Below are 288,358 nucleotides of genomic sequence, written 5' to 3'. Positions count from 1 at the left end.
CCCATCCATCTCTTGGTCTCTGTCCTCCTGGAGTGCAGTTACATCTTCCTTGGATTGTTTGATCTACTTCTTCTTTTGTATTCTTTGTCTGGGAGTCCATCCAGGTCACTTATACCAGGTGCCGTTGTTAATGGGCTTAGTGATGTGATCTTGGTCTTTCGTGTTAGTTTTCGTTCTGCAATGGGACTTGTCCCTCTAGTTTGTTGCTCAGTTTTTCTTTCTTTCATATGTTTTATAGTCATAACCCTAACAACCTTATTTAAGTAGTGGCATTTGCAGTGTTTACCATTGTGCTAAAGCCTACTAGGTTTTGTGGGGCTGGTGTTTGGGGCCAAAGGCCCTATCTCAAATGTTCCTCTGAAGGTCAGGTACTGTCTTGTGTCAGCTAGACCTTCCTGCCTGGATCTGCAGCAATGGCTATGAGTTGTGGAAATCTCCACATACCTGTGGATCTAAGTGGGAGTTAATCTGTTTCCCAGCTTAGTCCTTGAGTTTTCCCTGAAGCTTCAGTGGGAAACAGGTCTTACCTTAGGTGAGGACTGGTCCACCCCCTGGACCTTCCGGTGATGCAAAACTTCCCAGGTGCCTGTGAGCCTAATCGGGCTTCCCCTGAAGCTCTGGGAGATTTAAACTCCCTAAGTCTTATCCTTGTTCAGAACTCTGAGTTTCTCTCATTCGACAAATGTTTCTGGAGTGACTAGTACTCTGCCAGCTATTAAGAATATAATTGTAAGCAAAAAGAGAGGCTGTTGGCCAACACGTATTACTGATATTTTCTGACCATGATAATCACTGAAATGTACACAGCTAGAATTAAATTACTGGGAATTTTTTAAATGTCTGTGCCAACAAGCCACCCCAACAGTGATAATCTACACTCTCTATGGTTTCCAATGCTTAGTCTATTTTGAAGCACACGCAAGAAGATATCATGTTCTGATGCAAGTACTGATATCACTGTGCGTCTCACCTAGGACACTAGTTTCACACCATAAATCTCAACAATTCCTTAGAGTGCTGAGAAACTCCACTGGATTGCTTTGTAGCAATAAAAATATCTAATCTACAAATAATTTAGAAGAAGTACGTTTTAATTGTAAAGACAAACTATAGTAACATTATAGTGCTTAAAAATCAGTTCCTTCCTGTGATCAAATTTTCAGTTTATGTACATGTTTTCATAAATATTATTTTATCATCCATTGATATCTGAATTCAAGTAAACCTGCACATTGTATCTCATATGTAGGCTCCTCATAACACCTTTCAGGTATGAATTCTCCCTCCTTATTTTCATAGATAATTTGCTGAAAACAGCATATGTATCCAGTTTTTTTCTGTTCAATAGAGGTTAGTTTTTACCCCTTAGCCTTCATCCTTTTGCAAAAAAAAAAAAAAAAAAAAAAAAAAACATTTTACTGAGGCACTTTTGTCAAGCAATCAATTAAAAATACTTAAAGCCTACAGTCAGCCCTCTGTGTCAGTAGGCTTTGTAAACTCAGTCAACCATGAATTGGAAATACTTGTAATTGCACCTATGCTGAACACAGACAGACATTTTCACTGTGTTAATATTCCCTAAAACAATACATTTTTTCTAATGCTATTTGCATGAAATTTATAATTCATTAGGCATTACTATGATGATTAGAGGTAGCTGCAAGACCAAGGGAAGAGATGCCTAAGCTGGATGCAAGCAGTACAACATGTTACATGCATGTCTCAGACATTGGCAGACTTGCGTATACACGGGGGTTTCTGGAATCAGCCACCTGTGTATAGTGAGGGACAGTTACCATTCTCAAGTATTTGTTTATGTCTACACCAAGAAGCCACTAACTTATTTGATACCACCAATACACTTGGCTCTCTGTTTGGGCAAAAATTATCACCACCACCCACAACACACACACGCACACACACACACACACACACACGCACACGCACACGCACACACACACACACCCCTTTGTTCTTCTCTGCAATGTCTGTCTGTCTATCTATCATTTGTCTATCATCTATGTATCATCTGTCTATCATCTATCCATCTATCAACTATCTATGTATCATTTATCTACTATCTATGTATGCATCATCCATCTATCATTTATCCATCTATCTATCTATCTATCTATCTATCTATCTATCACTTTTCCCCCTCTTGGCCAATTATTCCATGAGTTCGAATTCATTTGAGCCCAAAGTTTCATGTCTGTAAATAAAATATACAGACATGAAACTTTAGGCCCAAATTTTACATATCACAGGGCTTTAGCTCAAATACAAATGAGGCTATTTGGATGCTTTCTCTCATATTTCAGGAGGATTTCCAAGCCTTCTGCTTGTTGCCAAAAGCTGGCATTTTTTCTGTGTAAGTTGCCACTCTACATCTCTCATTTTGAACATTTGTCAATTGTTACTATTTTTCAAATCAAAGCAAACGTGATGTAGGTGCGGGGCCCCGGGTGGCTCTTGTCACTCTCCAGGCCAGAAGGCACAAGATGGGGCATAAGACCTCTTGTGGGGAAGCACTGAGGAGTTCTGATGTTAGAACATCCAAGGCATTATTAAAAGGAACTGACCAGGAGAGTGTTGAGTGAAATGGTGCTTATGGGGGCAGGGCAGAGAAATCAGGGCCTAAAACTGTTCTGGGTGTTTAATATTGCCAAGGACTCTAAGGCCAACCAAAGAGCATACTGGCTTGTTCACTTACTCACCGACTTGGTGCTGAGTATCTGACTAGAACAAAAACATACATAATCCATGATTACCTAAGGAACTTATTCTCTCCCAGTGGACAGAAGACATGTGCTTGATATGACGTCATCACTAAGTGTATCACAGTGGACGGAGGTTATGTGCTTGACATGACGTCATCACTAAGTGTCCCACAGCTAAGGCCTCGGCTTCCCCTCAGGATTTTATTTGGCTTTTGTTTAAAAGCCAGCATTTTCTACTTTATTGTATCACTATGATTATTTGACTCCAGGATGCCATGTTGTTAATTCAACAGCCACCATCCATTCATCACACCTTTACCTGTCTGCTTAACCCTTTGTTCATCTATTCAACTTTCCATCCTGCTAGGACCTCCAGCCTTCCCAACACAGATTGTTTTCTTTGGAAACCTTTCCTGCTAATTCCTTCACCCGTTTAGCTCTTGCGTGAGGGATCTCTTGCTTTGGGAAGTCTAGAGAGATCTTGAATTGAACACCTCCTACCATGCTCCCATCTTTACATTCTTGTTGGTCTCTTATATAATGGGAAAGAGTAAACCGCTGGCTATCTTAGTTAACTGTTTTTGCAGTTAACAGTGAAATCTGCAGGCAAATACTTCACTTCGGGAGAATTACTGCCCACTTGGCTCGTGACTGAGTGTTTTGGTGCACAGGGGCTAGGCCAATCCTCCAGGAGCCAGGAGCTAGAAGAGCCTCACTGTGCCAGGTCACCTCTGCCCCCATGTGTTCTCTCCTAGGCAAGACCTACCCAGGAGGGCCAGGTTTCAAGAGTTCTGGAAACTTCAGGCCACTCAAAGCCACAACTGAGAACTGTACTCTTCTCCTTTAGCCAGTTTATCCAAGTCAAAAAGCTGTCTCTGGTTCAAGATGTCAGCAAATAGACTTCACCTTCTGATTAGAGGGCCCATAGCACATTGTGGCCATGATTGCAGCCTTGATCTCGAAGCAAAAAGAATATTCCTGTGTGTCGGAGTAGGGGGGGGGGGGGAGCTGTGCTTCCTGTAACAGCTTCTGGGAAAATGTCATGGCTGGCATGGAATGAGAATGGAGAAGGCAATTGCTTTGGATAAAAATGTTTGAATTTGTTTTTTTTTTTTAATTTCTGTTAACACTAGGTAGTGGGGGGAAGGGCAGCTAGGGGAATAGGAAAGGGGCTGAGAAGTGCCGAGGTCAGGAGGGCAGACAGCAGCCTTCACTGCATAGCCAAGCCTGCGGTGCTCACAGTGACATGAGACTCGAGGTCATGAGTGACATACAGGACTGAGAAGATGTGAAGACACACACACAGGAATTTACACCTTTGCCATTGCAGAGTTGGTCCTTCAACACAGGCAAAATTTAAAGGCAACATTGGACTCTATAACTTTTGCTTTGATTCTATACATTTTTGATTAATGACCAGTATGTGGCTATCATGTGTCAAATAAGCCTCTGCCATTGCTCCTCACTGTGTTGTTTGAGGCAAATCCAAGATCAATCTCTCTTTCTTTCTCTCATGTGTGTGTTTGTGTGTGTGTGTGAGAGAGAGAGAGAGAGAGAGAGAGAGAGAGAGAGAGAGAGAGAGAGAGAAAGAGGTTATACATGTAGAGATCAAAGAACAACTTTAGAGAGTGAGCTCTCACCTGCAGTCTTGCCGAGTCAGGGTCCCCAGTTACTTCTCCTGCATCGCACTTTCCAAGATGGCTGCCCTGTGACTTTTCCTCAGATCCCCATATCCCCTCAGAGGTACACAGGGAAGAATCACAGGTTCTTATACTACTGCTGTCCGATCTGTGTACAGGTTCTGGGAATCTACCTCAGGTCACCAGGCTTGTACAGCCAGCACCTTTACCTACCAGGCCATTTAGTCAGCCCCAGGATCTCTTGTCTAAAAATATCTCAATGTGTATTTTCAAAGTACCAGGTTTAGAATATATAACCACAATACTGTTGTCAAAACCTCACAATGTAGCAATGATATCTTAACATGCTCTAACAACAAGTTAAAGTTCAAATTAACTTTATAGCAAAGTAAACATTGAAAGTGATAAATTGCCTGTTACGCTACATGTTGCTTACCTAATCTCTCCTCTCTCCCTTTCTCTCTCTCTCTCTCTCTCTCTCTCTCTCTCTCTCTCTCTCTCTCTCTCTGTTATATCCCATATATAAAATGGAGTAATAGATGAATAGAACCTACATACGTCGATTCCTTTTATATCATGTCTAGATTACATGTAGTACCTAATATAATGTAAATGCTATGCAAAAAAACCCCATTAAACTGTTTAGGACAGTGGTTCTCAACCTGTGTGTCATGATCCCTTTCACAGGGATTGCCTAAGACCATCAGAAAACACAGATATTTACGATTCATAACATTAGCAAAGTTACAGTTATGAAGTAGCGATGAGAATAATTTTATGCTTGGGGTCACCACAAGCGTGAGGAGCTTCGTTGAAGGGTCACAGCATTAGGAAAGTCAAGAACCACTGTTTTAGGGACTAACAACAAGAGAAAAATCCTTGTATACCCAATGCAGGTGTGATTTGACTCCCCAGGTATTTTCAGTCCACAGGTGGTTGAACCCAAAGATACTGAGGCCCTAGATATGAAAGGTTGCCTGTACTGAACCAAACTGTGTGTTGCATGCTTTCTCAGAGTTTGCATCTGGCAAATTCCGGTTGCCATTTGAGGAGCTTGTCCATCTCCTGGACCTCCTGTGATTGAGTAATGGGAGCGAAAGGTTTTGATTTGGCAATTTTAGAATGATAACCTTATGGGGGGTGTGTGAGGGGGGATGGGAAGCACATGTGCATTTTTTTGTGTGTGGGAGTGCCCTCAGAGGCCAGAAAAGATGGTCAAATCCGTGGGAATGTAGTTACAGGCAGTTATTAGCCTCCGTATGTGGGTGTTAGGAACCAAACTCTCCCCTCTGTCACCGCAGCACCGGCTCTCGTTGAACTTTGAAAGACCTCCCTACCCATTCCTTGCTTTAAAACCCCATGCTTCCAAATACGCTAATTGGTATCCTGAATAAATAACACATTCACAGCTTTCTCCCCAGTTAACAGTTCTTCTCAATTAACAGACAAACTTTAGCTTTCTCATGTTTACTGGCAGGAAATCAGAGATAAAAGAATCCATATGATGTTTTGAAATGCCAGAGAAATCAATCTCCACATTAGCTGGGCTTGGAAATGTCATCTGTGCTGGGTTCCAATTTGGGTTCCAGAACTGGGCAGTCAGACATCATGAGAAGACCTAAGGGTTAGTGGTGAGATGGACGCGGCTGGGGAGGGAAGAGAGAACCACGTCGGAGGGTTACAGGTGTCGGTCGGTTGGGGCTCTCTGTGGCAGCAGGCTAAAATCCTGGCTCTCTCTGGCAGCATCGCCTGAAGTCCTGGCACTCTGCGGCAGCTACCTAAAAGATGCCACATTTCTGTCTCAGTAAACACCCTGCTAGTGAAAACCCATCTGAATGCTCGTGGTTAGCACATATCTGGGACCATAGACATAACACGTGTTTGTAAACATATGTGCAGGGCCCCAGCCTACCTCATGTCTTTAAATAGAAGCACCTTCCCCCATTGAAGCATGCAGCTACACAAGCTATGAGGGCAATGATTTTTTTATTATATACTTTAAATAACATTTTTTTTAAAACCATGACTTTGGAGCTGACTATACCGCCAAATATGAAGAGGAAAATTGCAGGCAAGAGCAGCCCCCTCTTCCCAGCATTCCCTGGGGTGGGGATCTGCTGCATAGCACAGAGCGGAGCAGCCTCTGGAGAAAAGCCTGGTCTAACCGGCATGTCTATATATAGCAGCCAGGAGGAGAGGGTGACCCTGGATTTGGATCTGAAGGATATCAGGCAGCGGGGCAGGAATTTAATATGCCCTTGGCCTTACCAGCTCGGTCCCTTTGTTTGATCTTTATGAGAATCTGTATGGGGCTTGCTCGCTCTTTCTCTTTCCTTTTTTAACTATTGTATTGTCATATTTTTAGGACCTGGAAAGCAATGAACAGAGATGCCATCCATGGAAAATTTCTAAAAGACGACACTTTTAATTCGCCACCTCTGATATCTCCTAACTGATGGCACTGCTGTTTAACTGCTGGTTTCTGTGTAGCAGTCCCAGGCTGGGTGCAGTATAGGTGAAAATGTGCCTGGAGGGTTGCCCAGGCAGGAAGTACAACACCAGGAATGCTCGGGCTGTAAGCTCAGAAGCCAGATCTATTAAGGGTTATATTAATAGGATTCAAGGGCTTGTATTACTCAGGACTCTCTAGACTTACAGAACGTATGGAATGAATGAATGAATGAATGAATGACCTTTACAGAGGCAGCCAGAAGGTGTGGCCCAGGTTAAATGTGTATCTGTCCACCTCAAAGATCCAGACTAGAAGTGGGTCTTCCCACATCAAATGATGTAATCAAGAAAAAAATTCCTCACAAGTGTGCCCAGCCACGTAGGTTTCAGTTAATTACAGATGTAGTCAGGTTGACAACCAAGGAGGGTCACCACAGTGCTCTTGATGAAGTGAGGCAGGTTGTCCCTGAGCGTCTCTTTGGTGCTGCCTGCCTCTCAGAGGTGATGTAGACAGTGTACAAGTGTCCTACACTGATGTAACAAACCATCCAGAACTCCGTAGCTTGAAGTCTTGGAGGTCAGGAGCCTGACACAGTTATCATTAGCTTTAAAAACAAGTTTGGGGGCTGGAGAGCAGACTCACTTGCTGCAGAGGACCTGAGTTCAGATCCTGTCACCAACATTAAGAGCCATGCATGGTACTGCATGTGTCTGTGGCCCCTGTGCTGGAAACAGGAGGGTCACTGCACTTCTTGGCTGGTAGCCTGGTTCCAGGTATAGTGTAGGCATGTGGACAAGGCCATTCGCACCTGCGAACACTGGTTTGTTTGTTTGTTTGTTTGTTTGTTTGTTTTACCAGAGCCATGTTCTTTTCTGGGCTCTTGAGAAGATGGTTAATTCCTTTGCTTTGCTTGAGTGATTCATGTTCCTCAGACAATGGTCCCCACCTGCATGTTCAAAGCCAATAGGTCCCTTCCATGCCTCCACCTCTCTGCGACAAGGAGGAACTCTCAAGTTTACAGGTTGGTTTTTTGTTGTTGTTTTGTGTGTATGTGACTGGATTAATCCACCCAGAATAATCCATGATAATCTTCCCACTTCATGTCCTGTTAGCTTGCTTAGATCTGCAATTGTCCTGTTGCTCAGCTCCTGCCTGTTCGAAGGTTCCATTCACCAGGGTGTGGACCTTCTGGAAGCCGTTGTGCTGCCTGCTCTGAGTATCAGGTTTTCATCAGAACGAGGAAGAAGGGGATGGAGGTAGAAATAGTTCAAGGGTTTCCCCCAAACACTCAGTTTTCACTTCCTCTGTTATCTAAGACCCTAAAACCCACCTTTCAAAATTACCCAGGATTTTTGGGTGTTGTGGAGGGGTTTGTCCCCGGAGGTCTGTGTTCTGAGGGTGTGGTCCCTTTGTGCCAGTGTTGAGAGGTGGCAGGTTTCAAGAAGGATGGAACTCTGTGGAAGAGGGCCGAGTTATAGGGGTTCTGCCTTTGGAAGGGATTGACGTAGCTCTATGGAATCCCAGTTAGTGTGCAGGGGAGTGGGTTGTCATAAAGTGATTCTACCCGACATCACTGACCGGCTCCTGCAAACAGTCATTTCCCTAGCCCTTTCTCTGCTATGTAATAATGGTAGAGACAGAAAGCCCTTGCCACAGCTGAGATGACAAAGTTACTTGAGTTTAAGGAAACTCTCTCTTCCCAGGCATCAGTGACTGGGAATCTTAAGTCTCATGGATCACCAAGGGTAGTCAGACCAGGCAGGTTTGTCAACACATACTGTCAAGATGTTGATGCTTTGGTTCTCTGGAGGGGAGGGATCAGAAAAGGTTCTGTAAGGGAAGTGCTTTAGCTGGAACTGGGAGGGATGGGGTGGCACTGGACTCTAAGGCAGCCAGTGCATAGGAGTTTAGATATAGTGCCAGACATGCATAGCCCAGTTCAAGCAAATACACAGTCAGATTCTGATGTTATAACTAAATACCCAAGGCTGAACCATGGGCCCTGAATATAGAGGTTCTCAACAAACAGTGGAGGCTTTGCTGTTCCTAGCTCTTATGATTGGTGGTCAAAGCTGGCTGGAGCACCAGGCATGAAGGAAGGTGTCAAAGAATGAAGGGCTGGAAAAGTATGTGAAGCCAGGCGACAAAACTAGGGGATGTCACAGAAACCATGTCACCTGACATCTTTTCAGTTTTGCTCGGATCATTCGCTTTCTTCACCTGCCTTCACGCTAGCCTCAGTCCCTCCCCTACTGGCTGTTGTATAGTTCATGACTATTAGATCCAAAACAAGCCCCCACCCACATTGGCAGTGCTGATGACAGTGTCCAGAACAGAAGGACTCTGACTGGGTAAACAGAAGGATTCTTACTGGGTAGAACCCAGCCTTCCTTGGGAATCTTTTAAAGTTTCTATTTACCAGGAAAATCATCACCTCCCTCACCTGCCACATTGGTCAAATATCTGGGGCAGTGGTATCTAGTTCCAAGTCACTCTGAACATTTCGTACCATCTTAAAGACCCCCAACCCTGCTGACTTTTCCACCATTTTGCCTCTCTCTGCTCCCCACCCCTGGTAGCCTTGGCAATTTGATCCCCAGTAAACCTTTCTTTCTACCTATGGAGTGGTTCAGTTCATTGATTTGACCAATCCACTCATTAGCCAAAAAGGGCTACAGCAAGCCAGCTGCTGGCTGAGACCTAACTTATAGGAATATCTGTGGAAAGTAAAGGATGAATAAGAAATGGATACGGGAATGGATGAATGTAACGTGGCTCCCTGAACTCATTAAATTTGCTCCCTGGCACTCTGTGAAAATTGGATCGCATCAGCAGTCCTCTCATTAACCAATTTTCTTGTGTATAAACACCATGCAATAAATATATTCATGTTACTAAGGTGGCTGCATCACTACCAGGTCCTACAGCACCACCACAGTTGGTGTTTGACCAGGACAGTAAGAGTGGCTTGTGACTCAAGTTCAGTCCCTTAAGTATGACCTGAGTGAGTGCTGTGTAGTTTTGTGCATGCGTGTACCCTTGAGCTCCACTCTGTGCAGAGACAAAACCTTCCGGCTTAACTTTGTCAGCCTTTGACCCAAGCATCCCCCTGGCCCCACCCCTCCGTCCCACCCCCTGGCTCTCCTGTCCTTTCTGGGGTTTCTTTACACACGGATTTGCCCAGCTTGACTCACAGCCACATCTCCCCAACACCTGTTCACTGGACACAGGCACGCACACATGCACACATGCACGCATGCACGCATGCACGCATTTGTTCTATCAGCATAAGAAGTGGGTCTCTGCTACTCCAGCATCCCCTGGGGCTGTCATTCCAAGCAGAAGCATTAAAACAACAGTAGAAAATTCCTCTCTGCGTACAGCCACATTCACTTTGATATGTTTTAAATAAGTTAATCTTGCTTAGCATTCCTTGTCCCAGCGCACTTGGCCAGCCAGCACACTGGCTCCGTTCTGACTCCCTGTATTTGTGGGCAGGTCTCACTCTCTGCTGGGTTCTTTTGCACTTGGGCTTGCAGCTTATGATTTCTGGGACCTTAATTCCCTCCTGAGTTCTCAGACTTTTCTCCCTATTTGCCCTTTCTCTCCTCTCCCCAAGCTTTCTTCTCAAACACCTACAGAACTTCCCTCTCCCTACTTTCCCAGAGAGTTCCCAGCTTCATCCCCTCCCCACTCCTCCACTCTCCCCATCCCCCCTTCTCCCCCTCACTCCTGCCCCTCCATGCTCTATTGAGCACTTACATACTTCTGCAAAGGAACCCAGTAAGTCATCCCTTAGCTGCTTCCCATCACAATAATCAGCATTTTCAGAAGAGTCTTTGTTTTTTTATTATTTTAGATTCTCTACACTTAGAAGAACCTAAAGAGATTACTGTGTTCAAAGCAATGACCCTCTTATCATATGGTTTGTGTGTCTACTAGCTTCAGGGAAGGGGACTTTGAAGCTTTTATGAAGTGGAATCTCTAGTGTTGCTGGGGACTGTGAACACTGCTCAGCTGAAAATGACCTTTGACCCTCATGTCTGATCCGCTCTTCTGTGAGGATCAAGGTCTGTGGGAGACTGGGGGATGCTGGGAACCAAATGGGAGCATGTGAGTGCTTTAAGAAACATTACTTATTCAGGAGGTTTTGAACACAGTGCTATTCTAAACGGAAAATGCCTGACAAGCTGAATTATTTAATAAGAGTTGGAATTGGCTCACTAGAACCTAGACTGTCTCGCCTACCTAGATCTCTCTCTTAATAACAACAACAACAATAACAACAACAACACAGAAACCTCTTATTTTCCAAGGGTCAGTGGGTGTAGAGAGCTGCTGTTTCAGTGGCTACACGTTTGCATTTCCAAGATTGGCCCTGGCCGCATGTTTCGCCAGATGTAAACATTTAGCTGCGCAGTTGCTAGGCAGATAGGCGTGCCTTAGCCACTGCCAATCCCGAGGCATATTGGGTGGTGAGCGAACAGCCAATCAAAAGTGAATACGTCACTCTAGGCGTTAGATCTGGTGCCGAAATCCGGGTTAAGTTCCAGGCGCGAGAATCCAAGTGCGCAGATTCTCCACGAGAGCGAAACCCATGTGCGGTTTTCCCAGGCGGCAGATCCCTACGCGTTAGCGGAAGGAACCCTGAGCTTCGAGAACGGTTAACAAATTGTGGATGTGCGGGGTCACCTCCGGAAGGTATGCTTGGGATAGAAACCCTCGTCGCGGGTGGATATTCTCCCATTGCCACCGCAATAGCTAGCTTCTTGTTTGCGTTGCTTTCAGCTATTAGGGCAAGTCAAAAGGTTTCACGAGAGGTCCGTTCCAAGCTATCAGAACCAGAGTGTGTTAGTTTGAGCCGGCGGCAGGCCAAGGAGCCTGGAGAAATAGGGTGCTCAAAAGTAACTAGGACTACTGCAGAGTCCTTGGAACCACCAGCAGGTGGGAAAAAGTGGGTGCAAAAGAGAATCCGGTGGACAGAGGAAGCCGGGCGGTGGCGACGCACGCCTTTAATAGTGAAACAAAGGATTTTGGAACCGCGCACAGCCGCGGCCGCTGCGACAGAATCGCGCACAGGCGCGGACGACAGCGGTGAAACGTGTAGCTGCTTCTCGTGGGAAGGGAAGCCTGAAAAATTGTCTGGGCGCATTTTGCGGCCCGGGAGAGGGTCTTTTTTTGTGTTTCTTTCACAGGCGAAAACAATCTAATTCGGCCCGTGGCACATGGCAAGCGCGGTCGTGAAGGCTGAGCGCGGCCTGGAGCCGCTGGCCCCCCGTGGTGCAGACGCAGCTGCAGAAGCGGGAACCTTCGGAGGATCAGAAAGAAGGAAGCTGGATTACAAGATTTCGGCTGACTCTCCTGCCATTGTGGCTGAGTATATCGATGTGGGATTTAATAAAATCTTAAACTATTCCAGAGGTTTTTAGTTCAAATTTAAGGTTTTAAATAAAAGCAAAATCTCTCAGTTCGAGACTGCACCTAAACTGGCAGACAGGCAGGCAGAGAGAGGTTAAGTGCATTTACATTTGAATTAAGACACGCAGGCTGCGGCCAGAAGCAGTTTTCGTTCTGAGTCTAAAGACCAGATCCTAAAAATGTGCCTATATTCAAAGTTGTTAAAAATAAGATGCCTTAGATTCCTTTAAAATGTGTAACAATTATTAGAGAATAAAATTGGCTTTTATCCGATATTCTCATGAGACAAAAAAGATTGGTTATTAAATTAATCCAAAATAAAGTTCAAATTTAAGTTTTACACAACCTAACTTGTCTTGTCCAGCTACCATTTCAATAAATGTTTACATAAAAAATATTTTTATACCATTCCTTTACATTTTTGGTAAAGGTAAAAGGTTTATAGGTAATAAATTTATTCATAGTGTTTAAGAGCCCATGAAACAATATTTGTTAAAAAATAATTGCTTCAGAAAATGGGTAATGATTTATATTTTACATATATGTACAAATTTTGTTGCCTTAATACAAAAAGGATAAGAGGTTAAATCCTTTGGTGTATATTATATTTTACCAGTGGATTTCTCTAAAGAAAATTTTTTCTACAAGCTATCGCTTCAATATAGCGAGCTTTTAAAATTTTTAAAATACTTGTTACTTCAAAAAAGTATTCAAAGACAGTGTCTTTCAATGTTTGAGTCAATTTGACTTTAGAAATAACTCAGCCATTAAGGCTGGACTTAATTTAAAATATAAAGGCTAAACTCCCAGCGGCCACGTGGTGTCTCACAACCATTTGTGGTGGGGATCTAACGCCATCTTCTGGCTTGTGAGTGTACATGCAAAGAAAAATAGTTTACTTTAATCTTGATTTACTCTTAGTAATTTTTAAAGGTTGTTAAGAGATATTATTTGACTAAAACCTCATTTTAAGCTTACCATAAGAGGATTTAAAACCTCTGTTTAATGTTTTCAAAGGGATGTAAGTCCTAAATTAAATCATATATATATTTTCTTGAGTTTATCTTGCTTCAACACAATTTATGTGTTGTAGTCACTGTTTTAAATGTTAAAAAGGGGTATATCTACCTTTGTCTTGTTAAATATGTTTCATAAAGTGCAAAATGTTTCGGCTACAAAATTTAATATCTCTAGCCATTTAAATAACATTAAATTTAATAAGGTGTTTGAAAATACATCTACACAACCGGTGTTGGTGTGTGTAGACCCTTCATTTTTCCTTATGTTATCCAACCTTCAGAATAATTCTGATATCTTGGATTGTAAAAATGTTACATGCTTTTTAGCACAAGGCTAGAATGGATCACTAGACCTAGCCTTGGTTGTGCATGTGCCTACCTTTGTGCCCATCTCAGTACATCGTTATGGAGACTTAAAATAGACTTTGGTCAATCAGAGAGTTGATTGGCTCTAGCCCATGTGAAGGGGCTCACAAATGTGGCTCAAATAAGCTGTGTCAGCAGCCCCACATCCAGGTGTTACACCTCTAAGATTTGTGAATGATGCATTTACTTAAAGCCATGATCTTTCTGCTTATTTAAAAGGAAAGTGAAATGGGAAATTGGACCAGATACAACAGTGATTGCAAATCAGGATTTCCAGCCTTGATGGAGTGTGGATGGAGCCTGTTTCCCGTGGAGATTTTACTTCTTAAAAATAAATTTCTTCTGCCTTTTCTTTCTTTCTTTCTTTCTTTCTTTCTTTCTAAAGAGCGGGAATAGGCCTGCTTGATATACAGTCCTATGATGTGAATTAGTATTCATAAATGGTTGGTTTGTAAGCTCAAAGCCCAGCAATATAAGTGACAAGGTAGCTTATCGCCTAAGCACTCGCAAACCTTGGAGCAAGCATCCCTCCCTGAAATTTGATGATCTAGGCTAGAAAATAGCCTATGACAGAGACCCTCTCAGTCTATGCACCCCAGGAGCTCAGCTCATTTACACTGGGTAGATGAGAGGTCTTGTCCAGTCAGCTCTTGCCTAAATAATTGTGGTACCTGATAATAGGTTGACAGCCCTCGCACCCCTGGGAGCTATATATACTCCATTGCACAGGGATGGGTGTCAATTCTCTTTATATTTCCTTAGCCCGTACACCCAGAGGACTCGTTTCCATGGCACCTGGAAGGGTAAGGAAAAATCTTCGGGCTGTGAGCTCTTGATCGCTTACTCCCCCCCCAAGATGGAGTTTGCTTGATCGGGTTTGAGTTCGAATCTTATTTGGTACTACATTTAATCGGCAAAAGGCTGTTTCATATTAATAATTTAAACAGGGAGAGATGTAGAGAGCTGCTGTTTCAGTGGCTACACGTTTGCATTTCCAAGATTGGCCCTGGCCGCATGTTTCGCCAGATGTAAACATTTAGCTGCGCAGTTGCTAGGCAGATAGGCGTGCCTTAGCCACTGCCAATCCCGAGGCATATTGGGTGGTGAGCGAACAGCCAATCAAAAGTGAATACGTCACTCTAGACTGCACTTAAGCGGGACCCCTTCCTCAGCTCAGCCTCTCTCTCGCCCTTCCGCGTCTCTCCACGTTTGTCCACGTGGGTGATAAAGATTAAAAGCCTCATTTACAGTAACTACCTGTTCTCTGCGTCTCGTGATTTCTCCGCGGACGCAAAAGCGCCAGGGGGGCGCGTTAGAAGTGGGGATAGGAGATATGTATTCTAAGATCATTAGTGGATGAGATGTGTGTGTGTGTATCCCACTAAATTATAAATATATAAAATTCTACAATAGATTTTAATTAAAATAATTAACTAAAATTTTAACTTATAAATCAAGCCGCCTTGAGAATCATTACTAGTAACAATATACTATGATAAAAGCTACCTGAAATTTGTGAAATTTTTATTTCTGGAATTTCTTTTAATCTATGTGTGTATACACACATCGTGGCACACCTGTGGAGCTCAGGGGACAACCGCATGTATTGGCCTCCCCTCCACCCTGTTTGAGACAGGGTACCTTGTTTCCTAGTGCATCCTCCAGGCTAGCTGGCCCGTGAGCCTTAGGGGCCTCTGTCTCTTCCATCTCCATGTAGGAATGCAGGCTTACAGCAGTGCACTACTGTCTCTGGCTTTATGCAGATTCCAGGAATTCAAACTTTGGCCCTTCAGCCTATTCACTAAGCAACCTCCCCAGCCCATCATTTCTGGAATTTTCTATTCACTATTTTCACTGAAACCAGGGAAGGAAAAAACTGGATAATGGGAGATTCCCAGAATATGTAATGCTAACACGGGCCATTTTAAAAGTTAAGAGTGACCTTTATTCTCTAAAGAATATTTGCTTTTTATTGTAAAATAAAAAGCACACACGTGTGTGAGTATTCCTGAGTGTGAGTGCATGTGTACATGCCTGTGGATGCCCACGGCTGATACTGAGAGTTTTCCTTATCCCTCTCTACCTCACTGAATACAGAGCCTGACTATGAAGCTAGGCTTGCTAGCTAGCTTACCCTGAGGAGCCCTGGTCTTATCTCCCCGGGGCCATGTTGCTTTGGCCTGAGGCTGGTTAGTTTGAGACAGGGGTTATTGAAGGAATTCAATGTAAGGCTAAGTCTCCATGGGCTTTCCAGCAACAGACCATGTATCTGCTTTGTATGAGAGGCTCTCTGGTTGCTCCTCGTGTGATTCCAGGGTCCAGGGATCCATTTTTGTCCTATTCTCTCAGCAAGGTACCATCCTGGTGGGGACTGGCTACAACCACCAGGGGGAGCTTCGGAGTCTTTGCCCATCCCACCAGAACAGAGTCCTGAAGGGTAGATGGCTCACAGGCCCTGCCTTGTAACTCCAGTCCCCTAAGGAAAGGATTGGATTAACCACATCCACGTTTTCTCTAAATCCCACGTGTCTCTCATGGAGGGAATAGGCTAATTTCCCATCATGCATCAGTGAGAAAGGGACGTCTCCACGTCAGTCCCTCAGTATTCCTCTGGTATATGCAGAGGAGCTGTGTAGGCAAGCTCTGCATTCAATCGAGAGATGGTGCATAAATGAATAAGGTAGAGAGAGTATCAGCCTTGGTAGTTGTCTTAGGGTTTCACTCCTGTGAAGAGACACTATGACCATGGCAACTCTTATAAAGGTCAACATTTAATTGGGGCTGGCTTACAGTTTCAGAGGTTCAGTCCATTATTATCATGGTTGGAAGCATGGCAGCATCCAGGCAGACATGGTGCTGGAGAAGGAGCTGAGAGTTCTACATCTTCATCTGAAGATAGCCAGGAGGGTCTCTCTTCTGCACTAGGTGGAGCTTGAGCATAGGACCTCAAAGCCAGCGTCCACAGTGACACACTTCCTCCAACAAGGCCACACCTCCTAACTGTCCCTTGGGTCAAGCATATTCAAACTACCACAGGCGTCTACACATATGTACATATACACTCACACACATGAATACTCAACACAGGTGTGTACAAAAAAGATTTACAATACAAAGCAGATATCCATACAAAATAAAAGTCATTCTTAATTTTTCTAATAGCTCACGTTAATCCTACCAATACAGAGTATATACCTTCTCTGTACCATTCCTGAAATCTGGACATCCATGAGTAACTGTTTTACCTTAGTGTCAACTTTATCCAACCAAGAGCTACCCAGACATTTGGGTGAGTCTGACAGTGTCTCAGGATAAGGTTGGCACTCCTGTTGGTAACTGAGTGAAGTGCTTTTCATTCACAGTGTGGTTAGACATTGTCCATCCAGTGAGGGCCTAACAGAACACAACGGCTGGCCTCCCCTTGTGAGAGAGAAGCCTTTCTGCCCAGCCGCTGGATTAAATTGACTTTCCTTTGCCTTCAGACTTGAACAGAAATGATGGTGCTTCCTGGCTTGGACTTCAGCTTTCAAAAGCAGACTTTCTGCTTCTCTGGCCTTTAGCCATGAATTGCCCCACCATCACCTCTGCTGGGTCTTCAGCTTAGTAGCTTGTCCCACACACCTTGAGATTTGCCAGAGTCCATAAGTGGATGAGCCAAGTGCTTATCATATATGCATGTATACATATATGCATGTGGGATGTATGTTCATGCTAATGTGTGTTTTTTGTGCACACATGTGCATGCATGCATGTGAGTACATGTGTCTATGCACATGTGTACACATGTGTGCATGACTGTGCATATGTGTGCATACATATGTGTGCATGTGTGCTTGTATGCGCTATGTACATGTGTGTGTGCATGCCTGCACGTGTGTGTGTGTGTATGTGATGTTATAATTTGAATCTTAAATGTCTCCCAGAAGGCCATAATCTTCAGCTTGGCACTTTTGAGAAGAGGCTGGACCCGTGAAAAAGGGATGTAGCTTCTGCTTAGTGGACAGAGTGCTCAACTTGGATTCAGTACCCAATAGAGCCTAACACTGTGTGTAACGGTACACACCGTAATCTCAGCAGTGGGGAGGTGGAAGCAGGAGGATTGGAAGTTCAAATCTTGGGTTCCTGGGGCATGCATTTGAAGAGGATCTTGGGATTATGGATCTTTCTGTGGGGCAAATGGCTTTGCTCTGCATGTGCTGTCAGTGTAGTGGCAGCCACTGCAAGCCAAAGAAACCTTTCTTACTTATACATTGATTATCTCAGTTATATTGTTGTCACTACACATGCACACATGCACACACAGGCATGTGCACACATACATGTACATGTGCACACACATGCACCACACGCACACACACGTGCACTGGTACAAAGATGAATGAGAAGAGGTGGAAGCCTGGTACACAGAAAGCAGATACCCCACTCTCTTTCTTCATTTCTGTGTCCCAGGGATGAGAAGGCTCAGTCTGACCTCCTTGCATGAGGCTCAGCCGGAGGTTCAGTTGCAGAGGCTTTTCAAGGTGCAGGAAGAATCAGCCTGAACTGGCAGTGTTCCTGTCAGTAAAAATGGCCTTCGGGATACCCTCAATGGCCCAGTGTCCTACGGTGTGACCTCAGCAACAATCCTGGGCATCTCCTCAGCTACAATTGACAGCCCCTCTCCCATACAGATGGAGAAGCCAGGTATGTACAAGACCAATCCCTGGATGGGGAGATGATTTCGGTGGCTAAAGAGCTTGCACACAGGCATCAGGACTTTGAATCCCCTGCATTCACATAAATGTCAGGTGAGCATGGCCATGGTGCCTTGCCTATAATTCCAGCCTTAGAAGGACCCTAGACCAAGCTAGTGGGACTAGCCATATTAGAGAGAGAGCCCTGGGTTTGATTACAGACCCTGCCTCAATGAATAAGGTAGAAGAGCCAAGTAAGATGATTCTCAACATCAACCTCAGGCCTCCCCATGCTCATGTACATGCCTGTCCACACACATACGACTACTCATTATGAAATGTGTGCACACACATGTGCCCATACATATGCAAACCATGTATACACATGTACATGCCATAACACACACATACACACACAGCCCCAAATGCAAAACAAAAAGCGGTTCTTGTGGAAAGCCAAAAGGGGACAAGGGGACCAAGGGGTGAGGGGAATTTGTGTTCTGACTGCCTCTCAGTAGTGACTGCAGAGTCTAAATACTGCTGGGTGCCCTTCAGTGATAGGTCTGTGTACTGGCTGGTTTTGTGTGTCAGCTTGACACAGTTGGAATTTTCAGAGAGAAAAGAGCCTCCCTTGAGGAAATGCCTCCATGAGATCCAGCTGTAAGGCATTTTCTCAATTAGTGATCAAGGGAGGAGGGCCCAGCTCATTGTGGATGGTGCTATCCCTGGGCTGGTAGTCCTAGGTTCTATAAGAAGGCAAGCAGCTGAACAAGCCAGTAGGCAGCACCCCTCCATGGCCTCTGCATCAGCCCCTGCCTCCAAGTTTGTCCCCTGTGTGAGTTCCAGCCCTGACTTCCTTTGGTGATAAACAGCAATGTGGAAGTGTAAGGTGAGTAATCCTTTCTTCCTCAACTTGCTTCTTGGTCATGATGTTTTGTGCAAGAATAGAAACCTGACTAAGACAGTCTGGGTCTGACTAATGTTAGTCTCAGCATTGTGTGGACACCACAGCGTGTGTGAGTGTGTGTGTGTGTGTGTGTGTGTGTGTGTGTGTGTGTGAGTGATTTGGGAGTGATGTACAGTGGGACTGACAAGATAGGATCTGGGCATTTTTCTTTTCTTTTTAAGACAAGGCACTACTACTCTGTCGAGCCCAGGCTGACCTGGAGACATTATGAAGTACAAGCTGATCTTGAGCTCACAGCAGCCTTTCTGCTTATCCCACCCCCGCCCCAAGTATGAGACTGAAAGAATACCAGTGTAATTTTGTTTGGTTTTTGAGACAGGGTCTCATGCTTTCCAGGTTGGCCTTGAACTTGCTATGTAGTCATGAATGATCTTGACTTTCTAAACACTCTGCCTCAGAAGTGCTGGGTTTCAGGCATGCAGCACCATGCCCAGCTCATGAGGGGCACCGGGGATTTGTGCGCTCTGGGCGAGCACCCTGCTGACCACAGTGTAATTTTGACTTGAATTTCCCCGATTAAGAGAACTGAGCATTTTTTCCTGTTTCCCAGCCACTTATATTTCCATTCATTTGCTCATTATTGATTAGTTTATTTGTCCTTTTGGTGTTTTATGTTGTTTAGTTTGTCACATATCCTAGATGTCCGTCCCTGGGTGGACGAGCAGCTGGCAAAGGTTTTCTCTGGTCCAACAGGTGGTCTCTTTCACTTTGCTATACAGAACCTTTTGAATTCGGTGCAATCTAGTTAGCCAACTTTCTCTTTTATTGCCTGAGCTTTGGCAGACAATCTTTGCTTCCTCCTGGAGCCTGAGGTGCCTTCCCGGTGTTTCTCTCTTGTGATTCCAGTTTCCAGCTTCACGTTAAAGCTTTGACCCTCAGCGATACAGTCTTATGAGACCACTGTGATCCATTTGTTACCAAAATACTGTTAAGCAACATATCGCTGTTTTACAAGGTGTTTTTGTTCCTATTTGTTTCCCACGTCCAATCAAGCACCTATAAAGGAAAAAGAGAGGAGAAAGGCCCCTGGTCCCAAACTAAAAATTCTTTTAGTATAAACATAACCATCAGAACCTGGGCTGAACCATCCATGTGCCAAGCTCACATATTATAGTATCTTGATTCGGACTGATTTAGACAACTTTTTATCTGTTTGTTTGTTGTTGGTTTTGAGACAGGGTTTCTCTGTGTAACCCTGACTGTCCTGTCACTCCCTCTGTAGACCAGGCTGGCCTCGAACTCATAGAGATCTGCCTGCTTCTGTCTCTGCCTCCCAAGTGCTAGGGTTAAAGGCATGTGCCACCACCACCCAGCTTTAGATAACTTTTAAGCAATTTCAGGTTTTTTTTCCCCTCCTGATACTTCTATTTTGAAGCAAGCACACATGCTATCTGTTTATACATTTCTCTGGGTTTTGAGTGATCGTGAGCATGTGACTTTCTTCTGTGGGCTGCATGGCTCTGTAAGGGACTCCGCAAAGCTTCGGAGCACAGCTGAGCGCCAACGCCCTTAAACAACTCCTGAGCTACCGACAGAGACTCAGAAGCCTGTCCTGGGAGAGGCAATGACTGAGCATTATCACTGGCAACTAGAAAGCCTTCCTCCGCCGACATTGCAACTACTCAAAAGGCTAATGAGACAGATCCCAACAGTCCCATCCCATCCCATATCAGGCAGACAAGCAGAGCATGAGCTGGGTCTAAAAGCTACTTCCTGCTCTAATGAGACTCTGAGGAGGAGAACTTCCGCTCAGTCTCCCCAGCTGATCACAGAGGAGTAGTAACTCCACTTTCAGACGCAGAACACGTTTTCCCCAGACTATTTCCAGCAGTGGACTCTAAAAGGCTATGGCCCAATGCTAGGGCAGTGACCTGGCTGGTACCCGGAGGCACCACAGAGTGAGAGTATGCTCATTTTCTGTTTGTTTGTTCATTGTTGGTTTAGAAGCAGATTCTTGCCATAACATACTCCAGGATGGCCTCATACTAGCAACCCTCCTGTCTCAGCATCCCCAGAATAGGGATTACAGGTATGCACAACCATTTTTTTCCTCTACTGAGTTGGCAAGCAGTGTTGAATTGGGTAAATAGAAGCATCGCAAAAAATAAATCTAGAGCGAGCAGGTGATGGAGAATCCACGCATGCTGAGATTTGGTGTAAAAACTTCCTTTTCACTCATTGAGAACGTTCTCATACTTGGAGTGCTGTATGAGTGCCCCGGAAGGAGGGCTGATAAGACTTCAGAGGCAAATGAGATGGAAAAGTTAGTTAATGGGCTCCAAAGCTCTGCTTAGACTTCTGAGAGGCTCAAGGACAGCACAGCTGGGCCCTGGCAGCCTTTGATCACGAGACCCCTCACCCAGGTGCACCAAGAGCAAGCCAGTGACCTGTGTGCAGAGCAAAGGGACAGGCACCCCTGAGAAAGTCCGGCCAAGGAATACAAATAAGAAAGATCAATATCCGGGCCCTGTCTGATGTGGAATCAAAGCAGGCAAATACAATCAATCAAAGCACATAAAGCAGTTTTAGAAATGGCAATATAAAAACACATGGGTGTCTGAAGTGCCTCTAAAGGTAACCAGTGTGTCACTGTGTATAGTGGCTGTAAATTAGTCTCCTAGTGTCTTACTGACGCTTTCCGAGTTATGCCACATAATACTTTTTTAGATTTTACTGTGTTTCACCTTTAATTATGTGGATGCGTGGGAGGGGAAGTAATGTTTAGATTGTAATCAATCAGGCTTAAAAATAATTGTAGTAATACATTATATTAGCATATAACATATCACATTAATTATGTAAATGATATGATTATTATGATGAATATTCTCAGTAATAATTGTAATGCAAATTCAATGTATAAGAAATGTTTCTGCTTATACTAGTGTGGCTGCATCGAAATGGTGTGAGTTTTCACACATTTGTTTTGTGTGATGGGATAAACAGTAAGGTACTTTCGTAGACAATGATGTGTAGTAACGACAACAGCTGTGGAGAGGGTGAAATTAAAAACAGAGTTCAAGGAAAAAAAAACCCACTGCCTTAATTAATTTTTAAAATGGATATTCTTGAGTATCAAATTATTATCATTCTGAAATTTCACTGGGAATTGTATGTGTGTGTGGGGTATATGGGTGGGTGTGTATGTGTATCTAAGTGCACTCATGTATGCATCTGTGCATGAGTGTGTATGTGGGTATATGTGTACAAGTGCGTGTGAGTGTGTCTATGGGTGTGTGTGCACCTGTGTAGTATATACATGCACAAGTGTGTGAATGGGTGTGTGTGTGCATGTGTGTATATGGATGTATTTGTATGAGTGTGTGAGTGCCTGTGTGTGTATATGGTGGTGTATGGGTGTATATGGGTGTGTGTGTGCATGTGTGCACCAGTGTATATATAGGTGTATGTGCATCTGTGTGTCTATGGTTGTGTGCACAGATGTGTGTGCATGTGTGTATATATGTATAGCATGCACTGGTGTGTGTATGGGTGTATGTGCATGTGTATATGTGTGCAAAAGTGTGTGCATATGTGTATATGGGTGTGTGTGTGCAAGTATGTGTATGGGGCTGTGTGTGCATGTGTGTATGTGGATATATGTGTGGGTATGTATGCATGTATGTACACTCATGTGTGCATGTGTATGCATGCATATGTGCACTGTGTGTTTATACATGCCGGCATCTGAGTCTGCAAGCCCAAGGTCTGTATCAGGGTCTTCCTCACCCACTCTCTGCCTCATACTCCAGGAGATTTCTCTCACTGAACCTTAGCTTACCCATACTGCTTGGCTGATTACCCAGCTAGCTCCAACTGTCTGTCTGTCTGTCTGTCTGTCTATTGTGGACATGCACCAATGTGCTTGGCTTTTTATGTCAGTTCTAAGAATCGGAAACAGCATATACCTTATTGACTGAGCTAGCCCCTTCCACTAAGAACTTTTAATTAATAAATTACATAATAGCTTCATTTTTATGTTCAATAATTATAGGTATTTAATCTCTTGTAAAAATTTAAAATGTCTACCTAAACAGAATAGTCTTGAAACTCATAGGAATGTGTCAAAAATATTTGTAAACTGCTGTTTATCACTCTTAAGCCTGTCCAAATGTCTCACAAACAGGTCATCATACCTTGATCAGATAAATTTGGGGTATACTTCACCTCCAATTTGTAAAAACACACAATCCCTATTGAGTTCTCAGAGAAACATTGCTGTGTAGGGGCTTCTCTAGTTTCTTTTAACTCTGTGTCTTCCAAATGTATTTGTTTATTGATCCAACTTTCTCAAATATCCATAATAATACACTGAGACCGGTTAGGATAGAGACTACTCTGCCTTACCTCATAGCTACTGAGACTGAATGCCTGCATGTGTTAAGTTTTAATAAAAATTAGTTTATATATAATATATTTTACACAATATATATTAATTACAGATTGTATTCAAGGAAAACACACAAGTGTAATAGGAAAGAATTGACCCTCTCACCTCCACACATGTATTCCCTCTCTCACACACACAAAATAAACGTAATTTTAAAAATTAAAACAGAGGTTTTTAAAAGCTACGCATAGTCTTTTAAATTTTTAAATGAAATATCTAGAGACCAGTTGAACAAAGTAGTATTGCCACATGTCACAGTTGTTCAGAACTGGTTACAGGCTAGCCCATTTCTGTACCAGTGTAGATATTGGTATAGAGTATTTTAATGTCAGTTTTAAGAACCTGAAATATCCCTACTCATTCATGGCATGCACTTTATTGACCAAGTTGGCCCCTTCCACTGAGAACTTCTAAATTAATAAATTATATAATAGCTTGTTTTTTATGTTCAATAATTATAACTATCTAACCTTTAGCATTTCTGTTCTCAGAGGGATCTGTTCTTGCAGGTGCTGGCTTCTGTGGAGCAAGGTAGCTTGTATTTGAATGTCTGGGAAATGACATCATCAGGCTCAAAGGACAAGGGCATCCTAAGTGAGCAACCTAGGTGAGCAAGTGTAACATGTCATTTGACATCCATCCCAGGAGTGCCTGGCACTTCAGTCTCCTGCTGCAGGATAGTTGTGTTGTTTACTGGTAAAACCTGTTTCTAATTGTGTTGCTCAGCCTTGGCACACACCTTTAATCCCTCTGGCTGGAATGCAGACATGCCCTTAGTATACATCTTAAATCCCAAACAATGAAGGTAAAGTTGTAGAAAGAAGCTCCCACATTTCAAAGTGATGTCTAGTTGAGTGGCAGACAAAGTGACGAATCAGAGAAAGATTTAGCAGAATAGGCTATGCCCAAGTTCGTGAGAAGAGCCAGGAAATCCAAGGTATTTAAGAGAGAACAGTGAGAAAGGAGGAGACAGTTTTACTAGGAGAGTTTTACAGAAGCAGGTTGTGCTAGACACAGGTGAAGAGAGATAAGCCAGAGAATGAGAAGGAATCAGAAGATTAAAACAGACTGCCAGAGATTATGAGACCAAACAGAACAATTTAGGAAAAACTGAGAGAAGCCAGATTGAGTCAGACAGCTTGGCCAGGAGTTTAAGCCAGAACAGCTTCCTTGAACCAACCAGCTAGAATTCAGAAGTAGAAAGGGTGAGCTTATTCAGCAGCAAGTCTCACAGGCTGAAAACATTTTACACCAGATAAGATTGTGTGGAGGCTAGAAGCTTCCAGGACTAGGCCTAGGTTAGCAGACAGAGGCAGTAAACTTCCAAGAAGACAATTAGGTCTGGGGAATAAAAGTTACACTCACAGCCCCCCAATAGACCAGTTTCTTGGGCTCTTCCAAGCACCAAGGGAGCCAGAGAGGCCTGGGTCCCACCCCAAGGAAGAACAGCTCAGAGCAGCCTCTGTGGTCTATGGAACTGTGCCAGTTTGGCTCTGTGAGTCTTAAAGGACAGTTACGAGTTTACTGAATCACAGGTTTCCTGTAGGATTCACCTTATTTGTGTACCTGTATTATAAAAGCGACATGGCAATTGTGCACTGCCCAGATGTGTTCTCTCACTTGTGACAATTACCAGTGATTTTGTCTGATCAGCCATCTTGGGGGAGGGGGGGAGTGGCCTTTAGAGAACTGTTTCTGTGCAAGCATTAGTTCTAGCCAGTCTCAGGTTTCTTTCACTGTTGAATCAAATCGGCGATTAAGTAACTACTCCTGCCCTCCACTCTCTGAAATGTTTGTTCAGCGCACAGGAAAGAGAGAGCAGGCACACAGACGTTCGGGGTGCTGGAAAGGGATCGCAAACCACAGAGCAACGAACACTGAGAGTGGGGCAGTTGTTGAGCACCTCCTCCCATTTTGTTTAAATTTTGTTTTTTGAGGGTGGGGTCTCTTCTCTTAGGCTAGACTTAAACTCAGTATGTAGCCAAGAGTGAGTTTGAACTTTGGATGCCCGTGACTCCTCCTCTGGCTGCACCACGATGCCCAGTTTATTAGGTCCTAGGGATCAATCCCAGGGCTTCCAGCATGATGGGCAAGCACTCTGTCTCCTGGGAGACTTCCTCAGCACCAAATCCTGCTCATTTCTAACCTGCATTGAGTCTATGACTTCGCCTAGGCTGAGTTTTCCTCCTCTTCTTCTAGAATTGTAGTGTGCATTACTAACAAGGAATTCGTTTGTACTCCTCTTGTGACATCACGATAGCTCTCACCTAGAAAAAGTATATTATATATGGCTCCCGCTTCTATTTCTTTGGAGGAATTTCAGTGAGATTAGCTTTAACTCCCGTTTAAATGTTTGATGAAGTTTGCCAGTGAGGCGACCCATTCCTGCTTTCTTTGCTGAGAGGTATTATTATTATTATTATTATTATTATTATTATTATTATTATTATTATTTCCATCTCCCTATCACAAATATGCTGATTTCCCTGGTTTCTTGAGTCCGTTTGATTATTTCTGATTCTAAGTGTTTTTCTATTCCATTTATGCAATCTGACTCGTGGTGCATTAAGTGGAGAAGAGGCCACTGACAGACGGTTAAATGTTGAGTACGCTCTCTAATCCTTTTAATTTCCTAAAGGTTTGTTGTAATGTCCTTGGTTTCATTCCTGATTTTAGTTACTGCATAGTTTTCTTAGTCTAGCTAAGGTTCATTAATTGCGCTGATCTCTTTACTCAGTTTGGTCCTGTTGGCTCTGTGGCTTTCCCCGCCAGTTTCCCGGATTTCCCCGATGCTCTCATTGGTCACTTACCTCTATCCTTGTCTCTGTTGCTCCTTCTGTGCTTCCTTCTCTGTCTCAGCTGCCCAGAGCACCATGGGCATGAAGAAGGGGTCTCTGCTAAGTCTGTAGATTCTTTCAGCTGATTTACTCTGCACAAAGCCAGGAACAGAAGGAGGGATAAACGGTTCCAATGTGCTGGGTGATTCTGTAAAATTTTAGTGTGTGTGTGTGTGTGTGTGTGTGTGTGTGTATAATCACTTGTTACTGGTTTCATGTTTCAACTTGAAACAAGCTGGAGTTATCACAGAGAAAGAAGCCTCCTTTGAGGAAATGCCTCCATGAGATCCAGCTGTAAGGCATTTTCTCAGTTAGTGATCAAGGGTGGGAGGGCCCATTGTGGGTGGGGCCATCCCTGGGCTGGTGGTAGTCCTGGGTTCTATAAGAAGGCAAGCTGAGCAAGCCAGTAAGCAGCACCATTCCATGGCCTCTGCATCAGCTCCTGCCTCCAAGTTCCTGCCCTGTGTGAGTTCCTGTCCTGACTTCCTTTGGTGATGAACAGCAACGTGGAAGTGTAAGCTAAATAAACCTTTTCCTCCCCAACTTGCTTCTTGGTCATGATGTTTGTGCAGGAATAGAAACTCTGACTAAGACAACTTGGATATGCAAGCACTTGTGCATGCACACGTGTGTATAAGCATGTGCACGTGTGTATAAGCACTTGTGTGTGCATGTGTATGTGTGGGGGGGGGCACAATCTGTGGGAGTCGACTGTACTTCCACACTGTGGGTCTAGGGCATAGGACTCAGGTCATCAGACTCCCCTTCAGTGGACTGGTGTCTTTCTTCATCACTTTTCACTCTAATCTTTGAGACAGGCTCTCACTGGATCTAGAGCTCACTGAATGGCTAGACTGGCTAGCCAGCAGGCCCCTGAGATCCTGCTGTCTCTTCTTCCCTGCACCAGGATTACAGGTGTACTTGGTCTGAAATGGCAATTCAGGTGCTCATGCTTGCAGGACAACCTCTTCACTGACAGCCCTCTCCCAGCCTAGCAGGAGAACATTGCCGGATGTTGCTGCCCGAGTACAGGATGTCAGCCTCCAAAACTGTGAGTCAAGCAAACGTCTTTCCTTTATAAATTGCTAGTCTGTGGTGTCTTGTTACAGCAACAGAAAACAAATCACAAGCCACTCTGAAGAAGTCAAGTACTTTTCTTTAAATTTTAATTTCTTCATCTCTAAAATTTGGCCAGAGTCCTTCCCAGCCCTCATTTTTATGAAAAGGCATTTTCTTGGGGCCTGCCTCTCAGATTAAACTATGGGTTTTTTGTTTGTTTGTTTGTTTGTTTTTTGGTTTTTGTTGTTGTTGTTTTGGCCTCTGGCAGAGACCTTTGAGTGAGTCGGTACTCCTGAGCTAGCACAGGTAGAAGACCAAAGGGGAGTGGTCCCTTTTGTAAAAGTAGATATGACTATTCTTGTCAAGAGACATGAGTCCCTTAGCAGGGAGAAATCTTGTCAGACAGAAGTTGGAATGCTATTCCAGAGAGGAATGTGTTACATGACCCCCTAAATATAGCACCATTTTGAACTCAGTGTCTCCTTCCTAGGCTTTCTGTCCATCCCAGACAGCTGTTTGCTCCACAGTGACTTTTGACGTTCTCCTGGTTCTGTGGCTCTGTGTTCACAAATCTTGTCTTCCATATGAGATGAGCTGAGATGTTCTTTGAGAGGTCAGAATGTGGACAGCCTGCTCAGTATGTGGTAGTCAGTTACTCTCGATGTATTCCTTGGTGTTCGTTAACCAAATAAAGACACTCTTTAAAAATTGGAATTCTTTTTGTTTGCTTGTTTCCGAATTATTATTTGGGGAGAAATTTCGAGAAACCAGTCCAGTCTATTAAAAAAAAAATGCCCACTTGAAATAAGCAAATTATATTATGCTACTCTCAACGATTAGATCATTTGCCAAAATTAAACAAGGTATTGTGTGCAAATATGAGATAAGCCTGTTGTTAAAGGCTGAACAGTGTCCTCAGAGGTGCTCTTGCCTGAGTTATGTGATCAAATGAGGGAACAGGAATTCTTAGAAGGGACAAGTTATAGAAACAGTCAAATAACAGTCATCTAAGTCCCTATGGGGCTCAAGCTAAGCTATCAGCATGCACTTACCCACCTTTAGCCTCAGGGACCCACAGCTCAGCCTTCCAAGAGCAAAGAAAAAGGTACCTTATGAATGGTTCATCATCCACTCTGGAAGCCAGTGGTTGCTTGCTGAATATGCCTCAGCAAGATACTTCCTTTATATTAGATGCTATGTTGGTCCAGGGCATTGGAGAAGCAGAGGAGTCTGAAAGTATAATAACTTTTATCAGGGGAAGTGTCCATGTGAGGAGAAAAAAATGAGGAGTAAACAAAAGAAAGGACAGGGGGTCCACTGAGCCATAAGGAAAGCTGAGCACTGGGCATGAGAATGGAACTGGAGATGAGAGGAACACTACCTGGGCATCTGTGACACATAAGAATACTCACTGAGCTGAAGAGTCCCCAGTAGACTCTGAGGACAACCCTGCTTGGTGCTCTGCCCTGTCCAAGTGCCAACTCATCAGCCCATAGGAGGCCAGGCCATGGCACAGCCACGATGGGTCTCCAAGGGGAGCAGCTAGGTCCCCATAACTGACAAGCTGCAAAGTGTGTTCACGACAGAGGCCCCCCTGTTAGCTTCACTGAATCAGTGACCTTTGTGAAGGAGCGTATTCCTCCCTTTCCTTGCCATGCTAGTCTCATGGAGACAGAAAGGCTGCAGGTCCTGAGGAATTGAAGGAAGCTGGTTCTTCAGTGTTATAGTCTGGGAAAACTCCGGTAATCTCCTCTCATTATAGGCTCCCAAGATCCATGCTTCCTCAGTCTTAGAAGTCCAGAAGACTCAATAAGCCATCTTACTTCTTTGCCACTGTCTAAAATTCGTTCTCCAAGGTCAAAGGAAACAATAAAGCGTATGTGTGCACGAGCGCATGTGTACGCACACGCTCACTTATACGTGTACATGTACATATGACAGAGACACACACATAGAGACAGATGTCTGGCCAATTTGGAATTTGTACCAGCTAAGCTCTGAGTCTAAATGTTTCAGCATTTACTCCTCCTCACCCTCCTTTGATTAAAACGAAAAAGCAGAACACAGCCAAAGACTTCATTTCGCCAACTAAAAAGAATACCTCTCAAGGTTTGTTTTTTTTCCTCCAGATTCCGAACAGCTTGGTAAAATTGCAACACAACTTGTCAAATACTCCCTGGCATCAAAACAGTCTCAAGATAACTGATGAAAAAAAAAAAAAAAACTAACCCACCACTTTCTGAAACTAAAAACTGCTTTTCATCAACCAAAACAAATGAAGCTTACATACTTTAAGCTGTGCCACTTTGGGTCTGGTCTACAGGAGCTGGCGCCACAGCCGCATGAGCGGCAGAATAACGAAGCCAATGATCGAAAACCTGAAGGTCATAGGCTTCTCTTTGCCCTGCATGATGTGATTTCTTCCACTTTTATTTTTAGAGCACCCTACTTACATTATGAGAAATAATCTAATCATGTTAAAACCATGTTGCCAGATAGTTCTTAGTAGATTAAGCTTGACTCACAAATAGCTTAAGAAATAACTTTGATAATATTTGCAAAAGACCGAGCTTTGTCGGGAAAACCTGATTCATTTTTTTTTCTATCTGACCTTTTTGCAAAATCAGCAAGAAAACCAAAAATTTTTTGTTTGTTTGTTTCAGGGAAAGGCTATTTGGCTCTTTTTCTCAGATCTGTGTGTTCAAATCTAATTTGGTCCAACTCAAAAGATGTAGGAAGTTAATGATCATTAACTCAAATGTTAATCTATACATGCTGCCATGAACAACTCTAAACTTTCCTTTGCTCAGAATTCTCATTGGAAATAGGAGAATGCTCTCTCCACCTCTGTGGTTATTCTTTCTCAAACCATTTCTCAACACACATATCTCAAACATATCACACACACACTTTCTTCCACTTAACCATTGTCTCCCAACATACTGCATGCACCTGCCATTGTGCCAAGGTCTGTGAAGCACGTAAAAGCAGATGAAACACATCCATCACTCACTGGGTTTTCATTTCAGCTAGGGAAAGAAAACAAGCCCATGTGTAGCCTACAGCAAATGACCAAACATTAGTCAGGTTGAAATGGCAAGTTGAGACAGAAATAATGACCTCTGTTTTTGGGTAGCATTTGAGCAGAGGTTGTAAAAGATGTGTCTGAGAGCTTTCTCTAGTCTTATAGAGTCCAGGATTCCACTGTGTAGGGAATGGTGCCACCCACGGTGGATGTTTTCCTATGTCAATTAACAGTCAAGGCAATGCCCCACAGACATGCCTGATCCAGCCTGATCTAGACAGTCCGTCACTGGGGCATTCTTCCTGGGTGATTTGATTTTACTTTGGGTCAAGTTGACAATTAATGCTGACATCACAGGGGGTATCACACAGATCAGAGAATGAAATGAGAGGTTGCATTCAAATCATGGTGGTAGAAATGGAGTCTATGGAGAAGACTCTCTGAAAATGAAGACTAGATAGGATGTGCCCCCTTTGAATGGATGAAGATCTGATATGGAATTTCCATTCTAAGACTGAATCCTACAAAAACTCAAACAAGAGAGTATATCTACATCACAGAAACAGATTCAGGAAAGAAATGGTGGGCTCTCACTGAGAGTGATACGGATGACTGGGAGGTTGAGTCGATGTGTACCTTTTCTCTGAAGATGATACAGAGAAGAAATGACAGTTCAAGGAAATGATAGAAGAAAAAGTTGTAGGGGGGAATTTGGAAAATTTGGCTGCTTTTATTTGGATGTGGTTGTGCCCACCAAAAGTCACATTGAAATTGGATTACCAACAGTATTAGAAGGTGGTGGCCCTCAGAAATGAATTAATGACTTTCTTAAGAGTCTACATTAAGGTCCTTGGGTCTCAAAGAACCAAACCAGTAACAGGGATAGTGGGTTGTTACAAGGCTAGATCATTGTGTTTCACCTCTTTCACACACACACACACAGACACACAGACACCTACCTACCATTCTGACACATGATGTCATGCATACACACACACCTACCTACCATTCTGACACATGATGTTATACACATACACACACCTACCTACCATTCTGACACATGATGTCATGCACACACACACACCTACCTACCATTCTGACACATGATGCATACACATACACACACACACCTACCTACCATTCTGACACATGATGTCATGCACACACACACACCTACCTACCATTATGACACATTATGTCATACACATACACACACACACCTACCTACCATTCTGACACATGATGTCATGCACACACACACACCTACTTACCATTCTGCTGTGTGATGTCATACCCATACACATACCTACTTAGCATTCTGACAGGTGATGTTACACACACACACACACACACACACACACACACCTACTTACCATTCTGACATGTGATGTCATGTACACACACACAGAAACCTACTTACTATTCTGCCATGTGATATCACAGATGTCATTAAACTCTCACCAGGAACTAAGAAGACACTCAGGTATCCTGCTGCAGCCACAAGACACTAGCTATAATATATCTGTGACAGGGGAATATGGCTCTCCTTGCATTATTATATTCTTCCCCAGCCCAGTTTGGTACCAACTGGACTCTAGCACTTTCTATACATATACACACCTCTGAGTCTTCTGTGCCCACTCCACAGGACACACTCCACAGGACATGTGCATGACATGAGATATCAGCACATGTTCTATCTGGGCTTCCTCAGATTCATCCACACAAGTATTCATACAACCTCTATGGAATATTTAAAATTTTTATTAAAGCCTTAGAGGAAACTGGAGGAAACTATGCTGTAGAAAAGAAGATTAATGTCTGCGTGCTAAATATGATTAGTAGATCCCAGAAGAGAGGAAAGGCATCACAGGGCACATGCATCTTCATGACTTGAGACCCATCACCCTCCTCACATACACACACCCTTACAGAGAAGCCCATCCTCTGCTCGTTTGCTGTTCTGAGCTCCACATTTGTCTCTATCCTGTACTCAGTGGGTCCTGACACTGAGCTATGCCCTTACTTCATATAGGCACACAATCCAGAAAACGTTCATATAGACACACAATCCAGGAAACAATTATTAGTGGGCCCTCCAAGTGTCCTGGTCAGTTATTACTGTCAACCTGACACAACCCAGGGTCCCCTCGGAAGAGGAAGCCTCACGTGAAGAATTGCTTTGATCACACTTTCCTGTAGCCATGTCTATGAGAGACTGTCTTGATTGATGTGGGGGCCTAGCCTACTGTTGGTGTGCACCATCCCTAGCAAGATGGTCCTGAGCTGTGTAAGAAAACTGGATGACCATGAGCCAGCAAGGGAGCCAGCAAACTTCATTCCTTTATGATTTCTGCTTCAGATCCTGACTTGATTTCCCTCAGTGACAGGCTATGACCTGGAAGTATATGTCAAATAAAAGCTTCCCCTAACCGAAAGTAAACTAGAATAATAAGTATGAGCTAATCCAGATGACAAAGCAGGGGTCTGGGATTAGGTCTGCAGGAGGCGTTCCAGCCCAACATTCAACATTTAGCTGTATCCTCTGAACTGCCCATGGGCAACACAACAGCAGCAGCTCCACACCTCATGTTAACCAGGTTCTCCATAGTAACAGGACAGAATAAATATTAAAAAGGAACTGGTTGGACCATCTAACAGTACCAGATGGTAACCCAACAGTGGCTAGGGAGGCTTAGAGCTGGATGATTTGACAGTCCCGATATATCACTAAAGGCCTGGAGAGTTCTTGCAGAGTCCTTGGTCCTCGATCTTTGTTGCAAGGTCAAGAAGCTGATGCTAATGAAGATGGCAGAAGCAGCAGCAGCAACAATGAGATGCATTTACCAGCAAGAGGTTAAGGCCCACAGGGAGACAGTGTTGCTTTTTTGGGGACCACTATATCTGGGTGGTGTGTGTGTCTATGTGTGTATGCATATATGTGTGTATTGTGTAGGCAACAGTATGTATATTTGTGTATATGTATGTGTGTGTATATGCCTATGTGTATGTATATGTGTGTGTGCCTATGCGAGTGAGTATCTGTGTGTGCATGTGTGTGTATGTATGTGTGTGTATGTATGTGTATGTGCATGTATGTTCGTATGAGTGTGAGTGCTTATATGTATGTGTACACACATGCTGCCCACTCTGGAAGAGGATCTCTCCAGTTCCTCCTTAGAAACACTGCCACAGACTCACCCAGAGGTTGTCACTTAGTTAATTTTAGATCCAAGCAAAATTAAGCATCATAAGCCCCTTGGGGAAAACTGTCTACAAACCTCAGGACAATGTTATCTATATACACATTAAAGGAAAGCTGCATTTTCTTACAGAGAATGCAACCTGCCCAAGTGTCCCCAGCCTATTGCTGAAAGAGTGTCTAAGTCTCCATGCAGAAGAATTTGTCTCCCCAGTTTCACCATCTCTGCTCTAGGACGAACCAAGGCCTTACTGTAACAAAACCTCCAGCCAAGGCCTTAGTGCCCCTGTAATGAATCCTCCCACTCTTCAGAAACTTTGAGAAACTACCCTTATCTTAAGAGCAAGTGGAGGGAAAATCATCCAACTGCAGTGGCTGAGATACAGTGGACAGACAGGAATGAGGGTGGGTAAACCCGATGATAGCTTCTATTATGTGAGGAAAGAGTTTGGGAACTGGTATGTATCAGTGCTCTCAATGGTGTGTAGCAGAGCCGTATGTATCAGTGTTCTCAAGAGGAAATGAACCAACGGGATGAACACCTACATTAAAAGAAATTATTAAATCAGCTTATGTTAAAATAATAATATCTAAGCCACACCTGAGAGGCTTAGATCCCAGCCAACAGTTGCTGTGTCTTTGAGTCTGGGTACCTTGGCCATTGGAGTTATCCCCCAGTGGCCATCTCTCACTAGGGAGGCTGAACACACAGTAGTCACTCAGTCCACAGGGCTGGGAGCTGGGAGCTTTGAAAGTCCCTGTTTGGCACCCAAAGCCTGGAAGGTTCTTGGAGAGTCCCTGGTCCTTAGTCAGCAATGGAAGTCAAGAAGCTCTGGTTCTGCTCCCAGGGAGGAAATGAACTTACAGCAGAGGAATCACCTCATCAGGAAGAGGGAAGGCCACGTGAGCAGAACACAAACAATCTCCCTTCTGCCCTGGCTGTGGTTGTTGTGCACTCAGGTGTACTCAGGTTGGGTCTTCCCACATCAACCAAAGCCATCAGGACAGGTCCTCAGTAGAGCCTCCTGACTTGTGACAAGATAACACTGAAAGCCATCAACACACTGCGATTGATTTTATTTACCCCAAAGAAATGAACATAGAAGAAAAAGACATCGATTTTCTCAGCCTGGGAGTCATTAATGACCTTCTACAGAGTTTGAAATGGGGTGAACGGACAAGAGCAGCCACAAGCTTTCTTTCCAAGAAATGAAGTCATCGGAAAGAAGGTGAAAGGTGAGGTGACCAGATGATAGACTTCCAGTCAGGTTAAGTGAGGACTCTTGCTCACCACAAAGGAGAGACTGGAGACTGGCTGCAGCAAGTTGATCTGGGAGAGTAGAAGACAGGAGAGGAATGCTGAAGCCAGATAAACAAGACTTGTAGCCACCTGATTTTGAGAAGTGAAAGACCCAGATTAAATGAGTAACGGCCCAAACATCAAACAAACAAACAAAAAAAGCAGGGAGAGGTGTAGAGAAAGCTGGGCTTTCCCAGTGGGTTACCTGAGATGAATCTGAAGAGCCCAAGGCACAGAGCCTTGAGGACAAGGTGGGAGCCATGGCTGCTGGGTGGAGCTCTAGAGGCTCAGGGGCCAGACACCTGTGTCCTCTCTGTGCAACAGCAAGTTCAAAGGGAGCCTAAGAAGCACCTACTCAATGCCTGGAAAAGGGAGCCTAAGAAGCACCTACTCAACGCCTGGAAAAGGCAGAGGGAACTACCCAGCTCCTTCCTGAGGACAGTGCCCCAGAGAGGTTAGACTGGCATTAGCCTCCTTCCCCGGTGGGGTGTCTATTAGCTCCTGCCAATAACCCAAGCAGGGCTTCTGGCAGATTATAGGGTTCAAATAATAAATGCCTTTCATTTTTATGAGGTCCAATTAATTTCATCTGCTATTACTTCAGCTGCCCCTAACTTATGGATTCTGTTTGTATAGAAATGTTTTCCCATCATTTCACATCCAACCTGTTTGTGTTAGAATCCCCCTGCATGGCTGATGGGACTGTAAAATGGTTAAGTAGCCCCAGAAAGGAGTTTGGAGGCTCCTTGCAGAGTTAAACATAGAATACTGTATTCCTAACAATCCACTCCTAAAGGTACATGCCAAGGAACTGAAAATAGGGGTTCAGAGCAACACTGTCCATATGTGTGCATATATGTGTGTTTGTGTATGTGTGTGCATACATGTGCATGCGTGTGTGTATGTGAGTGTACATGTGGTATGTTGTATATGTGTATGTGTTTGTATATGTGTGCATATGTTTGTACATGCATGTGTGTACATGCATATGTATGTGTGTACACAGCATGCATATGTGTTTGTATTTATGACTGTATGTGTGTGTGTATACACAGCTCAGCAGTCATGAGAGCTGAGACATGCACAGTCAGCTGTCTTCTCAGTGGAGATGCAGGAAAGTCAGTGGTGCGATTCCTGGCCCACAAGCTGGGGACCTGAAGGTGAAGAGCCCAATATATGCTCACAGTGCTGACAACTGAGTCCTGCAGGCATGGGAAGCCTGAGTTTCAGCTCACACAGTCAGGCTAGGACAGCGAACCTACCCTTCTGCATTTTGTTTTACCCGATGTTCCGCAGTTTATAAGATGTCTCATCTGCTTTGCTCAGATTCCCAGAAATACCCTCAAAGACACAAACACACCCAGAAATAATATTCAATCAGGTATCTTACTATCCCATGGTCCAGATAAATTCATCTGTAAAATGAACCACCACAATGGAAAACCAAGTAGTGGGGATGTAATGGAATAGAATCTGTCACAAAGGAAGTTCAGAATCGTACTACAACAGAGATGAACCTCGAGATCGTTTTGTAAAGTGACATAAGACACGCAGAAAGGAAGCGTAGCGTATGTCTCTACTTCCATGCCGCATCTAGAGTGAGGAACTCTGCAGATGGGAAGGGGATTATTAACTAGCAGAGGTGGGCAGAGAGGTGATGGGAGGCGTAGCCTAGTGAGCTGAAGTCTGTATTTGCGTTGCTGAAAATGTTTTAGATTAGATAATAGTGACACTATGCTACAGAAATTGTATACTTAAGTATTATTAAAAGATGATGAAGAACATGATGAATGAGATACTACATAAACTTCATCTCAAGAGAAAGCAGTTCAGGTTCTTGAGCCCATTAGCTGCAGAAAATAATGTTGGTTTTTTTTTTTTTTTTAATAGATGAAGAAAAGCAGTCAGTTTATGAGCTCAAAGTTTATTTGTATAAGCAGTCCTTAGCAATCTTCTGCGATGCCAGCTGTGTTGTATGTATATACTGTAATCTAGTTCAGATTTTTCTGTCCTCCTTCGTCTCCATGTTTAGGCTAGTACCACGCCATGACAGCTGCCACACTCACAGTAAATACTCATGGTAGCTGGAACAAGCCTTCCCTCCTTTTCTTATTCACAGGTGTCTTAACTTCTCATCGGTCTTTTCATTTCTATCTTAATATTTTAAAATGTGTGTTGAGGGGTTTTTTTTTTGTATGAACAAAAATACCTAGTTTGATTATAATTGTTTGGACACAATTATTGGGAGAATTTAATGTTTTTATAATACCAAGTCTACATAAGACCCTGCCCTGAAAAGTAAAAAACAAACAAACAAATAAAACAAACAAACAAAACATAAGTAATTACATTTTTTAAATAAAAATGTCTGGGGTGGTGGCCTCTGTAACCCAGCTAGAAGGTCCAGATAGAAGGTCAGATAGAAGCAGAAATAACAGACATTCTTGCCTGGTTCAGGATCTCAAGAGAAAACGTCCTCGTCTGACCATTAAGTGTGATATTTCCTGCACTTTTTGTATTTTGTAGATGGCTTTATGAGTCTGGATCTAGTGAGATGCACTTCAAAACCACAGAGACACTCTTGAGCCTGATGCTTGGGCTGTGCTACTGGTTTCCCTTGCTCTGAGGTCTCCTTGCTTCTTGGACAGGACAGCTATTGGTTTCTTAGCTCTTCTGTCCGCACACATAGGGGCGCTTTCCTGCATCTGACTCCATACATCAATCTGAGAGGCTTGGCTTGGGCTCGTGCCCCTGAGTGCAACAGGTGTGCATGCGTGTGTGCCCATGCATGTGTCTGTGTGTGCATGCATGCATGCATGCAGTGTGCATGTGCGGATATTAAGCAACTCTACATCCCTATGAATCTTTCCTGGCACCCATGTGCACATACTTCTATTAGTAATCCTACCTGGGAGGGAAATTTCTGGGTCCTAGAGTATGGAGGACAGGACCAAATAGTTTTCTAAGTTAATGTTTTTCTTATTACATGCACATGTGGGCCACAGAAGATTAGAGGACAATTTGTAGCAGTTAGTCCTCTCCTTCCTTTCTTCCTTCCTTCCTTCTTTCCTTCCTTCCTTCCTTCCTTCCTTCCTTCCTTCCTTCCTTCCTTCCTTCCTTCTTTCCTGTGGATCTGAAGCTCAGGTGACCAGGTCTGGCAGCAAGTGCTTTTAACTGCTGAGGTATATCACAGACCCTAGCTTTCCAATTTTATCATTACCATTTAGACACATATTAGTGCATGAGAGTCTGAGAGTCTATTAAATATATATAGTATATTATTTATATTTACATTTACATTAGTATGTAATTAAAGATAATATGATGTTAAATATATGTATCCCCGTTTGCTGGTTCTCCCTTATACATATGAATTAAGACCTGTCCAGACATTCTTGCAGAATAAAATGAAACTCAACCCTGTCCTCCATCCATATAAAAGCCAGGTTCATGGGCTGGTGAGATGGCTCAGAGAGTGGAGGAGCTTGCCACCAAGCCTATTAACCTCACTTCGACATCTGGAGCCCACATGATGAAGGAGAGAACTGACTCCAAGGTGTCCTTTGACTGGTACACACTGTGGCCCATGTGCACCCACATGTGCACACACATGTACATACACACACAAATGTACCCACATGTGCACACACATACACAACACATACCCACATGTGTACCCACATGTGCACACATATACACACACACCCACATAAAGTATGAACAAATGAAAACCAAAATACCAGACAGATAAATAACAGATTTAAATATGAAAGGCAAGTGATAATCAAGTTAATTAATAATAAGATAAATTTAGGAAAATATTTTCATCATCTGAGAGGAGAAAATCTTTCCTCGGGTCATAGATAAGAATCATTCATCACAGAGAAGACTTATGAACCACCCCTCATTGAAATTAAGAACGTCTTTCCATTAAAAGATGCCATCTAATGCCGAAAAGCCAATGCTATCACGTGATGTGTTTAGAACTCATATCCTACTGGCTTTTACTCTAAAAAACCAACTGAAAATCTAAAATGAAATAAATTAGACGCCTCTGAGGGCACTCATACACTGCTAAGATGACTCTAAGTACAGCTGGGAAATGGACTGACAAGATAGCTCACTGGGCAGAGGCCCTGGCTGCCAAACCTGATTACCTGAGTTCCATTTCCAGAACCCAGTTGGTCCTGTCTCTTGTATCCTGGGGCCCAGAGATCCGACTCCGGGATGAAATTACTGATAGATATGTGTGCACACAGGTAGGTCACAAAGGCCATTCACAGGAATGTACTTGCCCAAAGTCAGCCCAAACGGACCTGAATGTTGTAAAGTAAGGTGTATTTGCACCACAGAGCAATGTAACCACTGAGAAGAAAGGAAGCTTTGTAGAAATTTGCCAAGTTCGCGATTGTAGTGTTAAAGTGGAGAACCCCAAAACTCCATGAGGAGGTGACTCAGTAGGTAAAGTGCTCACCAGTCAAACATGAGGATCTGAGTTCAGATCCTTAGCACCAAGTAAAAGCTGGGCTTCTATAAAGCATTGGGTGGGTCCTGGGGTCTCACTGGCCAGCCAGCTTGGTGTCAACAGTGAGCTATAGGTTCAGTAAGAGACTCTGTCTCCAAAACTAGGATGAACATAGAAGGTCATTCTGAGTACCCCCACGCATCAGAAATAAATAAAAAATACATGTTAAAAATAAAGTTCAGAGAATGGGCAAAACCAAAGGATAGTATTTAATTATGCACATTTAGACAGTAAGGATATAAAGACAGAAAATAAAACTATTCCCACTAAGTTCAGAAAGGAGATTACTATATAGAGTGATTAGGAGGTTCTTAGGAAAACTGTCAGGGGTGCTGCTGCCTGAATCTAGTTTTGATCCAGGTGGTGTTCATATGCAAAATAGTTCTGAAAAGTCAGTGGGCTGAGTCGTTGCTGTCTCATAGCTCAGGCTCCTGGTGAAATTGCTGTGTAGCCTAGGCTGACCATAGTAATGATTTAAGTAGGAAATGCCCTGTATAGACTCAGGTATTTGAGCATTCTGTCCCCAGCTGGTGGCGCTGTTCAGGGAGCATGTTCCTGGGGCTGAGTTTTGATACTAAACCTTCAAGTCAGCTCTCTTTCTGCTTCCTACTTGTAGTTGAAGATGCAAGCTCTCAGCCTCTTCCTCCAGCCATTAGGCCCACCTGCTGCCAAGGTTCCCCACCATGATGGATTCCTACCTCTCTGGACTTATAAGCTCAAATAAACCTGTCCTTTTATAAGTTGTTTCTGCCCGTGGTGTTTTATCGCCACAACAGAAGAGTAACTCCTTGATCTGCCCTCCTCTTCTTCCCAAGGGCTGAGATGTCTAACGTACACAACACATCCATGAAGCTGTATCTCTGTGGGTTTGTGTGTGTTGTTAGTATTTTGTTTCTAAGTGGTTTAAAGAAATGCTTGCCAGGCAGCACCAAGGAACCAACAGAATGCAGACAGCATTAGATTTCAGCAACCCTAGGAACTAAATTGAATGACTTTTTCTACAACATGCCCAGGAGTGTAAGGGGCAGAAGGAGACTGTTCTGTGAATGTACTGGAAGGATAAGGGCAAGCTTACATTTGACATTGCAGGCTCTGTGGCAGGCTTTCTCACAGGTATAAACTCGGTCATAGTCAAATGTTGTTGGATGACAGACGGGACTAAAGACCAGAGATTCCAGTGAGTGTGAGGAGTGAGTTCATGGAATTCAGCGTCTGGAAGGAGCGAAGGTAAACAGACTGAATGGTTTGAGCAAATGCTTCAGCCTGGTAGGGTGCAAGGACACCAGGCACTCAGAAACCAGAGCCTTCTAGCCTGGCTTCCTTCCTTCATTTCCTTGTTCATTCCTTCACAGGCTTAAGGGCATCTAACTATTCAAGATTGAGATACAAGCATGGATATGCCATAGCTCTTGGGTTGTGTATGTGGCTCCATGGTAGAGCCCTTGTCCAGCCCACAGGAAGCCCAGGTTCCATCCCCAGTGCTTCTGAGCTACAACCGTCCAAGCTCTCGTTAGTTGTAACTGAATCTCTTAAGTAATAAGTCAAGATTCCCATCAGCTGAGGAATAAGACCCAGATACCCTCCCAACATTACACAAGCTCTACCTCCCTCTGGTCTTGATGACATCTGTCACAAGTCTCTGCCCTTGTCTAAGAGCAGACAGGTCTGGCCTGGTCAGAGAATAGACAACTGAGGCCCAGAGAAGCTAAATAACTTGTTCATGATTCCACAGTTTGTAATTCCTGATGCCTAGATGTGAGATTGGGTGGTCTGGCATCATCACATGGTCTTTAAGAAATCTGGTTGATCTGTACCTTTTTTTTTTTCTGTTCCCTGACTAGTCCTGGTCTGTTCAGTCTTCTGTGGCCTCACATTTTTTTTTCCTTGTTGACCTATCTCTGAAGCAAACTCACAAGGCTGCCTTCTCTGCAGAGTTCTGTGACCTGCTCTCCAGCATTGGCCTTTAACCTCCTGCACCCATCTCTTCCACCCCCACCTCCCCACCCTTCAGCAGACACCCCCATCAGGCCCTTGGGTCTGTCCCTAACAACTGCATTTTTCACATCTTTGTCTATGCATCTCCTCCAGAATCTGTGACACTTGTGATTCCCAGCAGTGTTGAATCAGCACCAAGGAAGATTTTAAATCCTAACAAGTACCATCCCTGTGCTGTGGGTTAGCTATGGCCCAGCCCCACCAAACTTGTACTAAAACCATATCATTATTAACCATGTAATACTTAAACCATGTAATATTATTGAAAGACGGAATTGATCAATGGCAGCTTGCTTCTTGGGGACTCTAACCTCATAAAGGAATTACTGGGAAGTTCCTGGTCTAGTGTGTCCCATATTCTCTTTGTAAATATCTACTTCTGTACCTTCATGGAGCGTCGCACCGCCCCCCCCCCCCCCGCACCCCCCAGAAGCTGAGCAGGTACTGGCACCATGTACTCAGACTGATAGAGCTATGAGCCACACTAAGTGTCTTTCTTTTATAAATTAACCAGTCTCAGGTAGTCTGTTATAGTATCAGAATATAGGCTAAGGCATGATAGTAAAAGTCCCTGAAATTACAATGAGAGGTCCCTGTACTCTGTCGTAGCCTAGCAAAGATTTCTAGAGGGGATGGCTGTTGGTTAGACCTTAGGGGCTGAGCAAGAAATGCATAGCTAAAGATGACCAGGAGGGTAGCTAAGACAGGGCAGATGGTAAATGCATAAAGCTGAGACTCCAGTGCATAGGGTGTCTCCAGGGATGAAAATTAAACTAATGATCAGAGCAGGACCTCAAGAAAGACTACCAGTAAGCTGTATGCCAGAATATCAAACTCCCCTCCCAAAAGGCCCCTCCCTCAGGAGCCCACAAACACTTGGCTTCTTAAGTAAATTCAGAAAACCTGAGTGTCTCAGGGATGGAGGGAAGAGATTCCAATTTAGCCAGATTTGGAATTTTAAAATACCTTTTACTGGATAATATGGTACATAATTAACCACAGGGTTAGACCTGCTCTGAATTAGGTCCCATTTCAAATAAATTGATGTGAGCATGGGGATATATTACTGCATTCTCTTTGTGACTAGGCTATCTGAATCATTGCCATTGATTCCATCCCCAGCCAGAGATCCCAGCCAGGGCCATTCTGGGTCCACTGGCCAACAGCAAGTACCTCCCAATCCTCCTTGTCCAGATACAAGCAGTCCTGCTGAGTCCAGGATCCAGCCAAGAAAGAGGGCACCAGCTGTACAAAGTGAGCCTGTCCTGAGAAGGTTTGGGATGAACTTGTATGAGGTTGGTAGAGAATAGCAAGACAATAGACTCAATGGCTGTGGATGTCTCTGTAAAACAGAGTAATGGATTAGGCATAGTGAATGCATATTAACTAGATCACCAGGTCTCTAGTAATCTAGTATGCTCAGAGTGTACCTTTCTTCTACATGAATTTTAGAAATGAATGCATAAATATGATTCTAGCTGCTGTATTAAATTTCCACTTCCCCCCCCCCTCCAAGAATACCCCAGATTCACCATAGCATCTTGGAGCATATGAGAGAACCGCCCTACTCTCTCTGCAGCCCTCACCAACAGAGATTTGATTACAGCTGTAAAGACTGTCATAAAATGAGCAGCAAATCTTTCTGGTTGTTTCTTGTGTTTGCCTTGGATTCTTCCCAGATGAAAATCAGCCAACACTTTGGCTGTCACCCTTTCATCTACAAGGGCCCATCTGTGACCTCTGCCTCATTTAAGGTCATTCTGGAAATGAGAAAACATCACTTTGTGCGTTTTATTGATTTGCCTAAGGTGGCAAAAATTCCTAAGCAATGACATCGGGCCCAAGTCTAGGATTGAGATGCCCAGTATGTTCCATTTCTTTTAAGACCATCAAAGTCTCCAGACATACTTGCAGCCAATCTATTGCTATATTTGCTGGTGTCCTGCTTTAATGTAGCCATATACAGCTTCAGTAAACAGGCCGCTGGCTCACTGATATCATGCTATATTTTACATAGACTCCTAATCAAATATTTATTCCCATTTCAATGTTCTATTTCCATGTTTAGGTGCCCACATGTGTCCTTCCTAGTCTACAATACAGCTGTGAATCTTTCAAAGGTCATGACCCCAAGCACCCAGACAAGGGTGCCTTACAGCAAGCAGGAAAGAGCCTGGAACACAGCCCTGGAGCACCAGGGTGTGATTGAGTGCTGAGACTGAAATTACAGAGGCAGGCGGAGGTAGCTGTCACTGACCTAGGCTGGAGCTGAAGGGCAGGGTCTAGTTGGTCTCGGGCCTTCTAAGCCCAAGGCTCACCTCTACAGATCTTTGGAATAACTTGGTAGCTCCACTGAGAGCAGGCAAGACACTCATACTATTATACTATTAATTTGCATAGACAACTCAGCCTCCAGAGAAACTTCACAGATGATCATAGAGTTGCCTTTGTCAAACATGTTCTTCCTTGGGCTGGAGAGATGGCTCAGCACTTCAGAGTACAGACTGCTTTTGTAGAGGACCTGAGTTCGATTCCCAGCTACTCCTACTTGACCCTGCCCCCAGAGGGAGGAGGAACTCAGGTAAGAGAGAAGCTGTCCTATTTCCATGGGATACTAAGAATCCTTCCACCGAGCTTGGCATGAAGGCTGTTTCTTCCGGATCTCCCTGTGTTTAAAACATTTTCAGCAATTCTGCCTAGTTTGTGTTTGTGTGAAACAAAACATTTTAAATGAACTGGCCAGGGACGCTGAGCTGTTTAAAGGTATAGCACTTCAAATCCTTTGGGTGGGGGTTGGAGAAAGAGATCAACTTAGTTCTGTGGATTTGTATTAAATTAAGGCACATTGCTCCAGAATTTTCTAGAACATACTGCATCAGGCCTTGGGATTCAGAAAAGGAAGCAAGCCATTGTTTCCAGCTTGCATGCCATCTTTCCTTCAGTAACTGAGATAACTTTGAAGATAACAGAGAAACCTGGGGATTGGGGTAACCACTTATCTGTTCTTCTGTTGCCATGGAGAATAACAGTTTTAAAGACATCTTTAAATAAAGCCAGCCCTGAGCTGAGAGCTCTCTTTTTGTGTGAAAAAAAAAAAAAAAAAAAAAAAAAAAAAAAAGCAAACAAACAAAAAACTAAAGGAGAGGACAGGCAAGTCTCCTTCCTGTTTAAAGGGCAGGTAATGGTCCGAGGGAAAAACAGTAACAAAGTAAAGTGTGCCCTTCGGAATTCTCCGAAGCCTTCCTCTCACCTTGGGATCTCATGTCTGATCCTCAGATCCTGTAGGAAATAAGGTTTCATTTACAGTATGCTCTGCCTGTTCCCACATAGCATGGCCCCAGTATCTCCATAAAAGGGCTTCAGAGTGTAGCCACCCTTTCCCATCGCCCACAAATGACTTTTCTTTCCCCAAGTGTCACCTTCTCCATCCCTTACATTTTCGGATTCCTCCTTGGATCCTGGAACCCTTTATCTCTCAAGGGAACTGGATGTCCCACTCCTCCCTGTGACCGCCCCTGCAAGAAGGAGGACACTGGTTGAAAATAATACTAGACATTTTCTCGTCTAAAGTGAGGCATTTCACATGTATTGTCGTAAATGACTCTTCCAGACATGTCAGATTTGTTTCCATTTCACAAGGGAAGAAACTGACTCAGGAAGTTCAAATGACTTGCCCCCTGGTCGGCAGGTAGCCACTTGATGTTCAATGCTGACCATGCCTTAAGTTGCTGTGATAAACACGTGACCAAAGCAACACTTGGGAAGAAAGAGTTTATTATATCTTTTAAGTTTGAGTCCATAAAAGGAAGCCGGATCAGGAACTTGGAGGTAAGGGTTGGAGTAAAGTCCATGGAAGACTGCTGCCAACTGGCTTGCAACATGGCTTGTCAGCCTGCTTTCTTAAAAAACCCAGGACCACCAGCCCAGAGGTTGCATGGCCCACAGTGAGCTAGGCCTCCCACATCAGTCATCAATCAAGAAAATGCTTTCACAGACTTGCCCACAGGACAACTGATGGAGGGAATTCTTCAAGTAAAATCTCCTCTTCCAAGATATGTCTAGGTTTAATAACTAGAACACAGGTCCAATCCCAGAATCCCCAGCGTTAAGGTCTCTCCATCCGGCCATTCATTCACTTATCCCACCCAGTCTAATCCCAGAATCCCCAATGCTAGGTCTCTCCAGCCATTCATTTACTTATCCCACCCTGTCTAATCCCAGAATTCCCAGCACTAGGTCTCTCCAAACATCCATTTATTATCCCACCCTGTCTAATTCCAGAATTCCCAGCGCTACGTCTCTACTACCGTTCATTCAGGTATCCCACCAGTGTTTATTGTATTCTCATGCCCGGCAGTGTGCAAAGCCTGTAGCAAACGTCAAAGCAAACTCTGCTGATTGTAGCAATGGCAAGAAGCAGAAACGAGCACTTATGTCAGAGAATTTCTGAGAGTGCCAAGAGCTAGGGAGAAAACTCACAAATGACGCAGAGCAATGAGCCTCAGCCTGGAGGGGGCACGGGATCACCTAACAGGTGATCCCGTTCCGTTTCTGGTCTGGAACTGAGCCTGGAGACTCACCCAATGGTCTTGGATAGAACGGCAAGAAGGATCAGAGAAGTCTCCATAGTGTCGTCTGGCATCTAAGTTGAGACCTTACTGCTGAGAACAAGCCTGGTCTAAAACACGAAAGGGAAACGGTCCAAATAAATGGCAGCCAGGGGCAAGTCCCAGTGTGAGCCTGTACCTCACTACTCAAGGGTAAAACAAGGTCTGCTGGGAGATGCTGGGTGGGAAAGAAGAAGAGAAGCAGAAAGAGCCCACACAGGTTGGTCCTCTCTGCCCTTCCTGCTTCTCTGGGCTGTGTTGTTCGACTTGAAAATCAAATGAGTTTAACAAATGAACGAGATACGGGACTTGAGCTGATTTGGCCATAGTCAGCATGGTCCACTGTTTGGGCATTGAGATGAGGCCGAACATTATGGCGGCAGGAACACATGGAAGAGAAGACTCACTTTAGGCTGCCAGGAAGTGAGAGAGAGAAAGAGGAAGGAGAAAGGGAAAAGGCAAGGCTCCGCCAGACAATCTCCGGGAGACCCTATTCATCTAGTCAGACACTATCCTGCTTTTCAGCGGGTTCCAGTGATACCATCATGTTAGGAGCCATTAAGGGGTCAATCTATTAATCAGACAGAGTCCTGGGACCCAGTCGTTTCTCTAAAGCCCACTGCTGAGCATTGCTTGTATAAGGGAGCATGCTTGTAACCTCAGCGTTGAGGAGAGGGGTTCCCATCCAAACTACAACAGTAAGATGGCTCTACATGGGCATCTCCTATGGCACATGCAAAGTGCCTCACACCTCCTCAGTTTAGACTCCCTTTGCCCGCTATTACATGTAATGGCGGCAGCGTTGGGTATCATTTTTTCTTCCCCCCGCCCCAGGCAAACCTCCACAGTTCAGGCTGTTGTTAAAAGTCAGCCATGGGCTCTGTGTCCTCTCTTTCCTCCACCTTGGCGATTTTGTAACATGAATATTAATCAGAATTAAACTCGCTTGACAAGCTTCTTGGAGAGAAGCTTTTTGTTAAAGAAGTTATATACTCTTCCTTCAGCCCCCCTGCCCTTGAAGGGCACTAGCATAGAACTGGAAAAAGAACCAGAGCTTTCTCAGACTTCCAGCCCAAGTGAGCCTGTGTGGGGTTAGCTCCCCTCAGCCCAGGTGAGCCTGTGTGTTAGGACAACAGTTTGGCTCTGGGTCTCCTTTTAGCTAACATTCCTAAGATGCCTCTGCAGCAAGGTATTCCTTACCCTGCTTTATTTATATCTATTCTGATAAAATAATAATTTCCTGCATGATTAAAATAGCTTGTTTATTCTATTTTTAAAATAATTGAAGGCTAGCAAGCATTTTAAATCATCTAAACGTTGCACAATTGATAGATGGCTGTATTTTTTTTTAAGTTTTGTTATTTGCTGTTAAATATTGTGGCTGAACTTACATGTTGAAATCCCCAGCTACAGAGTCCCTGGATGTGGCTATTTCTGAAAATAGAGTTTTCAAAGGGATAATTAAGGTTAGCTGAAGTCACTGGAGCATATTCTAAGTTCATAGGGTTGGTGTCCTCATATGACAAGATTAAGACACTGGCACACACAGGAAACAAGAGGGAGGCAGCCTTCTGCACGCCAGACCACCGCCCTCAGGAGACATCAGCTCTGCTGCCAACCTTGTCTAAGACTTCTAAGTCAGAATTGAGAAAATCAATTTTTATTGTTGAAGCAACCTGCTCTCTGGCACTTTGGTATGGTCTTACATTCATATAGAAACTTGTATGCATACTTTATTCTGGTTTGTTTTTGTTTTTGTTTTTTTAAATAACATCAAGAAAACCATCTCTTCCCTCTGGGTATGTTATCCTGTGAGCTTCAGCTCCATGGTGGACAGTATCCCAATACTGTGATGATAGAGTCCTTCCCAGAAGCAACCTAAGAGGGGGAGGTTTGTTTGGGCTTGTGGTTTAAGGGTACAGTCTACCAGGGTGGGGAAGACATGGCAGACACTCAATCCACAGTGGCCAGAGTCTGGGTGCCTGCTTAGCAACATGGTATAGCCCAGGAAGCAGATACCCAGACAGCAAGGAAGGCCAACCCACTGACCCTCAAAGGCCACGTTCTGTCCTGAGTCTGCTGGTTACACTCCAGGACCAGGAGGCTTCATAGCTTCCCAAATACCATCAGATGGGGACATGCTCAGACACGTGAGCCTCTGGGAGTCTTCTCACATTCACGAAACAACAGCCAAGAACACTGTGGCGGGAGTGATGGGCAGAACCCTGTGCCCTCCTCTGCCTGTCACAGAAGGTTCTCTTGCTTTCTGCTGGAGTTGTGATGTCCATTTTCTACCTGTGAAATGTCTCTCTCTCTCTCTCTATATATATATATATATATATATATATATATATATATATTTTTTTTTTTTTTTTTCCACCTGGCTGTGGCCTGCTCAGGGAATAGGAGTTTGTGGTTGCCACCTCTGCTTCATACTTTACCTTGGGTTAGAAAACAGTCTGGCCCAAACTGCTTGATTCCTTCCCTGTCTCTGAGGTTCAAAAAATACAAAGAATGAATAATTTTTCTCTGGGTCAGTAATGACAAAGTAACTGGTGTCAGTAAGGAAGCAGCCAGAGTGTAGGGGGCACTTATGACATGCCCCTGGGTCCTGGTGAGAAAACTTCCTGTCTCGGTAAATCTTGATGTCTTTGGTATAAGGTAGCCAAAAAATAAGTAAACTCAAATGTGTTTGTGCTAGAGAGAAGATGTAAGCCTATGTGAGTGGGATGGATGTTCAAGGCATGGTGGTTTCAGGAGCATTGGGTCCTGGGCTCAGATTATGTCATCAGAAAGGCATCATTGTGTAACTATAAACTTTCTTCCTCTCCTATGTTGGCAAAGGTAGCCATATGTTTATCATGAGTGGGAATATTGATCCCAAAAGAAAATAATGTATCTCTTTCCCTAGAGTTCTAACAAAATGCTGAGGGAAACCCAGTCTGAGTTTCCTGCTCATTTCCAAGTCAATCACTGTAGTCAGGGTGCTAGATTGCTCAAGCCACATGCTGTCTGGGTCTCACTGGATCAAAGAGATGGATTCTCCTGAAAGGTTCCAGGAAGAAAAAACCAAACAGATAAAAATGTATGTACTATTGCACTAGGAAGACTTCTTTAAAAAAAAAAAAAAAATTGTATGAGGTGGGTTTGGGCACCTGTGTGTGCAGTACCCAAGGAGACCAGAAGAGGGTATTGGATTCCCCTAAAGCTGGAGTTGTGATTGTAAGCTTAAGCAATTGTAAGCTAGCTCCTTAATGTGGTGCTGGGAACAGAACCTAGGTCCTTTGCAGGAACACATCCACCATCCACCGAGCCATCTCTCTAGCCCAACTAGGTAGATTTCTTAAAAGTGCCCAGTGCCCAGTAGCTTACATGACAAATTGACCCCAAAAGGAAAAGAGAGATTTCAAAGCTACAGAAAGTAATGGTATAATACTTTAACATCTGATGGTTCCCAAACTACTTGTTTCCAACTAGAAAATACGGCAAGAGCAAACAGGTGACCCGGAGAATCCCTTCAGGTGGCACTGAGGAAGGGGGCTTTGAACATTGACAATTTCCAAAGCATTCCTGAAGCTTGTTCTGGTCTCGTGTGCTCCTTGATCTTCCTAGAAAGAATTAAAATTCGGTGATCACCTTTAGTGAGAAAGGAAACTGATGTAGTAATTTGCCAAAGATGACACAGCAAATGGTTGAGCTGGAATTTGAATTAAGGCTAGCTGCTGTTTAAGACCCCTCTCCTGTGCCCTCTGTCCCTGGGATGTGGGCAGCCCTGATTCCTTGCAAGCAGCACTGTTATGTATCCTTCCCCCCACCCCCCCAGCCCTTCCCAGCTGCTCAGGATCAAGATCAAAGGGATCCAGACTGTGAGGCAGCAGGCAGGTCTAATGAAATGTGAAGATGTTCCTCACAGGGCAAAGCAAGAGAGGCTGGCAGAGAATCTCAGATTCTCACCCCACCCACCCCCCCCACCCCCCCCACCCCCCGATTTGAGGTGTCAAAGGCAAACATCATGGCCATGCATTAAACCCCGCAAGGCCAGGCAGGCATGGTGGTACAGGCCTGCGATGCTAGCTCTCAGAAGCAGGAGTGGGGGGCAGGGCGTGCAACATTTATACCACCTAAGTTTTGGAGTGAGTTTATGGCCAGCTTGGGTAACACAGTGAAACCTTGTCATACACAGGTATGCAAACAAGCAAAACATAAGACAACAACAACAATGCCAATAATATAGTTGAACACCTTCCAATTCTTAGTCCACTCAGTTGATTAGGTTGGAATGATATTACACTCCCTAGGTATGACGTGTACACCCCCACCACCCTACATCCCTGGTAAACTCAGCAAACTCCCAATGCCCACACAGCCAATGTGGTCCCCAGGCCTATTTTTCATGGGTAGCATTTGCTGTGTACACAGAACTGCTCAGAGTATCTGCTAAAGCACAACTTCTATCTCCATGTTAAGAAGAAGGGCTTGAAGTAAGGCACACACAGACAACATGGAGACTCCCTGGAGTTTGGGCACAAGGTGTGTATTTGTTGGAAAGGATTTCACAAAGCAGGGCCATCTCTCTGGACAGAACCAACTTCCCCTGGGCTGCTTTATGAGGATCCACTGTTAGTTTCTGTGTTTCTTCCGTGCCTACATCTAAATGTAAAATCTGGAAAGTTTTAAATGTGAAGATTCTGAGCATCGGTGTGATGTTACAAATGGAGATTTCAACATCTGACCTCAAGTGACAGACACTCAGTCAAAACGCAGGCACACAAAAAAGGTCTATAGACTTACCTTCAGTCTATGTGCATAAAGGGTATCTGAAAGCCAACTGAAACAAGCACATAAACATTTCTGGTCCTTAACACTTCCGGTTAGAGATAATCAGCCTGTAAGAAGGCTCACAGGTTAGTCCAGGCTCTGGAGGCTGCACTGAGGCATGGACCATCTCTTGGTCATTGTTTCTTTCTCTGGAGCTTTTGCCATAGCTCACGGTGGGCAGCCGCCCCTTGGCCACCTGAACTTGACAGGAGCGCTTGACAGAAGCTACGGTGATGGATGGAGGTAAGTCAGTGATGGCTTTCACAGGGCTTTCGAGAAGCCGACAAGCCGATTGGTTGTTAAGGCAGGTCTCAGGCTCGCTCACCTGGAGATTTGATTGTTGAAAATAAAAGCCAAAGGGCTGAAGAGATGGCTCAGTGGTTAAGAGCACTGACTGCTTTTCCAGAGGTCCTGAGTTCAAATCCCAGCAACCATATGGACATCTGTAATGGGATCTGATGCCCTTTTCTGGTGGGTCTGAAGACAGAGACAGTGAACTCATATAAATACAATGCAAACTGTGCCTGGCCCTTGCAAGAGCAATTTGAAGTTTCCCTTCCATGCAGCGGCCAGTAAAAGTAGGTTTGGGAAGTGAGTTTCCTCAGGAAATCACGGAGAATGACTGTGACTTTGTGTCATAGTGGAGAAATATTTACAGCATCTGATTAGAGCATATTGATTAAACATCTGTGGTAGCCTGAATAAAAATGCCTCCCATAGGCTCATACATCTGAGTGCTTAGTCACCAAGGAGTGGCACTATTTGAAAGAATTAGAAGGATTAGGAGGTGTGGTCTTAAGTGAGTGTGACCTTGTTGGAAGAAGTGTGTCACTGAGCATGGATCTTGAGGTGTCAAGAGCCCACACCAAGCCCAGTGTCTCTGTATGCTTTTGAATCAGGATATAGTTCTCAGCTACTTCCCAGCATCATATCTGTGTGCTCTTTGTCATGACAGTAATGGTCTCTGAAATTGTAAGCAGGCCCCCAATTAAACGCTTTTTAAACAGTTGCCTTGGTCATGATGTCTCTTCATAGTAATAGAATAATGACTAAGACCACATACTAATATAATATCAACAGTGGACCAAATTAAAATGCTAAATTTCTTGCCTGTATTATCCACAGCAATGACTTGTCTCATATATCTTAAATAAATGTATTGTTTGAGTAAAACTGTCATTTATAAATATTTTTATTTCACTTTAATTGTGTCTGTGTTGGGGTATGTGCACATGAATGCACATGCCCACAGAGGCCAGAGGAGGGCGCCAGATCCTCTGGAGCTAGAGTTACCTGTAGTGGTAAGTCACCTAACGTAGGTGTCTGGGTACCTGACTCAGCAGTAAGCGCTTTTAACAGCTGGGCCATTTCTCCAGCCACAGTATGTTGACTTTTAATTGATAGGTAATTATCCATATTTATGGGTCACAGGGTGACACTTCAATACTTGTTTGTGATGTGTAATAACTGGTCAGAGCAGGATAATCAGTACAGCTGTCATCTCAGACATTTATCATTTCTTGTATTGGGAACATTGAAATCCTCTCTACTACACACTTTAAAATAATTAACTGTCAGCCATCATTACTTTACTATGCTATAAAAGATTACAAGTTATTTCTACCCTGTACCCATTAACTACCCCCTCTCTCCCTTCCTCTTTGCAGACTCTCCAGAATACTGTATATTTTAAAAACACAAAACGAAGGGACTGATGTTGTTGAGTAACTCAAAAAAGCATTGCAGTGTTATCTGGGAGTGACGAAATTGCATTTCTGAGAAATAATGTGATATTGTTAGAGCTGGCTGCAAAGAGAGTACTGGTCTTGCTGATTCTTCCTGACCTGTGTCTCATTCCAAGCCACCACCAGTAAGTGACTTCTAGATCCAACCTTGTCTGTTCTTAAGAGACATAGCCTGTTTTAACTTGATATGGGAGCCTCTCATCCCAACATTTAGAGGCCGAAACAAAGGAATTCCATGGACTTCAGAGGGATACCCTGCCTCAAAACAAAACCAGAAGGATGCCCACAGACATGGCTCAGTGTGTACAATGCTTACACTACAGTACAAGCACCAGGATCCGAGTTTGAGTCTCCAGATCCATACAGAAGCCTGACTTTCTAGAGCGCATCTGTAATCCTAGAGTTCCTAAGCCAAGATAGGAAGCAGAGGCAGGAGACTCCCTGGAACTCTGGAGGCAGGGCCAGCTAGTGACAAACAACAGAAACCTGCCTCAAATGAGGTAGAGGACGAGCAACGACATCCAAGGTTGCTCTTTGACTCCCATACGTGTGCTGTGGTGCATGTGTGTTTGCACACACATTCTCACACAAACATCACACACAAAATAAAAATAAAAAATAAATGTAAAAATAAAAAGTAAGCAGGTATCGTGGCATAAACCTTTAATCCCAGCATTGGGGAAGCAGGTGGATCTCTGAGAGTCCAGGGCCAGTTGGTCTAGTTTACATAGCAAGTTCTAGGCTACGTAGTGCTATATAGTAAGACTCTGCCTTAAAATTAAAAAAAAATAAAAAGAAAGAAAGAAAGAAAGAAAGAAAAGAAAAAGAGCACATGTTCTCTGGTTGTTACCTATCAATCATATTTGACAAAATAATTTCTTCCTGCTCTGATTGGCCCAGATCTGGCTCTGTAGACCAGGCTGGCCTCAGACTCAGAGAAATCCACCTGCCTTTGCCTCCCAAGTGCTGGGATTAAAGCTGTTGGCCACCACCCACCAGAGAAGTGTTTTTAAAGGTGACCAAGCAATGGTTTTGACAGATGGGGGTTTTAGAAACTCTGCTGCCTGTCTTCACTTCATTTTTTTTTTTCCAGGAAAAAATAAAGTTTCTATAAAGATCTCGCCATAAGAACTTGAGAGTGATGCTGTGCCAGAAAAAAAAAAAAAAAAAAAAAAAAAAGGCACATAGATGAAACCTCATCGTCCTACAGCTGGCTCAGTTAAAGAATGAGACTGGCCCATCACATCTAAAACACACTTGCAGTGTGACCAAGGTGTGGTTGCTAGGAGAGAATGTCTTACAGAGTTTTGTTTTCAAACAACGTAAAAGAAGTCTTGAACATCCACCTCCTATTTCCCACGGGTCGCTTTACCATAGAAGAAATAACAAATTCATGTTCACAGGTGATTAGGGCTGAAAACAATGTGGATGCCATATTGACACAGACAAAGCCAGTTCTGTTTCCATTTTTTGCTGCTGAGAACATAGGCACAGAAAAATGTAGACATCACAGGTGTCCACTAAGCGAATCCTCACAGACTGAATACATCTCCATCCAGGGCGTAGCCTGTGCCTGAACTTCATCCTCATCCTACCTCATTCAGGACTCATATGCTACAGCCATTATTGTCCTGATTCTCAACATCATAGATTCATTTTGCCTGCCTTTCTACGTTGACTAAGGAGAATCATACAGTGTGACACTCTTGTGCCTCAGGCAGCATTATGTTTGTGAGAGAGTATCCATATTGTGACATGGTATAGATAGTCCTTTATCTGTTTGGGCTGGTATTCCATTGTGCAAATATACCACGGTTTATTTATCCATTGTACAGCTGGTAGACACTTGGGTAGCCTCCAATGTGGGCTGTTACAAAGAGCCAGCTGCATGCATTTTTTACATTGGTTACAGTGTGCTGGGGCCAGGATTTCTAATTTGCGTGAACGAGTCGAAGAGCTGTTTGAAACCACACAGGCTCTTCAGGGTCCTGGCCCATCTGCTGACAGATGCAGGCCACACAAAAGGCCACAGCTGCCCAAACCAACCCTTGTTTCCACGAAGGAAAAAAAAAAAAAAGTCGTGTTGTTTTTGCTGTTGTTGTTTTGTTTTATTTTGAAGATCAGCCATTGAAAACAGAAGTAAGTATTGTGTGTATTATCTGGGAGATTTGAGCAGCTGGCCTTAAGAATCTGGATGAGTGAGAACCGTGTAAGGTATCTTATTGAGGCCTGACAACCCTTGAACAGGGAACAGGGCTCATGTTTAGGGAAGCATGTGACTGGAGCAGGGAGGTGGGGGTGGTACAGAGAAAACTTAACCCAGAGGGAGTCAGTCTCTGATTGGAGAACTTCCACAGTCTCTGAGGTTGCAATAAGGGCAAAGCCAGAGATGCTCAGAGGCACGTGTCACTGGTTCCACCAGAATCCACACAGGACAGAGCAGGGCAGAAGAAAAGGTTGATGTTCAGCCTAGAAGAGTGGGTCTGAACGGTAGTTCTCAACCTGTGGGTCGTGCCCCTCTGAAGATCAGGAGACATGAACATTTGCATTATAATTCATAACAGTAACAAAACTACAGTTATGGGGTAGCCACAGAATTCTATGATTGGGGGTCACATGAGTAGCTGTACTGAAGGGTCGCAGCCTTAGGAAGGGTAAGAAGCACTGGCGTTTTATTCCTTTGGAAATTCCAATAGAAAACTAAGGGGAGGAGACAAGGCTTCACGGTAAGTCCTAAGTAGTTACATTTTAAGTGAATAAAAGAGAAAAGCGGTTTTTTTCTATGTAAGAAAAGCAAGTTATTATTTTGTCTAAGAATCGTCGCCTGAGATGGAAGGGGCTTCTAGGAGTACACACTTCATCTCTGGGTCGCTTGGCCACACTTCTGGGGGGGTGAAAAAAGCACCTTTCCTGGTTGCTAGGAAGCAGAGACGCAGAGGGAACCGGCCAGGGCAAGATTTAGCCTCCGGGGAGAGACCCTAGTGAGCTAGGGGCTCCAAGGAAGCGCCCCCCCCCCCCCCCCCCCCCCGTTTAACTTCCCATCACCTCCCCATGCCCCTGTTCTGTTCCTAGTCAGTGGGCCCATTCACTGGTTAGATCAAAGCCTTCACGGTCCAATCATCTTTCAACAACTGAGCCCAACAGCTAGAGACCAAAACCTTCAACACATGAATCATTGGGATCACTTGATGCCCAAGCTCTAGGCTTCCCACTGCATTGGGAGTAAAATTTGAATTCTTCCCCTGAGCCCCACAGAAACCAGACTCTCAGCTCTTGTCTTCACTGACCATTCACCTTCTGCCTGTGACTTCCCCCAATCCTCGAACCCTTTAGGTCTGTTCTTCAGAATGTGTACACTTCAGGAAGGCCCGGATTTGTCCTCCCTTAACATTGCCCAGGCAGAGCCCCTCTCTGCCAGCTCCTTGGTTACTATTACAGAATACTTGATATATTTTGCTTTGTAGTACTTACCTGCAACTTTGTAGCTCTCCCCAACCATGTATTGTGTACACTGTTGAGGTAGATAAGGCTGGAGACAACATCCAGGAAAGGGAAGTACCCGAGAGCCCCTAGGAAGAGTGTGGTACATATGCTTGTCTGAGAGGGTTTGAATAGTTAAGCTGACAGATTTGTGTGAAAACTGGGTAGGATAGTGGCCAGTGGAGACCTTACCAAGCCGGCAAGGATGGTTGTGCTGCTCACTGATCCTGGTTTCCCAGGAGGTGGGGCCAGAACAGAAGGGCTTTTCATTCACTGGGAGCCTCCAGGGCGTGCCACAAGCCTGTCAAGCATGCAGAGACTGACAAGATCAGCTCAGGGAGGGCTTGGCGGCAGGTGTCAGCCACAGGCCCTGTGGGCATGAATGAAGTCAGAGGAGGAGAGGTGGGCCTTCAGGCAGCAAGGGAGGAACTCCCTGAGGGGAAAGCTGACCAGGTAGAGTAATGACTTGAGCCCAAAACAAACCCAGGGAAGTAGAGAAAAGTGATCAGGAGAGCACAGGGTCACTCACTGGTCCTAAGGGCAAGGTTGTGATGGAAGATGTGGGTGTAGGTGCTTGGCTTCTAAAATGAACTCCTTAACAGTTCCCACCAGTGGTGCCTGGTGTGGTGGAGGTGTAATGGAGGCACGATGGAGGCAGAGGCAGGTGGATATCTGTGAGTTATAGGCCAGTCTGGTCTACAAAGTGAGTTCCAGGACAGCCAGGGATACACAGAGAAACCCATAAGAGGGCAGAGGAAGAAGAGGAGGAAGAGGAGGAGAGAAAGACAACGATGTTCTCCTAAGTTTTCTAGCGCCTGATCCACAGATGTGTGTTGTGTGGATTACAGAAATTTTTGGCTCTCCAAGTGACCTTTTCCATGAACTTTACAACTATGAACTCAACTGAGCCCCATGAAAACCCTTATTTATCACTCACCCCCATTTTTCAAAAAGAGAGCCCAAATATGGTGGGGGGGGCACAAATAACCTTCCCCTATGGAAGAGCCATTTGAAGTGTAGGGATTTGAACCCAGGCAGTATGGGCTCAGAGTCCACAGCTCTTACCACCATGTTGCCTTTGCACCCCAACCCTTTCTCTGGCTCTTTAAAAAATACCTTTTAGATTTATTAATGTATTGGAGGAGGACAGGGAATATGTGTCATGACATGTGTGGAGGAGGTCAGAGGACAACTTGAGGGGTCAGTTGTCTCTTTCCTCCATGTGGGTCGTGGAGGATGAAACTCAGGTCATCAGGAGTGGTAGCCAATGCTTAAATCCACGGAGTCATCTTGTCAGCCCCTAGCTCTTCTTTGATGGCAAACCATTTGAAGCTTCCACACTTCAGGGGTCAGGATGGTAGTTCTGGACGCCAACACATGGAATGAGTCACACTTCTCTCCTCACCTGTTTGGTTAAGGCAACAGTGCTGTCTTGCTTCGTTTTGACCTCTGCCATTTCCCCCAAGAATTGCTTTACCACAGGACAGGGAAAGTCCCACCTCCAGGACTCTCTCTTTCAGTTTCTGGGATCAGGATGCCAGCACAGATCATCCAGAGTTGCCCCTGCTTTCAGTGGGAAGAGGATTCTGAAGTCAGAGGTCACTGGGGCCATTTGGAGAAAGGTGGTCCACACAGTCAGCTGCCATCCACACAGATCTGTACAGGACAACCCCCTTCCCCTACCCCCCCACCCCACACACACACAAGCTTCTTGACTGGAGTCTAATCAGAGCCTATTTTGTTCTGAGCCCAGCAAACCAACCCCCTTGATGACAGACAGGCCACACCCATCTCTTTATGACTCTCAGCTTCGGAAGGAGCTGTCTTTAACTGTTATCGAACCATGATGCTTTGCCACAAAGTTGATAATCAACATGTATGTCTCTGTTGGCATTCATTTTCAAACCCAAGTGATCCTTGTTGAAGGCCTACAATTTAAAAAAAAAATTAAATTCTGATAGACAGCCAACTGTGTCTTTCACAAAACCAAGCTGGATTTCTTTGGCTAATGAATCCTCAGAGTGGGCAATTGTGGAGTGTATTTTAGTCACTTCACATGCAAATAACACTACAGGTCTTTGAGATAAGTTGTGTTTTTACTATTTTGACCTATAAATGTGTTGAAAACATCAGCCTGTTATTGTGCTAGCTTTTCTGAAGGCCTACCTGAACTTTCTCTACTTCAGAAATGATACGCTTTAAGGCAGAACTTCCTATTTTAGAAACCACAGAAACCCCCTCTCCCCCACCCTGAACACCTCAGCAACCTGAGTATTGTGGTTGAAGCTCAACACTAGATACTGTGATGTGCTAAGGAAGCACCAGGGACTTGTGACACTGAGGTAGGCTAATGCCCCAGGGCTGTTTATTTACTAGAAAGTCCTGTATTCAGATCCTCCCCGGTAGGGTCTGTTGCAATGAACACCTATCTGTCGTGAGCATAGTGTTGCCTCATGACAAGACCTGAGAGAAATATGTCTGCTGTTTCATTAATGTAACAACTCAAGTCTGGGGCCGATGGCTCAGCAGGTAAGGGCACATGTACAATCGTGAAGACTGGGCTTTGGATCCTACATCTAAGCCTGATTGATGTGGCTGCCCATGTGCTTGCACCCCAGCACTGTTGTGGGCAGAGACAGAAGGATCATGGGACTTGCTGACCTGTAGAGTAGATCCAGGTTCAGGGAGAGTCTGCACCTCTTAGGAATAAGGTAAAGAGACAGTGAAACATCTGCCCTTCTCTGGGCTCTGTGCACATGCACAGACAGACAAACAGACAGACAGACAGACAGACAGACACACACACGAGAGAGAGAGAGAGAGAGAGAGAGAGAGAGAGAGAGAATGAGAGAGAGAGAGAGAATGAGAGAGAATGAGAGACAGAGACAGATAGACACACATATACACACATGCGTGCACAAGAGAAAGAGGGGCAGACACAGACAGACACAGACTCCACCCACTCCAACTGCATTCTGGTCTTTGGCTGGCTGACTAATTTTACTAGTTAACCACTCTGCCCTGATAATCCCACTCAGCCTTAACGGCCAGTGGTAAGCCAGACCTCCATGAAGAAACACTTGCTCCCTCACGAGGGCCCAGGCTTCAGACCATTTCTTTGGTCCTGTATCCAAGCTGATTCGTCTCAGCTGGGAGTCTCTCTTAATGCACTAGAAGGGACATCTAGGAAGAACCCCCTGGGTGCAAATCCTCCCTTCATGGCTGCCTAAGCATGACCTTTGGCTTCTCTGTGTCTTCATCATCCACTGGAGACAAGCACTGAGTTGTGTTCATGGTGTCTCCTAAATACCACTCAACTCATCTGCCTCAGCCTCCACTACCCCCAGCTTCATCACCATCTCCTAGAGGCCTCCATAATAATACAAGCTTTTATTTAAAAAAAAAAAATCACAAATTATAGCTGAGTGTGGTAAACCAGGCCCATAACTTCAGCACTCTGGAGGTTAAGGCAGGAAGATGGCCAATTTGAACTCTATATCCAGATTCTTTCAAACAAATAAAAATTATTTAACAGCCTTGTCTGGCTTAAACGCCATCAGCTCTGGTCATCACCCAAGGCACATCTTTGTTAGCCTGAAGCCCTCCCCCCCCCCCATCCCCACTCCACCCCTGCACCTCTTCACTCCCGGCACGCCCCACCTTCCCAGGTTTGTATCCTAAACTCCCATTTGTGTCAGCTGCCTCCAAAACCCTATCCCAGTGTGAAAGCAGCTCTTCCCCCTCCCAACCCCGGGCCCCCACATTCCTTCCAAGAATCCTTTCTTCACTCTTCACCCAATTCTTGAATTTCACGTTCAGTGGCTCCATCCAGCTTTCTGTCATCACTCCACGTTATATGGGGGACTACAGTTGGAAACCATCTATGATGTTCAAATAATTTTCTGTGGCTTATTATTGTTTATGATCAACAGTGATAACCTCTTACTATACCTGGTTGACAAATTAAACTTTGGGGCTGGAGAGATAGCTCAGAGGTTAAGAGTACAGCTCTGTAGGAGGATCAGATTCAGTTCCCAGCACCAACAAGAGACTCACAACCACCTAACACTCTCTTCTGCGCTCTCTCTCTCTCTCTCTCTCTCTCTCTCTCTCTCTCTTTCTCTTTCTCTCGAAAAAGATAAACCTTTATAATGTAAAATCATCTTAGTTACCCATAAGAGAAAACACAGTGTATTTTGAGTTCTATGCTGTCTGCTTTAGGTTTCTGAAGAGCATTTAAAACATGTCCCTGCCACAGATAAGACACATTGATGTGTTCCCAGCACAGAGTGCACAGCCTCAGGAAACATACTGCGCACCCACACTGTACCTCCAGCCCACTGACGCCTGGGGCTCTCCGCTCACCTGTCTTCAGAGCTCTTGGAATCTGTCACATGTGCGGTCCTGGATGGAATTTCCCTCTGGCTTTAGCTCATCTTTCAGGCCAAAGCCTCACGTGTGCTGAATCTTCAGCTACTTGTGGAATTTGTCACAAAAGAGTTATTAAGTAAATGCTTATTGGTTGGTCACAAGGTACAGGTCACCAAGTCCTCAGGTTTGAGGTTTTGTTATGTTTGTGAGACAAAGTTTCACTTATGTAGCCCTGGCTGGACTCGAGCTCACTATATAGGCCAGGTTGTCCTTGAATTCAAAGATACCTGACTGCCTCCAACTCCAGAGTTCTGAGCATTAAAGGTATGTGCCACCATGTCCAGCTCTCTCAAGGTGGCTCTTGATGTCCTGGACTAATCCATGCCTCACAAAATGTCACTTAGGTGTTTTACGGACATTTGACTTGAATTTCAGCTTCAAGCTATTGTTATAGTATGTTTTCATACTGTAGCACAATGGCTTCCGACGTGTCCTCATTGCAGACCAGTGGGCATGTTACAGAACAAGTTCGTTGGAAAGGCCTTCAGAGATATCAGGTCCTGTCATTCTCCAGTGACTTACAGAAATATTTCAAGGTTGCAAAGCTGGCTATTTTTTTTTAATTGTTATGGTTTATATAGTCCTTTATCTGTGTGAAGGAGGAATTTCTCATTACAGTGTGACCAAAATAAACTCTAAAAATAATCTGAACCCCAAGGCTGGCTTCAGACGGTGCCAGGTTCCCATAACCCGTCCACATTTTTCTCTCTGTAAAGCAGCTAGATCTCAGCTCACATTGCTGGGCTCTATGGTGTGTGAATATAAGTTTGAGGCTATAATGGGAATGTATGTATAAAACCGTTAGCCATTTGATATTTTAGGGATTTCTGGAATGTTATTTGAAAGATGGGTTGAACTGTCTCTTTGAAAGTTTCAAAACCGCTAAGCTGAGGAGGCAATGTCCTAGAGCCAGCCTGCCAGTAAATCAGCAACCAATGCCTAAGAAAACAAAGGGTCTGCCTGGGGCCTGAGCCCAGGGAGGCCAAACAGGAAAAAACACTCTGCATTTTACAGAAGACCAGAGTGAACAAAAATATGCTCTGGATCCTCTGGACACCCAGATCCCTGACCTCAAAGGCTTTTTTTGTTTGCCTCAGTGCTGACTTCAACATGGTCTGGCCCCTGTTCAGCAGCTCGGGAAGCCCTTGAGTAGTACGCACAGGTGCCCGAACGAACGCTGGGAGTGAGGCACAGACCTGGAACCTCCTAAACTCTATTAACAGTAAAGATCCAAGCAAGCCAGGTGAGGCTAAAGGAAAGGAGGCCAGGGTTGGGCGTCTCTGTTATGGGGACACCGCTCAACACCTCTTCCTTCTCCTACCCCCACCCCACCTCACCCCACCCCCCCAGCCCAGCCCCAGCCCCACCCCCAGCCCCCACTCCAGTGACTTTTAAAACAAAGGTAGATACCAGGGTCTCTTCTGCTCTCCCCCCTCCTCGTTCCCCCATCCCCTCTCCTCCTCCTCCTCTCCCTCCTCCTCCCCTTCCCCCTCCCCCTCTCCTTCCTCCTCCTCTTCCTCTCTCCTCCTCTCTCCCTCCTAGCATTCCCCCCACCCACCCCGGACTTTCCCAACGCTTTAAAAACATTCTCTCTCCAACAGTTGATGAGGAAGGGAAAGATATTTTCTTCATTGATGTAGACCTACTGGAGAGGTGCCGGTGCTCCCCGTAAACAACAACCCTATGCTCCTGTAAATAACCCTAAGGAAACTTACTGGGTCATGAAATAAAGGAGTGGGGAGGGGGGATGAGGTTAAAGGGTGGACTAGTTGAGAAGAGGAACGGGATTAATTGAGGGTGGGAAGGGACAAGATGTCGAGGGGATAAATGTGACCAAAATGCATAATGAAAATAATTATTATGTGTAATTAAGATAAAATAGTAAAACCACGGTTTTAAAGTTCTCCCTCAGTTCTGCCCCTGTAACTACTGTCCTATCTGTCCCTAGCCTTCACATGAAACTTCTTGCTATCAAGACGTGACTGTGGCTTTGTGTCCCTCCCTAAGCCAGTACCTGGACTTCCCCTGCTGGAACAATGGCATCATCTTCTCAAAGGTCACAACAACTTCCTGATTTAAGTCCCAGGAGCTTTCTGGAAGCTGATGCTCTCACTGGCCTTTGTGTAATGATGTCCACAGACCACAGCTCCTCAGGTTTGAGATGCCCTTTGATGTTTCGACTTCACTTCTTGTTTCCCCCTCCCCCCCCCTCACCATTTCTGTCTCTAAAAGCTTTTTTTCTACCTTCCTATGCCTCTAAAGCAGTAGGTTGAAACCTGTGGGCTGAGAGACCCCTCTGGAGTCGAACAGCCCTTACACAGGGGTAGCATATCAGATAGCCTGCATATCAGATATTTACATTACGATTGATAACAGTAGCAGATTTATAGTTATAAAGTAGCAACAAAAATAATTTTATGGTTGGAGGGTCACCACGGCATGAGGAACTGTATCAAAGGGTCACAGCATTAGGAAGGTTGAAAACCACTGTTCCAAATCCAGGTGGTTGTGTTTGTTTATGGCTTAAGATAATTGGCTTTCTGCCCACTCTGAAAGCTAGAAGTCCAAGATGGCATGGGTGTTGGTATATCAGTATATTTTCCATTGCTACAACAACAACAACAAAAAATTACCTGACGGTGGGTACTTTGTAAAGAAAAAATTTATTTAACTTGTACATCTTCAAGTCCAAGACCACAGCACTGACTCTCACTCAGTTCTGGCGAGGGCCTCCTTACAGGAACATGTGCTGAAATTGTATAGCAAGACTGGAAATCAGGGAAATTCAGGCTCTATATCTTGATCTCCAAAGACCTGGCCAGAGTTTCACAACTACACTAACTAATCCCTTCCTAGTGCAGTATCCACAAAGATTTAACCACCTCCCAATAGGGCCTACCTCTTAAAGGTCCCACCACCTTACACTGCCACACTGGGAACCAAATTTCCCACACATGACCCTTTGAGGAGGATGCTCAAATCATCTCAGAACCACGGCGATTGGTTTCTTTTGAAGGTTGTCTTATTGATTTATAAATGGATAAATGGTGGGCCTTCCCCCATGGCCTTGTATTCTACCTCTGTTTATATGTGTATCTAATCTCCTTCTATGAGGACACTAATCATATTAGATTAGTTCTCCCTAATGACTTTCTCTTAATCATCCCTGTAAACTCTTTTTCTCCAGATGAACTCCATTCTGGGACACGGGAGATGGGTATCATAACACATGGATTTTGAGAGGTGGAAGGAAAAGACATAATATAGTCCAGAACCGTGGTCAATCTCCTTCAAATCCTTGGTCCTTTTAAACATTTCTTTCTTATACCCATCTGAAAACTGGATGCATTGTTATCAAGCAAAATGTTTTGAATTTTTTATTTATTGCAAAAAGTAATGTATCTCATGAAAACATCAAAGGTGTCAGGGAAAACATCAAAAGGTGTCAGGGAATAATGAGATGTTGTAATTTCAAAATAAAATGCAGCTCCCAGTTCTCTTGTGTGCTCTGGGCCTGATCCCAGTGTGCTCCCAGCAGATCCCAGGGAGCGCTGGCAGTTCCCACAGGCTAGGAAGCAGCAGCTGCTCCTTGGACTCCCCTGTGTTCACCTAAATCCCCTACACCCTTTCCAGCCCCCTCTTTCCTCTGCAGGACACGGTGACCAGACATTCTGTTTGACCCTTTCAAAGACTGTCTGTGTAATTGCTGTTTAATATAGTATTTATGAAAACCTATTTCATTATTGAAAATGTCTTTAGAACTTTAGATAACAATGTCGGAGGACAAAACTCACTGAGGAACCCTTCAGCTGAGCACTCATGGGCTACCACGACCCCTGCACACCCCCTACACCTACCTTTTCTTATATCGTGTACCCCTTACCAGCTTAGGTTTCTCCCCAAGGCAGCACAAGCCTTAGGGATCTCCACATGTCTCACCATCTAAGCCCAGTTTCTTGGGCCAGTGATTGCTGACTTCTTAACCGACTTCTGCTCCTTCACAGGACATGGAGTGTGGAGTAGACATAGTGTCTGTTTGCTTTGCCTTGACTGTCCTCATTTGTGGGCATCAACTCTAATAATCTTTTGAAACATTGCTTTCCCATATGTGCTATCAGAACCACTAAAGACAGGGCCTGCCTCTTCTGAAAGTGTTTCCTGGCCGTTCACCTGCTTTGATTACACCACTCTGGGAAGCCCCATCCTCCGGGTCTTGTTGAGCCATGCTGGTGGCATGCCAAATGCCCAGCTTGGGGCTTATGTTTGCTTCCCATCCTTGTCCCCCTAAGGGATGAAAGAGGCTGAGGGTGGGTTGTGCAAGGCCTCAAGTATTGACACGTGGTGGATCAGAATCCAAAGCCAAGACCTATACAAAGAAAACAAGTCTTCGTCCTCCACACCCTGCAAAAGGTACCTTGCAACCCGTTTTCTGCTGGTATTGTTCATGTGACAGGTGGTCTGAAACTGTAGATTAGTCAAGGACACTGTAGAGAATAATAATATTACCTTATATCTTTGTGTGTGTGTGTGTGTGTGTGTGTGTGTGTGTGTGTGTGTGCGCATGGGTTGATGCATGTGTGGAGAACAGAGATTGACACAGGGCGTCTCCCTCATTTGTTCTTCACCTCATTTTTATTACTATTTATTTATTGGGGTGCATTTACCAAAGTGTGTATGTGGAGGCCAAAGGGCAACTCGTGAGTATAAGTGCTTTCCTCCCGTCATCTGGATCCCAGGAATAGAACTCAGGGCTTTGGCATTTTGTTATAACAGCAAGAAACTGACTCAGAGAGGCCTAAATAGAAATGGCTCTCTCTCTCTCTCTCTCTCTCTCTCTCTCTCTCTCTCTCTCTCTCTTTCTTAGTCCCTTCCCTGTGTAAGGAACAGCATTATAAGTATGGAGAGTAAGAGCTGGGAGAGAAAGAGAGAGGAAGAGAGAGAAAGGGAGGGGGGAAAGGGAGAGGAAGGGAGGGAGGGAGGGAGAGAGAGAGAGAGAGAGAGAGAGAGAGAGAGAGAGAGAGAGAGAGAGAGAGAGAGAACTCAGCCAAAAGAACTCCTATAGACACAAGGAGAGTGTGCAACCAAGACCTAGGACTTGGATAACAAAGCTGTAGGGTGTGGGAAGTGCCCATCATACATTTTTTAAGAGAACGGAAAACAGAATACAATGTAGCAGGGCATTACGTTAGTTAGTTAACCTTCTCTGAGCTCCTGGCAGATTGCACCCAAGTCTCTGTTCCTGCCCAGGAGCTCTCTGGATTCGCAAATGAAAGACACACATACAGCAGCTTAATTTTGATACGCCTTGACTGGCCCAATGGCTGGACACTTCTAAAAGTCCCCGAAGCCAGCAAACACTCCCCTCCAGTATTCCTGGGTTAATAGCTTTTAAAATCTATATTTTATCTTTGCTTCTTTGTCTCCTTCTGGGTGGCCCCCATCTTTGCTGTCCTTCCAGGGTCCACTTTCCTTCTTGTACCTACATTTTGGCCATTACTTCCTCCTGTCCCTTCCTGGTGTTGTCTTTCCTACTCCTTCTCCTGGCACCCCACCACCACCCGGCCCCTCCCGGAATTTTATCCCAAGGAACATAGAGGTACCACCTCTTTCATCCTGTCTAGCCACTGGCTGTTGGCTCTTTACTGACCAATCAAAAAACAACTGGGGGCAGGTTCCTCCAGTGTCTTCTGAGCAGACACTCTGTAAGCAGTTTTGGGCACCAAAATTAACATTATAACACAAGCAACATTAGGCCAAACCCACTTCAATACAGAGCTCTGTGTGTGATGGGGTCCCATTCTAATATGTTCTTGTTTGAATAGATGTGTCCTACCTTACCCCTAGCAACTTGAGAACATGAACATTGTGGGAAATGAAGACATTTTTCTCCCAAAGATATTCCCCCAGTGTGTCCTATATGTTTTGAGTGAAATTGTCTTAGCTACTTTAAAATGCATTTAACCTTGTTCCAGTAAAGACACATTACAGCTGCAACTAGAGGTGAAGCAGCTGAGTGTTCCTGGGAACACGTGTGTGTCCTATATTTGGTTGGAACTCAGAGGCAACTCTGTGTGTGTCACATGGGCCTCATGATTTCAGGAATCTGTCCTCACCCTCACCGCACTCTGGCAGCTGTTGGGAGAAACAGAGCAAGAAGCCACCAAAGGTCCTTCGCCTTCTGTCTGTAGGCACATGAGTGTCTGTGCCTGGCAGGAACTTGGTCAGGCACATACCACTTCCTCTTTGTTGGGAATTCCAGGACTGACGTGGTAATGCGCTTTGACCTAAGAGCGGGTGACCAGCGCGGAGTAAGAGCGGGAATTGAGCAGAGTTCTGCTGACTCACTGTCTCAAGTCTTCCCACATTGCCTGTGAGAAAGGACCAGGGGATGGAGGCTCAGGTGGGCCCTCTTGATCAGCCAGTGCACCGTCTCTCTTTGTCTTGCCTTCACTGCTTCAATGGTGCCTGATTCTGACCTGGGCTATACCTCAGGTCACAATCACAATCCACAATTGTGGATTATACCACAATCTATCCACTGGCTGCCTTTGCTGGCATTCCAAAACAAACAAACAAACAAAAACAATGCTCTTTCCAGTCTTCTTACCTTACCTAAGACCAGACACCCACGTCTCTTGTCACATCTCTGCTTAGACAGGAACTTCCTGCCATCCTATGCTGGAAGTCCAGACTCAGAGAATAGCAAGGATCTCGATAAATACAACACACCCCACACTCTGACATTTCCTACCGGGCTGGGTTGGAGCTCAGTGGTAGAGTATACACTTAGCATACAGAAGGCAAGCTTACTGAGTTTCAGTTAAGTGGGATGAATGAGGGAAACCACAGGAACACACAGTGGAACAAGTCAGAGAGAAAGAAATTCTTGGGGCTGGGTCCATTAGAGCCTACACACACTGTCAGGATGGAGACCTTGCTGAGCCACTGTCTTAGCTTGCTCTCTGTTGCTGTGATAAACAGCATGACCAAAGGTAATTGGAAGAGGATAGGGTCTATTTCAGCTTCAGTCCATTATGAAGGGAAACCAGGGCGGGAACATGGAGGAAGGAGGTAATGCAGAGGCCACAAAAGAACAGTGCTTAACCAGCTTGCTTGCCACGGCTTGCTCAGCCTACTTTTGTATACAATCCAGGACCACATATCCAGGGATGGCACCATTCACAGTAGTTTGGGCCCCCCTATATAGGTCATTAATAAAGAAAGTAGCCCACAGAGTTGACTATATGCCAATCTAGTGAAGACATTTTTCTCAGGTTAGGGTCCTATGACAGAAAACTGACTGGCACAGCCTGTGTTGCTCCCTCTTCCCTCTTCATCTTGCCAATCCTTCTCTACAAAAGGTCTGAGCTTACATCAGCTCACAACCGCCATCGTGACAGCATTTGTGTGATTTCACCGTTCCCTGTATATCCTCATCTCTTTCCAGACAGGAAGCTCTTTGAGAAGTCAGACTACATTCCTGAGTGTATTAAACTTGGGACTAAGGTAGGCAACGTTCCTGGCTCAGCCCCTTGGTTGTTTTACGACGCAGTAAATCACCGAACTGCTCTGGGGATGCTAATAACTGCATGTGGCCAGTGGAAGCAACAAACACTGTATGGTAGCATCCTGGTGAGTGATCCCCCAGCCTCGATACCCGCTGTATCACCTGCCAATCCCAGGGCTCACCATGTCCTACATGGCCAAGGAACATTTTGCTGTTTGATTGACAGATGATGAGCTATATCCATCCTCTCTCTGGATCTCATCTATGTTTCTGATCCGTGAGAATGCTTTCTAGGAGAGTTTGAAGGTTCTCCCTTGAGAGCCACAGTAGATTAGAGATCAACATTACAGATTTTTGGGGAGTTGGGGGTGGAGTGAAGGACTGTTCAAATTCACGCTAAGTACACCCTGCACCACGGAACCCTTACTGATTTTGTTACACATACACACATATAAAACAATCCCTCTGCAGTGTTAACTTATTGTCATTATTGCTCCATCTGCCTTCGACTCATAGGGGAAACTAACAGACCTTTTATTGATCTGTCCAAATGGTCTGGGTGATGCTAGCATGGTAGCATGGCCCTGGACACACACACTTGGAGACAGGAGGGTCATGAGCTCAAGACCAGCTCAGGTTATAGAGCAAATAAAAATAAAGATTTGTACAGGGCCTGGCCACCCTCCTTAATAGAAAACCCGTTGGCTTTATAGCAAGGGTTGCTAATCACATGTGAATTGTGCTGCATTACAGACACACACACACACACACACACACACCATACCAACAAGTGCTGTGCGAGCGCTCTCTGTGCGAGTAGCCTGTGTTCTCCCCAACAAATGATCTCCATTAACCAACTCTTCTGAATGTAGAGTCAGTAGACACTTAGACAGGAAAACATGTTTCTTACACGTGTGTCAGAAAACTATAGCTCCTTTTTTAAAAATAATTTATTCACTTATTTTTACTTCACATGCATTGGTGTTTTGCCTGCATGTATGTCTGAGTGTGAGGGTGTCAAATCTTGGAGTTACAGACAGTTGTGAGCTGCCATGTGGTTGCTGGGATTTGAACTCAAGACCTCTGGAAGAGCTGTCAGTGCTCTTAACTGCTGAGCCATCTCTCCAGCCCCCTATAGCTTCAACAGATTAAAGAGCAAGGAGTTTAATCCGTGAAGCTTAGAAGAAAGTTGATTGTAATATGAGTCCTAAGTAATGTCACATCTTAGGGAGGCCCCACACAGATACAGATTTACTCTTTCCATCTAGTGCACAGCAGGCTTAGTAAGCACACGTCTGAATGTTGTAACTACTTAGTGCTTAGCATGAATCAGGTGTTTGCTAAATGCCTAATAAAAGAATGAATGAATGCTTAGCTAAGAAGCTCCTGTTGTCCAGAAACTGTATCAAATAGTATAAAACCTGAAAGCAGATAAAAATTAATGTTCATATTCTCTTTTGTTTATCTGGAATTCTAGCCTTTCAAAAAACGCCACCAGTATAAACAGCATTAAACTGCTTTATATTCGCTTTGATATTCCACCACTGAAAGCCAGTATCCATTGGCTACTTAAAGCACATTTCATTTAAGACAGCGGATCAGCAGTTAAGGGCCCTTGCTGCTCTGGCAGAAGAGTCTAAGTCAGTCCCCAGCACCATGTCGGGTGGCTTACAGTCACATGGAAGTCCATCTCCAGGGGATCTGACACCTCCTTCTGGCCTCCCCTCGTACCTGAACACACATGCACACACCCAGTGTGCACATGCATGTAACTAAAAACACAACTTCTCAAAAAGGAACCCTTGATTGGTTTTTAGTTTTCATAAAATGTACTGCTGATAAATACTGCCAAATATCAAGTTGTTGAAATCAGTTAAAAGTTTTCCAGTACTGAAACTCACTTCCAAGGGCCTCACTTCCAAGGGCCCTTAAACTGAGCCTCACTTCCAAGCCTCACTTCCAAGGGCCCGGTGGCCGCCACATGTAGCTGCGGGCTACTACACGGGACACCGTGTCCTCCGTCCTGCAATCCTCCTAACACATTCCACTAAAAGCAGTGTTGGATGTGGAACTTTCCATTCTGGCCTCTAAAAAAGAAGCCACTTTCCTGCTGAGCGACTAGGAAGAAGTAAGATAACCTGGAACTATCAAATACCCCCTCCCCCGGTAGCTCAAGTTAAATTCTATGTAACAGGAGCGGCTTCTGAGTGTTCCCACGCAACTGAAGCAGCGGGGTGGGGTATGGTTTGCAAATGACCTTATGACTGACTCAAAGGACACATCGGGCCGGGAGAGCATCTGGACCAGTCCTCTCTCAGCCTCCAATGGGATGCTGAGGAGAAGCATGAAGGATAAAGCTTGCTGAACTTACTGTACCTACCATCTCTCACCAGCCCAGAGCTTATGGACAGGCCTGACACTGACACCCAGGCCACCCAATTCCTCCTTCTCCAACTTTACCTTGGTCAGCTAAAGAAACTAAACACCCCATCCAGGTCATTCTTTGTGCTTTGGCAAAAATTCAAGATGTGCAGAGAGCCTGGGGGAGGCTTCTCCCCAGGTGACCTTGTCCTCTCCCTGCTGGACCTTCCAGCCCAGGGAAAGAGACTCTTGGGAAAGTTCCAGGACCTCCCTGCTGACATACACACTGACTTGCAGTGAAAGCCAAGGCATCTTCATGTCTAAGATTCTAAAGCAAGAATTAAGGGTTCTTACTCAACCCATGGACTGCTATGAAGGTTTTAAAGGACGCATGCCGCAGATATAAAAACAGTTGGACAGTATTCAGTATTTTCCTACCTGCCACACTATGGAAGCACACCAGCTGCATGTTTTCCAACCAGTGTCAGGGTTGGTTTGCCAATAGGTTGTTTTAATTTCTACCAGGGGCTAGAGATTGGGAAACCAAATGCATGAAGTTTTTAGATGAAAATGTGGCTTTCAAAATGTGAAATGCTTGAGTTCTTGAATGTGCAAGTTCCACATTTAAGGGCGACCGAAGAAACACATGGCAAGATTTGAGTGCAAGGAATTCACTGCATGGCCTGTAATAGAAAAAAAAAAATGAAATATGTCTAAAGTCCTGGCTGTGGAGAGAGAGAGAGAGAGAGAGAGAGAGAGAGAGAGAGAGGGAGGAGACAGAGACAGAAGCATATGGCTGCTGAGAAACCATGGGACCAGCGTGTGTCCCTGTGCAAAGGAGGCCGTGCTGTTGTACTAGTTTTTAAAAGCCAATTCAGATAGAATGGATCAGGAATCATAACTATGTTGTATGTCACACTTTATTAAGGCACCAACAAGTAAACCCTTGGACACAGACCTAGTTATATTTTATATTTTCTATGCCATCTATGTTGTTTACATTAAACATGAACTGCTTCTTAATAATCAAAATAGTAAAGATAATTCTATCTTTTTTTTTTTTTTTTTTTTTTTTTTTTTTTTTTTTTTTTTTTGAGGCAGGGCTTCTTTATGTAGCCCTGGCTGTCCTGGAACTTCCTATGTAGACCAAGCTATCCTGGAACGCAGAGATCTCCCTGCCTCTGCCTCCCAACTGCTGGGATCAAATGTGTGTGCCACCACTGCCCAGCAATAAATTCCATCTTTCACAAAAAAAGAAAAAGGAAAAATTATGCCCCCAAATGTGCCAATTAATGGAAATTTGAAAGGATTCAAAAACACAGCACAATTCCTTAAGCAGTTTGGAGAATGGCCAGGTATGTTTAAAAGAAAAAGGTGGATGGCTCAGGGGTTAAAGCATTTGCCAAACGAGGAGTGGAATTTGGATTCTCAGACCCTATATAATGCAGGCGGGTGTGATAACCCATCTCCAGTGCCTGGAACACAGAGAAAGCGAATCCTCAGAGCAAACTGCTAGCCAGTCCAGTCACATCAGCCAGCTCTATGTTCCAGTGAGCCCTGCCTGTATCAATGAATATGATAAAGGTCAATCATGGAAACCCCCAATGCCAACTTTTGCACATCCACATGTGTACTCACAAGCACTAGAACACACACACAAATGCCCATGCCCCCACACACATACACATAAGAGAAGGAAAGCACAAGAAAAAGAAAGAAAAACCCTTTCTACCTTACCCTCCAAGGAACTGTGTTTTCCTAATCACTTGGCAAATTTTATCTTTAAACCATTACACAGGATCTCTCCCTATTTTAAAAGCTTTTTGTGGTTTTTGAGATCTCAAGATTTGACTTTGCTTTTTCTTTGTCCATCAGAAGAACCTTTCCAGAACCCCCTCCCCCCACCCATCCAAGGCATGGACAGCATCAGGAGCTAGAGGGAACAGACACATTTCTGATCTGACCATGGAGACTTTGCAGTAGGGTGTGCACACAAGATAAATAATAATAATGATAATGCAGAAGAATAATTACAATAACTGTCATGAGGATGTGCTGGGTGCAGGGCTACAAGAGCTTCGGGATACCACTGAGTACACTGTACTGGGCCCGAGGACGCCTGGCCTGCTCTGTGAAGGGGAGGCGCAATAGGGGAGGTAAAAACTACCTTCCAGTTTTAGAAATGAACTGAGAACTGTTTGGTAGCTCAGACAGGCCCAAGAGCTTTTATTCCCAGTGACTAAACAGACCTCTTCCCATGGCCACTGCTTTGCTGGTTTCTGCAAGGGTGAGTGTCTTACGGGTTTGGTGTGATGGTGTCCTGTCCTAGGGGTAAATCAGTTCAGCTTTTGGCTGAATGTCTGCAGTGCAGGGTTATAGCCCCTCACACCACAACATGGATAGGCTTTTTTGGTCATTTGAAACCTCTGACCAAACCTGACCTCTGGAAGGAGGTAAAGGTCACATTTATGTGCCACCCACACACACCATCTGTGTAATAGTGTGAGCCATGTGCAAGAAGCCACTTGTGCTGCGTGGATTCCCAGAACCAGCCCTTGAGCCAGGGCTCCCCTTCGAGCCAGCCATAGAAACAGTTTTCTCTCTCGTCCTTACTGCTACATTCTAGATTGTAGAATGCCCCTGAGTACAGATGCTCATTTTCTTCTTTCTGTATCTTTGTTCTTGAGGCAGCATAAGGAAAGTCTGTGTGAAGGTCACCCTTTCCTCTGGTGACAGTTCTAAGTCCTGGTGAACAAAGGAGCCTGTCTGAGGCTGGCATCTTGGATCAACTAAGCATCCTTCTAACAAGCAGTCTGGGAACCGCGGGACCGTGAGCAGCAGATGCTCACACGCAGTTAGCCAGAACGCTTCTCTCCCACTCTGCCCTGTAGACATTTATTATGAGGCTGAAAGGTGCCAAGCATAGGAGATTCAGAAATGAACAACCTGGTCCCAAGTCCCTAGGATGGTGCAGCCTGTAGGGGAGAGTTTGCAGATCCTAGCAATAGCTACCATGGACCAAGCACTATGCTCGTCACGATTTCAATCCTACAGGATAGATTTTTGCAGGCTTCTTCTAACACATGCAGAAACAGGCAATTGAGCTCAGAGATGGAGCCCCATAGGGTTGCATGCAATCAGACTTGGCTCACAGGAGGCCCAGAAGTTCACTTTATATTTCAAGGAGTAGTATAGAAACAGCAGAGCCGGAAGGAAATTCGGGTGGTGTGGGAGGCTTCGGGAGGCTGCAGTCATCAGAGGACAGCTAGCTAAGCAGAACTGAGGCTCCAAGTTCTACAAGAGCTGGGGCTCTCAGAGTTCAGTGAGAACATACCCAAGAAGGAGGTAAAGACGCATTGCCAGTCTGCTGTCCTGGAAAGGTGACACTTCCAGTCCACAGGGAGTGACCTAGCAGATAACTCCTCCTCATGAACGATCATTGTGTGTCTGCTCCAAGCAAGGATGTTGGCAGGAGGGCGGGGTCCTCTGGACTGGCTGAATTATCCTGATCCATGAAATTTAGTCACTTCTGTTTCCTGAAAGCTCCACAGTTGGTGGCCAGATGGGACCTGTGTTTTTCCTGTAGCTGTCTGTTTGTTCCACTGTATAGTGTACAGGGTTAGAGACAATGTTTTCTTGGACCCTGCTCTGTCAGAAACACTCACAAGCCTAAGTCAGTAACCTTTTATGCCTCTTCAAGGAGATATTTCTTTGCAGAGTCACTCTTTACAACTGGGGGTGTGTGGGGGGGAGTATCCTAACCTCTACATGTATTGGCAGAATGTTGAAATGTGACTCTGAAGACCTTAAGACTATCTGCTGTCTGAAGTTTCAGGCTTTTACTGAGGTTCAGGTCCATTCTGCTGTTCCCCACGTCTACCTTGGTCAATTGTAGAAAAACATCTTATCACGTGGGTTGCTGGATGATTCAGATGTGGACTGATACCAGAGAATACTATCAGCTAGATAAGAAGCCAGGCCATTGTCCATTGGGAAGAGAATTTGCAGTATCCATCTCTCGATAAGCTGATGCTTTAGCAGGCAAGGGACAAAAAAAAAAAAAAAAAAAAAAAGAGAGAGAGAGAGAAAAGAAAAAGAAAAAACACTGGAGATGAATATAGTGACCACACACCAGTGCTCATCAGTAAAAAAAAAAAATCCTGGAAAGAACCGTTTTTGTTTTGTTTTATTTTTTAAGTGGTTTGGTTCACTTGAAGAGAGGGCAGGGAGCTTCAGTGAGCAAAACAGAGGACCACAGCTGCGCAGAGATGCTGAGCAGAAGCAAGCTCCGCCTTTTGTGCCTGTCTCTCTCCCCAGCTGGAAAGTTAGCATGGGGTCAGGAAGTCCAGGAGTTCAGGTTGCTTCTCCAATTGCTCACTGGGGGGTCATCTTGCCGCATGCGCAGCAGTCAGGACATTTAAGAATGAGGAAATCAACCAGGGCAGGTGAGATGACTCACCAGAGGTCACAGGAAGGTCATCAGAGGTCACAGGAGGGAAAGCCCAGCAAGGGCAAAGCATGAGACGGGGAGGGGAGGGAGTGTGGGTGTTGGAGGGTGGAAGCTAAAGACCCAGCCTTGGCGGATCTCCCTCACTCTGAAAGGGGCTGCAGCAGATCCCACCTGGAAAGGAATTTTACCTCCCAAATCAGACTCCCTGGGCAAGTCTGAGAAGCACCATGCCAACCACTGGCAAAGCTTCTGCTGTGCCAGCTAGGGTTAGTGACAAGAAAGGATCTTTTCTCCATCCCTGCTATTATCAAGTGGGGCCAGTAGATTCCTCCGGCTATTACCAAACGGCTCTCGATCCTCCTTTGTTCCGTGTCTAAAGAATTTTTAAAAACTTTTTTTTTTTTATTAACAATGTGCCCCCTAATCCAAAACACCCATTAAAAAAAATGTTTTGACTGAAAACTTTGTAAGTTGAGTCTAATAAAAGCACTGTCTAGAAAATATTCTGTCATGAAGGCTACGTTTAAAAGTTCAACTTTTCATGCTGAGGGGGTGGTTGGGCCGGTCCGATAGCTTGTTGCATAAGGACCTGAGTTTAGGATCCCAGCGCTCACATGGAAAGCCGGCCTGGGCTGCACACACCTGTGACCCCTGTGCCGAGGATTGCTGCGGCTTGCTAGCCATCAGCTAAGCCAATAAACTGTGAGCTCTAGATTCAGTAGGAGACTCCATCTCAAGGGAATGTGGTGGAGAGTGGTAGAGAACGCTGAACATTTTCCTTTGGTCTTCACACACACACACACACACACACACACACACACACACACACACACACACACACACGTATTCCACATACCATGCCTATCCAGATTTTGAAGCCATCTCAAGGCAAGGTGTTTTGAAAGACAAGTGTGCTTCTGCTGGTGTTGCATTACCATGGCAAGCAGCTTCTGATTTGGGACTGTGTAAGAGACAGACAGACCTCTGCAGACTCTCAGGGCAACACTGAAATTGAAACTTCTCTGGATCAAAGGTCCAGTGACTGGTCTTGTCAGCAATTAGGTCATCAGGACAGCTGATTAGCTGGGCTACTTAGTAACCAATTGCAAGTATGTGGCCCTTTCAGAAAGTGAACACCCTTGTAGGGTGGCAACTCTGTATCCTAAGTGTCTTCCCTGGGCTTAAATTGTGCAAACAAACCACTAACATTTGATTTTGTGTTGTCATCCACATTAGCCTCATGGAAATTATTGTTGTCAATCTATTGTGTCTGTTGCTTAGGGGGTCCTATGTGTCCCGAGCTGAGCTGTATTATCCACCCAAGTTTCCATCTGCACAAATGTATTTATAGATCCACCTACTGAAGCTCAGTACAGTTAGGTAACTTACCCAAGGTCACACAGCAGTTAAGCAGCTGTAGCTAAGTGAATGCTTATATCCACTTATACTGGGTTCTAAATCCTACCCAAGGTTCCTACTACTACTGTGTACTGCTTTGATGACAGACAAACAACTGCCAGAGCCAAATCCCTGGGCTGCCCCTGTATGCAAATAACAAAGCCCGTCCTGGCAGCTATGGGCATGCCAAATATCAACAACACTGCCACCCACATTTGTGGGATACAGAGCTTGCCACAGGCAAACATTCATTCTGGGTAACATGAGCTGGGAGCATTCAGTACCCACCCTTGAGCATCAACAATTCTACCAATATCATCTAGGAGTGAAGGGTTGCTTCAAAAGACCTTAAGGTGACACACAAAGGCGTCAATAAAGCTGACTAATGCCAAGTCAGCTCCTTGGGACTATTCAAAGATAGTCTATTAGTTGACTCAGTAACTGTATGGACCATTTAGAGAAGTGATTCAAAGGAACCTGATTCTTCCTCTTCTTCCTCTTCTTCCTCTTCTTCCTCTTCTTCTTCCTCCTCCTCCTCCTCTTCTTCTTCTTCTTTCTTCTTTCCTCCTCCTCCTCCTCCTCCTCCTCCTCCTCCTCCTCCTCCTCCTCCTCCTCCTTCTCCTTCTTCCTTTTTTGGTTTTCGAGACAGGGTTTCTCTGTGTAGCCCTGGCTGTCCTGGAACTCACTCTGTAGACCAGGCTGGCCTCGAACTCAGAAATCTGCCTGCCTCTGCCTCCCAAGTGCTGGGATTAAAGGCGTGCGCCACAACTGCCCCTCCCTCCCTCCCTCCTCCTCCTTCTCCTCCTCCTCCTCCTCCTCCTCCTCCTCCTCCTCCTCCTCCTCCTCCTCCTCCTCCTCCTCCTCCCCCTCCCCCTCCTTCTCCTCCTTCCTCTTCCCCTCTTCTCCTCTTCCTTCTCCTCCTTCCTCTTCCCCTTCTTCTCCTCTTCCTCCTCCTCCTCCTCTTCCTTTTTCCACTCCTCCTCCTTTTCCTCTTCTTCCTCCTCTTTCTCCTCCTCCTTCTGCTCCTCCTCCTCCTGCTGCTGCTGCTTCTTCTAACAACAGTTAGAGGCTTGGAAGAGAAATAAAGATATGATAGGACCCAAGCAATGAGTTAGGAGACGTGAATCATGGCTTATGCAATATGAAGGGGCCACAGTTGCCCATGATGAAGTAAGTCATCATGGTGGGGAAGGCCTTAATGATGCTCATGGGAAACACCAGAGGCCCCACCATGGATGGTAACTACCTGCATCTCCTGCTGCCTCTGATGGGGCTTCCTTTGTTCTGTCCCCAACAAAAGAAATCTGAGGAGACTGGGAGTTCTCAGAGAGATGGCAGGCAAGCCAAGCTAGAAACATCCTAATGAGGAAGCCCTGTGGACATTACTAACTCTTGGGATCACTGGCCTGTATTTCCACTGTCTCTCCCTTTTAAAGTATTCATAAGGATTCATAACTTGCATTTAGTCCTTACTGCTATGGTTTGAATACGACTTGTACCCCCAAGGACTCACACGTTGGAAGCCAGTTCTCAGAGTGGCAATCATAAAGCAAGGTAGAACCTTCACAGGTTTGTGCCTGGGACTGGAGAGATGGTTCACTGGTTAAGAGAGCACACTGCCCCTGCAGAGGACCTGAGTTCAGTTCCCAGCATCCTCCTCGGGCAGCCTACAACCATCTGTGACTCAGGAGGATCTGCCACAACTGGCTTTTGAGTCCACATGTTCCATACATAAACACACTCATACACACGATTTAAATGTGTTTTAAAAGTTCAGGCCTAGGCTTTGAGATGATACACAGGCACTTGCTCACAAGTTCAATGACCTGAGTTTGATCCCTGGAACCCACATGTGGAAAGACAGTCATCTCCATCAAGTTGTCCTTTGGCCTCCACACCTGTGCACACTGACTGCCCCCCACCCAATACATACAAAACCTTGTGGGACAGCTAGGTCACCCTGGGAATCACCTTCGGGAGGGAATAATGTTGACAATTTAGCTCTCATTAGAGAAAAGCAAGAAAAACCGTCCCCACGTACCTGTCTCACAGTTCAATTGACCTCTCCCTGTGTGGCCTCGGATCCCTGGCTACAGCTGAGCAGAAGCTGGTGCCAGCTCTCATGAACATCCAGAACCATGAGCCATGTATATGCTCTTTCCAGGTCACCCAGCTTCAACTATTTTGTTAAAGTAACAGAAACGGACTAGTATAATCAAGAGGCGACGGTGCAGGGTGCAGTGTGCCTACAGGTGGTATCTCTGAACGCCAGTCAGCTACTGGATGAAACTCGCTGAAACTAATTTTTAATACATGAAAATAACCTAAACTTAGTGAGGTTCAGTTACTCAAGTTTGGGTATCCAGTATCTCCACCCTTACTTTCCTGGGACCCAAGTCTCTACCACTATCTCATATAACCTTTAACTCTTCGATCTGATCAACACTTACCCAGCCGTCTCTGAAAAGCTAAAAACTGTAGCAGAGGAGTCTGAAGAGGGAAAGCAAAGGAACAAGGGTTCTGATGTTACAGTACTCTCTGATGGTTTGTATATGCTCGGCCCAGGGAGTGGCACTATTTGAAGATGTGGGCCTGTTGGAGTAGGTGTTTCACAGTGGGGCGTTCGTGGGCTTTAAGGCCCTCAGCTTCCTGGAAGCCAGTATTCTGCTAGCAGCCTTCAGATAAAGATGTAGAACTCTCAGCTCCTCCAGCACCATGCCTGCCTGGATGGTGCCATGTTCCTGCCTTGATGATAATGGACTAAACCTCTGAACCTATAAGCCAACTCAAATTAAATGTTGTCCTTATAAGAGTTGCCTTGGTCATGGTAACTGTTCACAGCAGTAAAACCCTAAGACACATTCCATTCCACTAAAGTGAAATGCACAAATCTCAAGTATAAATTCAGCAAATTTAAGAGCTATATAGCCGGGTGGTGGTGGCGCACGCCCTTAATCCCAGCACTTGGGAGGCAGAGACAGGCAGATTTCTGGGATTTCTGAGTTTGAGGCCAGCCTGGTCTACAGAGTGAGTTCCAGGACAGCCAGGACTACACAGAGAAACCCTGTCTCGAAAAACAAAACAAAACAAAACAAAAACAGAGCTGTATATACTGTACAGTCACCATCCTACTGAAAACATAAAATACTCCAGTTACCCAGCAGGTTCCCTCCGTTGGCCTCACACACTACCACCAAGCTAGGCTCCTGATGTCAGACACTGGGTGCTACTTTGTTGCAGCGTGGTATTGAGGATCCCACCTGGGTGAATACTTTACCACTGAGCTTTCCCACCAGGCTACTTTTTTTTTTTTTTTAATGTGGCTGAAGTTACAGCTTCTCTCATGCTCATGACACCTACAAAGTCTCTATGTTCAGACCCTCCACAGGAAGAACACCTGCAGAACTTACACGCACCTCCTCGTATTTGTAGAGCATCAAGGAGGACTTGGAGAGAGTATCTGCAAAGCTTTTGGAAATGATATTTTACACTTCAGAACACGTGGGAGTTTCCTGCAGCCTTCCATCTTGCCCACCCTACTTCCTCCCAAATAAGGTTACAGGAATGTCCTCTGTCCAAACACAAAAGTGCTTCATTCCCCCTGCTATGCTATAAAAGAAAAGAGGCCAAAAGAGAAACGTGCTATATTCCTCTTTCTGCTTCTTCTGTGCACAACAAACCAAGAGCCCAAGAGTCTAATGTGCCTGTATCACCTGTTGCTTCAGAGGCAGAGGCAGGAAGCTGGCCTGGGCTGAGGAGTTTAAGATCAGCATGGGAGGGAGGGAGGAAGGGAGGGAAGGAGATATATATATATTTATAGATAGATAGACATAGATATAGATATATAGAGAGATATATATTTATAGATAGATAGACATAGATATATATAGATATATAGATATATAGATGATATATAGATATATATAGATATATATAGATATGGATATATATAGATATGGAGGAGGGGGAGGGAGGAAAAGTTTTTCTCAAATAAAAAAAATAATAACTCTTAATGAGGTTAAGAAACAAGGAGGAGGTGGGAGAGTTGGCATAGATAATAAGAGCACTTGCAGCTCTTAAGGCAGGGAACCTCTGTTTGGTTCCCAGCACAGCCATGGCAGCCCATAACCATCCCTAACTCTAGTTTCAGAGGATCTGAGTGCCTGTTTTGAGTCCAAGGACACCAAGGTACCCACTTGGTATGCATGCACATACCCAGGCAAAGTAGTCCTACGCATAAAATAAACAAATCTTTTTTAAAGTGTAAAAAAGAAACTAACATAAGAGATTTTGCTTTTGAGTCACCCAAGCTTTCCCTCTCTGGTCTTGCCTCTGCTTTCTTTACAAACTTAATTGCCCTGATAACCCTACTGACTGTGAGCTGACCACCCTGTGGGAAGGCCTGACCTACCCTGCAGCAGCCATTGCAGCCCAGGTGGCTTGCTGTTACCCAACAGCATTGCTTGGGCAATTTCTCCATCGTGATTTGAGATCCACTTAGAAAGACATCCCATAATAGGCAGAAGACCAGTGAGAAAAGCAGAGAGAAGAAGGAAGCACTGTGTGAGACAGTTTCCAGGAAGAAAAGAATATATTTGTAGATGAAGGAGACTCAGTGAGCAACTGCAGAACTGACCAGAGGTCACATGGCCCCAGACCAACAGAGAATCTTAGACCTTCCACTGACCAAAAACAGTAAAAGAGGGGGTGAGGGGAAAAGAGAGAGAGGAGGAAGAGCAAGGCTTTGGGGAGAGACTGAGCATCAGTATGGATCAGCTTCCGCCATAAGTGATAGAGGACAATGAACATCTCCAACAACCTTTAGGAAAACATTTCAATGCTAAATTTCTACCTAGGCAGTCACGAGGAGAGCAGAGCAGAATCCCAAAGCCTAGCTTTGAGTTTTTCTCACCTATGATTGATTGTTTGATTTCGAGAGACAGTCTAGCTGTGCAGATTCTCAGGTTGACCTCAAATTTAGGATCCTCCTACTCAGGCATGTTGGGATTACAGTTCTGCTCACCCCTCCCACCTCCCTCCCCACCGCCCTCCCCCTCCCCCATGACTCGCTTCTCTCTTGTGTTCTTAAAAAGAATAAAGGGCTCAATCAGGATGAGGGAGTGGTCTAAGATGAGATCTCCTAGCTCCAGAACAAATCTCCAGCTCAATGAGAGGGAGAGGTGCCCATGCTGAGGATGGGTTTGTCTTGTGGTGACAGGGAATGACAGACAGAAGAACAGACTATTAAAAAAGGGGTCTCTCCAAAGGAAAGTGATATTAATAAATACTTACTATTTGAACACATAAAGGGGAAACTGCTGCTTGGAAATATGAGAATAAGGGTAGATCACCGATGTGTTTATAAAAAGATAAAGAGATAGAGAATATGTTCTATGGAGGTGTGTGGTGAGGTATGGGAGAAGGGGATGTCTCAGTGGGCCCATGCTGAGGCATCCCTTCCCCCTGAGGGACCAGCCACACAACGGTATAGTATAGAATAGTTTATTCAGGGCATGGGGAGGGAAGTTAAGAAAGTAGTAGAGGCAGAGAGAGAGAGAGAGAGAGAGAGAGAGAGAGAGAGAGAGAGAGAGAGAGGAGACTGGCCTTGAGCATGTGGAGAGACCAGGAAGGGAATGGGGAAGGGGTGAGGGAACAGAGTGGGAGCAAGAAGGCAAGAGATCTAGAGAGCAAGAAAAGGAGGAGGGGGCAAGCAGCCCCTTTTTTATAGTGGGCCAGGCCTACCTGACTGTTGCCAGGTAACTGTGGGGAGGAACATACTTGTTGCCAGATAACTGTGGGGCGGAATTTAGACAGAATGCTAACAATCACCAATTGGCACATAGAAAAATCTAAACACAAAAGACTATTGAGTCAAGCATGGTAACTCACACCTGAAACTCCTGTACTCTGGAGGCTGAAGTAGGAGGAATGGTATCTATTTGAGGCCAGTCTGAGCTATGTTCATACTGTTCCGGGGATAGCCTTACGGACTGTTCAGAGTAAGACCCTGTTTCCAGAAAACAAACAAAATATTATTGTAGTTGTAGGAAGATCAATGAAGGTTTAATGAAAAAGAAAAGGCAGGGACTACAGCCCAGGGCAGAAGTGAGCCTTGAGGACCATTTCCATAGCCATGGAACCCTTCCCTCTTGCTACTGACTATAGACAATCATACTGAGAGGGAGCCTGTGACTGTGAGAGCAGATTCTCTGCTTCTGAATAAGGGAGATAAATGGTGACGACAAACAGAAACATAAAGATAGGTACCAAAAGCATGTATTTTAACAGTCTGGCCAGGTTCAGGCTGGAGACAAGGCTCAGTGGTTAAGGGCACTGGGTTCAATTCCCAGCACCCACAGGATGAGTCACAACCATCTCTAACTTTAGTTCCAAGGCACCGGAGGCCCTCTTCTGCCCACTATGGGCACTGCACACACGTGGTACACATCCATTCTGGCAAAACACCCATATACAAACAAAACCTTCAAAGATTTGTTTTAAAAAGAATGGAGATACGGGGGCGGGAGTCGGTTCAGTTAGGAAAGTGATCTCCTTTAAGCAGTTCAGAGTTCTAGCACCCAGGGAGGAGCTGGACTCTGTGGTTTGTGCTGGAGGGAGGGGCAGAAAAAGAGACAGATGGTTCTCTAGAGCTCATTGGCTGGCCAGTCTGTCTGAATGGGTGAGCTCCCTGCTCAGTGAGCAGGCTCTCTTCTATATTTTCTCCAAAACCAAGGTGAGAGATAACAGGAAGGGCCCTTTCATTGAACTCTGACCTACACACACACACACACACCACGTAGGTGTACACATGCACCTGAATGTGTGCACACATACACACCACACGTGCACACAATCCTGCGCTCGTGCTCTCTCTCTCTCTCTCTCTCTCTCTCTCTCTCTCTCTCTCACACACACACACACACACACACACACACACACACACACACACCACACACACACACTGGCAGGCACAAAGTAGGGAGGCAAGAAAAAAAAAATCCAAAGAAGCAGCTGAACTGGGAACTGGACACATTTTTAAAGTGAGCGGTGGAAAGGCTGGGTGAGGTTGGGCTGGGATTTTGCTACAAGCTTGGAAAATGATTTTGCTTTAAGTTTTTTTTTTTTATGTATGTGCACAAATGTAAAGATGACAATTCTCTAAAGGGAAGGAGGAAAGTTTCTGGCCACCTTTAGTCTTTAGGTGTCTGGAGACTGGAGTGCTTTGAGTAATAACCCAGGATCGGAAACACAGCCAAGCCCCGCCCGTATCCTGCCAGATGCTGTTATCCACAGGTCCCCAGGGCAGTGTCTACACCCCTTCAGGGACTCAGCTGGCCTCTGGATCTTTCAAATCCGTTCTAGAGGTCATTGAAGGCAGACTGATTTCTCTTCGGTGGCTTCCTGGTGAACAAAACTCACACTCCATCTCCAGTCCTATCTTGTTTAGCTTGTGAAAGCAATGCATAGGTTGCCAGACTAATGAACTAACTGTTATATTTAGCTAGAAAGATAATGTAGCCCCAGTGTTTGGATTTATCAAAACGGATTCCAGATGGCACCCAAGCCACAGAGAGAGGGCCATCTGGTAAGTCAGAGCCGGGCTTGTTTCTCTCTTTCTCTTCAAGGTGAAGAACCGGCGATAAACAACACAACTTTCTGTGCTAAAAACCCAACTCTTTGCTGTTGGAAGGATGGTCGGTCCCGAGTCTTACATTTTATCTGTGTTCATTCATTCAAATCCCTGCACCATGGTGCTCCTTCAGATATAGTCATTGGCTGAGCTTGGAAAATCACCTAGTGCAAGTGGCAAGGTTTCAGTGTCTCCCGTATGCAGTGTATTTCAGTGAAACATACACTCCTAGACATTAATAAAGTCATTGGACAGACTCTACAATTACACAAATTCCTGGAGTACATAAACCAATACAATCAGAAATTATGTTTCTTTCTGAAATGATTTAAGCTGCTGTGGTTCTGTTTTGTTTAGCTCCAGTGGTGGTATTTTGAGTGTGCTTTCTGCTTGACAAAGTGTTTTCTGCTGGACACTTTCTTCTCTGCCTGTTCCCTCTGAAACAAAATATCCCATGCCTCTGTTTACTCACTCCTTTCTCTGCCCTCCAGCACCCCTCCCCCTCCAGGCCCCTCCCCCTCCAGCACCCCTCCCCCATCTCTGCCTACTCACACACAGCCCGGCCAGTATAATCTTCTTTAAACATTGCTGTTTGTAGAACTTTACAGCTCAAAAGACAGTCACCACCTCTCCAGTGTCGAGAAGATACTGTGCAGGTTGTACACAATGCCATCCCTTCCTGCTCACCTCTGCCCCTCAGTCTACATCTCCAAGGAACCAGCCTCACCAAGGTTCAGCTTCCTCCTCCTACGTTAAGATCAATGTGGCCTCCTGACCTCCGGAAGTGTGAGATAATTCTTTGGAACTTCTTTAAGCCGCAACGTTTGTAGCTGAGTCTGGAATCAGTAAGAAACTAGAATAGCTTCTCTGCAGACTCCCCCTGGTTCTAGTCCAGCTTCACACTATGAGACTTCCATGAGGTCCTGCCTAGCCCAGAAGCTGAGGCTGGTGACCATTAAAAGTTGTACTTAACACACGTCTGTTGGCAGTCACATGTGAACATGTATATTTAAACTTCATTAAAGCATGATGGACCATTTGGCTCCTGTTGTGCCAGCCATGTTTTAAGTGTTAACATCTACACACACACACACACACACACACACACACACACACACACACTGTGGCTACTGAACTGGAAAGTGAAGACAGAGAATAATTCCGTTGTCATGAAAAGGTCTCTTGAGCAGCACAGGTTGGAATGGAATACACACCACTGCCTAAGATCTACGGCTGTTAAACCTGGTGACTTGAATTTGATCTCAAGACCCACACCGTGGAAAGAGAAAACCAGCTCCCCGAAGTTGTCCCCTCTGACCTCCCCATCTGCTCTGTGTATACACCCAATAAACAAACAAACAAACAAATAAATAAATAAATAAATAAGTGTATTTTTTTTTCTGAAAAAAAGAAAAATCTACTGAGCTGATCCAGCCAAATGAAGCCACCTGTAGAAGTCGTATCTCTGGCAGCAGTAAACTTGCAGTAACTTGGGAGTTTTGTGTCTTCACACTGAAGGGGAGATCCATGATTCTGTGGGATCTCAGGCATCAGGACCAGCTCAGGAATAGCATTAAATCGCAGGAAGATCCGGTTTTACAGGCTCCTGTTGAGCTGGAAGGTAGTGTGAGTGCCTTGGGCATCTCCAGGCTGATGAAACCGGACTTGGAAGGACCATATGGACTAAGAAACACACCTCAGAACACTTCACTCTTCCTGCAGGCTGTCACACCAAGGCAGGGAGAACCCTGGGGGCTAGCACTCCCGTTCATAGCCAGTCTGGGGCATTGCGTGGGAAATCTGGTTCACAGCCAGCAACCCTGCTTCTCCTGAGTTCACAAGTCTCTGTTTGGAACTTTCTCTAATTAGACCTGAAATCAATTGCCTTTCCTGTGATGCGAGGCAGTGACCCGTGTTTTCCCCCGTGGACAGCAAATGTCCTACCACTTCCCACACTAATTTGAAATGCCACTTGGGTGCTGCAATAAATCTCCGGGTGTAAACGGAGCTTCTCTGTCAATCTCTCCCGCGTGGCTATCACCCTGCTCTAACTGCGGTAGTCTGGCGGTTTGTTTCCGAAATCTGGTAGGGCGATTCTCCTCCCTTTATCCTCGGTTTTTCAGCATTTCTGTCAGTTCTTCATTCTTCTCTCTCCCGGGTGCGTTTGGAGTCGGTTCACCAACTTCCGCTGAATATCTGATTGAAATTCCCTTTGGAGTTTACCGCTGGGTTCATGGACAGTTTTAAAACATGAGCACTCATTCTCGTATTTCCTGAAAGCTGTACATTTTTCTTCATTTCATTGAAATTCACCTCTTTGGTATTTGTCCCTAAGGAGAAAAGGCCTTAGAGCACTGTTTCTCAACCTGTGGGTCTCGACCCCTTTGGGGTTGTCGAACCATAGCCTGTATCACGCTGGCTTCTATGGGACACAAGTAAGTAAGGAAATTACCAAAGGAAAAAAAATCTTTTCTTTTTCTAATTTACTTAGAAAGGAAGGTTGGAATTGGATGGAAACTGTGTTCTACAGGCGAGAAGACTATAAATGTTGTTTCTCTTCTTTAGTTTGCAAATGTTCCATTCCAGTGAGAGATTTCTCAGGATTGGACTGTCCTGGACTCCTGGGATAAGCCTGCAGGAGAGTCACTTTTGAGTTTGCTAAGAGCTCCTATAAATTACACTTCACCCGCCTCTTTTTAAGTTCCTATATTGTCAGCAGTAATTGTTTTCTTCTTAGCCTACTTATTAAGAATTTTGTCTGTTCAGGGTCGTGTTATTCTTCTAAAATGATTTAGACAACATATATTTCTAGGTCTTTGGAACCTTTACCTGGGTCCTGGGAGAAGTTTCTCGAAACTTAAGCAGAGAACTTTTCAAGGAGAGATTTTTGTTCGTTTGTTGTTTTTGAGACAGTATCTGGAACTTACTATGTAGAGCAGATTACGGTCAAACTCACAGCGATCTGCCTGTCTCTGCCTCCTGAGTGCTGGGATTAAAGCTATGAGCTACCATGTTCAACCTAAGGAGAGATGTTTTTTCACTAATCCTGTTCCAGAACAATTGATCTGTTGTCTGTTTTCTCCTTCTTTCGAAGCCACTGTTGGCTATGATGTTCTTAGCATAAAACAGTATTAATCCATACAAGGGGATGGTGTTCTGAATGTGATGGCGGATGACAGCTGAGGACAGACAACTGAAATAAGACCAACGGTGCATGGCTCTGTCATGGAGTAGCCAGAACAGTAGACCCATAGAAAATGGAAGAGAGGTAAGCTGCAAACATCTTAGACCCCAGGAAAATCCGCATTGAAGAACAGAGCATTTAGCTCTTCTGTCAGAATGAATGGGAACCAGAAATTGGATGCTTATAACCAAGAAAAGCAGAATTTCATCCAGCACTTCTCCCAGATCGTCAAGGTGCTGACTGAGGATGAACTGGGACACTCAGAGACAGGGGATGCTATTACCCAGCTCACAGAAGTCCTAGAGTACAATGCCATAGAAGGCAAGTACAACTGGGGTTTGACTGTGGTACAAGCCTTCCAGGAGCTGGTAGAGCCAAGGAAACAGGATGCTGAGAGTCTTCGGCGGGGCCTGACTGTGGGCTGATGTGTGGAACTGCTCCAGGCTTTCTTCCTCGTGTCAGATGACATCATGGACACTCACTTCCCCGAGGCAGATCTGCTGGTCTTAGAAGCCAGGCATAGGCTTGGATGCCATCAACAATGCTCTGCTTTTAGAAGCCTCCATCTACCACAGGGAGCAACCCTACTACCTGAACCTGTTGGAGCTCTTCCTGCAGAGTTCTTATCAGACAGAGACTGGGAAGACTCTAGACCTCATCACGGCACCCCAAGGCTATGTGGATCTTGGTAGATACACTGAAAAGAGGTACAAATCTATTGTCAAGTACAAGACAGCTTTCTACTCTTTCTACCTGCCTGTCGCGGATGCCATGTACATGGCAGGCACTGATGGGGAGAAGGAACATACCAATGCCCTGAAGATCCTGCTGGAGATGGGCGAGTTCTTTCAGGTCCAGGATGACTACCTTGATCTCTTTGGAGACCCCAGTGTGACTGGAAAGGTTGGCACTGACATCCAGGACAACAAATGCAGCTGGCTGGTGGTTCAATGTCATGTCTGCTACGAGCCATTCTTCAACAGCGCCAGATCTTATTAGAGGAGAATTATGGGCAGAAGGACCCAGAAAAAGTGGCGCAGGTGAAAGCACCATCTGAGGCACTGGATCTGCAGTCTGTGGTCTTCAAGTACGAGGAAGACAGTTACAACCTCTTCCTTGAGAGTCTTGTAGAGCAGAGCCCCACCCCCAACCATCTCCCTGGAACTAGAGAACAAGATCTACAAGCAAAGTGACCTCAGAATTGTAGAGGCTGGGAGGGAGGGATCTCAATAAATTATTGTTCAACAACAACTACAACAACAACAGAAAATGGATTAGAGGTTACCAGAGCCTGGGGAAGAGGAACCAGGGGTGATTTAGCCGTTAGAGGATTTCTCTTTGGGTGACAGAAAAGGCTTGGAAACCATGTTGAAAGATGCACTATGCAGAAGTTACTGTCCCTGTTTGTCTACTTAGTGTGGCATTTGTGTGTGTGTGTGTGTGTGTGTGACCACAATACAGCTTTCAAAAAGTCCCACAAAGTGATTTTTTTTTTTTTTTTTTTTTTTTTTTTTTTTTGCTTTTTAAAACATCGCTTTAGGTCATTTATATTTCCCTAGGAAGCGTTTCATCTACGTGTTAAAGTCCTTGATGAGAAATTATGATGTTGTCCCTCTTCTTGATTTTATTTATTTATAAGTCTTTTCCTAATTTTGTTTAGATGTCTTTCCTTTTCAGTTGTTCTGAGTTTCCAAAGTTTATCTGTTTTCCCCACTAACTTCCTCAAACAGTTTTGGTGGTATTGGTTATAACGACTATATTGATGTTTTTCATTTTAATTAATTCCTCTTTTATAGAGGTGTGTGTGTGTGTGTGTGTGTGTGTGTGTGTGTGTGTAGCAGAGGATGACCTTGAGCATAGTTTCTTAGGCACATTGCCTCACACTGGCCTGGAGCTTTCTAATTAGGCTAAGCTGGCAGGCCAGCTACGCCAGGGATCCACGTGTCTCTGCTGCCCTAGGGCTGACTTAAAAGCACACCACCACACCTGGCTTTCCTACATGGGCTCTGGGGTGTGAACTCAAGCTTTCTGGCAGGTACCTTCCGGACTGAGCCATCTCCTCAGCCTTGACATGTGTCGTCTTCAAGATATTGTTGCCACCTTTAAGATTCTGGTTCTGTCTTGTTAAATTTACTGTCTATTTCAAAAGAGTTAACAATATCAGTTAAAATTTCTTTTTATTCTAGAGATTAATATTGGAAGTCTGTAAGTGATTTAATTTTTTTTCTGCCATCTTGCTTTCTTTATTTTTAATTTTACCATCTATGGCCTGAGACTGGATAATCATAATGTATGTTCCTGTTGAGCTATACTGGAACTCTTAATGTGTACTATTAAAGAAATGTCTCTTAAGTTTTTAGAATTACATTTTAATGTATTTATTTTGTGTTTGAGCATGTGTAGGGACATGCACCATGGCACACACTGGAGATCAGAGGACAACTAGTGGGAATTTGTTCTCCATGTGGGTCCTATGGACTGAACTCAAGTTTTCTGTCTCCGTGGCAAGCACCTTGATCTGCTGAGCCTCCTCACTAGCCCTTAATGTATTTTGTGAGTGTTCTAAGGTCAACTGAGTAAAGAATATATGTGGATATGTATGTGTGCAAATATTTACATGGTTGTGTAAGAATATATTCTACTTAATTATGCCATTCATGTCTTCAACATGAGCACAGAATTAATTATTTTGTCTGTTTAATCTCAGCTTTTTGAGAAAGATTTGGATAAAGAGTTCTAATGAATTTGTTATTGTCAATGTTTCTGTCATAGTTTAATACATATTAAAACTATTACTTAATGACTATATGTAATTAAGAGGCTAAAGACAACAATATGTCTTCTCGGTACAGAGAACCTTTTACCATTATGAAATAGCTTCATTCAAAATACTTTTGGCTTAAATATTGTTTTATCTGGTATTAATATTGTCACAACTACTATGTTTATGCTTTTAATCTATATACATTTTAACTTGTATGGATGCTTAGTTTAAAAATCAAATAATTATATATAGGACTTAAAGCCAAACCTACTTACATCATTCATTTGCCCCCTTCTCTCCTCTCCTCTCCCGCTTGTTACATTGTTTCAGCTGATAATTGCTTCCACATTTCTGAATAGTTAGCTTTCCATTACTATCCCCTGACTTTTAGTATTTCAATCTATTTCCTGTGTGGGACGCTTGTTACTTAAGTTTATTGCATAACCCCCCTCCCCCCAGTGTCACTCCCAACACCATTCCCAATGTGATTCCTCATTCTCCTCAAAATTGTTACAATTACTTATATCAGTATTTGAAAGTATGATTCATAGCTAAGCTACTTAATATCCAATCATTTTATATCCTTTTCCATGTAACATCTGCTCTCTTGCAGTTAATAAAGTTTTGCCTCTGCTTGGTTAGGTACTTGTTCCCAGACTGTCCTCCTCCAGTTACAACACAACTGTCTGCCCTTTTGCCATTGGTTGATCTTGTCCTGGGCACACCCTTCATTCTCCTGTGTTGGGTTTGGCAGTTGATGCCGTGTCTGTTTCTCTTGGTTTGCCCCCTTGTTTTGGTGGACTCAACCAGATTCATCATGACAGGCTCCTTGAGAGTGGTTTGGCTGCTCATGTCTTTTCCTAGCCTTCATTTGAGTGAGGGTTTGGGGACAATCTGTTTATTTCTATGTTGGGAATCATCTTCCCTCGGGATTCTGCAGGCATTGCCTCAGTCCATCTGTGCACTTGAGATGTGGCAGCCATCATTTCTGCTCTATTATCTGTGTTATTTTCATTCCAGGAAGCTTCAGGTTCTTCTGTTCTGAGTGCTCTGAGATTTCACCCTGAGTTGTCTCATATGAACTTATTTTTATGGACTGGTTAGTTGGCATTGGCAAGGGAGTTGGCATTGGCTGGTTAGTTGGCATTGGTGGGGTAGTTGGTTGGTTAGTTGGCATTAGCTGGTTAGTTAGCATTGGTTGGCTAGTTGATATTGATTGGCTAGTTGACATTGATTGGTTAGTTGGTTTGTTAGCCCTTTTCATTTAGAAACTCAGGCCTTTTCTGACTGGAAAAATTTTCAATTGTTGAACCAATCCTCTTCCTTGATTTCCAGTGTTCTTTCTTAGTCTACAGGTTTTGAGGGAGCCTGCTAAGCAGATGCACAGCTCCACTATTATTTCTGGTTGCCTTTTATCTCCTTCTTATGCTCTGTTTTTCACTTTGTGGGGAATGTTCTCAAACTGTTAATGTTTTCATTTTCTTTCTTTTTTTTTTTTCCAATTTTATCTTATTGAATTTTTCAAATGTGCTATGGCATTTAAAAATTTCTAAGGTAGGGTTTTCCACATGCAAGGGCAAGCACTCCAACTGAGCTATCTCCCCAGTCCCAGTGTCAACTATTTTAGCTTGCTTTTTATTGCTATGATAAGCATCATGACCAAAAGCAACTTGAGGAGGAAGGGCACATTTGGCTGACACATCCTGACTACAGTTTATCATTGAGGGAAGTCAGCAGAAACTGGAAGCAGGAACCTAGAGGCAGGAGCTAAAACAGAGACAGCACTGCTTGATGGCTCTCTCTTTCCTTCTCCCTCTCCCCCCACCCACCTCCGCTTGCCCAAGTTGCTTTCTTATACAACCCAGGACCACCTGCTCAGGAGTGGCACCACCCACAGTGGACTGGACCCTCCCACAACAGTCACTAATCAAGAAAATGCCCTACAGACTTACCCACAGGCCAATGAGATGGGAGTATTTTCTCTCTCTTCCCAGATGACTTTAACTTATGTCATATTGCCAAAAGAGGCACAGCAACCCTGGGATGTGACTTCATTTCAGTCTTTTGATTATGTCTTTCTACCTCTTTGAAAATAGAAATAGTTCTTTAGTTGTTAGTGTCTTGCATTCTGCATTGCTCTGGTCTCTCTCTCTCTCTCTCTCTCTCTCTCTCTCTCTCTCTCTCTCTTTTTCTCTTGGTGTGTGTGTACACACACACACACACATTTTATTTCTGCTTTTATGTGGAGGCTTTCTTTCCTGAAGTCATTGTCAAACCTTAGGTGACCTTTCACAATTACAAGTCAATCTCCCAAAGCACAATTTAGGGAAACCTTCATTCTAGCCTCTTTGTGCTGAAATGTGGCTTGTTTCCCTTCAAATTTGTTACAAGCACATCTGGTCAGGCAGTGCAACTGTGGAATTCCACGCATTAGTGTGTTAAGGAATTTTTCTCTTAATCTAGTCAGACAACCTAGAAAGAGACCATCTTTACCATGTCAGCTACCAGTGTTCTTGAAGTCATGTGCAGGAAGGGGACGGAGGTCTTGCTCTTCATACCCACGTTTTTTTTTTTGTTTGTTTGTTTTTTTTTTTTGCTCTGCTATCTCTTGCTCCTCATTCAAGCCTGATGTTTCTTAGTTAGCTTTCTATCTAGTCTTCTGCAGAGGTGTAGTGAGAGCCCCAGCTGAGTCGCACATGGACGTTCCAATCATCCTTTCTTCTTTAGCCTCCCATATTCTTTTTTCTCTCCATATTCACGGTGTTGGTGCAGGCTTTTCGCTGATGGTGACATAAGCCTGCCCACTTCTGGTCCCACTGTCACTAAAAACACCTTAGCACCTTCTGGATATTGAATCGTTTAGCAATTAGTTGTCTGTTTTCCTTTTCTAAGTTTTTTTTTTGTAGTTTCTTATCTTTATAAGTGTGTGTGTGTATGTAAACACACATATAATATGTAAATACACACACATATATATGTATATATATATGTATATGTATATGTATATGTATATGTATATGTATATATATATGCCCAGGTATGTATACATATACACACATACACACACATACACACACAAATATGTATGCACACATATGTATACATACACACACACATGCATGTAGGCATGCACACAAGCATATATATATATACACATGTATATACACATATATGTACACACATATATGTACACACACATATATATATATACACACATGTATACATACATACATACATGCAGGCAGGTACACACACAAGCACATACATACACACACACACGTGTATGTATACACACACACACATATGCTCAGGTACACAGGCACGCATACAAGCACACAGTCTGTTAGTGGAATCAGGTGAGCATAGGCACCTTACTCTGCTGTGTTGAACTCAAGGCTCCCTGTTCATTTTCATTAGTTTCTGCTTATCCCCTCTTTATTTCTGCATTTTCAAACGTTAAGCCTATCATTTTGTTTCAGGTATCTTTTGCTGTAACAATAACTGTATTCAACACTGTTTGCAGGAAACTTTTGCATACATTTTTAATAACTAATTTATTTAATTTTATTTTACATGCAGTGGTGTGAGGGTGTCAGATCCCTTGAAACTGGAGTTACAGACAGTTGTGAACTGCCATGTAGGTGCTCGAAAATTGAACCCAGGTCCTCCAGAAAAGCAGCCAGTGCTCTTAACCATTGAGTTATCTTTCTCGGAGTATAGGTATTATTCAGACATTGCCTGGCCTGTAAGTCACAGAAATATTATAAATTAGGTAATATGTTCACTTTATATACATCCTGTAGGTGGTGAGCCTAGGCTGGCCCTCCAGAGCCTGAGCTACTGAACAACTACTAGTAATGCTGCTTTTTCTTTGAGCCAGTTTTTGCCCTTTAACTCATAAATTTCAGCTCATTACACTTATTGGGATCAATGATATATACAGATGAGGTTTTTACTCTGAGATGAATCATATTTTACTAGCGTAACATTCTCCCTCTTTTCCACATATGGCAAGGTTATGTATCAGTTCCTCTGTTGTTGAGAATATTCTCTTCTTCCCCTTTGACATGACACTGGTTTCTTGGTCCACCACTCGCAGAGACCGCAGCTCATCTCCCAGGGCTCTGGTGTTGTACCCATTCTGTAGGCCTTCTTTGTCAACTCCAGCAAGGAGAAGCTCTCCTGCTTGTTCTCCAACAGTAAACAGAGTCCTCTCCTTCCAGCCCTTTCGCCTCTCCTCCATCAGCCCCGTCAAGCTCAAGAGGATCTTCAAAGGAGCCTTTCTAGGACTTCCTTAAGCTCCAGCAGCAATTGTTCCTCTTTTGACAGAAACACTGACGTGTGGAACCCGGAGGCTCACATTGCTGTTCCCACTGGATATCTCTGGAAGGGAAGGGCTTCCCTCCAGTTGCAGCTGTGGAGCTCAGCTGAACCGGACAGAGTGGTGGAACACGCCTCTAACCCAGGCACTCGGGAAGCAGAGGCAGACTGATCTCTGTGAGGAAAGCCAAAGCTACACAGAGAAACCCTGTCTTAAAAAACCAAAACAAAACAAATAGACAAAACAAAAGAAACAACAACAAAACCCCCAAACCACAGGTCTGCTCTTTGTAATTATATGCACTGTGTGGACAACCAGGATTGTTTTGTGGGCCAGAGTTTCCAACAGGAACCCTTCGTTCACCACCTACGCAGCAGTCCTAACCTCTTTCTGTCTTCCAGGAATTCCTCAGATATCTGGGTGACAGAAGCTTGCATCCTTTGCTATTTCCCTTCTTGGCCTGTTTGTTTTAACAGGCCAAGATACATATTATGTTTAAAAGTGTGAGAGTTTCCCAAAAATCTAAAAATTATCTCTTTGTGGAGGAGGTGTAATAGTTAAGGCTTCTATTGCTGCAATGAAACACCAAGCCAAAGCAAGTTGGGGAGGAAAGGGTTAATTCAGCTCACACTTCCATATCACGCTCATCATTGAAGGAAGTCAGAGCAGGAACTGAAGCAGGACGGAAACCTGGAGTCAGGAACTGATGCCAAGCCCATAGAGGAGTGCTGTTTGCTGGCTTGCTCTGCCTGCTTTCTTATAAAACCCAGTACTACCAGCCCAGGACTGGCACTAGCAACAGAGAGTTAAGCCCTCCCACATCAATTACTAATTAAAAAAATGCTCCATAGACTTGCCTATGACCCGATCTTATCAAACAAGATTCCCCTCTCTCAGATGACTATGGCTTGTGTGGAGTTGACGTAAATCTACCCAGCACCGGCGTATAAAACATATCTTCAGGTCTTCGGTTTGCAGACATGATTCAGCTCTCTCTACTCCAGTTTTAAAACATGTAACCTCTAAGTCAAACTGGAGAAAGAAAGGGAAGATGGATGTATAGTTGTGGTTGCATTGCTCCTACACAGCTGTTTCTTTCCAGCAGCACCAAAGGAGCCTCCGTCATCAACAGTCTCAGTCTGCTCTCCTGACTGAGTCAGTCAAGTCCCTTTTCAGAGTTCTTGGTGTTCACTTCCTGTTCCGGGTTGCTCTCTGCCTGCCCTCTTCTAGTGCATCTTCTTTTTCAGTCAATAAATACTTAAGAAAGTGTTCAACAGCCTCGGCCATCAGGAAAACACAAATTAAAACTGCCCTGAGATTCTACCTCACCCAGTCAGAACGACTGCAATCAGGAGAACAAACACCCAGCCAGGATGTGGAAAAGGAGGAATCCTTTTTCACTGTTGGTGGGAATGTAAATCCGTCTACTATGGAAATCAGTGTGAGAGTTTCCCAAAAATCTAAAAATAGAACCACCCTGTGACCTACTCTGGATCAAATACCCAAGGGACTCTACATCAACATACCACAGAGTTCAATAGCTGGGAAAAGGAAATAGCCTAGATGCACATCAACAGAGAGAGGACCTACATACACACAGTGGAATTTCGTGTAGCCATAAAGAAGAACTAAGTCATGACTCTGTAAGAAAATGAATGTAACTGGAAATCATTATGTTAAATAAAATAAGCCAGACTCAAAAGACAATACTCCATGTTTAAATACTGCATAGTTTTGCTTTTATGTGGAACAATATATCTAAAATTTTGTGTGTGTGTGTGTGTGGTGTGCATGCGCATGTGCATGTGCAGGTCACAGATTTAAAAAAGGGTAAGGAAAGACACATGATATGAAAGTAGAAGGTAGAACTGTCAGGAAACAAGATGGAAACCAGCCAGGAAAGACAGCAAAGCTTAGTGATATATCATATATGTGTATATGATATATATGTATGTGTGCATGTGTATATAAATATGATGTGTATATGTATACGATATATATGTATATTTGTATATGCTGTATATGTGTATCTGTATATGCTGTATATGTATATGATATACATGTGTATATGTATACAATATATATGCATATCAGTATATGCTATATATGTGTATTTGTATATGCTGTATATGTATATGATGTATATGTGTATGTATATGTGTATGTGCACATGATATATATATATGATGTATATGTGTATGTATATGATGTATATGTGTATGTGCACATGCTGTATATATATAACATATATGTGTGTATATATATGATGTATATGTGTATGTATGTGTATATGATGTATATGTATATATGTGCATGTGTATTTGTATATGATGTATGTATTTGTGTATATGTATGTATATATCTATATGATGTATATGTACACATGTACATATGTATATGTATGTACATGTGCCATATGTATTTGTGTGTGTAAAGGTGTCATAGTGAAACAAATTTTTGTATACTAACCTAGAAACTCAACAGTAAAGCCCATTTCCCACAACCAACACAATGTGGTTACATTTTTACCATGTGATCTATAAGGAACACATTTAAGCATAGCAGCTACTCTGCTGATACTTCCATCTTAGACATAATAGTCCTCTATCCTTTTCCCTACTCAAGGATACAGGGTCATATCAGTGTGGCTACCAGATAAATAAAACTGTCCAGTGAGCCAAGCTCATTCACTTAATCCCAGCACTCAGAAGGCAGAGGCAGTTGGATCTCTGTGAGTTCAAGGCCAGCCTGGTCTACGTAGTAAGTTCCAAGACAGCTAGAGCTACACAGTGAAATCCTGTCTCAAAACAAACAGAACAGAACAGAACAGAAGAGAAGCCCGTGATGGGGCTGGGGAGAAGGCTTGACACTTTGGAGCACTGTCATTCTTACACAGAACATTGCTCCAGATCCCACCCACTTGGCAGCTCACAAGGCTTTGTAACTCCAGCTCTATGGGATGAGACAACTTCTTCTGGTCTCCTTGGGCGCTGCACACACATGGTACACAGACATACATGCAGGCAAAGTACCCATACACATAAAAAAAAAGACATCCAGTGAAGACCCAACTGCCCCTGCTCCTTAGCATGCACTTCAAACACTGTGAGTGGCTTTGTGGCCTTCCTCTCCTTTCCTCTCCCTTTGTATTCAGATACCCCCTCCCCCGACATAGGAAGAAAGAGAAGAAGCCTTTAGTCATGCTCTCTGTACTTGATGAAGTGAGGGTAGAACAAGGTCAGCCTTTCAAAGAGATGGTGTCCCAACCATTAGAGTCTGCCAGAGGCTTCCTAAACTCAGAATGGTTCTTGGTCCTCAGATTTAAGCTTTTAGCTAGGAATCTGGACAAAAGGAACCTCAAAAGAAAAATCTCATTATGTCCCTGCCTCCTTCCCCATGAGGCATATGCTGCTTTTCCTGTAAGTAGTTCACTTGGCCCTTGGTTTGCTCCACTTGTGTGATTCCTCCTCTTGCTTGCTAACCCTCTGCACTATTCCAAGTCAGATGTCTCATCATTTCCATTATCCAGGGCGTGGCTTTGAATTTCCAATCACATTGTGTCTTGTTCTCCCTTGCCACATTTTGATATCTGGGCCAGTTATAGGAGCACATTCAGCTTGTCTTCCTATCTGTAAAAGGAACATTACAATGGTCTTACCTGAAAGGATTAGTTGACAACTAATTAGTTGCCTTTCAGACTGAGTGATTGCAGAACACCTTGTACCAGAGGTTGGTATTGGTGGTGGTGGTGGAGGGGGATTGAGGATGGTGCAAAGAGCAAGCTAGGTGTTGTCTCCACTCAAGCACATAGCTCCAAGTCCGACTGACTTGTTAGTATTGGAGTTTGCTGTTGGGTTTGGGGTTTTAAAGGTAAAAGTGCTCAGGTACCGTGATAGTGCTTACAAAATCCTAAGCACTGGAGAACAAGAGTGCTAACCTGTTCATTGGGAAGCTAACATAAGACGATGCATCTATAGGGGCCGGTCTCAGCTCAGGCACCTATTGGCCCAGGGCAGTCCATCTCTTCACTGTTTCCCCCAGGTAGTTTCTAAGTATGCTTCTTCACTACAGTCAATTATTCTTTGTATGTATGTATGTATGTATGTATGTATGTATGTATATATGTATATATGTATGTATGTGTGTGTGTATTTTTAGGGTTTCTCTGTGAGGCCCTGCCTGTCTTAGAACTTGATCTGTAGACTAGGCTGCCCTCAGACTCAGAGATCTGCCTGCCTCTGCCTCCCAAGTTCTGGGATTAAAGGTATGTCCACCACTGCCCGATGTGATGAGCTATTCTTGATATGTATTTACAGCAACAGCAAAGCTGTCACGTGAAAACACACAAAACATCAGGATATCTACAACGATCCTGAAAAATAAAAGAATGGCTAGAGATATCACCACCCCCAATTTGAAGTTATATCACAGAGCTGTGGTAATAACATCGGGCTATTGTCATAAAAATACACGTAATAGGAAATGATTTTTACCATGTATATATTTGATAGAGGGTTAGTATTTAAAGTATATAAAGAATAACTAAAAACTAAAGGCAAGCAAGTGAATAGACAAAAACCTGGACATCAAGAAAGCAATTAATGCACTTAAAAAATGTGTTGTAGAACTAAGCAGAGTTCTCAGAGGAGGAGACACGAGTGGCCGAGAAACTCTTGAAGAAAGATTCAACCTCCTTAGTCATTGGGGAAAGGCGAATGAAAACTACTTTGAGATTTCCTCTTGCCTCAGTCAGATGGCCAAGATCAATAAAACAAATGACACCTCATGCTGACAAGGCTGTGAGATAAGGGAACACTCCTCCACTGCTGTTGGGAGTGCAAACCTGTATAGCCGTTATGGAAATCACTCAGGAATCAGGTACCAGATCCACCTTCAGACCCAGCTGTCTCAAAGGCCACTCCATCCTGCTACAGAGACCCTTGTTCATTGCATCTCTGTTCACAATATCCAGAAATTGAAAACAACCTAGATGTTACCAGCTGATGAATAGATAACAAAATTATGGTAGGTTTGTACAATTTTAGTCAGCTGTTAAAAAATGAAATTTACAGGTAAATGGATGGAGCTAGGAAAAAAAAACTCATCCTGAATATTTTTTGACAGGGTAGTTCTGGTTGTCCTGGAACTCACTCTATAGGCCAGGCCAGCCTTGAATGCAGATATGACTGGGATTAAAGGTGTGCACCACCATGCTGAGCCCACTGGATATCTAGGTAGCCACACTAACTGATGTGACCCTGTAGTTGGAAGTGGGCTTGCATGCTCTGTATTTTGGTTTTGAGTCAGAAAGTGTGAATTGAAAACAAGCCCCACTAGAACGTTTGAACAACTGGCTTTATCATAGGAACCCTTATTTTCCTCTGCAAAGAGAGAGAGTTAGAGCACTGTCATACTCTGCCCCCAGAGTCCTGGGCCTTGTGAGTTAAATGTCTGTTTTCATAGAGCTAGTTTGGTGAGTGTCACCAGAGAGCTCTAGTCTAATCTCCCTCAAGCCCAGGATCCCATGCATGGTAAGCACACAGTTGCTGAGCCCAATAGTCTTTTGATTTATCTATATTGATTCTTTTCTTCAGTGCTGGGAATCAAACCCAGGGTCTGGCACATCTGGGGAATCACTCTGCCGCCTATCTCTGCCTCTAGCTCTTACTGTTACCAGTGTATTTTTGTTTTAATTGAGGTACAACACAGTCTCATGCATGCCTCTTAACTGTAATGGAATTTTACATTTCATACACAGCTGTGTTACACGCCAAACTGAGTTGTTTGTGGGATGCGCTAGCTTTATTAGAGAGAGCTAAGTTTGGAACGAGGAGTCGTACCATATGCCACCATTCGATTTGGGTCACCTGGGAAGAGGAAACTTCAATTGAGGAGATGCTTCTATTGAGCATGTCTATGTGAACATTTTCCTGCTAATTGTTATAGGAGGGTCTAGTCCACTGTGGGCGGTGCCATCCCTAGGCAGGTGGACCTCAGGCTATATAAGGAAGGTTGCTGAATGTGAGCCTGTAAATAAATAGAGTTCCTGCATGGTTTCTATCCAGGTTCTTGCCTTTCGTTCCTGCCCTGATTTCCCTTGATGACAGACTTTAGCTGCAAGGTGAAATAAACCCTTTCCTCCTCAAGTTTGTGTTTTGGTCATGGTGATTATCATAGCAGCAGAAAGAAAACAAGACCACCACAGTACCATTAATGAGTGTAACAGTGAAAGATAGCTGTAGACCAGCGAAATGGTGCTAATGGGAATAGTCAGGATAATAGACTTGCTAAACATTAAGTGTAATATTAATTATTAAATTATTTTATTAATTAATATAATTTCATACTATATAAATATATATTGTGTATATTTTCATTGTATATAAATATAATTATATGTATTATATATACTATATATAATTATGTATATTTGGACTTTTAACGTTGTTGAGACTGCTATAGACAATGGGGACTTTGGAAGTTGCACTAAATGTACATTTTTATTATGCTATGGCTAGTTATGGTCCCCAGAGACTCATGTGTTTGAACAAGCCTATAGGGGCCAGAGAGTGGAATGTGATGGTTTATATATACTTGGCCCAGGGAACTATTCGAATGTGTGACCTTGTTGGAATAGGTGTGGTCCTGTGGGTGTGGTCTTTAAGACCCTCATCCTAGCTGCCTGTAATCCAGTCTTCTCCTGTTTGCCTTCTGAACAAGATGTAGAACCCTCAGCTCCTCCTACACCATACTTACCTGGATGCTGCCATGCTCTCCCCTTGACGATAATGGACTGAACCTCTGAACCTGTAAGCCAGCCCCAATTAACTGTTGTCCTTACAAAGTTGCCATGGTCATGGTATCTGTTCACAGCAGTAAAACCCTAACTAAAACAAATATATAATACAATTATATGTATATATCAATATATATCATATATTGATATATATTTAATGTACATTTAAAATATAGATGTATGAAATTAAAATTAAATATAATGAGAGCCGGGCAGTGGTGGCGCACACCTTTAATCCCAGCATTTGGGAGTCAGAGACAGGGGGATTTCTGAGTTCGAGGACAGCCTGGTCTACAGAGTGAGTTCCAGGACAGCCAGGACTATACAGAGAAACCCTGTCTCGAAAAACCAAAAAAAAAAAAAAAAAAAAAAAAAGAAAGAAAGAAAGAAAGAAAGAAAGAAAGAAATATAATGAGAATGATATTAATTACTATTATAATTAACATTATATTTTATTATTATATATTATATAAATATTATATTACAATATTCAATTTCTCTTTTGGAAATTATCTATGTAGTAATGCCACAACAAAATGTATTTTAATGTTAATTGAACGTGTCTTGTTACACAGAAACTGAAAAATATGAAAATCTCTGTGTCTTAGACACTGTTCTGTTGTTGTGGTGAGACTCCATGACCAAGGCCACTTCTAACAACAGAAGGTATTTGGTGGGGGAGGGGAGGCTTGCGTCCGGTTTCAGAGGGTTAGTCTATGACCATCATGGTGAGGAGCAAGGAGGAAGGCAGGCGAGCACGGTGCTGCAGCAGCAGAGAGCTCACATCTGATCAACAAGTTGCAGGCAGAGAGAGGACAAGCAAGGTTGGGTCTGATGTGGGTTTTTTAAATCTCAAAAGCCCATTCCTAATGACACACCTCCTCCAACAAGGCCATAACTCCAACCCTTCCTAAACAGTTAGCCAACTGGGAATCAAATATTTAAATACATGAGTCTATGGCGGTGTTCTCACTCAAACCATCAATAACCACTCTCTTCCAGTCAGGGTCAGTTTGGGGTTTTGCTATTTCCTTCTCTCCTGGGCAGGGATAATGACTCTGGTCACCTCTGACCAGGCATAAAGGGTCACAGCTCCAGTAGCAGCCAGGCTGTCAGGTTGTCCCCGGGGCTGCAGCAAAAAAAAAAAAAAAAAAAAAAAAAAAAAAAAAAAAAATTTACAGACTGTCACAGCCCAGGGGCAGTAGCTACAAAAAAACTTTTACAAACAGTCTCAGTTTCTTATTTCTGCCTCACTTTAATACTGGTTAAGAAAAGTAGGCATTTCGTAAGGCATATGCCTGTAGCATAGTAAACCATCTGACAAACCCAGACACACCCTAGGCTTCATGTCTCTCCATCTTCAATGAAAGTAGTGCACACCACATGCCACGTTCTCTTCCTTTCTTGTTTCAGCCCACAAAATGGCACGTGGAATCATGGGAACGTTGTTTGCCTTTGTTCAGCCAACAAGCCAGGCATTGTCTTTACACGGTCGGTCAGAGCTCTAAGTAGTGGTCCAAGAATGTGGAACCAGACATGGCAATTACCACAAGTGCCCCTTTTCAGACCCCATTTCGGCTGAGTGCATTCCCCTCATCCCCACTTTCGCCAGGCTTGCCCGCTTCTCAACACTGAAAAGCCAGAAAGGCTCAGGACCAGCTGTGCCCAAGGCAGTGTCTATTACATGGCTGGAATTCAGCAAGTGTGGAAAAATAACAACTTGTTCTGCAAGTTCGGGGCTCCGTGTTGTGATGCTGGGAAGCTCTTGCTGAGAGGGAGGATGTTTGGGGGGAGAGGCTCTTCTTAGGGGGACATGGAGCAGATCATAGTAACTCTCCCTGTAATTCCCACACTCTGGAGGCAAAGGTAGGGGGACTCAGGAGGCGAAGTCCGAGGCCAGCCTGGTCTACATAGTGAGTTCAAGGCTATATCCAGGGCTACAGCTTGAGATTCTTTAAAAATAAAAATAAAATAAAATAAAATAAAATAAATAAATAAATCAGATAAAAAGAAAAGAACAAAGACACAAGACTGATCCCAGCTCCCGTGCACATTGTAACATCACGTGTGCATGTGCATGTGCATGTGTGATGTTCTGACAGTCACCTCCCCCAGCACATCTCTGATTGGAATGCAGGTGCATTGTTCTAGGACTGTGTCAAGAAACAGAGGATCCTGTGGGCAGAGAAAGCTGTGCACTCCTGGAACTCCCCTGCCCGCCACTTCATACCTTCTCTAGTGTCATGGCTCCTTGTGTTTCTCAGGGCCCACCAAACCCACATCTGTGAGCCGGTAGCAATGCAGAACCTGAGCCTGAGTGTAGCGCCTTCTGCCCTGACCTTTGCTGCCAGACTGGGTCCTTCCTGAGCCCACAGACAGACTGGGAAGAGCTGGGAAATTTGCTGAGTGCTCTACACACCCGTATTTCCCTCAGCGTTCACACCAGAGTGTGCACACCACCTTTCAATTGCTTCATCTTACAGCATGGCAGGACCTTTTGGGATGGAGTTTGACAAAAGATACCAAGAATCTTTGATGTGTTCATAGACTTTGGATTGCAATTCTGTTTTAATTAGGACATTTCTCTTAGGAAATTTCTCTAAATACATCCCAAGACTCACAGTGGGTGCCTGAAACGAACCCTATGCATACTGTATTTGTTCCTACACTAAATGTGTGTGTGTGTGTGTGTGTGTGTGTGTGTGTCTGAGTGTGAGTATGAGTATGTGTATGTATGTATGTCTGAGTGTGAGCTTGTGTATGAATGTGCGTGTGTGTATGTGTGAGTATATATGTGAGTATATGAGTGTGTATATGTGTGTGAGAGTGTGGGGGTGGTGTAAGTGTATAAAGCATGAATATTCAGAACAAAAAGATAATTCCTTCACGTCCCAGGTAAGACAAAATAAGTCATTACAAGATTCTTACCACACAGAATGGTGCACAGCTCCAACTTGCCAATTGTTCAATGGATTTTTTCCATTGAATATTTCTGGACTGTGGTTGACTCTGAGTAACTGTCACCATAGAGAGGGAATGGAGGATCAGGGAGGACATCCATGTTAGTGTGAGTGATATTCAGAACCTAACTGGTTGGAAATAAACTAACGAAATGGGATGGGGGAAATAAATTACACTATAGTCAAACAAGCTATTAAAAATTAGCTTGTAAAAATATTCAGTGTTGGGAGAATGTTAAAAATAAATGAAGTGAAAAGAAGCATACCACCAAATAGTGCAATTTTGATTACATTTGCATATAAATAGATATGTACACAAATCAACATGCTTGGAAGAAATGGAGAAGTTAATATATTAAATGCATTGATTATTGACATGGATTATTGGTTAATACTTTTAATCTCTAGTTCTATACTTAATAAATACATTACTTCATAATGAAAGAAATTTTTAAAAAGTCCTTCTTCATGTTAAGGAAGTGGATCTTTTACTGAGACTCAGTTAAAATGCATAAGTCACCTAAAACTCCATAGTCAAAAGCATGGATTTGGGGCCAGTGTGAGGACTCAGTACATAAAGGCACTTGCCACCAAGCCTGAGTTTGATCTCAGAAACCTGCATGTGGAAGGAGAGAACCAACTCCTGCAAGTTGTCCTCCACGATGCAGGTGCACACATCCCTCACACACAAATGTAGTACAAACTGATGATGGTGGTGGTGATGGTGATGATGGTGCACAGGTTGCCAGATGGCTCTGGTCTCCTGCTTCTGATACCTTCCAAAGGTACAATCAAAGCCAAATAACTTAATGTTTCCTTCACCGTAGAATCATCATGACAAAAGTGTTTCTTACACAGCTTGTAAGGATTTAATAAAACAGTTCAAGTTCAGGGGCTAGTGCCCAACTGACGGTAAACACATGATAAACCAGCCCAGCTACCATGTTCTGCTGCCTGCTACTCCTTTCCTGTCAGCACAGGTGGTTTCTCCATTTATAGTGATCCTTGGTGTCTACTAGGGATTGGTCATCCCCCACCCCTGCCACCCACTGCCAACCCAGAATACCAAGATCCATGCAAGCTCGAATGCCCTAGATACAAACTGTAAGCCTCTGCACAGAGCCTGCACACGCCCTCCTTTAACTGATCTCTACATTACTTAAGGTCCCCAGCACGATGTCATCGCTTTGGAAATGGATGTTGTACTGTCTTCTTTAGAAGGGAGTGACGGGGTCTATGCATGCTCACAGTATCAGGTCTTTCCAAATTGGACTGGCTGGTTTCATATGTCAACTTGACACAAGTTAGAGTTACCAGAGAGGAAGGAGCTGTCGTTGAGAAAAATGCCTTCATGAGGTCCAGCTGTAGGGCATTTTCTCAATTAGTGATCTATAGGGGAGGGCCCAGTCCGTTGTGGGTGGTGCTATCCCTGGACTGGTGGTCCTGGCTTCTATAAGAAAGCAGACTGAGCAAACCATTGGGGAACAAAGTCAGGAGGCAGTATTCTTCTATAGCCTCTGCATCAGCTCCTGCCTCCAGGCTCCAGCCTTGCTTGAGTTCCTGTTCTGACTTCTTCCAATGATGGACTGTGATCTGGGAGTGTGAGCTGAATTAACCCTTTCCTCGCCAACTTCATTTTTGCCACAGCGTTTCACTGTAACAATGGAAATGCTGAGTAAGCCAGAAATACTATCCATCTGCATTTGGTTGAGTCCACATACTTAACTGACCAGTTTCTGGACCCTTGTAGGAGAGACTTGAGGAATTGGGAGGGGAGTGGCTCATCAAGAAGACCCCGGACTTCAGGTCAGCTTGACCCCTGTGGATTGAAGAAGAGAGAAGAAGTATTTTTTTTGTGTCTCAACAAGATTTCTGTGGGGGAAAATGGCTCCACTTCAAGTCCTTTGACACGATGTTCAGGGTAGTCGGGTGTTAGATTCTAATTTCCTTTCTGCACACAGTCAAGTTTTGTTGTCCTAGCTTGGCTCTGCATTTAATTTCCTTAGGCCTTTGATACAAACAAGGCTCCCCTAACAAGAAAATGGAGATAAGACTAATGGCACAAAGAAGCACACATGCCACTCTGACGACATCACCGACATCCTCATTGAAATGAATGTGTGCGTGAGTCAAGACAAACAAATATCTTCACTCTCAAAGGCATCGGGGCAAGAGTAGAGTCACATTCAGGGATATAAAGGAAGCTGTGTCTGCTTTGTCCACCCCATACCATAGTCCCTTATATTTTTATGCCACACAATTTTCTCAAATTCAGCACAAGACAGCATTCTCACAAAATACTATCTCTCAAATTCAGCGCAAGACATCATTCTTACAAATATTAAATAAATAGCTCCACAATCAGAAAAGGTCACATAGTAAAGTGCCAATAAGACATTATCTTAAAACATTAGCTAGTTTGCAAATATCCCGGCAGAACTGGAAATCACTCAATGTTGGAAAAATACTCGTTTTGGCAAATTTGATTTCTGTTTAGAGCTATTTTAACCTTAGTTGGCTGTCTTCTTTTCCCCTAATAGTCTCTTCTCTGACATCTGTTATATGTTTGCCAAATGGCCTGATTTTTAAAATGTGTATGTAATTCCATTCCAAGGATACTCTTTATAGAGTGATTTGCAGATTGTGCATATTTGTTCTAAATGTCACTCTCTTGGAAAACTACAGTGTAAATGAGCAACTTGCAGCTTCTGGTTAGATTTTTAATTTTGGATAGGTTGCGCTGGAGAGGTGGTTCAGTGGTTAAGAGCACTGGCTGCTCTTCCAGAGGTCCTGCACCCATGTGGGAGCTCACAAACATCTGTCTCTCCAGTTCCAGGAAATCCAATGCCTCTTCTGCCTATACAAGGATGCATAGTGCAGAGAGACTCAGCCAGCAAACAGCCACATAAGTAAAATAAAAGAAATAAAAATGAAATTTTTGTTAGATTAACACAATAAGTGACTAATACATCCATGGTAGGATAGATAATGAGGAGACTGTCAAGGAAGAAAACAAGATGAATCATGGGAAAACCCTATCTGAACGATTACTCTCCTAAGCCACCCATGTGGCTAGAATGTGGAAACTACCACATTCCAATAAGAAAGAATAACGGGTAGCTTCAAGTTTGAGGTAAATCTAGTCCTCACAGTAAGTTCCAGGCCAAACCAGGTAGGATGAATGAATGAGTGAGTGAATGAATGAATTAAAGCATGCAACTACCGAAAGAAACATCAGAATGTTGAATTTATCTTACAAGTTGTGTGGCGTTTTTTTCCCACTCCTTTCAAAAAGACGTGGTGAAGCCCTAACTGACCCAGAGTGTGTGACCTTATGCGAAAACAAGGTACTTGTGAGTTCACTGATTTGGATGGGGTCACACCAGAGTAGTCTGGTGTCCTCACCAATATTCCTGGTGGTCTCACAGGAAGACTCAGTGTGAAGACATCTATGGGAAGCATGCTGTCTGACCGGCAGTATAGTCAGGTGTCAGCCCAAGAAAGGCAAGCTTGCCAGTAGCCACGAGGAGCTGGAGAGAGGCAAGAGAGGGCTCTTCTTCGAGGCTGTGGAATAATACATTTATGCTGGCTTACTCAGTCTGTGGTTTTTGTAAGACTTACCTAATAGAAACTAATAATTTCTTTATCTCATTTTACTTAAAAATTTAATATTAGAAGGCATGCTCAGAAAATTTAGTCTGTGACCTAGAGAAAAGAAAATCCCGCTCTTTCTCTTCTGGTCCCAGGTGCTGTGGAGACCGCAGGCTACCGTGCAGACATGGCCAACTCCAAGAACCATACCACACACAACCAGTCCCGCAAATGGCACAGAAATGGCATCAAGAAACCCTGTCACAAAGATAGGAATTTCTTAAGGGGGTTGACCCCAAGTTCCTGAGGAACATGCGCTTTGCCTAGAAGCACAACAAGAAAGGCCTGAAGAAGATGCAGGCCAACAATGCAAAGGCAGTGAGTGCACGCGCAGAAGCCATCAAGGCCCTTGTGAAGCCTCAGGTCACCAAGCCCAAGATGCCAAAGGGCCCCAGCCGCAAACTCAGCCGCCTGGCTTTCATTGCTCACCCCAGGCTTGGGAAGCAGATTCGAAGCTACATGGCCAAGGGTCGTAGGCTCTGCCAACCAAAGCCCAAGGTTCAAACCAAGGCAGAGGCCAAAGCTCCAGCTAAGGCCCAGGCTTCAGCTCCAGCCCAGGCTCCTAAAAGTGCCCAGGCCCCTGTGAAGGCCCCATAGAAAAGGCTCCTGCCAACATGAAGACAGATGGACTGCTGTGACCCACCTACCCACACACTGTTTGCAAATGACCAGTGTCCTATGCTGCTTTTACAAATAAACTCGAGGCAAGATCTGTTAAAAACCAAACCAAAATAACAACATAGTTTTTTTTTTTTTTTCAGGTAAAAACTACTAAAATTTTACATATTCTTGCCATTATTCTTTCCCATGGATAATTTTTAGGTTTTTACATAGCTATGACCATAAGCTTATATATATATTGTAGAGCGATGGTTTCAGCATCGGTACAGACACTTTATGTTTTTGCGAGCATTCTTAGTACTATCAATATAACCCAGATTAATGTCAGCAATCTTGCTTTGTGATTCTATCTTATTGTTGCAGATAATGTCTTTTGGGTTGACTTCTGAGGAATTTAAAGTTCTTCCGGTTATCACTAATTCTCTAAATTGTGCTCCGTGAGAAACAGGAGTATGATGATTAGTCTTGCCTGTCAGTTTTGATGTAATTTAGGGTCACCTAGGAGACAGTTTTGGCCAAGTCTATGATCACTCTTCCAGAGGAACTTAATTGAGGCAGGAGGGGGGGGGGCGTGACTGGTTAACCTGCTCTGAAAGGTTGTTTTAGCTCCTAGTTCTGGAGGCTAAAAGTCAAAGACCAGACAGCACTATCTGCTGGGCTTCTGCTGAGAGTGCGGTGCTGTTTCAGTTCTTGGAGGAAAGTGACATGGGAAGTGGGTTTGCAGAAAAAGAAAGGGCCGGGGATGCTTTATAACAACATATTCCTTTTTTATTGATTATATTTATTGACCATTTCACAGGTGTATATAATGCACACTGACCACTTCGCCGCCCCTTTCCAATCTTCCTACTACCATCTACCTTCCTCCCTACAGATGTTTTTCTCATCTTCATAGCTAATCATTTTGTTTTATGACCCACCGAGTTTATGCAGGGGTGTCCGTGGGCTCGGAAGTAGGTATATAACTAAAGACAGTAATTTCTGCTCTCCAAGAATCGATCAATGGCCAATGCTCAGCAGCAAAAGTCAGGCCCCATGAGCTCCTCCCCTGTCCATGACTGAGTATTAACAGATTGTCTATCTTGTGTATCCCTGGTACAGGGAATTATAGTTGTAATCTCATGGTCATAACGGTCATATCAAGTCTAGTTGGCAGTTCATGGTCCTTCACCCTGTTTTCTGGCTCTTACATAAATATTTCATTCTTTCCATAACTAACCACTCTCCCAGGATTCTTTAATTCCCTCATGGGCTTCAGCTCAGTGGGGAGGAGTCCCTGTGTCCTAATAACTCTTTTGTCTCTGTCTCTGTCTGTCTGTCTGTCTCTGTCTCTCTGTTTCTGTCTCTCTCTCTCTCTCTCTCTCTCTCTCTCTCTCTCTCTCTCAATACTCTCTCTCAATAGGATCTCTCTTTGTTGCCTTGGCTGGTCTGGAACTTCCTATGTAGACCTGGCTGGCCTTGAACTCACAGATATCCACCGGCTTCTGCTTCTTCCTCTGCCTCCTGAATGCCTGGATTAAAGGCATCACCTCCACACCCAGCTTATCCTAGTAACTGTTAAGACCCCACACTCTCTCTGTACCATCACAGTGACAATGAGATTTCAACAGGACTTCTGCTGGGGACAAATTATATCCAGAGCATCCACAGACCCGAATAGTAACAAGTCATTGTCTGATCTGTGCATTAGGCTGAATGGTCTGTGTGTCACTATGCTAGTGTAGCTTCTGAACCTAGAGGTCAGTTTTCCCGACTCCCACACCTAAATCACTTCTTTCTCTCTTCGCAAGTCCTGGTAAAGATTTAAAGTCTGTTTAAAACATTGCTTAGTTTTGAATCTGGAAATACACTTACTAGATATTTCTGCTGCCTGATCGCAGAGCTCCCAGTTTCTAGTGTGCCTTGATGGTGATTTTCTACTTTTCTTGGCAGCAGAAATCACATTGAAAATATCACTCACCCTTTAATCCCAGCACTTAAGGCAGAGGCAGGCAGATCTCTGTTAGTTCAAGACCAGTTAGAGTGAAACAGTGGCACCCTGTCTCTGAAAATAAATAAATAAATAAATAAATAAATAAATAATAAAACCATCCACAGTCTCAAATTTACACCACATATGAAAACAGAACTTGTAGGTGGAAAAAGAGAAAGCAGGGGTAGTGTGGTCTTAACATTCTAGTAATGTGATCTTCTAGAGACCCCCATGGAACTTCCAGGACTGCAACGTTCCAGAAACCTCACGGAATGTCTGGGAGGCCTTACACCATTTTCAGGGAAACTTCCAGATCCAAGGAACACAGTCTGAAAAACAACTCGGATTCTAGTTTTTAATCTATTTTGTACCCAACGGCAGCAGATGATTTTTGTCATAGCTGCCTCACGTCTAAAGAATTCGTGGTTATAAAAATGCTTTTAAGGTTCTCCAGGCAACTGGTTCTCTGAGTGCCTACCTTGTCCTCAGGTCCTGGAAATTTCAAACTGGGTGGTGACATTTTAGAAGTGGAATATGTTAAGTGTATTTCCAGCCCTTTAATCTTTAGCTACTCTTCCTTCCATTGGCTGGCTTCCTCTCCTCTTCCTTCCCATTGGCTGGCGTCCTCTCCTCTTCCTTCCCATTGGCTGGCTTCCTCTCTGCTGCCTTTTCTTCTCTTTGTAGAACCCCAGAGCTAAGTTGTGATTCTGAAGACCATGACTGTGTTAACACTTCTGTACACAGCACTATTATACATCAGAATCTTTTCTTTCCTCGGTTACGAGCCAGGCAGCTAGCAACAGTATGTTCTAATTCAAGCAAAGTTACAGTTTGGTGAGAGTAAGCAGCCTTTACCTTTTGCGATTCTGAGTTGCATCCCCAGAGCTGAAAGGCGTTTTGACCGTCTAGTCACCCTAGCTCACCTTTTCCCTTTGACATCGAACCTCAACCTCAACCAACAATCTCACAGAGTTGTTCATGACCAAGAATCAGGAACCCATAGCCTCACATCAGTCATGGCTGGCTCCTGGCCTGATTTTGGTCTTCATTTTGCAACAGTTTCAGCACAGAATAAAAGCCTATAGACATGGAAAAGATAATGAAAGGACAGTGAGTTTATTTGCGAGAACAGGGATTCCGTAGCTCCCACATTTAAAGTCCACAGTTTACTGTCAGTTCTTCACTGGTTTATCTTTGTTACATGGTCTAGGAAGTTTTGAGATGGAACTCACTGTAATTAAACAAGAATTGCCCTGATGGGCTTCCTTTGCCACTATAGAAGTCTTGTGGTTTGTTCATTTTAAAATTTGATTGCTGGTGTGTGTGTGTGTGTGTGTGTGTGTGTGTGTGTGTGTTTTACAAAACTGCAAGTATATGCTGGGTGAATCTTTGCCTATCTCTTTCCACCTATATTTTAGAGATAAAGGCTCCCTTTTAACTGGAGTTCCCTGACTTGGCTAGACTGATTGGCCAGTTAGCTCCAAGAGATTCACCTGTCTCTGCTCCTCATCCTTCAAACACTGGTAGCTTTTATGTGGGTACTGGGCATCTGAACTCAAACCAACACACTTAAGCAGCAAACACCTTACCTACTGAAGCAGCTCCCCATGCTTGGTGCATTTAGAAGCGATAAGCCTGTGACTGAAGCTCTTTTTCATGAGGCCAGGGCACCTCATGAGTCTTGGTCCAGACCTGATACATTGTATTTTAACAGACAATTCTGTTGTGACTTGGTAGATACTGAGCCCCAGAGAACCTGGAGCTGCATATAATATGTAGCTGTATATACTGAGGACATAAACACCCTCTGAAATATAAATAAAGTCTGCTCAAAGTATTCTACTAATTGCTTTATACAGTGGTCTGTACTTAAAACAGTATTCTAGTTGGGTGTGGTAGTGCATGCCTATAATCTCAGCACTCTGAAGGCAAACACCGGGGGATGGGAGTTCAAGGTCAGTCTAGGCTACAAAATGATACTCTATTTGTAAAGCCAAGGATTGGGGGTGCAGCTCAGTGGCAGAGTACTTGCCTAGTCTGGAGTTTGAGCCCTAGCAGTGTGTATGAGACACACATACACAAGAACACCCATATATCCTCGAGCCCCCATCACCCTCAAACCCATAACAAACAAGAATTCTGCTTTTTTTTTTTTTTTAATTTATTGGGGAGTATCAGGATGTTGATGAGGTGGTCCTCAAATGCAAATCCTGCCTCAGTGCCCTAAAGAGCTAAATTTGCAAGCTAGGGCACCTTGTTCAGCTTATTGTTTTTAAGTTTACAAAACCCTTTCTATGAGCACAGGTTCTCTGGCTGGATTGTGGCTCTTCGAAACTCATGTTGAAATGAGAGAACCTTTCTCTTGGGAGGGGTGTGGTCACTTTAAGAGGGATTAATACTTTTCCGAGTTTGTTCTTTTGCAGACAGCATTAGTCATCCTCGGGGTGTATTGGTACAGGGCTAGGCTGGGTCTGCTCTCTTCTGTACACACCTGCTTGCCCTTCCCTTCCTGGCGTGTGGTGAGGCGGCATGATGATGTCATGCTCCTGGACTTCCCAGTCTCTAGAACTGTCAGCCAACCAAACTGTCCTTTGAAAACCACCCAGCCTATACTGGGATTATGAAGTGAACTTGGCTGGCTCTCTTTTTGTTTTCATGTTTAGCAAGCCAGAAGTGCATAGCCTAGTTGTTCACAGAGCTGCCTTGCTTGTGAACAGGGTCCTTACTGGCTCGGACACCCCCTCATTTGTGTCTCATGGGATGATCCCTGCAAATAAACTGCCAATACCCAAATCCACATCGCAGGAACTGCTTTGGGAGACCCAAGTTAAGACAACTTCTTCATCACTGATGTGCCAACACCCACAGCCTAGGGAGCCAGGACAGGATGTGGGTCCCTCCTAGGGGCCACTTCTGCTTTTGCTGCCCTTTGATCTGCCTTCTGTAAGCCACACTGTCTATTCGATTGGCTGTTCCTCTGGTTATCTCTCCTTCAATCCCTCTGATCAGATCAGTAGTTTAACACTTTTGAGTCTTATCTTTCAGTGATCAAAGACTTTCTTTTTAAAGACACAGTCTCTCTCTGAGCACAGGCTGTCTGGCTCAGGACTCATACCCTCTTGCTTTTGCTCCTCTAGACAGCTGGAGTCACAGGTGTGACCCAGTAGCCCTCTCCCCTGCCTGGGACACTTTTCTTCCTTTTCCCAGTGCTAAGGATGCGACTTAGAACTTTGCACATGGTATATAAATGATCTCATACTAAACCTTACCACAGCCCTTCAACGATGGCTTTTAAAGGTGGGGGCTTGATGCCCCATTTATAGTATTCTCCATATTCTACTAACGTTATGGTGCATAGTGCTGTTTTCTTACACAGCTAACAGAAACTGGAGGCTCTAAGTCTTAGAACCTAAGACCTGTTAATCATTTTACCCACACTCTCAATTCCATCTTAGAAAACTGAGGATCCAACAGGGTACACATCTGCTTACTACCTTGTTTACCAGAGGACGGTCTCTGGCCTGTCAGCCCGCTTTCTCCCTTCTTTTCTTTCTCTTAACAGTTCAACATCCTTTCACTTGTTAGAGTCATTGCCTTGGATCACTAATACGTTCACTACTTATTTCTAGTCATCTTACATCCTTAGCGATCTTGAATGCTTTGATTATATCCATGCTGTCCTCTGCTGTATTCTGACCTCGACAATACATCTCCCCAAATACTTTTGCAACAAAGAAAAACTAGGAAATAAGCAAAGTGATGTAACAGCATCAACCCATCAAACCAACAACCCCGGATAATCAAGCTCCCCCGGAACTTCTATGCCCTGATACAGATGGGACTGCCATCCTTTGCACCACAGGAAGATGAGCCTTCCTGTCTCATAGCCTGCTCAGCTCCAAAAGCAGCTCACGTGTTGTGGTTTGACTGTGTCACTTAGAGTTCCTGTGTCGGAAACTTAATCCCCATTGCAACAGTGTTGCGAAGCAGGGCATTTAGAGGTGCACCGCTCTGCGCTGGGCACTCCTTGAACAGAGTTGTGATTTTAGATGTTTGCAAAGGCCTGTGTGTTATGTGGCTGGCTTATTTCCAGAATGTTGCTAGTGAAGCTGCAACTTCAGGAAGTGGGTTTAGCAAGGATTTGGGTCACTGAGGGGCTGGGGGCTTAGTGGGACCCTGTTCCCTTCTCTTCCTTTGATTTTGGCTTCCATGAGATAAATGACTATAGTCTGGCATTTGCTCCCTGCCACACTGTTCCATCTTGCTGTAGGTTGAGAAGCAATGGGGGGGGGGGGGGGGGGAAGGATGGGGGGGGAACAACTTATCATGGACTGAAACCTCCCAGGCTGAGGAAAACAGTTTTCTCTTGTTACATCGAAGGTCAATTAGCACACTCTGTCTCTGAAGATCCTTACCGGAGTCTCTTGCTGAGTCTCTATGGGTGAGATCTTCACTCTTCCAAGTCTTCTTTCTTTACCTAAGACAACTATTTTATTCCCTGACCTAAAACGCCAGGTTGATATTTATTTTCCAATTCACCACTTTCATGTCTCAGTTTGTGTTCTCAATCAGATACTATTTTAGTAACTTTTCTATTGCTACGACAAAACACCATAAACAAGGCAGCTTATAGAAGAAGGGTTTATTTGAGGCTTACAGTTCCGGAGGGGTAAACCTCCATCCCACTATGGCAGAGAGCAGGGTAGGAGAAGGTGGGAAGCAGCAGCTCACATCCTGATGCACAAGAAGGAGGCAGAGAAGTACTGGGAATGGTGTGAGTTTTCTGAAGCCTCAAGCCCACCCCCAGTGACACACCTTTTCCAACAAAGCCATGCCCACTAATCCTTCCCAAATAGTTCCATCAACTGGGACCAAGTATTTAAACAGATGACTTTATGGGGTCATTCTCATTTAAACCACCATAGCTAGACTTAACCACCGGGGCTTGTCCACTACCTCCATTCATATGCTGAAGCTCTGTCTAGTCTCTTTCCATAGGTCTGTAAGGGGAGGTAGGGCCCTTGGGAAAGTAATACAGTTGTGCTACATTGAGCTGAGGAGATGGCTCAGCGGTTAGGGTCACTTGGCTGAGGATCTGTGCTTGGTTCCCAAATCCACATCAGATGGGTCACAAATGCCTGTTAATTTCAGTGCCAGGGACTCTGATGGCTTCTCTGGCCTTTTCACGTGGCATGAAGACAAGCAGAGAAACACAACACAACACACACACACACACACACACACACACACACACACGTAAAAATAAAACAAAGAAAACAACAATGGCGAATCCCAGAAGGCCAAGGCACCTCAGAGCACATTCTTTTCTTAGTCAGGTGGATGTCTTCCAGACAAGAAGAGCACTTAGTAAAAACTAAGTCTTCTAAAACCTTCGTCTTGGATACACAGAGGCTCTGAAGTCTAAGAAAGTAGTATATTTGCAGTGGGTGGTTGCCAAGATCCTCAGTGGATGTCTGAAAGTAGAGATAATATCTAAACACACACATTGGCTCACAGGCACAGATGCATTTGTGTGTGTAATATATATGTATCATCTTCCTATACATACCCGATAAAACTTAATTCATAATGTAGGCACAGTGGCTTATTAAAAACAATAATAAGGTAAAACAATTATAACAATATATTGTAGTAGGTAGTTTAGAACTTATTTATCCAGAATTTTTTACTTAACGTTTTTCAGACTAACGTTGGCCTCAGGTAAAGGAAGGAGAAACAAAACGGAGGGCTGCCATGCCGAAGCTGCCCAGTTCAAGCTATTTTGCTGTGATTATGTGAACTAACACATGAACACTTTCAGCAAAGCTGTACCCACAGAGCTAGTTTCAAGTGGGGCAGATGTGAGACTGTTTCATTTACTTTGGCTTTGGGTTCAAAAGCAAACATTTGGTCACTGTTATCCAGAAAGCCCCATCTTTTCTTCTGCTCCTAGCAATATGCTAGCACGTGTAAACAGAGTTCTGAGCCACAGGTAGAGAGGGGTTAACCTTTGCCTCTCTGACGCTTAATGGACTCCCTTCAGGTGTCATGTCTTTGGAGAACCTACCATCCCATGACCTAGTCACAGTCCCACTGTTCCTGCGTGAGCTCTGGCTTCTTATTTGTCTTTTTTATCTCCTGCCTTTATCTGGTATACCGGAGAGGAAATAGGCTGAGAGGTCAGGCAGCGGGAGCAAGGTTGCACAATTAATAAATAATAGAGCCAGGGTTCAAACCCAGTTCAGCTTTGCCCTAAATCCAGCAGAATTTCAGAGAATACCTGTTTAGTGTTCTTTCTGTCTGTCTGGAATACAATATTCTGTTATGGGTATTTATAAACTGCCCTATGGCCATTAGCTGTAAGTTCTCCAAAGACACGTTGTGATGTTCTTTCAGATATCCTGGGCACTGGCTTGTCCTTTCAATAATAGATACTGCCTTGGAAATGGAAAACAACGGCTTCAGTGTGGAGCATGCTCACTGCATCTTAGGATGGGTGGGTGTGGGGACATAGTAGGATGTGATGGCTCTGAACTGGTGGGAGGGGTTCATATAGAAAAGAAGGAAGTGATATGAGGTAGGACTCCATGTCATAGGTCTGATGTTAACCTGTGGAAAGAGCGGTAGTGGGGGTTGGGGGGATGCACGGAGAGGCCGCCATATTTGTATAGCCAACAGCTGTGAACAGTGGGCGAGGTAATTCTTCAGATTTTATTTCCCAATGTGTAAAGCAGCAAAACTAAGAATACCACTCAAGGTGAATGTGAAGAACAGCAAGATAACATATATGAAATGGTTGGCATACACCACTATATTATTAATAAATATTAACAAAGTCAAACTGGAAAAGCGCTAACAAATCCACAAACATTTTTGTTACCGTGCGTTTCCTAGGGAACAGATATCGGGAGTTCCGAATATAATTTCATTTTACAATGGAGTCTCACGTCCAACATCTTGGGAGAAACATCGAAGCAGAAGAGTGATGGACATTCTCTGGAGGCAGCCAACTTGAACTCTGGGTATAGGCCCAAGTAAGAATGCCTGCTCCTCTCTAGGCTATGGTCTTTAGTACAATACTTGCAGTATTTGGGGTTTTCTACTCCGAGGCTATAAGGTGTGTACTGCTTAAATCAGAACAGTGTACGAATGTGTGGGGAGGGAAAGAGGTGCTCAAGTAGATGCCAATGAAACAAAGTGGATTTTGGTCTTGGGGGCATCCCGAATCACCAAGCTTAGCTTCATCTGTTAACTTATCAGGCCCATTCTAGGCCTTCCACATGTGGGAGCCAAGCAATTTTACAGCGATCTTACAACACTACCTGGCCATTTTGAGGTACTATCTTAGGAATGTCCGCTGTAAATGGAGCCACTAAAAATGTTTTTGGCTGGCCCCGGAACGTGATAAGGAGGACAGCTGTCTAGCCGACTTGGCTGTAGCGTGCTGGAAGAAGCCTGTTTGGTGACCCGTAGTGATCTCCAGGTACTGTCCCGGGGTTTAGATCCCGGGTAGAGGGCTTGCCCGCCCGCCCGCCCGTGGGCCACACTCGCTCGGGGAAGACAGTAGCGAGCAATCACAGCGGCTGTTTTAGATTCGCCCGGACGGACAAGTGATGCTCCGCGAATCCTCCAGCAGCAACCACGCCACAAACTGAGACTGGAAAAGAGAAAGGAAAGGAAAAGCCCGTGGGGGACGGAAAAGGGAAACGAGGGTCTCCCGGAGCGACAGGCGGTAGGCGGCGGAGGGGACCGAGGCCGGACCCCAGAGCGTCCCGGCACACCCTCTCCCCGGCGAGCGGCGCGGGGAGGGTGTCCACGGGACCGCCGGGCCGTTCGGAGTCCTTCATTCATTGTTAGCGGAGGCTGGGGCGTTCTGCCGCGCCCCGCACCGCCTCCGGGAAGGCCCCGAGGGCTCCCGGCCCCACCCCGGGCCAAGCCGCCATCCGTGGAGGGCCCGCCGCCCCGCCATTGTTCGAGCCCCACCCCTGCTGAATATTCACGCGGGCGGGCGGGCGGGCGAGGGCCGGGTTCCGCCCGCTCTCCCGGCGGAGGGGGCGGGGGAGCCGCTCGCCCCTCCTCAGCGGCGCCGGTCGGTGCCCCGCGTCCCCGCCCCCGCCCCCGCCTCCCGCGGCATCTTTGTCTCGCGGCCTCGCGCTCGCTCGCTCGCCGCGCTCTCCGGCCCCAGCTCCGGGCCGCTCGTGCAGGCGCGCGCGCGCGGGGCGCCGGGGCCTGAGGCGGCGGGCGACGCCCGGGGGGCGGGTGGGGGCCGAGGGAGGGCTGCCGCGCCATGGTGTGAGCCCCGCGGCCCGCGCTCGCCGCGCCGCGCTCCTCTCCGACCAGACGACACGCCGCGCCGGCGGCGGCCTGCCCGTGCGGCCCGAGCCCCGGCGCCGCCGAGCCCCTGCCCGTCGCTCGCTCGCTCGCCCGCTCCCGGGGCGGCGACCCGGGGAAGATGGCGAACGACTCTCCCGCGAAGAGCCTGGTGGACATCGACCTGTCGTCCCTGCGGGTGAGTGCGGCCGCGCCCTGCGCGCCGCGGTGGACACGGACACCCGCGGGCGCGGCGGCCCCTTTGTCTGCTGGGCGAGCGGGCGGGCGGGTGCCCCGGCGCTCCAGGGGACCCGGCGGGGCGAGCCTTTGTCACCGCCCTGCATCCCTTCCTCCTCCCGCTCGCCCTCCTCGGTTGGGGTCCCTCTTTGGAGATGATAACCTCCTCCTCCTCTCTCCCCAGGACCCTGCTGGGATATTTGAGCTGGTGGAAGTGGTTGGAAATGGCACCTACGGACAAGTCTATAAGGTCGGTGTGGGGCGCCTTTGTTCCCCGTGGCGTGGAGAAACTTCTTAGGGGACGAGGGAAAGGGTGACGGAACGCTGCTGACTGTAGGCCGTGCCGCCTGGCCAAAGTTGGGAAAGGGGTTTCATCTGGCCTTTCTTTTTCTTTCTTTCTTTTCTTTTTTTTTTTTTCTTTTCGCCTGTGTTCAGACTGGCCTTAAAAGACCTCATTTCCTGGCTTTGAGATAAAGGAAATAAGCTACGCTGTTAGGCATGCACTTAGCCTCAGCAAAATAGAAAAGGAATTTTCGTGTTCCAGGGCGACCAGAGGGTCTGACTCCAACCCCCCCATCCTCCAAATCTGGCCTCCATGCGTTTGCATTTGTACATGAATTAAAATTCAGCGTAGACAGGCCTTGTCTATGATTACACTCAACCACTGCCTTGGTCTTTTTGAGAATTGTCATCATGCTTCTGCCTTAGGAGTGCTTGCCAAAGGATTTAACTTGGGGAGGTTAGTGTTCCCTGGGACTGCTTTGAAAGCTCAGGCCAGCATACTGTCTTCTGGTGGACAGTATTTTCGAGTGTACTTTTGGGCCACGGGAACAGAAGGAATTACAGTGTGGGGATTATAAAATGTGAGTTCCAGCAATAACCTGTGTGACAGCTGTGTAATTGAGATAGCCAGGAGGAGAGACAGCAAGGGGTAGAGAGGACGCCGGCTTCACACCCGCCACTCCTGGTCTTTCTCTTTCTTTAAATTTGTCCTCCTCTCTGGGCTGCAGATCAAACTAAGGAATTTGTTGGGCTGTGCTGAGTAACTGGCACCTAATGTTGCTAACTGTTGTTCATTCTGTTTTGCTCTTTCTAGAAGAAGGCTCAGGCTCCGAAGTGTAAAAACACAAACAAAGCAAAAAACAAAACAAAACAAAGCAAAGCAAAAACCTTTACATTCTGTTTCCTGATTTCTTTCTTGTTGGTAAACGGTTTTCTGGAATAATCTTTGCTTGGGGAGTTTTCTAGTTACTGGGACTGGGTCAAGGTTGACACACACACACACACACACACACACACACAATTATCTTATGAAGGAGGGCTTTGTGGCTCGCCCTGAAGAATTGTCATTGTTTCCTTAAAAATGGGGGTGGTGATTGAAGCTGACTGTAGACATTTTCTGAGGCCAAATTAAGTGTGGATTCTATTGTCCCTTTTCTGTTTTATGAATAGGGTTTATGTGCTCCTGATTGCTTCTCCCAACTCCTGCTTCCCCTTCCCCCACCCAGGGGCCTGCATGGTGGTATTGACAGGCCTGTGGTCTGAGCCTAGTCAGTACTCTTAGGTGATCTCAAGTGAATTGGCATGTTTTGTTGGTTAACTGTTGGGGCCTGGGCCAGATTTTTGAATTTGAAAGGGAGCCCTGTTAACAGCCTGCTGGGCCCAACTGAATTTGGAAGGCTTTGGAAAATTTTGGAAAAGATTGTGTTGCAACTCACTGGAGTGGCTGGCTGGTAACTGGCTTAAAGACACTCTTCCCAGCTCCAGAGTTTGTTTAAGCACCGGTTGGTTTTTTTCTAACCTAGTTTTTCTGGCCAGATCTAAGTTGTGAGCAGACTCTTCCAAGTGAGTTAGCCAGAGCTTGTTTTGACCTGATTACACAGTAGTTGGATTGTTTGTGTCTTCCTGGGTCAGTGTGGAAACTGTGGGTAGAGAAGTAAGCCAGAAAGCACGAGTGCCTTTTAAAAAGGCCAGCGTGGATTTAGTTGGTTTTAAGAGGTGGACACTTTGTGGTGTTAATCTGGGCGGGTTCTTCGTTCTCTCTCTCTCTCTCTCTCTCTCTCTCTCTCTCTCTCTCTCCCTCCCTCCCTCCCTCCCTCCCTCCCTCCCTCCCTCCCCAGGCTCTTGAAGTAGATTTGCTAAACACTGCTTTTGGGGAGTATCAGGGATGTGCTGACTATACCCAGTGCAGTTGAAAAATCTTAAGTGCAAATCTATTAAGACATTGATGTAAAAGTTGCATGTAAACCATACATAGTAGTGCTTGGTTTTACTCACATTCCACCCCTACCTCCACCCCAATCTTAAAGGACATCTTTAAGCATGCACATAGTTTTTATAGCTCAGTTAATAGACCACCATTGGGTTTTAGTGTATATATTCTTCCTTTCCTATGTCTTGAACTTAAGATAACGTTTTATTGGTAAGTACTCCAGGTTTGTCTTTCTTTTTAAACATTATCGCGATGTTATTCCATACTTGAAACACATCTGATTTCCTTTAGTGTGTCCTGCCTGTCTCAGTGCATGCTACTGCATGTACTAGGAGACCAGTGCAGGCTACTAAGTTTATGAACTGGTATAAGAAGTAGAAATGGCATCTGGTTTTCTTTTAAATGTAGTTTCTGGATCCCATACTATTGTATACATTGGTTTAGTTTTCATTTTTATTGGTTGGCATGGGGTAGTTTTGGGTTAGGTTATTAATAGGAGAATTTATTAACAGCTATAAAGACAAATTTTAAGAAAAGCATTTTTGGGTAAATCATTAACTGAACAACCTAGAGTCCTAAATTATTTCAGTGTTTTATATATATATATATATATATATATATATGTATATGTATATGTATATGTATATGTATATGTATATGTATACACATATATACATATATGTATATATACACATGTGTATGTATATATACACATGTGTATATATACATATATATGTGTATATACATATATATGTATGCATGTGTATACATATACATATGTGTATATATACACATATATGTGTGTATATGTGTATATATATACACACACATATGTATATATACATATACACATATATGTGTGTATATGTGTATATATATACACATATATATGTGTATGTATGTATAGTATATGTATATGCATATGTATATATACACACACACATAAACACAGATACATACATATACATGTGGTGTATGTTTCCCTATATATGGGTTTGTACGTGGGCATGCATGCTGGTTGTGTGTATGTACATGTATATGGAGGCCTACGTTCGATGTCTGGCATCTTCCTTGATTGCTTTCTACCTTATAAATTGTGGAAGGATCTCTCACTGAAAACCAGGGCCTGCCAGTTCAGCTAGTCTAGTTCAAGGTCCCCTGTGTCTACCTCCCACAGACTGGGATTACTTAGGGTCACCATGTCCACCTGGGTAATGGGAATCTGACCTTTCATGCTCATACTTGTTCCGGAAGTGCTCTACCTCCTGAGCAGCCCTCCCAGCCCCTCTGCTCCATAGCATAGTGAGGCAAGTTGCTTATTTAGAGCATGTATTTAAATAACGTGAAGAGACTAGAAGTGAAATCGAGGTCTCTGTGAAGATGACTCTTTGAGGCTACATTCTGGTTTTTGAAATAGTTTTAATACGAGTGGGCTGGTGCGATTGAATCCTGTCTGCCATCTTTTCTTCAAAGAGGAGTTAAGATGTTAGGGAGATGGCCCAGCAGCCAAGAATGCTTGCTGTGCTGGCATGAGGACTTGCTCAAATCCCCAGCACCCGCATACAAAGCTGGATTTGCCTGTACCAGTACTGTAACACTGTGAGGAGGTTGTCCTCCAGTCTAGCCCCAGATGCATCCAGATCCTTCCGGGGAGTAAGGCAGGCAGGGGGAGGGGAGTGATAGAGGATCATGTCCTCTGGTGGCTGCATGCTGAACAAAGGCATGTGTATCCATAAACACACGAAAACATGCTCATGTTTGAAACCAAAAGACAATGGATTTTCTTGGGAGAAATATATTTCTAGCCTTAGGCTTTTGAAGGATTATGTGGAAAGATACTCATAAAATTAAAGCTTAGAAAAAATAATTTTGGGTACTTCTTATGTTCAGTGAGCAAGTGCTTGCCCTGCTGGGGGCCTTCGGTTCTGTCTCTGTAAAGCTACTCTATGTGGAGTTCTGTTTACAAGGTTACATTCAGAATACCATACATGAGGAATGTCTGTAGCGGGGCCTGTCTGCTTACAAGTTGTCCAGGTTGGATAAATGGTGAAATTTAATTATTATCATCACTGAGGACAATTATAGTGTGGAAGATTACGGCCGGCAAAAGCTTGTTGCCATGTTACTTTGGGTTTAACTTTCCTTTTGATTATTTGAGAATTGATGTTTTTTTCTTGGGTAACTACTACTATTTTATATTTTGCGAACATACTGCCATCCCAAGAAGGAGGATTATATTTTAAAGAGATTGTACTGTGTCAGAAGAATTTAGTTATAGTCCTTGCTGGGGTGGAAGTAGGAGGGCAGTCTGAAATCTGGGTGGATTTGGGGAGGTGCTATAGTTATGGCGGATAGACCAGATGTTCTTTGTTTTGTTGTCCTTGGAGGAGAGGCTTCATGTGAACTGGGAGATGAATCAGGAGGCAAGTTTAGGCCCAAAGGCCTTGCTTGATGTAAGGGCAGCTAACACCTAGTTACTTAAGAAAGGCAGAGAGGGATGAGGGTGTGTGGAGGAGGAAGCTCCAAGAGTGGCCATCAAGCCAGACTAGGGGAATGGCAATGTCAGGAAGGCAGTCTGTAGGTGGGAACTTAGGCACGACCTCATGCCGTAAGCACTGAGGATCTATTAATAGGTATTATTGGGCTTGGGGATCCCTAGGAATAGAATGTCATCAGATGGTATTCTGGGAAGAGCAGTTAAGATGGTTGGCTGGTTGGCCTAGGACAGAGGTTCTGCACCTTGGGGTTGCAGAATGACCCTTTCACAGAGGGTCTCTCAACAGAGACCATGGGAAAACACAGATAGTTACAATGTATAACAATAGCAAAATTGCAGTTATGAAGTAGCAACAAAAGTAATTTTATGATTGGGGGTCACCCATAAAGGCATGCAGCATTAGGAAGGTTGAGGACCACTGACCTAGGAGATAAATCTAGAGAGGAGAGGTCTGGGCAAGGGACTGGTGAAGATGGAGAGGAAGCAAAGTTGAGGCAGATATTTGGGGGTTTATATATCCAACTTGGGGGATGCATCTACAAATTGTAGGCATTGGTTCTCCATTTTAAATGGAGTTCTTTCCACTAGTTCGGGCGGAACTTCTGTGGACCCAGTAGGAGTGCTACATGGTTGGTTCTGATTGCTACTCAGGGGTAAAGCCCCTCAACTGTTGTCTGGCAAGCAGAGCATCTCTGGTTCCTGGGGGAGGTGAAGCCAACCAGCGGGCCCTGAGAATTCTGAGCGAGATGTTCCATCCTGAGGAGTGTCAGCTGACCTGCAGCTCAGAGACATGTTCAGACGTGTTCTAAGACTTGGGTTTCCTTAATGCTGGAAGGAGCCAGGACGGGGATAAGACGGGAGGAAGCCAGCCTGTTGAACAAGAAGTACCGCTGTGTAGCTCTTCAGATTATCAATCCCAAACTTTAACCTGCTGCTTCCTGAAAGCAGGGCTATCAAAGCCAGACAGAAATCCACCCTTCTGGGGGGGGGGGGTGGTTAACTCTCTGAAACATTGTGACAAGTGTGTACTCATTTGAACAGCTGCAGACTTGTATTTTGCCTTTTTTCTTGGCCAGCATTGGAGATGTGTGTATTTCTATGTTTTATCACAATCCAAAGACGTTATCCATGTCTTTCTGATAGCACTTGTGTGTGTTCACCAATTGAGCCTGGATAAATGAAGAAACATTAAAAAGGAATTGTCCTCCTTTATGTGTGTCACAGGAAAGATATGCTGGGCTAAAGAATGGTCATCCAAGGGGCTTCATTCCTAGGGAGTGAAGGTCCCTGTGACTGAGAACCTTAAAGGGAGAGGCTTTAACATCTGAGCCTGTGTGTGGTGTTTTGTTGGTAAGTACTTGCCCACTGGTGTGAGCGGCTTTGTGAGCCAAGCACTGCCCACACTTGGGGCATCAGACATTTCTCATTTTCACTCTGTTGTATTCAGTTCACAATGCCCTGTGTGATCATTGCTTTCGTTTCCCAGTCACTCATTTCACTCATTTTTAAAAAAAAAAAAATAGCAAGCAGCAGTAGGTTATGTGCTGATTCTGAGAGGTGACATGTGGCCACCTGTCAGGCCACTCACTCTCTGGCTTCAATGAAGGGATTTTACGGACAGTAAGTGCTCAAAAGCATATTAGAGTCAAGGACTTAGTCCACAGAGACTTCCCCTTGCCCCACATTTATTAGAGTGCACATGGTTTTAAGGATTTGGATGAGTGTTTACAGTGTTTCTCTCACAGGCTAGATAGATACCTAGTAGACTGTGTTATGCAAAGTATCTTCAAGTAATTGCTTTGAAATTTTGCATCGTTTTCACTGTTTGGTTTTTCATCTGGACCATCAGTGTTAACATGCTAGACTTATGGTCAGAGTGAGGATTCCCAAGCACTCATTTAACTGTAGGAGATGATTAGTTTGTTTTGCTATAGGATAGATAGCAGGAGGTTTGAATCAGGGTCGACTTCTTTGGGAAAGATGTCTAGGAAGAGACTGAAGAAAGGTGAGAAACCACTCACTACATTTATTATGAGAAGCCAGATATAAGTTTTGTTTTGTTTTGTTTTGTTTTTTTTTTGGAGGGGGTTTTATAATTTTCCACCAGTGTGCCAATAGAATACGATCTGCTGTAAGACCTTGTGAGCGCGATCGACTGCTGGTGGTGCTTGGGTTAGAGCAACGGTGTTTTAGGACTTTTCGTGTAAGACTCAGATGGTTAGTATGTTTTATACGTGGGATCATTAAGAGATATTTAGAACTAAATCGGCAAGTTAAAGGAAATAGGTACAACCTTGGGTGTTCTCAGGTTCCCACTGTACTATTTAGTGCATAGGGATTCTCATGTGTGTTAGTACTGTTAGTACACTGGGTGTGTGTGTGGGGTACTGCTTCCTTTAGTGAATGCAGGATAGAGGGACACACACACACACACACACACACACACACACTGACAGATATCAGGGTATGTGTAGGCTTCTGTACATTGTTCTCCTCAGCCTATGCCCTGCACCCAGACACATGGAACCAGCCCAGCTCCCTGCTTGTTTTCATGAGACAGTTCCTCACTATGTAGCCTTGTCTGTTTTGGAACTCACTGTATAGACCAGGATGGCTTTGAGGTTTTAGATCCACCTGCCTCTGCTTTTCAGTGCTGGGATTATAGGCATGCACCACCACTGCCAGCCAACTGTTGCTTTTAAATGAGGCAGGGTCTCTGTAGCTCTGAAATCTTAGCCTGGGCTTTGAACTCAAAGTTTTCCTGCCTCAGTCTCTAGAATAGCTAGGACTGTAGTAATGTCTTGGCTGCAATGTTCCTTTTTAAAATTTTGGTGGCTCAGTAACACTTTGGTAAAAGCAGGTGACAGGAACTTGAAATGGAAGGTAGATGTTCCGTGGAGTGCCAGTGTGTAGTTGTTACAGTGGTTTGCCGTAGGTGTGCTGTTTCTGAGACGGTTTTCTTGGTACCTGGGCACTGACTGAGCTGTTACTGAGAAGCATGAGCCTCATAGGTAGATAGACTTGGAGGATGTTCTCAGCTCACCTTGCTTGGCACATGAGCAGGCTGCTGTCGGTGGCTAGCAATCAGCTTCCCACCATTGAGAAGCTGAGCCAAGGAGCCTGTGCTTCCAGAGTTGTGTTTACTGTCAAATGTCTCCGACCTCCCGCATTGCATTTTAAATGTGGCTACATGTGGACACAGTTATCCTATTACGTTCAAATAATTAAGAGAAAGAAACGTACCTTTGGTTTATAACTTAGAAACAACCCCTTGTTGTTTAATAATAGAGGGTTTAGAACGTAGAAGGTCAACAGTATGTGTCCTTGGGGTCAGAAATCCTTCCATGCTTGTTTCAGAACTTGGAGGTATCCTGACCTTCAGAGGCATGAGTTTTCAGTGCTGTCTCCTCTAACTTTTTTTTAAGTCTTTTTAATGATGTTTCTTAAATGCTTTAACTTCCCTTTTAGCCCACCACCACCAGAGGTAGTGGGAAAGGAAGGATGGCGGGGAAGTGGACCTGATTAGAAAGGTCCTTTGGAGCAACCCCCATCTGTGTTATCTGGAAATTGTCAGTTCAGTTCACAGGTCAGCAGCAGCAGTAGGATACACCAGCAATCTGGTTCAGTAGTGTCAGGATCACGGGTGACACGAATCAGCAGAGGCAGGCAGGCCTCAGCCTCAGCATGAGGGACGAGGGCCACAGGATCACCAGAAGTTTTCCCGCTGTGCCTCTCTCAGGGAAGTGAAGATCAGCAAAGACCAACAAGTGCTCTGCAGCTCTATAATATAAGCAAGCCAAACTCAGCCCCTGTCATGGTCGGCATCCAAACATCACATGCCCTCCATGGCTCTTGTCCTAGCACAGGTCTTGCCTCAGCATGTGGGTCTCTCTCAGCTGACATCACTCTGCCAATCAGCCCAAGTCCTCAGAAGTGGTAAGAAACTACAGCACACCACCAGAAGGTTTTTGGTACATTTCTGTCTATGGAGTCCTGACAAATGCAGCTCAACTGTGCAATGTAAGGTGGACCAATACATGTGTGTTGTAGCAAAGAATCCTTCATCACATCCTCTCTCCTGTGTCTGCTTCAGCAAAAAATGTTCCTCCATGAGTTTACCCCAGCAAAACACCATCCAACACAACTGACTTCCCAAAGAACCCTTAAGGTTGTACTGCAGACCACTGGTGCATTAAGATATTTACTGATCTGCCATGGGTCCCTAGTGCATGCTGAGCCCCCCTTTTCTCAGTTTATCAATACCGATGACATCCTGTGAGAGTAGCTGCTGCTGCTGGGTTATTGGAGTTCAGGAGCACTTGACTATTTGTCTGCTCTTCTTGCTCCTCCCATAAATGAGGTCATCATCTGGGTCTAAAAAGTGATAGTTATTTATATTTTCATGACTGTAAATAATCTTTATCTGAGCCACTGGAATATGATATCTCCTTGTTAAAATAACACCTTTCCTCTTAAACTGTTTTGCTCTTTTATGCGTGGTGGTCTTCAATGTCACATGATTACTTTCCCCCTTAGGTACCCTCAGAGACAAGACAAGCACATAGCAATTTTCAGCCCCTCTCACCCATTTTCCCTAGTGCTGAATACATATGATTAATTGTGTTGGATAACTTTTTGATTTCAACTTTGCCACCCTGGAGATTCCTCAGAGCTGGGCAGAGCAGTCTGCCCCTAGACCTGGTGTCCAGCTCTGTCTTGTAGCACCCCTGTTTCTCATGGTCGCCTTCTTCACCTTAACTGTTTCAGTGGCTTTCGGGGAAAGTGTACAGGGCGTGAAGTAAGTCACTGCATGGCCTTAAGCTCATCTATTCTGTGAGTGTCTAGATTAGCCCTTCCTCTAGGGACTAGATTTCTGATTTGCCATGGCCTGGATGATGTGAGATAGTCACCCAGTTGTATGAGTCAAAGAAAGGGCTACAAACCTAGATACATTCTCTTGAATTCTCTGTACTTACTTGGTATCAGTTGCTTCCGGCAGTGATGCTTTCTGGCCTCTAGAGGGCAGGCTGCTTGGCTTGCTTTAGTGCCTGGCTGGCATCACTAACTGCTCTGTCTCTTTTAGTTTTCAAAACTAGGCGTTTAAAACAAGGAGTTTGAAAACTGCTTTTAGAAGCTTTTTAAAGTTTTTTCTTATTTGCTGTGAAATTTATCCTGTTAAAGTTTATATTTCAGTGATTTTTAAAAAATTTAAAAATTGTTTTTAATGCATTTATAGACCAGGGCAGCTTTTACTTACCCACAGCAGTTTTAGGTAGTGTGATGAGCTGGATAAGACATGAATACTCATTACAGTGACTCCCTATTCTAGCTCACAGCACCGGGCATGTACTAATGGTTCTGTTTGTGTGAATTTGTCTTGTTATTTTTTAAATAACTCAGTGAATAGCACCTGATTACCTCCACTTCCTGTTTCTGAGTTCATCCAGGTGGTGGCCTGGTGGTTTCTGATTAGCTCATAGTATTCCAGCATATGGATATGCCCCACCTTTGCCTAGGTGTTGATAGACACTGAAATTGTTGTTTGTGTTGGCCCTTTTGAGTGATGCAGTCAGGAGGTGTCTGGTTCAGAAGACTACCTGGTGAGATTGCCTGTAGGAGAGAGGGGAAAGAAGCAGGAATTGTCTGCTTGGATCTTTCCATTTCCACCAGTCTAAGCAAACACTGCGAAAGTGCCTGATTTCTGACATTTGACTCAGCTTTGGACTGGGGAAAGCACTTGAAAGGTGCATTTCCCGGAATCTTTACCTTCCTCACGCTTGCTGTAAGTCATGTCCTTGAGCCACAAAGACAAACTGTTTACTATCACTGAATCAACTAACACCAGAAACCAGGCTTTCCCACTGTAGGTTTCATTGTATAAAGGGAGCCAGTGCCATGGTGCTGAACACTAGGGTTTCTTTCCCTTTATCCCAAATAGGAGCTGTTGACCTGACCAAAACGGGGCAGGCCTAAGAGGGAAGACCTGAGCTCCACCCTGAGATCACACAAGGTGGCAGGAGAGAACTGACTCCTGTTGCACGCTTAAATATCTATGATATGTGGACAGAAGAAACAAATGTATTTCAAGTTAAATAAGTGATTTTCTCTGTTATGTGTGAAGGGATAATTTTACCCATCTGAATTTGCTTCAAAAGTTTCTTTAGAATGTTTTGTGGTGGGGATAGTATTATGAGAACTGTGACTGACTGGCTAGCTAGCTAACTGACTAACTATATGAATGATTAGTTTTATCAGACCTGAGGCATTCAGCTCTTACGAAATGTAATAATTGTGCACATTTGAAAACTCTTGACATGGGAGTATTCTTACTGTTGCCTGTCAGACTTCTTTACCCTCCTCAGTTTTTCTGACGTTCTCTGTGTGATTGCTGCATAGCTTTTGCTATTGCGCTATTGAGATCTCAGGCCAAAGATTGCTATTTGAGTAAAGACATCAAGGACAGACCACTTCCTAGAGATTCTGCATGAGATACTGCAGTATTGGGTGTGGTGAGGATGAGCCTTCCAGTGCCACACGGTTGTTGGACGTGTGTAGCCCCTCTACCCTCTGAGTCTGTGGGTGGATGCTCAGCTCTTACCAGTGATCTAAGGGCTTAATATTTATTTTTTGGTTCACTGTCCACAAGTATTTTGAGCCTCATCAGCTGGGTGAGCTCTCTTATTTATTACTGAAATACTATGTGTATAATGTGTGCCTGGCACCATGTGAACAATGAACAAGAAAGTCAGTCTGAGCCTCTGTAGTTTATAAGCCCAGCGTTGGCAGGAAATGAACAGGGTGAGAGGGTAGTGTTGCAGATAGGGTCCTGCCAGGGTTGTGAGAGGTTGAGACTGCAGGAGATCTGGATTTGTCAAGTGGAAACAGTGGTGTCCACAGTAGAGATTCTTTGTATGAGGCATGGCTATGTGAGAAGAAATAGATAGTACTCAGATTTAAAAGAAGCCATTAAGCCCGTGACTTAGTGTCTCGGTTAATACCAGATGGGAGATTTGAATAGAGAGAGTCAGGAAGGTTCTGCATTTGCTGTGGTGACTGTCTTTTTCAGTTTGCCGTGAGCGAGCTGTGTCTTGAGAGGCCTTGCTGCCACTGTCTGCTATTGTTTGGTGTTCATTGTTTTGAATTTCCTATTCCAGTCTATCCATGCAGCAACCTGGACAGACACCTCTTCAGAGGTGGGGTCTCATTAGGCCTGAATTGTTCTTTGATTAGTATTTGGGATGATACTTGGAGAATGGAGATCTGAAGTTGATCCTGATCCTGTGTGTGCTGTGTACACAAGCGAGGAGGCACAGGTCCCCACGGCCTTAGAGCTAGAAAGGGATTACATTGGTTGCAGGTTTTTGGTATAAACCCAGGTACAGGCTTAAAAGTTTCTGTAGTTGTGGTTATAGAAGTAAAAAGATGAGTTTTGCTTTTCCTGTTTAAGCTGCTGGACACAGTTTCAGATCACTTGATGATGGGGGTGCATTATTATTGCCCTTGTGGTATTTTATCTTCCAGCTATGTAGCAGCGGTCACCACTCAGGATGTCATCATGCGTGTAGTCCGTTACTTAGCACATCATCAAGCGTGTCGTCCGTTACTTAGCACATAACTATTTGCTTTTTAATAACATGGATAAAAGTTTTATTTTTTTGAGCTAAGTAAAATGGCTTTGTTGGATTTTGAAAAAAACCTGAATTATTTCTATTTTAGTTTTTAAAATTACATCGATTTTTATATGTGTATGTACATATGGGTGTTCGCATGCTGTGGTCTGAGTGTGAAGGGCAGAGGACAGCTCGCTACAGTTGGCTCTTTCCTACATTGGGTTGTCAGCAGTGGGCAAGCGCATATACCTGCTGAGACATCTTGCAGGCCCACACAGTAAATATGTACTATTTCTAACCTTTTCCTGATTTACTAGGAAAGGACTCCATAGATATTAATGCTAGTTTTTAAAGTGTGAAATTCCTTTTGTTTTATTTTGTTTTAATTGGGTGTTGTCAGCATCAAACCCCAAGATTGAATTAGACAATTCATCTTTCACTAGTTTGTTGCTCAATCTGCCGAAAATATTTTCTGTTGCTTGCTTACTGTTACACAAAATCAGTGATTTAACATTTTAAGTTTTATGTAGGATATCTTTTTTGTTTTTATTTCCCCTGGTTCTGTATGTAAGGACTTGTTTTTACCTTGTCTTTGGTTTTTTTTGATTTGTTTTGCCGTGTTTTAATTTCTTTTTCTTTTTGGTAAGTCCAGTTTTTCTTTGCAGGGTTACTAGCTATAATTTTGTTATCTTATAGGTTGTATTAGAATTTGTAGCATACTACATATTTATTTATTGGGATCAATTTTCTCTTTGTAGACCAGGCTGGCCTCCAACTCAAAGAGATTCTCCTGCCTCAGCCTCCCAAGAGCTGGGACTAAAACCTGACTTAGAGTGTACACCTGCTCCTTCCCTGTACACTCCCCTTCCTCCCTTTTGGACTGTGATGTATGTATTCCTTGCCCCTGTGTGCTGGCTGCTTGTTATGAAGCAAAGCTGAAGGAGGAAGGGTTTATCTCAGCTTGCAGTTTGAGGGCGCAGTGCATTATTGGGGGGAAGGCATGGCCGAAGAAGAGTGGGTGTCTGGTCACCTTGTAGCCCAACAGGAAGCTGAGAGTGGGTTGTCTTTGCTCAGCTGGCTTTCTCTGGTTTTCAGGTTAGGATCCCTGTCTGGAATGGTGGAGTCAACGTGTTGGATGGATCTTTCCTTTCACTTAACCCAGTGTGGAAAATCCCACACTGACATGACTACAGGTTTGTCTCCTAGATGTTTCTAGATCCTGTCAACTTGACAGTATTGGCCACCACATGACTGTATTGGGCAGTGTTCTAATTCTGTGAAGACTCACATTTAGTTGGGGCTGGCTTACAGTCCATTATCATCATGGCAGGAAACATGGTGGCATGCAGATAGACATGGTAGCTGAGAATTCTACATCTGGATATGCAGGCAGGAGGAAGAGACACACTGGGTCTGGCTTGGGCTTTTGAAACCCAAAAGGCCACCCTCAGTGAAGTACTTGTTCGAGCAAGGCCACACCTACCAACAAGGCCACACCTTCTAATCCTTCCAAGTAGTACCACTCACTCCCTGATGACTAAGCATTCAAATATATGAGCCTGTGGGGGTCATTCTTAGTTAACTGCCACATCCCACTCCTAGGGCCCCATAGGCTTATTATAGCCATATCCCAACGCAAAAAATGCATTTAATTCAACTTCAAAAGTCCTCATAGTCTGTTACAGTCAAAACACTGTTTAAAAGTCTAAAGTTCAAAGTCTCTTCTGAGACTCAAGGCAGTCTCTCAGTTGTAATTCCCTGTAAAATCCAAATCAGAAAGCAGGTCACATGCTTCCAACATACAGTGGCACAGAATATACATCACCAGGCCCTAAGGGAGGAAGGAAGCACCGTGAGGAAATACTTAACCAAAGCAAGACTGAGGACCAGCTGTGAGCTTCAAACTCTGTATCTCTGTGTCTGATGTCGGAGTTCTTCAGCTCTCTAACTCCTTTCAGCTTCGTTCATTCAGGACTGCAGCACACGTCTTCCTCTTGGTTTGCTTCTGCTCCTGGTCTGCAGCTCTTCTTGGCAGGGTTCCCATACTCTGGCATCACCAACGTCTGGGATCTCTAATGAAATCAGGCTTCACTTAACAGTGTCACACACACACAGTAGCCTCTGGGCCACTGTACAGGGACACCCCTTATACATACATGCTTCTTGTATCTGTGGACTTGTCTGCATTTACTGGTTTCAGACAACTGGTTTTGTCCTGTTTTTCCGCCTTGGTTCCTAGGCATAGGACTCCTATTGTGGATATTAGCCCCAGATCTGCCTGCAGCAGCTCGCCCACCCACCCACCCACCTCCATGTTGTTTCCTCAGGCTCATTCAAGGCTTCATTTGGGATGGTCACTGTTGCTCAGGCTTCATGGCCACCCCGGACCCCTTAGGACTTGTTTTATTAAACCCTGTGTATGTTTGTATTTGTGGATATGTGCATGTGAGTTTGGTGCCTTCAGAGGTCACCAAAGACAGCTTGTAAGCTTTCTAATGTGAGCGCTGGAACCACTCTGATCCTCTGCAAGGGCCATATGTGTGCACTTCAGAGCCACTGAGGCATCTCTGGCGCCTGCCTTGTCTTCTTATGTCCATGGGTCCATTTGTAAGTAGTCCCATCCACTTCTTATTTTATCTCAGACATTAGCATATATATATATATATTAGCTCAAAGATTTTGGATCTTTTTGGTATTTTTCCAGGCTTTATGAAAATATAAATAAATCTAATTTTTGTGCATAAAAATAGCTATATTTTTTGCTCTAACAATGTCATCTTTAACCTGTCAACCTTGTATAGTTTTAAGTAGACTTATTCTCTGTGGGCTATGACTCCCAGAATGTTAATCTTTCTGTGGATGCTGCTTGCCATGAATTTTACTATGTTTTAGTGCTGTGGTATTATTATTATTATTGTTGTTGTTGTTATTATTATAATACCCGTAAGTACTCTTGAGGTTTGTCTGAGAGACAGTTCAGTTATGTAGGAGAAAGCCAGTTTATCTTTGAGGACCCATTTCTCTGGTTTTTAAGTAGGACTTAGCAGTGGTGAGTCTCTCTGGCACTAACTTAGTTTCCTGTGAGTTCTGCAGTCAGCTGTTTCTATGTGAGTACTGGCTCTGTTCCTTCAGCCTTTCTCCGCACCCGTTTTGTCTCTACCTTAAGTAGTTTCCTTATATACATGTCTTGATTTGTATTTGGCTGAACTCAGGCAGGCCCCTTTTAGAACTTGGGATTCGTTATGTCTGGGCAGCCTCTGTGTTCCAGTTTTACCTCTGGTTTCTCAGTCTACCCAGACTCCCAGCTACTCCTCACTGAGGGAACAGGCTGGTCTTTGCTTTGGTTTCCTCTTCTTATGTCATGGTTCGAAGGTTTGAAAGGAGTCAGAAGACCTAGTAGTCAGAGGTTAGGGGTCAGTTTGCCTTTCACTGTGCGATGCCCACTCTCCCCTTCTGCTCCCTTTCCTTCTTCCTTCCAGTTGAAAACAACTTGCTTTATGTGTGTGTTTTATATGCAAATGCAGATGTGTAGGGCTGTGGTTCTCAGCATGCTGGATCTCCTGCACATCAAATAGTTATGTTACCATCCATAACAGCAGCAAAATTACAGTTATGAAGTAGCAATGAAAGTATTTTATGATTGGGTCACCACAGAGTGAGGACCTGTATTAAAGCGTTAGGAAGGTTGAGAACCACTGGGGTGAGGAGAGCAGAGCGTCAGTGTCTTCTCTGTAAGTCTCTTCCTGTTCTTCTGAGTCTCCCGTGAATCAAGCCCGAGTGCTGAGGTGGGTCTTGATGCCTGTCTTGATCTGTATGATTGCATGCAAGGGCTCTTAACTCAGCCATTTCTTTAGACTTTCTCCTGAAATCAGATCTTGCTGTGTAATTAGTTGCCTTGAGATCTTCCTTTCTCAGCCTCTGGAGTGTTGGGATGTGAGGTGTGTCACGCTACATCTGGTCTAATATCCAGGTCCCACTGTTAAGCCTTGGCAGGTCTGAAAGTTGATATGTAGACAAGGCTACCCACAAACTCAGATCACTCTGCCTGCTTATACTGGCATAATAAATATATTATAAACATGTTCATCAACATGCCCAGTTCCTCCTCTTCTTTTGATGGTAGTATTGACATGTAGAATGAATGTCTTAACTTTAGAAAGAGCTTTGCTGTTGTTGGTTGGTTTGTTTGTTCTTTTGAAGCAGGGTTTCTCTGTGTAGCCTTGGCTGTCTTGGAACTCACTCTGTAGACCTGGCTGGGTTTTTAGTGTGTTCAGAGTTACCCAGCCAATCAGTCTGATGACATCCTTCACACAGACCTGTGTCCTGGTCCTAGTGTTTGACAGCTGCACCTCAGCCTTCTGTAGGTGCTGGAGGCATTTCCTGTAAGTGGAAGCACACAATGACTGTCTTTGTTTAGCTTGATGTCTTCAAGGTTCGTTCATGTTGTAGTTGGTGTCAGTACCTCGTGTCCCCTTTTGTGTAGTCATGTTCTGTTGTGTGGCTGTACACATTCCCCTGGCTCATCAGCTGATGGGTGCACACAGGCTTGTCTCCTTTTGAGCTCCTAGAGGTCATGCCGCTGTGGGCATGTGTGTGCAGTTCCTGTGTAGACTTTCTGGACTGTAGGAATTTGTGCTAACTGACTTTTTGAGAAACTACAGAGCGTGTAGTTTCTGGAACACTCCCATTAGCAGTTTAGGAATGTACATTTTTTTTTACATCCTTGGCAATGCATGTGATATCTGTCATTCTTCATAATGGGCATGGTTGTTATCTCATTTGTGGTTTGATTTGCATTTCTCTGAGGACTAATGGCATGGAGCATGTCTTTGCTTGCTTTTGGCCTTTTGAATATTTATGGAAATGTTTTTCAAGTCTTTCACCTGTTGCTTAAGTTGGGTGATACTATGATTTATGACTTTTCTGTGTAAGTGTTTTTGTGTGTCTAGGCTGCTGGGTATATGTCTTTCTGTATTCTCTGATTGTATTTTCACTTCCTTGACTATACTTTTTTCAGGTACACTTTTCATTTTGATGATATCAAATGTTTGATGAAATCAGGAGTATTTTTTTTTAACTTACAATGCTGATATGATATTTAAGAACCTTTTCCTAATCCAAGGTTACACAGGTTTATTCCTGTGTTTTCTTCTTAGTTCTTTAGTTTTAGCTCTTAGATTCATTCCTAGTTCGCTCATGCATGTTTTAAGTTGGGTATGTCCTCACCCATTTACACATGAGTATCTATCTCTTTGAGCACCATTTCTTGAGAAGGCTTAAATCCCCCACTCAATTATTTTAACATGCTTGTTAAGCTTGCTGACTTAACTGAGAGCCGCTGGGCTCCTGAGCTTCCCTACAGTGGTGGCTGTGTCTGTCTATCTCAGGCCGCCAGCACAGCATTTTGATTCCTGTTCCCTTGTTTGAAATTAGGAAGCGGGAGCCTTCTTCCAGAATAGTTCATCCAGAGCCTGTTGATTCTGCCCAGCTTTTTACCGGCAGCGGACCTTGACACACGATACAGATTTTTAAGGAACATTACTCAGCAGTTGCTAAAAACTTTTCCATTTGGTACTTATCTCTCTCAAAGTTAATATTTCTCCTTTTTTGCAGACTAATGTGTTTCCCTACATCCACACATCCTGTTACATATTACGTATATATAGACCACCATGTTTTTGTAAGGGGGCATCTAGAAACATTGCTAAGTCCTGTTTGCCCTGCGTATACGCCAAAGAATAATTTGATAATGCCAGTGACTTCAGGGTCTTAACAATCTTATAAATTATGGGCCATACAATACAAAAGAGGATAAGACCTTTCAATTAGTGGGAACTATGCCAATATCTAGATGTAAAATATCCTTAAAAATTATGCTGTAAAACATTTCCAGAACATGTACAAATTCTGTATGTAGGTTACATACCTTTCAATATCACGGAAGTCTCCTGTGATTTAGGGTAGGCTGGAGACTGGCAGTGGACCACTAATTAATAGTTTGCTTTCATTTTCAAGAGCCACTTAGTCCAAAATTTCTGTTAAACCCAATCGTTATTTTTGCTTAAAAATACTTCCTGTATTAGGAAGAATGTGCTTTGCTGCTTCAGTGGGCCAGTTTGACTGTGACAAATAGAAAAGTTCTTAGTCTTCTATCATCTGACCCCACCAAGAATAACATTCCAGGGTCTCCCCAGCTCAGCAGCCACCCCAATGCCTCATGGAAGATTAACTGCTCAATACTCAGTGATTTGCTCATTCAGTACAGATAGCCTCAGCTCTGATTCAGAGCTCCAAAGAACAGTGGTGGAGACCTGGATCCAACCGAGTAGCCCTGGTTGTCGTGGAACTCACTGTGTAGACCAGGTGATTAAAGGTGTGGGCCACCCTGTTCGACTCTTTTATACTTTTAAAGGATAGTTTTTATTTAGTTTGTTCAACTGCTGGCTTATAAATCTTAGTAAAAGAGGAACTACCCAGAACCCAGATTTCATCAAGCAACCTGTTGGCTAAACTGTAGAGAAGGAAGCTTTTGCTAAAATGCATTTCCTTCACTTGTGAGGAAATGTTTGTTGAGACATTAACTTCAACTCTGAGAAAATGGTGGCATTTCTGTGCAACCTGTAAGGAGCACACTTTTCTGACATTTCAGAGAGGGTCTCTGAAGAAAATATTTTCTCTTTACTACATAAGTACAAGAAACTTTTTGGACATTTGTCCTACGTGACTCTCCACAAGTTCTGACAAAATCGCTCTTTAGTGAAGGTCAACTTTGATACTGACCAAGCAGGATGAGAAGTTAAAACTCCTTTCTAAGTTGTTGTGCAGACCATTCTGATTTCCGTATAAGTTCACTTAAGGCATAGGGACAGTCTGGCAGGGCATTTTGTTTGAACTGTGGTCAAAGAATGGATCTTCCAGAGACTATAAATCTTTTTCTGGATACAAAACCCACCATCCTGGGACTGAAATGTACTTCCTGCTAGTTAAATGAAAATCAATTAAAAAATGCTTGTCCCCTCAATTCCCATGAATTCCAAATTTATTTATTAGTAATCCTCCCAGCCCTATTCCTTTGAGACAGTGGCTTGTTATGTTGTCCCAGCCAGCTCTGGCTAGCCTTGCAGTCTCCCAAGTGCTGGGATTCTCTGCTTGTGACATCATGCTTAGCCTGGTTCTCTGTTTTCACTATCCAGAGAATGTGATAACAGCGCAAGGCCTCAAGAACTAGAACAGATGTGTGTGAGAGAATCTTGTGCTCTTTTGCTTGGGCCACCATAACATGATGCAACTGCCTGGGAGGCTGGACAGAAGCACTGGCTTCCTGGGTCCTACAGACAGAACTGGAGGTTGTGGGAGGGATACTGCTGGTCTTCTGAGGCCCTCATTTCTTCCTGCCCTGTGGAGGCTCACTGTCTTTTGTGTCTCCCATGACTTTTCCTCTCATGCCTCCTTGTATTTCTTTATGGTCAGATTTCCTACTCCTAAAAGGATTGGTTAGATTGGATTGGGGTCTGAATTTTAACTTATTTATCATTATGTTCCATGGAATTTTGAGAGAAACTCAGCTGGCCTGTAACCAACCTCTCTCTCTCTCTCTCTCTCTCTCTCTCTCTCTCTCTCTCCCCATTTTAAGACAAAACTGCTTGAGTACTAATGCTTTATTAAGTGATTAGTTTGGAGTCTTATTTCTTAAATATAGTGGACATGGTAATCAGGCAGGTGACACATTCATTTACTACATTAATGCCAGATGCTTATTCTAGATGATGCAGAATTGGTAGCGGACAAACAAAGCTCCATGCTTTTATGTGGTCTAAGACAACGGGGAGTAAATATGCCTTTCCTGGGTGAACACCTCTCTCCGAGCTTACTGGCTTACCACATCATTTTGTTTTCTCATGATCATCATCAGGCATTGGGTTAGGTCCATGCTTGTCACAGTGGCTCTCCTCCTCTCTGCTCCAGCCCCTCAGGCTGCTGCTGCCTCATCTGGTAGTTAAACTAGAAGTTTTGTGGTGTAAGATAGGGGTTGACAAACGTTTAAAACACTAGTCTTTTTTTTTTTTTTGTCACATTAGTTTTCTCTTTCCTTTTTTACCTTTTAAAGTAATGTTAAAAAAGATATTGAATGTTGTGGAAGAGTAGATGTTAAGGGGTTGAGGTGGGGCTATAGTACTGACCTTTAAAAATATCTTCATTCTAGCGAAGGGTCTTGTCACCATTGATTATAGTATTAGCAGAAGAGAGTGAGGGGTTAGGAGCTTCATCCATCGATTTGATGGGACAATAACTAAGTGACCCCAATGGCTTGGAGACTCTGGTTTTGTTTAGTAGCCTCAGTTGGTGCATGGCAATGCTAACTATAACCAGGCTTTCTTTTCTTAGCTCAACAGGAAATGAGAGCAGGGCTGGGTAGAAGGAAGTCAAATACACCCTGCTTTTGGTGTGCAGACTTCTCATTGGTTGTCTAGGAGAACGATCAGGTTGGGCTCACTCCAAATAATGCTAACTTTGAAAAGGAACTCAGGTACAGCTACAGTAGACTTTGATTCAGTAGGTGAGGCCTGGGACTCCGCGTGTGTCTAGTCGGCTTCTCTGTAATGTCAAGTAATCCCACACCTTGAATACTGAAGATACTGGGCGTTGAATCTGCCCAGAGTGTTGGGCATTAGGTGTCTGCTTAGGGGTTTCATTGAAGCAGACCTAATCCAATGCCAGATCTGGATTGAAACTGTACCTCATCTGTGCAGGTCATCTGTGCAGTGTCTTGTACAGCCACACAAACTGATGGTGTGACTAGGTTGTAGCTTTTAGTGAGGATTCTGGGTTTTCTGGGACTTAGTGGAGAACAGGATATTAGAGAGGGCAGTGTCTGACCTTTGGGTTCACAGGTGGAGGTAGTAGGGAGCTTTGTGGCTGCTCAGGTCCCAGGCTTACCAAGGTTTGGAGTGTCCCTCCTGGAAGTACAGTGGCATTTGTTGACAGGTCAGCATTAGAAACTCAGGATGGGTCTCAGATTCCATTTTGGTTGCTAGTGTGTGTGTAGCAGAGAGGTATCAGTGTTTGAGAGAGGATGAGCAGGAGGCCTGCCTTCCCAGTGAGGGCACCATAGAGTCAGCCCAGGGCAGAGGGTCTTTAGTAGGGAAAGAAGAGGCCATTGTGGTGTGGAAGAGCTGCAGAGCCATCCAGTGACAGCTTTCAGACTACAGCTGTGTTTTGAGTCAGTAAGGGTAGAAACAGTTCAGTGGCTAACTCAGGGAGACTCATGCATGCCCATCCCCATTTTGCGCATGCTCTTTCTTGCTTCTAGGAAAGCAGTCAGAAAAAGGTGCCATTGTTAGAGGAAAATCTTCCGACCAGGTTGTGGGAATACAGGTGCCATAAGAAGTGGGCTGGGGCCAGGAAGAGCCTGATGAGTGGAAGGAGGCTGAGGAAGAAGCAGATTAGCTGTCGGTCTCAGGCAAAGGTCTGCATGCTGTCTCTAAGCATGTCTGTGGGGATGGTGGGTAAAAATCTGTTTCCCTCACCTCTGAACAATCCCTAAGACCCGGGGAGACAGAGGGACTCACACTCGGGTGAATGCCACCTTTCCTCTCTGACTGAACTATCTCTCTGTCTTTCCACTGATTTCATTATCTGAAGTAAATTACTGGAGTTTCCAAACTAGTGGTTTGAAGTATAGAGAAAAACTACTAAGTTATTTGAAGATACATTCCTTTCTAAAAATTCTAAAGTTGTTGACTAATAATTCTTGCAGTCATTTTAGTGATTTTGCCCAGATTGTTTTATGTTTGTTTAATGTTGTTGTGGATAAGATAGTCTTGACTACAAGTAATAGAAAATGCAGCTGAATTTCAGCCAGTCACGAGCCTGGCTATCTGATGACAAAGTGGCTCCAGGACTAGGGTTTGCTGGGTTTTCCCTTGTCATCTTAAGAATGTGGCTCTGTCCTGAATGTCCTTCCTAGCTGCAACCTCTCTGTAAAAACAAAACAAACCAACCAACCAAACAACCTCCCAAAAAACCATTTTAATTATTTTAGCTGTAGCAACTTTAGTAAGTGTAATTTTTATCTGTTTTATTTTTTAGGCCTTGATCTTTTGTTTTTTCAAGCTTTTTATTTTATGTGTTTGTCTGCATATATGGATATATACCATGTATGTACCTGGTTCCTGGCACCTCCAGGTGTGACTCACAAACATCTGGAACTCCACTTTGAGTTCTCAAACTCCTGTTTGAGTTCCTGACTTCCTTTTATGATGAACTGTGCTGTGGAGTGTAAGCCAAGTAAACCCTTTTCCTCCCCAGCTTGTTTTTGGTCATGGAGTCTCATTGCATCAATAGAAACTCCAAGTAAGAGACAGCCTCTTCCTCCAAGACCACGCAGGACGTGTTCTCTACTATAAGTACATATGCAGAGTAAGAAAATAAGTATTGCTCTGTACCTTTCCAACTGAGGACAGAAAGGTGCTCTCCCAAACAACGCTAAGGAAGCAGATTTCTACCATGGACCAACTCAGTTTTCCATGCAGTTGAGCAATGTTAGTCATTAATGCTGTGTTTAGTGCTAATGGTCAGGTCAATACCTAGGAGGCAAGCCACTTGTCAGGGTCAGCCTCTGAGACACCTGAAGAGATGGACTTGATTGTGTTCATTCATGTGGGAAGACCCATCTTCACTGTGGTTGGGACCATCTCTAGGGGCCATGCTGGCCTGTATAAAACAGAGGGGACAAGCTGAGCACTAGCTGGTCAGATTACTGCTCTCTCCTTTTGAGTGGAGATGTGCTGTGAACAGCTCTCTCAGGCTCTTGCCACTGTGACTTCTTCGCCAGGATGGACCATAACCTGGAATTGTGAGCCAAATAAGCTCTTTCTCCCTCAGGTTGCTTTTGATAGGCTATTTTACCACAACAGGAAGAGAAACTGACAGTCATCAACAGTGACACCCTTCCCCCAAAGAAGAAAAAGTATGGAAGAAAAACTTACAAAGGATTTCCAACTTCTGTATCCCACCAAGTGTCACACCAGCACTGGCTGCTTGGGTGCACTACAGGGTCTGCTCAAGGAACACCCAAGGATGCTCAGCTGTGGCTTTACCTGTGGCTGCAGCACAGGCATTGAGTTTATTCTGCTCTTCCTAGTGACTTCACTGTGCAAGCAAGGCTGACTTGCTGCTCTTGGGTACTGGGAACATGTTCGATTAGCTGCTACCACTCCTTTAACCATAAACACCGTGCCACTGTTCACAGCTGCAGTTCTGCTTTGGGATAAAGCTTCCCAGCTTTCCAAGGTGATTCCGAGCAGCTCGAGCAACTCTTTCCACATATTTCCCTTCAAATCTCTTATTCTTGCTTTCTCCCTATAATCCATGGTAAACAGTCTCCAAACCCAGAAGGTCATGGGTATAGACGATGCCCTGGGCAGGTGCAACCAGAGTCAGACTAAATCCAGCTAACCTGAGCAGCTGTTACTCGCTGAAAGCACGTCTGTTACGTGGCTGACTTGTTGCTGGGTTTGGGTTGTTTTTAACGAGGTTGGAGAGGACTGTGCTCTAAGTACTGCTGGGAAAGTGAAGGTTTATGACAAGTCTCCAGCTCAGTGTGAATCACACTTCCTCCCTGAGCTGTCTGAGGCTAAGGCTGATCCCTGGCAGGCTCCTCTAGTGACTTCTCTCTCCCCTTGCCATCCTCCCCATCCTCAAGGCTGGCAGTCTCTTGGGAAGGGGCGTCTTACACAGGCCAGGAAAGGAGAAGTAACTGCCCCTTTCCAAAGGTGGATTTTGGATTCTCAGGATGCTTCAGAGGATTACCTCTGTGTATTGACATGTTGTAGTGACATTTCCCAATAGCCATCAAACTTAACTTTCTTTTAACTCTGAGCCTATTAACTTGATAATGCAAATTACTACCAAAGCCATTTGTCAAACTGAAACGTTAACTCTACACTTGTAGATAACTAGACAGTCTAAATTAGAAAAAGTGTTATGAATAATGCTGAGTGCAGTTTGGCGAGACTATAGTCCTTTGAAAGGTCGAAATATAAAATCTGGTTTTCATTCCTGTGAATCATAGGAAATTGTCTTAAAACTGTTATTCTCTGAAGACTGCCTGATGCAACTGATGGGAAATCCATAGCACCTCTGCCCAGACTCAGCAAGAAACACTTCAGCTTGTTTTTCCAAATTATATAATGGTTATAGTAGATAGACCTAGTAATTTTTCTCCTATCAAGAAAACATTAACAAAAGATTTCTTTTTCCTGGGCAGGGACATTGAAACAGGGTCTCACAAGCTCAGACTACTTGATATGGAATCCTTCTGTCCCAGAATTATAACCTAGTCTAACATGCTCAACTCAAATGATTTCTTCATTAAGTTGGATTAGTCCATTTTCTGAAATCACCTCCTAGGGAACTGAAAGAGATACTCAGGAGCTAAGTGTTTGTGGTGAGTTCAGCTACACTGCTCTGTGCTTCCAGCCGCCTGCCTAGGAACTCTGGATCCCAGAATGAAACACACGCACACGAACACTAGCTTAGTTTTAAAATGCCTTGGCTACTCAAAGGCTGGCCAGTTCTAACCCTCTGCTCGGCCCTCAGAGATTTCCCTCTGGCACTCCTGACTGAACACACCCTCTAAGTCTATGCTGTTCTTTGCTGCCCTGCTCCTTCTGGGTGGCCCTCTAGTCTTTGCTGCCCAAGACACTTCTGGGCAGCCCTTTTGGGGCCCACATTCCTTCTCATATACATTTCAGACTGGATTTCCCTTCTGCAGCTCTAAATTTGATCTGTCTGCCTCCACAACGAGGCGATTCTCTCCCTCTCCTCCAGTTCCTAGCCCATACAATCTAAGGGCCCCACCCTGTTTCCCTTTGACCAGTCATTGGCCACTGGCATATTTATTGATTGATCAAAAACCAGTTGGTTACAAGGACCTTCAGTGTTTAGACACACAGGCTTCCAATTAAATCAAAAGCATTAGAGCCAATCCCCAACAGCTAAGAGTACTTTGCTGCTCTTGCAGAGGATCTGGGCTCTGGGCCCTCCCCCATCAGTCTCTAAGAAAGCGCTCCACAGCTTGATCTCGTGGAGGCGTTTTCTCAATCAAGGTTCCCTCCTCTCCAATGACTTTATCTTGAGTCAGTTGACATAAAACTACCCAGCTCGGGCTATCAATAATAAGGACTAAAAGGTGCAGAATCTGTTTCTTTCTGTTTCATTTTTCTTTTTCCTGTTCTGAGGGTTGAACAAGTTCTGCAGCCTCCCTGTTTCCTAGTGATACTCCAACCCCTAGACTGCGTTTTTTATTCTTACTCTGTGTGTTGTATACAGTTACATCATTGAAATGATGTTTTATACACCAAACGTTGACATTATAGGAGGAGCATGTAATCATATAGAATATTTGAGGGGGTTCTTTTTTTTGCATGTAATTTAAACAACTCATAAAAATTAATGTTCTATTCATGGTTTTTTATACATATTGTAGTAGTAATATAGGGCAGAGTGGCTGTGTATTCTGGTTATGTATCAGGGTAAAGGTAAGCAAAAGACTCGACATCAACAGACAGCAGATTTGATGAGTAGGATATAATTTGCTTTCTAAACAATCCCTGCAAAACTGTTGAGTCACTGTTAGTATTAAGTTGTTGCCTGCCCCCCCCTCCCTTTCCCTCTCTCCTTCCTTCATTCTTTAAGGTTTATTTGTTTATTTTATGTATGAGTACACTGTCACTATTTCAGACATACCAGAAGAGGGCATCTGGTTTAAGAGAGCTTGTCCCCTGTGTTGCTTACTTGCCTTGAGGGGCAGCAGCCCTTGGTAGAGCAAAGCTCAGTTCCTGGATTTAGGAAGCTGCAGACTTTCACTTTAAGACATTTAGAACTGATCTTCTGAAAGTTCTTCTTTGAAAGCACCAACCACTTACTTTTGTTGGAAGTGTCTATTTTTATTCTTGAGATTAAAAAGAAACCCTAAACTACCTTGGCTGAGTTAAGCAAGTCTTGACCCTGGGAATTAAAGAATAGTTAGTTCAGTCACCTACTCAGGTGTAAGAAGTCTCCTCAGAACCCCTAGTTAGTCCTTGACCCTCGGCCCTTGCAAACTTGAGCTCACCGCCACTCAGCTCTGCCTGTCTCTGATGCTTTCTTCTGGAACTTGTGCCCTGATGGTGCTAACCAGACTTCCAGGCTCAGACTGAGCATCTCTGCTCCTGTCTGTATGTGTCTGATACACCTTGGGTGTGCTCCAGTTTGATACTAACCCATTTAAAATCTGTGGTACTTGTGGGTAGACAGTTTTCAAGTTTTCTGCTCAGGATGTGTCCATATACATCCTGAGAGAGATGAGGATGAGGCTTCTGATACTAGGACAGTTTGGGAAGGTAGAAGTGGCCTGAGCCATAATACCAGAAAGTGGCAGCACGCTAGGGATCAGGAGGGACCCCCCTCCCTGGAATACTGACAGATCAACTAACTATCTCGAGTGGGTCCCATATCCTGTCATATCTTTGGGCCTCTGTTTTCTCCTCTACAGAAGGAGGTGTGGAGTGTTTTCAAAAGATGGTTGTTTTTGACATCTAGTGTGGAGTTTGTAAGGTATTTGGCTCACTTAAAACAAACAGTGGGTGCTAAGACACCTCTCCAGCCCTACCCACTTAAAGTATTTGCTTACTTTAACCTTACATGTATAAGTGTTTTGCTTGCACCACCTGTATGTAGTGCACTCGGAGGTCAGAAGACAAATCCTTTGAAACTGGATTTGTGTAGCCATGTGGGTGCTAAGAGACAAACTCTGGTCCTCTGTAAGAATAACCAGTGTTCTTAACTGCTGAGCCATCTCTCCTCTGTGTCTTCTTCCGTTATCTTTATTGTCATCATTGTCATTGTTACAGCTACTACTATTACTGTGTGTATGTGCATGTGTGCATGCTTGCATGTGGAGGTCCGAGGATGGGTCAGGATCTGTTACGGAGTCTAGAGCTTACTGAGTAGGGTAGACTGGCTGACAAGCCCTGTGTCTGCTCTCCAATGCTGGGGTTGCAGGCACACCCCACTGTGCCTCACTTCCTTTTCTCTAAAAGCCATGGGTGCTGGGTTTTAACCTCAGATCTTCATGCTTGATCTAGGGAATTCGGAAGAGTTACTGTGATCACTCTTCTGGATCAGAGTGGGCTTAAAAATTGAATGTGCTGGTTCTTTCATACCTACAATCCCAAGAGGCTGAAGCAGGGGAAGTAGGAGTTCAGGATCAGCCTGGGCCACATAGCCTGTTCCAGTGTAGACTAGAGATAGTCTGTGATTGTCTCAGACTATATATGGTTTGTTGTGCACACACAAGAATAGAACCAGATCTGGAGCACAGTTAGGATTTTAGGTAGGAAATATTTAGAACAAGTGAACTTCGAAGGTTGCTATGGTGCAGTTGTCCTCAGCCTTATATGCAAGCTAGAATTTTACTGCGTTCATCCTTTAATTGTGAATCGTTCTATCTGCACTGACACACCAATCTAGCCATGTCTAGTTTTCACACAGTGCTTGGTTCCTCCCAGTTACCCAGGCTTACTTTAGAGAACTCATGCTTCTAGGTGCTGTTCTGTAATGTGGCCCATGTTCCCCACACTCCTGACACTTAGGGCTGTGAGTTGTAGCCTTCTGGTGGTGCTTTGTAGGGAGAGTGTTGAGGCAGCATAAAGACTGGGCCTGTGCCCTGAATATACTGGGCAGCAGCGTGATCCTCAAATTGGGGTTCATCTGGAGCTCTAGCCTGAGGAGAAGAGAAAGCGCCTGAGAAAATGGGCACAGATTCTTACAAAAGAGAATATTAGAGAAATAGAATTGTAGATAAGAGTCGTTCAGCTTGGTGGACCACCCAGAGTCCAGGAGTCAAAAGGTTTGTGTTGGCTGCTGTGGGGATAGGAGTCACAAGAGGAAATAAACATGGGGGTGCATGGAAGCATGCTGGGAACGAGCATGGCCAGCCAGGTGGGGCTGACACAGCAAACTGATTATTTTGACAGAGATTCGAGAAGCTTTCAGGACAGTTAATTGTGTACTGACTTGCTGTTAGGCAGCTCAGCCTACTTTCCGTGGTGCTCACTTCACCAAAACCTTTGTGTCTGAAGTGTTTTGAAAGCCAACGTGGCTGACTTACCGCCATGGCTGACTTGCTGCCTGGGCTGCTGCTGTACTCAGGGTCCTTTCGTTTGTTTATGAATTCCACACTGGAGCCCTCACCTGCCTGGCCTCTGCCTCTGACCTCATACTTACAAATGTCCATGTAAGATTCTATCAGAGTAGTTTTCATGCTGTGACAGACCGAGAGACCTGTTTCGGTTGTCCCTGGCGTGGAGGAAGCCACCCAGTGTGCGTCCCTTCCTTGTTGTTATCTCTCTAAGCCTTCTGTTGGTTGGGCCCTGGCTCTTACCTCGCACTTGACACCTGCTGGCCTCTGCACTGTGCCCTGCTTATAAATGCAAGTTTGCCGTAGCACTCCACAATCTTGGCTTAGTGTTGAGGCTCCCCTCCACACCTCCTGGCTTATCATGTAGTTGGATTCAGCCTCGCCTATTGTAACTGATTCTATTGCTGATTCCCAGCCACCCTAAGAAGTTCTGTTAGCCCACATTTTCCTGATTATCCTACCGATGTGACTAACCTCTAGCACTGTACTTGCTCTGTAATGCCTGTTCTGATTTCACAGCGCTCTGCACGTCTTACTGTCAGTGTTGATCCTTTGAGAGGCAGCATTAGTGTTCCTGCCTGACACAGAAGGTTTTGACACCACTGGGTGCTATATCCACCTTTGTCAGGAAGGTGAGTGTAAGATTAAGAGCCCGGTAGCATTCGGCTTCACCGCTCCTTTTCTTTTTGCTCACCCTTCTGTGTCTTCCTTTCCCCATTGCAGGCTCGTGTTTGTTCTTTCCACTGTGTTATCCTGAGCTGTCCACACACAGGAAAGGAAGGAGGTTGGGCAATTTGGGGTGCTGGTCATGGAAGTTAGTCATTCTGACGAGTCTATGAAGCACAGGTGATGAAGCTGCTAATAACCTTCTAATCTGTGAGGTTATTTGTCATCCGGAAGAGCTGCCATCCGGATAGCTGTAGGTGGAGTCTCTTCTGCCGCTGCTGCTGCTTTCTATATAGTAATCGATGGTGCCTTCCTTTGCTAAGGAGCTTGCTGTTTTCTTCTTGACTTTGAGATTAAATCACATGGGTCACATGGTTCCAAGGAATGTAGTGTAGCAGTGTACATGGTTGCTTCAGATGACTAGTGAGGGCTTGCTAAGGTGAGGTGTTTTTCTTTCTGTCCCCTCCACCTTTGCTGTTACTAATTGTTGTCTCATTTGATGATCACAGTAAGATTGGGAAATACTAAGTAGTTACATTTGGATAAGAGACACTTCTGAAGTAATCTGTGGCTGGCCTGCCCAGTGTCTCATTGCGCATGTTGGTAAATGCACACAGGAGAGATCCTGGGCTCTCTTTCCCATCTGCCCCCTCCTTTGAATCACTCAAGACCATGGTCTCTGTTTGGACCAGGTGACTCAGATGAAAGAAAGTTTGGAAAGTAAAACTGTTGTCATTTCTGCCTGTTTGTTAGCATGCAGGACCTAACGAATGCCTTTCCCCTCTGTTCCCTCTCTTCTCTAACCCTCAAGTAAATTCTTGTCTCCTTTATTTCTCATTACACCGACTTAGTTTTCCAGGACTGAGTAGGAATACTGAAGAGTGCCACGACTTAATAATTGGCAGTACTTGACGTACAGAGAGACTAGCTAATAGGCAGTCCTACTGTGTGCAGCTCCTCAGGCCTGTGGCTGAGTCAGTGGAGACTGTGTTCCCTCCAAGGAAAAGAGGAAGCCACTTCTTTCTGAAGCCTCTAAAGTACCTTTCATTGAGAAAGGTGGGACACTTGACTGAGGATTCCCATAACCACGGGGCCCCTAATCCACTGGATACTTGCAAGCGCTATAACAGTTTCCATTGGGCAACTGACTTCAGCTTGAGTACTGGCCTGTCATGCGGGTCAGACAGCCTTTATGTTTTGACAGAGGAATGCTCTAGTCTACACCACAAGAAACTAACACAAACTTTAAAAACACATGCCTCTTTTTAGTTTGGGGCAGTTAAAATCAGTTTGAACTGAACAAAACAATGGAAAATAATTTAGTGCTTTGAGAATTGTATAGAGAGAATAAGAGGACTGTTGGCTCATTGATAAAAAGTGATATAATAATAATAATAATAATAAATAATAGCAGTTGGACTCTTGTCTTCCATTCTCAACATCTCTGTACCTGACAGTGCTCTGACTCAGGCTCTGCTTCTGTGCATTGCCTTTTCTTGCCCCTTTGCACTTGCTCACAACTGTGTTCAATCAATCTCTCTCTCTCTCTCTCTCTCTCTCTCTCTCTCTCTCTCTCTCTCTCTGTCTCACACACACACACACACTCTCTCTTTAGGTTCCTACCACCTTGAGAGAGAGACTGAATTAGAGGAGCACAGGCCATCACTCTTGAGTGGCACCCGACAACTGGTTAGAGAACCTTATAAAGTGATGGTGTCCATTACCTGAGATGGCGCTCATGCCACAGCCCACTTGATGGAGTAGCCAATGGGATTTGTCATTTTACTGCTCCTTGGTCTCTCCTGTTAGCTGTGCTGTTAACTGTGGTTCCTGTGAGGTAGAACATGTGACTTACAGTAGTCCAAGGCATGGCACCCAGGTGGAGCTGCCGCTACTCCATGGCTGAGCCCGCGACGGCCCTTACTCTGTGTTCCTCAGTCAGCAGACAACAGTGGCATCTGTAAAACCACACTCTAAGTGAAGATGGTGTTCCCAAACATTACTTTGTTGATGTCAGGCCATAGTGTGGATGGCCTTGAAGGAACATTGGTCATAAGGACGTATGCCGTGTGGAGGGTACGAGCGTTCTTGAGGCAGGAGAAGACTTTCCCTGACCTGATATTTCTGCAGTTTAGTGTAACTATGGAATAAATATGAAGGAGAACATCTTGTGTTTTTCCTGACATCACCTCCCAAATCCTCTGCTCTGTGGGGTCTTGCCATGTAGCCCAGATTGTCCTGGAGCTTTGCTTTAGCCCCAAGGATAGGCTGTGGGCACTAGGTACGGTACCAGCAGACATTATCTCTGTAACAGTTCACATGCGTGCGCTGGGCGAGTGGCTTGGTTCATTCTTCTCTCTTTTTCTCTCCCCCCTCATTTAGTTATTTCCTGCGTGTTTTTACCACCACACAAGGAGTAGAGCTCAGTGAGCAACTCTGAGGAGTTCTTTTTTTCCACCATGTTGAGTTCTAAGGAACAGAACCAGGTGGTTGGTATGGCAACAAAGGCTATATTGCCTGTCCATCCACCTTGTCAGAGCAGGGCTCTTAGCATTTTAGCATACGTTCCTTGGAGGCTGCCAGCTATTTTCCTAGAGGCCATGGTGCTGTATGGAACAGGGCTGATTACTTAAATAAGATGAAAACCTACTCCCTTTACAGTGGTTACATAGAATTTGTGATCAAATTTTAAGCCCTAGAAATTAACTCAGTTTACTTAAGTCGGGGACAGTTCTGTCTTTGTCCTCTTCACTTTGAGATTCAGCTGTAGATGTGGGGGATGGAGTCCTGCCATCTCAATGGGCCCTGCCTGCCACAGTCTAGGTGAGCTCTTCTCCCTCTCCATGGCTGGGGTGGGCTCTGGTTTTCACATCAGACGAAGTCAATGTGAAGAAAGGGTTATGCTGACCACGTTACAAGTCTAGAAATGAAGACATCGCATCTCCTGGGAGGGTAGAAAGTTCTGTCAAGGCTTCTGTGGGACATCTGCTGCTTGGGGTTTTAAAGCGATTTATTATCATATTGACGTTTTCTCCCACATTGTATTGTACCTCCCGTTTACTCTATACATCTGGACTACTCCATAAGGAATTTACTGTCTTCAGTACAGTCACAGTTTGAAACCACAGGCTGACCTGGTGTCTGCAGTAGTTGTTTTTTGGTGTGCTGGGTACACAGCAGTGGTGACATTCAAATTGGAGAATAAATATTTGACGATGATCTGTTGCTCCCTCAGTCTGCACGGTCAGCAGGAGCAAGGCCTTTCCTTGTCTGTGCTGAGAAGAGCCGTATTTTTAGAGTAAGGGAAGGAAGTGAGTCTGGAAAGCCTTGCTCGGTCTGTGTAGTGGAGCATTCCTCTGTAGCTGCTCATAGCAGGGAAGACTGCACTCAACCTTGGCAAGTCTGCGTCCTGCCTTGAACCACACGCCTCACCCCTAAAAGTGTCCGATTCCTGTTGCTGCAGGCAGTGAGGTCAAGCTTGGGGGTTGTTACTTCACCTAAGCAAGAGAGCAGGAAGAACTGTGGAACTTCAGGACTCTAGGAACACTCATTCTGGACTTCGTATTGGATATTTTTCTCCCTTAAGGTTATCCCAGACTCTGTTAATGGTGGAGTCCTGATTCGTGCTAAATTAGATCAAGGGCATCTTAACTTTGTCTCCTTCCCCTCTGTAATTACTCAGCTTTAAATTCTAGTGTAAATTGTGATACTATTCACCTTAGTAGATGTTTGGTTTTTCTAAATGTAAATGTTTTGGTATAGGCCACCCTGCTTTGTCTCCTCTTTTCAATTATTAACTATGGGTCTCTGTGAAATTTATTTATCTGATTCTCAGTACCCTTATTTGAAAAAACAGAGCCAATCATAGTAACTAAAAGGGTTATTCGGATTAAGTAAACTCACAAGTGTCTCTCTCAAGGCTGAATGTAATAGTTGTTACTGCTGCTTTCCTGGACATTGGTGAAAGGAGGAATATTGTCCTAGCAGTCCTGAAGAGCTCACAGTCATTTCAAGGCAGCTCTACATGTCAGCAGTTGAATAAATATGTGGCGGTCGATGATAGGATGCCATTCACTTTGAATGACAGAGTAGCTGTCCAAGATAATGGGGCTCTGGACTGAAAGCCTTTTCATAACCCTGGTAGTGTCCGACTTCAGTGATCACTTTGGACGAGGTTGTTTCCCTGAGCCTTTTATATTGAGTTGCTTCTTGTCTCCTCAGTTTCCTGAGCCGCACTAACCACTCTCCCCACTCACGTCCTCCTGCTCTCTTTGGTGGCTCTCCCTGTCCTTTTGTGCTTCCGATTTATGTGGCTTATAGTGAGTGTGTGTGCTGAAAATGAAAAATAAAGCATCTTTACTGGAGTGCTCACCTGGGCATGAACAAAAAATGAGTGAGGACTTCCCACTTCCTCTGCTGCTGCCTTTAAACTGGAAATGCTGAACTGGCCGCAGGGCTCAGTGGACAAAGGTTTTGCTGAGTGTTTGATGCCTCATTCATGCTTTACATGTGGCAGGTAGTCTTCCTCACATTGCTAGAAGTGACAGGAAGAGAATCTGTCAGGGACCTCACAGGCGCAGCCCATAGGAAGCAGGAACATTGACTGGCCGGCCATTGGGATCAAGTTTATATTCAGGCTCCAGTCACAGCCACAGTAATCCCCTTCAACAGATGGGTAGTGCGCCCCATGTGGCAGGTCCACGTGAGCACTTCATGGCTATTTTGTTGGAAAGATGTCACCCTTTGTTTCTCTTCCATCTGCCCCACCTCAGATGTGATTACTGTTTTTACCAAGGAGAACACTGCCACAGTGCCCTCTACTTCTGTGCCAGGGCACAGTAGAGCTGGCTGTTTGGTGTTGACCATAAGAACTAACAGTGCACTTTATCTTCCTGTGGTAAAACTCAGCAATATAGAATCTTGAAGGCACTCTGTGTAACCTTCACTGACTGCAAAACTCTGAGCAGTTGTGGCCACCAGAGTTAACAGTGGAACCATGTGCTATTTAAATTTTCCTAGAACACACATAAGAATGTGGAAAGGAACAGGTGAACTTGACTTGAACAGTAATAGGGTCGGTTTATTATTATAGCCACAGCTACCTTTTGCATCACTTCAAAATGTCATTGTTAGTCAGGCAGTTTCCTTTCTAAAAAATAAATCCATTATATAGCATGTATTTATAGAACGTTTTCCCAACTTCTGAAAGCCCAGTAGCCACATATAGGCAGAACAGACTTAGAGAATCTAACCGTACCTCTCTTCTCAGCCTTTGGGCTAAGATTGAGGGGTGTGAGAATTTGATTTGTAACTTAATGAAACTTTGCTCAATTCTTTTTTCTACTCAGTGAATTTTAGATTTAGATTTACAGATTTGTCCTTTGGGTAGTACAAAGCATTGTTCTGTCCTTGGTGTTTGGGAGAAGGGAGTTTGCCTATGTCTTTTGTGTGTGTAGCATCATGTGCACGGTGGGTGGTACCTGGGATTACTTCCAGGACATGTCCAGGTGGCTTTACTGTCCTTCATACAAAAGGCCTGCCCATTTCTTATTGTGAAGGTACAAAATCTTCATAGAAACTTGAGGATTTTAGTCTAAAGTGTTTTTCTGAAATAGAAGGTTTTACTTGAAAGGGCTTTTTACAAGTATATAGGTTAACAAAATATTTTTGGGTTTCCGCCCTTTTCCCCAGACAGATTTTGAAGTTGGCATTCCACGGAAGAGTTGACTTTGAGGGTGTAGATTGAAACTATCAAACTAATCCGACAACTTGGTTTTGGATTGTTTTTGTGCACTTAAATTAGATCTCAAAAGGTCTATATCTCCTTGGGTCCGAGGGTGTGATGTGATGATTCTGATCTCCCTGGAAGGAATAGGCATTGCAGGGCTAGGATAATTAAAGACTTCCTTAAAGGAGCGAACAGGTATTCTCAGCTTGTAATTAGAAAGCTCTGTATGGCATGTGACTGCAAATTAAAACAGCTTGGTTGGAGAGGAGTCTGGATGGCACAGCCTGACAGCCTTGTTTATTTCTTCTTTTCCCAAAGGATTGCTTTTCTCCCTTAAGTTATATAGGGATTAGAGAAGCAGTCTGGCATACAGAGTTTTATCAACAAACAACCAAACTAGCTGTTAATGTTATCTCAGTACTAATTGTGCCTGTGTTCGGACAAGATGTCAGCTCGATTACCCTTTACAGTCTTGAAAAATAATCCACCAGGCTTGGGGTAAACTGCTCTCACTGTACTCCACCCCCTCTTTTTAAATGATTTTAGTGAGGAAACCCTTTGGAGACTCAGAGAAACTTGGAGCCATTGATAATAACTTTGCCATTAGGCTCAGAGAAGCAGACACACTTTGAATGTCTTCAGCACATTGATATGCTGGGCATAATTGTAATGTATTTTCCATGTGTTCAAAGGAGCAGCCACACCCTGAGGCTGTGGGTGTAAAACAGTATCATAGTAATTTAGGAGGTATCTTAGAGAGTCTCAGTGGGCTTCGCACATAAATCTATACCCTGCTTTTTTGGCATTTGAATAGTCTAAAAGTTGAGTAGGTAAAGTTGCTGAGAGCATGTTAAATACCCTAGAAGAGTAGCTAGGTCTGAGCGTCAGTAGTGGACTCAGAAGGACATGCTTATGATGAGCAAGCAAAGCAAAACAAACCACTCTACTCTCCTGCTCTGAAGCCAGGCAGTTTGCTGTGAGGTGAGGGACTTACTGAAGCTTCAAGTATCCATATAATTTATATTTGTCACTCTTGACTCTGAACTTGGGATAGCAGGAGACTAGAAATAAAGAATGAGGAAACATACCCAGGCTGGCAGGATGGTGCAACAGAGGAGAGGGCTGTCCAAATTCATCTGCATCCAGCTGTGCCAGCTGCTTCAGCCACCTGCTGTTCCTTCTTCTCATTCCATTTCTTTGTAAAAACTCTGCTTGATGTGTGTGTATGTGTGTGTGTGTGTACATGTGTGCATTCGTTATGTATGTTTGTGTGGGTGTGTATGTGGAGGCCTGAAGTGGGCATCTGGTGTTTGTTCTCCATCTTATTTTTTGAGACAGGTTTTTGGTTGATCCTGTAGTTTGCTGGTCGGACTGGCCTGGCTGGCCACACCAGGAGTGTTTAGGTGTGGGTACTAGGCATCTGAACTCAGCTTCTCCCCTCTTCTGAGCCATCTCTTCAGCCCATCATCATGGGCTTTTCACTTTCAGTTGCTTTCACTTTGGTAGTTTGGCTGTCTCCAGGGCTGACAGCTTGGCTCTAGTATTGATAAGAGCAGCAAGATAGGAGGCAGTGCCATGTCTCTACATGGCTTGAGTCCCCAAACCCTGGCCAGGATGATGTGGGAGTGAAAAAATCAGACACGGGGACACAGAGAAGGTAGGATCAGGTGCTCTGTGCTCTCTGGAAAAGCTGCAGCATTCTGGAAGCCCACTGTGTTTATTTAAACAGGGAAGCAGGGTTGTTGCATACAGCTGGAAAAGGAGATGAGACTGCTAACATACAGATAGACAAGGAGCCTTGGTTATACACAAGGATGTGGGCTTAGCTAATCTCTGCAGGCGCAGTGTCTGCAGGGGAGCAGTCTTCCCATTGTAAACATCCAGGGAAGAAAGCTATAGAGGATGGTTTCTGCACATACTGTCTACATTTGCACCCAGAGCCAGGGAAAGCTTGGCCTTTGCCATTCCTCTGAGCCTCACTTGGGCAGGCTTTGGCAGTTCTGTGGGGCTGAGACTTTGGTCCTTGGCATGGCCAAGCTCATGGCAGCACACACACTCAGGACTTCCCCTGTTCTCCACATGACATTTTTTTCTTGTCCTGTGGCTGTTGTACCACTGGCAGCTCCTGAGTGTCCTGGAAGGTACGCAGAGCTTTCATAACGGTGCTTGAGTTATGAATTAGCATTCTGTGAAGAACGTTTGTGCACGGTACACATGCGCACACCTTCTTATCAGGAGGAGAAATGTGAAGTCAGCTAAGAAATAGCCGAAGTCACGGTAAACCCTGAGTAGGTCGTCTGTGGAACACTGCTTTCCCTGATGCTGTCCTCATTTCCTGCCATGCTTATGAGGTGGAGAGGCAGAATTCCAAGAGTCCGCTCCTTTCCCGCTTCCCAGACACAGCATGTAATTATCATAAGTAGCACAGCCTTAGACCTCATGTAGTGTCTCTTGGTGACACTTCTTGTCCTTTTTCCTCAGCGTGTGTTTATTGGGTACCTACTGAGTGCTAGTGCATTGATTGCTCTTTCCATTTATAGAAAGAAATGGCTTCTGTTCACCTTTACGAAGCAGACAGTACAGTGAGGTAAACAGGCACAGAGCACTTTAATTCTATGGTAGGTGTTGAAGCAGACGGTGGTTTCACTTACACATATGAGGGTTGTTAGGGACTTAAGCGCCATCTACGAGGAACAGAATTTAGAAGCTGTAATGAGAATTTTAATTAATTTAAAAAACACCAAAATAGAGTGTTTTAGTTTTCATCCCTGGTGTTGGATATGAGGATGCGTCAGGTTGTCCACCTCAGCTGACTATGATTTGCCACATGCTCTAGCAGTGGTGTGATTTTTGCCAGCCAGCATATAGTTTCTACGCTTGTGTGACATTTGGAATTCTGAGGACTTTTTAGAGGTTTATAAGGCCTCTTTTTTTCTATTCTAGGGCCCCAAGAGGTGGGGTGGGTGGTTGTTGTTGGCCAGTTTGTTAATTTAAGAAGAAACAAGAAATTAGCTATCCTGCTGCAGAGATCAACCACCCCCCAAGGAACTTGATGCCCCAGTCAGCAGGAAGTAGTCTTAACAATAACATCATCCCTTTCCTCTCTTACCCATTTTCTCTCTCTTATCTAGTGTTAGTGGGTTGAAAGGGTGGAAAGGATAGAGACCGGTAGAAGACAAAACCCACAAAGTAGCCGAAGAAGTCTGTCTCCAGGAAGCTTTAACTGTGTGCACTGTTTTCTTGGGCCCCCTGGGTTTGCATGCAGCTCCAGTTCCTGTGTAGGTGTGCAAGCTGGGAGAACTGAGAGTTGAGATGGAGAGTAGGGTGAAGACAGCTAGTTGATGAGTGAGGAAGAGATTTGTAACTGACTCAGAGAGTGTCTTTAAATGTCATTTCATGATCTTTGTACCTTGAATACCTTCAGTGGATACATTTAACAGACATTGTATACCAGTCATGGTGTCACCTGTACTCACATTCTTAAGTTGCTTTGCTTTCTATTGTATTTTAACTCAGTGTAGACTTGTAGGAGCCAGCACAGTGCTTCCCATCCAGGGTGAGGTGTGCTATGGTTCTCCGGCTTCCTGGGCAGTGTTTTGTATTTTAACTGTGAGTAGTCTTGCCCTCCATAGCGTACGTGACCTTGTTGCTGAGCAGGTGAGCATTGCTGGCCCTCCAGTGTTTGGAGTGCTTCAGTACAGTTCTTTGATTCTCCTGTTATGCTTTCCCTTGGAGCCATCCCTTTCAGAGTTTTAAAGTGGATTGATGCTAATTTATGTTGAACTTGGAAGTCTGATGCCTTGCAGAAGGAAAAATAAGGTGTTGGCCATCTGGCCTGTGAGTTAGCAGAGGAGCCCAGGATCATACTGGGCCATAGGTGCGAGTTTCCAGACTGTGTTTCAGGTGCCCAGTACTACATACAGTGACTCATGTGCCTATCTGACAGGAGCGATTACCTCATTGGTTCAGTTTGCATTGGTTCAGTTCTTGGCTGAGGAGACGATGCCACTCCCCTATTAACCTGCATTTTCTCATGTTCTGATTCATTTAACACTCCACCCATTTTCTCAAGATCTCAGTTGACAAGCTTATGCCTGTGACAGAAGCTTCTTGGTGTTAGTGCCATGGTAAAGAAGTAGGGAGAGAAACAGGATGATCTGGAAGGTTCATGGAGGTGTGCACTCTTGTGTGCCAGTGCTTTCATGTGCCAGGAATCTGTGTTAGATGTCATATTCCCATTGAGCTGAAGAGAGCATGGGAGACTTGATAAAGTTGAGTTTCCTGTTTGTGATTATACATCCTGAGAGGCTCTGACTTGGAATTCAAGGTCATTCCACTGAACTCATTGTTGGGCCCTGTCTTATGTCTGTCTATAAAACCATGGCAGCCAAAGTGCCTCTGTCCTGCTTTTCCTGGTGCCAGGTTCTGCCTACAGGGATCATTGGCAGCCTTGTGCAGATACAGTCATGGCACCAAGGGCGGAACAGAACATTGGACAATACTGGCTCTGTCTGCGCCATAAATGACTGTGGCAACAATGGCGTTTACTGTGTGTTCTGTGCATGTTACAAGTTGTAGAGCGTGCTTCTGCTTACACCATATCAGTTCATTCTTCATATTATTTTCCTGTTCTTAGGTAATGAAAGTTAGGCTTAGAGCTTGTTTATGACATTTGACTTGTTACAGAGCCGGGCGGTGGCACAGCTGTGAGTTGAGATAGATGGAATACAAGTGTTTGAATGTGTTTTGGTATCTTCCACATAGACGTTTTCATTGTGCTGTCTGGAGGAGGGGGCTATGGAAATGCATTTCCTGAAGAACTTAGCAAGGGGTTGGATCGTGCATCCTTTTTATTGAGAAGTTGAAGTCTAAGAAGTTATTGAGAGGCCTTATCAGGCTCTGACCTGGGAAGCACAGTTATAGGGATTTCAGCAAGTTTGTGAGCCACTTTTAGCTTTTTAGTTATCTTTACAGCTATTTTGTCCACAAGTACTCACTGAGTCTTGTTTAACCCAATAAAAAAATATCCTTAAGTCTAACAGATAATCTTTTTAAACAATATGCACTATGGACATTGCCAGCACTTGCAGGTGTTCTGCTGCTTGCTTTGGATTTAATCAGTTGTGGTTTTTTATAAAGTTCCCTCATTCCTGTGGCTTAAAGAATTAAATCATCTGCATGATTTGCTCTTCAGCAAAGCATCTTGTCTCCTGATGGACTTTTTTCCTGTGGACTTTCAGGGGTCACTGATGCCCAGCTCTTCCTCACTTACGTGCAGAAGGGTGGTCCTAGCAAGAAAGGAGCCAGGCTCTAGGATGAGTACCTAGCCCCCAACACATTGCTGTCCTCTCAACCCCCAGCACAGCCCTGTTAGCTATTGTCTGCATGGTGTTTGTTTTCTTCTGTGACCGAGAGTCACAGGGTATTTGTTAACAGCAAGTCTCCATGCTGTTGGTCAGATCCAGGAGCTGTGTGCCAGTGCATTTGTGAGAATTCACTTTCAGGTTCTGGCTGATGCCTCTGTTTTTCTGTGGGAGCTGTTGATTTACGTTCGCACTAAGCTAAGTGAATTAAAGCCGGAGAAAAGTGCTGTGGGAGAGTGAGGCTGGCATTTGGCTGGCACTAAAACCAGCAACGTGTCGGAGCATTCAGCAGCTCAGTGGTGGGAAGAAAGGGAGAGAGCCTTTTTTGCTTTATTTGTTTTCAAGAGGGATGGAAAGAAACCTGGAACAAGGCCGTATAAAACAGTAACATTGACAAAGACTGACTACCTAGTTGGGTGTTGTGTCACAAGAGTGAACAGCAGGTTAAATGTATTTATTTTTATTTGAGCCTTGCCCTAGGGAAAAAATAAAAATGGATATTTACTGTTTAGAGTAGTTGAGGGTATGGGCAGCTAGTTTTTTTTTTTTTTTTTCTTCTACCTTTTATTAGTTAAGAAAAGTTAATGAGGAATTTAACTGTGCTAGATTTGTGTGTGAATCATAAATAACAAAATGACAAGATTTTGTCAGATGTTTTCTAAAAATGGGATTTGTTGTGATTCATTTTTAAAAGTAGAATGAAAAATTCTTGTATTCTGGCCTAAACTTTTTAAAAGTTTCCTTGTAGGTTTCCTAGTACAGGTTTTTTGTCTGTCATGCAGACTGAATTCACATGGAGGACTAGAGAGTAAGTTAAGTGCTTCAGCCTAGCAAGAGGACACTGTCCTGTCTTCTTGACTCTGTTTCTCACCCTCCATTTTTCCATCTTTAGGACTCTGCAGGAGGGAAAGTCTACACAGCTAGTGTTGGGCATAGGACACTATTGAAGGAACTGAAGGGTATCATGTCTTCCAGATTAAAGGCTTCTGGCCCCTAGTGTGTTCTTCATCCTCACAGTCGGTAGTTGACTTTGGTTTCTTCTGTGATCAGGGTACTTGTGCAGGACAGAACATATAAACGGGCATTTGTGTTTTCATTAAGAAGTGTCTTGTCTTTCTGCTACAGGCGTGCTGCTGGCCACGCACCAGTGCAGTAGGAAGCCCTAGCCATAGCCCAGTTCTGAGTTTGATAAAAGAGATAATGGAAGTTGGTTTCGGTCCCCCTTTCCTTGTTCCCCACCCTCATGGCCAGTAAAGCTGTGGATTAGCAAAGTGCTTTCAGCTTGTGTCCAGACCGTTTCTTCCACATCCCCCACATCTCTTAAAGTACTTTTAAAGTTGTTTGTACTAATAAGCTCAGTTAGTTATATTGTGAGGGACAATCTTGAGGAAGAAGAACTATCTGAAAGGACTTGACGAAATCTTCTGCATTCATACATCCATCTTTGCTTTCTCATTCGCCATTTGCCTTTTCATTATTAGCTGTCACTGAAGATTTGACTGCGCCTGCTCTTAGTTCTATACAGTAAGAAAGGAATACTAAAATATAACTCATCATTTTTGTTGGGAGTGAAAATATTTGCATTGTGAGCATTTCAGGGCTTTGAGTCATACGCGCACACATCATAAATAACAATTAGCATCTTTTCTTAGTTGACTGCATAGATGGAGGAAGTAAACCCAGCCCGTTCTACAGTTCTTCTCTACTTGTTGTGCTGTGAAGTGGCTGTCCTAGTGAGCCTTCCCAGGCTCAGGGCTAGTTATTCATGGAGCCAGGGAACATTGGGTCTGCACTGCCGATACTGGCTGTGTGCCGGCATTCTGGGCATATGAAGTATAGCAGTACCCTCAGTGCTGCTGGTCTTAGAGGTAGTGCTTTTGTTTTATTCTGGGTTTGTGGGTAAGGGATAGAGAGTCAAGTTTCCTTTTGTTACTGAAGCTGCTCAATGAACTGAGCAACTCTTGAGTAGAAAGGCTTGCTATCTTTCTGCCTAACATCATGAGGAGAATAATGGATGCCCCTTCTCTTTGTGTTTGACCCTCTGTGTCTCAGGAGGTCATGAAGACTCTGATCTTAAAAAAAAAAAATCATAGACCCTAAGTGCTACTTCTTAGACGCTCCTGCGAGATTTCATTGTGGGCCTAAATATAAACTGTAGCCGACAGCGCATCTGGAAGCTGAGGAGACGGCATCTCGTCCAGCCTGTTCTTGTTTGTAGCTGGGGAAATCAGTACCCATCGAACAGTGGTTAAAGGTCAGTGTGGCATTTATGGTGCTAGTGACAGGATAGACCCCCATGCCCGTGTCCTGTGTGCTTTGTGGTCTTCTTTGTCACAAGACTGCCGTGCTTACCACTTAGGCCTGCAGCTTGCTGTTAGTACTGACTTTATCCAGGTGTAGGCGTACTGCCATAGTTAGTGAGTTTTGTATTTTATTTCATGGAGAACAAAGAGGCACAGGGCTTGATTAGCTTCTAGGGTCTCAGTTGTTGAGAGCACTTCACAAGGATTTGTGTGTAGCTTCGAGATAGAAGGTACATGAGAGGAAAGCGTAGGCCAGACGAACCTTCAGCAATAGTTCATGTAGATAAGTGAAGCTAGAAACTCATTGCTGTGGGCATTGCTTGGCGGATGCTTTTGGAATAATGACCCATTAACCTATTTTTAGATCATCTTCAATGAACTATGTTTCTATGTCTGTTCCTCTATGAAAATTGAGAACATCCTAGCAAATAATAAAAATGGTAATAAGTAGATCAGATCTATAGAGTAATGATCTGTTGTTTGCAAGTAATAGAAATCAAAGTGTAAATTCATTCCAGAATTTTTAGTCAGTAAACCAAATGTACAGTACTAATAATCAATCATTGAGTATTTTAATGGGAAAATAAAACCTTATAAAAGCAGTCTGCCATGTAACAGTGGATTTCATCATAGGACCCGTTGTCCTAGAATACAGTAAGTCAGAAATTTTGTGTGTTGTGGTTGTGGAGATAATGCCATCTTCGATAGTACAGAGAGACTCGAGGACACCGTGTCGCTTTGTCCTCTTCTCTGTATCTATATAAAGCTCCCCAGCTCTCACTGTTTTTTCGGTGTCCTTCATCCTGAGGATCCTATAGTTTGGCCTTAGATGCTTTACCTCCTGTGAGGAAGCAGCTGGTCTGAAGGAAGAGAGAAGGAACAGGGATGTCAGAAGTAACCATGCACCTTGTCAGCTTGTTCTCTCAAGTTAAACAACCTCGAGGTAGTCAGTTTCTTTTGGGGGCCCCCTGCTATATATAAAGAAGGGATGCTATTTTATTTAGGCTTTTTACTGGAGTGTCTTATGATTGTTAAACCATATTAAACATCTTTCTGTGTGAGCAGAATTCTCTGCCTTTGTTTTCCTTGGACACTTTTCTCCTAGAAAGAGCGCTTAGATTTTTTCCCCCTTTCTGAAGATTCTTGCATACTGCCACCTCTTTAGAATTTCCTTCAAGTTTGTTCATTTCCTAGGAGGACAAAGAGGCAGGCGCTGTTGATGACAGAAGCCTTGCAACAGCATTCTCACTAACTCCGCCTCCTTTTCCTTTTAAGGATTGGCTCTGTTTCACTTAAGTTTCAAAAATGTCTCCATCTTATGCTATGCAGAACCTTGAACTGACTCCCAGACACAATGAACAACAACATACTAACTGGGTAAAGCAACATAGTTAAGTGGAGGTAAATGTGATTAGAAAAATATAGTTTAAAAAAAAATCTAGTGTAAAACTGAGTCCTTTAACTGCATTAATCAAAAGAATCTTTTGTTTTAGACCTGTGTTGGCCCCAAACTCACAATATGGCCAAGTCTTGCTCTTTCTTCCTCTACCCTGTGTGCTGTCTGGTGTCATATGCATCTCCCACTTAGGAAGGAGTCAAAGAACCAGTTGTTTTTATCTTTGGAATTGCTAAGTCTTCTAGAAGCAAATTGTTCAGGCAATAGCGTTCTAAGCAGCTTTTGTGCTTTAACAATGCACTATAAACAGTAAATATTCTACTTAAGCAGTAAATACACTGTAAACAATACATATTCTATCACGGCAGAATTGCTTTTCTTTGGTTTTGATATAAACAAAGCATTTCATTTTCCTGGTTATGTTAATGAAGAGTTGGGGCTTTGGGTTTTTTTTTTTTTTAATTATTTTTATGACTGTAGACAGGGATGGCTTAGCTTTTACAGAGACACTTGTGAGATATTGCATAAGTAGTTGAGTCTGTGTGTCTAGCATCGTAGGTGCCCCATCTGTCATTTGCACTGAGTGCACACAGCACAGATCTGGAAGCAGGACAGGGCAGGCACAGTTGGAAGCAGTGAGAGCTCACCTTGGTGAACTCCCTGGACCATGCTGGCTCAGCAGGTCTGGAAGACTGGCCAACTTAGACGCTTTTAGTTAGTTTCTTGGCTGGAAAAATAGGACCACCCCCCCCCCCCCCCCCCCCCCCCGCCAAGCAAAGTCATTTTCAGGACTAGAAAGTTTGTGATGGGAAGTGAACTTTTAACTGAATGTGGTAACCGGTGATGCTGTGACCCGGGTGATGGCTTTAACACCAGGGCATGTGTGTCCCAGTTAGAGGTGCCTCATCTCAAGGGTCTAGAGGAAACCCTGATCCAGAACATACAATATGGTAGGCGTCACATGTTGATGTGATGCGTAATCTACGCTGGCTTCAACTTGGCAAGTCATCCATGGCTGGCACAGGTAGCACATTTGATGCTCTCCCTTCCCCTCCCCTCCCCTCCCCCTCTTCCCCTTCTGGGCAGTGAAGATTTCCCCTTGCTTTGACTTGAATACTTAGGATTTAGAACAGCAGAGGAGCTTTCAAAGGAGGCATTTGTGAATAGAGCCTCTGTCTGGCCCCGGCCCTGGTTCTCCCATTCAACTCAGTACAGAAGTACTTTTGATGCCATCTGCTGAGTTGTCAGCTCTTGTCGAGGTAAAACAGCTGAAGTGGCACAGGGGGAGATTATTAAGGGCACAGCCATCTAAATGGGAGCCCTTTAACAAAAGTCTGGCAATAAACATAATTTCCTCATTCTAAATTGCTGTGGAGAACCCCCCCAAGCATGTGGTACACAAAGCTGTACTGTTGTCTCACTGGGGCCAGCAGAGGACTGAGAGGTTCTCCAACTTAATACAAATTTCCTTCTTCTGGGCTCTCAGTACTTGGCCCTCCTTCTGCTGTAATTGGAAGGAGGAGAGGATTATGGGAAGCGGTGGTCTCTTTGATGCTGGTTCTCAGCAGTTGCTTTGGATGGGTAGGGACTAAGATATAATATGTATGGTAATGAATTTGAGTAGCTGTCATGTATGGAAAGATGATAAGTGACCATCATTTGATAGCTGTATGTGAGGAAGAGAGATCAGAACAGTATAGAGGCAGAACATCCGGTTGCCTTCTTACATACCTGCTTTGGATTGAGACCAGATGCTGGGGCCTAAATTCACCTAACCTCAGCACGGCTCCAGAGAAGGCTCCTGCAAGGTGGAGAAGTGTTGCTTCTTTGTCTACACCCCCAGCTCCCACTAAAGTGAGTAGATGTGGCCCCTGTTCTCAGAGCTGCTGTAGGTAGCATGCTCGTTGGTTCATAGTTTTAAAGAGTACAAGTCCGCCCATTTGTTAGCTTGTGCCTTTATGAATCACAGTAAGTGACTGGATGCTCTGTGGAACTGTCACACTCTTTGGTGCTGTATGTTGGTCAAAGTTTTTCCAAAGGCCTTTTAGCAGCTAAATTGGTGGGGCTAGTAAAATTAAAATTTCACCCAGTTAATTTGATCTGAATGGAGAAGAACCAGAGTTGTTTCTAGAATATGCACAAGTACTTTGTGTTTTCCAGCCAAGGAAATTGGGTGAAACAAAGTTTTCTAGAGTTTAAAGCTGGTAGGTAACATTCAGAGAGACTTAGAGGGAGAGGAGCTACTGGAAAATGACAATATTTCTATAGAAAACAAAGACTAAGGATCACACAGGAGTCCAGTGTGAATGAGAGTTGGAAACCCACTCTAACCTACAATGAACTTTTATGATATATTTTTTAGTATAATGTTACAGAACAACACTAGTGAGCCAGCCCAAGGCTATGGGTGTACAGAGGTAAGCGTTTACAGAAGCCAGGCTACAGTTCCGGGGTATTGCTAACCCCAAAATGCTATTTGAGCATACAAGAATAGATTCTGGCAGTTCTGTTACAGCTTTTATTTGTCATGTGGAGCTGTTGCGACATGGCTTTATTTATTTATACTGACAGCCCTGTGGGTTTAAACAGGGATTATTTCACACACTTAGAAATAGTTTGGTCAGGTAAGAATATTATTACCACTAAAAAAATCCTATGTAGTGTGTATGTGTGTGTGTGTGTGTGCACAGATGTGCACAGTCAGTCCAATGGCCTCTATTATGTGGCAGCACTATGGATATGCCTTGATTCATAGTGTGTTCCTATCAATGTTAATCTGAAGCAAGCCAGGTAAACTGGCTAAGAAGAACGAAGTTATCAACACAGGTAATACAAGGGAGCAGTCAAATAAATTCAAAGCATGAGACTGTATCAAGAAACTGGTCTGCTGCCTACTCTCCTTGAGACTTTGTATCAGGAAGCTGGTCTGCTGTCTTAGTTACTCTCCTTGCTTCTCAGACCACCTATCTGACCAACAAGGAGATGTTTCTCTTAGCTGCAGTGTAAGAAGGGTTAGGGTCGATGGTGTGAGGGCACAGATGGGGGCAGGGAGCCAGCTGGCTGTTTGTACTGTTTATAGTGGTCACCAAGCAGAAAGTGGAAAGAAAGGGAGGCCCGCCCACAAAACCCAGGCTCACCTCTAATGACATACTTCCTGGCAAATTTCCAAAGGTTTCAAAGCCTTCCTAGATAATGCCACCTATAGGTGTGTGTGAGAGGAGGTGGGGTGTCACATTTACAGCAATACAATTGAGAAGATGGTGAGGAAGATGGTTGAGGAGCAAGCTAGAGTGTGGTGCCTGAGTGTAGACTAATTAGCCGGTAATAGGGGGGGTCATTGCTTTCCTCAGCTCTGATAATTGTATCTGAAAACTGCTAGGCAGTGCTCTTCCCATCTTTTAGAAAGGGTTGTCTTGATGTCTCTCTTTGGAGTGGTTCACAGAGGTAATCTGTCCAACCAGGAGAAATAGATCAATAATATTTATGTTAGCAGGTTTAATCTAGACAGTAAACAGCTAGTCATTACATAGAGGGCCATGTGACTTTTATTTTTCTCTGTCTGAACAATTTAAAATAGACAAAATGGTATTTTGGTATCAGCCCTGCAACAGTTACTTTTGAGGCTGTGGTTAAAGTGTACTCAGAATGCTTTTAATGGAAATTCTTCCCATGCCGCCCCTTCCCTCCACTTAGTTTAAAAAGCCAAAACAAAACAAAAAAATCAAAGATAGCAGAATAAAACAAACAACAACCCAAACTAACCCAAACTTGCTGTAATGATAAGGTTTATCTGTGGTTCAGGGCAAGGGCCGTTCTTGCTGTTTCTGTTGGTCTTGTTACTGTGTTCTGTGGACCCATGCTCTCATTTTGACTGTTTCTGGGCCGAATTTCTCTCTTGTTCAGTAAATCGAACTAAAGTAGCTGCCTGCTCTCTGTGCTGCAAGGATTTGACATGGAAAAACAGACCTGACTGTTTTTTACCTCTTCTTTCTGAGTTTGGGGCGGCACCTTCTGGTGGTGTGAGGTGCTGGCAGTGTGAGGCAGGGCTGATGATGAGGGGTGGGGCAGAGCGGGTTGGCAGGAGATGGCCGTAGTGGTTATGTAGCCTGGTATGGATGACACTGCCTCAGCAGTTGTCACGTACCTGAGTAGTTTACTTTCCTTAAGATAAGCATGGGCATAAATGTCTTAAGTGGATGGTAGAAAGGTTCAGGGGCCTGAGCAGCATCCAGCTCTCCATCATTGAGGTTTGGCCTTGGTCTTCTTGCCTGTCTTCTCCATAGTATAAATATATATGCAAGTAGAATTGGAAGGAAGTAAACCTTAAGCTTCTAACGTCAAGTTGTTGTCAGCCTTGGCTCTTTCTCATAGTTGAGGGCCTTTTCTCCCCCTTTTCATGGTTTTCTTTAAAAATTTAAGTATTAGTTGTATTTTTCTCATTTGTTCCCAGCTTTGGCATTTTTGTCTTCATTTCCCTTTATGTTTCCTGTACTGGAATAGTGTTTCTAAACTCTGCTTGGATAGGTCAGGCAGCTCCTTTCCACTGAGAGAGGTGTTGACAAGGTCTGGTCTAATGAGAAAGACCAGTGTTTTTTCTACAGTGGTTTGTTTGAGACGCCTTTCAGAAGTATAGGTATGTTATCTCACTGTACGGTAAGTGGAAAGGGGCTGTAATTAACCTGGTTTTTATTAGATCCTCCCAACTAATTCAGGATTACAGAGTTTATCATTTCTCTAAGTGCCCTTTTTCCCGGTCTCAAGTTTGCAGTTAATTTTCAGAATGAGCCCTTGGCTTATTCTTTGACCGATTGCTTTGGTGCCTTTGGCCTTGGTCGTGCCGTAATCTGTAATCTCCAAAGTAGCTGTACTGTTTAAACTCAGGCTTTGGAAAGTACAGATGTGGTACTTTTTGGTGTGAGCCCGAGTGTTACCTTTGGTGGTGTCCCTGCGTCTCTTTCCTCCAGGCTGCAGCTTTTGGTGTTGAGTGTTCCTGCTGCTGGCTTGGGGCAGCCTCCTCTTCCTCACTTAGGTACCCCCTAACTGGTGCTGGAATGGCGGGCTGTCATATCCTTTACTTAGCTGTGAGATTTGCTTCCTAGTAACTGGCCAGAGTGAGCTGTAATGTGCACTGCTGGTACCCAGACCACTACTCCTTTCCTTCCTGCCCCTAGTGATGCCTCTGCCTCTTGAGGGTGGGGTTAATATAAAACACAAAGTATACAGTTGCTTGATATAAAGTTATTTCTGAACTTTTTTTGAATAACCAGTTGAAACATAGATTTCTTCATAATGTTTACTTATTTGTATAGTTTTCCTTGATTTGTCCCTTATTACTGTAGTTACTTAAGCTTTAACTATATGGCTGTCATAGTTATAATCATAGTAATGTCATGATCATAGTAATAGTTTAATATCATAATGTACATGTGCTCACACACACTCACTGACACATATTTTGAGGCAGCATTTCCATATATAAGAGAGGCCTAGCCTGGCCTCAATCCTTCTATTTAGTCTAGTTTCCCAGGTGCTGGGATTATAGACATGCATCACCATTGTGTATTTTGAAATTTTTGAATTTGGCTCATTTTGAATATTTATAGATTAAAAATATTATTGTGTAAAACTGTGGCAATGCATATAGTATGATTAGAAACAGCCTATCTTTCTCCCGGCCTTGTTTGTTAAGAAGCTATGACTCAATATTGACATTTAATCTTTTTCATTACATTGGACTGAGAAGACCAACCAGGGGCTCCTGGGCCATTCATTGTCTCTGTGTCCGTCAGTCATTGGAGCTAAAATTGTTAGAATAGGTAGGTGGCCATGCTAGGCAGACAGCTGTCACCAGGTGGTAGGAAACTGTACCAGGATCCAGTGGAATGTAGTTCACTGTGCTGTTTCCCATAATCATCCGTCAGTCAGTCACATGTCGTGTTGAATACTGGCATTTGTGGGAGGGAGGGGTGAGGAGGGAGGGCTCCGGCCACCTGGCCACCTGCTCCTCCTTATGATGAAATGTCTGCAGTGTTCCTCCTGGGCGGCTGAGCCCTCTAAGCCTACTGTAGCATGGCAGGGCCAGGCCTTCAGCACTCTTTACCCTCAGATTCTGTTGTTGGGATTCACAAGTCATGGCTGAGTGTGCATTGAAAGTTCATTGAACAAATGCTCAGGCATGGCCCGTGATGAGGAGGATGAGAGGCTCACACACTTAGAATTGGAGTCTAGGTCACAGGATAGCCATTCACAGTTATTCCATGTTTTACTTACTGACAGGGCAGATTGTCTCTCAGACTTGCAGTCCTTTTAAACTTGGTTTATGAGGATTCAGGCACCTGAAAGAGGATATTCAGTACTATTTGGTGACATTTAATGAATTTTTTAAAAAAAAATTCTTTTGAAGTATCAAATTAGGAGCACACCTACCAATTAAATAAAGCAGAACTATTGAAATAATGTATTTTTTCACCTACATTTCGTTCCTCTTAAACTGGGGACAGTTGGGCCTTAACTCTCCAGAAACCCAGATGGAACTGTTTTATGTATCCTCTCAAGGAGGAGGAAAAGAGAAGTTGCACCAGGCATCAGCCTTGGTCTTTACTGAGATGTCGGATGTCCAGTGAGGGGGTGGGGGGCTTGTGGCATGAACCTGCTCGCTTGCCACTACGTTTGACCCTCAGCTTTGCTTTGTCTGGTTTTCAGAGGAGTGTTGTCCACTTTTCATGTTGGTGTGGGTAGTGTTTATAGACGTTCCGAGGCTATCCATTTCATTCTCTTTGGGCATTACTGAGCCCTTCATGTGCTTCATTGAAGATACTAGCATCTGAAATAGGTAGGAATTCTACCTGTCTTGGTTTTGATATTTTTCCATCTGAACATCCTGCATCACCATGGACTGTAACTTTGGAATTTCTTGAGTGACAATGTGAAAGAGTAGGAAAAGGGGAGGGAAAGGGGAGGGGAAGAAGACAATGCCAGGAAACACAGCAGTCTTTGAGCGGATGTGTTTGTCTGTCTGTCTGACTTGAGGGTACCTCACTAAGAAAACAGGAGAAGAGAGCCAAGGGCTCAGGCCCCTCTTGGGCTTTGAGTCGTTGCTGTTTCAGTCCAGTTATTAAAAAAAAAAAAAAAAAAAGTGTCAAGTTAAAGTGGCTCTAATTTTCTTTGTATGCACAGTCTGGATAGAGTTTTAAAAACATGTATGGATCAGTGAATCTATAGTTAGAACAGATTCGTTACCCTAAAGCCGTCAGCGTGTTCTTCCTTTGATTTCTGAGTGTTAAGAGAGAACTGTGCTTTTCCTAGGAAGTACACCTCGTGGAGGACCCTGGGGTCACAGATTCCAGACAGGCCTGCAGGCCATCTCCAGAGCTAGGCCCTGGGCCTCTCCAGCTAGCTATCTGGGTTTTTGTATTTTCACATTTTGGTGGGTTAATAATTTTAATGGTGACTAGACTTTTCTGCCCCCTCCAATTTATATAGTTCTTATTTTTTAAGGGTTGGATTATAGTTGTAGCTATTTATCTGTAGGTTTCATACTCACCTGTCAATGTAAATCCCTGAAGTTTTCTGTATATTGTTGTTCAGTGTCTTTGCAAGACTACAGTGTACAGTGTATGAGGGTGAGTACATGGGACAACTGGGATGTCTGTTAAGGCACAACAGGGCTGTCTGGCCCTAGAGAGGATATCTTCTTCCCCCCTCCTCCTCTTCCTCCTCTTCCTCTTTTTCCTCCCCCTCTTCCTCCTTTTCTCTTCCTCTTCCTCTTCCTCTTCTTCTTCCTCCTCCTCTTCCTCTTCTTCTTCCTCCTCCTTTCCTCTTCCTCTTTCTCTTCCTCCTCTTCCTCCTCTTCCTCATCTTCCTCATCTTCCTCCTTCTCTTCCTCCTCCTCTTCCTCTTCTTCCTCCTCTTCTTCCTCCTTTCCTCTTCCTCCTCCTCCTCTTCCTCCTCTTCCTCTTCTTCATCCTTCTCTTCCTCCTCCTCTTCTTCTTCCTCCTCCTCTTCCTCTTCTTCTTCCTCCTCCTTTCCTCTTCCTCTTTCTCTTCCTCCTCTTCCTCCTCTTCCTCATCTTCCTCCTTCTCTTCCTCCTCCTCTTCCTCTTCTTCCTCCTTTCCTCCTCCTCCTCCTCCTCTTCCTCTTCTTCATCCTTCTCTTCCTCCTCCTCTTCCTCTTCTTCCTCCTCCTCCTCTTCCTCCTTTCTTCCTTTTCCTCCTCCTTTTCCCCTCTCCCCTCCCCCTTCTCTTTTCCCCTTCCCTCCCCTCTTCTGTTCTTTCTTCCCCCTCCCCTCCCCCTCCTTTCCTTTCCCTCCTCCTCCCCACCTCCATTAGATTGTGTGTTCTGTTAAGTTGTATCTCAGTGAACTTACTCCTGGATGGTCTGTTGGAGGAGGTACTGCTTACATGGAATTACCTGGAAATCTAGAAGGAAAGGTCATCACAGGGGTTTGAAGGGTCTGGCTTCTGTTGAGATTGTATGTACAAAGGTTTGCTCCTCTTTATTATTTGTTGAAAACCCTCTACTGATTGCCTATTTTGTGGAGGCCTGGACTGGTATTGATGGAGAGAGCTTAGAGTCCAATAATTAGTGACTTGCCATCTTTTTTTCTCCCTCCCTTCTTTTTTCAGCACCTTAAATAACAACCACTATCAACCAACAGCTTATAGCCTGGTGAAGGGAGGGGAGACTGTCCCTACTCATAGTTTGCCTGTGTCTGGCATATGTCTTTTCTCTCTGGGTCCTGTTTGCATGGTAGGTTAGTGTGGGCAAAGGAGTGAGAGGACAGGATCAGGGCTCTCAGGAGTGCCCAGTCTGCCTTGCCATCACCTCATGTCAGCCTCTCATGGTTCCTGCTTCTTGTACTGCCTTTTTGTTAATCCAGCACCTGTCCATTCCATGCATCCAGGTGACAGCCATACATCTTATTAACTGTGTTATGATGTTCAACTTACTGCAATATGTGAGTCAGGGTAGTGTTTTGAAGATCGTAGAACTTTTTTCTTCTTAAGAATTTGGGTTTTGCTGTTAATACTGAAGTGTGTTGATATTACTCTCCATGGGACATGGTGCAGTAGATTGAGGTGGGATCAGGCAAGTGCATTTGACGGAAGACACATCAAAGGCCACACAGTAAAGCAGCAGTGTCTCCCAAAGACGCAGCACAGGTCCAAGGCTGATCTCTGCCTTGCAAGAGTCCTTCAGGACTCTGCGTGATGAAGGCTAGGAGGATGCTGACCACTGCTGCAGGCTTATGGAGCCGCTGTCAGCTCAGCCTTAGATGCTCCTTCCGTGTGCCCAGCCTAAGACACCAATGCTCTCAAAGTAAACTTGGATGGCAAACTATAAGTCTGGGCTTTAAAAGTGGAAGAAGAAAATCAGTGGGAGATGAAAGGAAGACAGGGATGGTAATGGAGAGAGAATATGCCCAAAGGTCATGATACTGTTGAACAGAAATGTATGAAACCCATTGCTTTGTATCCTGAGCATGCACTGATAAAGTTTAAGAAGATGCATAACTTGGTTTTTTGCAGTATTCAACAAAAAAGATAAAATGCAAATATCACACTTCCCCGCACCCCTGTGACACAGAAGCTGCAGGATGTAATGTTTGATTTTGTCAGCAAGTGACCAAGGAGAGAAGAGCCTGCTGTTAGGGTTTTGAGAGCGGGTTCTGATTGTAGAGCATTCAGGAAGTACCTTAATATGATGCCAAGGTAACATGAAATGGAAGCAGTGTAGCCAGAACAAGCCAACACAGAGACTATTTTAATATGGCTGCAAATGACCTTTGACCCTGTTAGGCAGCACTTAAGTCATTGTCCACAGAACCACAGGCAAGCATGATGTGCAGTGGTGTGCACCATAAACTTCTTTGTATAATGATCTTTTTCTCCTCATTCTTTGATTTAGTAGAGTGCTCACAGTTGAACTCCATGAGCAGTGTGCCCGTGTGCACTCTCAGGAGCAGTGTGCCCGTGTGCACTCTCAGGAGCAGTGTACCTGTATCTAGGCTCAGGAACAGTGTAGTTAGAGAAGTAGCTGTTTGCAAACTTTAATTAAAGCTTTAGTTTGGTGGTAATTGGGAATCCATGGGCAGGTCAGCAGCCCAGAATGGAGTCAGAATTCTTTTTTTTTCCCCCAGCTTTTTAACACTCTTATTAAGAAAGCTGTAAACAAGCAAACAAATGAAGAAAAACAGATGACTGTAAAGACACAACTTTCTTTGTGTGTGCCTTTGCTGTAATAGCAGGAGCTGACAGAACATCCCCTAATTGCAAGTCTTAGCAGTCATCAGGGTTCCTGGGCTTCACAGTTCTAGGAGACCTTTTCTCCTCTCCTCCTTCCTTCTCCTTCTCCTTCTCCTTCTCCTTCTCCTTCTCCTTCTCCTTCTCCTTCTCCTTCTCCTTCTCCTTCTCCTTCTCCTTCTCCTTCTCCTTCTCCTTCTCCTTCTCCTCCTCCTCCTCCTCCTCCTCCTCCTCCTCCTCCTCCTCCTCCTCCTCCTCCTCCTTCTCCTCCTCCTCCTCTTCCTTCTCCTCCTCCTCCTTTTCTTCCTCCTCTTCTTCCCTGCCCCTTCTCCTTCTTTTCTTTTCTTTTCTTTCTTTCTTTCTTTCTTTCTTTCTTTCTTTCTTTCTTTCTTTCCTCCTCCTCTTCCTCCTCCTCCTCCTCTTCCTCCTCCTCCCCCCTCCCTCCCTCCCTCCCTTCCTTCCTTCCTTCCTTCCTTCCTCCCTCCCCTCCCCCCCCTTTGAAACCATGCCCAGCAGCCTTGGCCTCTGGGACTGTCAGAAGCAGGATCCTGGTCAGGATAGTCTCCAGAATCACAGGTTTCAAGGTCCAGCCCTTTCTCCCTGAGCAAGCCTGGTGAGAGTTCATCTGGCTCCTCTGCATCTTTGTCTTTGTTGTCCACATCTCCTGGGGACACTCGTGGCTCCCTCTGACTCTTACTCTGGAAGGCTTCTGTACCCCTCTTCTTGGCACATTCCAATCTGTGGTAGTATCTCAGGTAGTCTAAGCTCTCAGATACACAAAAGGAGTATAGATCCCAATCAACAAGTGAGCCATTCTCAGAGCAGTGGCCTGAATCTCCACAGAAACAACATGGCTCAAACTTGGAACATCTTCTACTCAGGGCTGGCAAGACACGAGTACTTAGCAGTGCATGTTCTTCAGGATCTAATGTTTCCTTGAGGAAACTGGGACAGAACTGCATCATCTTCTTGGTTTTATCCATGGAATGTTGAGGGCAAGTTCTTGACAGGATGCAGTTGAGCTTATTCCACACCAGATGGATAGGAAGCAAAGTCCAGGAATCCAGAAGTTCTCAGTCCCTGAGGCTGGATGTCTCAGCTGGTCTTCAGTAGAAGACGGAATCACAGAGTAGGCTCTAGTGCCAGCGAAGTAATAGACTTGCTAGCTAGGAGAGGGCAAGCCGGCCCAGAATTCTTTTATCACATGATCCCTTGCCTTTAGATAGTGGCTCAGATGCAGATGCTTATCCGGGAGCCAGTGGGAGCTGCTGCCTTAGTGAGCTCCACGTACACGACAGTACTACAGTGATGTGGGTGTCATTTCACCAAGTGAAATATGCTATGAAGTCACAGGGAGAAATGAACGGAAGCTTCTTGGGTGAGGAGATAGCACTATACTTCTGTGTGGTCTTTTTTTTTTTTTTTTTTTTTCTCCTAGATAAATGGTTGCAATTACAGTAAGCAGGATTTTTATTAAAATTGATGGGTGAGTAGTGGTTGCTCACGGAGATCAGAGGTCAATGTTAGGTGCCTTCCTCTACTCATATCTCTTGCTTACTGAGCGTTTAGAATAGGGTCTCACTGGCTGGAGCTTACCGATCAGCTAGACTGGCTGGGCAGCAAGCCCCTTGGATCCTTTTGTCTCTGTTCTCAGTACTAGTGTTCCTTCTGGATGCATGCTGTCACACCCAGCTTTTGACATGGGTGCTGAGGACCTGAACACATTGCTCATTGTGCTATCTCCTATTTCTCTGTACTTAGAGTAAAACACTGTAGTCTAACAAACACAGTGACCAATCTCCACTCTGAGCTCAGGAATTTCAGGCACTGTCCCTTGATGGCAGATGGCATCTGACACATGCTGTACAGGGTACTTGTGTGTGTTCGGAGCCCAGGCTGCAGGGAATCCCATTGATGCCACAGACACCTTGGAATCAAATATTTGATTTTAAATTAATTTTTGTCTTTGTGTGGTCAGACAAAAATCTTTATTTTTGCCCAAATTTTTATGACTTCATGTCTTACTGCTGTGAACAGACACCATGACCAAGGCAAGTCTTAGAAAGGACAACATTTAGTTGGGGCTTGCTTACAGGTTCAGAGGTTCAGTCCATTATCATTAATGCAGGAGAATGGCAGCATCTAGGCAAGCATGGTGCAGGAGGAGCTGAGAGTTCTACGTCTTCAGCTGAAGGCTGCTAGGGGCAGACTTGCTTCTAGGCAGCTAGGATGAGAGTTTTAAAGCCTACACCCACAGTGACACACCTACTCCAACAAGGCCACTCTTCCACTTCCTGGGCTAGGCTTACTTAAACCACTACACCCCACATTCACACCCCACATTCACACCCCACATTCAATTATGTTCCCTTTTTGGGATCTGAACCCACAGTGAAGAAGCTGTGTTTTGAGATAATTTCTAAATGGCAGAACAGGTATGGAGAGCCCAGATGACTTGCCTTAGTATTGCCAGGTATAATAATTTCCTGAAGCATTCTAATTGGGTAGTACTGGTGTTCATAATATTTTCCCCAGGCCATTAGCAAAAGCATTTTTATGGTATTCAAGGATTCAAGGTTTAGAAAGTTTCTCATTCATATCAGTTCCTTAAAGAAAACATGGTACATAATTTAATTTTACTTTTTTCTTTGCCAACTCAGCTATGTAAGATGCGGACTCTTTGATTGAAGAGGGGTGTGGTGTAGCAGTCATCATATTGTCTGTTGTAGCTTTTCATTCTTACCATCAGTACTCTGTAGTGTTACTGCAGAGAAGTAGTAGCTTTTACCAGAAGAAGGCATGATTCACTATCCAGGTTTCTAATCTTAAACTCTTGAGAGAATAGGTGTTCTGTCTTCTTTATTAAAATACAAGTTCTGACTGGTCCTATAATATATACATTCTTAGGTTTCCTTTGTTTGCCTGCTCATCTGAAGCACTGGCCCTGAGAGGTGGAGAAGCAACAGCAAATGCTGGTTATAGTAAGAAGTAGGAGCTATGGATGAGCTCTGCACAGTGGGAGCCTGATGCTCTGAGCCACATGTGGGAGGTCAGAGTGAGCCCATGACTTCTGCTCCCCTGCAGGCAGATATTTGGAACACCCAGCTGTTGTCTCAGTGCCCTGAGCTGGTCACAAGCTTCTTTGGCTTTGATGGTTCAGGGAGTGCTGTCTGGCTGTCTGGCTGCTGTGTCCACTTTCTGTCCTGCTAATTTTTTTTTTAAGAGACATTTCCTGGAAAAGTATACTCATAGTGAAGATTGTGGTTTTGAGGTTCATAGTAGAACCAGTTAAACTGGTCTCTGCCTTTGGGATGGATGAATGGTGGCCATCAAGACTGCCTAGTGCTGAACTCATGCTGTTTCCCACAGGGCGGCGGAGACTCTGTGTGTGCTTTGGAAATTGAACTCAGAGCAAGGAGGGCCTTGAAAGTTTGAAGCTGACCTCAGTGGTCTAGAAAGATGCCTAAAATGCCATCATGACGTGTTTGTCTAGATGGCGTGTCTCCTTGGCTTTCCTTCCTCATATGAACTGTATGTAAGGGAGAGGTGAATATGGGTTTGGTCTTCTCAGTATGTTTTTTGTTTTTAAACATTAAAAATGTTTTTGAGATTATATTAAAATTCAGTATTTCTCCCTGTTCTTTCTTCCTTCCAAACCCTCCTGTATACCCCTCCCTTCTAAGTTCACAGCCTGTTTTCATTGTTGTTACATCCCTATATGTATGTGTATAGACATACATATTTCTAAATATGCCCTGCTTAGTCTGTATAATGTTACATATGTGTACATTCTCAAGACTGGTAGTGAATAGCCAGCTGGTGTGCTCTTCCCCGGAGAACGCTCAGCATTCTTCAGAAGAGGTGATCCTGAAACCCGAGGGTGCACGAGAAGCCAGCAGACACTGGTTTAGAAGTTGTGGGTCTCATCTTGCTTTCTGCAGTCCTCATGTTGGATTGAGGGTAAATGCATGCACATTCTGTGGGAACAGGAGCAGTCTTTTTATGTTGTTATTGAGCTTGGCTTGTTGACTAGGCAAGCTTAACATCTCTACCTTAGGTAATTGGTTTTCTTTTTTAAAAAAAGTGTGTGTGTGTGTGTGTGTGTACATGTGCATGCACATTTGCATGCATACCACCTGTATGCAGGTGCCTGCAGTAGTGTTGGATACCCTGGAGTTGGAATTAAAGGTGGTTGTGAGCCACCTGTGTTAGCAAATCGAACTCAGGTTCTCTGGAAGAGCAGTATATACTGTTGACCACTGAGCTGTCTCTTTAAACCCCTTATTAAACTTTATTTAAATAAAAGTGTCTGTGGTGCATGTTCAAACTCATGTGTGAATGAGGGTGCATTTGTTTGGAGGTCAGAGGATAGATAACCTTGGGTGTTGCTGTGTCCTTGCCTTTTACCTTGAAGTACAGGATCTCTGCTGATTGCAGATAGCCAGACACAGGCTAACTGGTCTGTGAACTTCCTTGGCTTCTGTCACTGCCTTCACTTGCCATAGGAACACTAGGCGTGCAGACACGCTAATCCAGCTTTATGTGAGTACTGGGCATTCAAGCTAAGTTCTTCTTGTTTGTGATCCAAGTTGATTCATCAGCTGAACCCCACCAAACATCACTCAGATGTCTAGGAATAGGTTTCTGAAACAAAGTTTATAGTTGAATGTAAATGAGAAGCAGCCAAACCATAATGAAATCTCTTTCTGACCTCATGGGAATCTCTCTTGGTTGGGTGCAGTATATGACAACCCATTCCTGCCTGCTTGTCTGTAGAGAGGTTGCATGGTTTTGTGACAGGGCTTTTCATCCTTTGTAAACATCATGTTCTTTCTACTTGTGGCCTGTTGCCACCTGCATGGCTGTTCTGGGACTTGGAGAAGACTGTGTGCTCCAGTTCTTCGGGAATCCATGTCTTCCCCTTTGATTGTCTTCAGGTGATCACAGCTTCCTAGAAACTTCTTTCCCTTCATGGTAAAGGACAGTAGGTAGTTTCTTAATGTCATGTGATTTGAATATAAAGTACAAATACTGCTTCTCTCATAAGATACAGTGTTTCTCCACACTGTGTGTGTGTGTATGTATGTGTGTGTGTGTGTGTGTGTGTGTACAAGCAGACATTTCCAGATTACCATTTCCTTGTAGTTACCATGTTGTTAAGCATTTATGGACTAAATTTTGTAGACTTACTTGAAGCATTTTGATTTCCAATATTTATTTTTAAAAAGGCCAATGAGAACTCTTGCAGCAGACAAAAACCCATTCCAAGGTTCAGAGACTCATGGGCTTTGAGTCTGTCCTCATAGTTCTTATGTTCAGGAAGATGCTCTGTGTCCTAAGAGGCCTAGGCCAGGGATTGACAATTTGTTTGTTGTTGGTTATTGTGTATTAGAAATTGCTACCAATATGTGTAGAATAATATGCTTGAAGTTTCTATTTAATTTGGTTAGATAGGATGCGTCTGTTAAACGTGCACACTGGTAAGGAAGTCATCTCTAAGGTTTACTTTCTCTGTTTTATAAAATGAGGGCAGTGGTGCTTGTGTTATGTTCTGTGAGGAATACAGGCATTTGCCCAGGACACAGCTGTCCACCAAGTGCCCCCAGAACCAGGCCAGGCTTGTGTCTGTGCTCTGCTCCAGACAACAAGGCTGTGCAGGCCTTAAGCTCACGTTTGCGGAGCTGAGGTTACATGACCTGGCACCTTTCTGTACTGTTGGGTAGAAAACATTTATTTTTCCCAAGTTAAGCAACTGCTTACTTAGTTTCATAAAGTAAATAAAACCTTGTGTACTCTTTCATCTGTTTTGAGGTTGAATGGTGCTGAACGACACAGACTTTAAAGAAGGGTGAGAGAGAGAGAGCACACACCAAGAGCAGAAACAGGGTGAAGGTATCTCCTGCCTTCCCTGTCAGGTGTGCATAGCAGCAGGGATTTGTAAGGGCAAGTGGAGATGAGTCTAACACTTTGTGATAGAGATGGGCATGCATAAGCCTACAATTTGAGAGGCTGAGGCAGGAGGATCAGGACTTTGAGGCTAGCCTGGGTCTCATGAGGCCTTGCCTCAAAAAAACCAAAACCCATTAGCCAAAGAAACCTCTTATGGAGGATGTGGCATAAGGCAGAGTTGGGACCATCCCTGTGGGTCAGAGACACAGAAGCTCTCTAACTTCTTGGATTCCCATTACTATGACAGAGGCTGTGAGACTTTCCCTGTCAGTGGACACAGAGAACCTTCAGATGTTTTGAGGACGTCTAAGTGGTCTAGGTAAAGATTAGTCAACATGCATCCGTTAACTAGGATTTGATGCAAGAAGATGCTCCAGGAAAGTGAAACCTTTGCTGTCTCTCCTCACTGGGACCAAGACACGTCCCTTATGTCATTTACTCTACCCTTCTGTGGGCCAGGGACAGACAGGCTACCATGGTGTCCTGACTCTGCTCTAGAGTGTGATTTTCCTTGGAACAAGTGTTGTGTATTGCATATTTGCAAGGGCAAGGTGGCAGTTTTGACTTGGTTAGAAACACTGAAGGAGAGATGAAAACAGGCCATGCTCCTTAGCTTGTGTCACTGCCAAGCCTAGGGTTTTTTTTTTTTTTTTTTTTTTTTTTTTTTTTCCTTAAAAAGGAAACATTCATTTTCCTAAAATTAAAAAAAGGCAGAAATTAATCAAAAGCCATGAGGTTTCTCCACTGAGGGTAATTCTGGTTCCTGTGAGGCACACACACGGTCTGAAATGACACTGATAGAGGATGTGTTAACTGACTTAACTTATTTGGAATAAAGAAAGATGCCACAATATAAGTCTTTGCAGAGTGTTTTGACAGACTCATGGGTTTTGTAGATCTGTAATCTAAAGTTGTACTATATCAGGCATCTAAGTGTCCCTACCCAGCATAGCATGGCTGTGTTCTCAAAGAGAAGAATCAACTCCCATGCTTTTCTCCCTTCCCCATCACCTGATCATAGAAAGGCTGGAAGGCTGAAGGGCTGTGTGGGTACTATTGGACCTGTCACATGACTGAGTCAGAGGGTGCACTCACTCTGTGACTTAAATGCACTCTTTCTTCTTGGATTCTAGAAAAGCAAATTTTACTTTATGATTGAGTGGACATAGTCATGTGACTGCTGTCAGAGTCGTGTGATTGATTGGACATAGTCATGGGAGCTACTTGATGTTATTACTGGTGGAGGGTTAGACTCTCATATTCTGGGCTTAACGTTTGCTTGTGTCCCACATTGATGCATCTTGATTGCTGTACTCCATGATACCATAGAATATATATACCACAACTGTGTCCTCTGTGACATGGGGCCCAACACACAGTCTAAAGCTTGTCTCCAGTGCTATTTGCTAAGCATTCTAGTTGTTATTTAGGGTGTACTAGTAATCAGATAATGCCATTTTCAGGGACTGCTTTGTCCTTGTTGTAATTTGAGTTTCTGAGCACATTTGTGAGTAAATGGAGAGTTGTTCTTGGGTCTGATGTTATAAATTTACTCTTTCCATCATGAGACGAGAGAGGTCGCTTTTGGAAAATGTGAGGATATTCTTTCTGTTCTCCATTGTCACAGAAGGGCTGTTCTTAAAATGGAGTCCTTAAAAGTAGTTCATGTTTAAGATAGCAGGGTGGTTCCTAGTTGCTTCAGAGATTAGACAAATAACCACACCCACCCTCTGATTCTGTGTGAGAGGAGAATGATAACACAGGTTCTTTGTTTCTTTGTTTTTGTTTTACATACAGAGTGATGAATAAACTACATAGTTTAGGTCCTAGATCAAATATTATAGTTGTGATGACTTTATTATGCTTGTCCTTGATTCTTTTTATATACTTCTTCTTCTCTGGATAATAGTCTCCATACTCCCTACATTGACTGTTGGGGACATTCATTAGAATTTGTGAAATCAAGTAGTAATTATTGGGAACCAGTAAGAAAATGCAATTACCCATTTATGGCATAAAGTAAATATCTAGAGGGTTTTTGTTCATTTGGCTGGTTGGTTGGGTTTTTTTTTTGGCCACTGAAGCAAAGGTTGGTGAGCCTGACATCCAGACAAGCACATTACTTAAGTTGATTAACATCGGGGAAGATGGCTTCTTGGCTTGATTACCAGCCCCTACATAGAGGCTCAGAATCCCCTGGAACTTCAGTTCTAAGGGGATCTGATGTCCTCATCTGGCCTGAATGCATGTGTGTATGTAAACTCACATGTACACATGTATACACATAAATTTAACAAAGTCTTTTGAGAACCTTGGAGACAATGATAGGTACATGAAACCTATGAGAAAAGAATTGATATCTTATCTGAATTGATCTGTTCTCCCATCGTGTTTTTACCAGCTCTACTGTCGAGCAAGCACTTAAAAGCATGTTACCTTTTATTAGTAACAGAAGAAGAAATGGGGGGGGGGCTGCATTAGAGACTCAGCACTCCATCTGAGAAACCACTGTGAGTGTTGGTACTGACTGACCAGTCTTTATTTTCTGTCTTCAGGGTCGACATGTTAAAACGGGTCAGCTGGCTGCCATCAAGGTTATGGATGTCACCGAGGTAAGGTTGGATCATACATGTTTATGAAGACTTAAATGTTTATGTTTATTGTGACTTTAAAGTTACTCCAGCCCTGGTACTTCTACCTTCCTTGGCACATTTAGAGATAGTGATCACCCAAACAATGGCTTTCCTGTGGTGTTGGGTCTGAAGATCCAGCAGCAGGCCAGGTGACTTGGGTTGTTGCAGATGGTCCCAAGTAACTAAGAGTCTCGTTTGCTTAATGTTTTTTATTTAAACAGTCAGCCCACAACAACTCCCCTCCATCTGAGTGATGTCATCTTTGGCCACAAAATGGGCTGTAATTGAAAACATCTTCACTAATAGAAAAGAAAAAGTTGGGGGAGGGATCATGGAGGTCACATGGGCAGTGATTGAAGGGAAAGCTCCCTTGGGGTATTAGACCACATCTGTGCCATTTCTTTTATTTTTTATATTGAGAAAAGAAAACATCGAGCGAAGTTCCCAGAGGCTGGAAGACAGAAACATCTGTTAGAACGTCGAGAAGATTGTTGGCAAAATTTAGTGGCAAAATATAGTTCTTTAAATAGTCAATGGGGATTTACTGTGCAGCTTTAGATGTGAAAAGAGAACTGAGCCAAACAAAATGTGAGCCCACACGTGTGTGCGTGCACACACACACTCAGGTGTGCCTCTGTGGGTGCATCCTTAATAGGTTATGAGGAGCTAGAGTGACCTCATTTTAAGCTATTTTAATTTGTTTCATCTCCTGCACTCGCTGCCTTTTATTCAACGTTGAATCAGATTCAGCACAGAGTTTTAGAAAGAGCTAAGCAGCAGCCGTAGGAGTTTGCAGTGTCTTCACATCAGATCATCATTTCCCTAGATCTGGGTTACTGAGGAAGGTGACAGCTGTGATGAGTTCAGTGCACTATCCATCGCAGTCTGGGGAGGTTTCCTGCTGCGCTCACACAGCACAGGGCCTCTCTAGTGCTCATATCTGTGATTCAGAATTAGATAGCATTGTAGACCACAGGTGACAGCTGTTGAATCTGATAGACAACACATGAGGATGTGGCATTCTGTGGGGTGACTGCCCTCTTGTCTGTCAAAGGGGTAGCTAGAGACTTTTAAGAGGAAACGTTTGGTTGATTATCCAAAAGATTCGTGTAACAAATTATGCTATGGACAGGACAGTTCAGTGGAAAAGTAGGTGCTTTTCAGCTAAACATTTCCACTTATTTGTTTTTTTTTCAAGACAGGGTTACTCTGCATAACCCTGTGTGTACTAGATCTTACTCTGTAGACCAGGCTGGCCTCAAACTCAGAGTTTGCCTACCTCTGCCTCCTGAGTGCTGGGATTAAAGGTGTGCGACAACCCTGCCTGGCTCATCTAAACATTTTTAAAGAGCAATGAAAGCGTAATGCATTTGAACATCCTGTAATTTAAATATAGTAGGTATTTATGAAATGCTCTGAGGCTGGGCCAGGCAGTGGTACCTTTCTGAAGTCCCCATTTCTTCCTGTGTGACTTCTCTCTCTATTGGGATATGGTGTTGCCAGAGCCACATACTTATTGACTGGCCTATTGTTAGACTTGTGGGTACCACTTTAAATGTAGACTTTTTAAAAATTTTTTTTAAATGTAGTCCAGACATGGGTGTATCCTTTGCAGGAAGGAGAGGCAGGCAGATCTGTGTGAGTTTAAGGGCAGTGTATGTAGCAAACTCCAAGAAAGTAAGGGCCATATAAAGAGACCTTGTCCAAAAAAAAAAATAAATAAAAAAAATAAAATAAAAAATTAACCTTAAGCTTTGGATATTTCCGAGTCCAGACTTTGGTTTCTTTCTGGACTTAGTGCTTGCAGTCTGTGCTGTGTTTCCTGAGTAGCTGCTGTAGCCTCCTGGTATGTTACTTCACACCTCAGATGGATTTCAAGTCTGCATCCTCCTTCTCTAAGACTGAGTCTGACTATAATTGTGCACACAGTCACCAGAAAAAGAAAGGGAAGCATACAGGAGAATGTAAAGAAAAATCAAGTCCTCCCTCTTCTGACAGTAGCCCTTTGGTGTATTTCTCTTTCAGTCATGTCTCTATGAGACATACATATAAAGTACATGCACACGTGTACATGTGCTACATGCTTTTGTATTTTTAATGCTATTTTCTGTGCTGGGGATTAATGAGGCTCTCATATCCAAGCTGGATAAGTGCTGTACCACTGAGCTACAAAAGATATTTTGAAAAAGAAGGTGGCAACAGACAGGTGACTGACATGAGTATTTGTAGTGCTCCTTTAAAAATAATTAATGGGAGCTCGTGTATTCCAGTAAAGTGAAAAGTGGATGGTAAGCTTAAAGACCAACCGCCAATCAACCATCGAGTCTGTTAGCTCCTCAGTGATGGTTTTTACATGTTCTTCTCTGGGACTGACTTCTGCTGGGCTCAGAAAGGAGCCAGAGGAAGTGTTGATTGTGAATAGAAGATCTTGGACTGCTGGTGGCGTGGAAAACATGCCCTTGCCTGCCCTAGCCTCAAGGCTTCTGGGCTCACGTTGCTGGGGCCTGGGTAGCAGACAGGAGAGGTTTGCAGCTGAGCAGCAGATGTCAACTCTGGGAGGGGAGGAGTCATTGGAGAGGGTTCTTTTGAGGAGAGTGAGATTGTTTGCTTTCCATTTCATCTCAGGAACCAGAGGTGCAGGAGCTAATTCCTGGGAAAGTCACAGCTGGGCATGTGTCTTATTAGGAGGGACTGGTTGTTGGTTAGCAGGCTCAATGGGCAGGAACGGTGCTTGGTGGGAAGACCATGGCAAGGTGCTTGTCAGCAGCCTGAGTAGGGATGTGGCCCTACCTCACCAGTGAGCTTGCTTATGTGAATACCTACATGATGCTACAGGTGGGACTGGAGTCTGTGAGGGAGGCATCTTTTTATATCCGTATAGATCTTTTCCTATTTTCTGTGAACCTCAACAGAATTAAGAATTGAGTGCAGGAGGGCTCTTCTGAAGGAAACTGTCTTTTATTGGGTTGGTTTTGGGAAGGGTTTATAGAGAACATTACAGATCTTTTTTAAATGACTTGATACCAGTGCAGCAAGTGGGCAGTGTTGTGGGTATGTGTGTGCTTTGTTTATGAAAGATCAACTGTTGACTGTGCACAGGATGTAGCCTCGGTTTCTTACAAGTTTGCTTTGTCCTGTTGATAGATTCATTAGTGTAGACTTGGGTGTGAATGTTGTCATGCTGCCTGTAGCTTTGTGTGGGTTGTTTTTTCCCCTTCTCCCTTCTGATGCAGTGTGAACATGGAAATTGACAATGCTGTCAGTGGGCAGGGGAGGGAAAGTGGCATAATCTGATTATTCTTCTTAGCCTGGTTGGAGGAGGATGAGCTAGGCAGATTTCGGTGTGATAATACCTTTTCTGTTTGGGAATTTAAGAAGGTAATGATCTCTTGATTCTTCATGGGTTATTCATTACAAGTTTGTCTCTATAAACCAGAATGTACTATTGAGGGGGAAATGTCATTTGAGAGTCTGCCTGCCTGCCTGCCTGCCTGCCTGCCTGCCTGCCTGCCTGCATCTCTCCCCACCTGTGTGTGTGTGCCCAGATGCCCCAAAGGCCAGAAGAGGGTATCAGATCCCTGAGTGCATAATGGTGGCGGACTTAACTCTCCTTTATGCAGAATTTCCCTCTGCTATCCTACTACTTAGAATGTATGAGTGAGGCATGGGATAGTAGGTTGTCTCTTTCTGACAAGTGTGTTCTGTTTCTTGTCTCCCGGGAGAGTTCCACGTTTAAAACAATTGTTCTGACTTGACTAACCTCAGGAGGCTTCAGACAAACTCTTACCATGTGTTTTGCTTTATGGTCATGCAGAGTGCCAAGAGATGAGGGTGTCTGGGGAGAGATGACTGTTGTTATTCTAGTGGCATTGCTTGTCTGCTGGCAGATGAGAACAGCTGTAGTGTTCTGGGGGTCTTTCCCAGAAAGTTTCTCTGCCTCCCTGTTATCTGTCTGCAGTGCACCTATGATTCTGGAATAAAGAAAGAAGAGAGAGGGGACTTGAGAACACAGTGTCAAGTTAGTAAGCCACGGGCTAGACCGAAGTGGAATGAGCGTGTGGCAGGCTGCCCTAGAGTCTGTTGTATGAGTCAGAGTCAAGCAGGGTTTTTATTATTTAGTTTCTAATTATCTAAAGCAGAACTCTTTCTTTTACTTTAAATTATTGGTCTGCAGCTGAGTGCCGGATAGGGTCATGAGTGGCTAAAGCAGTAGGCTTAAGGTAGCAAAACTCAATTGTGAAAACCTCAGAAGTTTTATTTTGTTTGCCTTTTTGAATTGGATCATGGTAATCCTCTAAAAGTTTACTTTTTTTGTCCAGCAAAATCTCACATCTTCAACTCTCTTATATAGCTTTAAAAATCGCATTTGAAAGAACAACTCTTGATAAACTACACACAGTGCTCAGTATCACAGGGATGTGCAGTGTGTTCCGAGATACCCTGAATGCATTCAGGGCATGGCAGCAGGAGAGCCATGGCAGAGCACCTGCCTGGGTGACACTGGTGGGTAGGGCTGGCAGCATCCATGGTTATCTCTCCTTACCGGTTAGCTGTCTTGGAATCTGTGATTGTAGTCATCCTTCCTGAGTTTTGAGGGAGGAACACCTGTAGGTCTGTCATTGTATGAGTGGAAGTGAGTGCACATCTAGTTAGGACTCAGATGTTCATTCATGTTGGCAGGAGAGTTGGCCTGCTTGGCTGGTCAGAAAGCTGGTTACACTGGCATTGGCTGCCCTGGCCTGTGCTGTCCTGGCACCGCCCACTGCTGCTAGCTGGAACTCGATGCTTGGATTTGTATCTAGTTCACCAGGGTCTATTTCATGTTAAAGGCTGTGTAGGAATACTTTATAAAGCCAGGGATAATCGTCGTTCATTTCTTAGAGCCACAGCACATACTTCCTGTGTGCTTCATGCTGCAAAGATATTTTCATGCTAACCTAATTTATTATTTACCATTGTGGGTGGCCTCACCTGCTTGCAATGGATCTTCCATTTTGGATGTAAAGAAACTGAGTTTAAGGGATTGATTCATGTTAATTTTAAAGCAAAAGTATCATCATTGTTGCATGCAGTGGTAATGTTTAGCTGAGTGGGTGTCGTGAAGGATACCGAGCATGTGTTTATATGTTTTTATACCCCCTACAAACACGTGTGTGTGTATGTGTGTGTGTGTGTGTGTGTAAAACAATTAAAGAAGCCATGATTTTGAAAGGAAGCAAAGTGTGTGTGTGGGTGAGGTATGTGGGAGAGATCTTGCAAGAGACAGAAGGGGGAAATGATGTAATTATATTTTAGTTAAAAAATAAAATTTAATTAAATTGGTTGCTCACTAATACTTGTAAACTCAGAAAATACTGATTTTCTGAATTTAAAATTAGAAAAATGAATTTTGCCTTATTGGATTAACAATTATTTTATACTTTTATAATATTCTTGAATTGGGGGGGGGGGGGGCAACCAGTTAGTTGCCATAATTATTGGCAGTTGGATCACCATTTAGTTGAGGACTAATCTTAATCTATTGTGGAGACCATAGCTTTTAAAGTCCTGTGAAGTGATGGTTGCCAGTGGGGCTTACGGTGGTATGCACAGTCCTCCTTCTGTGAGTGCTCGTTTCTCTTTACAGAAGCCTTTAAAAATCTAGCTTTTCCCCTGCTCCCTGTGATTTCCTGGTGGGGAGATGGTGCTCCACAGCAGCCTAGGAAGGGTTTATGTGTGGTGTGGCTGTCTTTCCATGTGGTTCTTTAGGTCGCTCTTCCAGAACTCATGGCTCCTCCTGCTATCTTCCAGTCTCCTGTTCTTGGTTACAGTTCAGACCCTCTCCAAAGGCAGGAATCTTTGCCTGTCATTGCCTGATGTCTTAACCTCTTCAGCGTTTGTCTACTTTTAGTTGTTTAGCTTGGAGCAGAAGTCCCTTTATTCTTTTTGATTGAAGATACTCTCAGAGTGTAGCCTGTGTCTGAGCGTGCTGAGTGAGCACACTGAGTTCCTGTGCACCTGAGGCCGTGGGCTGGCAGTTGAGAGACACAGATGGGTGCTGTGTGTCATGCCCTTGGAGCTGCCTGTGGCCAGTCCTCACATTGAGTAACACAGTTCAGTGTTCAGTGTACTTCTCTTTCTTGTAATGTGTGGTGTGGGGAGCTCATGGAATTTGCCACAGGCACGGTCCTGCAAGAAGCCTCAGGCATCAAGTAAAGTGAAGTGAAGGCAGTTGCCTAGCCTCTCTCTTCCTTCCATCCTCTCGGGAAGGAGATGACTTACATGTGGAAATTGCTGATCTTAGCTCATGGTCCTGCATTGGTACTCACTGCAGACAAGAATGAACAAGTCTGAGGCCTGTAGTGCTTCTGGCCTAGCCTAGCAAGGCTGTGTGGTTCTTCAGGTTTGACAGTGACCCTGCAGCATCAGGGATGGGAGACAGGATATCCACACACAGGGAGGCAGACTATAAGAGCTGAGAGAAGTCTATGTTTAATTCTTATGCATGACCATGTGGAAAATTAGAAGATTAAAGGAGAAATTAACCTAGAGGTAGTCTCTGCCAGAATTCCTTCCTCTTTTTTGTTTCCTGTCTTCTTATTTACCCTGTCGATAGATACCTAACATGTGTACACATGTATGGTCATATTCTGACAGATACCTAACACGTGCACACTCACACATAGGACCACATTTTGATAGGTACCTAACACACGCACATTTAAACATGTGTGATCGACATTCTGTTGCCACGTTTATACTTCTTTGTTAACTTCTGGGTTTTAGATTTTAGATTCTTGGGCTTTAGAAAACGTTAAAGTGCAATCACTTTTTATAGAGATCTTGGTTTTGGAAATAAATATGTATTTAAGGGTATATATCATTGAAAACACACCTATAGCATTTTGCCTTAAAAATTAGAACCTACCAGGATTTTTGGGTATTGACATGAAACTTTGGAACAACCTAGTAATTTGAGGATCTAGAAAAAAGTGTCTCACTGGGCTTCAAGAAGATCAGCATTTGCTGTTTGTTGTGCTGTGCTTCTTGGCGGGCTTTATCACAGAGTTGTGCTTTGGCTTCTCTGACATCATGGTCTTCTTCATGGGAGCATAATCCTCAGAAGTCATTTATGAGTGAGTGGTGTGTCTGTAGATGCTGGCTCAAGTCTGCCCTATGCTTCCAGGCGAGCACTATGGTCTGACTGAATGACTCAGCAAGGAACAAACTTGGTTAGAGAAGGAGGAAGACGGCTTTCTGAGGGCTGCTCTGACTAGATCTGCCATTAGGTAGAGAAGAGGTTTGAGGCCGTGGCCATTCTTAGAAGAAAGGCATTGATTCAGTTACATACAAAAGCACATGAATTTAACATCAGTGTGCTGGAGGGGGCACTTTTCTTTTCCATCACTTGGAGAAGTCAGTTTTGAGCAGTTTTTCCTGTAGCACTGAGTGATTTAGGTAAGGATGTTACTTTGAAGGCTGCCATTCTTGTGGCTCAATCCCATAATAAATCCCATTTATTCTAAAATGTATCCTCTTTTAGAATCTGTAAAATTATCTTCATTTACATTTTGTTGAATGATGAATTGAAGTTGTGTAACTTTTTATGTTTGAATCAAAACTAGGTTAAGCATAATTGATTCTGTACTACTTTTACTGTGGATTGTGATGAATGAGTAAGACACTCTTGGATCTGCCTGACTCGGCGAGATGAAATATTTTGTTTTCTTTCAGTTTGTAGCCATAAGGAAGAGCTCAGTAGCAGCTGACTTAAACTGTTCTGAAGAAGCAGGTATTCTCTTTCAGGAGCATGCTCAGTTGTAGATCTCAGGGCAGAAATCTGCCAGACATTGGCTCACATCATCAGCTCCTTTCCCCAGCTTCACAAAGACCATCAGTTGTGCCCCCTTCCCCATTTGTTCAGCTGTCATTGATTGAGAATTAATTTTGTAAAGACACCAGGTGGAAAGATGATAGACCCAGAACATTTCTGTCTTCTTGGGTCCCAGTTATTGTTTCTGAGGTCTGTCTGTCCCTTAGACAGTACTTTATCAGTGGAATAAGACAATAACGGATTGAAGCCATGTTTCAGGGAACCCAGAAAGGCTGGAGATGTTAGCTCAGTGGTATAGTAATTTGCCTAGCATACTCAAGGCGGTGCAAAACAAACATGCTTACTTCAGAACACCAAAGGGGGCATTAAAAACCAAACAGACAAACTAATGATGTACACCCTTGTGTGGTGTTCTCAGACCTTGCACTGGGTAGTGTGTTTCATTTGATTCATTTACAACCTATAGCTGCTTATGCAAATTAATGCTATGCAGATGTTGGCTTATCGAAGCCCCCAATCTTCTGATAGCCAGGGAGCCAACTGAAGGCTTGTCCACTGCCAGAACCCAGCTCCAGACAAAGAACTCGCCTGTGAGAGTTGCTCCTGTTGATCAGAGGCCAAAATGCTAATTGGCACCAGCTGCATTAACTCACAGAGCTGGGGTCAGCAGCTGCCTCACCACTGGAGGAAACCAGAGGACAGCCTTGCTCCTTCAGAGCCCCTTATCTGTGACCACCCTGGCTCTCCTAAAGTGAAGTGTGAAGGTTACAGCAGTCTGAACTTGCAAGTAGACACATGGGATGGTATATAAGCTTCCTCTATGTTACTTTGTCAGTTCAACTGTTGGTTTAAATTTCAGTTCTAAGTCTGCTCACTGCTGTATCTTCTAATGAAATGAGGTGTTTACTTTGGTGGTGGTATGTGTGTATCTACTAAATGTTGAAATGAGCCTCCCAAGCTTTTTTTTTTTAAAAAAAAGATTTATGTATTTATTTTTATGTATCTGGACGGATGTTTTGCCTACATGGTGTGTGTACTGCATGCATACTTGGTCCCCAGAAGCCAGAAGAGAGCATCGGATCCCCTGGAACTAGAGTTCCAGATGTTTGTGATCTTCCTTGCAGGCGCTGGGTATAGAACTAGGGTTTTTGTCCATTTCTTTTAACTGTGGAGCCATTTTTCCAACCCCTAAACTTTAAACTAATCATCAAAGGGAATTTGGAAATCATTATAACTATATTCTAAAGACAATGTAAAATGCTGTATACTAAGCCTTAGTCATAAGATTCTAGTTGTAATTGACTCAAAGGTCCTGGACAAATTCTGTATTTCTGATGCTTTTTCTCCAAGGCTAGGCTTTCATAATTAGACAGTAAATGACAGTAAATGGTGCTCAGTGTCTCTTTATTTTATTATATGTGTAGTGGCCCTTTATTTTAGAATCATAAAAACAGCAGAAGTAATGTTCAGAGTATCTATTACATTACAACACCCATATAACAGTACTTTGGAATGGAGACCATGATTTCCTCTCAAGACTTTTTGCAGTTGAGTTTCTCATGTCTTAGGACTTGACTGCTGAAGACCTCTAGGGCATATTTTGGCAAGTAAGTAAGTACGATCACTGTATTTCGAAGATGTTTCAGTCATGTGGAAAGGCTACTGTTGAATTCGATTGTACTTAAGGTCTTGTATTTCACGGTCTCTAAGATGTAACCCAGATGAGCCCCGTTTTATATAGTGTACAAGCTTGCATAGGCTTCCTGCCTCAGCTGCCGGATCCTGGCATTACAGGCCTCCTCCACATCTCCTTTGTAGCCCAGTTTCAAGTTATGATGCGTGTCTTGTGATGGTGCAGCGTGGTGACAGAACACAAATAGAGGTGTGTAGAATCATCAGAAACAGTGCCATGGAAATCTGCGGATCGTAATTCTCAGCAATGTTTTCAGACCAGCAGACAGCACTGATCATAAGCGTTTAACAGTTTGAGAATACACACTTGGTTTTCAGTCAGTGGGTTATGGAACCTTTGGAAGTACCTCTGGAAGCTTTGACTTCTTAAAGTGATAAACAGCTGGATCTTAGAAGAAAGTCTTTGTTCCTAGAGGAAGAGAACACTGCAGCCTGCCAACAGTGGGTCTTAACTGCTGCCCAGGGAGCTGCTCATGGAGGCTCTCACAGCCTTTACTCTCTGCTAAGAAATAGACTCCTTCCTTCATCTGTGGATGGAACAGTGGTCCTGGGTTAATGGAATGAGATGGAGAGTGGGAGGAAGTGGGGAGTGAGGGACACAGGGGTAAAATGTCTCCAGGTCTGGGCCGCTCATACGGCACCGAACTCGGGGATTTGGCTGACTGAACTTTAAGACAGTTAATATTTGATCGTTTTCCTACCTTGTTAAAATTATTCTTTTTGGTTTGTTTATGTATTCTTTTTTTTTCAAGACTTATTGTTATTTTACATGTGTGAGTACACTGTCGCTCTCTTCAGACACACCAGAAGAGGGCATCAGACCCTATTACAGATGGTTGTGAACTACCATATGGTTGCTGGGAATTGAACTCAGGACTTCAAGAACAGCAGCAGTGCTCTCAACCTCTGAACTATCTCCCCAGCCCTGTGTATTCTTTTTAAAGATGATCTTACTTCGTATCCCTGACTGGAACTCTGTGTGTAGACCAAGCTGGCCTCAGACTCAGAGACTCCTTTGTCTCTGCTTCCTTAGTGCTTGGGTTAAAGACAGGCATGGCCACACCTGGCTGTGTACTCTTTTTCTAGCACTCCAATATCTGCGTGTCTGGCTACGGTGAGTGGGAGGCAGGGGACATCTGGCTCTTTGGGGCATGTGTTCCAGGAGCAGCTTTAGATGGCTTTGTAAGCAGGTCCCTTTGGTCTTTGCCAATAGATTCACCACCTTCTCTTGTCTTACCTGTATTAATCCACACTAACCTGTTCAGATGGAAGACACAATTAAAGCCTTTCTATAAGTTCAGTATTCTTAGTTTTGTTAGGAATGTGCTCTTTCTGTTTCTTCTAATCACCACTCCTTTCTGTTTAGTATAAAGTTCCTGTGGAGGAAAGATTCAAATCAAGGCAGTTTTTTTATATTGGCCAAGTTAAATGCTGTTTTGTACAAGCATGTGCACACATCTGTGTATTACTCAGAAATCCCAAATCTCCCAGGAGAGGGAGAAATGTCAATATGGACTGAGTGTGTTCACACAGAAGTCCAAGGGGCTTGCAGCAGTGAAGTGAGTGTATGAGGAATTCTAGAGATATGCTCAGGAGTTTTTGCTGACAACGTACACTGTGCTTTCCTACTTCAAGGCTGATTGTGTCGTGTGTGTGTGTGTGTGTGTGTGTGTGTGTGTGTGTGTGTATGTGTGTGTGTGTTTGTGTGTGTGTACATGCCCATGCACATACACACTTTTTTTTCTCACTTTAATTCTGATTTTTCTTTATTCAGATGGTACTTGGAGATCTTTCTGACCTGCCCTCTCACAGGAAGTTTGTCAGTGTCTGCAGTAGGCAGCAGAGTAAAGTGCCCACGCTAGTGGGTGTGGTTTTTTCCCCTCATGTATAGCAGAGACAGAGGCTGCAGCTTCTCAGCCCTTGTCATTCACAGGATGAAGTTTCGTGCCTGTGTGTCCTTCTCTTTCCTTCCTTTTCCTCTTCCCATCTTATCACATGGGCTCTCCCATCCTCCGTCCCCTTACCTGCTGGCCTCACCTGAACGGAACCTTGTACACTGTCCCTAAAGTCATGTGTTGTCATCTGTCCAACACTTTGTAAAACTTCTCTTGTTTTAAATATAGTCATAATTGTTTCCTAAAGAAGAAATGGCTTTTTAAAAAATGATTAATTGAAATAGTATCAGTCACATTATCTTTATATATGTGGTGTTGTTTGATGTAAGCCAATTGCCACTCTGAGAAGTAAGTAGACAGCCTGAGGTCACAGGTAGTGAGGAGCATCTGGGACTCTGTTGGTCAGTCCTGCTGATTATCAGACTTGTTATCTCCTTTCTCCTGTGGTCATACTCAGAAGGGCGAGCTGTGGATGAAGAGTGCTCACTCTGTCGCTTTCACTGGCGTGGATGGGAGGAACCAAGTTGGTCAAGACTCACATGTTTTGTTATTTTTTCCTAAGGATGAAGAGGAAGAAATCAAACTGGAGATAAATATGCTGAAAAAGTATTCTCATCATAGAAATATTGCCACATACTATGGTGCTTTCATTAAGAAGAGCCCTCCAGGACATGATGACCAACTCTGGGTAGGTAGATATTTGCCAGCCTTTGGTGTGTGTCCTGTCTGTTGTCACGATAAGGGAATTGAGCTTCACAGGGAGCTCACAGAGGAGGGAAGAAACAAAGACAGACGGCAGCAGCTTTCTTACCCTGTGTCTGTACTGTAGCAAAGAGATCAGGAATGGGCTGCCATCTGACAGGAAGCTCTTCATAGAAAGATGAATCAATCAATTTCTCTCTCTGTTTCACACTAAAGTGTTGACAGTCATTCATTAGGAACATTAATGATAGTTTATTATGAATAGTAAATGCTATGGGAATTTCTTGAACTGACATTCAACCTTTAGGTTAATGTAGGAAGTGTTAGCAGCTTGGTGCTGACATGAAAGAGGTTCATAAAGGCCAGCAATAGGTAGACCCAGAAGCAAACCTGCTACACAGTCATAGCTACTGAGTAGTGACAAAGATGTCTGCCAGAAGCTTACAGTGGAGAACAGCGTCTATGCAGATGGATGGCTCGGGGATGGAGCTAGACTGCTGTCTCTCATAATGTACAGAGGTAGTTTATAATAGATCAGAGGTCTTAATGTAGGATCTGAATCTGTTAGAGGACAACGTAGGGCAAACGCTGCGGTACAGTTATAGGTTTTCTTGAAAGGACTCCATGAGTTCAGGCAGTAATATCAGCAGTTGGCAGATGGGATCGGATAAGGTTAAAAGGTTCTGCATAACAGAGGAAACAAGAAGAAGCTAGTCTATAGTATGGGGAGGGAGGTGTGGGGGGGGGAGGAGAAGCAGTTGCAAATGCCGGTGAGGATGTGAGGACAGCTCACACCCCCTGCTTGTGAAATGTAAATTGTTTAGCCATGTGGAGGTTCCTTTAAAAAAACCCTAAAAGTAGAGATACCGTATGATCTAGCTATACCATGTTAGGTACCTGAGTGATACATCAGATCAGAGTGATACATCAGATACCTGCACACATGTGGCCACATTATGTAGCCAGACTGCTGGCATACCTGTGGGCAGAGAAATAGACAATGCAGTATGTATATACACACTGGAATTCTGTTTGTTTGTTTTATATTTTGGGGTTCTAGAACTCCTTAACGATACATAAAATTGCACACAGAGATTGTCCAAAAAACCCAACCAAACCAAAAAAACCAACCAACCAACCAACCAAACAAACAAACAAAAAAACAAAAAAACAAAAAAAAAACAGAAAGTGGAAAGTACCTGAGGAATGAGACTTGAGTTGGTCCTGTCTCCTTCACACACATGTGTGTATACATGTACACTGTAAAATAAATAAAAACACAGATGAGAATGTGCTTGAGTTCAGGCTTAGCACACACAGACTGAGTTAGCTTAGTTCCTGTTACTGTGTTAAAACACTGACAGAAGCAAATGAGAGGAGAAGGGCTTTATTCTGGCTTACATGGCAGAGCCCCTCAGAGAGGAGTCATGGCCACCAGGAGTGTGAGGCTGCTCCTCACACAGCATAAGCAGTCCTGAAGCACAGCAGACAGGAAGTGGGGCCTGCCAGTGCCAGCCAGCACCTGCCAGCAGTGACACATTTCCTCCACCGAGACTCCACTTCCTAAACATTACATGACCTTGTTAGACAGCACCAGCAGCAGAGGACAATCACAGGAGCCTGTGGGACTTGATCACATTCCAGCAAACGCACAGACACACAAGCTAGAGAGAGGGAAAGAGAAAGAGGATGGAGGTGGGTAACACAGGGACTGCAGAGATAGAGACGAGACAGTTATTCCTATTTTTATTCCTTAACTCTGGTCATAATTGAAGTTTTGGAACAGTTCATTTTCTAGGAAGTCTTCAACTGTAGTTATCATATTTAGATAGTTCAGGTACGTATCGGCAAAACTGTGTAGTGGTTTAAAAGTATCATTTCCCCTTTGACTTAGACTCAGTTAATGGGAAATATTATGAAATGACTTCAAGACCATAGTGTATGAAAAGAGCACATGGTCAGGAAGAATTTCTAGAATACGGATTTCTAATAATTTGGTAGCGATGACCACCAAAGTGATTGCCTTGAGAGGGAGGGAAGAAACACGTCAGAATTGCCACCCAGGCAAGTGCCACAGAACGGGATGACACGGCCTCAGGGAATACACTTTTATAAAGCAAACTGTTGTTACTTGGATGCTTCCAACATGATCTTGCATATGCCCGGGTGGCTTGTAAGGTACCAGGGTTGTGTGACCTAGTTTGGATACGTGCTCAGTCCTGGGATGTGGTTGTTATAACCTGTCTTGTCTGCCTTGTAGCTTGTTATGGAGTTTTGTGGGGCTGGGTCCATCACAGACCTTGTGAAGAACACCAAAGGGAACACACTCAAAGAAGACTGGATTGCTTACATCTCCAGGGAAATCCTCAGGGTAAGAAAAGCAGGCACGACCTGTGCTGTGCTCCGATCTTATGCTCCCATTTGGAATCCTCAGCTTGTCTTGTGTTTTCTCTCTATATACAGATAATCATCTCTTTTGATAGCCATGTATTTTCTATACATTGTTAGTAGTTTATTCTACATCATAGTTTGATACTTTCAACTCTGAAGACCCAAGATGTTGGCCTGTGTGGTTTGGAGACCGTGTATAGAATGTACAGCCTCCCCTTGCTGTTACTTCATAAGGCATGTGTTACAGCAGCCAAACTGTCCTAGATCTGTGAATGTGACCTCACGAGGGAGGACCTGTGTGGCTCATGTGCAGATGTCATGCTTCGTGTGGAAGAGGTTGGGATGCTCCTGTACCCAGTCTCCAGTCCCTCAGGGCAGCTGAGGCTCTCTGAATCAATCTGTGGCTGTTATGGTGCCCAGCAGCATCTCCTATGAGGAATAATGAGCTTGCACTGCTGTGTCTGGGGTAGCTCTGCAGAGGCGGCAGAGCAGTGCTCACAGTACTGAGTGCTGGTTTCCAGACCTTTGGTGGCTTTGGCTGAAGCTGTTTACAGCTGATTGCAGAGCTGGCTAACAGCTCAGAGCAAGTTTCTAAGCTGCCGAGTTTTAGCCACTAAGTACATTCTTTCAGGTGTGAGGCCATCACACCTGAAAGAATAGGAAGTCTTTTTCAGGTAGGGAGTCTGATGGTAGAAGAACCCATAATCCCTCACGCATGTCCTCACTAAGTATCAGGTGCCTACCTTTTATAGATCTTACAGAGAGTTGGATCTAAAAGGGAGAAGCTGCTGTTCTGAGGGCTCAGTGATGATAGGCAGAGTTCAGCAGGGTTCAGCAGCAAGTAAAGGCTGAATCCCAGAGCTGGCGAGGCACGGGTTCGAGGAGGCTGGCTGATGGCCGTTCTCTGTTTGAAAGTAGACAAACCTTTTTATAGGTTTTTTGTGGGCTTTTGCTTTGGCTTCTTGTGTGCTGCAATTTCAGGGTAGAGTACCACTCCAGGTAGATACAAGATATTGGTGCTTTTAGCACAGTTTTCTAGACTTAGGATGTATCTTAGCTATCAAAGATGATTGCCTGCTTCCATAAAGCTGGGGAGAACAGGTTACCTGTCAAGTGTAATGTGTTTATTTTAGCATTTTGTTAACATTGACCTCAGGAACATTGAAGAGAAGCCTAAGTTGCTTGTAGCTCTAGTCATTGTGGTGGCAAATGGCATTCTTTTGAAATGCTGCCGATTGTTTCCATCTTAGTGAGCATCTTTAATAAGAACCTTCTCCACCCATGAACTGTCTGTAGTAGAAATTCTCTGTGGCAGAGTTTTAGTTCAAAACAAAAAAACACCCAGGTTATGTGCTGGTGTTTGTCTGAGGAGTTGCTATGTGTTGGTGTTGATAGAAAGAGCAAGCGAACCCAGTGAGTCTTTCAGGTCCTCAGACATTGCTGGACGTGGCTGCTTTCTATATGGAAAAGCCTCTTCTCATCCCTCTAGGCAAGGGTCCTAAGTATACAGACCACCCCTGCCTCAGATACTCTTTTGGGCTGGTCTACTGAGTAGTGAGGGGCACAGGGCTCACTGGCAAAGCCCCTCTGTCCTTCCTGCCTATTTCCTGTGCACGTTCTGAGCCAATTTTCTCCTTGTGGTAGAAAGCACTGTTTTGTACCGAAGATGAGAGAGAAGTCAGGACTTTACATCGCCAGCATTGAAGGGCAGTTTGACAGCTTTTTTGTCACATAAGTCAAGGAAGATAAGCTGAAAAGAAAACCACTTCCAGTTGATTTAGAACAGGCTGTTTCCTGAGTTGATGTGGACTTGGCATCTATATCCAGGAGGAATAATTATGGCCTTAGTTCAGGGCTGGATCCCAAGGAACTTACTGCACATAAGGGAAATGTATTCATTTTTGCTCTTTTGTCTAGTCTAAGGTAGCTGTGTTATAATCTGTTCCCTGAGTGGAAGCAGCAATCCGTACACAGTATGGACTGAGAATTGGGCATGACTTCACACACTTCTGCTGGAAGGGTGCAGATTGCACACAAGCCAAAACTGTCTGAGAAGACAGGGCTGCTCAGTTGTCAGAAGATGACAAAGGGTAAAGAGGAAGTTCATGCAAGTTAGGAAAACAGAAGTGAACTGGAGTGGTGGACGATGAGACTCTGTAAGAACCAAGTGGCTTCCGTTTGCTCTTTCAGCGCTTGATGCTACACATGCAGTCTTCTGGTATAGTGCTGCACCCTTATGAAGTCTTCTGGTATGATGAGGAATAGATAGGTATCACATAATCTATCTTCTGTTTCACTGACAGATTAGTAAGTGAATTCAGAACCCACTGTGCTTGAAAAAGAAGTGATCTAGAGCAATTGTTGCTAATTCATATATGTTAAACTTGAGAGCATAAGCCTGTGAGCCCAGTGCTCTGGCAGCTGAGGCAGGAGGCTTTCAAGTTTACAGCCAGGGGTAACCTTGTAACCTCTGGGCTACAAGGCTCCACCAGCCTCCAGCACCACAGTCCCCGCCCCTTATTCATTCATTCATTCATTCATTCATTCATTTATTTATTTAGAAAAATCAAGCCCCTTACAAGTACCCTACCCTTTCAGTGTTGCGGGAGGCATTTCAGAATAAATGGGTTGCTGTGTCCTAAGATGTGTTCTGGAGTGTAGCTTCTCTGGTCAGGAGGAGAAAGGTGAATGAGTTGTGCAGCGGGCTGCATTGCTGCATTACATCACAGCTGGTGAGTTGTCCAGTGGTGCATTGCTGTGTTTACGTCACAGGTGGATGCGTTTCTCCACCATCTCTTGGAAGATGCTGCTGGCCTCATTCTAGATACAGGGCAGGGCATCAAAAGTGCATGTGCCAGGAGTGGTTGTTTGCCTAGGAAGAAAGACATTTTATTTCTACATGAGGCTGTTCTGGTGACAGAATTATTTTACACTTGGACAGAAGCAAGATATAGCAGCACTTAACACAAGCCTGCATTTGAAGAGCCAAATTTTAAGGCCCTTGCTAAATCTTTGCTGTTCCTCTGGGATGAGTCTAGCTCAAATAAGTTCACAGGGTTACCCACTGAAAGATAGACATTTGGTGTGGGAAAGGAGCCGTCCTGAACACAAATAGCACAAATTATAGCAGAAAACCCACAGATGGCAGTCTAAAGCTGTGTCATAGGCGCAGCTTAACGTGGTTACGATCATCCCAGAGGGAAAGCCCAGCTCACTGCTCTCTGTATGTGTGGCAAGGCTGACGGTGCCTTCCTGGGAATGTGCCAAGGGTAAATTTTATGTTCTAAATGTGGATTTACAAAAATTTGGCCCATGTGTGTACCTTATTATAAAAGGATGCTCCTGGCTGTCTATTTATAGGGACAGAGAACTGAGACTCAGATCTACTTTTCTTTTCAGGGATTGGCACATCTCCATATTCACCATGTAATTCACCGAGATATCAAGGGCCAGAATGTGCTGCTGACTGAGAATGCAGAGGTGAAACTCGGTACGTGGCCGGTGTGTGCATGGCCTGATGAACCGTCCTGGTACTGGTGGGCAGCTTGCCGTGCCCCTTTAACATGTAGCTAAGAGTTCATCCTGTTAACGTTTGCTTTTTCTTCTCCCCTGAATGATAAGAGGACTGGCTTATTGCTTAGCTAGCCGCAACCTCCTCTGTCCCATGCTTCTGTAGTCTATTCTGTCCAGATACAGCAGCTAAACGGAGTTTAAAAGGTTTTGTTTTAGCTTGGGGTTGGGGGACTGATGAGGCCCAAACTCAGGAATTCATGACTGAGGTATATTTTTTGCCCTACACTAACTTAAAATTCAGACTTTCTTATGTAAACACTAACCTTAGTGGTGCCTAACATAGTGTACTACTAGGACATTGGAGGCTGAAGGAAAAAAATTTTGAGTTTGAAGCCAGCCTGGGGTATGAAGTTCAGGGGGGTGGGGTAGGAGGAGGAGGAGGAGGAAGAGAAGGAAGAGGAGGAGGAGGAAGAAGAGGGGGAAGAGTAAGAGAGAGAGGGAGGAGTAGGGAGAGAGAGATAGGCACACAGGGACAGAGACAGGCATACAGAGAGACAGAGACAGAGAGACAGACACCCCCCAATGACTCTCTTCTATTTCAAGAAGATTCAGACTTCTTGCTTTGCTTTATAAGAAGTGTGGGATCTGATGGCTGCAACTCTCCTGCTCCATCATCTGAACTCTTCACTTCTAGCCTATGTTACAATATGGGAATTATATGAAGTTATTTTTTAGTAATAGAATAAAGAATAAAGTCATAAAAAGTAAGCCGGGCGTTTTCAGGTACTTGCTGACATAATGTTGTTTTCTGTTACTTCTTTGCATATCCTGTTCTCCATTGGGAGTTCATGTCCTCATTTTCCTTTGGCCCTCTGATCTGCCTTGGACCCCTGCCTTCCCTCCTATAGTGCTCTCGATAATTTATAAAATTTATAATTGATATTATATGGCATTTCTCAAATAGAAGAGAATAGTCCCTTTTACCAGAATATTCTGGGAGCACAGCGGCCAGGATTGCTTTAGTCCCTGGTGTATTTTCATATGGTGCTTGGACATTCTTCAGTGAATGCCGTCATGGGTGGCATTTCCTGCAGATGGCTTTCTAATGACTCCGACACATTCCCTGTCTCCCCAAGCTACACCTGAACTTGTCCCCATTTTACTTTTATGCTCTTACATTTTAAGCACAATCAGCACTAACTTTTATTAAAGATCACTGCTCTCTTCTGCAGTGCCTCTGCTACCTGGTTATCTGTAGATGCTCTGCCCACAAGGAAGTCTCCTCAGGGTAACCTGGGACACTCACGCTGTCCTGGCTCTGGCATTTCCATGCCTTGACCTTGTGCCATGAGACTGATACCCCCAGTCTTTTCTGGCCATGGTACTGGAAAGCTTAGTTAGGTTTTTTGTCCTGACTTGGTTGTCTGTGTGCTGAGGAACAATCAACAAGTAAGCCAACTGTTTCCTGAGCTTGTTCTGGACGTAGGTGGAAAGCGTGAACCCTGCCAACTGTCTAGCAGTTTGTAGACCCATATGTGTGAGCTGTGTACCCTCCTGATGGGCTCATGGCAGCCTGTGGGCTGTGATGATAGTGGCATGTGCTGATGGGCAAAGATCCAGGTGTGCTTTCTGCTGACCCTGCCTCCCTCCAGTCATGACTTTCTTCTAGCTAACCATCATCATTAAATTCATGGAAAGTGGAAGTTGTTCTGAAAGGGCAATCACATCCCAGCTGTTCTGGAGAATGTTTATTGTGGGTGTATTTGTTTTGGGGTGTGTGTGCGCGAGCATGCATGTGTCCAGAACACATAATGGAAGTCAGAGAACATCTGTGAAGTCTGATCTTTGCACCCGCCTTCATGTACGCTCCAGGGACTGACCTCAAGCCCTCATGCCGTACAGTGGGTTCCTCTTAAGTTCCTCATCTACTGAGCCATCTCACTGCCCAATCTGCATTTGTGAGTCTCTTTATTTAGTACAGTGCTGTGTGTGAGCGTCTAGCCCTGCTGTAGGCCCTCTGCCTGCCCCTAGGCAGTCCAGGCTGGCCTCCTAGCACTTCTGGACTGCCCCAGGCTCTTGTGCTTCAGCTTTGAGGTTGCTGCTCTGAGGGGCAGGGCAGTCCTTCCCAGTACTGCCTCCCAGACTGGCTTGCAGCTGACAGAGCCACGCTGCTGTGTTTATGGTGGCAGCTCCTCGTAGACTTTCTTTTTCTTCTTTGTTAATTGTGCTCCACTTTTTCTTGCTCTTTGTTCTGTAGTTGATTTTGGTGTAAGCGCTCAGTTGGACAGGACGGTTGGACGGAGAAACACGTTCATAGGCACACCCTACTGGATGGCTCCGGAGGTCATCGCCTGCGACGAGAACCCAGACGCCACTTATGACTACAGAGTAAGAGGCCCCAGCCCTTATGGCCATCACTGGGCATTTTTGTGTAAAGAATTTTATGATTTCTCGTAGACAAATAAATTGAAGTGGTTATACAGTGACCTCTAGGGACTTGAAACCATAGTGCACCTTTTTATCCAGGAATAAAACCCATATTTAATTTATCTGAATCAGCTTGACTGTGCTGTTTTATTTGTCAGTAAACCCAAAACTTTTGCTTTAGTGGTTGTTGTACCTGTTAGTGGTGTTAAAATTGAGTTCATACTTTAACTGTTCCCTGTATATTTCAGTATTTGTTGGATATTTCAGTATCCAATTAATGAGGATTAATTTAAACCATTGCTACATGGGGATTTTTTTCTAATTTGAATTATTTAAATATGTATTGCAGACTCTGATTTTTCTACTCCTTAATACATACATAAAAATTGAAGAACTTTTCAACATTATCAAAATCATATCATGCTTAAGTAAATAAAAACAATCCCTAGGCCTGGAAAGGTAATAACTTCCTAGCAAGATTTGTTTTTGTTTTTTTACCTGAAGGATGCTTTTATTTCATTTGTATGACTGTGTAGAAATAAAACTAGGCATCTGGAACATTCCCTTTTGTTTTTGCAGAGTGACCTCTGGTCTTGTGGCATCACGGCCATCGAGATGGCAGAAGGGGCTCCTCGTGAGTATCGTCCTTCCTTTTGAGCTCATTTGTTCTGTATAAACTGATTACCTGTAAGAACCCAAGGACACTGGGCAGAAGCAGGCATGGTTGAGTGAGTGGATGAAAGACCCATCATCAAGGGTGGCTGCAGATGTACAGGGAACTCTTGGTGACCAGCATTCCTTTCGGAGCTCTCTAGATCTCTAGCATATTCACATGGAGCATCTGAAATTAATACGAGCTATTTTTTCTTTGCATTTAAAGAATATTGATTGAAATGGGTCCCTCATCTTTTATTTCTTATTTTGAATTTACAAATTTAGAAATTGCCTTTTATTTATGGAATTTTCTTTGAAGATTTGACTTGGATTTACTTTGGATTAATTCAGTAAGTTGATCAATCATAAAATTGATCTTTGATTAGGGTTGTGATAGAAATGTAGAAGAATAGTAAGGAAAGCAAACAGGCTCAGCATTTCTCCTGGCCTGTCCGCGAGAGCTGTGAATGAATGTGTGCTGAATGAGCGGACCGATGCCGACAGTTAAGAATCAGTTACCGTGCAGAAGTGGGTGTCCACCGAGGAGAGTACTGTGCCCATGCGTTTCCTTACATAGTATTGAGACAGTGGCATATTGCTGGGTCATTTGTATCAGTTTCCTTTCACACAGGGATACTGGTGTCTGCTAGTCTAGTCCCCATTCCCAGCTGCCTTACAAGTGTCCCCTGAGCTTGTGCCTCATCTGCTGTGACATGCCAGTGTGTATGTCTGCTGAACTCCCCTTTCTTGGAGTGAGTTATGTAAACAGACAGTAAGTGCACTGAGGTCAGCACCTCCATTTACACTCAGCTTTCCTCTTTGCTCCTGATAGGAGCTGGAGTAACAGACAGCAATGCATGGGTCCTCTGAATGTGAGCAGTGTGTTTAGGCATTGAATCTGGCTGAGGCTCTGAATGTGTGTGCTGCATTTGAGCGCTGGTTCCGTTTGAAACCATGCACTGTATTTAGGCATTGCTACCGTTCAAACACTAAAGACCTTTACAAAGCTGTTCTGATCTTTAGACCAGCCTTATAGAAACAGCAATTTTCATTATAATCGTAAAGGTGATTTAAAAACTTAATTTTTTTCTTTTAAATTTGAATTAATATATATCTTTGATTTATGAAAACTTTCCAGTATTCATTCGAAGTTGTATATTTTTGATCTTCTTATATTTTACTATTTTTAAATTACAATTTTAAATTTTAAATTGTAAATTCAAGGTAAGGTAAATTTCTACAGTTTGTAACTAGATTTCTCAGCTGCTTGACATTCATGGCAATTATTTGTGAATGAAGTTACTTGTATATGAACTCCAGAGGTCAAGAGAGAGTAAATGTGTGCCTTACTGACAGAGCCGTCTTCTTTCCCAGCTCTCTGTGACATGCATCCAATGAGAGCGCTGTTTCTCATCCCCAGAAACCCTCCTCCCAGGCTGAAGTCAAAAAAATGGTAAGCCATGTATGGATTTTCTGCCCTCCCCACCTCCCCCTTCCTTCCCTTCCCCTCTCCTCCTCCCTTCCCCCTCCCTTCCCCCTCCCCCTTTTCGATCCCTTTCTTTCCTTCTCTCCTTACCCCTATAGTTTCACTTTGTTCAGGAATACAATTCTGGCCACCCAAACTACAGTACTACAAAGCTAGCAAGCACCCTTAAACAGTTCATTGATTTCTTTATGTTGTTGTTCTTGATACATCGTATTTGATTAGACACTAATAACAAGCAGCTTCTGAAAGCCCCATTATATGAAGAAAAGGTTATGCTTTAATGTTTAAGGTTTATACATCTTTTAAGTGTAATATGTTGCAGAACATTTTCCTACTAAAATGGCAAAAATGTGTTGAAAGTCCTCGATAATAGATTTTAACATTGATGAAGAAGGGTGTCTGGGGCCATGGTGCATGTTTACAGGCCCCATGACTTATAATTATGACTATAGTAGGAGAACCATTTGAACCTAGGAGTTTAAAGCATTCTGGGTAATAGAGCAAGATCCTTTCTGGGGTAGGATGGGTTGCAGATATGGTAATGATGCTTTTAAAAATGTACCAACCAGTGGTAGGGCAATATATGAGACTGCATGCACTGGGCTGGGAATGAGAAAAGGACAAAGCTCTAAAAGTATCTGTGGCACAAATGAGGATGGCAAGAGTCCCTCATCCCCACCATGCACACACAAAGTAAAACCTGCCATTTCTGCCTTTGTTCATGAAACTCCGGGACCTAATGAATCGAGCTCGTGTAAGGCTGGCTGAAGCGTCAGTAGAGGTCCTGCATTTGCCCACTGAGGCAGGCCCCTTGCTCATCTGTGCGCCTCCCCTTTCTCTGTTCCATGATGTAGTGGTTAATGAGTACCATTGGACTTAAGCTGTTTCTTTAAACCTGACTGCTTTTATAGCTGTGTGTGGTACATTATTAGTGTGCACTGCAGGTGTCACCACAGTGACACGCCTGACTGGTGCAGTGCACTGTTAGTGAGCACTGCAGGTGTGGTCACAGAAATGGTTCTCAGCTCATCACTGGTATTTTTGAGCTTTACTTTTCTGATAGACGTTTGAGAGTATGTTTCACTTCCTCTCACAGGTCAAAGAAATTTTTCAGCTTTATAGAAGGCTGCCTGGTGAAGAATTACATGCAGCGGCCCTCTACAGAGCAGCTTTTAAAACACCCTTTCATAAGAGATCAGCCCAATGAAAGGCAGGTTCGAATCCAGCTTAAGGATCACATAGACCGGACCAGAAAGAAGAGAGGCGAGAAAGGTATGAAGGCTCCTTATATTCACTTTTCTGACAAAACAGTAAGAGAGCATAGTCCAGTGTTAGAAGCACCAGGTTTCATTCTGACATTTTAAGTATAGGCTGCTGTTGTTGAGCCCCACACCCTTCCCACCATCCTTCTTTCTCTCTGTGCTCTTCCACCCTGTCATCCTCTTTCCTCTTCCTGTCACATGGTCCTGAGCCTTCCTGCACACTTACACAAGAGCAAGACCACTGTAAGCTAATGCTCCTCATCAGCCGCCTCCCCTCTCGTGGTCCCTGTCTGGTTTTATGTCATAGACCCGTATACTGATGCACACGGATAAACAGCGTGAAATACACCTCACAGACATGTAGTACTTGCCTTTCTGAGTATGGGTCTCAGCGCTTGTTTTAATATTTGCCAGATCCATTCATTTCCCTGAAGGTTGATTTGGCTGCACAGAACCTTCTGTTTCCTTATGTTTTGGATTACTTTTTTAAGCACAGGAAGATTTTTCCATGTAGTGTTGTTTTTAAGTGACATGTTTTCATTGTAGGCTCTACATCAGGTTTATTCCTGGACACTTGTTTCTTTCTCAGTGAGTTTGTGATTGTCATGTAGGAAAGCTACTGTGTTTTTTTAAATGTTAATTGTATATCCTGCAGGGTCTTTAAGTGTCTGAGATTAGCAGTACTTTGAGTTCTTCCTTATTTTTATATCTTTTGCATCTTACTGTTTAGTTGGGTGGAACTTGGAACTCTGTATCAGAGAAATGTCTAGTTCGGGTTTTAGAGAACATGTTCACAACCCCCAGTGTTTGTTTACTATTTAGAAGTTTTAGGTTTTGTGTTCCAAATTTCTTCAGGACTTTTTTTTTTTTTCTAAAGTGGGGCCTCACTATAGCATAAGCTGCAGATTCACAGTGATTCTTCCATCTTAGCCTCCCCTGTGCTGGAATGGGTGTGTGCCAGGAGTCAGGATTTTTCTCATTCTGAGCTCTGTCCTGAAGTTTGTTTATGTCATGTATTGCATGTTTTGTTTCCACAGTTCTGCATCCCTGAGATAAGACAATTTTGGTTGTCTTAATATATTCTTGAATACAGTGTTCAAATATTTTGTTGAGAATTTTTCACCCAATGTTCTTTAGAGAAATTGACCTGTAATGCTCCTTTCTTATTCGGTCTTCATTGGGTTTTGCTTATAGGTCATCTTGGCTTTATAGGATGAGTCTGGTAGTGTCTCCTTCTTTTACATGGAGTGGTGAGAGTTGATGTCAGATCTTCCTTAGGGATTCGGAAACAGCCTGGCCTGCGTCTGTCCTGCCTTGGACTTCTTGAGCACTGATCCAGTCTCAGTGCTTGCTAAGGACCCATTGAAATGCTTATATATCTTACAGATGTAATTGTGGTAAACTGTAGACATTTAGAAGTTTATTCATTTCTTTGTTTTCCAATCTTTGGAAAATAAAGCATTTTCTTGTCATCTTTTGGGTTTCATTGGCTCTATGGTAACAATTTGCTTTTCATCTTTATTTTATCAGTTTGACTTTTCTCTCTGTTTTTTGTCAGTTTAACCCAGAGTTTGTCAGTCTTGTTGATCTTTTCAGAGACTTGGATGTGGCAACTACTTCTGTGTTCTGCTCTCTCCGTGTCCATTTCAGCACTTTCTATGCTGCTCTTCATTTCTTGTCATGTGCTGAGTTTGCTTTAGCTTCTTCATTTCTCTAGATCATTATTTGAGATCTCTGAATTTTTAACACATCTGTAATCTTCATCATCTATGTATTGATCATCTGTTTATATTTGTCAGAGTGATACTATTTGTGTGTGTGAATATGCTCATGCTGTTGAATTATTTTTCTTGTGTGCACTTTCTCACAGAAAATCCCACTTACTAGATTTTATCAGTGGTGAAAGACCAGCTCTTCTGTAGGGAGTATAGCCAGCTCAGAATTCCCTACCTTTGATGGGGAAGTCAGGGATTCTTCTCATGTTGTTTTCTCAAAGAGCATCTTGTTTTTGTTCATTCTGTTCTGGAAATGCCTGCCTGCACAGGAGCCTGTGAGGATCTGAGCGCTGCCATTTCTTTCGGCCTTATCTTTCAGATGAGACGGAGTATGAGTACAGCGGGAGTGAGGAGGAAGAGGAGGAAGTGCCTGAGCAGGAGGGAGAGCCAAGGTATGGATGCCAGCCAGACCAGGCTTCACTGATGCCTGCACTCCGTGAGGCTGGTATGGAGCAGTGAGCAGCACTGGTTTGCTTCCTGTCTGCCATTTTTCTCACCCCATGACAGATCTCTGTGAACAATTCCAAAACTCTTGCCTAGTTTTTAGTTTTGTTTTTAACCCATTTTTATGTTTGAGGGTGAGGAAATGATGCTTCTGACATTTATTGCTGCAGAAGGCACAAGTGGTACAAGTCTGTTGCTGGACAGAAGTCATTCCCACACAGAGAGAAGCAAGCAGCTCTGAGGCCAGCAGGCCTTCTGCTGAGAAACTTTCCCTATGTGCAAATGTGGTTGCCAGCCTCTGGCCTCCTTTCTTTGGGTGTCTTCTGCCTGGTTTTTCTCATGAAGCCAGGCAGAAGACTAAGAAGAGTGGGTTTACTTTTTACCTTAGTAATGGGTTGGCCTGCAACTGTTCGATTTCTGGACCTACCTTTGGTTGAATACCAAACAAAACCAAGATGAAGGTTGTGTTGAGACACATGGGAGCCACAAGCTGGGAGTAGAAGTTCAAAGAGGGTCACAGAGGTTTAAGGAGGTGTTTCTTTGCTATCCTGTGTGATACGGGCTTGGTGAACAGCCTCCAAAGTAGAAAAGTGATAGCTAAGTTTTCTGTGCAAAGCCCCCATTCACAAGGCTCCTGTGAGGCCTGCTGCTGTCTCTGATGTTACAAAATAGTGACAGGGAACAAAGCAGGCTTGGTGTAGGCCAGATGAAAATGGAGGGATGCTGCCACCAGTGGGCCAGTACCTCTGTGCAGTAATGCAAAACTAGAGGACCAAAGGGAAACCAGACATGAAAGAAGAGGAGGGTCCCAAGCAGGGATGCTTATCTACAAGGACTGCATTTTTAACATTACTGAATGGTAGAAGATGATGCGAGCAGTAGGCAGTAGTCTAGTCGTCTGGGTAGACATGTTGATTGAACTCCTGGGCCCAGTAAGTAGCCCCATGAAGGAAACTGGGTGTATGTCCTTGGGTCACTCCCTCTAAGGCCCAGGTGATGCATGGAGCCCTGACAGACCTGTCCCCTGCAGTTCCATCGTCAATGTGCCTGGAGAGTCAACTCTTCGACGTGACTTCCTGAGACTGCAGCAGGAGAACAAGGAGCGGTCTGAGGCTCTGCGGAGACAGCAGCTTCTGCAGGAGCAACAGCTCCGGGAACAGGAGGAGTATAAGAGGCAGCTGCTGGCTGAGAGGCAGAAGCGGATCGAACAGCAGAAAGAGCAGAGGAGGCGGCTGGAAGAGGTAGGAAAGAGTTCTGTGTTATTTTTTCTCTTCCTTACCTGCGTTCACATCAGACTCCCAGCTGGTCTGTTGAGGAAATAGGAGGTTTCAATAGTGAGGTAGTCGATCCTGCCCTGCTGCAGCAGCTCAGAGCACTTGTGCAGGGATTGTGTGGCTGTGCACTAGCCAGCCTTGCATTCCTGGAGCGTCTGCCTGACACATATGTGCATATCGTGAGGTGTAAGACTGCCCAAGACGTGTTTCCACTGTGCTTAAATTCACTTATTTAGACTTGATGTAATTTCTCTGCCATTCTTGACCCAGTTTTATATATATTTTTTTGAAACTTTAGACATTTTCACATGAAAAGCAATTGTTTTCTAAATGTTTTAGCTTTGGGGATGGATTTAAAGCAAAGCATTCAGCCCAATGAGATGGCTCTGTGGATTAAGATACCTGCACCCAGCACAGCAAGTTGAGTTTGATCCCAGGTCCTGGGTAATGTAGAGAAAGAATAAACTCTAGCAGGTTTTCTTCTGACCTTTCCACATGTCTATGCACATGCCCCCTTACACGTACACAATAAACATATTTTTTTTTTAAAGAAGAAAGATTCAGAAAGCAGAATAGTCAGTAAGGTTACTTGTATTTTATGGTAGGTAGAGTTTGAACCATTTTCATGACAGGCATTGATACTGTAAACACGTAATGTAATTATAGGTTATTTTTATTTTTGATTCACACATATACACTATTTCCCTATAATTCACTTGAGGATCAAAACTTTCAATTTTCTTTTCTTGACTGCCTTTTACTTTATACGCCACAACCCTGCAATTTCTCATTCATCATTTGGTTTGAACATCCTTTTTTTCTGCCTCTTAATTGTTTTTCCTAGTAGAAGAAACATCAATGATAAAACCCTGTTGTGACATTTCCAGTGGGATTTAGTGTAAATAACTAAACATGTTGCTTGTTGCCTAGGTCATGGGGCAGTCTGTGTTGGCAGTGGTGCCTTTGGCTATTCTGTGCATCCGTTCATGGCTTGGAAAGCCAGTGTGCCTCCCTAGGGAGATAACGTAAATAATATCAGTTAGAACTTTTAGGAGGAAAATCATTGACTGTTTGTATAACTTTTAAAAATGTACTTGTTGCAAAATCATTTGTAAAATATGTAAGATTATTCTCACTGTTCTAGTGATCAGAGCAGAAAACTGGAATGAGCTTGATACTGTTGGAGGCAAGACACAGGAGGCTCTGCCCATGTCTGCTGCTGTGTTCCTGGGATGAGCTCCACTGCCCAAGCAGGTGCAGAGCTTACCCTGTAGGGCTGCACCTTGTCTTAGGGACTGGATCGTCACGTTTGTTTGTAGCACACATCGTGAGGGAGGGTTTCAGGTTGCAGTAGTGAGACAGGCAGCTAGCGTCTGTTGGGTAGGCCATGAGGATGACAGGGTGTGGTGAGGCCTGAGAAGATGCTGGGTGAGTTAGAGATGTTTGCTTCACACCTTCTCACTGGTCTGCTAGTTATGTGTGATTACTGTCCTTAAGCACAGAGGAGTGGGAAAGATACTTAGGGGCTAAGAGCACTTGCTCTTGCAGAGGATCCCAGGTCCGGTTCTCAGCACCCACATGCAGCTCACAACCATTCTTGACTTCACGGGCAACAAGCACACATGGTTACATATAAATACCTGCAGGATAAACACTCACTTGCTAAAAGTAAAATAAAGCTAAAAGAGACAAAAAAGGCGGAAAGGAGAGGGAGGGTTGGATTTGATCAAAACTCAACAGTTAAACATCAACTCTTAGAAACAGAGCTAGGCACTGGAGTGGCAAGTGTGCTCACAAACAGATCCCCTTGGAATCCTGGGAGGCCTTAATTGGAAATTAAAGGGGAAACTTCTTTAATTCTTGAGGCTGGTTTTCCTTAAGTGGAGGTAGCTCTAGGCATTGTTTGCACCCCAGGTTCCAGAGCGGAGCGGTCATTTGGGAATCTTTGAGGTTAAGTGGTTTGTAGTCATTTCAATAAAAGGTTCAGTCAGGTGGTTTTGGAAGTAAGAATTCCTGTTATGAACAGTGTAGGGAATGATTCTCGGCCTCACAAGATGCCTGAGTGTTAAAAACTAAAATGTGGGCCACTGAGTCTGATAACCTGAGTTCAGTCCCTGGGACCCACATGACAGAAGGAGAAAGCAGACTCTTCCCGGTCGTCCTCTGACCTCATGAGTGCATTGTGGCAGCATGCTGCTCACATTGCACCCTGAGTAAATGTAATTAAAACAAGAACAACCCAAAGCCTAGATGGCTTTCTTTTAGTAGGCCAGCATAAGATGCTTAAACAATCAGGCGTAAGGGGAACCATGATACAGAAGCCCCCTTTTGGCACCTAAGACTTGGCTTGCTACAGCTAGGTATGTCCTCTTCTTCGTCACAGAGGTGCATCTTTCAGAAGTACTTATGTGTTGCTTTTGTGCTTTGTATGGACACACAGATGCGACTCTTGCCTCCTAGGGAATACTGAAAACTACTCTGAAGCCAGATTTGAATTGTAATGGCTAGGAACAGTTCACGTTACCCCAAATACCCCAATCTTGCATGAGAACTTCTATGAAGTTGTTGCAGTTGAACAGCTATAAGTGAAGATGCTTTTCATCAGGTCTGTGTGGGTTTATTTAGCAAAGCCAGGAAGTCCTGTTACACACCCAGGTGCTGATGACCTCTTAACCTGTAGGTTGGTGGAAGCTAGGAGTGTTCATACATTCCAAAAAGATTTACCTAGTAATCCTGGATATTAGGTCAAACACAGATGAGCAGTGAATGGTTATTGAAGAGACAAAAAACCAGGTGAGATAAATCCAGCTCTTAGCTACACTGTACTGATCAGCCAGCCTCACAGATCTTAAGCACATGTGATTGCTCTTGGCTGCTCAGTTCACATAGATGTGCTGGAATCTGTTCTCTGGTTTCACTGAGATTGAATTGTTTGCTTTCTGCCTTTCTTGAGGTCCCGGGAAGACACAGCGTGCTGAGCTCAGCAGGCTAGCCTTTTCACTAAAGCTCTTGGCTCCTTTCTCTGCTGCTTGTTCATCTTCCTGTTTGTAAGCTCTGCAATTGGAAACCCACTCTTCCCTGTCCTGTTCTCTCTGTGGCTCTATTAAAAACATAATTTCTACTCTCTGCTTTTCTGTTTGTGTTTAGCCCTGGAGTCTGAGCTGTGGCTTTGTGTCTGGGGGTTGCTTTCCTCCAGAGTGGCTCTGAGGCTGTGCCTAGCAGACTCCTGCTCTTTGCTTTCTCCAGGAGACACATAGATATTCCAGTTTAGAGATGCGGGTAGAAGTAAGTAGAGAAACTGAAATGTCATGAAGTAAGGTTAGCACTGATGTTCACCTTTAACAGCAGGCAAACGGCTTCTCAGGAAGAATTAATAAGCCATCATGTGTCTGTTGTCTTTGTGTGTTTAGGAGGGAAATTCTGAACTCCTTTGCCTCAGAAGATTTTCCAGAGGGTTTGCACACAGCCCATTCCTCGCTTGCCATTGCCTTAGCATTGACCTCGGGATCCCTGTTGACTTGGCGCTGCCTTCTCATGCCTCCAGCTTTAATGTTAGGCAGTGTTCCCAGGGACCCAGAGCACCAAGCCTGGGCCTTGTCTGTCCAGTGAGCAGGGCTTGTGTGTTTCTACTGTGCTCTTGTTTATAAGAACCTCTTGTAAGTTCTTAAATGTTCTTTTAATATGCAATCTTGTGCTTTTATTTTTAGTTAAATTTTGTCAAGTGTTAGTTTAGTTCATCAAACATTGGTATGGGCAAGAATTTTCTTTGCGGGGAAGAGGGGAAGTCCGGTAGGTTTTTTTTCCCCCCCTCTAAGTTGATTAGAACTGTAACTTCAGCAAGCACAAGGTTGGTTATATGTGTGCAGCAGCATGCCTTCAGGTCTCTTGAAGCCGCTGACTAGAGTGTGTTGGGAGAGTCTGGCAAGCACAGTGTGGCATGTTTGAATGGGCCTTGGTCGCTGAATTAGTATGACAGACAGATTGAGGGAAGATTTTTGACTTTGAATACTAAACTGGTACTAAGGGGCTTGGGCAGGGGAGCACAGCTAGAAAGTACACATGCTTGAGAGCACTCCAGTCATCAGAAACTGGGGTCTAAAGACTGGGGAATCACTCCTGTACTATTGTGCAGCTTTCCAAGTTGTTTGATTTTTATTAAATGTATATATGTTAAGAAAATAATAACATCAACTTAACAGTCACAGACATAAGGTTAATCTAGTATAGATTGTATAGGTATGCATGGCAGATTCAATAAGATACATTTGAAAAGTCGATTTTTTTCTTATACTGTTACAATCTTTCTGAATACGAGGAGATCTGGTGGCTCACTAAATGTATTTGGTTGTTTCTTGGTCAGAATCTTACATTCCAGGTCTTGTGAGGTGGTGGAGGTTTGTGGTGTAGGAGTGTCTCTGGTTGCCACCTCTGTGCTGCTGCGGCACCTAGCATACTCCCCCTCCTCTCCTGCTGACTGCTGTCTGCAGTGCGCTGGACACTGGTTTCTTTATGAGTATACAGTTGCTTTCTCCCCAGCTGCTGCCGAGACCCCTCTGCTCCACTAACCCTATCTGAGGGCTGAATCTGCCATCTTTTACTTGCCTACATTCTAGCAGGTTTTTATTCTGTGCATTCTTTATGCCGTGAACATTAAAGCCTGATGTGGAGGGTGAGCAAGAAGGAAACGATCTTGTTCTTTGCCTTGCTTCCTGGGCTTGTCCATTCATTGTCCAGCCAAAACTTGCTTAATGGGCTCCTCTCAGAAACTTTTCCATGTACTCTGTTATCTTGTGGGTTTTTCTGTTCACCTTCATCTGCACGTACCCATGGTACTTGTTAATAAATGTTTCTCAAGTGGCTGAATCAGCCATTGTAGCCCAGTGTGTGTCTCTTAAAAGAAAAGGGGCTGCTGATATTGTACCCATTTGCAAATGGATCCTTAGCTGTGCATCTCAGACATATTGTGGTCTCTTCAAAGACCTGATGCCCTGAGAGATAGAGGATGTGCTTTTAAAGTATGATACAACACCCACATCCGGCTGTTACTTACACCTGTATTGCATATGCAAAGGTTAGACTGCGTTCCATCTCAGTGGATGGACACTTCAGTCTGTTACTCGGAGTGTGAGACGCTGAATGTGGCCACAGCAGTTTCCTCTAGGATGCCCTGCCTTATGTGAGGGTCAGACTGGATAAAGGCCGACACAGACAGAGGGATCTCAGCAGCAGCTGAGCATTGCCTGGCACCTGTGAGGTTTTAGAGTCAGTCCTCAGCAACACACCCACAAAAGGTCATGTGTGCTCTCAGGAAGGTGATTTGCACACGGAAGGGGAAAGGGAACAAAATATAACCATACTTTCAAAGAACTTAAATTCCTACAAAGTTTCACTTGAAAATAAGAAGAAAATGCATTTTGCAAGCTTTCAGTTGATAATCGAGTTTTATTTATTTTATTTTCTGTGTAAGAGTGTTTCACCTGCATGTGTCTATGAACCATATGCATGCAGTGCCCACAGTGGCCAAAAGAGGGCAACAGATACACTGGGATTGGAGTTACAGAGGGTTGTGAGCAACCACATGGATGCTGGGAATGGAACCTGAGTCCTTTGGAAGAGCAGCTTCCAAGCCATCTCTCCAGCCCCTGAGGTTGGCTTTTTCTTTGTTTGCACATTTTAATGTAGCCTTTCTATGGTTTAAAGACATATGTTTGTCTTCTTTCTAATAATATATTTTGAATTTATTAATCTTAATTATTTAAAATAATTGAATGAAAGATCATGTTGACTTTGAATCATGATGACAATTAAAAAAATTCTTCATAAAGAAATCTCATAGAAACGGCCATGAAAAAATTCACATGCAACAGAGAGAGACCTAATGTGGAAATTAGGTAGTTCATGGGAGACACTAGTGGGCAGGGATGAGAGCAAGGTTTGTTGGAGGAGGAGTATGCATGGATAGACAGACAAACAGAGAGATACACATGCTGTGTGTGTGTGTGCGTGCGTGTGTGTGTGCGCGCGCGCTCACAGTGTTCATCAAGGATACTGTTCTCCTCAAGAGCAGATGTGTTCTGTGTGGGAAGAGGAAGAAGAGGCTCAGCATCAGGCATAACTGAGCATGGAGAGACCTCAGGAGACACATTCAGTAGATGTGCTAGTCAGTGTGGCTGCTAGCGTGTTCTCTTCAGTAGGTCACACACTGCTGCAGCCATATGCATTACAAGTGCCTTCTCTTTCCCACACTCTCTCCCCAGATTTTGTAGGATGTTGGGGGATTCCCAGAATATATTTCCAGAGACCCCTGACCAGTGCAAAGAGCATGCAGCTGTAAGAAGAGGTCAGGCTGTGATTGTTACTGTCTGCACCACTCACAGGGGGGGTTTTCATGTCCTGAGAGGAAGTGCTCAGTGAAGACCACAGACCCTGAGGAGTGTCTTCACCGTGGAAGAGTTTGAGATGAACCAGGGACTCAGTGACAGTGCTTGCCTTGCACATACAAGGCCCCAGGCGTGTTCCTCAACAGCAGAACAAGGAGGATTTGGAAAGAAATGAGACAAAATAAGGACAGGGAAGAAAACCATCTCTCTCTCTCTCTCTCTCTCTCTCTCTCTCTCTCTCTCTCTCACACACACACACACACACACACACATTTAACAAAAATATTCATAGAAGGGGAGGTATATTCATGAAAGTATATTCAAAAAATAAGAGAATTATACTAGGACCACCAACTAGCTTTAAAGGTTAAAAGGTTAAGTGTTTAAAGCTCGGGACAGTGACATTCACACCTTCCTTTGTTGGTAGCTTTGAGGTATTTCTATCAGTGATGGTGGCGCTTGCTTTCTTCTGGTGATTTTGATTTCTTTTTGTTGTTTTCTCGTGCATGCTTCTCATTTTTCAGATATTTATCTTCCTTTGTCCTTTCTTCTACCCTTTATTCATCTATTTTTTTGTTGTTGTTGTTCTGATTTAAGGGTTCTAGATAGTGATGCCCATAAATGACAGATTTGCTGACCTCTGAGTGCTGCAGTGGGTATTGAGGATGCTTGCTTTCAAAGGATTCACAGAAACATTACACCTTTGGCCAGTAGTTATGGGGAAGCTGTTAGTGCAGGGTGATGTAGAAGTAATTGACCAGTACAGGTGGGGTCCAGAACTCACCACATTGACAACTGCTTATCACTGTCAGCAAATCTCATGAGAGCTGCAGTTACAGGTTCCTGGTAACTACACAGTTCTACTTCTACAGCAACAAAGAAGAGAGCGTGAAGCCAGGAGGCAGCAGGAGCGTGAACAGCGGCGGCGAGAACAGGAGGAGAAGAGGCGTCTCGAGGAACTGGAAAGGCGGCGTAAAGAAGAGGAAGAGAGGAGACGGGCAGAAGAAGAGAAGAGGAGAGTGGAGAGGGAGCAGGTGAGCTTACAAGAATGTCAAACCAAGTGTTTGTGGCCTCTAACCCTGGAGCTGGGGCCTGGGAGCCAAACGCACACGCATGTGTGCATACACACTCAGAGAGTTATGTGTCTAAACATACTGGAAACTCCAATGACCCTGTGAAATAGCCAGAGTCTTGGAAAGGCTGACATATGATAGATGTCTGAATATACATTCACAGGCTTGGCTTTGAGCTACAAATATCTGGGTAATGTTAACTTTCAGACAGGGAAATTAAAAGCCAAGTTTAAGGGAACTATTAATAAATGCTTGGAGTATCTATTGGCTGAGTGAGTACTGTAGTCCAAGTTGGGCAGGTATATTTGTATCATTGAAGATTTTTTGTATGGTTTACAGTACAAAAACTGTTTTTTGTATACTTGTACTTCTATTATTGCCTTGTGGAGCTTATTAGTGAATTTCTTAAATTATTTATGCAAAGAGGAAATAACTTTTATTAGTTTATATGGCTTTCCTATCTTTGAATTGATCAATCTGTGCTTTGAGCTTTGAACAAAGAAGAAAGTCAGTGAATGGAAGCCATTTTGAATGTGCTTGGAGTTCATACTTAAAGTACTAACACCATGATTTTATCTTCCAGACTCAGTGATCCAGCTACTGGCCTTGGTCTTTGTGTGTCTAAGCCTGGGTCTGCACATGCACCCATGTTCCTAGACTCTCGTGCTGTAGCCTACCTATTACAGTCTTCTTCTTGGCTCTAACAGTAGGGCTTATTTGTTTATGTAGTTGATTATTAATGTTTTTATCATGCTTACACCTGGCGTGCTACAAATCTGTGAAAATGCTACCTGCTACTTGTCAAGAAGCCACTCAGTCACGTTCCTATATTTGATTGTGGCAAGAAACAATTTTCGTGGTTAAGATTTTGTGACTAAGGCTGGAGAGATGGCTCAGCAGTTAAGAGCACTGGCTGCTCTTCCAGAGGACTGTGGTTCAGTTCCCAACACCCACCTGGCATCTTACAACCTTCTATAACTTCAGTTCCAGGGACCCAGTGCCCATTTTTTGGCCTTTTCCTGCAATGCATACACATAGTATATAAACATACATGCAAGCAAAACACTCATAAATATAAAATACAAGTAAATCTTAAGAACCGTGAAAAAAGTGTTGTGAATAGCAAGTACCCTGCACTTTAAGGATTTCTTAAAATTGGTTGTTTTATTCTGCTTTCTTTTTCTTCTTTGTAAATATTTCTTTGTTAACTTTGCTGTGGTGCATGGTGCATTCCCACGAAATGTGTATATACTGTATTCTCTATGCACATTGTATGTCAGGATCTTAGTGGTTTGCATGTGGTTTTCCCCAGTTTGTTTTGCATTTTGAAATCAGAAAACAAATGTTTATAGTAACTTGATCTTTCAAGTTATGATTTAATTCTGTTATGTTAAAAAAAGAAGTGATTTGGAACTCAGATTCCTTTTCTCAGACAGCTAAGGCCACATTTCTATCCCAAAGCCACTTGGTCCCTTAACATGCTCTTGGCATGTCAGGTGTAAGCTAAAGGGACCTGGCTTTGGGTGTTCAATGTGGTTTACAAGATGTGTTGTTCTGTGTGTTTGCAGGCCATTGTTTCTCTGTTGTCTGGCATTCTTCTAACTCAAGCATCTGGTCAGGTGTATCTTTGGCTGTTTTTATTTTAGGGCATGTGCCATGAAATGGGGTGATCGGGAGAGGTGCTCACTATAGACACAGAACCCACCTCTGTGGGACAGTTCTCCCACATGGCCTTCCATTGCCCCCTTGTAGGACAAGTAGGTCCTCTTGCTTAATGTGGGGCTGGTAGTGGCTGTTGGTGTTGAAAAAGAAGCTTCTCACACAATGATTTTGCTCTTGGGAGTTATTTCATATCTAGCTCATGTTCCATTTCTCAAATGAAGAAACAGGTAATAGACAGTTGAATGTATGCAGCAGGTCTTGTGCCTGAATGTGTGCAGCAGGTCCTGCGGCTAAATGTGTGCAGCAGGTGTTGCAGCTTGTCTCTGATGGACCTGGGTTAGGGTTTCCTAATGCCTGTGTACTAATAAGATATGTTTAACTTCAGGGTTGCATGTTCTCACCTCTCACTCACCCATCCCCAGTACTGGAGCTTGAACTAAGGGCTTTAAGCGTGTCAAGGCGTCAGGTTACCTCTGCTGTGCTCTGTAGAAGATTACCTGTTTTCACTGTGACTCATGGTCATTTTCTCCCGCTATCATGTCATCAGTCTGCCTGTGCTCACTACACAGACACACAAGCTCATCCGCATGGATGTGGTTAGTTAGCCTGTAGAGAAGTGCCCACAGCCCATAACTCCTGACCACATCTTCCGACTGTAGTCATTCCAGGAGCCTTTGGAATCAGTAGCAAGAGCACAAATCCTGTTTGATTGGTTTGGGATTTTTGGTTTTTTATTGTTAATCTTAAACAGATTTGGGTTTTAGTTTTTAAAAATTGCCATTTCGTGCTTACTTAAAATGATGCTTCCAGTTTCTGTGTCGTCTGTCGTCCTTAAGAGGAAGCTAGCCCCCTTTGAAGTTCTGTATTGGCTATGATGGTAGTGTGATAGCAGTGCTTGAGCACCACCATGTGCATCATGGCCATGAGTTGGACTTCTTGCAGCTTATTGCCCAGCTTGCAGCCACTGCAAACATCTTCAGCAGCAGATCGTCTTCACAGCACGCGTTCAGTCCTTGGTGAGCTTGCTGTCAAGCTTACTTCTGGAGCTGTGTGCTTGGTTACCCACATGGGTGACACAGACACTTCCCTTCTGGATGTATTGACTGCTGGGTAATTTCTGTGTGACAGGAGTACATCAGGCGGCAGCTAGAGGAGGAGCAGCGGCACCTGGAGATCCTGCAGCAGCAGCTGCTCCAGGAGCAGGCCATGTTACTGGTAACGCCCCGCCTCTGTCCCTTCCTAAGTTGGTCAGATGTAGTGACTATCAGACCTGTTTGGTCTTGCTATGGCAGCCAGATTCTAGTGAAGGTGTCCTCTGGTCATGCTGCCAAGCACAGTGTTACCAGCCCTTAGTTTATTTCCCAGTAGTAAGCTAACTCTGTTTGGTTGATGCCTGTCAACTCGTAAACAGAACTTGGCATTCAGTGAATGTGAGGATGCTGGAGGTGTCAGGCCCACAGTGCATGCTGCAGGAGTTTTGCTGAGTGTGTGTATATATATACCACTGTATCTGATGTTTAATTGAATTCCTTTACTCCATAATGATGTTACAGTTAGCAAATGCTGTCACATTTTACACAGGTAACATGCTATTTAAAATCCCAGCCATTTTGTCTTGCTCTTAAACAAGGGGGTGGAGGGTGGGGAAGTGCTGTTTTAAAAAAACAAAAGTCAAGAAGGGATCCAGAGAGGAGGTGAGCTCCCCACGGTCCCCAGATTCAGTGTCACCTCTCCCTCTCCAAGGAGTGCCGATGGCGGGAGATGGAGGAGCACCGGCAGGCAGAGAGGCTCCAGAGGCAGTTGCAACAAGAACAAGCATATCTCCTGTCTCTACAGCATGACCACAGGAGGCCGCATGCACAGCAGCCGCCGCCGCCCCCGCAGCAGCAGGACAGGAGCAAACCAAGCTATCATGCTCCAGAGCCCAAGCCTCACTATGACCCTGCTGACAGAGCTCGGGAGGTATCTGCTTTCCCTTATTGCTTACATGTTAGCCTGAGAAAGCGAGGCTTTCCCTAATGACTGTTGAGAGCTGTGCCGTGGATGCCAGAGTGGACCTCGGTGCTAGCCAGGAGCTCACCTTTGATTTCTACATGGATGCCTCGGTTCACAAATGCTAGAGAAATCAGAAGAAAACTACACAAAAAGAATGTCTGACACTGTGATTCTCTAGCGTGTGAATGAGAGAAATGTTAGTCTGGTCTGAGACTGGCATGAAGATGAAGTAGACTTTTAGCCTGCCTTCTTGATGGATCACTTGTTGCCTTTGGGTGACCAGAGCCTCACAGGAGGATGCAGCCAAATGTCCTCTATGGGCTAGACAGAAGGATGTGGGTGTATCCCAGAGCACTGTGCAGTCCTGGCCTGCAGATGGCTCCCTTCTACATCCCCCTGCGCAGGGAGGAGAGTCGGGGACAGATTCTGTTCTTTATAGAGTAATGAAACTCTGGCCACTGAGGATGTTCTAGAAGCTGCTTTGCTTAATTTTCAGAGTCATAGTTTTTAAAAGTCCTCCGTCAATTCTTCGCCCTGCTCAGCACCACCACTGTGCAGCCAGCTGCCTCTTAGAGTTGAATAGAACACATTGTCTTGCTCTTACAGCTCCTTCATCTCTCCTTTCCTACTAACATGGAGCCATGTCTTCTAATTCTCTGATGCAGGTGGAAGATAGATTTAGAAAGACTAACCACAGCTCCCCTGAGGCCCAGGCTAAGCAAACAGGCAGAGGACTGGAGCCGCCCGTGCCTTCCCGGTCAGAATCTTTTTCCAATGGCAACTCCGAGTCTGTGCACCCTGCCCTGCAGAGACCAGCGGAGCCACAGGTAGCAGCAGCAGCAGCAGCCTCGCTGTGCTGAAGACTTGCAGAGTGGCTTGCCCTGCCCTGTGTAGCTCATTGTCTCACTTAAAAGAGGCGAGATGGACAGCTGGAGTGAACAGGAGGGTGTGCATTCAGCTGTAGGGAGAGGAGGCTTGCGGGATTCTTGTATGTTTGTTTTCTTGTTGTTTAAGATTTTTATTGAATCGTTAGGACTATCTCCAGTCAACACGTTTATTTCCCCCTCATTAACTCAAATGTGAAGTCCCTCCTTCCTCTTAAGTACTTTATTTTATTAGGCTTTTAGAGTTGGTTATATAAGCAGAAGAAAAGCAGGAGGTTTTCTCCTGAAGATTTTAAAGATTTTATGTCTGTGGTCCCAGCCCCTGAAGGACCCTCAGAAGCTGAGAGTGGCCTTGTGGTTCCATGGGTGCTTCTACTTATTTAGCAGGATGTGTAGACTTTTCTGGGAAAAGATTGGTTTTTTTTCTTTTTAAAAAAACAGATTCTCAAACCTGTCAAGATTATGACCAATGTCAAGGTTATGACCAATGGGTTAAATATTGATTTCCTGTAGGAGATTAGGACAACGTTTATGACCTTTCCTTCTGTCTGTCCCATATTCTGTCTTGTCTGAGTGCTCAGAATAGAAGCAGCTGTGTTGTCTAGAAAGGACAGTAGGTGGCAGACATGTCCAGGCGGAACTCTGATTCTTGCTCATTCCCTGAGGGTATTTAGTCACTCCTCCCTGCTGCTCTGCCTCACACAGCTCTCTAAGCTTTCTGTACTTGCTCCTAGTGTTTGCATGTCACCTAGGACAAAAGTTGGTGGTTTTTGGGAAGAAATGGCCCTTCTGTGACAGCTGCATCCACATGAGAATTTGAATGTGCTCTCCAAGAACAAACCCTCGTGGGAATAGTTGAGAAGAGCAGATCTGAGGCGCAGGGTGTGGGGTTTAGGCAGATATAGCCGCTGAGAGCTTCAGAGGCAGAGGACTGTGAGCAGAGGCAGTGGGAAGGGTCAGATGCCTCTCTTGCTGCTCAGCTTGGTGTCTGTTTCCTAGTGAAAAGCACCTTTGTTCTTAAAGTTAAACCCAACACAGGGGCAAACTTACCTCTGAGCCAGCAGACTTGAGAAACTTCCGTTTCAGGAGAGGGGACAGTCAGTCTCTCTCTCTCTCTCTCTCCCTCTCTCTCCTTCCCTCCTCCCTCCCTCCCTCCCTCCCTCTTCTGCGGAGTGCTCTTGGCCTAAGCTTTCACCTGCAAGAGGGACGCTTACGTAGCTCCAAGCGTCAAGTCCCACTTAGCAGTATTTGGTGACACATCCATTCAGTTACTTTCCCAGTGAACACTTCAGATGTTTTAGTAGTATGGGATTGTACCAAAGCTAGGATTCTTCGGATTTGCCTGTGAGCCACAGAGACTATGCATGGGATCTTCGCTGCCGGTTACACCTGCAGAAGCCAGGCAAGTCAGTTTGAGAAACATCGATTAGTAAGTGCTGAGTTACAGCTCAATAACTGTCTTAATGGGCAATTATTCTCCAACAGGAGACAGCGCTTACTAAAATAGTTTATAAGATTTTTGGGAGAATGTTTTTAAAAGTGACTGCAGAGATTCACTTGGCAAATTGTCACGTTCTTGAGTTCTCATTTCAATGGCACATTCTGACTGGACAGCCCAGGTTATCTTGAACCTGGTCAGCCTGGGGTGTCTTGGTACTGGATATTTTGGTAAAGAAATTTTAATCCCACTTTTTTCATAATTAGGAATATAAATTCAGCTAGGTTTAAAACATTTTAAGATTGGGAGGAAATAAGAAAATTATTGGTATATGTGATAAGTTGGTTGTTCTTAAATCACTCTGTTACAGTCCCGTAATAGGAAGAGTTTTGTGTACATGCACAAATGTGTTCTGTGTTTCCTCAGTCAGATTCTCACCTGGGATTGTGAGGTGGTGGGGAGGTTTGCTGTTCAGCAGTGTCTCTGTCCGTGGTCCCTACCTCTCTGTGCTGACGAACATGCGTGTATCACTCTCTCCTTGGGTGTGTGCATGCCCCTGTTCACTGCTGTCTGCACTGTGTGTCTGGGCACTGTTTCCCTATGAGTGTGCTTTTGCTTTCTCTTGCCTCGTCATCAGCATGGAGCCCGTTTGCTGCTCCATGCTTGACACTGTGCCTCCCTGATTCACACTCCACTTCTGCTACCTCCTATTTGGGATTTAGTATTGACCAGAAAAGCTAGTTGTATGCAGAACGCATTGAATGTTTTGTGTTTTGTTTTCTTGTAAGGTACAGTGGTCCCACCTGGCATCTCTCAAGAACAATGTCTCCCCTGTCTCGAGATCCCATTCCTTCAGTGACCCTTCTCCCAAATTCGCACACCACCATCTCCGCTCTCAGGACCCATGTCCACCTTCCCGCAGTGAGGGGCTCAGTCAGAGCTCTGACTCTAAGTCGGAGGTACCTGAGCCTACCCAAAAGGCTTGGTCTAGATCAGACAGTGACGAGGTGCCTCCAAGGGTAAGGACAGACAGACAGATGCGCTGTTTTCTCTTTATTTAAACTTACTGTTTGCTGTGATGATGGGAACAGTGACTTCACCAGGGTTAAAGGGCAAGAAGTTTCAAATGACTTCTCATGGAGGGAAACCTGTTCCCATCTCAGCAGTTACAGTTAGCCAATGGTCAGTTAGCTTTTTATCGTTGACTGCTTTTAAACATAATTTAATAAAAAGTATTTAAGAGAAAAAAATTTAAACAGCATGCTTCTAAATAAGAATTGTAAATTTATACAGAAGCTATCCATCATTGTGCATAACATTAATAGTTTCAGAAAAAGTCTTAGGAGGAAAAATTGACAAAACGATTTTTTTACATTAAAGTCGAGCGTATTGTGCTTACTAGTACAAGAGTTTTAAAAGGCACATCTTAGTGTATTTTTTCCTCCACTTGGAATTTGCTTCTTCTGAATATTTTCTTGCTTCTTTGCCAGTCTCTGCTTCCTGCTGATCTATTTGTAGACTGTTGTTGGATTTCTTTGAGCTTATTTTCATGATTCTCACATACTATCTCAGTGAAGTGCTGTTGTTGTATGTTCTCTGCCACAAGCTTCATTTCAAACATGACTTCAGCATGACAGAAAGAGATGGGCCAGGCTGTTTGGATCGTGCAGGAGCAGAGCAGGGTTGGGAGAGGGAGGAGCTAGCTTCGTGGCAGGTATTCTAGGCTAAGGAGGGCTGTGTCATAAAGTGTGCTGTGATGAGGAGAGCTTTGTTGTCCTTCTTCTGTTGTCTGTCTTAACTGCTGTGTTTCCTACCTAAAGGTTCCTGTGAGAACGACCTCTCGTTCCCCTGTCCTGTCCCGTCGGGATTCCCCACTGCAGGGCAGTGGACAGCAAAATAGCCAAGCAGGACAGAGAAATTCTACCAGGTAAAAGAAAACTGACAGGAAAAGATATGTTGTGGGTCGCAGTCTCTTAGAGAGTCATCTTTTGTCTGTTTTCATAAATGTGCTCCTCCAGCACTGAGGTTCTAGACAGATGTGATCTGTTTTACACACACACACACACACACATTCACACACTAGCAGCAGCAAATTGATCAGTAGTGAGTAGCAGATTTGAATCTTGGTGTATATTGTAGTAATTTCAAAATGAAAACTATGTTGAGAACAGGTTCTAAGAAACGTAATTTGAGAGAGGTTTTTAGTCTAGAAGAAATTGTGAGGGTTTAGACTGAGTTAAAAGAAGTCACAGCCAAGTCAGTGTTACCTAACAACTTGCAATAGGCTGTCACACTGGTCAAGTGATGTCATTGCTGAGGTTTAGCTCTGTCTGATGCAGTAGCTATTAGCCAATGAGGCTAAGTATGAATTTAACTTAATTAAAATGAAGTAAACTTCACCTTTTTGATGGCATCAGCTGGGTTTAGTGCTGGTGTCACATGTAGTTAGCGGCTCTGATATTTGATCAGGTGTGGAGTGTGCAGTGTGTGCATTTACTGAAAACTTGTCACCATTGCCCTGCAGTTATCATTAAGTGTTTGGTAATTTTGTGCACATGTTGTATTGGTAACTTTGGTATAAATGGCTAGATGGATGATAGTTCAGAGTCTGCAGGCAACCCTTTAATGCTGATGACCAGAGAGAACTGACATTACAGTATCCAAGGCACAGAGTCTTCTCAGTGTGTGGGTGCTATGGGTCTGACCATGGCAGGAAGTCTCACCAGCTTTGCTTCCTCCACACATCTCAAAGAATGGACTGTAGGCATCCAGGGTGTGAGTACTGTCATAGTGGATGAGGCAACCTAGATACAGAAAATTTTCTGAGTAATTATTTCCCATTAAGAGTAGGGTCTGTAGACAGGACAGAAGTGGTTGTAGCTGTAAATAGTCACATCTCACCTCACAGAGAACATGGATTTCATGTGCTTTAACAACAAGATACTATTCAGCATCTTTAGGGCTTAAGATATTGAAGATGCTGGCCCTGAATATAGTCTTTGTAATGTGCATTGCATACTGTGTGTGCAGCATGCTATGGTGGTGTGCTCTGTGTGCAGTGTGCTCTGTGCAGTATGTACTGTGTGTACAGAATGCTCTGTGTGCAGTGTGCTGTGTTCAGCATGCTGTGTGGTGTGCTGTGTGTGCAGTGAACACTGTGTGCAATGTGCTTTGTGTGCAGTGCACCATGTGTGCAGTGTGCTCTGTTAAGTATGCTGTGTGTGCAGTGCGCTCTGTGTGCAGTGCACTGTGTTAGCTACTGTTGCAGGCTTTTCTCTGCCTCCACAGTCCACATCAGCACATGTCTCTGCTGTTGTGTGGTGGGATGACACTCTTCTCTCCTTTTCTAACAGCAGTATTGAGCCCCGGCTTCTTTGGGAGAGAGTGGAAAAGCTGGTCCCCAGGCCAGGCAGTGGCAGCTCTTCAGGGTCCAGCAACTCAGGATCCCAGCCCGGCTCCCATCCTGGGTCTCAGAGTGGCTCCGGTGAACGCTTCAGAGTGAGATGTAGGCTATCTCTCCTACAACTTTCCCTGGGAACAGCCATGGTTGTAATTTGTTGTTAGAAGACCACCATGTGTAAAAGGAGGCCTGGGTTTGCATATAGCTGCATTTTACAAAGTGATGCTTTGACATAGATTGCTGAGGATATAAACAGTCCCAATAATGTTACCCAGAAAGCTGTGTTTTCAGTGCTTCATACATGTGCCACTCTCAGTACTTCACAGTTGAGTGTAATTAGTTAGCTAAATGCCTCAGCTAGGATTTGAACACATTTCTTCTATTTTGAATTCTGAGGCTATACTGTGGTCAGTGTGTATTATTGGTAACAGTAGTTGAAAAGTCCCTTTACAGTGTTCTTCTTAGTATTTGGGAGCCTGTATTAAGCAGATGTGGGATTTTAAGTGGAAAGTGGTAAGCCTTTCCCTCAGAAGGGCTGCCAACATGTCCCTTGGCCCAGAGTTCAGAGTTCAGGCCCAGAGTTAGATTGATGAGGGGGAGGGACAGTTTGTGACATGCATATATCTGTGTGTTTCTGGTTTTTTTTTGTTTGTTTGTTTTTGTTTTTGGTTTCTTTTGAACTTAACAGCCTCATCCAAGTCTGAAGGCTCTCCATCGCAGCGCCTTGAAAATGCAGCCAAAAAGCCTGAAGATAAAAAAGAAGTCTTTCGACCTCTCAAGCCTGCTGTAAGGATTGTGTAAAATTAATTAGTTCTATTTTAAGCTTGAATGAAACCTTTGTGTTAAGAATATGGTTAAAGGGCTAGGGTGTGCAGTAACACTTGGGAGGTCCCAAGCTCAGTCTCCCACAAAAAGAAGAAAGAGAAAGTGATGGAGAGGCCTGCTGTGGTTTCATTTTCCTGTGGCCCTTCCCTGGTGTGAGGAAATAGAAGAGTTGTCTGATACAGGATGCCTTTGTGGCTTCACCCTTAGGCATCTCAACTCTGAAGTCATTAGCAGGGCAGCTTTTGTGCTCTTCTTCAGCCTTACACTAATTGTCCAGTCAGCTTTACAGAGAAGTGCAGAGTAAAGGATAGTTTATGTATTGGCAGATTTTAAGGAAATAAGTACTTCATAGTAATACTGAGTAAAAGCCAAAAGCTCCAACACAGGCGCGCACACATACACGTGTGCACGGACTCACTACACACAATCACTGCTTGGCATTGGCCTTATTCTTGATAAGTTTGGCATTTGCAGTACTAGCTTTCAGACTGTTTGTAAATCAGCTTTTGGAACCCTCCTGTGGCTTGAGTGCTGCCCCCCCCCCCTTTTTTTTTTCCTCTGGGATGATGGCTGTGACTGCTCCTCCTACTTCCTCACTCCTTGTCATAGCAGTTAGTCATGTGACTGTGGGTACTTGTGGGGTTTTAAACCTATTGAAGTTTAGTTTCCTCTTTAACTGATTTCTGGATGCCCCCTCCCCTTCTTTCTGCTGCCTGCTCCCTTCTCTGCACCCTTCGTCAATGATGGCCTCTCTCTCCACTTCCATGGAATCGCCGTGTCCTGAAGGGAGAAGTGGTAAGCCTTCCCCCTGATGGCTAGCTTCTGCAGTGCTCTCTGCCTCTTGGCTCCGCTCAGCTCAGGCCTGGGCTCTGCCCTCCTCTTGCTTTTAATGATCCTCGGGTGCAGTAGCAGATGAGCCAAATGCTGGATATTTATTATCAAACCTACCTCTCTGCAACAACTATTCTAAGGGTGCTGCTTTGCCACAGACAGTTGCCAGGATACAGCAGGCTCAAGCTTACTTCCTGATAGTTCAGAGGCTTGAGGTCAAAGATAAAAATCGTATTTTTAACTGCATAAAAGAATACTAAGTTGGAACTGCTCTTTAAATAAAAAGGGAAAAACAGTCATGTGGTTGGTTTTTAAAATGCTATTGATTTTAAATAAAATTCCCAAGTAGAAAAGGGAATTTGGATTTAAATGAGAGGGGTAAATAATCAGTCTAGGAAATTAGTTTTAGCAAATTGATAAGAATCTTAAAATACCTACGCACAGAAAAGAAAAGCCAGTTTTTAGTAAACTTTGCTCTGAGGTTCACAGTCATTATTGGTATAAATGGGAATGTGGCTAAGTCTAGAGGAAGGTTGTGGCATGTGGCATGTGGCATGTGCCATCATTTCCCCCTGTGGACCCCTCAGCTCAGGCAGATGGCAGTTACTAGTGAGGGTGAGTGTGTGCCAGCACTCTGCTGTCCAGTCAGCTTGGGATTCCTCATAAACTCTGGAGTCTTTGTAACTGGAGGGCGGTGTGCTCAGTTCTGAATAGTCCTACAAGAACACACACTGTCTGGGCTGCAGAGACGGCTCAGCGGTTAAGAACACCGACTGCTCTTCCAACGGTCCTGAGTTCAATTCCCAGCCACCACATGGTGGCTCACACTCATCTGTAATGGGATCTGATAGACTCTTCTGGTGTGTCTGATAACAACTACAGTGTACTCACATACATAAAATAAATCTTCAAAAAGAAAAAACCAACTATCTTTAAAAAAAAAAAAAAAAGACATGTCTTGTAGTCACGTTTTCGCAGCAAAAACCTCTCAAACTTTCTTAGACTTACTGAAAGCAGTGTGCTTTCAGCTCATCCTGGCAGACCACTGTATAGTAGGATTTAGATTGTCTGTTACACCTGCCTTCTTCCTTCTGTCAAAAGCTATACAGACTCCCTCATATGAAAAATAAATGTTCACAAATCCTTCTCTGAGGTTGACCCTAGTTACTTACTGGCAGTTGGCCTGGAAGGTTTGTCACCTTTTTTCTCCCTACCTTTTCCTTTTCCTAACTTCCTTTTCTTTCCTGTGTCTTAGGACTTGACGGCATTGGCCAAAGAGCTTCGAGCAGTGGAAGATGTGCGGCCACCTCACAAAGTGACAGACTACTCTTCCTCCAGTGAGGAGTCTGGGACCACAGATGAGGAGGAGGAGGACGTGGAGCAGGAGGGGGCTGATGATTCCACCTCGGGACCAGAGGACACCAGAGCAGCGTTAGTGCTTGCTGGGCTTGAAGCAAGAGTCTTCCTACTAGGCCTTCTCCGTGCTGCAGCCTGCCCTAGCCCTATGGCAGAAGTCTAATGGAATGTTCATGAACTCAGTGACATACAGCTTTTACTTACACACACCACACACTCAACACCACACCACATACACACACACACATCAGTGTCTTCCCACAATATCTCAGTATGTCTCTTTTCCTTTTAAGGGTTTCAGTAAAAGGGACGTTTCAGTATGGCATGACATAATTAGACATAATAACTCATTCTGAGTAATGTTCTGCTTAAGAACAAAGTGAACAGCAAGGAACTTTTCTGTGGGAGAAAGCCACATGCTTGCTGTCCTATAGGAAACTTAGGCCTGATGCTTCCTCTCATCTTTAGCTTTGAGAAGATCTCATGGCTTGGTTGGTATTCGTGACTTGCGGATCTTGTCTCTTCAGGTCATCTCTGAATCTGAGCAATGGTGAAACAGAATCTGTGAAAACAATGATTGTTCATGATGATGTAGAAAGTGAGCCAGCCATGACCCCGTCCAAGGAGGGCACCCTCATCGTCCGCCAGGTACCGGAGCCTCTTCTTCTATTGTCAGAGGCTGAGCTTCTCTATGGTCATTAACCCACCTGCTCATTCACTCACTCATGCTATTTCTACATCATCATTGTTTTCATGTTAACACAACTCTGAGGGTAGCGTGTCCTGGGCTAGGGAGGCAGGTGTGTGCTGCATGCAATGAAGGTAGCCAGTAGTCTTCCACCCACATTGCTGTTCCCCTGCATGCTTGTGGCAGCCTTCATCCAAGCACCATGCTGAGTCTCACAGTCTGTGTTGGAGTAGTAGAGAAGCCACAGGGAGTCCTGTGAAGGCTCACAGAGGGAAGGTACAGATCTGGAGCCTCTAATGGCCACCATGAGGCCCTGCTGGGGCATCTGGCCCTGTGTTTGCAGCATTGGGGCCTGGGGATAAGTGGGTCTCCTGTGGTCCAAAAATGATAACTCTATTTGTGATGCAAGATGGATTCTGCCTGGACCATGATATTTTATAATTGTTCATTCTTAGCTTAGATTTTATCACATGTTAGGCTCTTCACTGAAGCCAGGACAGGGCACTCTCTAGGCTTTGGGTTTTTGCCCTGAGTGTTTCATGTCACAGCAGTGTATTTGGATGGAAAGTAGGAAGAACCTAAGAAGATCAGGATTCATAGAAGCCACAGGGTACTCTCTGGAGGTGGCTTAGACAGATTTACAGAGAAAGCAAGGGGGTCGTCTTCTACTGGATGCTATTGCTGCAGATGAACCAGGGGGAACACATGGTGCTGACAGTGGGTGCTCCCCACTGAGGTGCTCCAGTTTAGTTGGCTCAAGTTGGGCATTTGGCAAGGAAGTTTGAGCAACTCTGGCTAATGTCCTTGGATTTTCCTTGGTAATTAATACAGTTTGAACAATCACACAGTACCTTGAACAAAGCAGTTATCAGTAGGGTTGTCAGTAACGTCAGCAGCGCCTGAGCGAGACCAGTGTGCCTGTTTTTTCTACAGAGTACAGTTGACCAAAAGCGTGCCAGCCATCATGAGAGCAATGGCTTTGCGGGTCGCATTCACCTCTTGCCAGATCTCTTACAGCAAAGCCATTCCTCCTCCACTTCCTCCACCTCTTCCTCCCCATCCTCCAGCCAGCCGACACCCACCATGTCCCCACAGACACCCCAGGACAAGCTCACTGCTAATGAGGTATGTCTCACACCACAGCTGGCTGCTTTCCTGGGGTTAGACCAGCACTGCCTAGGAGCTAGTTGGCAAAGAATCCCTTCCCAGAAGCCCACCCCCTTCCCTGCCCTGCTCTTCTGTCATCTGCCCTCCTCCCCAGTCCCAAGTAACATGTGCAGATCTGCATACAGATCCCTAACCCTAGATGGATTGACCCCAGACTTGCCAGTTCACTGTTCCCTTCTAGAGAGTAGAGTTGCATGGCTTGCTTTACTGTTTTTTTTTTTTTTTTTAAGTGAATAAAATGATTGCTGTGTTTTCAGATCCATTACGTATTTGGCATGAAATCCTTGTAGTCATTTGTGGAATTTGCTCTTCATTCTTTTTATCCAGTGTATAGATTACAGGAAAATGTGATTCCATAGCCTTGGCCTTGCCTGAACAAACTTTTTGTGTTTTGTGAGAATCCCCTGCAAATAGGCATCCATTGTTGTTGGTTACTGGTTTCATTTGTTTATTTGGGGGAGGGGGGTATTGGTTGTCAACTTTGGTTTTCATTCACCTTTTTAAAGGGATCTGTTTCCTTGACACCCGCATGTACTCAGAGTTCTTAGTCAAGTGCTCTGGGGGGAAATGTAGAAAATTATGATGCTAAGCAAGGACAAAGGTCTGAGCTGTCTTTTAATTTAAAGTTTTGTAGAAGAAGTCCTGTGAGTTCATGGCATGGCTGCACTGCTCAGTCTGGGTCATAGGTGGGTGAGTCTTTTTTTCTGTAAGTAGGTCATGCCTAAGTGCAGTGACAGAGCCCACCTTGAACACCTGCTTAATTAAGCAAGTATTTGGTTTCACAGGTTTGGGGCCTATTGAGTCCATCTGTTTAATAATTGAGAGAGTCTAAACAGGTATTTAGTTTCAGCCAGTCTTGTTAACATAAACACTTGGTTGACTGTGGACAACAGTGATACTTTGGTTTCCTCATTAGAAAACACAGGAACAGTCTTCTCCTGAGGTTGGTTCCCTCATTAGAAAACACAGGAACAGTCTTCTCCTGAGGTCAGCACCAGACAGCTGCCTTCTGAGCTGCATTGGCATCAGACTGGCCATCATGGCTTGGCCACTAATTGATAGAGCAGGGCGAGAAGCCTGTGAGCTGTCAGCTGGTGTGTCAAGTGGGGAAGCTTAGGATGGCATGGGCTCTAGGACACAGCAACTTTCAAGTACCCCGCAGCAGAAGTGAGGAGAGGAAAAGGTGCCTGATCGGTGTATTCTGTCCTGAAACCTGTGCTTGCACGCCTTTCCTTGGTGATATCACACGCTCCATTTTACCATAGCCTTAACTCACTAAACTGGCAAGTGTTTCTGTTTGGTTTTAACCATCATTACATCTCCACCTAACAACTGTTTCACTTTCTCTGTGAGCTTTTTGTTTGTTTGTTTGTTTTATTTTTTTGGTTTTAAATTTGTTATTAACATTCGTGCTCCTAAAAGGCCAGAAAGTCATGTCTCCTGTCATTTGTGTGTTTACTAATGAGCCTGTTGTGTGATATGGACTTAATGGTGATTCTGTCATAGTACAAAGTAGATCACACCAGTAGTCTGTCACAGTAGATAGGACATCACACCAGTAGTCCGTCACAGTAGATAGGACATCACACCAGTAGTCCGTCACGGTAGATAGGACATCACACCAGTAGTCCGTCACGGTAGATAGGACATCACACCAGTAGTCCGTCACGGTAGATAGGACATCACACCAGTAGTCCGTCACGGTAGATAGGACATCACACCAGTAGTCCGTCACGGTAGATAGGACATCACACCAGTAGTCCGTCACGGTAGATAGGACATCACACCAGTAGTCCGTCACGGTAGATAGGACATCACACTAGTAGTCTGTCACAGTAGATAGGAGATGAAACCTTTATTAATTTTACTTTGTAGTATGAGATGTAATTGAGAAAGTAATGAATTGCTATTAAGACATTTCCAATGCTGTTTGAGAATTTTCATTTTTTTTAAAGTTCTGATCGTGAAGTGGTGCTTTCATTGGTAGTTTGCAGCATCACTGCCCTTGGCATGTATGTGTCTCAAGGAAGAGATACTACATTTGAACTACCTGCTGGGCGTTTGGGGGATTGATGCAGGAGGAGAGGGCTTGGGTTGGGAAATGGTACCATGTATAAGTGGATTGAAATGGTCTTTATTGTTCACTTTTTAAATGTCTCTTCTATTAATAAAATTGAAATTTACATTTCAGACTCAGTCCGCTAGTAGCACACTCCAGAAACACAAATCTTCCTCCTCCTTTACACCTTTTATAGACCCCAGGTTACTACAGATTTCTCCATCTAGTGGAACGACAGTTACTTCCGTGGGTAAGTACAGCAGCGTCAAGGAAGGCAGCTGTCAGGCAGGGCCTGGTCCCCATGTGGCTTCCCTTGTGGCCCAGGCATGGCATGGTTGGTTGTTCATGGCGTAGTGCTCTCAACCAGCAAGGCCATTCACTGTCATTGCCTGGGTTGCCGTGAGGTCATGGTCAATTTCCTTTCCATGTCCATGTTTTCTAGAATGCCTTTTCTTTGAGAAAGTATCAGCTGCAGTGTATGGATGTTTATCTGGGGCATCTGAGGGTGTGAGACAATGGTGTCTGTGTACAGAAGATAAGTCTTCAATGTACTGTGTTTCAGTGGGATTTTCCTGTGATGGGCTGAGACCAGAAGCCATAAGGCAAGATCCTACCCGGAAAGGCTCAGTGGTCAATGTGAACCCCACGAACACTAGGCCACAGAGTGATACCCCTGAGATTCGTAAATACAAGAAGAGATTTAACTCAGAGATCCTGTGTGCTGCCTTATGGGGTAGGTACCTCACTGCTGTCAGATGACTTAGCTTTATTCTGAAGCACAGAGCTGTCAGGCAGAGAAGCACACACTGTTTGTTTCCTGTTCTGGGCCTTCAGCTTAGCTGAGTGTGTGCTATGCATCAGAACGCATGTGCGCTACTGCAGTGGTGTCAGCAGTAGGACCTTGGGAAAAATGAACTGTTCCCACTTCTCCTCTGAGGTGGTCAGTGAGAGGAGGAGAAAGGAGCTGGCCTTTCCCACAGGAAGAGTAAGTCTAGCTGTCTGCGTTCAGTGTGTTGTCTGTGACATTGACCAGTTTCTAGATGAGGCTCTTAGAAGCAGTCTGCAGAGGGCTGTCAGCCTGGCTTGTCTGTGCTCAGTTCTGCCTTCTCAAATTCAAGCTAGCCTTTCTGCTATCTCCCTCCTGCCCTTACCCTGACATCTAGTCCCACAGTTTGGTTCTACTTTTAAAGTACCCTGCTTCTACCCAGAAGTCTCTTACTCCCTGACACTGCACTTGCAAATGGCATGAAGTCACCTCACATGCAGATTCCATGAGATCACCTCACATGCAGATAGCATGAAATCACTGCACATGCAAATGGCATGAGGTCACCTCACATGCAGATGGCAAGAAGTTACCTCATATGCAAATAGCATGAAGTCACTGCACATGCAGATGACATGAGGCCACACACTTCCCGCAGTCCTGTTCCCTGAGCATGGCAGCCACCACATTCCCTGCAGCAGTAAATCATCTCTCCTCCCCTCCATGGCTCAGCCTCTCTTACTCCTTTCAGTTTCTTTGGGAGAAACAACTGAGGTGGGCACAAGGGCTTGCCTTTCATCTTTAGAACCTTACACCGTTGTTCCCAGCTCCTGTTCTCACCCACGTGGCCTGCCCTTCTCTCTTGCCTGCTTCAGCTCCTACTCTGGGAACTATGAGAAGCTGCCAGATTCACGGCAGACCCACCTGCTTTCTCAGGGTCACAAATTCTGCCTTTGTCATGACTGTTTTGAAGCTCATGATCATGCAGTAAGGACCTTGCTGACCATCTGGATCAGTGGTTTTCCACCTTTTGGGGGTTGAATGACTCTTGGGGGGTTGCCTAAGACCATCAGAAAACAGATATTTACATAACAAATCATAACAGTACAAAATAAAAGTCATGAAGTACCAGTGAAAATAATGTCATGGTTGGGGTCACCACAACACGAGGAACTGTATTAAAGGTCACAGCGTTAGGAAGGTTGGGAACCACTGGTATAAATAAAAATAGAACTATCTATTTAAGGGATTATGGGCACCATACAACAGGAAGCTGGCACAGAAGTGTGCCTATCACTCTGCTGTTGCTCAGTAGATGTCAGTTGCTGTTATTTCAGAAAGTATTTCAGAAAGTAGGCTGTCATTTATTCACATCGAAAGATTTTAGTGTTGTTTGTAATTCACATTCGCTATAGAGATTGTGTTAAATATGTTAGTTTTGTTGAAATGGGTAATAAATGCTTGGCCCAACAAAGTTACTCTTGGGAACAGTCTTAGTATTCTATCATGTCCCTCAATGTCCTGGCAAGCCCTGGGCTCTACTTCTGTACTTTGATCTGGTGTGTTGACCATCCTAAAGGGCCTTTGCTTGAGTTGCTTTCTTACTGAGACAAGTGCCTGACACGCAACAGCAGATAGAGGGAAGGGTTGTGCTGGCTTGTGGTTTGAGTTCTGTGCTGGCTGTGAGGAACCTTGTCTGTACTTGTCATATCCAAGTAGTGTGTATGTGGCTTGTGACACTGAAGAGCTAGGTTTTTATGTTAATCTGTTTATATGAGTAGGGTTCCTGTAGACAGTCCCATTACATATGAGTTGAGCAAACTCATAGCATTGACTTATAGCATGTGGCCATATGAGTCGGGTAAATGCATAACATTCATGTAGAGTATGTGGCCTTACAGTTTCATAATCTTATAGGAAAAAAAAAAACCTCGCTTAAAAACAAATGCTTTAGTAGTTACACAAATCTGACTTAATCCTGGGGAAAAGTACCCAATTCTAGATACTCTTAGTTTTCTAAGCTGTTTTAGACTACCACACTTTAACAGACTGTCTTGACCCCGCCCATTCCCTGTTTCATCTACTTAAGATTATTGACTTAGCAGGTACTTTCAAAGAACACAAATACTTCATTGCTTCTCTGGGGGATTTATGCCCAGCTTAGAGAATTGGCATGAATGAACGTGTTTAGTCCCCTGGGAGCATAAATCTATGGTACATGTTAGAAGATGCTTTTAGAGGTGAAGGTTCTACACCAAAGAAGCAAGAACATTTGGATAAATACATGAATGTAGAGAGAGAGTCATAGGGAAGGCAGCTCCCGGGAACATGGGGACACAGTGAGTTGTTTCTTGGTGATGGGAACTGACTGAGACCAGCTCATAAGCCAGTGGAGACTACAGAGGCTTGCTGTCTCTCTAAATCATTCTACAAGGTTGCCAATTGTGCAGCCATAGTAGCAGATGGACCAGAATCTCTAAACCCCAAGAAATAGTGGGCTTGCAACTGGGAGCTCAGTTCCCACTGACTGTTCTGGGCATTTCTGTAGGGATTACGGACACTATCATCTTTCAAGTAGAGAATGTTTTTCTGTTCTGTGGTACAGCTCTATGCAGTCACAACCTAAAATGTAGGCCTTTCCATGTTCTTGAACAGGAGTGAACTTGCTGGTTGGCACAGAGAGTGGTCTGATGCTCTTGGACAGAAGTGGCCAAGGGAAAGTGTACCCCCTGATCAGCCGAAGACGGTTCCAGCAAATGGATGTGCTTGAGGGCCTAAATGTCCTGGTGACAATATCTGGTGAGTGTTCTGTAAAGCAGAATCCACGGTCTTGGTCACACCGTGCCAAGCCACACATACTAAGCTCAGTTTCTTCATGCTGTGAAGATGTGCACAGCCATGATTCGCTCCCAGATGCCCGTCACTGACGTCTGTGCTTTAATGTTGTACACTGGTAGCACAGCATCTTTATTTGTTAGTAATAATACATTTCTATTAATCAAAGCATGTGGCTTCTATCACTGTGGAGAACAATTGCTTGGTTTTGACATGAAGCAGTGATAGGTATGTTTCAGTCTGTCTAGTTTCAGTATCCTAAAAAGCATTATTTGTGCTTCTCCTGAGGCCCTGACGATAGCTGACCAACTATTTTTGATGGCTTCACTATTCTAGAACGTCCTATCATTGGATTCATGTAGATATAACTTTGCATGACTGAATATATGGATTATGTCATATGTGGTCTAACTTCTTTGGCAGTGTACATTTAAGTTAAGGTTGCTTCATGTCTTTTGTGGTTCAATATCTTGTTCTTTTATACTGCCAAATGTTCCCCATATGGATGTATCATTGCTGCTTATCCATTCATATGTTGAAAGGCATCCTGGTGCTTCTGGTTAGGAAGTTATAAGGAAAGCTGCTAGATGAGTATCTATGTGCAACTTTTTGCTTAAACACAAGCTTTCATTTTGTACATTTGGTTTAAAAAAAGCAAAGTAACACAGCTGACAGAAGCACAGGGCAGAAGTATATTGGTGCGGAGAGCTGCTGAGCGGTCCTGCAGAGTGATTTCGTTGCCACGCAGCAGACAGCTGGGAAGGACATTGTCTGCACCACACCCCAATGTCTGAGACTGCCCGTGTTGGGTGTTTTCCGTCTCCATAGGTTACTGGAGTAGTGACTTGTGTGAACGTGGAGACCCCTGGTATGTGAATGCTCTGTGTGTTCTTGCGGCTAAGTCCCATCTCTTCCCCCCATGGAAGGGGTCTGCTTATACCTTTACCCCATATTGTGGTTCGGTTGCTTTGCCCCCTATTGTTGGGTTTCTTTGTATATTTTAGATAGTAATCTTTTATTACATGTTTCCTGAGAGTATCTTTTCCCTGCCTCTGGCTTCACTGTCCTTCTCCATGTCTTGCAGAGCAGACATTATAAAGCTTAGTGACTCCTGACACTTTGTGCTTGTATCATTTTGTGTTCGCTTTTATGGTTGTGCTTTTGGTATTTTACCCAAAAAGTCACTGCCAAATCCAAGATCTATCAAGATATTTTCATACGTCTCTTGTAGAAGTTTGGTAGCTTGACTTTTCACATTTAATTCTGCAATTCATTTTTAATTTATTTTTGTCAAAGATTTTAAGGTTTACAAATAAATTCACGTTCATTCACAACACTGTTTATTTTAGAGAAGACTTCTTTTGCTGTTTGTTCACTGCATTTGTTTGTGTGCATGTTTGTACTGTACGTGCATCTGCTCACTGCTTTCATGTGTCTCTGTTCGTTCACTGTATTTGTGTGCACGTTTGTTCACTACGTTCGTTTGTATACATCTGTTTTCTTACTGCATTTGTGTGTCTCTGTTCTCTGTGTTTGTGTGCCTCTGTTTGTACTGTGTTTTTGTGCATCTCTTTGCTCACTGTGTTTGTGTGCATCTGTTTCTGGGCCTGTTTCCTCCACTAATTGACTTGCTTATTCTTTTGCTAATAACCTCATGGTCTTGGTTACTGTATCGACTATATAGTAAATCTTGAAGTTAAGAACTGTCCAAAAACTTTGGTTTTTATTTAAATACTTTGTTTACTGTGTCACTGTTTTACCAATGAACATAAACTTTAGAGTATATTTATTGATATACACAACTAACTTGACTATGTTTTGGGCTAGACTTGAGTTGAATCTGTAGTTCACATTAGGAAGAACCTACAGTGTGGTTTTCTGTCCATGAACACAGTACTTCTACACTTAATTCTTTAACATCTTTAACAATTTCCTAATTGTCCTCATATATTTTAAACAGCTATCTTGTGAGATCCATGTAGATTTCATTTCTTTATTGTTAATATGAATAGTATTTTTATTTCAGTTTCTAATTTTTTGTTGTTAATATATAGGAAAGTAATTGACTCTTGTATAATGGGCATGCTATCCAAAATCATTGCTATAATTGTTTCAAGAAGTTTTCATGCCTTTCCCAGATGAACTGTCTCCCTCAGAGGAACTGTATCTACTGTTTTTGTTTTTTCTTGAATATTGTTGTTATTGATAATGTTGATTTTTGACTGTGCATGTAAAATATTTATATTTATCTTGTTAGGTAAAAAGGATAAGTTACGTGTCTACTATTTATCCTGGTTAAGAAATAAGATTCTCCATAATGATCCAGAAGTTGAGAAGAAGCAAGGGTGGACCACCGTGGGTGACCTGGAAGGGTGCGTGCACTATAAAGTCGGTGAGTGCTCAGGGGTTGCAGTGCTCTGTTCTTCAGAGTTCCAGTAGAGTCAGGTTTAAGTTGTTGGACTCTTTGAAACTGGTGAGGTGTCCTGTGACCTCTTCACTTTTCAGGCTCATAGTTAGCTTATGCTAGGAGTTCCTTTGCAGTCACTAGGAGAACATTTGAGACTTTAACTGGCATTGTGCAGAGCCGCCATGCCCTTATTTATAAATGGCTGTGGCTGGCCTGTTGTCTTAGCATTGTTTTATGATTGGTATTTCCCTTCCTTGGAACATTCAGTGATTCTCACAAAGTCATCTAATAAAACCCAAGCCAACTTTGGTTGTGTAAAAGTAAGTGCTAGTTAGAAATGATGAGAAAGAATGGGCCATAGCATAGAGTTTTAAGGGACTGACATTGTAATTTTATAGAAATTGGCTGGTTACAGTTGTAAAGTCCATTGATTGCTGATTTGTGCTTGCATATCTTATTAAGGTACCATCTATAGGCAGTTATTCTGCCCACCTCCCCCAGGGTGTTGTAATCTGTGACATTGTCTTCTTTATCCATTGAGGCAGCTCATTGGTTAATAATTATGACAGTTGGCATCTCATTATTTGGAATGATTCTGAGTTTCCACCATGACCAGGAGGGTAAAATATAGTTAATTAAAGTTAACAGGCTTTAGTTTGGTTCCCATGCAGTCCTAGTACCTCCTTAATGTTGATAGTAATGGTGTGGTCTATAGAGATTAGCAGTGATAACTATGGCATGGTCTATAGGGATTAGCAGTGATAGCTATGGCATGGTCTATAGAGATTATCAGTGATAGCTATGGCATGGTCTATAGGGATTATCAGTGATAGCTATGGCATGGTCTATAGGGATTAGCAGTGATAGCTATGGCATGGTCTATAGGGATTAGCAGTGATAGCTATGGCATGGTCTATAGGGATTAGCAGTGATAGCTATGGCATGGTCTATAGAGATTATCAGTGATAGCTATGGCATGGTCTATAGGGATTAGCAGTGATAGCTATGGCATGGTCTATAGGGATTATCAGTGATAGCTATGGCATGGTCTATAGGGATTATCAGTGATAACTATGGCATGGTCTATAGGGATTAGCAGTGATAGCTATGGCATGGTCTATAGGGATTAGCAGTGATAGCTATGGCATGGTCTATAGGGATTAGCAGTGATAGCTATGGCATGGTCTATAGAGATTAGCAGTGCACATAGGATGATTTCCATCATTTCAGGAAAGTCTGTTAACAACGCCTACTGGTCGTGCTTATATAATCCTCTGTGTGGATTTGACAGTAAGTGAAGTTTAACAAAGCTGTGTCAGTAACAAGTCCTTGCACCTAGGCAAGTAGCAGCATGATGTTTGGAGGTCCATGTCAGTGGTCTACAGAGCAGACCAGAGCATTGCACTAGGGAACAGGAATAGCTGTGAAAGGTGATACATGTTCTGTGAGTCACACATGACTTACGACTTGCTTCTATCTTCTGCTTTTAATGTCTCACTTTTGACATTATCATGTTGAACTAATTGTGAGCCCTCCAGTCCTCAGTGTTGTCTGCCTGGCAGTGCCCTTAATAATAAAATTCTTGGAATCTAAGACATTATGATTGTCAGCTAAAGTAGTCAGTCTCAGTTTGGTATTGATCTAGGAAACTGAATTACATACTGGAGAGTTGGAAACGCTATGTGTGTGGGTGGCTTAAGCTTTCTGTGTTTCTCACCTCAACTCCTAGTTGTTGGATGAGCAGCAGAAGGTATAAGGTTTGCAAGTGGTGAAGAAGAGCTTCTGTCTCCGTGTTAATGCTGATAGTGTTTCTCCTGCTTTTTATGTTTGTTTCAGTAAAATATGAAAGAATCAAGTTTCTGGTAATTGCTTTGAAGAGTTCTGTGGAAGTCTATGCATGGGCACCGAAGCCATATCACAAATTTATGGCCTTTAAGGTAAAACTGCCAGTTTTAAATAGACTTATAGGTTTGAACAGTTAATATAAAGCTATGCATTAACATAACTGTCAATCTAACATAACAGGCTTGTATAACTATTTTCTAACTTCTCAGATGATTAATTTGCCAAAATGGTACTTGTCCCGTCCCTTAAGAAGAAGATGGTCCCTGAAAGACATAGACGTGTTGAAGCTCTAGACTCGGGTTAAAGGGCTCAGTGAGAGGCGGTTGGGAAAGCGTGCTCAGTGCAGTGCAATTGAAAGACTTAAGTGATGAGCTGGCTGTGATAGTACATGCCAGAGAGGCTGAGGCAGGACTGTTGTGGGATCAAGGCCAGCCAGGGGTACCTAGCAACTAAATAAATTATAGAGGTTTTTAATGATAATAAGCAATACATATTATACATTAAATAGAAGAAGGGAGTTAAAATATGTATAGTATGGTCCTGTTTTTATATAAATTTGAAAAAATCACTTTAACAGAATCCTGATATTTACAGAACAGTGGTTTGTGCTAAACTTGGGGCTGTTTTGGTTGTGAGTTCACACGCACTCATAATTGATCTCATTCACCCTGGCATGTTGCTGGCCTAAGAGGTGGCATATAAGACAGTGCTGTACCTGTCATAGACTGCACACTTCCACACTCCCAAACTGCAGAGATCTAACCACCATTGTTCTGTATGTGTTTTTAGTAATTCATTTTAGGAATTGCCCTAAATTCAGTGTATAAAATTCTTAATTAAAATGTCTACTATTCTAGCATTAGAGATAACAGTTACTTCTATTTTGAGATATAGAACTTTTCACAATAGTCGAGGAACATTTTAGCAGAGGATAAGAAACAAACTGTTTTGATATAGGTTATTAAAAGTATAAGTTTCAATTACCTGGGAAATTTGAATTAAAGGGTACTTCCTGCTTGTTTCCCCCATGGATCAGAGTCAGGGTTACCATTTTTGGTAAGTTCTAGTATTACTGAGAAGACAACTAAATTATAAAATCCTTCACATCATCTGGAGTCTAGTCTTTATTTCTTTGTGCTAGATACTGACATGAGCATGACTTTATGTCACTGCTGCAGCCCAGAGCCCCAGAACAAAGAACTGTGCTGCCATGAAGAACTGAGGCTCTCATAGGATCAACCCTGACAATTTCAGTGTCATAGCCCCTGCAGCAGCTCACTGCACTGCTGTGTCTAAGTATTTGAACCCTGCATTATGCCAGTTTTTACTGTTGTTGACTTTGCCTGTGTTCTAATCAAGACACACAGCTGGACAGGACAGAGCATCCTTCAGCTAGGTAGGAGGGAAGACATGTCTTCCAGATGCTAGTTAGCAATCCACTTGATAAATCAGATGCCTGCAGCTTGCTTCTCATCTGATGTGTAAGTTTGTTCCCCTGCTTCTGTCTTGATTACCTCTGTAGTCATTTGGAGAACTGCTACATAAGCCATTACTGGTGGATCTCACTGTCGAGGAAGGCCAGAGGTTGAAAGTGATCTATGGATCCTGTGCGGGATTCCATGCTGTTGATGTGGATTCAGGCTCAGTCTATGACATTTATCTACCAACACACGTAAGAAAGAACCCACACTCTATGGTTGGTTGACTGGTTTCACTTTGTTTTGACTTTCCCCTTTACTCTGCTCAGTGACTAACACAAGCAGGGTTTCCTCATTCCCCCATGGTGTAGGGTGAGTATTTAAATGAAGCACTGTTTGCAGTAGCTTCGGGTTTCAGAACTGTAGAAATCTGCTTTCCTGGCTCTGTGAAGCCCTCTGAGGACCTCTTAGCACTTGCTTTGACTAACATGGGATGGAGTTGGGACTGTTGCTGTCAGGGAGAACACCTTGGGTTGGGAATGGTTCTCAAATGAGTGTGCCATCCGATTTTGTGTCCAGGGACTCAAACGTGTACAGCAGAGCATGTGACCTTTAAATGATAGACTCTGGGTTGTATATTGGGGCTTGCCAAGATTCTTGCCTGTTTGTGGTAGGTACAGCTATAGGGGTGCAGCACTACCGAATTCACTAGACAGTCTTGCTGAGCACGTTCACAGCACTGGAGATGACCGCAGACATGCTTCCCTGTTCATGTTCTCTAGATTCAGTGTAGCATCAAACCCCATGCAATCATTATCCTCCCCAACACGGATGGAATGGAGCTTCTGGTGTGCTACGAAGATGAGGGGGTTTACGTAAACACATACGGAAGGATCACCAAGGACGTGGTTCTGCAGTGGGGAGAGATGCCGACGTCTGTAGGTATGATGCCTGTGACGAGGCGTCTGTGAGAGGAGACACTAGGACCACATCTGTGTGTTGTACTAATGTTGCATGTTGCTCACACCGTCTGGCTACTCGATGGTTATCAGCAGATGGGAGAAGGTTAGAACAAATTCCCAGGAGTTCTTGGGTACTTTAAAAGCTGTGCAATTGCTGCCTCTCATTTGACTCTTAAGTTACCTCAAGGGCAGGTATTTGGGGTGTTTGTTTGTGTGTTTGTTTTTGGCCAATTCATGTGACATGAAGAAAATCAGAGAAAGAAGCACTGTTTGCTCTCGAGTGGCTGGGCCCCAGTCATCTTAGGCTCCTGAGTAGTCTTCTGTTTTGGTGTTCAGGGACTGAGGCTAATGCTTGACATCATGTGGCTGTGCTTATGTCCCCAGTGTGTCTGCTCATCATTCTTCTTCCTTTCTCTCATGGCTGTTTCTAGAAATGGCATGAAAGACCCAAGGGAAGTTGGCTTTTTCAGTTACTGCCCAATGACGTAACAGGCATACAGCACACTGCCCCCTTTTGGTCACTGCTGTAAATTGAACCCAGGGCCTTGTGCACTGGAGGTAGGCTTTCAGAAATATGCCCATCACTGAGGTAGAATTCCTGGAAAACCAAAATCTTCGTAGGCTAGGCACTCAGCATTTGTGCATGTGAATCTGAAGTGTCTTGTCAAGACTCCTCCTTGTTAATGCTTTGTTTTTCCCTCTCTAAAAGCATATATCCGCTCGAATCAGACAATGGGCTGGGGAGAGAAGGCAATAGAGATACGATCTGTGGAAACTGGTCACTTGGATGGTGTATTTATGCACAAAAGGGCTCAGAGACTAAAGTTCCTGTGTGAACGCAATGACAAGGTAAGGCTTCCTTATGGCGTCTGTGCATTTGTGGCTGCTGCTTACAGTGGCTTGTGGTCCATGGGCAGTGATGGCACATTCTAAAATAAATCAAGAAAACCCTTAAACATTTCATTTGGGGCTATTTGGGGTTGGGCACCAGGAGGTAATGAGTGGCTGCTGACTGTGCCCTCCGGTTGTGTTGCAGGTGTTCTTTGCCTCTGTCCGCTCTGGCGGCAGCAGCCAGGTCTATTTCATGACCTTAGGCAGGACTTCCCTTCTGAGCTGGTAGAGGCAGTGTGAGCTGGGATCACTGACCCCTGGAGTCGGCAAGACCCCGAGAACTTGGAATTCCTTGCAACTGGAGCTCAGAGCTGTGCCGGTGCAGCCAGGATGGCTGTCTATGCAGGCCTCTTGCGTGTCGTGTCTGGTCAGGTCCTCTCCCATCCCTCCTACACTTTTTGCCAGTTTATTCCCATTCTCTCCTTTTCCTTTCTCAAAAATAAATCAAGGCTGCATTGCAGCTGGTGCTGTCTAGACTCTACCATCGGTGCTAGGAGTGCTTGGGGATGAACATCAGACCCGGAAGAGCGCCTTGCCTCTAGCTCCAGGATTCCTCGTCTCTGAGCGACTGTCCTGTGGGTGTCTGAAGGTTGTGATGAGCACGCCATCAGACGTTGGCAGTGGGCACAAAGAGGTGAAAAGTTGGTGTAAGAAGCAGCTTGCTGAAGCAGAGAACAGATTTAATATAGTAACATTAACAATGTATTTAATTGACATTTCTCTTTTTGTAATGTGACCGTATGTGGACAAAGAAGGTGGTGCAGGTCTAAGAAGTTAATATTTATAAAATGTGAAAGACACAGTTACTAGGATACCTTTTTTTTGTGGGTGGGGCTTAGGGTGGGGTGGGGTGGGTTAAAGGGTCCCATTTTGTTTCTTTGAAAGTTTTTTAGAGGGGGTTGTCCTGACCAAGAACTCAGTCATTTTTTTGTGTACCAAGTTTTGCCTAAATTGTGCAGATGGTTCTTAAGAAGGAAAAGGAAAAGAAACTGTGTGCGTCTTGTTGGAGGGCCAGAAGCTTGTTGTGTGACAGTATTAGCCCGGCCTCGGCTGCAGGCTCAGTGTCTGCTGAGCCTCAAGTGCTGCAGCCCCTCCACCATGGCCTGCACGCGCCCGCACCACTGTAGGAGAAGGTCAGCTTGCCTGTGGGCTTTTGTTTCCTTTTGTTTTGTTTTTTGCCTACCTCATTGTTTCTAATGCATTGAGAGGTGACTTAGTTTATGGTTTTGGCAGAAAACATTAATGTTTAATTTAACCTTAATACCAAAACTATCTGATTAAAGTTTGACTCAGTTTGTCACAAGTCTAATCAGGTATGAAAAAAGAAAAAAACAAACAAGCCTGTCTATGACGGTGGGGAGTAGCCTTGTGGCTGCTGCAGTCTGCTTCCAGCATGTAGACTGCTCTGCTCTCTCCAAGTTCACCATTAGAGGGTGACAGACAGCCACCACCACCTGTGACACACAAGAGATCTTATGTTCTCAGTTAAAGGGTTTGGAAGCAGGCAGGGGTCATGCTGGGGAGTCACACAGACTGTTCATGTTGCAGGAACCTTTTCTTGGGAGTGAGGGTGTGTCCCTTTTCTAAAAAACGCAATGCACTAAAACTATTTTAAGAATGTAGTTACTCCTACTTCTTCATAGATGGCGCCTCGCCTCCCTGCCTGTGTTTCAGGTGTAAGATCAATGCTTTGGCTTTTCTTGTTTTTCTCACGTGCTCTCTTGTTCTCTCTCCTTTTTTTAAAAACTAATTTTTCTTTATGAATATGTCTGTGACATTTGTAATAAATGTCTTGTAATAATTTGCTTCATGGCTTCATGGTCATTACTACATTCTCTGAGGATGCTAGTGTCTCAGTGAAGAGGCAGTGCTGAGTTGTGGCCCTGCCATCTTGCTCTGAGTGGGATTGCCGCATGGCAGCTGCTGTGTGCTTCATTCTCCAAACATAAGCTTGGTGTTTCAGAGGCTTCCTTTGTGGTTAATTTCCCTTTACAGCATGATGCATCGATTCCTTGTCCCATGTAACAGTTACATGTACCTACTGCCAAGCTTCTACCAGCCGGCCTAGGTCACACAGTGTCAGTCATTCTCTTAATTCTGTTTTATGAACAACAAAAATCCAGTGAAACATTCAATATACAACTGCAGCTAAATGGTTTGTTATAAATACCAACAAAGACAAGTCAAGATACCCAAGCAATCCTTACTCCTTTTAAGAGGGAAAAGGAAGTAAAAATTGTTTTCTGTTAGCATGACTTCAGAGTAATGTAAAACTGTTTCTTTTCTAGTTTTTGGCTAACCTAAAATAGGTTAAAGAGTTATCCCATCTATCCCATCCGCAGGGGACTCAATCAGAATCTGATGCTGTTAGCCTCCTACCCACACTTGGGGTTTTTATAAAATGAGAGGGGCCAGCAAGGTGAGTGCGTGGATCAAGCTGTTTGGGTGTTTGCAGCCGTCTCCCTGACTTTAGTGTACCATGAAAGGCTAGCCGATAGCTCTGTAGAAACACGAAGCTACAGACAGCAAGAAGCATGAAGAAATCGGAGGCTGCTGTCCACCTTACTCCTGTGTGTCATAGTCTGTCAGCCAAATGCTGCAAAGCTATACATTACAAATAGTACAAACATACGTTGTTGGAATTATTAATATGTACAACTTTCTCTTAGGGAGATGTAGGTGGAGGATGAGCTCTAGTCATCTGTGCCTGTCCTGCTGGCACCCAGCCCAATGGGCATTCTCCCAGTTGACCCAGACCAACTCCATGACCGACTTGATTGAAGGAGAGCAGTCTGCCCAGGGCAAGCTTCTGGCAGCTGCTCTCCCCGCAACCCCAGTCATCTTGACCTTCCCTTCTTGGTCCTGACACCCTGTAAACTGGGCTGACAGTGAGCCTAGACAAGTTAGTTCAGGTATCCTGGGAGAGTTGCCCAGGGGAAACAAGAAGTGGGCTGCTGTGATTTCCTGTTCGTTTAGGAGGGACAGGCTTTCCCTTAGTCCCCTCCACAGGACACTGATTTCTACAAGTGTCATTTTGGCAAAACAGTATTAAGATGACACACCGTTGTATATAGACCTTGAAACTGCTCTTCACGGGGGCCACCACACCCATATGTGTCTAGAATCAGCCAGAGCTTCCGTGCCTTTCTGTACATAAGTCAGAGGAGCCTCTTCTGTGGCCAGTGCAATCTGTTTATTATGCACATTTGCGTTAGAGGAAATGTTTACAGAAATGGTTTGCTTGCACTAATATGCATCCCATTTACTTTTAAATGACTTTTACAGGCTGTTGGGTTTCTAGCTTAGGTGTAGCACACCTAAGGATTGGTAGACCCTAATTCTACGTCACAAATTTGCCTAGTAATAATGCAGGTGAGGAAGTGCATGGATTGCTGAGTCATGAAGCCAGTGGGCAGGCTGTGACAAGTAGCCCACCTCTGCTTTTTCTTTTTTTGCAGTGTCAACTTGTCTACTGTTATACAAATTACTGTTCTTTCCTACTTTTCTTTCTTAAATAAAGAAAAAATAATTTCTGCTTCAGTGTGTCTTGACCCTTCAGGCATTTCCTTTACATGAAGATCCCAGTTTTTGTGTATTCCTTCCCTCCCCCAGCTGGCCCATCCAGGCCAGAACAGGCTCCACGAGCTGCTGTCGCAGGCTCTGGGAGATTGCTGAAGGGCAGTTATGAAGAAGTAGCAGGCATATTCACAAACTTTAGACATAAGGTAAAAAGTTCATCACCAGTCTGTGAGGCAAAAATGAGAGAGAAGGAGCAAGCCTGGCTCTCTAATGTCCAAGTCCAGTCATACAGTGGGGGATGGTGAGGCAGCTCCACCCACACCCAGCCGCTCAGCACTGACAGGCCAGTTCACCCTCTGTTGGCACACGGCAGACACACAGATGAAGAGCAAAGTCTTTTAAAATGTGAAATAGCGAGTTCTTCCCAGTAGGACATACAGTAGTGCTCTCAATTGGTTCATAAATACTGTCTTAAGTGTGATAGCTAGATGATGTCAGTATGACTGAAGGCTCAGTCCTCTGTCCACAGGGTGTTCTAAGCATTTGCCAGCTCCAGGAGACAGGTACCAGCTCTCAGGACTGTCAGCTTACCTATGCTGACAGCAGTTCCAAGTATGCCATCATCAAAAAGACTAACGTATTTCCTCTCATGTTTATCTCTAAGATGAGAGTAAAATAAATGTCTCAGCCAGCAGGTGACCTGAGGGTTTTTTCTGTTTGCAATTAGTGACCAGTTAAGCATAAAAACCTAGTCTTTGTGGACTCTCTCGAGTATTTCTCTTCCAGCTTTCCCCTCTGGTTGGGGGTTCACTCGAAGGAGGTAATTGCGATCAGATCCGGCCTCCTGCTTTGTTTTGTCATCATGACCATTGACATTGTTTTGTTGCTGCCATGTAAAAGAATGACATCCTCATTTCCCTTTAAGAAGAGTAGATGGAGTGCTTTTTAAAAAACGGCTAAGGAACCAAGAGTTGGCCAAATTCTTTACCACGTTTTCCTCCGTGTGTGGACGTGTGCCTTCAGATACTAGGTTCTCTTACCTGACTGTGCGAGCCTCTCAGGGTTAATCTGTCTTAATAAAAACAAAGTGAAACCTGATGTTTGTCCTGGAGAAGTTCTGCCCTCTTAGTTTTGTGAACCTGGTTGGTGGTCTAGCCGGGCCAGAGTGGGGGAGTACAGAGTCCCACCAGGCTGAGTGAGACCAGTGCTATGATATATCTTGGTTGTCAGCTTGACACACCTGGGAACCGGGAGCAGCATTGAAGGACTGCCTCCGTCACACTGGTCTGAGGGTAGAGGTGTCTGTGGGACATTTTCTTGAATCCTATTTGGAGAGGGGTCAGGGTCATTGTGGCCGGTGCCACCTCTGCATAGGCAGTCCCTAGGTTGTATGGGAGAACTAGCTGGGCAGAAGCAGTGCACGATCCAGTAAGCATCATTCTTCTGTGGATTCTGCTTCAGTTCCTGCCCCCAGGTTCCTTCCCCAACTTCCAGTGGGATAAATTTGTGATCTGAAACATAAGATGAAATAAACCGTTTCCTCCCCTAACTTGGTTTTGACTAGGGTTTTATCACAGAGCGAGGCAAACCAGACCTGCCAACTTGTACAGAGGAGGCCAGGGCTCTTCCTAGTGTCCCCAGTTGGAGCCATGGCACCACTGAATTCTCTCCCTGACTGTGGTCTCCAAGGAATTTGAATTTGTTGTTCTAGTGTTTTATTTGTTTAGTTATTGTGTGTTTGGGACCCCATTACAGATGATTGTGAGCCACCACAAGGTTGCTGGGAACTGAACTCAGGACCCGTGGAAGAGCAGTCGTTGCTTTTAACCTCTGAGCTACCCCTCCAGCCCTGGTTTGGGGTTTTTAGTTTATTATTTATTCGAGTTTTTAAATTATTTGTATTATTGTTTCTATTTTGGTCTCAAGTGTAGAAGTCTGACAAGGTGCCCACAGATGTTCAGGGAAGGACACAAAGCGAGGGTGAGTGCCTCCTGTCCCTTCCTTGAGTTTGCAGAAGTCAGGCCATTCCAGCTCATACAGACCAGTGTTAACTGACTTTCCATGGTAAAGGATACTGACTACTATCTTGACATACACATCATAGGATTAATCCACTGAGTGCCTGCCCAGGGTTCAGGCCCCCCACACCCTTCCAGAGTCATCTCTTGGCTATTGGCAATCTCCCGTCTCCTGCTCTCTGTTTGCCTCCTCCACATTCCTGGACCTCACCTTTCAATGTGTGACCTTTGTACTTAATGTGGTCTCAGTACATCCTCCTGCAGCACGTGCCAGTGATTAATATTGTTTTATTTGCACTTTTGGTTCTGTGTCTTGCCTTTGTTCTTAGAGCTGACTACCTAAACCACAGTTCACGAGGCCATAGGGTTTTTCTCAAGGAAAGCCGTAGGGTTACTCTCGACACTTCTCGGGAGACAGCCCTTCCTCCCCAAAGAATCCTACTAAACATTAGGTTCATTGTAGATTATTAGATCCAGGAGTCACAATTTAGATCTACAGACTAACCCTGCCTATAGTGGACAGTTGGGGCAGTTTAGTGAGCTCAGGACTTCAGTTGTCCCCTCAGGGTCTGTTCTGCTCACTCCTAGGAAGAGATGTAACTGGGCTGCACGGGATCCATTTCTTATCCTGGGCAGCCCTGTGGAAAGGATATTTCAAAAGGTCTTGCCTCAGATTCCCATGTGTTACTGGTATCAGTGATACTTCCTTGGTCTGCTTTCTGAAGGACTGGTCGTCCCCTCATCTCCCCTAGCAGGGTACATCATTGAGTAAGTGTGGGAGCTCGTAAACTTCTGGGAACTTGGTGGCTTTTTTGGTCAAGTTGAGCAATCCCTGTATGCTGAGCAGTCTTAAGGTACCATGCTCCTGTGGGGAAACGGGCCTGAAGGGTGACTTGGAATAGCGGTCACCCTTCTAGAATTGAAAATAGAGCCTCTAGTTGTGTGTGTGCAGAAGTGCCTGTGTGCTTGTATTTGCACAGATGTACTTAAGGATACAGAGACCAGATGTTGGTGGCAGCACCCTTTGTCAAGTGCTCTCTGACTCCTTTTGATTGTGACTAGCCTTTAATGGCTGAGCCAACCCACCACCACCACCCCCGTCTTGTTTTTGAGACAGAATCTCTAACTCCGTGTAGTTCACTGATTGGATTAGATTGGCAGGCCAGCAGGCTTCACACACACACACCCATCTCCATGTCTCTAGAGCCGTGGTTCCAGGTACATTTCTTTGTGCTTGGCTTTTCATGTGTGTGCTAGGAACTTGGATCCTCATGCTTCCCTGCAAGAAGTGTACCCACTGAGTCAGTCTCCCCAGCCCCAAAGACTTGTAACTTTTAAAACTATAGTAGTATGTGGCTGCCTGGATGAAATGAGTGAGAGGCACTCTTGGGCTGCACATTGAAATCCTCCTGCTAGGATCTAGACTCACATCACGGTTCAGCCTTGTCACAGGAGTGCCGGCCGGCTGCAAGGGTCCTGAAGCTAGTGCCAGCAATACTGGGTTTAACAAAAGATAAGGGGCACATGAGAAGTGGCTATGTAAACTAGAAATGCTCTGCTGATGGGATCGTCCTATCCTGCCTCTGGGGTAGCAACAGTGACTGCAAAGGGACTGTGTCACTGTACGCTAGGCCTTGAGTAAAGGCTCTTAATGTACCTTATCAGCCTGGGCAACAGGAGACTCAAGATGGCTTCCTGTTGGCTATTTGGAGAGATGCCAGTACAGGAGCTGAATGGAGCGTTAGAAATGAGGACAGGACAGGGTCAACCTCAGTTTGAAAAGGACAATCAGAGGTTGAGAGGTTACACAGGCAACTTTGTCTGATTGGACCTGTACCACTTGAGAAGAGGCCATGGAGACAGAGCCTGAGGTCCCTTTGGTGACCAGCTGCCTGCCTCAAGGAGTTAGTGCTTGGTATATACACAGGAGGTAAATAGCTCAGCTCTGATTTCAGAACATGTCAGACCCACTTGGAAGATGTCTTAGGTGTTTGAATGACCTCACAAATGGATGAGGCAGCAGACTGGAGGCTTGCTCTGGGTACACCAAAATGGGGGCAGCAGCAGCAGCAGCATCGTTGGTAGCTTCCTCCTGCTCCCTTTCCAGGGCTCATGGAGGGCTTACTAAGCTTGGTTTCAGTAATGTGGCCTACTCCCTGGCTGACCTCCCAGCACTCAGGTTGGAGATTTAGGAGAAGAAACTGGTGACTCCTGCCTGGCCTGTAGTAATCTATGTGTAGTACCAGAGAGCTGTCCATATTCTGCCACTCTGTGTTTTAAAAAGAATGTTCTAGACCAGTTCCTTCAGGTTTCTAGATTTATTTAAACAATGCCAATATATAAAACATGCTTTGAAAAGCACCAGTGTGGATTTCCAGTTCAGATACATGTGCCTTCAAGGCCAAGCAATGAGAGACATCGTTTTGTTGGCGGAGGGAGTCCATGGGTACCCGTTAGTGTCCACAACAGAAACGTCACAGTGCTGCTGGTATATGGACACACTTAGCTTTGCAAGATAATTTGAAAGGCCATGAAGTCAGTACCATTGGGATACTTTCTAACAACTCGAGGTTAGCCAGAGAAATGTAAAGCTGTGCACACAGTAAATCACTGTGGTAATGCAAGTTATTGTTTTTATTGGGTCATAGTGTAAGATAGGGCACACATTTAATCATGTATGCTTAATAACATACAAAGCTTAATAATGTACTTGAATAAGTGTGTTTAAAATGCGATTTCAACATATAATCTATAAAAGACCCTACACACTATTTTCCATACTAAGGCCTTGAACTTGTCCAGAGGCTTTATGGATGCTGTTTAGGTTTGTCTCCTACAGCTGTCCACATCTTACTGCTTCTTCTGTAGTCCCCTGGGGATCATTCTGGAATCCGGAATCCTGAGTTGAGACATGGTCTTCTAATCTCCATGGGCTGGTTTTTCTGCATCTCAGTGTATATTATTGTGGGTGGGTGGGTGGGTGGATGGAGAGAGAGAGAGAGAGAGAGAGAGAGAGAGAGAGAGAGAGAGAGAGAGAGAGAGAGAGAACGAGCGCTAGCGCACGCTAAAGGCTAAAGTCAGGCCTACAGAATTACCAAGATAAAATCCCACTAGAACAGCAGTTCTCAATGTGTGGATCTCGACCCTTTTCCTGGTTGAGCAGCCTTTCACAGGGGTCACATCCTGCTTATCAGATTTTACATTACGGTTCATAGCAGATTGAAAACTATAGTTAAGTAGCAATGAAATGATTTTATGGTTGGGGGGTCACTGTATTAAAGGGTCAAGCATTAAGAAGGCTGAGAACCACTGCACTAAAATGTTACCTATGCTGGATTTTACAAAATCACCCCCCTTACACACACACACACACACACACACACACACACACACACACACAGACACACACAAGTATGTTTGCAGAGCTTTTGTTCTCTGGCTCTATTAAAAAAGGTACTGTGAGAAAGCTAAAGGAGGAGGTCGTAATTTGCAAAACCTCAAATCGGTGAGCTGACTGGGTGAAAGCTAAGAAACTTCTTCCCACTAACAGTACAGTGCTCTGATGTGGACTCTGCTGTGGGGGTTTCTCCTTTTTCTAAAGGCTGTAAGGAAGGCACATGAAGTTGCAAGCCATGCCATGCAGTCAAGTGGGTGCTACTGTTTCCCGACACAGGTGGGCTTTAGAAAACTTTGTACAGCAGAGGCGTTTCTCTGGGGCCTCTGACTCATTGATGTCATCGGTGAGGGACCCATCAAGCTAGGAAGTTCTCAGAGACTTCTTGTAGCTTTGGGGAAAACCCACTCCCCCATTGGATCCAGATTCTGGTTCCTGCCGTTGTGTAATCTTAAAAGAATGGGGCAAAGACCTGTAGTGGAAGGAATTGAGAAACTTAATGGCGACCGTGTAATTTATTATCTTCAGCACAGTCAGATATGTCCCAGTCACTGGGTAACAAGATTCCCAGGGGCCTTCATGAGTGAGTCACTCTGGACTGTTGTAAAAGGTGTGGCTGTCACCTGAGTCTACCTGGCTGTTTTGAAGTGAAACCCTATTTTCTTTCAGCTCTTGATGTCTGGACCTCACTCTAGAGAGCTCACTGACCATGCAGGCCTGAAGGGTAGGAGCCATCACTGCCATGAGTTGGTAGTGCCACAAGAATGTGGGCTTCCTGAGATGTGCTGAGTCATGGCTGCCCATCCTGTAGGACTCACTCCTGGTCTTAGATGGCGTTTGCCCAGCTACACTTACGCACAGCTGTCACAGTCGTCTGTAACCGACACAGAGCGGTGTGAAGTCTCATCATTGCCTTAGAAACAAAGGGAGTTCTATTCATTCAGTGACTGTTTCTGAATCGATGCACTTTGTATAAGCCACCATAATTATAAGTTACAGTCACTTTGTAATGCTCAAACATCCAAGTTACCATGAATGAGGATCTGGTCTCTGTTTCCAAAAGGAAGCTGACATATATATGGAATTAAAAGGGCAGTATGTACCAAGGGAGCACACACAATACAGCATGGAGATCAGGGGAGAAGGCAGCTAAGGGCCGCTTAAGAGTCATGCCCAGCTGCAAACACTAGGATTTCCAAGCTGGGACAGGGATCACATTCCCAAGAAGGGAATGTTCTCTTTTTTCTTTTTACTTGTTTCATTTTGTGGGGTATGCCTTTTTGACTGAGAATTTATATATGCATATATACTATATTTTAATCAAACATACCCCCTATTTCCTTCCCTTTAATTCCTCTTGTATCCCCTGCCTCAGCTTCCAACTCCCAACTTCCTGTACTCTTTTTTTTTTTTTTTTTTAAATGCAGTAAGTCCACTTTGTGCTACTTGTATGTGCATGGCTGTAGATCAGTCTGTTGGAGTTGGAGTAGTCTTTCAAGGGCTGAGTCCCTGAAGAAACCAGACTCCCTTTCCCATTAGCTATCAATTGCTAATAGCCCTTGGTTGGTGAGAGGTGGGATTTGTGCAGCCCTGATCTACCCATGCTGATAGTTTTGCCTTGCTTGATTTGGTGCATGTAACCATAGCTACCGTTGAGTTCATATATGCAATGGCCCTGTCAGATCCAATAAATACTTTTTGCAGAATTTCACTGTCTCTAACTTTCATGATCTTTCCAGCCACTCTTCTGCAGTAGTCTCTGAGTCTGGATAGGAGAACTTGTTATAAATGGCTGGCTGGGTTTCACCCACCAGAATGTCTGATTGTCTAGGTCTCAGGTGTCATGGGAAAGCCCCAATGACAGAGACTACTGGGGGACACAAGGAGAGTCTCTAGCCAGAAGGTTCTACACCTTTCTTCTAATTTTCAGATTGCTTATGATCCCTTTGGTACAATCCTAAGAAGCTATACACCCCCGTTCTGTATAGGTTGACTGTTAGCATTTCAATCAATAGAGGCTGTTTTAGATCCAACTTTATGGATAATGTGAATGTCTTCACCCACCATTATGGGGAAAGTTTACACTTATATAATATGCAAATAGGCTAAATTTTCTTTTTTATTATTTTAGTTGCAGAAAAACTTAACTGTTTATAAAAAATAATAGAGGTCTGGAGAGATGGCTTAGTAATTCAAGAGTACTTACTGCTCTTAACAGTGGACCTGAGTTCAGTTTCTACCCAAATCAGATGACTGACAGCTGCCCATAAGTCCAGTTCTAGGAGCGTCCATTGCCTTGCCTCCAATGTTCAAGTAAACAGACCTACACCCCCACAATTAAAAACAATGAAAAATCTCAAAAATGTGTCCATCTTGCTGCTTCAATTGCCTTTTAGTATATGTTTATGTGTATAGATGTTTGCATGTATGTCTGTGTACCTCAGACGCTGGAAGAGGGTGTCAGACTACAGTTGCAGATGGTTGTAAGCTGCCAGTTAGGTGTTAGGAGTTGAACTGGGGTCCTCTCATCAGCTTACAAATGGAGCACGTTTGCAAATGGTTGTAAACTATATGTGAATTCTGGGAATTGTGTCCTGGTCCTCTGGATGAGCAAGTAAACACTGAACCATTTTACTATCTACACCCCGCCCCTTCAAGTATTATTTATCAACTTAGAGATGTCTGTTCTAACCTCATTTTGCCCATAGGTCATTTCAGAGCAACCCCTAGGACAGTTCTATTCATAAATATTCAGTATTTGTATCCAAATACATCTAATAACTGCACCAAAACCTAACAAAAGTAAATATTTCATCAGGTACTTAATTGTTATGTGTTCTTAGTCATATTTTTATTTGTTTTTAACTGTATGTAAATCATTGTCTAGATGAGTATAGCATCTTGTATGTGACTAATAAATCCCTTTGTTGAAGATAAACATTATTTGTGCACAAATATTTTAGGCTTTGGTCCGTAGAAGCTTGTTTTTGCTGGCTGTTGGTATATGAGACCACTAGCTCTGATACATTTCCTGCGTTTACTGGATTCATCTATTTCTCTTAAGACTGCACCATCTTCATAAGAAATAGCATTTTGTGATTTTTGTGATGAGTCTGGTTATTTATATTGCTAGTAGCTACAGTTAGTAATTTTTCTAGTTCCTTTCAATATAAATATTATTTTGCTTGTTTGTTTTTTGTTTGTTTCTTTGTATGGCTTTGTACTCACTTCAACAGCACATATACTAATATTGGGATGATACAGAGAAAACTGTCATGGCCCCTGCATAATAACATGCAAATTTGTGAATTTTCTTTTTAAGGACGAGGTCTCACTATATAGCTCAGGATGGTCTCAAATTCTCCATCCTTTACTTGAGCCTCCTCTGTGATATAATTGCATGTGTGAACTATCTTGCCTGGCTGAGGTTTTATTAATATTTTTATTTAGTCTTTGAAATTTTTATGTATTTATTCAGTATATTTTGAGCATAGCTATCTGTATGTCTCTTCTTTTTTTTATCTTATTTTAATGACAGAATGGATTGTGAACTTATATTTGATATTCAGGATGACTGGTTTTTTTTTGTTTTTTTGTTTTGTTTTGTTTTTTAATTTCTTTGGTTGGTCCTGAAAATTCTAAATCTACTTTCTCCTGTTCTGAACACCAATGTCATTCCCTGGCCATAAGCATACAGCAAGGCTTAGAATACTACTAAACCCACCATGAATGATGTATGAGCGTAGGGAAGGAGTTACAGCCTTGTTAGTAGACCCTACATTTTGCAGTCTTTGTTACTTTTGCCTGTAAAATGGCACCAGGTTGGTACATTATTTTGTTTGCTTTAGAGTCCTTCAGGATTGCTCCTTAAATTAACTTTTATACTTACATAAAATAGTATCTGTTCTTGGGTCAGTTTTACTAAACAAAACTGAGTCAGCTGAGGAGTTCAAACTTCTCTCCCTCCTCCACTGTTAGCTTCTTTGTCTTTCTAGGTAACTTTAAAAAGTTAATGCGAGGGCCAGGGATGGTGGCACACACCTATAATCCCCACATGTAGGAGGTTAAGGCAGGGGGTTCAAGTTCCAGGCTATCCTGAGCTACCATGAGTTAAAGACTGTCCTTGGAAATGTAAGAACCTGTCTCAAAAAGCCAACATGCACATAAACTAGGTTTCTTTTTATCTCCATTAACAAACACAAGCAAATGTGTTTATGTTGTTGTGCGCACTCCTTGCTGACTTCATGCTCAACGGTAATTCATCTCAGAATATCCCATGACACAAATGAAGGTGTTTTGCATTTTGTTTTAAAAAGTTATGATGAGATAAAATTTAAGTAGACTTGAATAAATTCCTTATCTGAGAGAGCTACATGGATCAATTCTAATCATTCAGTGCTCATCACAACCTCCTTTAGAACTTCCATCACCCCAGAAAGACCCTCCCTACGTCAATTTTGAAAACTGATGGTACATTGTTCTACAGTCTACAGTCAGATGATGTGACTCTGGACCACAAGAAGGGGGACTTGCTGGTGTGGGGATGAGCAGCCTTTTCTAGTACCCTGTTAATTGTTCAAGTAATGGTAAATATTTTTACATCTTTCCTGAATTGCATGTTCTTCCCCCCTAGAATCTTAAACAGAAGGCTAAAAGGTTATGTACATCTGGTCTACCAGATCTCCCAGGCTTTCTGGATTGAAGATCTAGAATGCAATCCACCTTTCTTAGCAGGGTTCCTTGTAGACCACCACAGCTTCCAGCTCCTCTTTAATGAGTTGCTGTCTAGGACTGTTGGCCAGATTTCACTCTGGACTTCCCTTCCGCGATTGCTGTTCCTCTCCCTACCTGGATTTCATTTCCTTCTCTCTTTTGTTTTCCTTCCTTATTTTCTTGAAGAACATCCTTGAGCAACTTCCTCAACAGAGTTCATGAGAAGAAACCTTTACATTAGTCTTTCTGAAAATGTTTACATTAGCCTTTCTGAAAATGTTCCTGTTCATCCTGTATCTCATAACTGGTAGTTTTACTGGGACTATATGATTCTATATAGGCCCGAGTTTCCTTCAGGGTGGCATCATTCTCTAATCAGGGAGTCCTGAATTGAACTGTTTTTTAATTTATTTTATTTATTAATTTATTTAATTTATTTTCTGTCATTTGATTCTTACACCTGTGAGGACATATGTTGATATCTTTCTCTTCCTTGATACTTGAAAGTTTTCCCCATTCTCCTTTCCATTTTTGTTGCTGTGATAAAATACTCTGTCAGAAAGCAACTTAGAGGAAGAAGAGTTTTATTGTAGCTTACAGTTTCAGGTTATATAATCCATGACCTCGGGGATTCAAGGCATCAGGTACGTGAAACAGTTGGTCACATCATACCCACAACCAAGAGCAAAGAAAAGCTTGCTTGCTTTCTTGTTCCTAGCTTGATTTTTCCATTCATACAGTTCAATTCAGGACTCCCTGATTAGAGAATGATGCCACCCACAGTGAGCTGCATCTTTCCACATCAGCTGATTTAAGACAGCCTCCCACAGACATGCCCAACAGATGTGGAAAATCCCTCAAAGAGACCACTTTCTCCAATGATTCTAGGCATGTCAAGTTGGCAGAGCTAATCTTCACAACCCACCCGAGTTATCTAAGATTTCCCTTTTATTGTTGGTGTTCGAAATAATTTTCATTTCATCTAGAATTCAGTTATTGAACTTAAAAGCACATCTTAACTGGCATGAATAGACCCTTTCAACCTATAATCTGATGGAGTTTATTATTCTCTCTGCTACTTTCATTAGCAATTGGGTGATCTGCCTGATGAATGGACTCTTATTTTGCCTTTTTTATTAAAGACTTGTCTCATTTCCTGGAATATCTTCATTGTAACCTCTCTACTGATCTTGTTTTCATTTTGGCAAACACTATTCAAGCTCAGGTAAAGGTTTAAGCATTGACAGAATGGATGCTTCTGACTAATAGCAGCAATGAGAAGTGCCTTAAAAAATACAAATAAGTCTCCATGAAAGGAGGGAGGGTATGCAGGTGAGCTGGAGAGAAGGGTTGCTTATTTGAAAATAGTGTGGCCTAAGGCTAGAAACCTGGAAGCTGATCAGCTGGGAACTAAAGCTGGCACTCTAGCAGTTTCATCCTCACTGGGAAATAAAAACATAGATGATAGGTTTACAGTCTTAGAAAGCTGAGTCTTAGAAATCTTATATTAGAAAAGAAATCCAGTTGCGAAGAACCATGATTTTGTGTTGTTTTCCTCGTGTAACTGCTGACTTATGAGTAGCATGAATTCAAGACCCTAAGAAGATTAAGAAGGGAGATAGAGCTTTGATAGTCTCATGAGTCTGGGAGCCAAATACCCCAGTGGTCTGCTCAGGAAGCAGGATTCTAGAAAAACCACAGACTCCCTGGGAGAAGCTTAGAAGGACTGCACTGATGTAGGATTAGAACCAAACCTGAAAAAGGAGCCATGCCTAAATACTAAAACCCAATTTCAAATCGGATCAACCCAGACCAGACAAAGTGAGCTTCTTCTAACCCTAACTCCTTGCCCGAAAGAAAAATTGATTCTCTGTAGAGAAAGACAACATTAGAAAACCTCCAGTGGTATCTATAATTTTTCCATAATGTTCAATGTGCCATAAAATTATCAGATATCCTCAGGAAGGGATACAAATAATTCAGTAAAATATACTAAAGAACCTATTAGAGATATTGGAGTTACCGTGGGACATTTATGGTTGTGTTCAAGGGAACAAGACTAGAAAGTTCTGTATAAAGCTGGGATCAATGAAACACATTGATGGAAATTTGGTAACAGAAATGATTGATAACATTTTACTTTAGGGCAGTGGTTTTCAGCCTGTGGGTCACAACCCCCTGGGATCAAACAACCCTTTCACAGGAGTCACATATCAGATATTTACATTATGATTCATACATAACAGCAAACTTACAGTTATGAAGTTGCAACAAAAATAATTTATTGTTGGGGAGATACCACAGCATGAAGAACTATATTAAAGGGTTGCCATGTTTGGAAAATTGAGAACCACTACCTCAAGGGCTTTTTATATGCCATCATTCCCTGGTATCTTTTGCAGGTAGTCATGGTGAACCCCCCACCATGTTCTCTAATATCAAGGCAGACAAGTTCCAAAGATAGCAAAACAAACAGACAAAACTTCTGTGCTCTGAGAAATAGAAAGGATTTGGATATAATGGCTCCTTTTTTCAAGAATTATTCCAGGATACATGTGCCAAGATGGCAAATTCACACACCACAGTGACACTGGTGGCAATTCCATCTACAGGGAGAAATTCGAGCATGTCAATTTCATCCTGAAGCATCCTGGTATCATGTCTATGGTAAATGCTGGGTGAAACATTAGTGGTTCAGTTTTTCACCTGCGTTGCAAGTCTCTGTGGGTGGGTGGGTGGGTGGGAAACGTGGTCTTTGGAGAGGTGAAGGAAGACATGAGCATTGTGGAAGCCATGGAGCGTTTGGGTTCGAGACTGGCAAGACCAGCAAGATCTCCATTGCCAATTCTGATCCTTTTGACTTGTGAATATCTTACCCACCAGATCATTCCATAGCTCAGCAGAGCAACCCCCACTCATCTGTGCATAATACTGGATAAGGTCTACTCTCACTGAAGTTCTTTGGGTTCCATATTTAAATTTAGGAATAAAAACAAAAAGTTACTTTAGGGAAGAAAGGTTTGCAAATCTTCTGTCTCATAAAGGGTTAATATGAACTCATGTCTCAGGAAAAAAAACAAAACAAAGGTTTAAAGCATGGAGAAAGTACTTGAGAGATGTCTCCAAAGTATGTATCAATGGCCAAGAATCACAGAAAACATGTTCAAGATCATTAATTGGGCATGCATTAATCCCAAGCCAGCAGAAAATACATTATGGAAGAATGTGGAGGAGTTAGGCCTCTTGTTGATGACAATGCAAAATGTTTTGGCGGGTATAGCTGTCAGGGTGATAACTCCTCAAACAGTAAGCACAGAGTCACCCCTGTGACAGCAATTCCATCCCTGTATGTGTATACCCCAAAGACTAGAAACAAAAGACTCAAATACTCTGAAATATCTGACACACTTCAGGTGTCCATTGTTGGATGGATATATGAACAACATGGAGTAGAATAATTGTCATCTAAGCTAAAGAGTCTCCCTCTATCCTCATAAGATCAGCTGTGCTTGTCTGTAAGAGCCTAGCTAGGCTCCCTCATAGAAGGGTGTGGTTGGGAGGGTTATTTGAAAAGCTTGAGTGTCTAGCTGTTCCTCCCAACCATTCACATGCAAATCTTCACTAATTGCATGTGGCTTTGGGGTTTGAGCACTAGGTACATAGGATGGGGAAGGTTAATTGACAGGCTGCACCTACAGCCATCTGCACTGGTGAAGCCATCATCCATGGTGGGTATAGGCATCTTGGCTGCTTTAAAGTCACCCTTGCCTAATAAACTCATTGATTGTCCAAGGTAACTTTGGTGGAATCAAACTGGTTTGCAGTTGAGGTCTTTTAATGAGGAGATAGATATTTACATATTTCTCCCTCAAATGCCTTGAACAAAACACTGTTCAGCTTTAAAGAGGAAGGAAATTCAAACACATGGAAATGGTGGTGGGGATGGAAGGCAGATAGGGACATGAGGCAAGATGAAGTAAGTAAGCTACAAAATTGCAGTTGCTATGATTTCACTCATATAAGCTCCCTAGCTACTTCAAGTAGAAGTAGAGTTTCCAGAAGCCGAGCAGAGGGTATGGGTGGTTCAGGATTACAATACTGATGGAATCGTGCCCAACAGTGTGAATGTACTTAGCACTCCTGCATAATCTCTCACTAAACCCACAAACATATTTGTGTGCATATATGCACACAGACTGTGCAGGTATTTGTGGTTTTCCTCTTTTGCTTTACCTTGTAAATATAATATCAAGTAATATCCTATTGTACTTAAGTGTTGTTAAATCTGTATTATTGTATTTGTTATTGGGTATTAAAAGAATAACCACTCCTCGTGAGTCTTTGCCACCTATTCTTGGGGAAGAATAGTGTGTTTTGGTTGCATGGAGGACAGTTACATCATGCTAGATGGAAATATGACTTTGTTATTGTCTTGGAAATTAGGTATGGCATAGGGAGGCCTGGTTAGGGTAGCAAGTTGAAAAGGGTTTGCATGTGGTAGTTAATTTTACTGTCAATTCAATGGGATCTGGAATCAAGAGACATGAGCAGAGGTGTACTGTGAGGGCATTGCAGGAAGGAGGAGAGAACTGAGAGGAAGACGACAACTCCTAGAGTAGGCTGCACCTTTAGAGTGGTAACCACACTATAAGGAGGTTCCAGAAACAGCAGTGTTGCTTGCCTGCCTGTCTTCGCTTCTTGCTGGTGATGGAGTCTAGCTTTCGCTTACATCAGTTTGCAACTTCAACATAAGTCAAGGAACAGCACCTCTCCACAAAGCATCCAGGCCTTTAGTGCAGGACTATGACTACTAGGTTACCCAGCTCTCTAGACCAAGTAGCTACCAGTATTTGCCCCTCCTGCGTGGAGACAGCCATTGCAGGACTACTTGCCCTTGTAGGTATAAACTATACCAGTGAATTCCCTTTAATAATATATGTACATCTATTCATTCATTCTGTTTCTCTAGAGAACACTACTTACCATGATGTTGCTCTTAGGGTAAGACATAATAATCAGCTATGTTTTATTGTCTAGGCAGTTTAATGTCTCAATAAGTGCCCCTCCCCCTCCAGATTACCATCAAACGATTCTCTGACCTCTGAGCTTAGACATTCTCCTATTCCCTAAAGATCAGGCCAGAAGAGACTTCTCGTTCCTGAATAGACAAGAGGCTTCGTTCCTACTCAGCATGCAACTTTGGCCACCATCAACCTCTAGATTAAGGGACAGGTTTCAGATGGAAAGCTCAAGACAGGCCAGGAAAAGAAAAATCAGGAGAGTGTGGGAAGGGACCTTCACATCTGGAATCTGGTTAGAGATTTTTTGCTGACTGAATAACAACTACAAAAAACATGGAGACAGTGTTCTATTTTTTGAGGAATACTTCAACAAGACTATTAAAAAAATAGATTAAATGTTATGCTACTTTTTTTGAGTTTCATTTTACCCCTCTCATCTAAACCTAAACAAACCTAAACAAACCTGTAACTATCAGAGTTTCACAACATTATGAACTGTATTTATAGTCAAAGCATACCCTAAAACTTCCCTGTGACCTCTACATACATAAAAAATTCCTTTGACCTTTTTTGACCTGTTTCATCTTAATGCCCTCAATGTATAATATATACATTACCTTGTAAACCACCATCAGCTAAAGGAAAGTTTCTTTAGATAAAAATAAATATACTAAATGTTAAGCTTCGTCTTCATGTGGGTCCCGAACAACTGGAGTGGGGGCTATCCCAAAAGTTGTTGCCTGTCCATGGGATATGTTCTTCTAGCTGGGTTGCCTTGTCTGGCCTTAGTGGGAGAGGAAGCACCTAGCCTTGAAGAGACTTGAAATGCCAAGGTAAGGGGATACCCAGGGGGTATCCATCCGCTCAGAGGAGAAAAGATGGGGGGGTGGGGTAAAGATAGTGGGAGGGAATGACCAGGAGAGGAGCAGTGAGTGGGCTGTAAATAAGTAAAAAAAAAATTAAATAAATAAAAAATAAACATACTAATACATTTTTAGTTAATCTTCAAAATCTTCAAACCATTTAACATCAAAAGGTACCAACATCGTGTACTTAAGAGTCAACATAGCTGTTGTTGACTCCTCTTCAAAGCAACTTTCATGAATATCTCCAGGTCATATAACAGGAAATTTCTCAGCAGAAACTTTAAAAGCCAGGAGGGCTTGGAACAATATTGTTCGAACTGAAAAACAATAACTGCTGGCCAAGTTTACTATATCTGACAAAACTATCATAATTAAAAGATAAATAAAATCACCTCACAATGAGAGAAAACTAAAGAAATTAATAACCACTAAAAAGATACTTGAAGTATTCGAGTACTGAAGAGGAAGAGGGATATATCATCAGGCTATGGAAAAGAAGTAACTCTAAGTAGTAGTTATGCAAAAAAGAAATAGGAAAATATCTGTCTTAGTTGCTTTTTAATTGTTGAGACAAAGTACCATGACCAAGGCAACTTTAAAAGAAAGCATTTTATTTGGGCTCACAGTTCCAGAGTTAGAGTCCATGACTATCATGGCAGGAAGTATGGGCACAGGCAGGCAGACTGGGAGGGGGAGCAGTAGCTGAGCGCTCACATCTTAGTCCTCAGCATGAGGCAGAGAAGGAGAGAGCTAACTGGGAGTGATGCTGCCTTTTGAAACTCAAAAGCCCACCCCCCAGAGACACACCTCCTCCAACAAGGTCACACCTCCTAATCCTTCCCAAACAGTTCTACCAACTAGAGGCCATGCATTCAGACATATGAACCTATGGGAGCCATTCTCATTCGAAACACATTTCTAAACTGCAAAATGACAGAAATTAACATACGTTATTCAAAAATAATTTTGAGTAGTGATGAACTCAATCCTATAATCAAAAGGCACAGACTATCCAGTTGGATTTTAAAAAACAATATTCAGTTCTTTTTTGCCTCTAAGAAAAGCATAACTTTGGGGTAAAATCATGGAAAGGGGTATTCTAAATAAATGGACCTAGGAAGCAAATAGATGTTGTTCTAATATCTAACAAAGTAGTCTTCAAACCAAAATTAGAAGAGAAGAATATCACAGCATGCTGAATATAAGTAACTCATAAGGAAGCAATGTGTCTAGAGGATCTTACTTATGCACTGTTATTGGTTACTGTTGCAGGCCAGCTTGGCAGGGCGTAGATACTGTTTCTCACTAGGAGACAAATCTCTGAGCATGTCTAAAGGATTTCCTAAAATTGATTTATTAACATGAGAATACCCACCCAAACTCCTGAGCCAAATCAAAATGAGTCCAGGTCCACTGATACAAACATTAAGTATTTAGGTGTAATGGTGCCCCAAAGCCCCAGGATGTGGCATCATTTCCTGGATCACATAAACTACATCCGTATGTTTTCCAATGACATCTTCATGACTCCATTCTTTTCAGGGGAAAGAAAACTGACTAGGATCCAGAATTTCACACAAGGTAGCCAGCTCACTTACTTCCTTATTGACTCACATGTCCAGGCCTTTGCTACATGCAAGAGGAGAGCCGTGGGCCCTCCTTATTGAGGACAAATATGGGTCACCAGATGTGTATCTGTGACCCAAATCTAAGCTGAGGGAGATACCCTGCAGGAGGACATCCATCTAAAACAATGGTCCTCACCACTGCTGCATGAAACAGAGGGGCCATGGAGAAGCCCTGCCCTTATTGAGATGTGCAATGTTGCATCAGAGCCTGCAAGGATCCAGCTGTTCTCACCTGCCTGGCTGAAAGCTGCTTTCTTTCCCCATAGGTGTTGACTTGGGGCCTTAACTGAGGTTTAAATAATCCTTATTATTTTTTTAATCAGGTGCACGTGATGAATGCATGACTCTGTCTTCTACAGTGTTGGCTGGAGGCAGGGTGGTGGGAGACCATCTTGGTATTTACCTCATAAATACTCCAAAAATGTCTTAGAACCCATGAAGAAGGCTGGGTGGACAACAGGAGACACTTCCTGCTTCTTGCTGAGGATAGCCCTCAACTGCCATTCTTAGTTTGTTTTTCAAGAAAATTATGAGTCAAACTTCATAATCCCAGCAAAGGCATCAAGCCCAGTGGTTAGATTGACTTCCTTCCTCTTTCCATAGTCATTGTCTGGCTTTGATTTTACTAACCCTAGCTTCTTACCTCCTTGGGTAAACCACTTCAGAAACATGTTAGGAGCAGCGTCTCCATATCTCTGAGACTTGAACCACCTTCGACATTTAGCGTGGCTGCCCATACAGAGTCAACAGCACAGTCACTATAAACTTCCCAGCTCCTGGAATTGTCACAATATTTCTACATGGGTTTTCAGTGGGAAGAAAGCATTTGGTATTAAAAAAAAGTAGTCGTCAACATTTTTGCTACGTCCTGGTAAAACTGGTGATGGAAAGAGTACAGGAGGGGGAGGGCAAAGAAGGGGGACATGACGGAAGGGGAGGAGAGGAGAGAAGTAGGGAGGGAAGGGGAGGAGAAGGAGGAAAAGAGGAGTGGGGAGAGGAGGACAAGAAAGGAGAGAAGAAATGAAAGGGACTGGAAGGGGGAGGGAGGGGAGGAGAGGAAGACGGGGGAGGGGAGGAAAAGGAGAGGGGAGAGTCACCTTGAGGAAATGATGAACTTTATACTTCCGTTTTGCAGGAGAGAAACCTTCCTCTACAGAATAGGTCAGACTGACTTTATCTTGAAACGTGAGTTCATTAGCAAAAGGTCCTCAGGTTGTTCCTCCTGTCCCCTGGCTATGTTTCCACACATAGCACACGTAGCATACATACCAAACTGTTCTCTGGAAATGTCTTCGTTGACCTTTAAGACAATGCCAAGAAACCATGACTGATGGGAGTGGGGAAGCAGAAAGAGAAGGACAGTTCAGTGAGGTATTGGCCACAAACCCACAGTCCCTTCCTGTAGATGTTCTGAGTCACTTAATCTCTTTTCCCAGGGTGGATTTAATCTCTTTTCCTAAATTAGACATGATATCAAAAAAAAGAAAGGAAGGAAGGAAAAAAGAAAAAGAAAGACATCTATATGCCAAGGATATTATACTAGTTAAGTAAGCATGGCAGAATCTTACAAACCAAGCCTAAATTATAAACATTATTTTAAAACAACAACAACAACAAAAAGCAGACCTGCGGGTTTTTGATGATGTTTTAAATACTGGCAAGTTTGGAATAATAAAACTTTATTCATTTATTTATTTTGTATTAGATAACATTTAAAATTCTTTAGATAGAAGTATTGAAACAAAAGAATTGCAAATAGAAATTTATTACAAATTTTAAAGTAAGCTAAATACAAAAGAAGTATAAATAATTCACCTCTCAAAAAGATTCTAATTTGAAGGAAGGCAGGGTGAGCACTAAGGGATACAGGGAGGTGGAAATCTGAGCGGGATAGAACATGACTCACCAGACCTCTGGATGGAATGATGCTCTGCCAGAGAGAAAGCACTCAGTCCCTGAGTCTGTGGCTCTTTATGACAGAAGTGACAGCAAACTAACACTGTCCTTCCTGCTTCAACATTACCTCATTCCATGTTTGTGTTCTCTGCCCAGTTTAGTCCCTGTGCCCCTTTTGGGGGGGGAGGGTCACCTATCAGATATATACATTACAGTTTGTAAAAGTAGCAAAATTGCAGTTATGAATTACAGGTATAGCAATGGAAATAGTTTTATGGTTGGGGTCATCACAGCATGAGGAACTGTATTAAAGGGTCACAGTACTCGGAAGGTTGAGAACCCCTGCTCTAGATGTTGTGATTGGGTGGCCAGGCCATGGAAGAGGAGTGTCAGTTGAGTTCCAAGGCTAGCAGATAGGTCTGGTGCTACGGCAGGACAGAAGACTGACTCACCAGTTCCTCCATACGGATGCTCAGTGATCAGGACATGGCCTACAAGTCCAGAGAATAGGATAAGCAGGTAAAACATCTCCTATTCTCGTCCAGAAAAACAAGCCTTAATGATCTCTCTTTTCAGTCTCCTCAAGACTCACTGCTTCTGGGAAATCCTCCTCCAGTCACTTCACATGGAGTTCCCTGAGTAGCTGAAACTTCCAGTGCTGGGACATGATGCCAAAGGCATCAGGAACAGCAAGACAGCTCTGTGCAAGACTCATGGTGCTTATGAAAAGCAGGTTTGGAAGAACCTTAGAGCAAGCACAAGGTCGTAGACCTGTCAGGACAGAGAAGCCAGGCTTCCTGGGGGGGGGGGGGGGGGGAGTCTGGCCATAAATGCTTTTCCATTTCCCTTCTCACAATAAATGGGCCTCTCTTGAGTTCCTGCCATGGAGGGAACAGTGATGTCACTTAGGGAAGAAGCACTTCAGAACTCTGGAAACTCTGTCCTCAGATGTCTGAAGGAAAAGCCAGTCACAAGGGATCAGGGGTGGACAGGAAGTCTGCAGGTTGCCATAGAAATGCCGTCTCCTCCATTTATGCTGCTAACTTCTGTGAGGTCACTGTGGTTTATGGCTAAGCTGACTTCAGGATAGTGACACCTTCAGTGGACTGGTTCCTCCTACATCCAGAAAGCGTCCTACGGACTTTCCCATGGGTTATTCTTAGGGTATTTTTAATCAATTCTAACTATGTCAAGTTGGCATAAAAATTAGCCAGCGCACATACCTAAGGTTCCATAGACAGGAAGTGGTGAAACTGATATTCCAAGTCAGTCTGGCTGCTTTTAAACTACTATTCATGCTCTCTCTCTCTCTCTTGAATTGGTCTGTGATGATTTACCTATCTGATGTGTTAGTGCCACTAACCACTCACCAAACAATAGAAGAGAGGGCTGAAAAGATGGCCCAGTGATTAGGAATGCTTGCTGCTCTTGGTGGTGGACCCAACTTGGGTTCTCAGCATCCATCTAGACAGCTCTTAACTGCTTGTGACTCCATCTCCAGGAGACCTGACACCCTCCTATGGAGTTTGTACATACAGGCTGTGCACACACATTTGCAAACATTAATATTTTTTTAGATAAAGAAAAATCGAATGACCCCTTCATCTACAGTACAAAACAAACCAAATGTAAAAATACTCAAATAAAAATCAAAGAAAATCTAAGGAGTCATGTTTTATGCTTGTGATGGGAGAGACGTTTTAATCCGAGTCAATAAATCTGAAGGGTATTATATATTAGCAGAGACAATTGTGTCTATTTATACATGTGTCTCTGAATATCAAATTATACTAGAAATGAAGCTATCAACTTTCCATTGCTGCAATAAAATACCCAAGACAATCAACTTAAAAAGTAGAAAAGTTTACTTGTCTTCATGGTTTTGGAGGATGCAGCCCATGAATGGTCTTGTGTTTGTCCTTTGCTTTGCGGCGAGGCAACATGTCATCATGAGTTTATGACAGAGGCAGCTGCTCACCTCATGGCCAGGAATGGAAGAAAGGGGAAGCAGAAGGAGCCTCAGCATCCTGACCTTGACCACAGGAAGAAGCTCCATCTGCAAACAGCTCCTCCGACCTCATAGGCCAAGGTCTCAGTCCTACACCCAAGGCCTTTGTCTGACACATGAACAAGCCATAGCAGAAGTCAAGGGGTAATGATCAGATGGAGGGAGAAGATTTTAATGCATATTGAAATCTTGCTAAAACTTACAAAAGTTAAGAAAACAACCAAAACATCTAGAAAAGTTAGTTAATTACATAAGTAATCCATATTCACAAAACCAACTTAAAAGGCTGCAAAGTTATGGACAACTATAAGAAATTATTCACAGTTATGGAGGTGCAGATTAGAATATTCAACTTATGAAAATTAAGATGAAGATACCCTTTTACTGAGAGGAATTTGGGGAAAGTCATCATATGCTATTGGAATTATGAATAGTGTAGCCCTTTTTTTGGAAATCAATATGGCAATGACTGTTGAAAAAAATACGAAAGTATGAAATCAACAAATCACCCCTCTGTGGGTGCATGGTAAAGAATATATGTGTGACTGCATGGCCAGACCTAGAAGATGTTCTGTTAAACAAAATAAGCCAGCTACAAACAATGTCACATGAACTGGTCGGGGCAAAGTAGAGGAGCCAGGGATATGGCTCTGTGGGAGGGTAAGAGTGGTTGTTAGGCAAGTGTGAAGACTGAAGTTTGGGGGCTGGAGAGATGGCTAGCAGTTAAGAGCATTGACTGCTCTTCCAGAGATCTTGAGTTCAGTTCCCAGCAACCACATGGTGGCTCACAATCATCTGTAATGGAACCTGACACCGTCTTCTGATTGTCTGAGGCAAGTGTATCTGAAAAAGTCCATTTTAATGAGAAAACCTTATTAAAATGGGCTTTTTCAGATACACTGAATCTGAAAAATCTGAATGAGGATGGTCCCCATAATCTCAGGCATTTGAACACTTGCTTGGCAGTTGATGGTTCTGCTTGGGGAGGTTGAAGAGGTGTGGCCTTGCTGGACGAAGGCTGTCACTGCTGGGGAAGGCTCTGAGGTTAAGAGGTTAAAGCCTTGAGCCACTTCCAGTGTGCCTACTCGGCTTTGTGCTTATAGTTGAGGATGCGAGCTTCCTGCTTCCACAACCTACCTGCTACACTTCCCCACAGTGATGGATTCTTTATTCCTTTGGGATCATAAACCCTTCTCTAAGTTGCCTTGGTTATGGTGTTCCATCACATCAATAGAAAAGTAACCAGTGTACAGTGACTAGTGACAGAAAAAGATACTTAGTATCTTTTTCCTCTGGCCTTTGAATGGGTGTCATGGGCACATACATGCACACACACACCCACACATACCACCCCAACCCCTACCTAGTAATACAATACAAATGTTAGAGGAGAACCGTGGTTACTGGGGCTGAGGTAGTCACATGGAGAGGTGTTGGTAAGGGTAGCCTTCAGTTAGAAGTATCTTCTTCGGTAAGGGTATTCCTTCAGTTAGAAGGAATAAATAATATGTCTTCTGTCTACAAAGTGATCATGGCTAACAACAACCTATGGTGTCTTTGAAAATTGCCAAGAAAATGAAGTGTTTTCACCATGAGCCACTGGCAAGTAACATGAGGTGATACATATGTTAATTAGTTCAGTGGTATGGCCACCCACAATGGGTACATATTTTTAAACAGCACAGTATATACAATATATATTTGTTAATAAAAATTATTAATTTGACAACTTTTTAGGGTAATAACATCTGGTTAATCTAGATAGACATTATGTTTTCCTTACTAACATGTAACTTTTGGTTATTTGACTTTGGCAAAAGAGTTCATCTGTAGCTGGAAGGTCTGGATCTGTCTTCTGTAGGACTCAGTGTGTATCTCTGGATCTCAGTGTGTGTGTCTGGGTTTCAGCATGCGTCTCTGGGGTTTTCAGTCAGACGAGGTGGCTGGAAGGTAGCTTGGTGTCCCAGGCAGGTTCCAGGAGGTGGTTTTGTCTCTGCTGGACTTGTGGGAGCACCTATAGGATAATTACTACAGGAAAGCAGCACCCCAGCAGGGGGACATCTGCAAAGGGTGTGTAGCAAGCATTAGGCTACTTGGGAGCAAACACATCATTGTGCATAGGATCGTTGAGATCCTAGAAAAACAAAGGTGTTTGAGGACATTTAGTCTTAGAAGGCACCTTTGAGTCTGTTTTGGATGGCTGAGGAAGAAAAACATCATGTTAATTATGTATCTGGGGTAGGCAGCAACAGTTTGTCTGTAAAAGGAAACTAGTTGTTCATTAAGAGCTGAAAAATGTTGATCAGCATGCTGATTTAACCCGTGGAAGTAGATTAGATGACTTTTGAACCTTGAAGAAATTTTAAAAGTTGAGAAAAAATGTTGGACATATATTACGAGTGTTAGGGAGAAAAGGAAACATTTAAGCATAAACAAGAAAATTTTCTGGTTAAAAAGCACAAATACTGTTGTTTTAGGTGTTCCTGTTAGGGAGAAAAGGAAACGTTTAAATTTTTTGGTTGAAAAACAGGAACATTGTTGCAGGTCTTCCTGTTAGGGAGAAGAAGCCTTAATGGCGGGTTTAGAAGCAGTGGGGGGAGGGCCTTGCTCTGCCATGTGGCGTCTGTGCTTTAGCAGAGTAGTCAGGGTATTCCCCCCCTTTGTTTTTCTTAGGAATCCTAAATGTAGAGAAGAAGAAAAAGGCTAACTTTGAAGAAAGATTAGAGGAAGAGACATAGAGGTTTGATAGGAGAGCCAAGAGTCAGAAGGAGTGAGAGGCTGTGTCTGTGGGAGAGACACGTGAAAGCTGGATTTGAGCCGGCAGCTTCTGGGGTAAAAATGGCAGGTGGCGCGAAGTTTTTCAGGCTCAACCTAGAGTTTCTAGCCATGCAAAAGAAACTGTCTAAGGAACACAGGGCTGGGTAGCAAGCAGGGTTTTGCCCCTGTTGCCTCAGGCAAGCTGGCTAAGACAAATAGCTGTAGCCTGCCACAAATAACCGGGGAGCAGGGGAAGAAGCTGCTTGGCAGGATGCTAGGGACTAGAGTTTGGAGCCAGTGATCTTGAGAAGTCAGCAGTGACTGACCCCTGGGGGAGGAGCAGAGACTGGAGATTGGGGAGTTGCTGCCATCTTGTTGAGTTGGAGAACACGAGGGGAGAAAGAGAGATCGAAACCTAGTCTAGCATGCAAAGACTGAAGTCAGTGCTCCTGAGAGCTCAAAACAAAAGGGGAGTCTCTCACCCAAGGGAAAGAGTCTTAGAACGAGGGTAGCAACAGATGCTGCAGCCTGAAAGACAGCTGTTAGCTGTGAAGGATCTCTCTCTGTGGAGCTGGAGGGATGGGCAAAGTGGAGGCTAGGGAGTTGCCCGCCATCTTGCCTTTGAGCTGGAGAGCACGTGGAGAGACAGAGAGAAAGAGAGAGATGGAGAGAGAGGAGTTAAAGCAGAGAAGCTGACCAGGAACACACGGAGAGAGAGACCTAGCCTTTTTTAACTAGGCAGGAACTAGTGGTAGCTAAGAACTAGAGAGAAGATGTTAGCAAGGAACATGTGGAGAGAGAAAGAGAGGGGGGGACACAGAAAGAAGCCTGCTTAGTCTTGTCAACTAGGCTGGGGGTTACTCACTGTCCTGGAATCTCATGGAGAGGCTTTTATGTGTGTACCAGCAGGGGTGCTCTTGGAGCTGGCTCTGCCCACATCCTCTACCACCTGTAGGGAACTATGTAGGCCCACGAGTGGGCATGCACGGGCGCAAGTCTCTGTTGCATTGTGGGCCCGAGTGTCTGTCATGGCTCAGCATGGCAGAAGCAGAAGCAGAAGTGCAGGATCTTTGAGTTAGTTTCGCACTGCATCAGCTGGCACTACAGGCCCCATCAGTGGGGGAAGTTCTCAGTCTGAAGTTCCATGGCGTTCAGAGCTCTTGGATGGGGACCCCCGGGGCAAGAAGGCTTGCAGGGATCGACTGTTCTCAGACTCCTGGGCTCCCAGGTGCTGCTGAAAGCCGCAGAAGAGTTGAGACTAGGGGCGTGCAGGCTGGAACAGCCTGTAGCCGAGAGACGGGTAAGAGGGAGAGCTCTGTCGGTGCCCCACGGGGTGAGCATCACTCACTTGGCAGGGTCGGTTAGCTTGGTGGAATCAGCAGGGAATGATTAGCTCTGGTGTGGGTGCTGGCATGACTTCTTGAATCTTGTTGGGCTGTTGTGATTCCATCCAAAGAGACTGGAGTGAGGGAGTCTTGACTAAGTTCACTCTGCTCAGAGTACCAGGTGAGCGTGTGTGTGTGTGTGTGTGTGTGTGTGTGTGTTGAAGTCTCAGTCTGATTCCACAAGGGGTGCAGAGCTCTTGGACTGGGGATCCCAGAGGTGGTCAGGGACTGACAGGTCTCAAGCCCTCGGGCTCTCAGACCTCTGAGAGGCCGCAGAAGGACAGAGACTAGGGCCATGTGGGAGCACGACTGGCTAGCCCACAGCCAAGAGAAATGAGGGGGAGGGCAAGAAAGAGGCCCTGGCAGCAGCCCGTACTTGCTTGGTTGCGTGGGTGATTGAGCTCCATGTTGGTCGCTCCAGCTGTAGATAGGGTGGCTGAGAACGCAGGGTTCCTCCACGGGGAAGTTAGGCGTAGTGGCTGTGGCTCATTACAGGCCTCCTTCACAGTTCCTCACAGGGCAGCCCCAATGACACGAGAAAGTCCATGAGTCCATGGGTTTTTACAGGCTTTAATGTCATGGCGGATGGTGGTTGGGTCTGGATGCACCGCCCCCAACCCAATTTGATTTTTTTTTGGTTTTTCGAGACAGCATTTCTCTGTGTAGCCCTGGCTGTCCTGGAACTCACTCTGTAGACCAGGCTGGCCTCGAACTCAGAAATCCACCTGCCTCTGCCTCCCAAGTGCTGGGATTAAAGGCGTGTGCCACCACCACCCGGCCCAATTTGACAACTTAAAAGGCAGAAAATCTTTCTTTCCAGAAACCTTACACTTCACACTTTTATCTTATAAAAATGAAGGTACCAAGATGAAAGAATTTATGCATTTAAAGTTTGGACCAAAAAGCTGCACAAAGCTAAACAAAACAAAACCCAAAAACCGATGCCTCCCAGTTGAAAGCACCATACTCAGCAGCTAAAAGAATACTATGTAATAGTAAGATATGTATGTTAGTTGTACAGCAGAGGTTAGGCTAAATTGGTATGGTATGATGTATTCTTCTTAGATTTTATTTTGGAGTAATTGTAGCCCTAATCCCTGTTTTCCTTTATTCCAGTTTTTGTTGTTCTTGAAACATTTTGCTTTATTTTGTACATCCCCCACCCATCCTGGGATGGTTTGAATGAGACTAGCCCCCATAGGCTCATCTGTTTGGATACCTGTTTTCCAACTGGTTTATGAAGGGTTAGGAGTGGGGGCTTGTTGGAGGAAGTGTCACTTGGGGAGGGCTTTGAAGCTTCGAAAGATTCACCAGTGTCTCCCTCTTTGTAGTTGTAGATCAAGATATTTGGCAAATCTACAGGGACATTAAGCAAGTTAGTAGTTGTATTGAGCTGAGGGTTTGAGATAAGACTAGAGTATGGAATGATAAAGTTGCTTTTGGTTAATGTAAGATTAACTTCTGCTTCTGCTCCAGAACCAAGCCAGCCTACCTGCTGCCATGTTCCCCATCATGATGGCCATGGACAACCCCTCTGAAATGATAAGCCCCCAAATACTCTCTCCATCCTGGTGTCTTCTCTCAGCAGTAGAGAGTAACTAAGACACTCCTCCCTAGCGGGCCGGATAATTTCTGATTCTTCCTTTTGCTTATACATTCCAGGTTATGTTTTAGCAATGAAGATATTCTCTTACACAATCAAAATAAGTACTAAAGTATTTCCTAATGAACTCTTTAATAATCTTAGTGCTCAGGCACAGGACACTGCTCTATTGATGGACTTATAGGAAGTAAGTTGGGTCTCTAGGATCCAACCCAGGTCCTCCTTGCATGTTTCCAACCTTCTTCCTTCTGAGAGCCTTTCTCAGTTCTCCCTTGTCTCTTTTCACCATGACACCTACAAAGTATAGATCGGCTATTCTGAAGACTTCCCATTTTGACGTTTCCCCATAACTAAGAAGGCTACTCATATCTGTGCTGTAATGTTTTCCTTTAAAAAAAAAAAACCAGTAAGTTTGATTGCCTATGCAATATTGTGCAACCATTAATACCATCTTACATTAACTCACAGCGGCTTTATAATTCCCTACTTTTTACACTCTTGGCTTATTTCAAACCTTCAGCCCTCCACAACTACTAACTTACTTGATGTCCCTGTAGATTTGCCAAATACAGACAGCTCGTGGATTTTAATTCTTGTTCTCCTATGGGCCTCTGAATGTCTGGCTTCTTTCACTTGGCAGAAGGTTTTCAGAATTTAATTGTGTTGTTATGATTCATGTCCTGACAAAAACAACTGAACACGGGGAGGATTTATTTTACTTACCATTCTAGGTTACAGCCTATCCTTTTGGGGAAGTCAAGGCAGGAACTGAAGCAGTTAGTAATATCACATCCATGGTCAAGAGCAAAGAGAGAATAAACCCATGATTCATTGCTTTCTGCTTCTGCTCAGCTTTTCCAGGCCTACGATAGCCTTCAGTGTCGGCCTCAGACTATGGCCAGAGCAGGCCCTCCCCAGCCAGACCTGCCACCCTTTGATCCCAAGAGCCTCCTCACTGGGCAAGGAATCTTCAGATAAAGAAGTGAGACTAGCCATGTCCTGTATCCTTCCTTCTAGGCTGTACTCCAGCCCTAGCATCCTGAACTTCCGGTCACGTCACCTCTACTCCTTCCTAGGCCTACAATCTTCTTCTCTAGGTCTGTCCTCCTCCGAGCATGCACTTCCCATTTCCCATGAGCCTCTTGGTCTGATGGGGATATCTATTTGGAGATGAAGGTAGGGCTGGCCAGAGCGGCAAGAGCTGCTTATTGGATGGACTAGGCGACCATCACGCACTTGAGTTTCCTGGTAATGCCAGACAGAGTCTGGGAGAAAAGAGAAGATCATGGACAAGCTGGCCAAAGTTCTCAGGAGAGACAGATCCACGAGAGTCTCTGTCCTCCCCCTCTTTTCTCTACTGCATCTATCAAGTCTACATTCATATCTGTATAAAGAAAGCCTTATGATGAAGAACTGACTCATTTCTATAGAAGCTGAGCAATTCATGGCATCCTGTCTGCAAGCTTTAGACCCAGAAACTCCAGCTAGTGTAGTATTAACCAACCCTTCCCCCCCTGCCCAAGTTAAAATGCTCATGGTATAGATTCCAGCCCAAGTCTAAAGGCCTGAGAACCAGAGAGCTCCATGCACCAGCCCAGCAACCACCAATATTTGTTGCTCATCCCGGTTATTCTGTCCCATGGGTTGGTGTATGTACATCCACACCGGGGTGCTTTTTTTCAGCCTCCCAAAAGCTGATTTTTAAGGAGCTCTCTCTGGACACTACCAGGGATAGTGTTAAAGCAGCTGATTGGTATGTCATGGCCAGTCACACCATTGGCCAGCAGGTTAACCATCACACTAGTGACTTTACAACCCTCCATACGGAACCTCAAGCCTTGTCCTCTCACAAGGTTGCCATTGTAAAGCAGAGTTGTACGGATGGTCCCTGACTTCTGATGAAATCAACCCACAATTGACAACTTTATTGTGGGTTGAAAAATGTTATGCACTGGATGGAAACTTTGATCTTTTCTTCATATTCCATAACTTATGGGATCCATTTGACTTTCAGAGAGCTTCACTTTTCGACCCTGGTTGGTTACTTCCCACGCCTACTTCACGGCCTCTCTCACGATGCTGCATACAAGCAGTGAGCTTCAGCTCCAAGGCAACACTGTAGACTCCAAAGTGAATAGAAGAGAATCTATCCTAACTGTGTTGCTAGACAGTGGGTATCAGGATGCTGGGTATATTAATCACATAGACTTATAACTTTCCAACTTGCCATACAATGGGCTTTATGGCAATCCTATAGTAAGTCGAGACACATTGTACACAGTTCATGGATGTTTGTACATGATTCTTATCTGTATCACAGATACATAGTCTCCACACTGGGCCCTGCAGTGTAAGGTGTGGGCCTCTCTTTCATTGTGGGAGGTTTTTCTTTGCAGTGTTCTTGAGTCAAGAAACTAGAGTTTCAGATCCTATTTATTGGGCCATGTAATTTCCCTATATCTATTGCTGGGTAATGAATGATTTTGAAACTAAATGACTCAAAATAAAGGTTTTGATTATTTCTTATGATTTCGTGGGACATCTGGGTGGTTCATGGCCTCTGGGCTGGCTCAGCTGAGGTATGGTATGATGTGGTGTTGGGGGTCTTTACCCACGTAACTGTTTTCCAGCAGGCCAGTACATGTTTGTTCATGTGATGGCGGGAGAATTTGGGAACAGCAGAAGTAGCTGTAAAAGCTTACGACTCAGCTTCGGCTGTGATTGGTCACCACTGTCATATGCTATGCTCAGCTTTGGATGTAATTGGTCACCACTGTCACATGCTCTGCTCAAATACAAACAGTTGTAACAATAAATGAACAGACAACAAAGAAAAAATATCAAAGACATTAAGGGCAAAAGCTCATACCGATTAAGGATTAATCTTGCAAGGATTAATCTTAAATCAGCTTGCAAGGACAGACCCAGCCCCAGAATGAGGGAAATAGAGTTATAGATCATTTGTTTTGTGGGATTTGGTTTTCTCTTTACAGTCAGTCAAAATGTATAGTTTGAGTGTTTGGCTTATTCTCTAGATCCACCTGGGAAGACACGTGGTATGTCTTTCCTTAAGATACCCAGAAGACCAGCGTTTGAGTCCTGAAGTAACTACCTAACGTAACCACTTGGCATAGTGTGGCTGACCGCACAGGAAGACTGAACAATGTTATTTAGCATTTGAGCTTAGAGTCATGAGAGGCACAAACTGGAGACCGAGATCAGCCACACAGGCACACAGGGAGCTGCAGGAGACACTCTGGACATGGAAGCTCGGGTTATTGGTAGGTAGTGGTCCATTCACAGCGTGGCAGAGCAGTGCTGGCTGGGAGTGCATCCTGTCTCTACAAATGTATCGCTCAGCGATTTATCATCTGTTTGCTGGTAGTAAAGGCAGATGTGCCTAGACAGTGGCTGTGGTGTGTCTTGGTCTCCCAGACCATGAGGAAATGAACTCAATGGATGGGACCTCACTTTGCATCTCCAATCACAGCAGCAGGTGCATTGAGAGCTTCATTCTAGGATAGCTGTTCTGGGAACCCTGAGTCAGTCTAACCTGTCTCTCCTTCATCTTAACAACATGACCAGTCTCTGGCCTCAGGCTATGGCAGGTCTTGTAATACTCACTTGGTCAGGTAAAGCACGTGCAGGATGACATACTGGACCGTAACCATTATGCCATCCAGCCTGATCTTTAGCACGATACCGAACCATTCAACCTGACCAGGGGTTTGCTTAGCTCACAGGTATAAAGATTCAAGAACCTGATGCTGGACTCTGTGCTCAGCTCCATTGAGGACTTTTTGGTTACATGCCAAAATGGCAGATAGTATGAGGGCAGGTGTGCATGCAAGAAGTGGGGGTGGGAAGGGGTGGGGTGGGGTGGGGCGGGGTGGGAGGAGCTGATTTGAAAAGATGGCAGAGAGCTTCAGGAAAAAGCCTCCCAGACATCTTCACATCTCTCAGTAACATCTTGACATGGAGGTTGGGCAGCGTAGCTCAATGACATGCCCAAGATAAGATCTCGTGTCAGAGGGTCCAGCCACATGCTCTGCTGTTCTTTCTGCCTAGAGCAGCAACCCCTATCCCCCACTCGACTATTCACTCTTTAAAGCTCAACTTCCCTAGATAGGCCAAGGAAAGGTGAAGCAGGCAAAGCGTATAGGGGTTGGCATTGCCTTGATAACCATGTCCCCTGACTGCCTGCCTAGAACCTCTTCCACCCAACTCAAAGCGTGTACTCAAGGGATTGATGTCTGGGTAAGGGTGGGCTCCCATTAAACAGCGTGTTTGGTTTCCAGGGGGCTTGGCTGCTAGGGAAGGACAGGGGAGGGGTCACCAGGCTACTTAAGATCAATTACTTATCAGTTAGAAGGAAGAAGAGAGCCTGGGCAAGGCAGGTAGGTGAGCCGGATGCTGACTCATGGGGCCTTTAGCAGAGAAAACCCCCCTCCAGCCCTCCAAGGTCACGGTTAAGGTCATTTACGCTTGCTTCTCTTTTGACAAATGGAGACACAGGAGGAAGGTTGTGACTAACATCTAATGTACCCAAGTCATCATTCACTCCGTGAAAGCCAAAACATCTTATTTACAGCTGGAGAAGCGTCATGGAAATCCACTTTTCTTTTACGCCAGTGGCCTAAAATAGATGGGGTGATTGACTCTGTACTCCTTGAGGCACGGAAAACCCAAGTCTGCCTGACCACTCTTGAAGTTCTCCTTACCCTGGTATCTTGAAGAGTGGGAACTGCTGCCCAGCTAATCCATTGACAAATGAGGAGTCAAGCTGGTGGTGGAGGTGGGCGGGGCTAGTGACAGGAAGTGGAATGAGTGACAGGTTCTCCTAGAGCAGCAAGGACTGAGCCTCTTCTAGCCAGAGCCCTGCATTCGGATGCAGGACACAGCATCTTCTCGGTGAATACCCTACCCAGGGCCTCCTCTTGTGTCCCAACAGGGCCTGTGAGCTTATCTTAGAGTCAAGAGAACTCAGGGATCTCTGAGCCAGCACTCTCCTTAGGGTTGTGTTTCCCGGGACCTCTGACACAACCTCCCTCCCGGAGCTGGGAAATAATGATGGCCACCTGGGCTCTGTTGTCTGCTTCTGTTTCAGATTCAACTGCACATTGTTTTCAAGTGGGCAGAGGAGTTCTGACTGACTATTCACCAACACACTTCGGTTGGGAAACTGCTGTGTGCAAACAACACAGACCAGGGGAGTGCCCTTTTTGGTGGCTCACATCTGCTCAAGTGTTCCTTCCCCACACACTGGCAAGGAGACAACATCTGGGCTGTGTCACCTGTTCCTGTTAGGGTCTTGGTCAGGTCAGCTTTCCGGTACCTCTGTCTCCACACTTTTATAATAGGACACAAAACATGGGGATTGGTAGCTTCACAAATAAAATCCATGTACCCAATTCCTGGCTCTTTGGCTCTTTTTCAGACTTCCCTCCAAAGCCTCTAGTTTTCAGTTTTCCACCCCATGGGCCCCTTGTAGGTCTGAGGAGACTACCTCAATGAAGCTTTAGCAATAGCACAGTAGAATTAACGAAGGGTTATTATCTGTAGGAGGTGCTGGTCTTGGCTGAGACCCAGGGGCTGCATCTCAGCCTTTGTGGGGTCCTGGAGGCTGATCAACAGGAGTAGACAGTGTGCACATAGTTGCATTCACCCCTTACTGCAAACAGTCACAGAAGGTAGTGTTGGGCAAGGTAGTAAAGGTTTGTTGTCCCACCCCACTCCCTCTCTGAGACATGGTCTTATATAGCCCAGACTAGTATCAAACTCAGTCTCACTAGGTAGTCAAGAATCACCTTAAATTTCTAATCCCCTTGCCTTAAAGTATTATACCACAAAAGCTGGCCCAAGAGTACTTCCCCATGGCAGGGAGAGATTTCCCTGCTGGTGGGTGTGTTACCTACCCAGACCCTGGACTTATTAGGGACAGGTCAAGAAGTATAGTCAGTCACCCAGGTGATTGAAGGAGAGTCTCTTGCCTAAGGAGAGGTGGAATTAAAAATCCCACAGCTAGAGATGACAGGAGTGGGTTTTCCACCAGAGACAAGAACTCAGCACCTTGTAGTAAGCACAGACCCAGGGAGAGGACACCTGAGAGTGGGGGTGATATACCATCTTATCTTCTCTCACCTTCTCTTCTTTTGCCTGACTTCCTGAGAGTCAAAGAGGAGCTTGAACAGTGCACAGGGCAGGGGACAGCCAGCCTGAGTACTCAGCCTAGCTAGAGTACTGTGAGCATGTGTGTGCATGCATGTGCAATAGAAAATTCTGGGCTCATCACTGAGTCTCTTTGAATCTTGCCCATAAAAGTGGGAGGACACCCATGCCCTGCCTACCTCACAGGTGGTCCTGTAGAGCTTTCCCTGCTTGCCCTTCAGGGAGCGGGGCATGAAGGGCAAGGCAGAACACAGGCCCAAGGGTGAACACGAATGTGTCTGTCTCCTAGAGTAACTCAGATGCCAGGGTGAAATCCTGACGTCGGTGCATTGTGCAATCCTCCCAGCCCTACTTCAGCTACTTTCCAGAAGTAATAGCTCAGCTGGAGGAGCTGTATCCTGCCGTCCTCTAAGGCTGCTTAGGGCAGCGGATCCATGTCTTCTTATAGAGCCAGGAGCTATCAAAATCCTGAAAAGAATTTTAGCAAGGCACACAGGAAAGAAAAGGCCCTAAAAGGGAAATTGCCAAACCCCTTGGTGGCCCTGGTCACCCTCCAAGCCCTGACTTCCCGTGGCCACGGCTCTTTCTCTGGGTAAACCTGGGTTAATTCACATGTGATGTGGAGATGAACATTAGGGAGATCACCCATGTACTGCACTGGGCCAGGATGGGAACTCGAACATGATCTTGTCCTCCCTAGGCTTCAGCCCTCAGCTCCAGTGGCTGCTAATCAGGGTAGGAAGGGTAGAGTAACTCCCAGGAGTCCCTCAACTATCAGCTTCAAGTGCCCCCAGCTTTCTGCCACTGTGACAGAACACCAGAGATAATCATCTTAAAAGACAGAAAGGGTTTTGTTTGTTTGTATTGTTGTTGTTCATCTATCCTAGGTTGGTTGAGCCTGTGGACAGTACAGTTTATTGTGGGAGTGCGTGGTCCAAGAGGCCTGTTTACCTCATGACTCCCAGGAGGCAGAGAAAGGGGCAAGCCAATGTTCTAATAGTCCCTAGAAGGCCACCTCCAAAACAACTTAACTTCCTTCCCCTAAGCCCTACTTCCTAGTGGTTTTACTACCAACCAGCTTGTGTGACAGGCTAGTGAAGAGTTTTTGGGGGGGACATTTATCTTCTGCCAGGGAACCTTCAGTCCAGGAGGACCCTGTGCTTCTGGGAAAAGAGGAAATTGGTGTTGATCACTTAGAAAACACAGCAAAATATGAAATCTTCTCCCAACCCAGAGAACCTTTCTTCAAAGGTACAGAAGGGTGAAAACCATTTCATCAGTATCATTTAATAAGCATCAAACCAGAACGGGATATATATCAAAGGCGATGTACTAAGAGACAGCAGACAGAAACCTCATCCTTCTTTACACCCAAGCAGATTTCTCCCTTGTACGTGAGACGAACAAGATGCAGCATTGCTGGTGACTCATGTCCCCTCTGAAGTGTATCTGGCAGTGGGTCACCACCTGTGCTAATTAATTGATCTCACACAACCACAAAGTGAATGTCTGCCTATGGGATGTGGAGTCCGGGGGGGCGGGGGGTGGCAACCGAGTCAGGTGCTGCTGACCTCAGGTCTCACCTGCCACAGACATCGACAGCTATGGTGCTATGTATGACAGTCCCAGTACCTGCATTTCAGAGGCTTGAAAGATGGGTCTTTCATAAAGGTGGTAGGAGGCTCCTGTTTAAATTCTAAAATGACTTGTGCTCCATTCAGAGAAACATCTGGAAGGACTCAGAATCCCCAGTGTTGTAAAGGACATTCTGTGAAAAACAGAGAAGGAAGAGTGAGTCTCTTATTATTAATTTCTCTGCATTACTGCAGAGCAGCAAGCCAACACAAGTGAGACACAGTAGCAAGTCTGAAGGGGATAATCACCATCTCTGTGGTGAGCCAGACCGAGAGAGATTTAGACTACGGTGAGGATAGATAGCTAGAATGAGACAGGAGTCTGTGGAAAATGGCAGAAGTGGTTTTGGTCTTTCACAGGGCTTGGTTTTGCCTTGTGAAGTGACTAAGGCTTGGGAAGCATACTAAGCTGGAACACAATGTCTGAAGGCTGGGCATTCATATTTGGATACTGAATTATTAGCTACTCTGTCACTGACCAGATGTCTCACAGAAACTGTGTAAGCGAGGAAGGGTTTGCTCCAAATGCAGTCCTCAGATGGCTCAGGCCACAGTCACTCAGCCCTCTGTGTCTGGTTAAAAGTTCATGACAGTGGGAGCAGATGAAACGATTCACCTCATGTTAGACTTGAAGCAGAGAAAGAAAGAAGGAGCCAGGGCTAGCCATGATGACCCTGAGAACATTTTCCTTGCCTAATGACCTCCAACTACGCTTCACCCCTTATGTTTCACCATCTTCCAATAAGAACATTGTGCTGTGAACATCTGGGGCTTAGTCCTTCCAGGGGCTCAAACCTTTCAGGGTCTGTCTGTCTAGAAACGCCATCACAAACGCCCATCCTGATGTCCCGTTTTAACTGCCCAGGTATTCCATATATATTGTTGTTGTTATTGTTATCAATTCCTCTAGGCTCTGCCCAACAGTTACCCAGCAATAGCCTGCATCTCTGCCCCGGGTATGAGCCAGAAGCCAGGTGTATAAGAAGGACTGCTTAGCTCCTTTCTCTCTCTCCATTTCCCCCTCCCCCCTTCTCCTCGTGTCCCCAGCTGGCCTCCTTCTCTCTTCTTTTCTCTTCTCTCTTTCTTTATCTGACCCCCGTTCTCTGCTACTACCCCACTCTCTGTTGCTGCTCCTAGACCTGTTGCATGGCTTGATTGTTCAGAAGGACACCTTAGCAGGGCCCGCTGAGGTGCTCCCTCCCAAGTTATTACACCACATTTTAGGAAACACAGCATCCATTCTGATGGGCAATAGAACTAACCATCTCAGACAGTAAACCCAGTGACACTCAGGCAATGCTGGCTCTCCATTTTCAGTCCTGCACATCAGGCTTGAAATCCTCCTCGGACAGGATTTCAGTGAAGTTAAAGTGTGATTTGAGCATTCAGTGATTCACCTGGGAAGTCTAGTTCATTAGGAAGCCTCAGAGCTGAGCCCCGCACCCTGAGTCTGATGGAGGGATGCCACATACCCTGGTCTGACTTTGTACCAGTTCAGAGTCTCTGGCCCAAATCTCCAGCCCGCTGAATCCTCTGGACACCAAGTGGAGTCAAGGCATCAGGAGCTGACTACTTGAGGACAGCCACCAGTTCTTAACCTCCCCTTCCTGCTCTCTCTCCCACCTAAACAGTTAGCATTCCTTCTAGGCTCCTCCCCACAGTTACCTGGCAACAGCCAGGTGTGCCTGACTCACTACAAAAGGCAGCTGCTTGCCCCCTCCTCACTCTCTTCTCTTGCTCTGTCCTCTTGTTCCTGCTTCCCCTCTCTCCCCACTCTCCTTCCCCCACTCCATGTGCTCATGGCCAGCCTCTACTTTTCTATTGCGCTCTCTCTCTCTCTCTCTCTCTCTCTCTCTCTCTCTCTCTCTCACACACACACACACACACACACACACACACTTTCTCTGCCTCTACTACCCCCTTAACTCCCCTCCCCATGCACTGAATAAACTCTATTCTATACTATACCATCCTGTGGCTGGTACCTCACGGGGAGGGGATGCCTTAGCATGGGCCCTCGGAGGCACCCCTTCCCCCACACCATATCGCACTTCCACCAAACATATCCCTGCCTCTCTTTTTATAAAACACAACACATTGTGTTTTATAAAAACTAGACTAGACGTGGAGACTAGACGTGGGTTGGATAGATAAATACATAGATACATAGATTGATAGATAGAGCAAGAGATAGAGAAGAAGGCACAGCAAGAGAGATGAAGTGCAGGAATTGAAGAAGATAGTAGGATTCTATGGAGGGTGAGTAGCTGGGGGGACAGAAAAGACTAGGAGAGGTGTAGGAGCTTTGAAATGTATAACAGGTACTTGAGAGTAGGGACTGAGGGAGCCTGGAGGCCTGCATGGGCTTTGGTATGACAGATATTGAAAGGTCCAGGACTCCCCAGAAGGGGGGGTCCACTAGAGTCACAGGATAGCATGCACCCAAAGGACACACGAGAGGCCGTCTTGCTGTAAAACACATGAGGTGGTTTATTAAATCAGAGCTCTGGGCCAGCCCATATCTCCATATCTCACATAGGAGATAGAGGGACTGACCTCGTGGCTCAGGGGTCTAGCGCTTATATATGGGCAGGGTGGGGAAAAAGCGAACTTTCGCACGGGTGCACAGGATTGGTTGTTTTACTTTTTTGAACACTAGCAGGCCGTACCATGGGGGCAGGGTGTAGTTCCTCCCTTGGCCAGTCAGTTTCTGGGATGTTCTTAACAGGCCTTTGTCTTGTAACTCCCCCTCCTCTGTAACTAATTAGATGGGCCCAAACCTGCTGGCAGGCACTTTTCTGCCCAAGGTCTAAGGCGAAAAATTTACACATATTTCATAAAATGGCCTTTATAATTTTTCACTCTACAATATATGTCAAGGGATCCATATGCTCCTTCTGCCAGAGGTTAGAGAAATGAACTTCTCTTGGCAGTTGGAAACAAGTTTCATAAGTTACTGAGGAATGCTAGCTTTTGTCTAACCCAGACATCCTGCTAAAAATCCAGGTTGAGTTCATCTCTGGATATCTGGACAATCTGAGACCTAACAGGCAGGCCCCAGCCAGTGGTTTTCCTTGGGATCCAAGACGTGGCTATATAGGTCCCGAGATCTACAAGAGACTGGCGTGGGCTGGGTCTAGAAATGTACTTCCCTACAAGGGCTGATGCTCCAGAGATAGGCAACGTGGGAAGGGGAACTGTTCTTGCGTCAGCAAAGCCAACTCTTGCTAGCTGGGTGATCTCAAATTAACCACCCAGGGAGACAGTGCATCACAGTCATTTGGGAGGGTTGCAGGGAAGACCTGAGTATAAAAGATCTTAAAGCCATTAAAACCACAACAGGCCCACACTGGTGGCACCACAGCACTGTCACTATATCACGGCACTTGGCAGCCTTCTGAAAGTGTGTTCATCCCGTTTAGAAAATAATGAATTCTCTAAAGTATCCCATGCTCTTGTGCCCTGGCTGCTCTACTGCCATGTTTTACTTTTAAGACACTCAGAAGAGACTTCAAGGAAAATGTTATCACCCACCTCTGCTTCAGCATGATCAGGGGTCATGGGTCTGTGAGTACTTCAGCCTGTGTGGTGACATCATCTACATTTTATGGGTCCTGAAGAACGTTAGGGCTGCCACATAGATGTCATTACGGTCTTGGTGATTCAGGCTGCTTTCATGCCTGTATTCCCGTAAGGTCTCATTTAACACCCAAAGGACCAATTTACACCCAAAGCGTGTTTTAAGGGGTGCCCTCACAGGTCTTCCTGGAAGGGTTTAGGCTTGTGAGTGGTGGAAGCCAGGTGGATTCTCCTTTTGTTTGTCTCTATATAATACTGGGTGTAGTGCTAACTCTGAGAAGCGGGGGCTGTGATTTTCTAAGATGAGTTCTTGTGGGAACATGAAGAAATGGATTCTCTTCTCTGTCATCATTTTCATTGTTAAGCACTGACTGAATGTGCCCGCTACACTCAAGACACAAAATCTATGGGGCTTATCTACAAATTCTCTGCTTCCATATGCCAAAGCACTGATAATATAGGCATCATCCAGTGACCAAGCCAGCTCAGTCAGTCAACAGGGTCTCAAGGGAGGGAGTGAGGATTGAAAAAAGAAAAACAATTAGACAAAATTACAACATGACTTCAGCCAGAGTACTGAGGCCGAAGCAGCTTTGTTTTTCTCCAGCCTGCTTTTATATCATTCTAGGTACATCCAAAACAACATGGTCGGTTCTTAGGTCAAAGACAAACTAATCAAGCGAAGTAGAAAACAAGATCACACAAGACAGTAATCAAGCAGAGCAGTAAGCAAAGGGGTCACACAAGGTAATAGTTAAGCAAAGCAGGAAACAAAGCCCCACGGTGGTCACTGTTTCTAATATTCTTATCTCAGCCTACTTCCTTCTCTGAGCCCAGAGACAAACGCCAAATTCCTAGAAGTGGCACCCAAAGCTCTCAACAATGTAGTACCAATGAGAACAATGTGGCTCCCAGTAGAAAAATCATGTCTCTGAAGTCCTGGAGCTGAAGCTAGTGGGCTGAGCTCAGACCTGCCAGCTCCTCCTTTGTTCTACGTCCCCTGAACGAATTAACAGCTCTGTCTGTAAGCTCATTTTGCTTCACCTCCCAGGCCCTTCCGATGTTATGGTAAGAAGAAAGGTAGCCTCCTGTAGGGAATAGTGTCATGCACACATGTCACTTTGATTGTATTTATTTATGTAATTATGTTTCCTTTTTTTTTTTTTTTTTCATTTTCAACCTTTATTTCCTGGTGAACAACAGTGATGGTGTTTGGACTGTCTGATAAAATATTAATAAGAATAAAAGGCCTGGTGTTTGGAACAGTGGTTCTCAACCTTCCTAACACTGTGACCCTTTAGTACAGTTCCTCATGCTGTGCTGACCCCCAACCATATGATTTTTTTCATTGCTACTTCACAACTGTAATTTTGCTCCTGTTGCTTCTGCTATGAATCATAATGTAAATAGTTGTGTTTTCCAGTGGTTTTAGGTGACCACGGTGAAAGGATCGCTCTAGACTCCCAAAGGAGCCATGACCACGGGTTGAGAACCGCTTGGTCTGCTATGTGTGAGGCCCTAGGTTCAATCTCCAGCACTGTGCAGAAAAAGTCATGATGGAGTCACCAGTGATCCTCACATGTAAATCAGTGCAACACCCCTGTACTTTGTATGAGAGGAGAACGTTAACCCACTACTGTCTTGTGGACACTCCTGCGGTCGTGAGAGTCGAAGGCTCTATGATCACAACCTTCCTCACGATCCATCTTCCAGGTTTGTGAAGAAAGCTTTGGAGGAAGACTCACCTCAGGGCCACACGAATTGATGTTTGGAGGAGCAAGATGATAGTGAAGACCTCCTCAGGGGAGAGCTTTCAGAACACAGGCTTTCAGAACTTCAGGGCGATGGGGTCAGCTTGCCATGGGGCTGCCATGATACAGAGTGAGGCTGTGACAGAGGTGGCTTCATGAGTGCACAGACCACACTGGATCCTTCTGGCCATCTGGAGGAGTTGCTAGAGATGGTTCTCCAAGTCTCTGGACCGGTTATAGCCCACCATGCATCAACTTCTGTTGCTATGTGTGGTCTGACCATGTCTGTCTTAGTATGCAGTCTCTCACGCCTTCACTCACCTGGAACTTGTGGTAATTAACCTGGAAAGATTCGGGCAGAGACTAATAAAGAGCAGGGCCCATGTTCCTGTTGAATTAAAAAAAAAAATTGTTTCACTGGGAAATTGTGCCCTGTCTGTTGTTTCTCTTTCTGGGCTGGATCGCCAGGGCCAGTGTCTTGAGGCTGAGGTATAGCTGGTATTTGTAGCGCTTGATTGGCATATGACTTGGTGATTACGGTGGTCTCCTCCTCCCCACTGCCTTGGAAAAATGAGCCCCTCTACTTGCTTTCTCTT

The 288,358-nt window shown here is 44.1% G+C and overlaps 2 protein-coding genes and 2 pseudogenes across 30 annotated transcripts; 3 read left to right on the top strand and 1 right to left on the bottom strand.

Annotated features, from left to right (window-relative positions):
* Positions 1-87,324: 87,324 nt before the first annotated feature.
* On the top strand, positions 87,325-88,432 carry LOC117722758 (farnesyl pyrophosphate synthase pseudogene; annotated as a pseudogene).
* Positions 88,433-118,547: 30,115 nt separating this feature from the next.
* On the top strand, positions 118,548-245,628 carry Map4k4 (mitogen-activated protein kinase kinase kinase kinase 4). 29 transcript variants are annotated; one of them, XM_076914988.1, is made up of 32 exons: positions 118,548-118,793; positions 119,016-119,081; positions 181,535-181,591; positions 193,575-193,700; positions 195,975-196,085; positions 199,505-199,595; positions 201,876-202,006; positions 202,625-202,679; positions 204,074-204,152; positions 205,282-205,457; positions 207,542-207,614; positions 208,697-208,907; positions 216,193-216,354; positions 219,184-219,270; positions 219,799-220,017; positions 220,716-220,877; positions 223,167-223,391; positions 224,193-224,299; positions 225,726-225,877; positions 226,461-226,558; positions 228,684-228,859; positions 229,312-229,432; positions 230,406-230,597; positions 232,831-232,948; positions 233,261-233,431; positions 236,120-236,263; positions 238,557-238,691; positions 240,543-240,643; positions 242,074-242,223; positions 242,752-242,911; positions 243,641-243,780; positions 243,968-245,628. In XM_076914988.1, the coding sequence occupies exons 1-32, from the start codon at positions 118,737-118,739 to the stop codon at positions 244,049-244,051; spliced, it is 4,137 nt and encodes a 1,378-aa protein (XP_076771103.1). In that variant the 5' UTR covers positions 118,548-118,736; the 3' UTR covers positions 244,052-245,628. The 29 variants fall into 29 exon arrangements, with proteins under 29 accessions (XP_076771103.1, XP_076771102.1, XP_034377003.1 ...); XM_076914987.1 differs by having other exon boundaries at positions 223,161-223,391; positions 225,729-225,877; XM_076914990.1 differs by having other exon boundaries at positions 118,549-118,793; positions 219,892-220,017; positions 223,161-223,391; positions 225,729-225,877.
* On the bottom strand, positions 172,583-174,013 carry LOC143434885 (uncharacterized). The gene is made up of 2 exons (XM_076915412.1): positions 173,563-174,013; positions 172,583-172,791 (listed from the first exon to the last, which is right to left on the bottom strand). The coding sequence occupies exons 1-2, from the start codon at positions 174,011-174,013 to the stop codon at positions 172,583-172,585; spliced, it is 660 nt and encodes a 219-aa protein (XP_076771527.1).
* Positions 245,629-255,973: 10,345 nt separating the features above from the next.
* LOC117722815 (U6 spliceosomal RNA) lies at positions 255,974-256,072 on the top strand (annotated as a pseudogene).
* Positions 256,073-288,358: the final 32,286 nt, after the last annotated feature.

The sequence above is a fragment of the Arvicanthis niloticus genome, chromosome 17 (assembly GCF_011762505.2).
Source record: "Arvicanthis niloticus isolate mArvNil1 chromosome 17, mArvNil1.pat.X, whole genome shotgun sequence".
Taxonomy (NCBI): domain Eukaryota; kingdom Metazoa; phylum Chordata; class Mammalia; order Rodentia; family Muridae; genus Arvicanthis; species Arvicanthis niloticus.
The sequence above is the reverse complement of the archived record's forward strand: the minus strand, read 5'-3'. Positions and strand labels throughout refer to the sequence as shown.

Coding starts and splice junctions, on each gene's coding strand:
- Map4k4 (XM_076914986.1), top strand. CDS start 118,737: ATGGCGAACGACTCTCCCGCGAAGAGCCTGGTGGACATCGACCTGTCG. Junction 119,082..181,534: donor CCTACGGACAAGTCTATAAG/GTCGGTGTGGGG, acceptor TTCTGTCTTCAG/GGTCGACATGTTAAAACGGG. Junction 232,949..233,260: donor AACGACAGTTACTTCCGTGG/GTAAGTACAGCA, acceptor ACTGTGTTTCAG/TGGGATTTTCCTGTGATGGG.
- LOC143434885 (XM_076915412.1), bottom strand. CDS start 174,013: ATGGATAAAACCAAGAAGATGATGCAGTTCTGTCCCAGTTTCCTCAAG. Junction 172,792..173,562: donor CCAGGATCCTGCTTCTGACA/GTCCCAGAGGCC, acceptor TCCTGAGCCTAG/ATACAGGTACACTGCTCCTG.